Consider the following 277,335-nt stretch of genomic DNA (forward strand, 5'->3'; position numbering starts at 1 on the left):
GAAATTGTGAGCCATCACCGTGGCATGACGATGACAATCTCCGTAACGTTCGATGTCCTCTTGGCTCCACGTCTTGTCGATGGGGTCTAAGACCCATTGGGCAAAATCGGCTAACGTGTTTGGTCCCCGAAAGATTTTATCACGCCCTCCGGGAATCTTGCTGCAGTGAGGGCAATGATTGAAGATAGGTTCTTGAATGCACTTCTCGCACGCTCGATGAGCCACGCAGAAATTAGGAATGTGAATGCCGGTCTCTTGCATGCATTCGAAATCGAAAAAGATGAAATTGCCTTTCTTCTTGTGACCGTCCTCTTTCTCGGGTGGGGGTTGGTATTTTTGCACGTAGCATTCGTGTTCCAAGTCCACGATGTGGTGACAAATGTGACATTTTTTATATCCTCGACATACGTGTGCCTTGGTACTATTGGTACGTATGCCTTGTCCACAGGTAGGGCACATTCTCAGCAGTTGACAAGCACATTTCTTCTGTGAACCTTGTGTTTTCAAATGTTGTTGGTAACAGGTAGGGCTGACAAACGTGCGCTGACAAGTCAAACAAGGCACTGGTTCTTCGCTCAGACAGGGTGGAGAGGCCAAAAACCTGGGCATTTCCATCTACAATGTTTGTGTTGCTCTCGATTATTATAACCATAGTCACATTTCTCACAATAATAAACATATCCCAGGAATCAAGTGATACTGGTAATGGTATCGAAATGTTCATCGTGATGATACAGGTGAATGTATTTTCCGTCCTTAAAGTCTTGGCCTGGAAACAACAGAGACCCACGCATTTCTTGAGGGTGCACTTTCAAGGTGTAGCGTGGAGCTAGGGCATCTTGCAATTTTTGCATCTCAGGAATGCCACAGGGTGTGTCTTTGGACAGTCCGGCTTGTTGTAACAGGAGTTCTGCTTCGTTTCGTTGTTTGGCTCGATAGGAACGTTGAATAGTGTTCCAGGTTCTTTTCCATTCTACCGTGTCGTTCTCGTTGGCATAGGTTCGTCCCACCACCATGGCTCGAGCTAAACACATCTGGTCTTGAGGGTTGTTAATTCGGACGAGACTTGTTTTGGTGTTGCGAAGGTCGTCAACCAATAACATCTTTTTGCGTCCAGTCCCTTGAGGAAGAGAGACGTGGGCCATTTTCAGTGTGGCTTTACCATCGGTGATGTCAAACTGGTCATTAGATTGTTGCACCTGTTGTATCTTGTCCATGACTTTGGAAGGGGTCAGTTCTGCGGGTCTGCTAAACTCGATCCAAACAGGGGATTTCAAACCGTCGTGATCTATGGATAGTGTCAAGCGATCGTCTTCTTTGGGTTGACATTGTCGCTTGAGTGAGATGAGCAAAGAATCCCACATCTCGGTGATGAACCCTTCTGCTTTCTCCAAGGGTACGTCGGCCTTGAAATCTTTAAACTTCACCGTGTAGGTGTAAGCCGTGGTTCTAAATTTTCTAGAGGAGCGCTTTTCCGTCTCTCGAATGGAATAGTATTTTTCAGGGTTGACTAAGGGTGACGAACTTGGTTTAGAGGTTTCAAATTCTGGTTCACTCATGTCCTCTTCAAAATCACTGGCATGAATTTGTGCCAAGATTTCAGCTCTGGTACGAGGCGATAGATCACGTTTCTGAATCTTACTTTCTTCTTCTTCTTCTTCTTTCTTCTCGAATGAATGGGATCGTTTCATCTTGAGTGCAAAACGTCAAATGACTCAAGTGTAAACACCATAAACTAATTTATAGTCATGGCAGACCAGCGTATATAAAAGGGTGCGTGTCTTGTCCTTTTCACTATTCATTTCACTCTCAAGCCGAGTACAACGATGGAAGAGACTACCCAGATGGAACGTTTCGTCAGAGCTTTGCGAGGGGTCATTAGAAAATTCTCTTCAGACCAGCCTACGGACTACTCTCCTTCCTTTCGAGATAAAAGTCAGGATACTTGCTATATCTGTCAGAAGAAAGGGCATTGGTCTTCAGAGTGTCCAGACCGTCAAAAAAGAAAAGAAACAGGGGCTAAAAAAGACAAAAGTCAAGATACCTGTTATTATTGTAAAGAAAAAGGACATTGGTCTCCAGATTGCCCAAAAAAGAAACAAGAGGAGTCAGAAGAAAAGAAGGATTCTTCAGAAGAAGAGAGGGATTCTTAGGAAGAAGAGAGGGATTCTTCAGAGGAAGAAAGCAGACAAGTGAAGAAAAAGAAACAGGAGAAGAAAAGAAGAAGGCAAGAAAATGAGGAAAAGACGGTGAAGAAATTTAAAAAACAGAGAGACTAAACAAGGAGAAAGAAGAAGTTAATGAACTTTTTATTAAAGTGTTGTGTTGTGAATTGTGAATTGGATTGTAAAAAATGGAGAAAAGAATAAATGAATGATATAAGGTAAGTGTCTTTGAGTTTTGATTTTAAAATAAGAAGCTACACTCACGCACTCATACACAGAAACGTACTATAAGGGTAAAATGGGTGGGGTTTTTCTTTTTGAGTTATTGGCAAATTGAAATTGTATTTCTTTTCGAGAAATGTGGGTGGCCCTGAAAAGGGCCTTTTTTTCTTTATGGTGTAGGGGTGAGTTTAAGCAATCAACTTTAACTGCCTTAAGCCTTTGCCACGGCCAAGGCCTACTTCTGGACTGCGTAATGTTGATGATGATGATTGGGTTGAAATCACTAAGGGTGGTACGGTAGGCTTAGTCACAGGGTTAACGTGTTTAGCTCGGGAAGGTCGTATTCTCTTCGGTCGTGATAAAGAAGTCTGATACATTTGTTTCAGACTTCTTAACTCCGCTAAAATGTCCAACAGTACCGTGACCGTTTGATTTTCACCCTCTTGTTTCTTTGCTGCTGCTGCTACTTCTTCTTGATGTTGTTGCTGTTGTTTTTTTCTTACCTCTTCTTCTTGCTGCTGTTGCTGTAGGAGAAAAGCTTGTTCCGCTTCCTTTTGTCGTTTTATAAATTTCTCCAATTCTTCTTTCTGTCTCTGTCTAAAATTCTCCACTTGCGGTAATGAAGAAGGTAACGAAGGTTCCGGAACAAATTCTTGCGAGGAGAGAAAATCCACAAAATCCCAATTCACCTCTTCTGAAAGTAAGTCCGGGTTCCCTTGGACAGTCTCCCCTGTTGGTGCACCCCAATGGATCGTTTTCTGAATTTCCGTCATGTTGAATCACTGTCGCATAGATTGACTGCACACAAGCGCTAGCAAATCTATATTGACTGCGTGACGTCACAGACTGCTCTCTTCGGATTGGATGCGGCTGGCTGAATTTTGTAACGCGTGTTCGGATTGGTGAATGAACTCAATCCGTTTCAATCCTACCTCTGCCTATAAATAAGCGCAGTTCACTGCATTGATTCACCTGTTCTCGGAGCCTCAAGATGTGGACCGGCGTTCAATCTTCAACCCTTGTGTCAACAATGATGTTCAGGACGGACATGCTCATGTATGTCCGGTCCAAGTGGACTGTTGTTGATAGGACAGATGCTAGTCTATGGATGAGGAGAGTTTATATAGAAAGACAAGGATGTCTCAAGAGGGTACTTGTGTATGGACCGGCAGTTAGAAGGACTTTAAGAAGAAGAATAAGATGTGACAGATGCCATCTATGTTAATGAATACATTAACATAAACCCAAAGGCCCTTTTCAGGGCCAGCCATATTTCTCGAAAAGAGATAGTCTTTCAATTGCCTACCCCTTTTTTTAAAAAAAATTTTAAAAAAAAATAAAAAAATCCCATGTTCAATTCCCCTTGTCCCTAAACAAGCCCAAACTCTATTCCCCATGTTAAATTCCCCTTGTACGTAGAGTGACCCACGATTTTTCGCCATGTTAAATTCCCCTTGTACGTAGAGTGACCCACGATTTTTCGCCATGTTAAATTCCCCTTGTACGTAGAGTGACCCACGATTTTTCGCCATGTTAAATTCCCCTTGTACGTAGAGTGACCCACGATTTTTCGCCATGTTAAATTTCCATTGTACGTAGAGTGACCCAGGGGTCCCTGTAATGCTAATTCCCATTGTGCGTAGGGTGACCCCATATACTACTTCCGAGGTTTTCCCGAGTTCTTCCTCCAACGGTTATACTGGCGGCTATGTACAGCCTCTCTTTTACTGAAAAATGGCGTTTAACCCCATAAGAACAACAAGGAAACGTGTCTCTGCGAACAACTTCATACAAAGACAGGCTGTTCATCTAAAATGAATTCATGAGCTCTACTCTTTCTTTCCTCACTCACATTCAGTATCAGATAAACTTCACGTGTGTAGAAAAAACAAGCGATTGTGGTACACCTAGTGTCATTAAATTATATACGAATTCAAAGTGTCTGTTGTTACAAGGCTTGGGAACTTCTGATAAACTACGAACCTTTTGTAAATGCTCAGTATTGGCGTCAATACAGAAAGACCATTTTTTCATAACTAACATATGGCAAGCATACCATGAAACAGATGAAGTGTAAATATTTGTCACGGTTGTAGCGTTTTTATAAACCATATTTTGTCATAGTACGTGCAAGATATGGAAACTGCGCAAAACCTAATATTATCGGCACTCATTTGTCTGAATGCTACATAAGCTTGATCCTATCTAATTACTCGTTATCCAATTACTCGTTATCCAATTACTCGTTTCATTAAAATTCACAGCACGAGCGGTATAACTACTTAACCGTAATGTGCCACAGCGAATATCTCATTACATAGCTTTGCAACATTAATTACGTTTAGTGTCGAAAGAAAGAGCAAATACATTACTACTAAAAAAACTCTTCCTGGTATGTAAAGCACCTGTGTCGCCATATATTGCGTGCACTGTTTATGGAAATTTTTGTCACTGCGCAAATTGATCCTTATTAACTATGATACTGAGCAAATTATTCCATAATACTTATGATACGGAGTACATTGGCCGATAACACGTATGATGCTGAGCACATTATTCCATAATACTTAGAATGATGCGCACATTGTCCCACAATACTTATGACGCTGCTCACAATAGCCCATAATACTTATGACACTGCGCACAAAGGTCCATAATAGGTATACTTTAGATATCAACAAGACTAAAACAGCATATGTGGAATAACAGTATTTTGAATAGCACCATATCCATAATGGGATCGCATATGTCAGTTATCAATTAGGGCAAATGCAACAACAACAACAACAGCCCGAAGAAACGAATAAAAGACAACGAGGTGTTCAAAGATAGATTTTAGCTGGACTAAGTGTTTATATATATATAATTTGCATCGTTTGTTTGGCATGTTTTGGTTATTTCATGACATGTTGTGGTTTACTTAAAACCGTATTTTGTGGCTGACCTTGTCCAAAATCAATGTTAGTTTCGTAAACAACATTAATTACCGTTTTTGACTGTAGGATAAATATTGAGATTATTATCTTGTTCCGAGTCAAGGACATTGTGTTTACTATCTTCTTTATTATATTTTTATTCGCAGACCTTCTAATTCTAATTAAGATATTTACCTTGAGAACATTTGAAACCTTCCAGAGTGAATCATTCCATTTCGTAATATTTTTTTAAGAAAAAGCTAATTTTGACATAGGTCTGGTCGAGGAGTAAAAACGACAAACTTGTTCATTGGAAAAAGTATTTATGCCTGAAATAATATATGAAGCCGAAACCAGTCTTACTATTTTGACCAGTATTACATTTTATGTATTGTGTGTGCATGTGTGCCTCTTTTTGAAACTTGAAAAATGTGCAGATGATTTCACTTGCTCCTTATCCACCCAATAAAGCTAGTAAGTAATGGCTCGGTTTTGATGAGATAAAGTCTCTAAAAAGCCAGTACTTAAAGAGTACATGCTTGTAGGTTTTTTCCAATTTTGTTGAAAAATGTGTTTGTTGGTAAAATTCTCTGTATTATTATATTTTGAAACTGTCTTGGTTTAAGACTTTGAAATATTTTAAAAGGCAAGACAAAAGTATTCCTTCCAGTCACTCTCATTTTGAAAAGGCAAGACAAAAGTATTCCTTCCAATAACTCTCATCTAATAAGGCAAGACAAATGTATTCCTTCCAGTCACTCTCATCTAAAAAGGCAAGACAAAAGTATTCCTTCTAGTCACTCTCATCTAAAAAGGCAAGACAAAAGTATTCCTTCCAGTCACTCTCATTTAATAAGGCAAGACAAATGTATTCCTTCCGGTCACTCTCATCTAAAAAGGCAAGACAAAAGTATTCCTTCTAGTCACTCTCATCTATAAACTCATATTCTTGATTCCATTTCGACAGAGATGTTTAGGTTTGATGTTTTCTTTTGCAATTATGTTTTCCTTAATCAGCAAAATTACAGTTTCATGGGGTTATATATATATTTTTTGAATTAATGTTTAGACGAAGCTTGTTGAAAAAAAACGGAATGGTCCCTAGCATGCCATAAGACCCAAAGATGTTGTCATGCATTTTAAGCTTACTACAGAAATCATCTATATCAAACGATTACTGTTTTCACCCAGTGCATGTACATAGCGTTAGAATCTCCAATTTACTTTAATAATAGGATTTATCCATATTAAAATCTTCCTAGATCTGTAAAGTAATTAATTATGTAATTCAATATCTACTACAAATGCATCAGTCCAGAATGCATTTAAAGTATTTCTCACCTTTGTCATAAATTCTATACCAAAAGTGAAAATCATGTAAATCTCTTTCCATTTCGGTTTAGAGGTGACAAGCCTTTTCATCCAGGTCAGTTCCTATGAATGTACAAACACGTTTATATCTAACATTTTCGAAAATTCTTAAAAATGTTCTTTATATAAGATCTTATGTTTTACTTTATCTTTTCCGCCACCCCATACAAACGTATGAAAAAATAACTCTTGAAACTTGACATTAGGTGGATTTTGTAAACTTAGAAATAGGTGAATAATCGTAGATAAGGGCAAGGTTTTCAAAACTGTAATATTTCGATGTTGGGTAAGTGACCCTTTTGAGCATCATGGAGTTAACAATAGCTTCTAATTATTGAGACTGTAATACCTACATAGGTGAAATTAGATATATTCCAATCTAAATGATATTCTTGGCAATTCAATTTAGTACTTCCATTCATGCTTCCTATCCATACACATTTAGGTGTTGTCATTACTTAACCTGAGCCTTGAAAATTTAGAATATTGGTAGATAAGATGTAGGTCTGACTTATGATGTCTCAGATCCATCCAGGATGGGAGCAGTGTCGTCTGCTTACTGTGAAACTATATATTATGTGGGGTGAGGGGATTTTAATTCCATTGATATTTTGATTTTTCAAATGTTCTAATATCTCTGCACATTAAAGAAAAATATATGGGACAGGAAGTCACATAGTCCATATCCTCTCTTGATTTCAAAACCATGATGAACATTGTCCATTTACAGTGACACAATATGTGATATTGTTTATAGAAGACATGATCCAGGCTTGAAAATCCTTGCTAAAATTTAGAAAATTTTAACTTTTAAAAAAAAAAAGATTCCACGCACTGGCATCAAATGGTTTTTCAAAAATAGTTGAAAAATGAAGTCCGGGTAGCTTGCTTTTTTGAGTAAATAAGAGAGAGTACGGATATTTTCTCCAATGTATATGCCATTAATAAAGTTTGACATGTGGCAAGTCATCGACGTCAGTGTATTTTTTGGGTGTGCTCCGGAGCAAGCAAAGATGTCACCCATCAGGAGCCATCCGTTTTCACCTAAAAATAAATATAAAAAAGGAACGGAATTCCTCCTCGTTTAGCCAAACATTGGGACGTGTTGTATATCATGTCCAAATCCCATCCACCCATGCGAAATTAACTCATTTATACAGCCTCGTAAAACATCCTCGATACCGGGTGCGAATATTGCCTGATTGTCTTGAAAGGACCGATAAATTTGTCCAAGCATCAGAAAGAACGCTTAGCCAAACATCGACACGTTCTTCGCCAAATGGTCCAAAACAAAATACCCATCCGTCAAAAGAAAAAGATGTTGGTGCAACGCGGAGGATAAGTACACCTGTTGTTAGGACCTTAGGTTAAAGTAGTATTGGGAATAATGATTTCAGGACTCGTGTGAGCTCATGCTTCACAAAGCGCAACAAGAGAAAAAGACATAGAAAATAAAAGGGACCTCTTTGGTGAAAAGATTTCACACGTGTACTTTGGAATCTGATGGAAAGACGAAAACTGACTTTAGTCCCCCGTTAAACGATGGATGAAATTCCATCGTTGGCAAGTACAACGCACCCAACATTTACCTCCCAATCCTAATTTAACAGAGATTTCCCTGTTACAACACGAGTTGAAATCGTTGATGGATCACAGCGATTTGTCGCAAATGTACGGCCAAGTGTTAATGCATCTTCAACTTTTTCACGAGAAAGCTTTAGATAAAACAGCTCCACCGACTCTGAAAGATTTCAAGGCCATGATGAAAAGACCATAACCACCGCCACCACCCCCAGTGACCAAGCGGATACTAGAGGAAGAAGATGCATGAGAAGTCTTTCATACTCCTTCAGCTCCTTCCATCTCTAGTATTATTTCAGCGTCCTTGTTGACCCCTCCCCCCATATACCCAACGAGAAGAATCAAGGCTTGGGTTAGTAAGATGATGTCCACTCCTCCTTCGACAGAAGTGAAAAAGAAAGAAGGGAAACCAAATGTGACAAAGAAGCAAGACAAACCCCATCCCATTGCTGCCACCTCTACCCTCGACTTCTATTCCCGTTTGACGTCGAACGCGTAAAGCCGTTTCCAAGCCACTAACCTCACACAGGCCAGAGTAGCATCTGTGAAGATTGGGTGACTTATTAAAGAGAGAGTGAGAGTTCTGATGGAGAATTTGCTAGCCAGCATTTACTACAATCCAGCCATTCCTGCGGGTTACGGAGGAGATCAAACTTTGTATCGTGCTGACAAAATAAGACTGAAAAGTGTCCATTTACTTCAAATGCAACGATGGTTACAAGAACAAGCCACTTATAACTTACACTAACCCATTCAAGGAACATTTTCCAAAAGTCGCACCCGAGTCTAGGGCATCGATCATCAATGACAAGCCGATTTAGCCGATTGGCCATCTACAATCGTGACTACATATATTTGTTTTGTGCCATCAACGTCTTTTCCAAATTTGTCTGGGTCGTGCCATGAACTTCCACATCGAGCACATAGTTAGTGCGAGCCCTAAAATGGTGTTGATCAAAGTGGTCTTCGCCCTCTTCGATGGCAATCCGACGAAGGCACCGAAGTTTTAAACCAATCTTTACAAAAAGAAATGAGGAAGCGAGACATCCATATTTTCACCACTGAGAATCCCAAAACCAAAGCCAGCATCGTGGAACGTTTTCAACACACCTTGTAAGAACGCATGTGGAAATATTTTGCACATGAACACATTTTCAAGTACATGGACGTCTTACTGAACCTGGTCAAAGCGTACAAGCAATCTTACCACCGGAGCATCAGATGCTCCCTCGACTAAGGGACTCCCGACAAGAAAGTGACGGACTTTGAGCGCCTGTTAGGTACATCCCCGACTACGGCTATCCCCAAGAAAGGAGAAGTGTTGTCGACGGGAGACTGGGTTCGCATTGGCAAAACCAAACGCACTTTCGACAACGATTACTTACTCAACTGGACCACGGAATTGTTTCTTGTCACTTTACGAGTGCGTGGTCTTCATCCTCCTGTCTATAAATTGGAAGACTTAACGGGGAAGTGTTAAAAGGAACGTTGTATTTGCTGTAGTTACAACGCTTGACCTAAAAAGGTACAATGCGTGACCAAAGAAGTTGTAAAGTGGGCCAACGTCGTGTAAAAGAACCCAAAGTGCGTTGGAAAGGATATCCTTCTACTTTTTTATTCGTGGATCAGCCCATCGCAAGCCATCTACTACAAAAAGAAATGACCATCATGCCGTTCAACACTAACTGAACAACAACGACAGTAACTACTCTTTCTTTGAGTTCTTCTCTGCAAGATGTGCGAAAGCAGCCCTTGTGGGTGTGGAGTGGAGAACGTGTCCATCGTCTTTTTGTGCCAGATATGTGTAGTATATAGTTTCATCGGTGCTGCCATCGCCAATTTTTGTTTGCAATGAGGAGACAAAAATTGTGGACCTTTGTAATAAGCGGATGCATCGGTTACCTTCTACCTAATCCTTCCATGAAATATTTCGGTAACAATGGGAGCCTTGCGGACAACGCCAGTCACTCTTCCATCATTTACCACAAAAAAACAACAACCATCTTTGAGACACTCGTTTGACCGCGAGTGACCCCTCGGACGGCAGAAATATGTTAATATGAACAACTAATTTTACTTAACTTTACCCAGTGCCAGTTCCATGGATGTGTTTCCCCACAATACCTTGTGATGTTTCACGACCCAATAACCTCAAGCCATCTAATTGGATCATGAAGCGCATTGGGAAGTGGTTTTGGTCGAAATGATTCATCCCACACAACTCTAGAACATCCCTGAAAATCAAAACACTTTCTGACCTCGAAATCATGAACGAACAAGTACAACAATTAATGAATGAAATCGGGTTTTCAGATATCAAAAATGCAGGAAGCAATCCATTATTCAGCATCTATACTGTGAAACATTCGGCAGGCTATTATTTTAACGGTCAACATTTGGTGGACAAGATTGCCTCCACGTTAGAGGAACTGTTTGGCAAAGCCCTCGACAAAGCCAAACAAAATTTCTCGATCAAGTACCATAAAGTGGCTCGTCGCCTGTTGATGAAATTTAAAGATACCCAAACGTTGTGCATCATTTTTAACGATAGTTTGTTTGAAATTTCAGGTCAACATTTACAGATAATAGCACAGAATCTTAGCCCGAAGATTAAAAGCGATATGGATCTTTACAGGTCTTTTGGATCCCCTGCTGAACTGAACGAATGACTACGTTTGATCTTTGTTTACTCCGATGTGGTGGAGTACAACATTGTTTGACACACATCCGCAGCGTTACTGAGAGTCATTCCTTTCAAAGTTGATCCTGCCACGACAGAAGACGAGGAAGGTAGAAACAGCTATCACTTTCACCGCGAAGTTATACATCTTTATTACGTTTCCGTCAGCAAGTCGAATTTCGACAGTGTCAACGTTGGTATAAATGGTAATCTGGTATATAATAATCCATTCACCAAAGAAAAAGTCACGGTAAATCTCTATTTTAGAAAAGAATTCTCTAACAACTTGTAAGTCATGTATCCCATGTGCTAAGGAGTCGCGCGACAGCGAGGACATGGTTTAGGAGATATGCTTAAATCTGTGTCTCGTTCGGTGGATCCAGTTATGAAACCGATGGTGACACATGGATTGCACAACTTGAAAGAGTCCACTTAAACGCAAGTTAAAGAAATTCTCCAAAATGTCATCAGCGACAAAACAAAATCCAAAAGACGCCTTCTTGAGATGAGGCAAAAATATCTTGCTTAAAACTTTAAAAGACTTGTTGGGCCGACGAGAAATTCCTTTAAATGTACTGAACGCTGCCGAGCCAGGCATTCCTTCTTCCCTCTCGCCACAGCAAGGACAAGGCAGAAAGAGACGACGACGAAGTCACCCCTCCAGTGGACTTTATACACGTGCAGCCAGAAAGACAACGAAAAGAAGAATCGTCAGAGAATTAGACGTCTTTGATCCTTAAAGAGCAAACATGATGCACCGAGAGTTTTGCTCATGTTCCAAGTCAGAACTGGATCTGTTTGCCATGTACCCACCATGATGACGAAGAAATAATCCCAATGTTTAGAAATTCATCCCGTCTTATCTGTGAAATCAAAGGTCAGCCTGAAGTTTACATCGATCGCAATAGCAGTTACTTGAACCTGAAAGTGAAAGTGATCGACACAACGCAGCACGGTCCCAATCTAAAGGACGACGACGAAGTTTCACCCGTCAAGAATTTCATGCATTCCTTGTTCAGCCAGGTGTATTTGTCTTTGAATAACAAACTGGTTAGGAACAACTACTGGTTACTTACCCATACCGAGCGTACCTTGAAAATCTCTTGACGTACGGATAAGAAGCCAAAGAAACTCATCAGGATATCTGATGAAATAGAAACCTGACACGGAGGGTACGTTCGACAGTCTAGATGCCCACAATGATATAAAGACTGTAAAGAGAAACTTAAAGAAGGCCGTGGTTTAGAACTGTTGGATCGTTAGCATTTGGACATGTGGTTGCAAGAGAAGTATTTGTTCAACGGAGTAGATGTCCGCCTAAGATTGAATCGCAGCAGTGTCGCTTTTCCTTTGACGTTTAGAGATGATTCTGGAAAATATAAAACCATCCACCAAGAAGTACGACTTTGCGTACGTCGCGTGGAAGTGTTACCTAAAGTAGGAAACGACTCCAGTCTCACTCTGAGCAGAACCACCGCCAAGTATCCGATACATGGAGTGGAAGTGAAAACCTTCACTATTCCCGCTAGACACCTATCCATGATCGAATATCATCAGTTCGAAGAACAGTTACACATTTCAATGCAAAAACCGTTTGTCCCGTCTTTCTTTCTGACTAAGAAAACGTGGTACGAGTACGGGGGACTGGAAGGTTTGATCACTCCCTGGCCCGTTTTTACATTGACTTTCGGCAACTAAACACAATCACCGTGTTCGATGCAGAACTAATGCCAGGCATATAAATCTTATTTTCAAAGTTGGCAGGACACAAATATATTTCCAAGTTAGACCTAACCAAGGGATATTGGCAGGTACTAATCGCTAATAATGTTAGCGAGTAAACGGCATCCGCGATTCCCAAAGGTCTTTATCAATTTAAAGTCATGCCTTTCGGTTTATCAACGCGTGTGCGTTGTGCGTTCGTCCCATGCGCAAACTGTTAAACGGTGTGGGAAACGTCGGCAGTTTTGTAGATGATATCTTTGTTTATACATATATCTGGGATGAACATGTAAAGGTATTAAGGGATCTGTTCGATAGACTTCACACTACCAATCTTAGAGATAGGCTGACAAAATGTAGAATATGATATTTTAGTTTAGAACGTTCGGGCCATCTTGTAAGTAGACTAGGCCAGTTCAAACCTCACCCAGATAAAATAGGTGCAATCGGAGATGTACCTAGACCAGAAAATAAGAAACAAGTAAGATCTTTTTTTTAGGTTTTATTGGATTATACAGGAATGTATTCCCAATTGTGAGGCTATTGCCATCCCAATGACAGACTTCACTAGGAAAGGGCAATCGAATAAAATTCCCTGGGATATGTGCCAGGAAATAGTGTTTAACGCGTTAAAACAGAAACTGGTAAGTGAACCAATCTTATAGTAGCCAGAATTGAGCAAACATTTGTGCTGAGGGCTGATGCGTCGGATACGGGACTTGGGACTGTTTTGCTACAAGAGAAAGAAGGGATGGAAATGCCCATTGCTTATGCAAGTAGGAAATTGATCTCTAGGGAACAAAACTACTCCGTCATTGACAAGGAGTGCCTAGCCTTATTAAGTGGATAGCAAAATTCCATAAATATCTTTTCGGGAGGGAGTTGACCATTGAAATGGACCATTAGCCGCTCTTATACTTGAACAATGCAAAAGTTGCCGACGCACGATTGATAGGTTGGGTGTTGTCTTTGCAACCGTTTAATTTCTGAATCGAGGCAATTCAAGGGTCGGAAAATACGGGTGCTGATTTTTAAGTAGGGTGTAATTAGCAGATATTTTCGTGCAGTATTCAAAATTGAAAGGTTTAATAATTGTTTATGTCCACGTTCCGTGATTTTTCTAAAAGTTCTACCACTTTTGTAAAGGGTATGTATTGTCAGTGAATTGTATAAATCCGTTTATTTATTAGATACATGTACTTGGGTTCAGTTTTTCTTGTACAACCATACCTGAGGATGATTTTTGTATATTGTACAATATTTGGAAACAGTGAGTTCGGTTCATCCTATGCCACACGTGCGTAGTTCTCTCAATGCAAAAAAAAGAATACTTCAAGCGCACAGATGATGTATAATTGCTTCGTCTCTGTATGAATGCCTCACCGTAAAACTAAATCTTCACACTTACCCCCCTCCCGTATACGATTTCAAAATCATAGATCCCAAGAGTTTCTAACCAACGTGTGAGTTGGCCTTCGATGTCCTTGAACTGAGTCAGCCATCTTTATGAACTATTATCAGTACGAATGAAGAATTTTGTACCGTACAGATAGTAGTGAAAACGCTTGATAGCAACGACAAATTCAAGGAGTTCTTTACCATGGCGCAATACCTTCTTTCTGCTTTACCCAATGTACGGCTGTAGTAAGCTATAACATGTTCCTTTTCATCTTGATTCTGAGGGAGCACTGCGCCAATTGACAGGTTACTTACGTCAGTATCCAAAATGAAGTTAGAACCAGACGGGTCGGGAGAAGTCAGAATAGGGCTCGAAGCAAACTTGTGTTTCAGAGTTCGGAATGCCCCCCTCAAATGCCTCACTCCATGCAAATCTACACTTTTTTCTGTAAGTATCTCCAAAGGTCTTGCAGTCTCAGCAAATACTCGAATACATTTTCTGTAGTACGAACACAGACCCATGAACCTCCTCAACGCCTTGACGTTAATATCAGTAGGCCAGTCATATACGGCTTTGAAAAACTGCTTTAAAAACGTCTTGCAGCACTGTAATGTCGTTTCGAAATCTGCGTTGAGCACAATGACGTCATCGAAATAGACCAGGCATCTCATCCGCGAAAGCTCTTCTAGGACTCGGCCCATCAAACGTTCAAAGTAGCAGGCCAATTACAAAGGCCAAAGGGCATGACCTTGAACTGATGGATACCAGAGTATGTTACAAATGCAGTATTAGATCTATCTGTGGGACCCATAGCCACCTGCCAATATTCATTTTGTGAGTCTAGAGTACAAAACCATTTCGACCCTTGAAGATCATCCATTTTGTCGTCGATCCTGGAAACGGGGAAAGAGTCCTTTTGTCACTTCATTTAGTCTTCTATAGTCGACACAAAACATCGTCGATCCATCTTTCTTTCGAGCAAGAACAATGGGCGATGCCCACGGACCATCGGATTACTCTATAAAATCTTGTTTCAACATTTTCTCGATATGGTCTTTCACTTCTCCAAGCTGCGCAAGAGGTAACCATCGAGGACGTTGGCGAATGGGTGTTACCTTCTCGGTGTCGAATGAATGTTAAACTATATCTGTTCTCCCCAAGTCGGTCTTATTTTGGGCAAGCACCTGGTTACATTGTACAATAAAATTAACCGACTCATTTCTCTGGGAGTTATCCAGATACTTCGACGACCGTTTGAAAACGTCCGCATGCGGCGAAACCATGCTACTCTGAGAATATGGAAACACTGTGATTTCATTATCAACTGCCATAGCCTCACACGTCGCTGCCACAGACTTCTAATACGCTTTAACTTATCTTTCTGACGGATTGAGCACCCTAAAAAAGATACAGCTAATTTCTGCATTAACCGCTGACTTCGCCTACAATAATTGATACATCGCGGTGAATTTCTCGGTTGGTACCAATATTGCACGCAGCTTCTAGGTCTAGTACCCTTCCCAGTATGATTCTGTCCAGTCCCAGGGGTATAATACTTATTTTGTCCATTACCACGCGGGAACACCTGATGCTCTTTAATTCCACAGTGGTACATTTCACTCGTTGACCATTCAGCTTAAATGTATTAGCCTCATCATCTATGATACACTGGTGTCTCTGGAAAAAGCCAGAACGAATAATTCCGTCGATAGTTTTGTCGATTTCCGCCACCCACACCGCGTGATTAACTTACGTATTTTTTATCATGATGTCCATTTTTCCCCGCTCCTCTTGCTTGGTTACACTTTCCATCAGCCATTTTCATTTGTTGACCGGCCGGTTCCAAATATGGCTTTCGTAGATCAGAAATTTGTTCATAGATAGGACAGTTATTTATGGTAACAGCTGCATCGGTATCGATGAGGTAATTAACTTTCATCCCTTGCACTGTGCCTTGCATGTACATTCCTGATCCATTGCTTGATATTCGAGGGCTACGAGGTGTGTCCTGCCCTGTTGACCCTGCCTGTTCTTAGTTGCTTTTAATTTAGAACAGTCCTTCTTTAAATGTTTCTCACTGCAACAAATGCACCACTTCTTATAATTCTGCCTATTGAAGGGTCTTTCAATGCGTTTTCTCTTTAATGAATCCAGTTCTACCTTAATTTCTGATTTCACTGGCTATTTCTTTGATGCATGCCTGGAGGTCCACTATGCCGAATGCTGAACATTCTACATCATCAACACCAATAATTCGAACTTGTTTGTCATGCGACGATCCCGTTGTTTATCTGAGCTTTGAATAGCCTACAATTCAACTGATACTTTTGTGAATTCTTCTAAGGTTTTAGGATGGTTTCCTGAATATGAAACTACATGTCTGAGTCTGTCAGCGCATCAATAACATGATCCCGGCTCAAAGTTTCTATAAGTTCGGTCGGAGTCTTTGGGTAGGCTTTCCAGCTTAAGCGTTTTACAACCTGAGCCATTTCTGGTAAAGTTTGATATCACCTCCGCGTGAGATATTTAAATTGCACCCTGAATAATTATGTTTGATTCTGGGACAAACCTCCTGCTCAGCGCGTTTGACGATTTCTGATATATTCTTCTCTCCGAAAATTCTAAATCTGCTGGTATTGCCTGTGGACCTATTTGTAAATTTGATGCCAGTTGTTAATTTCAGCAACAAGTTCAAAGTGAACTTTAAAGTCTTTCCACGGTTCCGAATCATCGTAGGTCGCTGGCCTCACTAATGGCTTGTGGAAATTTCTATTTACACTGGCCTTTGTGCCGTTTCCTAGATTTTTCAGGTTTTCCTGATAGTTTCTATTCCCACTGGTGTTTGCAACATTTCCCAGACTTGTAAGGTTTCCCTGAATTTGGCTCTCAGGTGCCTCACATTTAAGTTCTAGCTTCTTTATTTCCTCAGCTGCGACCTACTTTGCAGATTAAAGGTAGGAGTTGAGGTTTTAACGTTGTACCCAAACCTGTGTCGGGATTTCTCCGATGTCCAAAAATAATTGTTGGAGTATCAAGCTCTCGTTCCGCCATTTTTTACACGATGAATAAGAATTGTGTGAATCTTAATAAATCCTAGTAACTCTCACTGATATTACTACGATTTAAATTATGGAATCAACTTTAAGAGAATCACTATCCAAAGGAAATGCACTAGCTGCAATATATTCTGTTGCCAAAATACAAAATCAAACCCACAACAGATATATCCTATTAGTGAAACACAATTGCACACAACACCACTGACAGAATGATCCACTGATAGTGAGAATATCTCACCGCTGCCAGCAGCAGGTGATCGGGCGTTGCTGGCTGATTGGTGGGCGCTGATTGCTCAATTGACCAAGGGTTTGAATGATTGTCTGTGACTACCTGGAATATTGACTGCTTGATTGACCAATGTGACTGGTAGCCAAGTGTGCTGGTGACGGGGTGTTTAACTCCATACATGTAATCTTTTAGCCGTTGGCAAATTTTGGCGTTTGTAATACACAGTGTTTTGGGATTGTATAGATATCTCGTATTATATCTGTCCCTTTGTTTTCATAATTTTACTGTTTGAGTAAAATACCTCATTTTTCATTATTTAAGTGAATTCATTTGTACTATTTGAGTAAAACACATTATTATTTTCGTAGTGTGAAATTACTGTGGATCATTCACCTTTGTCCTTGTACTGTGTAAGGTCATGTATTTATAGTTTCACTTGTTGCATTCTTTACGCACGTATTGATCATTTCTTCTCATTCAAGTCATTCATCATTAAACATCGTATTTGTATCACCATGAAAAGTGTTCTATTGTAAATCCAAAATCCAACCCGGTTATCTTGTTACAGCCACTATACGGATGTCATCATTGCCTGTGCAAACTACTTTGTGTATTACCATTGCTTCATCGAAATGAACATGTGAAAGAATATTTGTTGCATGTGCGTTTGTCTGAATACTGCGACTTTGAAAGTCGATTCCAAACATACAAAGGAAAGAGGCCCAAATATCTTAAAAGACCAACCCACGAATAATTGCCAGAGCTTGATTTTTCTACTTGGCGAAGATGATAAAGTCAAGTGCTTTAGTTGCGGAGTGTCAATTCACGAGTGGAAGCAGAAATACTCTGCTTACCTGGAACATGCTCGATGGTCTCCGTACTTCGTTGCCTACCTTTAAAAGGACCTCAGCAATTGAAGTGTCTACAGCAAATTGCATATCACGTTGTTTAAGAAACCAGCTTCGCTATGAGTAAAACTTTGGACAAAACCGAGACAAGTAGTTAAATCCCTTTTGAAAAGTAATATTCAAGAATTACCAAACGAATTGAAAGAGAAGATGAACAAGATGAGTTTGGCAATGACATGCCAAAGCAAAATCTCAATTTGTGACTGTATACATTTCGTGTCGAGAAATTCACAAGAGGAAAGTAAAAAAGCTCAACAAATTCCTCAGATTTCTGTGGATGAAGTGTGCGTTCATCAGTGTATTCAACTTTAGGCCATTTACTTTAAAATATTTTATTTTCATTCTTGATCGTTTTCCTCAATGGCAGTGGTCAGACACTACTCCCTACATCCATCACTTTCGCTCTGGGTGAAGATTTTTAATAAAGAAAGGACATTTAGAAGTGGACAGACGTGGATATAAACACTGGCTGACATTGTCATGGATACTTCACAAGAGAACATTCTTGGTTTACCTTTGGAGTTGAGAGAACGCATTTACCAAGAGTTCGTCAAGATACAAGTGAAAGGCGAAGAACAATTTCATCATTTATATCAGCAATGTTTTAACCACTGGTACCTGAATGGTATGAGGACAGTTTCATTTGAAAGCGTTGCAGGGGCCAGACATTAATCAACTGCCCCAGTGTCAGAAGACTTTGGTTGCTAATCATTATACTTACAAGGTGTCCATACTGCAACGAATTCCAGAGGAAGAGTTAGAGGTTTACCAAAATCTCTTACAAGAACGAATCTTGTCTGCAGATTGAACTTTGGTGCAGCGTGTGAGCTAGTGACTAAACAATACAGTTTGTGTTCCACGTTGATTGTTTTATATGTTTTTATCGACAAAAGCAACCATTTGGCTCTAATTTACTTTTGTGTCTCGTATCCAATTTTAAACCTTAGAATAAAATTGTCCTGGAAAAGTATGAAAACTCTTGTCTTGTCTATGTTTGTTTCAAAACTGTCAACACCTTCACTATGGCTTCCTCTGCGTCTGTCCTAACTCTGCCTTGACTTTTCAAGTCATCGATGTCAAGCTTGTATCTTCGCCATCCCTTTAACATGTTGATTGTTGGACCCAGCGGTTCAGACAAAACAGAATTTGTCAATCGTTTGATCTAACACAAAAGTCGTTAAATCGATCGTGTACCTCAGCACATCATATGGTGTTACATAGATTGGCAATCACCTTATAGCCTCCTGCGAGAAAGTCAAAGCGACTCTATCGGTTTTGTAGAGGGCGTTCCTCGCGAAGACGACGGGGTCGTACCTTGCCCCACTCAAACAGATCTGGTCATCTTCGACGACATGTTAGGAGAATATGAAGAAGACATTAAACTGAGTCTCTAGCACAAAGGGCATCCTGGTAATGCCAGAGTCATTTCCATCACCCAAAATTTGTTTCAACAAAGAAAAGCTCATCGCATTATCCGTCTTGATGCTCATTACGGGGGCTTATTTAAAAACCGTAGAGAGAAATCGCAAGTGCAAGTGTTAGCCAAAGAGTTAGAAACTCATTGGTTGACTCACGGGTGCGATGATGCCACTCAAACCCTTCACGCCTATTTACGATTTTGTACCCATATTTTTCACAACTTGTGCGATGATGGAGGGCCTGTCGAATGCATGTCCCCAGTGACTTAAACAATTCTATACAAAACTTGATTACTTCTGGTCCGTGTCACACATCGTAAACATGACGACCCTTCATCATTCACATCCCTCATCAGACTACGCGCTTTTTTTGAGAAAAGCAAAGTAGCCTTGACGCAACTGCAAGAACCCCGAATCGACACTCAAACCAAAAAGCAAATAATTTTGAAACCTGGAGGTAACGGTTCTCTAGGAGATGTTATCATTGGATCCCTCTTATAATGGGATTTAAACGCCTCAGCAGTGACCCGCAACGAAAGAGCCACGCCCCCACCTAAACGTGCCAAGAAGAAAAAGTGGTGACAAGACCAGGTCAAAGCCTGAGAAAAATAATTGTCCCAAGAAAAGACCCTGGAAAATAACTTCGACCCGCAAGAGAGGCACTGCGGCCCGGACGCAAGCTTACATCCCCAAGCCACGACCTACGGAGACGTGACTCCAGTATCAGCAGCAGCAACTTCTTCCACTTCACCTTTGCTAGTGATGCCAGCCAAACCCGATTTGACACCCGTGTTTCATAATTGGACGCAAAAATATAAACTCGTGTCTCAAGGAACTTCTCCTACGGCGGTGACACCCTCCTCCAATTTATCCGCAGCCTCAGCTGATAAAAGAAGTACCTTCCTTTATCATCCAAGTCCAAGAGAGTTCGGACAAGTTACAGAGTTTACTGGATTTCTCCAAGCAAGAACTGTCACGATTTAGTTCGTCGCAAACCCATCAATGTCGAGTCATACCTGTCATGAAAATAATACCTGGTACCGACAATCAGTGGCGACACATTTCACTATAACAAAGACCCATGGCAGATGATGGATATCAGTGTGTTTGTGCTCCTCAACGCAAACAGATGTCACCCGACAGAAGTACACACCATCACCACCATCGTTCTGCTGTCAAAAAAGGAAACAAAGGACAGTCTCGTCGTTTAACTCAGCATCCGAAAATACGTCTACATTTTCCACCGAAGAGAAGAGTAACAATCGTTCCAAGAATGGAACTTGCTGAAAATGGCAAGACCTTTTGGCGGTGCAATGGTACAACATATATTCAAAGAGTTGTGTTTTCCAAGCTTAATCCAAATATACACCCCAAAAGTATGATGAAAGGACGTACGTTAAGTCATCGAAGTCAGTGTATGTTTTGCTGCTGAAAGAAAACTGCTGTTACCCTCAATAAGCCATTCCTCTTCTGTCCCAGAATTGGAACGTGTCGTCGGTCCTGACCTAATACCCTTCACCCATGTGAAAACAACTCATTCAAATAGCCTCGAAGGACGTCGTCGATACCTTGTACGAAATGTTGCCTGAATGTCTTGAAAGGAACGATACCTTATTCTCAACATTAGAAAAAACACAGCAAAGAATCGAAATGTTCTTTGCCAAATAATGAAAAAGATAATACCCATCCGTCAAAAGCAAAACAGTGTGATACGCGGAGGAGTTTTGTCCCTGTTGTTAGCGCCCTTGATGAAATTAATAGCCGGAGCAATGCTGGGAGGATTCGAAGGAAGTGTTTTACCCGTCTGTCCAAAAATGACCAAAAAGATACAAGGGACATCTTTGGTGAAACAAATCTCAGACGTGTACTTAGGAAAATGATGGAAGGACGAAATCTAACTTTAGTCCCTTACAAACGATGGATGGAATTCCATAGTTGGCAAGAACAACGCACCCCAAATTTACCCCACAATCCTCATTTGTCCAAAATGTCCCAGTTACAACACGGATTGCAATCGTTATAACGGTACGGCCAAATTGTGCAACGACTTTAACGCGACTTTGGCTTTCACCAGAGAAGCTTTAGACGAAACAGATACACCGACTCTGAAAGATTTGAAGGCCCTGATGAAAAGGTCCATTGTCACTACCACCACCGTCAGTGAACAAGACAGACGCAGTGACAATGGGGCCAGAGGAATAAGAGGCACGAGAAGTCTTCAATCAGCGTCAGCGGCTCCCATCCATAGGATTTCAGCGTCCGCGTTGACCCCTTTCCCTACTCCCGAACTAGAGGAACTCAAACCTTTAGCTAAAAAGATGATGTCCACTTCACCTTTAACACAAGTGAAAAATTTAGACGTGAAAGAAGGGAAACCAGAGGTAAATCAATAAAGCAAGACAAAAGGCATTCCATTACCACCACTACTACCATCGACGTCTACTCCCGTGGCACGTCGCACGCGTAAATCGGTTTCCATACCACCACCTCACCGACGCCAGAGTATCAACAATCAACAGTGACTGACTTATTGAAGAGTCCTGATGGAGAATTTGCTAGCCAGCATTTACCATGATGCCGACCATCCTGAGGGTAACGGGGGAGTTCAAAAATTATATCCTGCTGCCAAAATAAGACTGAAAAGTGTCCGTTTAACTCAAGTACAACGATGGTTACCAGGACAAGCCACGAACACGTTACACAAAACCAGAAGTCTCACCCGAGTGGAGCGTATCGATCATCAATGGCAAGCCGATTTAACTCATGCATCTCATTTGACCACCTACAATCGTGACTACAAATATTTCTTTTGAGTCATCGACGTCTTTTCTAAATTTGCCTGTGTCTTACCTTTGACTTCCAAATCGAGCTCTGACTTGCAAACTTTAAAACTGGTGTTGAAACAAAGTGGTTGTCAGCATTTTTCGATGGCTAACCGACAAATGCGCCGAATTTCTGAACCAAGCTTTCCAAAAAGAAATGAATAAACGAGACATCCAGTTTGTCACCAACGATAATCCTTGTAAGAACGCATGTGGAAATATTTTACGCATCAACACACTCTCAAGTACATCGGTGTTTTACTGAACCTAGTCAATGCGTCCAAGCAATGTTACCATCATAGCATAAGATGCGACCCCGATGAAGGGACTCACTACAAGAAAGTGACAGTGTCTGAGCACGTTTTTGGTAAGTCCTCGACAACTGCTGTTCTCATGAAAGATAGAGCGTTAAAGACGAAAGATTAGGTGCGCACTGGCAACACCAAGCGCATTTTCGACAAAGGTTACTAACCCAACTGGACCACCGAAATGTTTCGTGTCCATGGATGAATACGTGGCCGTCAACTTGCCGTCGATAAATTTGAAAAACACGAACGGGGAAGTGTTCAAAGGAAGTTTATACTTTCCCGAGTTACAACGAGTGACCAAAACAGAAGACGAGATGTACGACATCAAAAGCATTTTCAATCGATGAACCAATAAAGTTGGAAAACATAGTGTAAAAGAAGTCAAAGGGCGTTGGAAAAGATGTCTAAAGAGTTTTGTTTGATGGATCGACGCTTTGCAAGTCATTAACTATAAAATGAAGTGACCATCATGTCGTTCAACACAGCCTCAGCAACAGCGACCAGTCTTTTCCTGAGTTCTTCTCTGCAAGATCTACAAAAGCAACCTTTGTGGGTATGGTGTGGAGAACGTGTTGCTAAAACGCAAATCGTTTTCTCCAGCCTAATCTTTGTGATGTTTTGTGTCGTCGGTGCTGCCATCGCCAAATTGAGTTTTCAGCAAGAAGACAAACAAACTGTCGACCATTTAACTGAGCAGTTGCATCGGTTACCTTCTACCCAATCCTTCCATTAAATATTCCGGTAACAACGGGAGCCTTTCGACCGATTCCAGTCGCCCTCCCAACAGTCATCACAACAACAATCCTCTTTTGGAAACTCCTCTGACCTCAAGTGACCTATCTGAAAGCAGAACTCTGGAATTATGAACAACCAAATTTACTTAACGTTTCCCAGTGACAATTCCATGACTGTGGTTCCCCACAATACCTTGTGCTTTTTCAAGGCCAGATTACCTCAGGCAATCCAGCTGGATCATGAAACCCATTGGGAAGTGGCTTTGATCGAAGTCATTCACCCCACGCAAGTCCTAAGTGTCAGTGGAAATCAAACGAAGTTTTGAGTCGAAATCCTGAACAAAGAAGTACAACAACTGTTGGATGCCAACAATCCTGGTTTGTACGAATCCAAAAAGCCACACTAACCAATGCTGCCTTAAGCATCTATAACATGAGAATTTCGGAGTGTCAAGATCGAGTACCACAAAATAGCTCGCCGCCTGCTGCTCAGAATTTCGGATGCCAAAAACGTTGTCAATCACTTTTCACCACACTTTGTTTGACATGTTGGGTGTAGATCTCAAAGAGACATCAACAACAATGATCGATTTTACAAGTGTATTTGTTACCCGGTGCACCTGGTCGAAGGATTGAATTTGCTCCTTGTGCACTCTGATATGGATGAGTGCATCGTGGTGGGAAACACATACGCACAGTTACTGCGAGTCATTCCTTTCAAAGCGGATTCTGCAACGACAAAAGACGAGGAACTTGGAAACACATATCACATTCACCGCGAACTTTGTACATCCTCATTATTTACTGGTCAGTAAATTGTATTTCAAAAGTGTCAACATTGGTGTAAAAGGAAAACAAGACAAAATAATCCATTATCGAATGGAAAAGTCACGGTGAAACTCCTTTTTCGAAAACGATTCTCTAACGACTTATAAGTCATATATTCCGTGGACCGAGGAGCTGCTCGACAGCGAGGACATGGTTTAGGAGAAATGCTGAAATCTGCGTTTCGTTCGGTGGTACTATTTTTGAAAGATGCTACGGTTTGAAAGATGCTACTTTAACACAACGTAAAGAATTTCTCCAAAAGGTCATCAAAAACAAACAAAATTCCAAAGAAGCTTCCTTGAGAGCAGGCAAAAAGTCTTGATTCCAACTGGAAAAGATCTTTTGGGCTTACGTGAAACTTCTATAAATGCACTGAACTCTATCGAGCCAGGCATTCCATCTTTCCTTCCACCACAGCAAGGACAAGAGACGACGAAGAACCCCTCCAGAGGACTTGATACGCACGTTGCCATAAAGTCTAAGAAAGGAAGAACCGTCAGACAATTAGACGTCTTTGATTATTAAACAGAAACAAATTGATGCACTGAGAGTGTTGCGATTTGTTTGCACTGTCACCAACCAGGATGACGATACAAGAATACCAAAGGGTAGAATTGCATCCCATCTCCTCTTTGACGACCTCAGCCCCCATTGAATTCGAAATCATAGGACAGCCCGAAGTTTACATCGATCTTAATATCAATTACTTGTACCTAAAAGTCAAAGTTCTCAAAACGGACGACACCGCTTTGGGAGCCGCTGCCAGGGTAACTTCAGTCAACAATTTCATGCATTCCTTGTTCATCGAAGTGGATTTGTACTTGAATAACAAACTATTCAACAGCAGCATGGATACTTACCTTTACCGTGCGTACCTAGAAAATCTCTTGACGTACGGGTCCAACTTTTCTTCACAACGTTGTTAACCACGTAAATAAGTTATTGTTTTAGAAATCGTGTTGATATTATATTAATTATTTGGTTGTTGATTGTTTGTTGGTTGAATAGAAAAGATGTAGTTTGAAATATGAGTGTCTGATAACAGAGAGAGAGAGAGAGAGCGAGAATTATAACGATACCCCAGATAGAACGGAAAGTGCTATATCTGGATTCTCCTACAAAATGCCTGATAATAGTAGGCAGAATTAACATTTTAATACAAATAATACTATCATACAGGATAGGGTTTTTAATTCGTACTCCAGGGAGATTCGAACTCAGGTCCACAGGTAAACGGCACCCCTTGCCATGCCTGCACACACGAGCCCACATTCTCTCACAACTAAGCGCACATCATATATATTTGAAGATCAATGTGCGATATCTCTTCGTGTATATACTATTAGCAAGCATATGACTTTTTAAGTAAAGCGTTTCTTTGGGATTATCGCTGTTTCACGATATTTTTAAACTCTATGCATGTATACGCATGGATAAACGTCTTTCTGGTGAGGTTCAATCTGGGTTTCATTAACTTTATGAGATATCTATCATCTATATCCTTATCATGCTGCTCTAGAGACTGAACCGTGAAAGTTACCAGGACGCCTAATTATTCTTTTCAGAGTTATTTCAGCATCATCCATTATGAAACTATGAATTTGACAATTAAATGAAATACTGCAAAATTAAAACGGAGAAAGTACAGTTGTGGCTACTGATGCATGGATAGTGTCCATTATTGGGTACGAAGCTGTCATTGACGACTGGACCACAACAATGGACTGTATATGGTGTACTACAATAGATAATGTATACCTTACCATGATTTCGAATGAAGAGCCCCAAAATAGTCCAGAAGACTGTGTTTAGTCAGAAGAAAAGAAACCAGGAAACTGCATGTACTAATACCAAATAATATTGTAGTTAAAGCATCAATCAAAACAAGCTTTGCAAAAATTGTTAATTAGCTTAACATGTGTTGCTGAAAAGATTAGTATTATTAAAATGAATGAGGAAATGTATGAGAAATGGGGGAATTTCGACATGTTCTCACTTTATTTTCTTTGTCCCGATATTGTTGTTTTCCTTCTGGGAGAAAATGATATACAGGTTGATACTAACCCACACGCACTAGCCTTCAAACTTATTTCACTCGCCTCTCAATTACATCGTGAGTACCACGTCCACCAAATTATTTTATGTCAGATGCTTCCACGTTTCACACTTAGCAGTTATACACCTTATAACTATTGCGATGTTGCACGATCAGTGAATGAAATTTTGCGGACGGAAGTCAATTCTTATCCAATCATTACATTCTGGGAACACAATGGTAAATATCCTTTTCCCGTAGACGGCGGGAATTGCAGGGATAAATTCCGGGCAGACGGCGTGCATTTGTCGAACAAAGGGCAATGGTATTTGTACAAATCAATTAGGGGTGCCATAATTGCTGCTTGCAAAAAAATGTGAAAGTAGATTACACGATTGAAATCATGAGTTCTCACTACATTATATATTTATATATTTAATGTCGGTATTTGGTTCTCTTTACATATCCTTGCGTTGTCATTCCATTTCCAACATTAATTTACTCGATATTGGCGCCTAAATCTTGCGTCTTTATGGTACGTTTTCCAGCTTGTCATGTATTAGCGCCTAATTCAGGTATAAATGTCCGTAACGTCATTCCTTTAGTTGAATAATGAGCCCTATTTTAGTTGCAATCTGCATGCTGAAATTACAAGTTCACAAGATTATTCAACTATTAAATGATGCTACAATTTCGCTTGCCGTTTGTCATTGTATATAATGTTTTCCTCGTATTATAGATTCATCATATCCATTTACTATTACACAACTTGTCAAGTTTTTACTTACATTTTACTACATATTGTTACAAGTTATCAAGTGTTTACATACAATTGTCTCTACATATTATTACAAGTTATCGAGTGTATACTTGCACTTGACTCCACTTATCTCAAGTTACGAAGTGTTTAATTACAATCTACTATACCTATTGTTACAAGTTCTCAAGTGTATACTTACACATTACTCTACCTTACACTTGACTCTATTATTATTAGTTAGCACATGAGTAATTCCACTCGACAATAACTATTCTTACAGGCTTGTAAATGGATCATAGTTAACTGACTCTATTATTTCAATTTCTGAAGTTCATACTCAGACCTAGTGGGTGCTGCTGTCACCAGGTAACAATTTCGCTCATAATCTCACAGAACGGCAAAACTGCTCTGTTTCTTTTGTTTTAGAATGGCTCCACAGAGAAAAGCATCGAAGGGGGTGCAGAGAGTAGTGGAATCGATGACTGCTACACGAAAAAGAGCGCCTCCGGTCAGGCAGAGGACGTCTACGACCACATCTCCGGGCGCTTTCAACTTCGACGCGGAGACGATAAGAAATATAACGAGAGAGGTCACCGAAACCATCAAAGCACACGTGGACGACAGAATGGCCAACATTTTAAACTGCATGCAACCGATACACCAAGCGGCTGCTACTGCTGATCCAGCACCGGTGGCATCTACATCCCAGCAGAGGACCCGGGACGTCGCCAATCTATCGACGTCACAACTTGGGAATCTATCACCGGCGGCATCTACGTCACAGCTGGGGAATCATGAGGTGGTCAACCAGGAAGTCGATATCGCAACATCTGCATTGGTGGGGAATACAGGATTAGGTAATGCTGCTTTGTGCACCCCTATCAATAATCACATTCAGTCAGCACAGCTGTGTATTAACCAGTCTAAATTTGTTAGTGCCTCCACCCAAATAACATCTGCTATCCCTGTTAAGGTAAAGGAGTTCATTTTAGAAGGTCATTACATTGATTTGTCCCTGCTTCTCCCTGATAGGAGTGAGGAGACATTCAAAATGCAAATTGACATCAATCACGATTCCCCCGAAATTAGATTGGTTCCTAGTCAGAAGAAAACCCCTCTTTCTCTTCACCAATGGCTATTCGCTTGGAATAAGTTTGTGGCAATTCTCGCCGGGACTAAAACTGCATCAATTGCGGGTTTGTCTCAACATATGGAGACAGTCATGACTCTTTACAACAAAAAGGCTAACTGGCGTTACTATGACTAACAGTTCCGTCAGCTGGTCAGTCGCCATGAAGCCGAATGGGGCACAACACACTTAGAGTTGTACCTGCAGTCGGTTGTAGATGTGCAAGGGATTGCACAATCTCAACAGCAATCTCAACATCAAAATTCCTCAGGAGTTAGATATCCCAGGGGGGTCTGTTTTACCTATCACAAGGGTAGAAACTGTACAGCTGGTGTGGCCTGCTCGTTCCAGCACAAATGTTTCAACTGTCTCGGTAACCACCCCTTTACAGCGTGCAAACAGAATGTTACTCAGCCGTTTAAAATTTTGCCACGTTATTCTCAAAAGTTGGAAAGTCAAAATAAACCTTTGCTTTTTCGTGGGATCCCAAAATCGGGAGCAACACCAACCCAAAATAGTGCGGGCGGTGCCCCATCAGACACCCCTAGACCACTCATGTAAGGCGTTACCTACGCCAATTTCACCACATCGCCTTCTATTCTGGTTAAAAGGGTTCGACCCCCTCTCAACACAATATCTATTCAATGGTTTTCACTCTGGGCTTTGACATCGGTCACAGTGGGTCCATCTCCACATCAGGTTGTAACAACTTGCCTTCGGCTGAGGCACAGCCAGAAATAGTGACGGAAAAAATCCAAAAGGAATTGACACTTGGGAACTTTGCGGGTCCTTCTGTTCTCGACCATTTCAGGTAATGCAGATTTCTCCCTTAGGACTGACTGAGAAAAAGACTAGTGGCACTTACCGTCTCATTCATCACTTGTCACATCCGCAAGGACACTCGGTCAACGATAATATTCCTCCAGAACAGTCGTCAGTCCAATATGCTACGGTTGAAGATGCTATATCTTTTATTAAACAGTTAGGAAAAGGGTGTTATATGGCCAAAAACTGATATAGCCAGTGCTTTTCAAATCATACCGGTCATGCCTTCCCAATATCACCTGCTTGGCTTTCAATGGGAAAACAAGTTCTATTTTGATAAATGTTTACCAATGGGATGCAGTTCGAGCTGTAGTATTTTTGAAACTTTTAGCAGGGCTTTGCACTGGATAGCCAACAATAAATTGGGGATACATCATATGGTTCATATATTGGATGATTTTCTCATATTAGATAGTACTTACGTTGGATGTTTACAGAAACTCAACGACTTCTTACGACTCTGTAAAGACATTGGCATTCCTATGGCAGAGGAAAAAACCTTCCTCCCTGCCACTGTGTTGACTTTCTTGGGCTATGAATTGGATTCAGAGATAATGGAAGTGCGTCTACCGCTTGACAAACTTGCAACATGTCATGAACCGATACAATGCTGCCTGCAGAAACCAAAGATTACACTTCATAATCTTCAGTCCACAACTGGTACCCTCAATTTTGCTTGTGGTGTGATTCTTCCAGGCCGAGCATTCCTTCGTCGACTCATTAGTCACACAATTGGGGTTGTACACGCCCAACATCACATTCGACTCAACAAAGCCGTAAAATCTGATTTGATGTTGTGGTGTCGGTTTCTTCAGCATTTCAATGGTCGCTCTTTCTTCTTACCGGACCTCTGGTTGAACTCTGATACATTGAATCTTTTTACTGACGCTGTTAGTACCGTGGGCTACGGGGCCGTTCTGGGCTCTAGATGGTTTCATGGGGTTTGGAATGAGGAGTGGAAAGAGAAAAACATTGCTATACTAGAACTTTACCCTATTGTCATTGCTATTCAAATATGGGGGCCTTTGCTTGCTAACAATTGTATTCATATCCATACTGATAACATGGCCTTAGTTCATATAATCAATAAGTAATCATGCAGGGATTCCGACATTATGTTTTTGATTCGGCGGCTGGTCCTCACCTGCCTCCAATACAATATCTTGTTCCGTGCGCGTCACGTCCCTGGTCTTCAAAATGATTTAGCGGATGCTCTTTCTCGCCAACAGGTGGGCAAATTCCTCCGGCTCTCACCTTGTGCAGAGGAAATGCCAGAAACGGTCCAGGAACTACCGACATTAACCGACTGGGAGTGATACTGTCCATGTTAGTACAAAATGCTCTTTCTCCATCCTCGGTAGAATCTTACAGGCGCAGTTGGAAACATTACATAGAATTTTTAACAGCTTTCAATATCCACAGTGATTTTCCCGTTTCAAGTACCAATCTGGCACTTTTTATCTCGTACCTTTTTGAAAAACACTACGCACCATCAACCATATCTACATATGTATCGGCTATTGGCTATGTGCACAAACTAAGAAATATTCCTGACCCAACCAATTCCTTTCTTATTCAAAAACTACTACAAGCGATTCATAAACATTTACCACAATCAGATGCCAGACTACCAATTGATAAATGTATGCTAAACAAACTCGTGCTAGTCCTGCCGACATTTACCCACAATGCTTTTCGTGCGGCTTTATTTAAATCTATGTTTCTTCTTGCATTTCATGCTTTTCTGCGGGTGGGGGAAATTACTGTTAGACAGACGGGTTGCAACAATCTCAACTTGCTTCAATTCTCTCAGGTTCTTATCAATGACAGCGGTTTAGTGGTTCACTTTGCAAATTACAAACACTCCAATGGTAAAATTTTCGCTTAAGGATCGTGCCCCAAAAATTACAAGACCAATGCCCTGTTCAAGCGCTGCGCCATTATTTGCAACTGCGGGGTTGTCAGGCGGGACCACTTTTCATTACCTCTGTGGGGTTGCCCATAACTAGGCAAGAATTCAGCAAATCTCTGCGCACAGCGCTAGTGCAATGCGGTTTTAACCCTCAATTGTTTAAAACACATAGTTTTAGGATGGGGCAGCCACAGAGGGTGCTATGCAGGGTCTCTCGGACAGTCTTATTCGAGTCTTGGGTCGGTGGAGGTCCGATGCCTTCAAGAAATATATACGCCTGAGCGATAGAATTTCCAATCTCTGATTTAGTACATACTGTTCTTCTTTCCGGTTCTCCTTCCAGGTCTCGTGGGCTCACGGACCATAACGCAAAGTCAACGCTCTTCATATGGGTTCATTGAAGAGCAGGTCTTATCACTTCACAATCTTTTATCAAAGTTGGGACCAGCGGGCTAACCGGAATTTTAGAGAGCGATCCGATATGTAATATATCCTTTTCACAGTGTGGGGTGCACAATTCGGCATTATCTGCTTATTTGTCTATAGGATGGTTAGGTTGTTTTATGTTTACTTTGCTTTTACTTTATATTCTAATTTAGGAGTATAGACTTTAATCACTTCCCGCGGGTTCTGTTTTCCGATTGTTGTTCTTCCAGGTCTCGTGGGTGCACAGACCAATACAGCTGTCCACATCTTACGGTTACTGCTCTTTATATGAGTTCATTGGAGAGCATTTCACTTTCGGTGGTCCTTGTATGACAAGTCGCTGCTCTTCATATGGGTTCATTGAAGAGCATTGCACTTCACATGGGGGTTACACAAATTGGACTTAAATGTATACTTGTACATATGACATATATGGTTTTTATGCTTAAATGTTTTACTTTAACTGTATACTGATACATGTTTTTGTTTTTCTTTTTGTTTCTTGTAATTTTTAAAAAGAAACAACAATGTTTCTACTTTATATCTGTATATAAAGGTTTGGACTATGTTGTCTGCTTTGCAGAGTTCTTTTCTTATCACATTATGCTTAAATTTCCTTCCATCTTTGTTGTTGGCTTGCTGCAGGTATACCCCCCCCCCCCTTTTTCTCCTTTTGGGCTACACAGAGAGCGCTTGATGTGGCGGGTCTTCTCTGTGTGGTGGCGGTCGGAGCCCAAAAGTTCAAGCACTTGAGCTTCATTATGTATGTAAAGTATGCATTTGTATATCTTTTGACTATAATTATGTTTTATTTCTATATATAATATATAATGAAGTCACTGAAAGTGGCCTGCAGCAACAATTATGTAGTTTGTTATTATTTCTTCCCTGATGCTGAACTCTAACAACGTGCACGTTGCAATGTCATTCCTGGGTCATTTATGTGTCTCCTCAGGCTATAAACAAAGGCCTAACCATAAAACTACTTACGCCTGCGTAAGTACATTTATGGGTGGTGTGATGAGGTTGGGTCTAGATTTTACCTTGTTATGTTGGAACAAAGAGCTGGGCAGGGAAGGGCCAATCGAATTGCCCCCTGTTGGTCACATGGGTACATTGGCCAATCAGGGGTCAGGGCCTGCAACCGCGCACAGTTACTTGAATGGTAATCAGCGCCCTTTTCAACTTAACTGCAAAGCTGTAGAGACGCTATCCTGGTTCCAGGGAAATATTTTAAGTGGAATTTTAAGTCCCACCTCCGCCCCTATACAACCAACCCTTTTTTTTTTTTTTTTTTTTTTTAGCATATAATCTGCATATCATAAATACATGTTTATCACCGTTGGTTTTTGTCGCATGGTAGTAGTTTCGCATTTTATCGTGTGTATATGTTTACAATTTCAAGCACTTGATCTTTATTATGTATGTAAGGGCGGTCGGAGCCCAAAAAATTTCAAGCACTTGAATTTCATTTTACTGCATGGTTGTTGTTTCAAATTTTATCATGTATGTGTAGATGTATAAAATTTAAAACACTTGATCTTTATTATATAGTTTCGCATATTATCGTGTGTATACGTATACAATTTCAAGCACTTGATCTTTACTATGTCTGTAAGGGCAGTCGGAGCCCAAAAGTTCAAGCACTTGAGCTTCATTATGTATGTAAAGTATGCATTTGTATATCTTTTGACTATAATTATGTTTTATTTCTATATATAATATATAATGAAGTCATATATAAGCAGTGTACTGTGGAAACGATATCTTCAGACCGGCAAAATGAATTTAAGACAAGAGTATGTTACTCGAAAGCGAGATCACTCTTCCAGACATAGGTGGTAGGCAAAACAAGCGCTGTAGTTTTATCTCAAGTACCCACCTAAAGTAAATATGGTTTTAGTTGCACATTTCTCCGTGTGTCCTGACTGTGTGGTGACATGAAGTTGTTCTACTTGTGATATTTAAAGATATTTTTCTCTCCGATTGTTTTCTTTTAAACCTTAAAGAAGTATTCATTTTTTCAACATAGTTTAGCACATTGCAGTATTCTTCATTTTCTGTCATTTCTTCACATTTGTTTTAGATCTGTAGGTCATATAATGTAATATTATAATACAAATATACCTCTCGGTAGAATACAACTAATTTTTTGCCGCTTAACCCTCAACTCCAAACAGCAAAAACTTAACAGTTATATATGTTAAGTATTGCAAGTATTGCACCAAAAGGTCTACAGCCGCGTGAGTAGCTAATGCGGGCAAAGTAGGGACAATGGTACTTACCGTTAAAAACATGGTCCCGGCACTTGGGGGAAAAAATTCCTTGATAAAAAATTATATGGCTGACGTACGAATTCTAATACAATAGCCACAAAAAATTAATATGGCAAAATAATATTTTGGATTTATACCGTTATAGATTACATGTGTATTAATGTCGACATCGAAACTATCACCCAGAGGTGAAGAATGGCATCATGTTCTATGACATGATTGATTCTCCAAGAACAACACGTAAACATTCGTTAACCGAACAAAGAAGTTGGTTTGTTCTTCAAGGCTCAACTAACCAGCATATCACTTAAGATTTACTGCGATTAGAGACAATTACAAAGAAATACGACAATTCGTGGTTAAAAGCATTCCAAAATGACAGCTGTACGGTCTGATGTTTCGCGTTACTTTAGCACACATAGGCTGTTTAGTCCCGAGACAATCTGAGTAAAGTGCCTGTCCCAAAGAGACGCCAGGATATCTGACCCAGGCTGGTCCGATTGTAGAATTCACAACCGCTATATTTCTGTTGTGATTTCGGCACGATAACTACTGAGCCACCGCGGCTAAAATGACAGATGTACACAAACCGCTATTCAATTAGCAAGGAAAATTACCAATTAACGACAATACTCAGGTCGTATATTAGGTATGTACCAGTGGTGACACTTCTGGATCTTATATTAAGAAATAACTTGAGTCCATCAACGTCTATTTCTTTTTTTCGGTTTCGCTGTACCTGCTGAATGGCTTTGTATTTCACTTGTGATAACATTATTTTGAGGTGAAGACAGTTTCCACTGCAATTTTCTCCTATCCAAATGAGACTAACAAAAAACGTGCATTAACTCTAAAGGTATTGATTAAAGAGCTGAACGTTTAAAATATTACCTATACTGATCTTTCAGAATCTGTATAATTAGAAGCTAATCCTGTTAGGTTTTGTCGTTTTCCTTTCTTACGTCATTAAGACGTCCATATATTACATATTTCTGTCCGACCATCACAAACTATACAGCATATGTGCCATTAGTTTTTGCATAACCTGTTCCTGATCTCAACTTCATTTTTTTCTACTAATGCATTGTTCAGTCCTGTTTGTTCTAACCTATGCAATTGACCACACACCTGTGTATTTTGCATAAATAATGCCGACTTTTAACTCAAGAAAATATCTTTGTTGACACAGAATAATATGATGTCTTTAACAATCAATCTATCTAAATTGCTTGCTATTACAGTTCACCTTGATGTCAAGCATCAATCTACCTAAATTGCTTGCTATTACATTTCACCTTGATGTCAAGCATCAATCTACCTAAATTGCTTGCTATTACATTTCACCTTGATGTCAAGCATCAATCTACCTAAATTGCTTGCTATTACATTTCACCTTGATGTCAAGCGATACAACGGAACCTCCTGATAGTATGAACATATTGGAGTTAACTTTAGTTTTTCTGTCAATAAAGTTCCATCTGGTTTAATGCTACTTTGGGAATCAGTGATGTGCAGAAATGATGCAGTTGTTTACTGTGGTGTTTTCTCGTGCCAAGTATGCTTTATATTTACCATACGTCGACGCCTTACTATTTATAGTGCTGAAAAGAGAAATATTATCCACAAAACTTTACAGTAATGTAGACACTAACAGTTGTGACAGTTACTTTAAAAAGTATTCGCAGCTTACCTGGTTATTAAAAAGGTATTATAAATTGTTCAGATATGGTTGCACTGGTTTTAACGTTTAAATCATTCCAAGCTTCGTCGGTGTGAATAGACGTGTATGGAATATTACATGTTCTTTAAACACTGTATCACCAATCCTGCTTCAGCCAATCTGCCATTAAAATAAATAAAGTGTCTTTAATCTGTTTTGAAGTCTGCCTTTATGGGGAGGGAATATATATTGGTTTTAATTTTTAATTATTTTTTTTTTATAGCTATTTATCTATCTGGTATTCGTCCATTTATCATGTTCAATATTTTTCTCACCTGCTGCATTTGGCTCAAATGAATGCTGCCGCTGCTTCCATTGTCTTATATTTACAAGGAACAAATTGTGATACAGCTGCCAAGCCTTAGTTTATTTCTGTATTTCAAATTGCTTTTTGTTATTCATTCAAAGGAAATATATGTGATTTTCTCTCTAAACTTAGCGCATCAACAGTATGTTTTTTGTTTATCTCTAATTCATTGTAAAATCAGAATGCATTTTAGTACCATTAGTAACATGTAAGTTAAAAAGGTGTATGTTATTGTGATGTTGTTGTTTACTGAATGGCATAATCATACCAATCATCATTTGTGTACAACATATGTTCAGCATAAGTGGATGGAGAATAGCAAATTTAGTTAGTAATGCAAATTCCGGGGCAAAGTTTAAGTTTTAAATATATCCAACAAATCTTTGTATCTGTATTGAAAGACAAACACGTTTTACTGCTATTTCCATATTACTTTAGACCCTCATTTTAAATACAAACTTAACTCCATACAGCCAGGATACACCTGGTTTGGGTTAAAGCAAAAGTCAAATTAACCCAATAATGCTACGTTATTCCTGACTTGGTGAAAAGCAAAAGTCAAATTAACCCATTAATGCTAGATTAATCCTGATTTGGTGTAAAGCAAACATCAAATTAACCCATTAATGCTATGTTAATCCTGATTTGGTGTAAAGCAAAAGTCAAATTAACCCATTAATGCTAGATTAATCCTGATTTAGTGTAAAGCAAACATCAAATTAACCCATTAATGCTAGGTTAATCCTGATTTGGTGTAAAGCAAAAGTCAAATTAACCAATTAATGCTAGGTTAATCCTGATTTGGTGTAAAGCAAAAGTCAAATTAACCCATTAATGCTAGGTTAATCCTGATTTGCTGTAAAGCAAAAGTCATATTAACCCATTAATGCTAGGTTAATCCTGGTTTGGTGTAATGCAAACATCAAATTCATGCAATAGAACCAGGATATGCCATGTTTGATGTTAAGTAAATATCATAAAATAGCATCTACTACACGTCGTTAAACAAATGGGTACGAAATCGCAAATAATCGCGGTGGGTGGGTTGTATATCCTCGAGTAAATAGGCGTGTGGGGTTTGAGTGGCGTCGTCGTACGTATGAGTCAGCCAAGGCGTTCCTAACTGTTTGGCTAAGACTTGCACTTGCGATTTATTTCTAAGGCTTTTACACAAGACCACGTATTGAGCATTGAGACTGATGGTGAGATTGACTTTACTTTGTTGAAACAAATTTTGAGTAATGTAAATGACACTGGCATTACGATGATGCCCTTTGCGCGTAAACCACAGTTTAACTTGTTCTTCGTCTTCTCCTAACATGTCGTCGAAAATGACCAAATGGGTTTGACTGGAGTCAGACACGATTCCGTCGTCTTCGCTAGGAATGCCTTCCACAAACACGATGGAATCGCCTTGACTTTCTTGCAAGAGGCTGTACGCCAATTGCCACTCTTTGTAACACCACACGATCGTTTGAGGTGGACGATCGATATAATGATGTTTATGTTCGATCAAACGTTTGACAAAATCGGTTTTGCCTAAACCAGTAGGCCCGGCAATCAACACGTTAAAGGAATGGCGAAGATACAAGGCCTCCCAACTGGTACGATGTAAGTTTTCGTCGATGACATTGAATGTGACAGAAGAGGGAACAGAGACAGCAGTAGTAGCCATAGTGCAAGGAATGTAACCTTTGAACCTCAGAAAAGACAAGAGTTTTTATACTTTTTCAGGACACGTTTATTGCAAGTTAAAATGGAACAACACGAAAGACAAAAATACATAAAAGCCAAATAGTTCAGTACAACGTTAAAATACATATAATAATAATAATAATAATAATAATAATAATGTGGACTTTGTATAGCGCCTAATCTTTACAAACTCTAAGCGCTTTACAACATTAGACAACACCTATAAGATAAAAAAAAACATAAACTGATATGATTACAAAAACAAACATCATGAAATTAGAAAACATAAAAAACATGCTGAGAATATTTAAGGTAGGAAACATTATTAGGTATTTAAGTTTGTTCTTGCAGTCGAAATGAGTGAGTTTTGAGAGCAGTCTTGAATGGGATTATTGTGTCTAAGTTCAGTGGGCAATTCATTCCACGTTGCTGGGCCCTGGTATGCAAAAGAACGTTGTCCATATGACTTTGTTTTCATAGTGGGAATAATGAGTATACGATTGTCAGAGGAGGAGCGTAAGTATCTTGATGGTGTGTACACTTGGGTGAGGTCGGATAGGTATGTTGGACTAGAGTCCGACAGTGAAACGTAGCACAGAGAACACATGTTGTGTTTGATTCTGGATCGAATGGATAGCCAGTGTAAGGTACAGAGCAGCGGGGAGGTGTGCTCTGATCTGATCGAGCAGCTGTGTTTTGAACTGTTTGAAGTTTCTGGAGCAGATATTGAGATGAACCAGACATAATTGAGTTACAATAGTCTGGTCTTGAAAGTACTAATGAACACAAATGTTTTAGTGGCATCAACTGAAACATATTTGCGAATTGAGCTGATGCGTCTCAGCTCAAGATATGCAGCCTTGCATATGTTCATGACATATTGGTGCAATGTGAGATTACTGTCCAGAGTAACACCTAGGTTTTGTACTGATTGTGTGAATTTAATGTTAGTGTTGCTGATATTTATTGTTCGAGGAAAAGGATGTGAATGAGAAAGTCTTTGTGTTGTGATCAGAATGGCCTCAGTTTTATCATCATTCGTCTGCAGCTTGTTACATGTCATCCATGATTTCACATCAGAAATGCACCTCTCTACACCTTGGATGGTAACATCAACTTCAGTTGGGTGGCTAGATTTGTGTATTTGGGTGTCATCAGCGTACAATTGGTAGACACTGGATAATGATCTATACTATGACACTTGAGAGCGACTGACTATACAGAATGAAGAGAACAGGTCCAAGAACAGACCCCTGTGGAACACAACATAGATCAACTGTGCTGGAGTGTATTCCATTTGCAGATACAATGTGTGTCCTGTTGACCAAGTAGGACTTGCACCACAGTAAGGCTGTATCATGAATGCCAAATACATGCTGAAGACGGTGAAGTAATATATCATGGTCTATTGTGTCAAATGCTGCAGACAAATCAAGGAGGGTGAGGACTGTAATCTTTCCGGTATCCAACGCAGAGAGAATGTCATTAACTACTTCTAGAAGAGTAGTTTCAGTACTGTGGCAAGGCGATATGCAGATTGTACATTGCTAAAAAGACTGTTTGAATTCAGATGAGATACATGCTGGGATGGAACCAGCTTTTCTAAGATTTTTTATATGAATGGGAGATTAGAAACTGGCGGTAATTCTTTAAATCGTTATGGTCTAGTGTTGGTTTCTTCAGCCGAGGCTTTACAGTCACACAGGTGTCCTCCAGGAATGGTCTTTCGGGAATGTCCATGACAGTTTTGTCCTGAAGGGAGTGGTTCTCCTCGGTGCCGGGTTCTTCTATCACTTTCACTAACACAGGTTTAAAAGTGACGTTTTTCCTTGGACGTTTGAATTGAGGATCACAACTCTTGAGCATTATGCTCTTCTTTGGGCAACTTCTTTGGTCCAAGTCTCAAAGCCACAATTTTTCCAGTGACGTACATCTGTCCAGTGATGGTGTATGTCACAAGCTACACACACATCGTCATACACATCTTCGGTACCTAAACGTTGATGAATCTTTTTTTTACCGAAGAGGTCGAGAAGAACCCAGATGAAAACGCAAAGATTTTAACAAAATGAGTCTCTCTTGGACATTTAACGGAACCACTTTCATCTTTTATTTGGTGGCAAATACTGTTGGTAAAGAGCCTACAATGAATCGCAGGTAAACGAATCCCAGAAAGGAAGTCACTAAGACACACACCACACGTCGACCCCAATTCAATGGAGACAGTTCGTAATAAGTGTTGGTAATCCTCCACAGTTTGAAAAGTGTCATTGGGTTCCTTCCCCGGAATATGTTGTATCAATTCTAATAAAGGCTGTGGCATGGTAGCCTGTTTTTATACTTCTTTTTGTCGGAAGCAATAAGTGTACTTTCTACACAGAGATGAATTTACTCCAGTGGCGAATTTAAATGGTTTGGTCACTAACTTGCACATCATTAGACACTGTTCAGATATTTCCTCTTCAACTAAGTTTACGTTGTGCAAACGATTTTGGTAATCTTCTAACACTTCTTCTGGAATTTGTTGCAGTAAGTCTACCTTGTAGTAAAAAGATCATGTCACAGCAAACCAATCCTTATCGCCTACGTCAAGTTTAACAATGTCTGACCACTGGAACACTTTCATATGAATCAGTTCTCTTATAGCATTCAGGTACCAGTGTTTTAAACATCGGTAACGTAACGTATGCAATTGTTCTTTGCGTTGAACTTGTATTTTGATCTGATCTCGGTAAATGCGTACTCTCAGCTCTACAAGAAAACCATGAATGTTCTCTTGTAAAGTATCAACGACCATGTCAGTCAGTATTATTTTATTTAAAATCTTCTCCTAGAGCGAAAGTAATGACATAGTAATTTCTGACCACTCCCATTCAGGGTAACAGTCACGAATGTCCATAAAATCTTCTGATGTAAATGGTCTAAAGCGGAATAATAGGATGAACGCACACTTGATCCAGAGAAATCGGACCCATTTGTTGACTTCTTTCACTTTCCTCTTGTGTATTTCTCGGCACAAAAGTTATACAGTCACCCATTGAGATTTTGTTCTGGCAAGTCCCTGCCAAACTTCCTTATAGATCTTCTCTTGCAGTCCAATGTTTGACTCCGATCCAATCAGGTTTCTTAAACCACATGATGTCACTTCAATAACTCGGTCTCACTAAAGGTAAGTTGTGACAATTCGGAGACCATCGATCATGTTCCATGTATGCCGAATCTGTCTACTCCCACTAGTGCAGTGACACAGCGCAACTGAAGCACTTGACTTTATCCCCTTAACCCAAGTAGAAAAGTCCAGCTCCGGCTAATTCTTCGAGGGTAGGTCCTCCCAGCTATTTAGGCCATTTTCCTTTGAACATTTGAAAACGATTTTCAAAGTGGTAGTATTCAGGCAAACGCACAGTGGACGAATATTCGTCTTTCACAGGCTCGTGTCGATGAGGACAGGGTGAAATCGACAAGCGTTTGCTCAGTTTTGTATGACATCCGTAGGGTAGTAAACGCATGGTCTCACGTGAACGTTGACATTGACAATGAAAAGCAGTAAAGAGTCTACGATAACGAGTGGCATGGCTTTCGCATCCGTCATGTCTGACACGCACAGCATCACTTTCGTTGGTAGATGTAGTGGTAGTAGTAGTTATAACAAAGTTCCCATGATGCTTTACTGCATCGCTGAGGTCACAGCGTACGGCATCGCACTCATCGAAATGCACAGCATCGTACTCCACTTGAGAGTATGTTCTAGAATATCTGAATCTTAATAGATACATCGATCGATTCAGACCACAACTGAAACACTGTACTACGTATCCCAATCCAGGCTCAGGTCCCAATTCGACACATCCTGTTCTAGCTAAAACATTCGAGGTAGAAAATCCTTCGATATCCATGGGCCATCTTTCTGAAACGTTTCCGATCGACTGGCAAAATGAAAATAGTCAGGTAAGAAGACAGGAAAATGGTATGATTTGAACTTGGAGTTCTCATTGGGTCCCTCACTCGATTCTTGCTATGGCAAAGTTATCCTTCTTGTTTGTGGCTATCCTCTTGGAACCATGTTTTTACCGACATGTCCATACGGTAAACTGAAGTGATTGGGAAGCCACACTCGTTTCTGGTACACGATTTGATACAGCTTTTCCAAGGGATGACTGACTATTTGGTGAGTGGGTAAACGTACAATTTTGTACGGTTCGTAGGTGGTCACTTTAAAGTTTCCATCCTGTCCAGACTGCAAAGCTTCTTTCAATACGCCAATGTTCACCACTCGGCTGGTGCGATACCTAAGATTCAGTCCTTTCTCTTTACATTCCGTGTGCACTTCTTATTTGTCCTAGTATTCGTAGCCGTAAATTTTAGGAGTTCCACTAGCGAAACGTAAATTCTTATCGGGGTGTTAGTCTGTCCAGGTTCCTAAACAGTCTCCTTCAATATCAGGGTGAAGTTTACCCGGGCGATCAATGTGGATGGAGCTGTCGGTGTCAAAGTACAGTACGCGATCACCTAACAGTTCTAAAGCTTCTTGCAATTTTAAGCGAGCATGGGCTGTCACGTAAGCCACAATGATGACATTTCCAAATTTGTCGGTTCGTATAAAGTCCAGTTCTTCTTCGTAATTGATCAGGATCAAGTCCTCAAGAAGGATGTCCACGTGTTTCATACATTCAGTTTTGTCGTGAATCATCTGAAAGTGGCGGAAAGGTTCTCTAAAATGCTCTGTCTTGGGTAAACACGGTCGTTGTGCCTTTTTGCCAAGCAAACAATTTAACATCACTTTTGCAAACGATCGCCTGCCTTCGTTTTCTCTACGTGGTCTAAAGTAATGCCTTCCTGCTCCCAGGATTTCTCTTTCAATTTCTTTTGGTCTTCGGGTGTCTGGCACCAGGAAGGATAGCCGCTGGCTTCTTGCTTCGGTTTCGGTATTGAAAAAGTGCGGAAATAGCCTTTGGTCCTTTCTGTCTTTCCAAACGTTACAGGCATTCGGCTCAACGGCATGGCCAAGTACCTCATCAAACCTTTAAACTGCACTTGTTCCACTTGCATGGAAACGATTTTGGCTCCGTTCAAAGTGACTTTAGGACGTTCGGTGCCTTGTTCCGTATAGTATCTCATAACAAACTGCCCAACGTATCCCGAGAAGTTGTGAGCAATCAATGTGGCATGGCGATGACAATCTCCGTAACGTTCGATGTCTTCTTGGCTCCACATCTCGTCGATGGGGTCTAAGATTCACTGGGCGAAATCGGCCAGCATGTTTGCTCCCCGAAAGATTTTGTCACGTTCTCCATGAATATGAATCTTGCTGCAGTGATGGCAATGACTAAAGATAGGCTCTTGGGTGCACTTCTCACACGTTCGATGAGCCACTGAAAAATTAGGAAAGTAAATGCCAGTCTCTTGCGTGCATTCGAAATCGAAAAAGATGAAATTGCCTTTCTTAAGGTCATCGTCTTCCTATTGATGTTTGGAATGGTATTTTTGAATGTATCATTGGTGTTCCAAGTCCATGATTTGGTGACAAATGTGACATCTTTTCTCTCCTGAACATACGTGTGCCTTGACATTATTGGTATGTATACCTTGTCCACAAGTAGGGCACAATCTCGGGAGTTGACAAGCACTTTTCTGCTGTGAACCTTGCGTCTTCAGATGTTTTCGGTATCAAGCTGACAAGTAGGGAAATGCACGCGTTCTTGTCTTTCGTCCAGACAGGGTTGAGAGGCCAAACATCCTGAGCATTTCGATCCACAATGCTTGTGTTGTTCTCGGTTGTTATAGCCATGGTCACATTTCTCTCAGTAATAATCGTATCCTAGGAATGCGGTGATACTGCTGATGGCATCGAACTGTTCATGATGATAATAAACGCGAACGTATTTTCCGTTTTTGAAATACTTGCGACGAAACAATAGAGGTCCGCGCACTTCTTGAGGGTGCATTTTCAAGGTGTAACGTGGAGCTAGGACATTTTGTGCATTTCAGAAATACCACAGGATGTGTCTTTGGACAGGTCAGCTCGCTGTAACAGTAGTTCTGCTTCTCTTCATTGTTTGGCACGATTCTGGTTTTGAATAGTTTGCCAAGCTCGGATATTCTCTTTTAATCTTGGTCTTTGGTGTAAACATTATTCTTTTTGATTTCTCTTTTGATACTTAAAGCCCCACTGGTCAGTTCTCCTTCCAATCTGATTTAAACTCGATTGGATTTTGCTGATCATTTTATTGCTGAAACGGTTACCTGCCTTCAATATGCCGCAGTCGTCCGCAAATCATGATAACTCTAGCTGTTTAAGATTGACAGAGCGCTTCAGGATGTTAATCATGATATTAAATTGGGTAGGGCTTATGTCACATTCTTGTGGAGTGCCGTTTTCAAGTGCATGGGTGTCCGATTATTGGTCACCTATTATTGTCCTTATCTGTCGTCTAGTGGTGCATGTGGCCGTCCATACTGTAGTGGTTTAATTTTGCAATTAAGCTTTTTGTCCACAATAGATCAAAGACATTTTTTTCTAAGTCAAGAAAGATCGCTATTAGATTGCGATCACATTCTTTTAGCGTTAAATGATAGATTAATGGTTGATCCAATCGGAATTAATTGCTCTATATTGGACCTTTTATTGCCAAAGCCGCTTTGGGTTATATAAATTAGATCATTGCTTTCCAAGTGGTATTAAACTCTGCTGTTGATTGTTGTTTCCATTCACTTTACATATGTTATATGTGAGGTATATTAGCCTAGATAAATTCAGTTCCATAGGATCCTTTCCCGCGTTTGGGTTTGAGATTACGATTGCTTACTTCCACCTCTTGGGATGTTTCCGGTTTTCTAAGATGTGTTGATTAAGTCCAACATTATAATCTCCATGTTTCCGGTGGATATCATATCCTAGATCATCTCCTCCTGACGAGGCTGTTTTCTTCCTTCTCAATGCAGTTCTCCACTCATGTTTGGTGAATTCCATATTTAGTGGATTGTGATTGTCTCCCAAATCGGTGAATAGCTGTGGCTATTTCTTTTCAACCAATTTCCGATGTATTTGAAACTTAGTAGAATGATTTGTATTACTCCTCATTCCCGCAAAAGGTTCGTCTAGTATGTTGGTTTTATCCTTATTGGAAATCGCTCCAGTTGTTTTAAGTTTTGCTTCATTTGATTTGCCTTTCATTGCCTTTATTTTGTTCTAGACCTGTTTTGCATTGCTACTAACGTCCAGAGATGAGCAGTAATGTTGCCATGTGTTCTTCTTTGTATTGCGATTAGTAATTTTAGCCAATTGTCCTTGTTTTTGTATATAAGGAGATCTGAGGAAAGGCCGGTGTGCTTGAATCTGTTCGAGGCTTTTTTCCATTATGGGCTTGTTTGCATTCCTCGTTCCACCATGGTAAAGACTTTATGGATAGGTGGTTATCGCCTCCTTCCGTCATGGAGATGCTCAAGTAGCCGAGGATGAGTGGTTTTTTTTTCTCGCTTTGGCTGCTTTTGTCTATATCCACATCTTTAAGTTGCTCTAGAGTTATGTCTTCAAGTGTAGACCTGAATATTAACCAGTCAGCCTTCTAAAATGTTCACCTTGGCAACCTGATGGCTTTAGTAATTGGGATAGTTAGGATGATGGTTATTATTACGGGAAAATGATCAATTCCTAGCATGCTGGTTTGGTCAGCTTCCAGTTGGCCACTGCAGCTAATTTGGGTGTACAGATTGTAAGGTCAATAGTTGCTAGTGAGCAGTTGTCCAGATTAATCCTTGTGCAGGCTACGTCATTTAAAATTACAAGGTCTGAGTCATAGACCCATTCTTCTATTAGTTTCCCTCTTTTATCCCGATGGTTGCCTCCCCATCGTTCGCTATGGACATACAATCTCAACATGTTATATAGTCTGTAAGTTTGACTGCCTTTTGATTGTACATTTGGGTTGAGAATGGTATGCTACTCCCAGGGTCATAAATGTTCAAACTTTCAATACCTGATTGTCTTATGTGGATTCTAACAGAATGGAATTCAAATGAATCCTGCTTTTTAAAGTCTGATTGAGTAAGTCCTGTTGTGGAGTTGGAAATGGAGTCGTTAATGTAAATGGTCAACCCCCTTCCTTTCTTACCATTTCTTCTATTCTGGAAATAACTGAGTCACCTGGGATTTTTGGTGAAGATCTAGTAGGTGTATTTCCTGCAGACATATTATGTCTGGTTTAATTTTTAATTTATTTATTTGGATTATTAATTCCGTATTATTTTTATTATTCCGCGGAAAATCCATTTCCAAATACTTATCCATTGTTTTTTGTCCATATTACCTTCTGTGACATATAGTTTACCAGTAATATAGATACAGTGATATACGAGTTATGTATGAGACAATTAGTTAAATTTACTGAGGTATTTTTCTAGAAGTTCTGATAAAAGTCTAAAAGTAGTTTGGGCTGTAGATAAGTTATTCTGAGTTATGTTTACGATACCTAAAATAAATTCTCCGATATATTTAAGCATAACACTGAGCGGGAAATGGTCTGTTCTTCTAATACTACCATTTTGTTTGACCTTGTTACTATATTCGTTTCTTGTGGCGCTACTTGTTACATTATCATTTGGGTCAATGTGGTTAAGGGTTCCTGACATCCATTGATATTGCTGTCAGTTGGGATGAGTTCCTGTTTATGGATATGAATATATATATATATATATATATATATATATATATATATATATATATATATATATATATATATATATTAACATTGCTTATTTCTCTGTCTTTTCACTGTTTCTTGGTTGCATTGCAGTGGTTATTACCCTGTTGTTTTTCCTTACCATTGGCTTGGCAGATAGGTAGATGATGATGTCTTCTAGGTGTAGTGGATGGCGGAGGGATTCCCACTGTAGGTTTAGTATTGACATGCAGCCCGCCTTTTGACGTTACCGTGGTTTGAGATATCTTTTCTTGGTTGACTTGCTTCACTGTGTATTTCGCCTTTCGATACGGTAAGTGGTCCGTTTCCATGAGATGGATAATTTCTTCTTCCCTGGTGGTGTAGATAAAGTCATCTGATTTGGAGTGGTGCGGTTCCCTGCCGTTTGCGCATCGTTGTCCTTGGAATGTGCATTTGCCGGTATGATAACCACCAAGGTGTTACACCTTGTTTCGTATGAGAAGTTTCTGGTGTGGTTACGCCATGCGTTGCAGTTGCTACGAAATCTGGGTATGTTAATATAATCCTCCAGTTTGTAGAAATGTCCATTTGTGTCGAATCTGACAAACATGTGTGGGGGTGATAAGACTTCAATAAGCACTACTGCAGTTTCTTGACTATTTTTGAGTCTAAATGATTTATTTATGCTAGCTTCTTGTCGTATCAGTTCTTTTGTGATTTCAGCAGTACTTATTTGGATAGGTTGTTATGGACTTAACTGCGCGTTTACGTTGCTCATATGTTTTCTGGCACATAGGGAAGTGAGTGAATATGCGTGTCAGGTCGTCTGTTAAAGGGCAGTATGGACATTAGGTGCCCCTTGGTGTGTCTTTAATTAACAATTAGCTAGTACTGTTGTACCTGTTCTTATTCTTTTTACTATTTTCTGGCATGCATGCGTTTGAATATTTGGTGCTTTGATGTTATGCTTTACTTTGGTTCGTGTTCTATAAAATATTCTTCTTTACCGCTTGCTTCCCATTCTAACAGTCATTTATTATTATTCATGGTTCTAACTGGGCTGCAAAGTTCCTGTAAACTATATTAAATCTTGACTGGCTTATCTTTTGTTTGACTTGCTTTGGCGTTTTGGTCTGACCCTTCGTTTCTGAATAAGTTGATATGTGACTGTTCCCTAGAAATTCCACACTTTGATATTTTCTAGTTCTCTCATCATTTGCCACTTATGTCTAGGTTGTTTTGTAATTCGCTGATAATGTTTTAACTTTCCGGATTACCTGGTCTCTTAATTCAGCTATCATCCGCAAACTGTGAAAGATCAATTCTAGGATTATTGATATATTTACCCAGATCAATAACCATGGTATTAAATAAGGATTGTTTTATTACACTTCCATGTGGGGTGCCATTTACCACATTTTATCATTCAGAGTACTGATCTACTATTGGTCTTCCAACGATCGAACTGGCAACTGCGCCGTTTCGTATGCCTCAGGCGCGGATAAGAAGGAAAACATCACTTCGGTTTTGTAGGAACGCTATGGCTGACAGCGCAAGGAGATATAGAGAGACGAAAAAGTGTGTATTCATACAGAGTCATTTTAAAAAAGCACATACACCAAATTGTAAAAATACTACTAATCCACAGTGTGATCGTTGTGAAAGTGGACGGCGGCCGCCTAGTCGGGGTTTTTTTTCATTACTATGGTCGGTGTTGATGACCTAAGCTTGAATTTCATTAGAGTTGCGGTTAGAAAGTTCATCCTACATGCATTCAACAGAATTCCGAGATTATGTGTATGAACTGTTAGTCAAGAGACAACGAAGTTCACGGGTATCCATTTTGCTTTTTATTTTCACAGGTAATATCAAGTCCACAATTAAATCCTGACTCTTTCTTTGAAAATCTCTGTGGAGTAAATGTCTCTATGCTTCGTCTGCGTCCTCTGTGGAAAGAGAGATTCGATGCGTTTGGATATCCAAAGAATAAAATGGTGCTGAGGAATAGTCACGCAAGTGTTTATACCACTGATGCACCGCTGCTTCTTCCAGGATGAGACTCTAGCATCATCCAGATACCCTTCCTATTATTCTTATATTTTGATCATCATGGTTTATCGTGATTAATTTGACTGGGATGTTCGTTTTGACATCCATAACCATGTTTGTCGATCAACGCTGTAATTGTTTAGCCATGTGCTAGCAAAACAGGAGACTAAATGTTGTTCTTGTTCTGACCACCGCGACATCATAATGTCGTCTTTGTCTTTTTCTTCTGCTTTTACTTTAGGTTCAACGATATCCTCCTCCTCCATCTCAAATGAGGCTGCACATTCCAAATAAAGTTAGCTTCTAATAGTCTAGAATCGCTTATCTCAAACTGTTGACTTGTGGAGCATTGTGAAATTTTGTATACAAGATGACGTTCATCGTGCTGGGTACAGCTCCTGCAACCTGAAAGTTCGACACGAAGTTCGCCTGAGTTTATTGGGTGGAAACATCCCACTTCGCTGCCTTGGTCTGGAGTGAAATAAAAAGCCCACAAAAGCGTAACCGCCTAATAATCGTCATGCCGTAAATGATTTTGGTACCTAAATGTCCGTTGGTTTCGTGCAGGGACTTCGTGTAAGATCTCAAGTAATTATTCTGCTCAAAGTTAGGTTCAAAGGCTCTGGTACAAAAGGTCTGGCCATCTGGACTGACTTCTATCTTGGACACTTTGTAGTGCCTAAGGTCGAATGGATTTTGAATGATGACTCTTTTCAGGGCTTCATCGCTGATGATGCAATTGATTAAATGTTTCGGTAACTGTCCTTGGAGCAGAGGATCTTGGATCAGAGTATTGCATCAATGGGAAAGGTTTTTCACTTCCACTCGTTTGTATCGGATACTTAACGGTCGTTCTGCTCAAAGTGTAACTGATTTCGTTTCCAACTTTGGGTAACACTTCCACGCGTCGCACGTAACTATTCATGCTGCTGCTGACCATGTTGTTATTCAAATACAAATCCACTTCGCTGAACAACGAATGTATGAAAATGTTGACGGGAGCTACTCTGGCATCGGCACCTGGAGCTGTGTCGTCCGTTTTGAGAACTTTGACTTTCAACTACAAATAACTTCTAGTTGGATTCGATGTCATTTGTGGTCTTTTCTTTTATTTAAACTTCGATGGGGGCTGAATTCGTCAGAGACGAAAAGGGATGAAATTGTACCTTACTGTGGTTCTTGCATTGTCATCATAAGGGGTGGCATGGAAAACAGATCCAGTTCTAACTTGGAACATTTGCTAGAATTTCGCTAAATCATTTTGTCTGTTTAATAATCACATACGTCTAACTCTCGGACTATTCTTATTTTCTTCATCCTTCTTATACCGTGTTTATCAACTTTAGGCGGGCGGGGGTCTTCGTCTATTTCTACCATGTCCTTAATGTGGCATGAACGAAGAAGGAATACATTGATCAACAGCGTGCAGCGCATTTACAGGTCCCTCTTGACTATCCGAAATGTCTTTTCCAGTTTAAAGCAATTCAGTTTTGCCTGCTCTCAAGAAGGCTTTTGCGGGATTTTATTTGTTGATGAGGCCATTTTGGAAAAATTAATTTGTTTGCGTCAAAGCATCATCTTTCAAAGCATGCAATCCTTCTGTCACCATCGGTTTCAATACGGGAGCCACCGAACGAAACGCAAATTTTGAGCTTATCTCCTGAACCATGTCATCATTGTCGAGCGACAAATAGTTTTCAAAAATGTATTTTCACAGTGACTTTTTCTTTTTTAGAATAGAATGTTTTCTCCCAGATCTTCTTTTATACCAGAATTGACACTGTCGAAATACGACTTATAGACGCGCAAATGGTGATGATGTACAAATTCAAGGCGAAAGTGACAGGCTTTTTAACCCTCATCGTAATCAGGCACGGCAGAATCAACTATGAAAGGAATGACACGCAGTAATGGCGTGGCTATGTTTCCCACCGTGTTATAGTCCACAACATCTGAATACACAAAAGTGCTTCAAAAACTCATCTTTGTTTTTGACGGATTTCTTGGAATCGTTAGTGGTGATGCCACCCTCACTAAAATAAAACTAATTCAAAACGTGATGGCTAAAGTTTGGTGTCCGAAAAGGCAATGTCAGAAGATGAGAAATTTATGATACTCGATCTTGACAAGCTTGTTATTTTTTCACCAGAGCTTTGCTAATCTGCTCGTAGAACAGGGAAGCAATTGTTTCCAACACATGTTCACCGTTAAATTAATACCCACAGGAATACTGATGGTGTAAGTAGTCAGTTGAGAAGTGGATAGTGTGTGTGTGTGTGTGTGTGTGTGTGTGTGTGTGTGTGTTTGAAATAAGGGTATTTGTGTGGATAATAGAGTGTTTTTTTATCCCCTTCCCTTATGTGTGAATGGTATATTTTGGTTTGTATTTCCTCCTTCCAGTGTGTGGATAGTATATTTTGGTTTTGTTTGTTCACATTCTGCTGTGTGGATAGCAGATATTTGGGGTTTTGATACCATCATTCGTTTTGTTTTTTCCGTCTCGTGCGTGGATCGTATATTTTGTTTTGTGTCTGCTCCTCACCTCTGTGTTTATAGCATATTTGTGGGTTTGTAATAATACATAATTGTTTTTACCTTTCCTTATGTATGGATACTAGATAATATGTGAAGTGAGTGTAAGGGACGTTTTCCTTCAGGTCCGTGCATAAGTACATAAAGTCAAAGCGCTCGTCGTTCTCGCCATTTAACAATGAATAAAGAAAGAGAACAATAAAATTGAAGGACAGTTGGTACTGAATGGTGGATGCCTCCCATCTGATGAACAGGCTAGAACATGAATGGAAGTATACAGTTACCAAATATGTTGTGACAAGTCCAGTGACCAGCCTGAAAGTAGCCAGGGACCTGGTAGAAGTTATGAAAGAGGAAGAAGTAGAAAAGTTAAGAGGTTTCATTAAACCTCCATATGTGAGAGTGGGCACATTGAAGGAAGCCCTTGATAATGTGATGAAAGTAAGGTTTTCTTAGAATACATATTGCACTGGACAGAGTGGTCCTTTGTGAAGTGGGTACTGAGCCACCTAAAGAAAGGAGAAGAAATAATGAGAAAGGTTATGGACGAATAAGTGATGAAAATAAAAGACAGGTGGCCTTAAGAAAGAAAACCCAAAGAAAACAAAGAAAAAAGAGAAGTTTGAAAAATTGAATGAAAACTGGATGAAGGTGCAAGAGAAATTTAGATCAATGGGACATAATGACTGGATTCCAGAGACAGAAAAGAAGAGGAAGAAAGAAATTAGTTAGAAAGTGAGAAAATGGTTGAAGAACTGGAGAAAATAGAAGAACCAAGGCCATTTTCAGAGCCACTCTTATGCCCTGTGAAGATTTGCTTTCTTTCCTAAACTTTTTTTTAGTCGGTTGTATAGTTGTTGGTATGTTGTCTGTTGTATTTGTTATCTATGTCTTTGTCCGTCCAAATCGTTCTAGGGTGTTTTCCCGCTCCTTGGTCCTGATTGATGTCAGCTCCTTGCTATATTGTTACCCATCTCAGTCATGTGACGTCACCTTACCTAGAATGTATTTTCCCATTGTCCCTAGACAGGCTTAATACTTTTTGTCCCTCTCTAGACCCACCCACACTAAAATTCCCCATGTTAAATTCCCGTTGTCCCAAGACTGGCCCACAATGATAAATTTTCCATTGTCCCCAGAGGGCCGGGACCGTGTTTTTAATGGTAAGTCCCATTGTGCCTAGCGTGCCCGACTATACTACTCACAGGAAATTGACGTTCTATCAACAAAATACGAATACAAATTTCAGAAAACACGAAAGAAACAAAAATATTATATATGCTAAATGTGTAACAAGACGAAATAACCTATTCTATAGTATCATTTATATTTTATAATACATAAAAGATTATTTGATGTAGATGCAAATGTTGGTAGTGGTTGTTTATATTTTTTTATAAAACGTCAGACTCGTTTGAAATAATAAACTCAGTGTCTTCAACTTGACAAATGTTTATATTTTGTAATGCGGGGGAACATGTATGTGGTACTTTGTTGAACAATTAGATCGATGTATTTAAAAAAAAGAATATCGGGAGGGGAGACAATATATTGCCAGTCTCAAGACGTTGTAAAGATTTAACTGTATACAACGTTAAATTAAATGCTGATTAGAAACATTTTGCTTGCTTTTTGAATGGTACTAATTCTTTCATTTAAATAATTTTGTTTTAAGTTCTTGTTCTTATTTCACACACATACACACAAACACACACACACACACACACACACACACACACGATGTATAATGATTGTCATTTCAACACCAAAAATATACCCCACTTAACCCCGTGCCAGCTAGCCGATTCTCATTGGGCAAGTAAATGCTATTTTGGTAGGGTATTTTGGCATTTAAATTTAAATTTATGAGGCAACATACAAACTTGAATATGTGCGAACGTAAGATTAGATCTCAGTAATGGCTTTTGTATATCATCTTAGACTTAATCCGTCAGTTGCAGAATAATGTCTCTCGCTAATCGAAATCGTGATATTTGTCACGTGCCCGCTACGAACTTCTTACTAACCCCGGAGAAGGACGGACAATTTAAAGGCTAAATAGTTCCTTTTCCCTAGTCAGCAGATCTGACTGTCTACGTGTTATAATAAAACATCAATAAGGTGAAGACATAACAATTTAATAAACTATATCAGAGTATTCCACAATTAAAAGAAAATGTTTCAATGCAACTGATTCCAATCACTACACGACCTATCCCAAATTGACAATTAATTCATCCCGCGAAATTCATAATGGGAGTGCTTCCTTCTCGTGTTCCTTCTATGTCAATCATCTGTAACTTCCGCCTTGTATTCCTTTCCCGGTTCTCCTTGTATGTGCCTCCACGTCCTCTCCTCTCTAATATTCGGGTGACGTCCGTTGCCGCCAGGAAAGCTTCTTCAGGAGCTTTTGTTCCCATCTCGCGCGAAGTCCCTCGACTAAATTCCCTCCCTTTTAACGTGAGCACAACTTCGTCACACGGAGCGTAGTCTAGTGTCTCCAGCTTCCTACGATTTTCTGTCGCCAATGTCAAGACGTCCACTGATTCTTTCACAATGGATTAAACAGAATAATGCCTGATTGCGTGATAAACCCACCCAAAATTGGATTATCTTAGCTCTGATTGGATACTGGTGGTCTCTTTGAAAACGGTCTGGGGTGGTATCACTGGGGTGTTACAATGTCGTGTTTCCGGTCTCCAAGCCTCTGCTGACCGGTGAGAACACTGCTAATTGCAAACAGAGTTTCTCTCCCCGCGGCAAGTTTCTTCAAAGGAAGTAACTGCGAACTTGAAGTTAACGCAATGGCTAATTCACGAGGAGCAGGTATATTGTTTGTTTCAGAGTCGGTCTAAAGTCGTATTATTACATATATCGTATTGACATTACCCAAAGTACTTTGAATCACGAATTCCGTCAGAAGACATTTATAAACATGAGCAGGAATTGTTAATAAATGTTCTCACACAACTTGACAATGTTGAACTGCGATCATACAAAATATTCAGGACCTGTGTTCTGTCCCAAAACACACGTTAGCGTCGCAAAATTAGTCCGATTTTTTATTTTGATTCAGTCCGAAAATGATAAAAGCGGTCGTTTTAACTTACTAGCTAGGTGCCTGACTAAATATGTTTATGTGGACAATAGTAGCAAAATATGGTCAAAAATCCATGAAAAGATGAACGCAGAGTATTTTAGCTAGTTTCCTCCCACGATGCCTCTGGACCTATGAATGATGGTAAACGTTAGGACAAACCGGCCAAAGAGAGAGAGAGACAGAGACAGAGAGAGACAGAGACAGAGAGAGACATACAGACAGAGATAGAGTGAGAGAGAGAGTGAGAGAGAGAGCAAGAGAGAGAGAGTTTTATCGTCTGTATTAATGTTATCAAAGCAAAATAATGGGTTGGATCAAGTATACATATGTTAAAATATTTTAATTACCTCTTGTTGGTTCGTCATTTCGCTTAGTGTCTATTCCACGCTGCCTTCCATGCACCGGTACACGAAAGGATAAGTTTTCATGTGAATGACGTAGATAACTTGTGTTTTGCTATGCTTTCTTCATTAAAACAATATTTCATGTTTAAACCATAAGTATGTCGTACATTGATTTAATCAATGTGAATAAAAATAGAAACTCATTAATGAAACAATCAACTTATCAAATTGCAAATATTTTGTAAGGAAAGGATGTGATGAGTTCATTCACTCACTTGCCTATTGTCAATCTTAAACTCCGTTCAAAAAGCAAATATATGTATTAGTATGTGTATAAATAAAATATATGTACAGTATGTATGCTACGTCATTGATATACCACTCGTTGTATACATTTTTCCTTTAAATGAAACTCGACAGTCCTCGTTTTCTATTAACTCTGGTATATCATTGATACAGAGTACATAGCATAATATACATATACATATACATGTATACGAAAGACCAAATTAACTATATGCAAGGAAGAAATATACAATATAATAGTTTCTGTAAATAATTTCACGGTCCACTCAGTCGGGACAGCGTGACACGTAAATATTACGTTTGACATATGGGATAGACTCGCCATCTATTGTTAACTCCGAGGGATGGAATCTGTTCTGTTTGGGGCATGAAATGATTTTTAATTAGGACTCGATTAACAGTTAGAGATCGATAGAGTGCAATGTTAACGCAAGGCCAACATCAGTAAATGATGATTTGGATCACATAACTGCAGATGTTGCTTCCATTATCTTATATTTACTGTGTTTAATTATAACGTACAAATTGTGATACAGCTGCCAAGCCTTAGTTTATTTCTATATTTAAGATTGCTTTTGTTATTCATTCAAAGGAAAAATATAACGTGATTTTCTCTCTAGACTTAGCGCATCAACAGTACGTTTTTTGTTATCCCTAATTCATTATAAAATAAGAATGCGTTTTAGTGCCATTAGTAACATGTAAGTTAAAAAGGTGTGTTATTGTGATGTTGTTGTTTACTGAATGGCATAATCATACCAATCATCATTTGTGTACAACATATGTTCAGCATAAGTGGATGGAGAATAGCAAATTTAGTTAGCAATGCAAATTCCGGGGCAAAGTTTACGTTTTAAATATATCCAACAAATCTTTGTATCTGTATGGAAAGACAAACACTTCCACGTTCTACTGCCATTTCCTTATTACTTTAGACCCTCATTTTAAATACAAACTTAACTCCATAAAGCCAGGGTATCCCTTTTTTGGTGTAAAGCAAAAGTCAACTTAGCTCCACAAACCAATACTACTAACACTTCTCAATTAACGTACAATTGTGTGTCCGTCTTAGACTGTCCAGCCGCTGAAATATACTTGTTGCAAAACTGGATAACCATAACACCTTTTATTGTTTTGATCTTTTCACTCGGAACTCTAATAAGTAAAATCGGTAGATGTTCTCTTAGATGTTTCCGTGCTTTCACCCACATTCGGTTTGCTTTTGACCTTATCTATCTTTAAGAGTATCTAAGTCAAATCCCATTTTGGGGCAATTCCGACAATTTATTCGCGGTAGATTTGATTTTGTTGGTCAGGTCAGGTAATAATTTATCGAACGTATCAAGACACTGTTCTGCTTCCACACTTTTATCTACAATGTTTTGTGTCTTTTTAAAATTGTTCAGCCCTTCATCGTGCAACTTCCTATCAAACGCGGTGAGTGTAACATCTCTTATTGTTTTGATCCATTCAAAGTTGCAACAAATAAACTGTTAGTTGTTTTCATGGATCTCAGTATGCTTTCGTGTAATTTTGTTTTGTTTTTACGTCATTTGTGTTTTATTATTATCTATGTTAATAACAATAGTTTTGGGCAACTCTACGTACGAGTGTCAGCTGTTGTCTTGATGATCAGGACCGTAATATTTGTACCACACGTATGTTCATCTACCGGTAAGTATACAGGATTCATACGACATAAATCAAGGCAAGAGCTTGAGACGGATTCCAAATATTTACTTGTATTTAAATATATTAAATCTCTTAACAATCCTGCTGTCAAATGTTCAAGGTACTAAGTGTACTAAGTGTACTAAGTGTACCTTGAACATTGGCAGCAGGATTGTTAGATTGTTTGTATGTACTTCCTCCTAGTTTAGAAATTACCTGTGTAACACACATACTTGTACAGCATCATGGACAACGATTAAATTTTCTCAGTATGAAATATTTAGTGATATTTAGATGTAATGACGAAACTGCAAAGGAAACGTTTATGAACAACAACGTATATCAAAATCTTTGTTCCAATGTTTTTAATCCAGACGGCAAACTACGAACATATAAAATGATAAATTACGAACACAGAATTGAACATAAAGACTAGTATGCTGATGGAAAAAAAATTTAGAATTATTTCAGTGTGGTTCAGATTTATGAGTACAATTTTATCAAAAGGCTGATTTAAATTTGGTGGGTAATGTGTAGGTTTACAAAACCATAATGAGATATTCATAGAAGCCGTCATGAGCCAATTTTAACTCTTTAACTTAACAAAACATTCATTTAATGGAATCTATTGTTCTTTTAGACTGTTTCTTTTAAAATTGTTTGTTCTAACTACACACAACTAAAATATAAATAATAACATAAGTATGCAGGAACTACATAGGTGATATACCCAACTAATAAAAATTCACTTTTTATATTTTCTAAGCCATTTTACCTTGGTTAACAATTACACGTAAAGACTCATTAAGATTACATTGCTTGTATCATTCATATCTTCCGTACACATAAGTAAATTCTAAAAAGATTTTAAAATGTAATTATTGGGGAAAAAATCATTAACTACAAGCATTTATAAGCTATACAAACTTGTATCAACCACAAAGAGGCTGTCAAACATAATGTAAGTAAGGCAAACCAGTTTCTATATCAACATGGACAAAGCTGAGATCATCACCACTGGTAGGAATAGAAAACAAGATAATTTCAACCTCAAGTAAATAAACATGATATTCCGCACAAAACCATTGAAACATTGTTGGAGAACTAGATATTTACCCAGACATTGTATCCACACGGTTGGATTCATATCCAAAAATATTATATCTACAATTGCGGAATCATATCGCAGCTAGGGTGGAATCACATCCACTGACACAGTATCCACAAGGGTGGAATCATATCCACAGACACAGTATTCTCAAGGGTGGAATCAATGCTGTTGCGACTATTTTGTGTTTTTCACTGCGAACAGAAAGATACATTTGGAAATCCACCTTTAGTTTTCACACCCAGTCTTCAGATTTTTGGAATGTTCCTGAATTTTCTTCGGCTCTTGGGCGTGGGGTGGGGGGCTGAATTTACAACTCCTTTCAATGAAGTCCACAAACAATTTCACATCTGAATTAGTCATATTAAGTCAACTTTTCAATTTAACCCGAAATCAAATAACATGTACAAACAAATTAAGAAAAATATATTTAACAATTAGCTGATAAAAGTATCAATCAAACTAAATTAAGAATCTGGTAACAGATAAATTATACAATTGGTCCTGGACAACCAACTAAAATGTTTTAAGAAGGTTGACTTGAATTGTCTCTCTCTCTTTCAAACTCCTCACCGTCGTTTACAATACATTTTTGAAGAAGATTAAATTGCGCACAAATCTAATTTTAAAAAATCTCCATTCTCTGCATATTTGTCTCAAGAACCATGCTTTCGTTTCGATGATAGATCCTGGGTGATACTCTAATGGTAATTGGCTGCATCCTGAATAATAGTCGTTAAGATGAGATAAACATCCTTGCCATCTGACGAATGATGCGTATGAAAGCGAACGGTGTTATAAATATCTATGCCATCTGACGAATGATGTGTATGAAAGCGAACGGTGTTTTACACATTATCACCACATTTATCACTGAATTGTAGAATAGTACACATCCTCACCATCATCATCTATTGAGTTGCATCTGGCATCATGCATATCTACCGGTGTTGGTTTTCGGCGTCCAGGTATATTTCTGAATTTGATGGACGTGGAAGACTTTGAAGAGGGAATAACGCTATTTTCGGGTCCACTCATGGTATCAAAATATTCGTCCGATTCAAGCGGCTCAGTCGTAGTTTCCTGTGGAACTTGTGCAGATTTTTGTCCTTTTTTGGTGATAACCCTCTGCCTTGAGAACTGCCTCCGCTTTTCATCTGCAACTGAATTTGTAACCTTTTTGTCGTGGACCTCCTTTTCCTTACTTTGTCCATCCACTATGTCAATGCTCTTCTCCTCAGAAATTGTATCCACTAGAGTGGAATCAATATTTTTGTACTTTCCGCTGCGAACAAGTGAGACAAATTTGGAGAGTCGCTTCTTGTTTTTCTGACTCACTCTCTTCAATTTTGGAATGTCCTTGAGTTCGCATGGCAGCTTCGGAGGGAACAAGCGCTTCTTTTCAATGCACTCAGCTAATATCTTCTTAATTTCTTCCACGTTCCACAGCGTATTGAATTCCGTGAGTTTTGACAATCTGTCAAATGCCAGGTGAGTATACTTGAAGTTGAATGTAGAGTAAGGAGTGGATGGATCATCGAAAATATCAAAGTCAGCGAAAGACATTTCTTCTTTCGTTTCTCTTAAGACACCTAAGAAAAATTAAATATGCTAATTAATGTGCAGAAAACAGATAATAGGAAAAAACAAACGGTTGTAAACGCTAGCTTTAATTGACAGATTTATTTTACACTTATCAGATGCAACATTCCAATGCTGCGTCAGCTTGGAAATAAATATGCATGTAACTCGTTCTATCAAAGACAACGAAGCAATTGTACGTGTATATTGCTTGTCACATTTATTGAGATTGACTTCAAATGTACGCGTAAATGTAGGGTAAGAATTAAGCCACTAAAAGGTGTTTATGCCTTCTTCGTCAACTATTTCTTCTGTTTAGAAAAGAAAGGCCATTTAGGGACACACACACACACACACACGCACACATTGATTGGCACACATAATAACATAGTAGAAAATTGGGTTTTAACATCTGACCACATTACGAAGAAAGCTGCACAAGACTACTGTGATTGACGTACCTGGTTGGAGATAGTTTCTGAACTCGATATTGACTAAAGGAAAGTGTAGGACCACCGGACAATGGGGGTCATCTGGATGTTTGAAGATATAAAGCTCTTTCATTCCTTCCCTGTCAAACACTGTGGTATCTATGGGAGGGAATGGTACCTTATGGATTCTTGCCCATTTCTCCGCTAGCAGAAGTTCCTGAAAATAATCAACAATACAAAATTTTAACATAAATTCAAGGACTGAGCTGAGAAAAACAATTTAATTAATTGTAATTATAAAATATGTTTCAACAAACAAAGTTATAAGTGAGATGTTTTTTGAAAAGCATATAGTTGTGGAGAATACGACCACCCTAAATGATGTAATGTGCACACAGCCCTATGTCAGTTGATAAATATAGTCTTTTCTAAAGCAGACAGGAACTCATATTGAACATTTTAACTTATATGTCAAACTGTAACACAACCACTGTGTGAATAACTGTTTGCCTTGAAACGTACAGGCCTATGAATTTTATGGATATAAAACACAATCCATGAACTGTTTACCTCAAAAATCACTGACGCTCTCCTTGTAATCACGTATGTAATGCATAAGCCCTATGTGAAGATTATACCTTGACAACCACAGACATACTTATGGTAATTACGGATATAATACACAAGCGCTGTATGAAGAGTATAACTTGACAACCACAGACATTCCTACAGTAATTACGTATATAATACACAAGCCCACTGTGAAGAGTATACATTGAAACTCAGATATACTTCTATTAACTACGCATATAATACACAAGCCCCATGTGAAGAATATACCTTGACAACCACAGACATACTTCTATTAACTACGCATATAATACACAAGCCCATTCCGAAGTGTATACCTTTAAACTCACATACTTATATTAATTACGCATATAATAAACAAGCCCATTGTGAAGTGTATACCTTGAAAATCACATACTTCTATTCATTACGTATAAAATACGCAAGCCCTGTGTGAATAGCATACCTTGATAACCACAGACGTACTTCTAGTATGTATATAAATATCGAAATGGAGCGTATGTATGATAACATCCCATATAAGACCACCTCAAAAAATCTTTATTAATATTAAAATGTACAAACAATAGAAAAGATGATGCTTTGCAAATAATTTAAAAAAACAATTAGAATCCTCTACAAGAATCGCATCAGTAGTATCTGTGTAGAGTCCTTGTGTGTTGTACTTTGCCTGGAATCACAAGGTGATCTACTTTGAAAGAAGTCTATGCGAGATGTGAAAGAATATCATGGTCATAATGCAGTTTGCGATTCGTGCTTATAATGCGAAATGTGGGTCATGGTCATAATGCAGTCTGCGATTCGTGCTTATAATGCCAAATGTGGGTCATGGTCATAATGCAATTTGCGATTCGTACTTATAATGCGAAATGTGGGTCATGTTCATAATGCGAGGTACGAGCCATGGTCGTAATATGAGATGTCAGTCATGGTCACAATGCGAGATGAGAATCGCAGTCATCATGCGACGTGCGGGTCTTGCCGATAATGCGAGATATGAGTAATGTTCACACTGCGAGATGCTAGTCATGGTCATAATGCGAGGTACGTGTCATGCTCATAATGCGAGGTATGTGTCATGCTCATAATGCGAGGTGCGAGTCGTACTCATAATGCTGGTTGTAGGTTATGGACATTATGCGAGGTGTGAGGTACTCCAATAATGCGAGCCATTGTCATAATGCAAGTGTAGGAATTACCTTGAATGGAGGAGATGAGTCGCTCGGTCTTGCACTGAAGTCAAAAGACAAGATGATATCCACACGACGTTGTGGCCTCAATGCTACTGGATACGGAGAGTTGAATGTAAGTCCAGCATCAACCATGTACAGATGTTTGACATTGGTTGGGTGCATTTCAAACACGGCTTCAAAATCATCTGCAAAATATGAGATTGATGATTTAGAATATGCATATAAACTGTAACAATACAGGGCAGTTGAACTAAGTTAGATGATTTATTTTTAATAAACTGCGATTGTTGACTCACTTATAAAAACATCTGAGATGTTTCTCTGTTTAAATTGCGATCTTACTTTTACAGCGACAGACGATGCCTTCGATCTAACACAGGTGCTCAAGTTATTGTACTGTAACAGGTACAAAAGAACTTAATGTTTTATCACCAGACAAAACATTCTTTACAAATGTCACGTCAAACTGTGATATAACAAAGAATAAAGTTCTATACAAATTTCACGTCCAACTGAAATAATAACCAATTAAGTTTTTTATACAAATATCACTCTAAACGATTATGCAACAACTAGAAACGGTGTATATTAATGTCATTTGCAACTGTAACATAATAACCAGGAACTTTCTATACATTATTACGTCAAACTGTTACATAACTGACAAATATTTATACAAATATCGTATCAAATTGTGACATAGCTAGCAACGTTCTACACAAATATTACGTTAACTTAAATCTTAACAAATAAATGTCACGTCAAAGTGAGACATAATATTTATCAATGTTCTATACAACTGTCACGTATAACTAGCAACGATCTATATACACGTTACGTCAGTCTGTCATAACAGCTACCAATGTCAGGTCAGACTGAGGCATAGCAATTAGCAACGTTTTATACAAATGCCACGTCAAACTGCGACATAAGATCTAGCAAAGTTCAATACAAATGTCACCTCAAACTGACATAACAGCTAGCAATGTTGTATAAAAATGTCACGTCCAACTGTGACACAAAAAGTAGTCAACACCCATGAAAATGTCACGTCAAACTTTGATATACCAACCATATAAAAATGTCATCTCAGACTGACATAACATGCGACGTTTTAAACAAGGTTACGTCAAAACTGTAACAAAGCAAGTAGCAACTTCCTATACAAATGTCGCGTCATATTCAAAAACAACAACTGGAAGCGTTCTATACAAATATTACGTCAGTAACGGTTCTATTCAAATATCATCTGAAATTGACATGACAGATAGCTAAGTTCTATAGAAATGTCACTTCGAACAGTGACATAACATATTGCAACGTTCGATACAAACGTCACCTTAAAAAAAACTGTGACATAACATTAAGCAACATTGTAAAGACTATCACGCCAAATTCTAGCGTGACAACAACCAACGTTCTATATGAAGGTCACTTCTAGCTATGGCATAGCAAATAGCAACGTTCTACACAAATTTCGAGTCAAACAGTGTCATAACAGCTAGCAACGTTCTACACAAATTTCGAGTCAAAAGGTGTTATAACAGCTAGCAACGTTCTACACAAATTTCTAGTCAAACAGTGTCATAACAGCTAGCAACGTTCTACACAAATTTTGAGTCAAAAGGTGTTATAACAGCTAGTAACATTCTATACAAATGTCACCTCAAAATGTGACATAACAACTTGCAATTTTCTAAAACAAATACCACGGTAACATTTGTTTCAACAACTAGCAATGTTTTCTATGCCAATGTCATGACAAACTACAATCTGAGTCAAAACAATTCTGCAACATTCTATACAAATGTCATATATTGTGGTATAATAATAATCAAATTTACATCCATATGTCACGTCAAACTGCGACATAGCAACTAGCAACGTTCCAAAAAATATTACTGAATGAAGCAATACATTGAAAGTGTATAGACAGGACCGCGAACACGTTATCATACGCCATTAAAGGTATAAAATTCATTGGATAATTCAATATGCCACGTCAAACCATAGAACTGTATTAAATGGTTTGCATTAAAGCACATCTAATGAACACACATGTAAGAAACTGTCCGTACTGACCACTGATTCTTGAGTCTGGTTGGTCCTCGGAATGCTGGGGAGTAAAAGGAGAAAATGGATAGGTCTGCTGGAGGGAAAGTCCTCTCATGAAGTTATGAATCACGCCAGCCCTTCCAGCTCTGGTGCTCAATAACTCGAAGTTCTTACTAAAATTGCAAAATTAAACATACGTTCATTTATTTCGATTCAATGTTACTCAATCTAGACCTTCAAGTACATCTAAGCTATAATGGACCAAATATTGTTATTAACTGAGATGACAACCGTTACATAGATCTAGCAATTTATATAGGAGATATATGTGTATTTGTAAATACCAGATAAAGGCCCGCGTTATTTTGTCCGAGGAAACGATTGTAAGAAGTAGTGAAGAGTAACAAAATAACAACACTACATCTACAAAAATACTTGTCAATGAGCAGTTTTCTCCGCATTAATTTTAAGCACATAAATTTCACTTTTGATATCTGTCCATAGTAAACAATATTTGGTGGGCAACACTAAATGCACAAGCAATAATGTTGTCAGTTTCCAACAATTGGATTAATGTTCCAACAATTGGATTAATGAAACAACACAAAAATCTGAATCTTTTCATTTCTTGCAAAAAATCTTTGATCAAGTTTATTCAATATACATTTTGTACTTTCACAAAGTTTCACTCACGTGTTGTTATATCTATTATGAAAAACGGTATTGTCTTCAGAATCCAAAAGAGGTAACGAGTTAAAACCTTTTAAATCAACTCTTTGGATATTGAAGAAAGACGTCTAGTTTAGATGTATACATAACTATAAGACTACATTGCAGTTTCGCAGGGTACAAAAGCCACCATATTCCATACGCTTCATTTGCTGAAAAAGCGTCAAAGTAAATCAAATAAACAGAAAGATTTTTGGTCGCTTGTACCTCAGCCAGTTAAATTCCCTTATGTAAGCACTGGTCCATCTTGTACCTCAGCCAGTTAAATTCCCGTATGTAAGCACTGGATGGATCTTGCATCTTAGCCAGTTAAATTCCCGTATGTAAGCACTCGATCCATCTTGTACCTCAGCCAGTTAAATTCCCGTATGTAAGCACTGGTCCATCTTGTACCTCAGCCAGTTAATTTCCCGTATGTAAGCACTGGATCCGTCTGCAGACTTCAGACTTAGTTCGTCCATCGCATAATGTGCCAGGAGATATGGATCCATGCAGTTTGACAAAAATACTCCGTACAACACAATACGTATAAAACCTTATCTGATGGTGCAATATGCGTTGGCAGATCTGTGTCAATGGTGTTTGCAGATGGATCCGATATTTAGCGAGTATAAATAGTAAGTTATAAACCTCCTATACTCACTTTTCAAACAGGCCCTTTAAAAATGAATGCCAGTATCCCTTGTTTTTGGTTCTGCGTGTCGATTCTCTGACCCTTGAGACCCCGTGTCCGTTGGCAGCACCACCACGAAGATCTTGGCTGTCATCATAACCAAAAATGTTCGCCCGTTTAGAAACTTTCGGAGGTCTGTCCTTTGCATCGGATGAATTCTCGTCATCGCTCTCGCTACTATCGCTGCTCTCATCCGCCTGGTTCTCTTCCAACTGTTTAACTGATAAAATAAAACACGTGGTTAAAGGCCGAGACCACATTATAAAAGCGAGCAAGACTTGATCAAGTCCATTCTGAATTTAGCTGCTAGTGGAAAATGCTGCTACTTATAGCGAACTGATCCATCTGTTACAGTTATTACCTGAGAGAGTGAATGGACAGGTAATACTTAACACGTTTACAGTGCATCATATGACGATCAAAACACGTTAATAGCCCATAAAACAAGAAAGGAACAACTTATGTGTTCGTGCACCGGTCCTACGTGCTCTGACAATATAGGTATGCAATGATAAAGAAATGCATTTGTAATAATAAGAATTTAAATGGATATTTTACAGGATTATTCAGAAATCTTGAAAATAGATTACACGCTAAGCATGAGCATAATACGGTCTTTCATGCAATAAATATTCAAGTTTCAAGTTTCATACGTTTTGTAAACTACAAACTTCTGGTGTTTTAAAATGTATATCAGTTATAATAGGCACTTGTGGCAGAGTACCATAATAATGCTTTATCGTTAGTTTCTAATTCAACTCACCGTTTCAAGACAGTATCTCATGATAAGTATATTTTACAAAAATTATCTCGGATTCTCTTTTCTCGTATAACTTAAGGCGTTGCTCTTCAATTGTAATTTCATTAGCATTTCTTTTTAAACTGTGCTTTTATTGCTTTATAGGGATCCCAAATAGATTAGAAGACCCCTTATCAAAATTTCTCAAACTGACTGATACTTAAAATTAAGAAATGTTAGGTTGGACAAGGATTAAAATCATCGAGAACGTTACTGTCATAATAAACTATTTAAATCGATTTATTACTCACTATAACGGTTAATCATAAGTACGTATATAAGAAACGGATATTGAAATTACTCAATTATATACAAGTATTACAACTGTGTGTGGAAATTGACGCAATAAGTAGCTGAAAATGATTCAAATGGGTTTCCCTCCATTCATTCCAAATAATTACTAATACTTCGAACCGATGTATATTGTGGGTTTCAATTGTATTGTTTTTGCCCCAAAAATGATAGTTGTTTTGGTAATTAATATCCTTAATTGTGGATGGCGTCTTTTTGTTTCCCCTGAAATATCATGTTTCGTTGAGTTTTTAAATTTCTCGCTTGCACCAACCATACATCACTTAAAATTGGTACACCGCGAACAACAGTAGTGAATTCATTGTAAACACTTACCCATCTCCTGGCGAATCATTTCTACTGGATCCAAACGTCTATTATCCTCCAGCAGTCTCTTAAAGAGGATGCAGAAGGCACTTCCCCATATGCCTGCAAAAACATCACAAGTTAAACTTTATTAAAAGTAGCATATATGACATTCGGAACACGTCATTAAATAGTCATCAAACCTTTTATTGGAAACCTTATCAAGATGTAAAGTCAACTACTATCCTGAAATTCATTCTTCAGGAGCCGCGGTTGCTAGAGTTAGACTCTAAATTTCGTGAGTTCGATACTCGCCCAAGCCATTCTGAATCAGCTGCCTCCGGATCACCTTGCGAATAACATTAACTCCCATTTTCTCTGCATGATGAAACCAATGATGTGTTAAAACCAACAGCCATATATTTAAACAAAATCCGTCATTCCTGTGTATACCCAGTGGTTGTACTCGTCTCTGTAGATTCATTGTCTTACAATTATAACAAAATAACTTTTCCAGGACTGTCTGGGATTTTTTCTTCACATATGTGTATCAATCAAAATTTGAATCTATAGTATTTGTGTTCCAGTATAAATCAAAAGTTAATGATTTTAATCAATCATTGCTCACCTTGAAGGAAGTGAAGTGGTGGTTCCTCGTATTGTGTGCACAGTTTGCCCATGAAGAATTTGCTTCCAAATAGTTCGGACCTCATGAAAGTGCCATACTTTGCCATGCCAATTTCATAAGGAGAAAACTCCACCCATTCTAAACACAACAATAGCATATTAAAAGCTAAACTCACGGCTTACAAACACTGTGATGATAAACAAAATTTGTATACAACGCTGAATGAATTTTGAAAATGTTTTTAAAACATAGTAATAAATATGCATCCAAACTTAAAATTAGGATGTAAAAATGGCGATAAAAGCAATTTAAATGAGGATATAAGTCTGACGATAAAAGCTATGTAATGTGCCTAAATAGGGTCATATTTGTCTATATGAAAAGGAAATGTCATCTGGGAACCCTTCTTGCTATGAGCAGAATCAGTTCCGGTGTTTACGAATGTTTCTATGTATCATCAGTAAGTCTTACTTGATTACTAAACACAATACGCAATCTGATTGTTTGCAAACAAAACTAATAACAGCCATGAACATGAACATCTCACGTATATAAATAAAAAACATTACCCTGAAAACTTCTGGCGGAACGATCCTTCTTGACATGAACGCAAGTTAAAATAGGTAATGGGACCCCTCCATCCGCAACTTTCTCTCTCACGTCCGTAAGTTTAGCATCCAGTCTCTGTAAAGCAACATTTATTCATCACGTCACAGTTCATTACATTTGCCAAGAAGTGCATTTTGCGCAGGTCCTAATAGATGTCATGGTGATATAAAAGTACTAAGATTCAGCATAAAGAGTCCAAGTATTCCTTTCACTGCCTTTAATTAAGTTATCTCGTGCTTGCTTCGTGGGTAGGAATTCAAATGACAAACTATACACATGTTAAAGTACATGTATTCAAGTTTTCATACAGTGCGTAAAAATAGGTTTCAACGTATTCATGTTTTCATACAGTGCGTAACAATCGGTTTAAATGTAATTCCAAGCATGGGCAATAACATATTGTGCGGGTAAAAGTGTTATTTCTAGTTTCCCAAAATAACACATATACATCACAATACTATTCATTGATATTAAATAAGGCAAAGGAACATTTATCCGGAACTACAATATATTGTGCTTTCTAGATATCAGATATTTGCAGTGTGCATCGATTCCAAAATGAATTAAATCAGTTGAGGTCTTGGTTGACTCCACAAAGTTGTTAACCTATTAAATATGTTTATGTTTGCGAAAAAAAAAACTTACTTGTCGATCTGTATTGGGGAAGTTGCTTGTTGTAAATAAAAATGTTTTTGAAACTCTCTCTCTCTCTCTCTCTCTCGTTAGCCATGGCGTTCCTACAAAGCCGAATCCATCGCGTACACGCTATTGGCATGTAAAGCAGAGCAGTCGCCAATCTCACCAAGCACAAGTAAACAACAGATGCCTAAAAATCTGAAAAAGGTGGAAAATCCCAAAACAAGAAGAGGCCAAACGAAGACAGAGCCAGTTACGCATCAGCGAGTAGACGTTAAAAACTATGTGGCCGACCAATTCGATATTTCAGATGTAATATATTTACTACAGAATGCTGACACAACTATTTATTATACCAACGCACTCAGAACAATCACAGACGCTCACCCGAAAATTTACTATGATGGAGTTTGTGCCAAAAAATGCATAAAGAAATATGAAGATGCCAAAAAATCCATTAATGACATCAGCACCCGAGGAGATCAGTTCCAATTCCAATCTTAGTATGGCTGATGAATGAGCTTCTTAAGTTCCATGGAGTACAGACACATCCAATTGCAAACATCACCAATGGAACCTTTTGGTGTTGGGAGATTGATGTGATATACAAAAATACAAAGGACCGAAGAGGGACAGTTTCAGTCCTCCATAAGAAATACAGCCGTTTGTGTACCCGTTTTATGAGGTGTAGCCTCAGCCTTTTATAGTGCTAACATATATTGCCATTTATTAAGATATTTCAATTTTGATTGCAATCTCGACTCAGTAATGCTATTCGATAACCTAATATGATTCTTTGACCACAATTCTAAATTAAAACCACATTTCCTAACTTAATAATCAAGATTTGTATTGGTCCCTTAGACCTATTTCTTTGGTGCAAATAAGAAACATGTACACTATGTACCTTTATATCAAAATCTAAGATAGGGACATCTAAAACTAAAATCCCGACTCCTTGTTACAGTTGTGGATTACACAAAATTGGCAATAGAATTTACACATTATGTAGATAACAGGGTTGAATTTGACATTAATATTTTAAGGAGTTTCAGGTACGTAACAGCGGCCGTTTGGTTCCTCCTTCCGGGTTCCTCTCCTCCCTACCAACTCGGACATTTAAAACACGAGTGTGTGGGCCGATTCCCACTAGTCCACAAATCAGGTGCCCGAAGAGTGTGTGGGCACGGAAAGAGGGTGACGTCATATGAGAATTACCCAATCAAGAACGACGTTTCATGCTGCAGTAGACAGGCATTTCATTTGAATGAGTGTGTGTTGAGTCCATTCCCATTTATGATAGCCCTCCATACAGGTCATATAGGACTTTATTATCCCATGACCTGTTGGCTGAATTAAAAAGCACACCTTGTGTGCATAAATTCGCTGAGGGATGTAGGTTTTTTTTCCTTCCCCTGCGATTAGTTAATTAGCCCGCGGTGCGGGCATTAACCGTTCACGCATGCCGAATTGGCGCACCTAAATTTAAAAGTCAGTTAGTCAGTCTGACCAAGTCAGCAGCGAATAAAGCAACGAACAGGTTAAATCATTAGTAATGAAACTAGGGACGGAAATGATTCTCGCTCAGGCGTTGAGTGCATTAAAAGGCCTCCGCCTCTAAGTAGCCTCCGACTGGAGTTTAATAGCACAACAGAATAGAAAAATTCTGCTCTTGATTTAGGATAAAAAAATCAAAAGATGTAGGAAGAAGGCTCAGGAGTCGTAGATGAGGAAATGTGCAAAAACAGAGGCAACAAAACATGCAGACACAGTTAGACAGCAGGACACCTGACTCGACTCAAGATGAATGTAAAGCTCAGCAGCCGAAAGAGCCAACTGTAATATCTTTACCAACAAATGAAGCAGACAAACAATTTGGAGTCCGGCCTAAGGTTTTGACAGCCTGGGAAGGACCGGACCAAGTTACGGCACTACAAGAACAAGAACAGGGAATGTTTGGGAGTATCGCAATCCAATCTTCTAAACAAAAGACACCATCTAAGGCAGTAATGAAGGAAAAGGCACTACCAGACATGAAACAACTTTCCAGAGGATATTCACAAGAATTTGGTCTTGATGACCTATGGGCGAACCTAGTAGCAGTTTCCAATTTCCTTGAGTACTTTGACATTCTGGTGGATAATTAAAGAGCCGTACTACCTGAGGAAAGAAATAAATCTTCAAGATCGCTGGCTAAGAAAGAAAGCCATCACCAACTACAAAAAAGGGGAGAACTGGTTATGGAATGTCCAGTACCCCTCGTAGGGTTCATGAGGTCGGAGCTAATAATCCATCATGATCTAACAACATCACCTATGGCATAAACGCAGTCCCTCAGTCAATGAATAGTTGCTGATTCGGTGGATCTGGGACCACTGACACAGTGCTTAAGAAGAACATACGAACCGCCGCCAGATTATCTTCATGTCAGCCCGACATATTTAAACCAACAGCCCTTTCTAGGGCTAAAGAATCAAAACACTCCAACTTGCCATAAATAGGTTCAAATTTTGGCTAGTGAACCTTTTTGAGAATTTTTCCTCGATACACCGAATTTGATCTTTCTGGCCACCGATCAAACTTTTCTATAATACAATTGCTACTCTAAATAGGAATAAGCCCCTTTGACTTTTATTTAGATTTATTTCGGAATATTTAATCAGCCAATCTCTCTTAGGCTCACGTGCATTTTCATCGCATCATTTTGGCATTTTTCCCATGTTTTCAGTACTGTGATATCACCCATGTTAAATTCCCATTGACCCCCAAGTGCCATTCCCATGTTAAAATCTCCTTATGCCAGAATTATGTTAAAGTCCCATTGACCCTATAAATTTTTCCTCCATTTATTATGGTAAGTCTCTAAGTGCCACACATAATTACTTTTGTACAAAATCAGTCAAACTTATTCTTGTAGCATAACAAAATATTAACATAAGTGCCACATAAGACCTACTCCTTTCAATAGTGTCTCTCCAACCATATGACCAAAGAAGTCTGTAAAGCTAACAGGTTGTCCCCTGCTCCTTTTCAACATTATTCTGTCCATATAGCGGTAGATGCTCTGGGGGGTCAGCAACCAAAGGAGACTTGAGTCAACGTTATTTTTAACCTCCTCTTGTATGTCTCCAGGATTCATATTTGGCCAGTCAGGGTGAGAGTACAGGTTAGAAATGTGCCTACAAGACAAAGAAAACGCAGTTATGACTAACTATAGGTTACTGCATTTGTGCGGGAAAATATGAACGAGTTCTTTGGACGAAAATACTTCACGACCTTGCAAGTGAAGTATATCCATCCGACAAAAGGAGTTCATATTTTCCCATACAAAGGCAGAAACCTTTTTATTATATGCTCATTTTCCTATTCTACCAAGGTTTAATTATACAAACAAAAATACAATATAAGAAACAAAGTAATTGAATGTATGCCGCATTCCAAACGAAATACACAAGTGCAGGTTCATCATCACACAACAATGTTATTATTGCGCAACGTTAACTCCGCCTAGATAAAATTGAATTTAGTCGCGCGCTAGACGTAACTTTCGAAAGAAAATAGCGTTTTGTTCTACTTAAAATTGAAATTCGGAGTCATATTGTGAATGAATGCGCATTGCAAAAACTTTTCCGTTTGATCTGGAAGGAATAGATTTTTGTAGTTTTGTCGTTTCTACTAAATTTTGTGATTATGGACTGGATTTATCTGTGTCAATTCTACATTAAGTACATCGGATTTCTGCGGCGAAGGAGCAGCGTATTGACATCTGCAAGTGTGTTTCTGTTCTGTTATTGAATGTTTGAACTCATAATGTGGGGAAAATATGAAGTCTTCCAATTGCAATTATCAAAAAGACGCTATGGGATATCATGTTTATTTCATTTTGAGTGCAGTAAGGAGGATGTCATTGCACTCGGAATATAGTCAAAATTACAGTACCATTTCGAAATGTGTGATCAAGCTTGCGAACCCATGACATGGCTCATGCAATTAGGATTTGCAGAACTAAGAAAGTCCTTTTGAAGAACTTCAGGATGCAAAACTGTAGGTATATTTTTGGCCAGTCATATTACCAGCTAAAGAAGACAGTGTATCCCTTGTCACTTGCATGTTATTTGTAGCGACCCAGCAATTTTATGAAATCTGGCGTCTATCGCCCGCCTAAAAAGGTTAACGCGGAATGTGGCAAAGCATCTGCTATATGGCACTCAGCGAAACATCTGCTTTAGTTAATTCAGAAGCAAATTTGATCAACTAAAACGTAAAGCGCCTACTACGTGAGTGTCCATGATTTGTTTACAAAGTAGTCATCATACAGCCATCGCTACACATTTCTGATATCACGTACAGTCGCCTGCTTCGTTGAAAGTTTCTTTTGTGAGTCTATGAATTCATCCACATTGTCATCCACATTGTTAACTTTGGCGTCTCTACTTTCAAATGGCTCAAATAGTTGGTTTACTTTCATCCACTGACAAATAAAATAATCCAAAGTGCTGGCGTCTGCGTTCATTGTTTGTTAAAAGTGCTGGTGTCTGCGTTCATTCTTTGTTTACAAGTAAAAAGTAGTTCCTTTATTCACTTGAGTTCAATATGAAGTGCGCGAGAGTGCAATAACGTAAAATATTGCAGGATTCTGACAATGTAAAGGAGAAAAAATTAACCTATAATAATAGCATGTATATCTTTTAAATCTCCAATTCAATACCACATGAATGCATCCCCATTGTTGACTTTTATCAAATACGCTAATACATTATATAACCAAATAACGTACAAACGTTAGATTAAAAAAGTTTAAAAACAGCTTAAATTTAGGTATACAATGATTGATATCAAGTAGAATATAAACATTTTAAAACATTGCAATCATATAAGAATGAAAATGTTTGTACCTTTCCAAAATACCACTATACCGAATTTAACAAACCATGCTTATGAAGTTCACTGTACTATTTATATCACATCTGACCACTATGAAAGCATTACATGCTGTACAATTATTTATTATATTTTCTATGGATATATATGTTCTAACAAAAAGCAAATAGCATACCAAGAGGAACCCGACAGCCCGCATAGGTATGTAGTACATTGCATTATCCCGGAATCGGCCAGGGCTTTTAGCACACCACTTAGTCCAACCATTGCCCGGAAACCGCCCCCAGACCCAATCACGCTGACTGTGGGTACCTTTGTAAATTTGTATAATTCATATTAAAAAACACAGATTATATACAAATACATATATGTTTGGTGAGGACTATATGGGCCCAGTGAGACCACTGTAAACAGGCTGGCAAGTATTTCTCTCAACTCCAAAATTATAGTATCTACCACAACAAACAAATCTAATGATTAGAGACTTTTAACGCCGCGTTTCTTCTAGAGGCTCCTCTTCAAAACATAAAATAGAAGTATTCAAAGTTGCGAGATTAAAAAGTTTGGATGGAACAAAGGAAGGCAAGGCCGGCAAGGCAGTAACCGTCACATACTTGACGGAGATTGTCTTTATTTAAATGTAGAAATCGAGTCAATAGTAAATCTTAAGTCACATCTTTCGTATACAAATACATTAACTGTGTTAGCCATCTGGATAACTACTGTATGGGTGAAATTCCTTTGTACCTCTTCAATATAGTTTGGTCCTTTCTCACCCAGAAGCTGACGCATAGCCTCGAATACTTTCTCTCTGCGACGACACAGAAATGCCTTTTCGTCATCACACAAGGCAAGGCTGTATCTCAATGTTGGATTTTTGCTATAGCATAAAACAAGAAAGAAATCAAAGCGGGCGCCATCTTCAGTTTCATTTGGTTTTATTTTGTAGTGACATGTGTTATTATTAATTAAAATTCAGGTGTTATTATTGATAAAAGTACAGGTGTTAATATTAATAAAAATGTAGGTATTATTATTAATAAAAGTAGAGGTTTATTATTAATAAAGGTAGAGGTTTATTATTAATGGAAGCACAGGTATTATTATTAATATAAGTACCGGTGTTTATTATTAATCCAAGTACATGTGTTAGTATTAATAAATGTACATGTGATATTATTAAAAAAGTACAGGTGTTATTATTAATAAAAGAACAGGTGCTATTATTAATAAAAGTCCTGGTGTTATTACTAATAAAAGTACATGTGTTATTATTAATAAACGTACAGGTGGTATTAATAATAAAAGTTCAGGTGATATTGTTAATAAAAGTACAGGTGTTATTATTAATAAAAGTACAGGTGTTATTATTAATAAAAGTACAGGTGTTATTATTAATAAAAGTACGGATATTATTATTAATAAAAGTACATGTGGTATTATTAATAAACGTACAGGTGGTATTAATAATAAAAGTACAGGTGTTATTATTAATAAAAGTACAGGTGTTATTATTAATAAAAGTACCTGTGGTATTATTAATAAAAGAACATGTTTGTTTCTGATGCATTTAAAGGCAATGGTTTATTTTGCCCAGTAGAAAATAGGCAAATAAACAAATGCTACTTTTTGTCAACACGTCTTATGAAAAGTGTATTGCATTTTGAATAAATGCGTACATGAAGCGTTTTGAAATAAATTAGATAATTTCTTTTCACCACTATTATAGATAATAGCGTTATACATGCAAAACATATTATCTGAGTACCCAGGTACTCTGTTTTCCAGCCTGGAAAAGAACCCAGCCATGTAGATGCTTAATTCTTGTATAAAATCTTTTGGATAAACCCATCAAATGTACTTTCAGCTATTGTTTAAACTTACAACCGCATCTAAAATGTATGTTTAGTTGTTGTTTAAACTCATTTGGATACAAACTGACCGAAATGTATGTTCAGTTGTTTAAAACATCTTCTGGAAAAAGAATCGAAGACAGACAAACACCCCACCCTAATCTGTCTCTAACTATTTTCAAATCACTTGCAATTCTCACCCAAATTATGGTCAGTTATTGCTTAATTTCATTCAGAACACCCACCCATATGTATGCGTTTTTGCTGTTTAAAATCTTTCTGAGGAAAAAAAAATACAAAAATGTATGTTTAGTTGCTGTTTAAACTCGTTTGGACAACAACCGACCCAAATGCATTTTTAGTTGCTGTTTAAACTCGTTTGGACAACAACTGACCCAAATGCATTTTTAGTTGCTGTTTAAACACGTTTGGACAACAACCGACCCAAATGCATTTTTAGTTGCAGTTTAACCTAATCTGGGAAAAAAACGCAACCAACACGTACGTTTGCTTGCTGTTTAAACTCGTTTTCAATAAACACCCAAATGTTTAGTTGTTTTTTTTATTTTTATCTTTTGGAGCCCCCACCCAAAATAAATGTTCAGTTGCTTTTGGAAACAAATCCACCCCAATATAGATTTAGTTGCTGTTTCAAATTCTTCCGTTCAATATAATTTCATCTTTAATATAGCCTAGTCAGTTATGTGAGGTCGTAGGTGTAAAAATACATAAAACGTCGTACTTACTCGTATTCTATTTTCATTTCTAGATCGATTTCTGATACCTGAAAATGAATAAACACGATGAATTTGGACTCAATCCACATATATAGTTTCGAAGTGTAGGCTAATTAGTGTATATATATATATATATATATATATATATATATATATATATATATATATATATATATATATATATATATATATATTATAATATAGATCGTAATTAGCAGTGTAAATTTGTGTGCATGAATTTATAATTTGTTCAAACTTGAATACGATATTCCAATCTTATTTTTCTACAGGATATGTCGTACACTCAATGCGTTGTAAAATATATTCTCTCTCTCTCTCTCTCTCTCTCTCTCTCTCTCTCTCTCTCTCTCTCTCTCTCGCACACTCGATCGATCGATCAATCGAAAGACAGACAAACAATTAATTGATTTTCAAGCTTTTAACAAAGTTTGAATGATGATAGTTGTTGTTATGTGTTTAGGCTCTTACAAAACGTAACAATAAAAGAATGAAGACAACAAGCTTTGTAAAATTTAACAAATAATTCTTTTTCTCTACAACCACAAGGTAAAAATGAGAAAACGAACTTACAGTTTTACGAATCAAATCCAAAAATAGTCCAAGAATTGAAAAATAGAAGTCCTATTAATAAAAAGTCCTAACGAAACTGAGTTCGAACCCCGATAAAATCCAAAAAGGAAGGCGATGACGTACGCTGTGGTCAGCGTCGTACTGATGTGTCAACAGTTCTTTGTTGAATCACAGAAAACAATATTCCAGTTTGTGAATCCTGTATTAATTTCTATAAATGTATTTGTCCAAAATTAATTTAGAGCACTAGTATTTCCTGGGAAAACAAACTTGTAATCCAAATAAATTAAATTAAACAAAATAATTACCCCAAAACTGGTCACAACATAAAACACTTTAACTTTTCCAGTGTTAAGGCACTAATAATGACCATTCTTTCTCAAAACATAAATAATAAATCTAGCTACAACGCAAAACAGATGCCCAGATGTGGGTCAATCCTCTGGAAAAACCTAATTGATACAAGTTATGTGACAAGTAGGCCAGATGTGGCCTTGATTCCACTTTATGAATTTTAGTCTGAGAAAGAATTTTTTTAAGTTGTTTACTACAACACTTACTGGTTCTAAATCAAGGTCAGGAACTAGATCAGCATTAGATACAAAGTTTCTATTAAGTAGTTTACATCATAAATTAAAAAAAAACAGTCATAACTGAACTCTATTCCAGTATTAAAAAAGTTACATTACAATATCAAGTAATGGAATATTTAAAAAATTAAAACTTACAAACAAACAATTAAATTAAATCAATGATAAATTAAACCAAATATACATAATACTCCCCCCCCCCCCAACTAAAAAGAAAGATTTATATAATAAAGCTTTATTTTACCATAGATTAATTATTTATGAGGTCTAAAAGAAAAACATCAGAAGAACTCTTATTAATTATGCCAAGTGTTCACGAACTAGTATGTCTATACACGGGGAAAGTGCATCTGCTATCAAATTATCTTTTCCGTTGAAGTGCCTGATGTAAATATTATATTCCTGTAACAACAAACTCTACCGTAGTAGTCACTGATTTTTATTTTTCATATCGCCGATTAAATTAAGGGGGTTGTGGTCACTAAACACAACAATCGAAGAAGGCACTGAACTAATATAAACTTTAAATGTTACAATGCGAATATCAAAGCCAAACATTCCTTCTCGATTGGTGAATAATGTCTTTGGTGTTTATTTAATTTCTTAGAAAAGAAAGCACACTGGATGATCAACACCATTTTTATCTTCTTGAATCAATACCGCTCCAACCCAAACATCACGTGAATCAACATACAGTTTAAATAATTAGCTGAAATTTGGAGCTGTAAGAACTGGCGCACTTTTAATTATGACTTTTGGCTTAGCAAAAGCCTCCTGTCATTTTTCAGTCCAAAGAAACTTGTTTTTCTTGCTCAATAAATTTGTCAAGGGTTCAGCAGTTATGAAAAAGTAGGGTAAAAAGTTAAGATAGTATCCAGCCATACCTAAAAATCGCATCTGTTGCTTTTTACTGACAGGCACAGAGAATTCAGAGTTAGACTTGACCTTAGCATCTATAGGTTTAACTTGTCCATGTCTCATGATATGTCCTAGAAATGTTACACTAGCACGGCAAAACTCACTTTTGGATAAAATAATTGTCAAACTTGCATCTGTGAGTCTGTCAAAGAATTTCCGAATTGTCGCTAAATGTTCTTTCCAGGTGTCGTTATAGATGATGACATCACCGATGTAAGCATCACAATTATCTAGACCAGAGGTAATTCATTAGACGTTGAAATGTACATGGCGAACCTTTCATCCCGAATGGCATTACTTTATACAGATAAAGTTCATGTGGAGTCACGAATGCCGAAATTTCCTTTGCTCTTTTCGTTAGTGGAATTTGCTAAAATCATTTCAGAAGGTCAAATCTGGTGACATGCTTGGCATTTCCGATTTTATCAATGCAGTCATCGATTCTTGGTAACGAAAATGAATCTGTTTAAGTCACACTGTTCACCTTCCTATTATCAGTGCACATACAGAAAGTTTTATCTGGTTTCGGAATAAGTATACATGGTGAACTCAAGTCACCCTTATTGGGCTCTATGAAATCGTTTCCAGCAGATACTGATTTTGTTTTCAAGTATTCCTTTTTGAGAGGGTTCATCATGTATGGATGTTGTTCCATGTGTATGGAATTTACAATTTCAACGTCAAAGACAATTTAGTTTGCTCTTGTAGGAACATCTGAAAAAGTGCTCATATTCAAATAATAACTGTTTAAGTTCATTCGTTTCTTGCTGTTGCAAATGTGAGAGATTCTGGTCAGAATCGTTCATAATTTCTGAATACCAAAGATTTTTTACGCCAAAATTAGTAGAGTCCGTTGATATCCCTTCGCTTAAATCTTCAGTGAGTGGGACAGGTATAACTAAATTAATTACATGTTTAACCTGGGTATCTATCTCAATACACTGGTACTTTTTTAATTTTTTACCATCACAGGAGTACTATTATTATAATTTAACTCATTAATTTTCTTCTTAATTATGTAAGGACCGTATTACCTAATCTGAAGAAAAGTTTGAAAACTTAGCAAGAGAGGCATAACTCTATTACCAAACTCAAACATTCTCTCCATTGTAGTTCTGTCAAACCATAATATCATTTTTGACTTGAATTGCTGGAGGCCAAATTTGAACATAATCCGCTGGAAAATTCCAGACCTAAAATTTGACTCTTGATCAGATTGGACAGATTTGGGAAGGCAACACTGAGTATACAAAACACTTTATCCAAGCTTTTACTTTGGATTTAGATTTAATATTTCTCAAAGGAACTGCCTTGGGCAATCTTGTTGACGCACACATTATGGTCGACAAGTATTGGTTGCCTGACTTGATCTTGGGTAAGGGACCAACACAGTATACCATTATTCTACTAAATGGTTCGTCAAATGCAGGAATAGGTTGCAGATGAGCCTTTGGTACCTTCTGATTAGGTTTTCCTACCATTTGACAAGAATGACAAGATCTACAGTATTTACAAACATCACTTTTAATTTCTGGACAACAGAAGTGAGCAAAGATCGTGTGATAGTCTTATTAATCTCTAAATGACCAGCCAAAGGAGTTTCATGGTCCAGACTAAGTATTTCCTGCTTGTACGATTTTGGAACTGCAATTTGATAGTTCACTGACCACTCGTCACCAGCAGGTACCTCGGGAGGTCTCCATTTTCTCATAATAATTACATGTTTAATGAAATAACAGATAGGTACTTTAGTGGCTTCAGTTTCACTAATGGCCCTTTGAAACAAACAGGAGATCTCATGATCTTGTTCCTGTTCGACGACAAGTGATTGTCGTTTATCACCCTAATTAGAATAAAGAGAATGAGTCGTTAAAAGAGGATCACTATGATCAATACCTTCTGACTGATCCAAACAAAGAGTGAAAGTGACCTCATCGAAAACCTGACCAATACAAGTATCAGCTAAAGGAATACTTTCCTGATCAACATCATTCTCAAAAGCTTTCTTGACATAGCTCTAGTAACTTCACAAGCTGGGTATAAATCAGGGAATTCTTTTTTAATAGGATCGACATTCTGATCCAAACAAGGCTTGTTAGTTAGAATTGGATTAACCACAACCTTGTTTCCAACTAGGTCGTTGCCTAGTAATAAACGAATGCCCTCAAGGGGTAAAGGAGGCACTACACCGAATGTCACGGGTCTTGAGACTAAGTCTAATGACAATTTTCACAATGGAGACGAACATTAACAAAGCCGTACTCTACTCCCTGAATAAGAACGCTTTCATTAGAAAAAGACTTCTCAGAAAAAGGCAAAGTACCTGACAATAAAAGACTCTGACAAGCTCCTGTGTCCCTTAAAATTGTAATAGGGATGGGATTGGCCAAATCACCCAAAACTCATATAGAACCTTTCGACATGAATGGTTCATAATTCTCCATACTAAATAAGACTGGGTTTATTAGACTAAACAAATGTATTGGCTTATATACATGACCGTGACCTTGACCTCTTAGAAATAAGAGCATTCGGAATGTGTCTTTCTTGATTCTCCTGCTTATTTTTAAATTTGTAGCATATCAGAAATAATGTGTCCTTTCTTCTTGTAATAGGTACACGTAGGACAATGATTTGTTTCATTAAGCTTATCAGAAGCTTGATTTTCAAAAGTTTTGCCAGATTGAAATTTAGAAGGGCTTGTATTAGGCTGAAATACTTTTCTGTCAAAAGACTGCGGAGCGGAAGTCTTATTTACAAAAGAAACTTTATGAGCTAACGAATACTCGTCAGGGGCACGAGAAGCATTTTCCAAAGTTTCGACCTTATGCTCATCAAAATAAGTCTTAGTGTCACTATGGACACAGTTCTCGAACTCTTCCAGTAATAAAAGTTGTCCGAGACTTTCATAATCTTGATCAACTTTCTTGCCTTAGCACCATCTATCACTTTAACTGCTCTTTTTCGCTCGCAAATTCGACATGATTTTGTCCAGCTTCTTTTTCATAGTTCCTGAATTGTTGCCGATAAGCTTCAAGGACTAAATCATAACCCTTTAAGATGTATTCCTTCACCAAATCATAGTCAGCACTCTGCTGTACTGACACGGATGCATAGATGTCTCGGGATTCGCCCAAACGTGCACAATATAATAATTTAGTCCACTTCTCCCTTGGCCATTTAAAATTTTCAGCAAAATTTTTAAAACAAGGAAAATATTTGTCTACATCTTTTTCTCTAAAAGATGGCACTAACCTCAAATTCTTAGTAATATCAAAACTTGAATTTGTATGTGAAGTGGGAACGTGCATATCAATAGCCAGTTCTATTTCTTTTAAAATTAAATCAAAGATAAATTAAATCAAAGATACATACCGCTATATAAAACAAAGTACAGCAGTCATTAATTCTTGTTAATATACAGAAAAACCTTAACTTCAGATAACGAAATTGCATTGCTATAATTTCCTTCTTGAATGTTATACTAACTTAAAGAAAATAAAATCTTCGGTTCGAATTACACAGCTATACAAGTTTCAATTTCGTTTAATTCAGAGTAATGAATTTAAGTAAACAGCAACAATTAAAGCAATATGCAGGGAATAAACCTTTTCAGGAAGAAGAAATTTGTAGAGTATTCTGTTAACGGAATGTTATTTCCATTTCACATAGATATGTTCGATAAAATTCGGATTGTTTCTGTCTAAACCGGTGTAGCCCAGGATAAATGCGAATAACACAATTAACACAGCACCTGTGATCATTTAGGATGTACGGAGAGGTACACACGCACAAGTCAGACGGATACGCAAAGTGAATCATTTATACCTCTTGCTTCCTAAAAAAAAGGCTAAAATATTCACTATTACCTGAACGCACAATTACATTAGTTTTAAATTAACATAACTACGTTCTACATCTGTACCGTGGGGGCAAGTGCCTCATAAACAGTAACAACTCGGTACCTACGTTCTACAGCTGTATCGTGGGGGCAAGTGCCTCATAAACAGTAACAACTCGGTACCTACGTTCTACATATGTACCGTAGGGGCAAGTGCCTCATAAACAGTAACAACTCGGTACCTACGTTCTACAGCTGTACCGTTGGGGCAAGTGCCTAATAAACAGTAACAACTTGGTACCTACGTTCAACATCTGTATCGTGGGGGGCAAGTGCCTCATAAACACTAACAACTCGGTACCTACGTTCTACAGCTGTACCGTTGGGGCAAGTGCCTCATAAACAGTAATAACTTGGTACCTACGTTCTACATATGTACCGTGGGGGCAAGTGTCTCATAAACAGTAACAACACGGTACCTACGTTCTACATCTGTACCGTGGGGGCAAGTGCCTCATAAACAGTAACAACTCAGTGCCTACGTTCTACAGCTGTACCGTGGGGCAAGTGCCTCATAAACAGTAACAACTCGGTACCTACGTTCTACAGCTCTACCGTGGGAGCAAGTGCCTCATAAACAGTAACAACTCGGTACCTACGTTCTACATCTGTATAGTTGGGGGCAAGTGCCTCATAAACAGTAACAACTCGGTACCTACGTTCTACATCTGTACCGTGGGGGCAAGTGCCTCATAAACAGTAACAACTCGGTACCTACATTCTACATCTGTACCGTGTGGGCAGGTGCCTCATAAACAGTAACAACTCGGTACCTACGTTCTACATCTGTATAGTTGGGGGTAAGTGCCTCATAAACAGTAAGAACTCGGTACCTACGTTCTACATATGTACCGTGGGGGCAAGTGCCTCATAAACACTAACAACTCGGTACCTTCGTTCTGCATCTGAACCGTTCGGGCAAGTGCCTCATAAACAGTAAAAACTCGGTGCCTACGTTCTACTTCTGTACCGTCCTGACAGGTGCCTCATAAACAGTAACAACTCGGTACCTACGTTCTACATCTGTACCGCAGGGGCAAGTGCCTCATAAACAGTAACAACTTGGTACCTACGTTCAACATCTGTATCGTGGGGGGCAAGTGCCTCATAAACAGTAACAACTCGGTACCTACGTTTTACATCTGTACCGTAGGGGCAAGTGCCTCGTAAACAGTAACAACTTGGTACCTACGTTCAACATCTGTATCGTGGGAGGCAAGTGCCTCATAAACAGTAACAACTCGGTACCTACGTTCTACAGCTGTACCGTTGGGGCAAGTGCCTCATAAACAGTAACAACTTGGTACCTACGTTCAACATCTGTATCGTGGGGGGCAAGTGCCTCATAAACAGTAACAACTCGGTACCTACGTTCTACAGCTGTACCGTTGGGGCAAGTGCCTCATAAACAGTAACAACTTGGTACCTACGTTCAAAATCTGTATCGTGGGGGGCAAGTGCCTCAGAAACAGTAACAACTCGGTGCAGTAAACAGTTCATCCATGTTTTTTAATATCGAATAAGAAAAACAACAATAAGAGCGAAAACAATAGGTTTTCTAAGACTTACATGACAGCAGTCAACTTTTGGGTTCTAAATCTAAAGACATAGAAAATAAATGGGTAGACCAGTCAGACAAGAAACATATTATTTCTTCCAGTAGGAACAAAAATGTCGGGAGATAGTATTATTCCTTGTAGGCATGACTTAATTAGGTTCTTACTTACGTTATTAAAAAGAAGTGTTTTCTTCACCCAGGTATATTTTTCCAATGTATTTATATCTATTTTACTTAATCCCAATGTTTCATCCCATCCATAGTTAGCTTCCATCAGCTTCACCTCTGAAATAAACGTTGCGATACTACAATTATCTCTTACATTACATAAGTATTCATGCATACGTTTCTCTGTATAATGTATATAATACATTGCAAAATTTGAGTATAAAGAGAACGCTGAATCAGCAAAAGCATTTGTTACAAATACCGACCATAACGCAAGACAAAAGACATTACGCATATCACTGTTTTCATTTGCAAAAAGATTACTAAATAAATTTATTTCATTCACAAACATTTTTTAACACTAAAAGCTTCACATTGTCAGATGCAGTACTGAGACTATAGGACATAGACAAATAAAAAATGAGTGTCATACAGTATTAATACTTTTTATGTCATTGCTTCCATATGTAGCTGTAGAAACGTCATTTCATCGATAGAATAAGCAAATATATACTATATCATTTATCGGTGTTTTATATATACAAGACTCCCTCAATACAAGACCATTCATTATAACACCATTTTTGTTTAATGCTGATATGGTTATGGGTGAAATTATATACATCACGTACATCATTATAAGGCGGTCTCATCATACATTAGTATACGATATGATTACCAAAGAGAAAGCAATATAATGATGGAGTTAATGAAGCATGCATATGAAATGAAATTCTAAGCGATGTAGATTACGTAAATCAGATTTTCCTCCTCCATCAAAATAAGCATACGCATTTTCAGTTGAAATAGAAATACCAACATAAACATCTAATAAAATCATTAAATCATGATTATTTCAAACGTGCCCTTTGCTTCCAACATACCAATACAAATAAACAGGCATTTTAGTAATTTCATTCCCACTTACCAATACAAACACACAGGCATGCTAGTAATTTCCTTCCTACATAACAACACGGACACACAGGCATGCTGGTAATTTCCTTCCTACATAACAACACGAACACAAACGCATGCTAGTAATTCCCTTCATACTTACCAATACAAACACACAGGCATGCTAGTAATTTCCTTCCTACATAACAACACGAACACACAGGCATGCTAGTAATTCCCTTGCTATTACCAATATTAACGGGGCTCCGAGTGGCCGAGTGGTCTAAAGTGCTCTCCGTTACGGATCATTGCTATCTCACCTCTGTCTGCATGGGTTCGAGTCTCGGATTCAGCCAATGTGGGTATGAGAGAAAGCTTGCCAGTAGCTTCTCGTGGGTCGGTGGTTCTTTTGGGGGGTTTTCCCGGGTTCTTCCTCCACCATTAATACTGGCCGCCATGTATAGCCTATCGTGTGCTGAAAAATGGCGTTAAACCCTACAACAACAACAACAACCAATACAAACACACAGGCATGCTAGTAATTTCCTTTCTACATAACAACACGAACACACAGGCATGCTAGTAATTCCCTTCCTACTTACCAATACAAACACACAGGCATGCTAGTAATTTCCTTCCTAAATAACAACACGAACACACAGGCATGCTAGTAATTCCCTTCCTACATAACAACACGAACACACAGGCATGCTAGTAATTTCATTCCTACTTACCAATACAAACACACAGACATGCTAGTAATTCCCTTCCTATTTACCAATACAAACACACAAGCATGCTAGTAATTTCCTTCCTACATAACAACACGAACACACAGGCATGCTAGTAATTTCCTTCCAACATACCAACACAGTAATAGAGGCGTGATAGTAAAATCCTTCCTACATAACAACACGAAAACACAGGCATGATATACGAGTTATTATGTGGTCTAATTATAGATAATTGGACATGCCGAAGAGCACATTGTAAACATACCCATTATATTTTCAACGTTTTCATCCAGTAGGAATGTGAAGGTCTCGTTCCATTCAGGGTTCACCTCATTGTCGATTGTCTTAGACCTTTTCCGTCCATCTGGAGAAGTTCTAATTGTCAATGCAATATACGGATCTGGTGTGTCCACTGCAAATACAGCATCGTTTAATTACTGCTTTATCTCAACGTTGGACTTTAAAATTTGATGAAGACAGCATTTTAGTTAACATGGTCTCGGTCAGATGACTTAAATCTACAAGAATGCATACATGTTCGCTTACACTACGTCAATAAAAAGACAACGTTAAACAGGAATAGACTTAGATCAATCAACATTCAAGCTACTTAATATATACTACATATATTATATTTGGCGTGATATTTATTTTCGCGGAGATCGCTGGAGGATCACAAGCGTGAAATCATATCAGCGAAATTGATTGGCACGAGATAACATTGACCTTTATACTAAAGACATAAACGCGCATAGTAAAATGAAATTCCAATCAAAGCATACACGGCTTTGGTTCTAATGGCAACAACGAAGACCATGTGTCCGGCCTACTGACGAAAACAGCTTAGCGAAAACTCGAGAAAAGTTATGGGGATGTTCAGTGAATGACTTCTTAACGTACCATAGTCACTCCAACCTTTTGTTATCTTGCGTCCACATAAAACTTTGACAGTAAGAATCATGCATCCTTTATGCTCAACCTGCAAGATAAAAAGGAGCAGCCTATCAGGCGCCGTAACGGACAAAAGCTGGTCCAAACAGAACGTTGCAGTTGAAATTGTCATGTCATTTGTCCAGAATTCCAATTTCACATGTTGTATCAAAAATGCTTGTCCTTAAATTTCCATTTTCTATGTCTAGATTTTAGATTGTATCTGTTGAATTGAACAATAGTGGTTGAAAGTTATATTTTCTATGTCGGGGTTTTAGGTTGTGTAGTTTGAATTACACGGCGGTGGTTGAAATTTCAATGTCAAACGTCGAGAATTTCTAATTTACGTATTGGTTCAAAGAGTTTATGTTGAAATTTCCATTTCATATGTTGAGTATTAAGATTTTATCAGTTGAATTACACAGCGCTGGTTGAAAACCCGATGCCCAATATCCAGATTGTATCTTCTGAATTGCACGACGGTTGTTGAAATTTTAATGTCTTATGTCGAGAGTTTCAGTTTAACATGTTGAATCACGTTCATTGTTCTGAAAGTTCCATTTCGTATGTTGAGTTTTTAGATTGTATCTATTGAATTACACAGGGGTGATTCGATATTTTATTGTGTTTGTCAGAATTGTTATTTTTATGTGGTAAAATGATGTGTTAGTGTTAAAAGTAACATTACACAATGTCCATTTCAGCAATTCAAAACAATATCGAGTATTAAGATACATCATTCGTGTATTCAGTTATGAGGCACCATTACATTTCATGCATTTACAGTTTGAAAGTTACCATTCACACGTCGAGAATTACTATGAATTTCTTCACTATAGGTCGCTCTCGTGAACGGACCGCGTTATTTTTAAACAAGGAGGCCGCTTCTCGTTGCTGTGAAATTCAACAGATCAAATCTAAATCCTCGCCATATGAAATGGAACTTTCATCACAAACAGTGTTGCATACAACGTGTGAGTTGGTGATTCTCGACATATGATATTGAAATTTCAACCACCGTTGTGTAATTCAAAATATACACTGTTAAATGTCGACATAGGAAATAAAACTTTAAACCACCACTGTATAATTCAACATTTAAAATCTAAAATCTCGATCTAGAAAATGGAACTTTAAGGACATGCAGTTTGATCCAACACGTGATATTAGATTTCTCGACATACGACATCGAAATTTCAGCAACAACTTTCTGATTGGACCAGCTTTTGTCCGCTACGGCGCCTCATAGCAGCCTACATTATCCCAAAAACGGGTAAATTTGAAGACGAAGATATAAACGAAAGAATTTCCATCTTGAAATACAACTGAAAACCAGTTCAGTTAATGTCAATTCGCCATGGAATTCACAATTAAATCATTAATAACAAGATTATATATGGCTGCAAGAAACAAATCATGAGTGTGTGTGTGTTTGAACTTTTAACATCGCTTTAACAATTTTTGCCATATCGCTACAATATACGCAGTGTGGCAGTTTTTAGTGATATCTAGCAATGAGGAATCATGTCGCAAACCTGTGGCATCATGTCCCACCTAGTCACTTTTTCCTGACACCAGGCCATCCAGTCGTAACACTGGCCTTTTAATGCTGAGCGCCAAGAGATGCAGCTGTTAGTACCATTATTATAACTCTTTGGTATCACTTGGCCAGGATTCGAACCCTGGACCTCCCGCATCCGAGGCGGACGCTCTAGCATCTTAGGGCAACTGAGCGGGGCAGAATTATGACAAACGGTTCATGTCAAATCTTATTTTATATGCATATATGCCGACCTTTATTATTTTTCAGCACCCGATAGGCTTTAAATTACAGCCAATAGATTTGGTCCAGGAAAAATAGTGGGACAACCTCGGAAATAACTATTGACCTAAGAGCAGTTACTGGCAAGCTTCTCACATACCCAAGTTGGCCGAGCCGAGACTGAAACCTACGCGGACAGAGGTGAGATGTAAGTTATCTGTAATGGCAAGCAACTTAGACCACTCGGCCATCCGGGGCCATTCTATATGGTGGACACATTATTATTTATTTATTTATTTATTATGTGTGTGTGTGTGTGTGTGTGTGTGTGTGTGTGTGTGTGTGTGTGCACATCGCTTGCTTTGACACTATCCTGCAACTGGTGATATACATTTTTATTACAGAGCATTAGAGAAGTACTACAGTATACGGACAGTTTCTCTCTTCAACAGTTAATAGCTCTTTCTTACCTCGAATATCTGATATGGATCAAACCTGAAACCAGAAGAATATAAAGGATATTTTATTGCTAAATATTACATCATATATACTGCATAGAAATAAAACAGTGACGCATTCGTGAAAGTAAAATGACTCATGTGAAAACCGTTTATACAGAGAAACATTTAAACTCTGATGCAGCCTTTGTCTTTTGTGATAAAATAACGTACACTTTAAAATCTACCTGTCCACTTAGCTCCCATTTCAAAAAGGTACTTAGCTCCCATTTCAAACAGGTACTTAACTCCCATTTCCTCTGCATCATGAAGAATGAATAAATTACTTTAAATGCCATAAAAGAACAACCACCAAGAGACACACGCACGCGCGCGCGCGTATGTGTGTGTGTGTGTGATTATTTTAGCACAATAATTTTCATTAAGACTGAAACGTCTGGCGCTCCTTATTAGGTTGTAAATAAAATTCTCACGACCTTACCTACAAGTATAGTATAATATCGAAATGTCAAATACGGTATCATCAGAAATGACGAACAATCTTAATCTTTTAACCCCATTGATAGTGAAGGCTAAATAGATGTCAGACCCTGAGACCCAACCTGGTAACGCATGTATGTTATATTGTATTAATAAAATAGTTTGAATCCAAGGTATACTCACATACCGAAAGCTAGAAACCGGTTATATATATATATATATATATATATATATATATATATATATATATATATATATATATATATATATATATATATATATATATATATATTAGATGTGTGTGTGTATGTGTGTGTGATTAAATGTCCTATATATACTTTCCCATGCGATGAACTAAGTGCAAATTATATTTCACACTACTAATGATTTTTTTGTTTTGTTTTTTTTTTTTGTTTAACGCCCTTTTTACCACATGGTTGTCAGTATATTAGGTGGAGTAAGACCCTCGAAACCCCCGGGAAAACCACTGACCCACGGGAAAACCACTGACCCACGGGAAGCTACCGGCAAGCACCTCACCTCTGTACTCACTGGTTAGTCTCGGGTTCAGTCATGTGGGTATGTGACAAAGCTTGCCAGTAGCTTCCCGTGGGTCGCTGGCTTTTCCCAGTGTTATTCCTTTTTCCTAATATACAGGCCGCCGTCGAGTGGTCTAAAGTGCTCTCCGTTATGGATCACTGCCATCTCACCTCTGTCTGCGTGCGTTCGAGTCTCGGATTCGGCTAATGTGGGTATGTGAGAAAGCTTGCCAGTAGCTTCTCGTGGGTCGGTGGTTCTTTTTGGGGGTTTTCCCGGGTTCTTCCTCCACCATTAATACTGGCCGCCATGCATAGCCTATCGTGTACTGAAAAATGGCGTTAAACCCTACAACATATATACATAAAAGCCGCCAGGTATACCCTATTATGTGTGAACAATGGCGTTCATCCCATAACAACAACAATAACAGCATAAAAAGTAAAGCGTAAAGAATATGAATTGACTGTCAGATTCCTAATGTTTTATAACTGTGTGATTCTAGCATTTCTAGGGCGAACTCTCGTTCCAGGGCAAGAGTGTTTGCTTGGTTTAAGGGCACTTCGTTTCACCACATCATTCCAAAGAAATGGGAGTTAAATGCCTTTTCCAGTGACATACAAAGGAATGGCCTGGGCAGAAATTTGATGCTATACCACTGCGATTCCTGTGCTTTTACAAACTTTAACATATCGATCTTCTGTCTTAAAGTACTTCATGTTTGCATATATCTTCATAAGTGCTTGAAAATTTCTTTATTTGTACATTTTTATAAGCTACTTTTAATTGGTACTAAAAAGTCATTACTGTGGTGATGTGCCTTTAAACGACAATACATAAATGTCACTCCAGGGCTACATAATATATAGATAAGTAGATATGCTGACAGAGAGACAGACAGATACATACATACATACATACACACGCACACACATACATACATACATACACACATACATACATACGTACATACATACATACAGACATACACACAAAGATACTCACTCAGTCATGTTTTCGTTCAGTTGGTTCGTCTTGGTTGATGTTGGCGAGGGGAAAACTTCGTTTTCATCTGATGGCGACAGATGATGGAAGACAGGGACTTTCCTTTCAATATTTTCCGGAATTCTGGGTTGAAAAGTAAAAGGCGATTTCATAGCGGACAAATCCGTTTCATCAAAATCAAACTTAAACATAGTTCCCATGACGGATATAAGAAGCTTCTAGAGAAAAGTATATAATCACACAACGTTCCTAGGTAGTACGGTAATGATAAATTACACTTGGCTGGTTAAAGCTGCCTCGGGACATTCAGCTTATATACCACTGACGCATATTGTCCTAACAGATCGATCCACATAAAACCTGCTTGGTTTTAGCTGTGTAGGATGTTGCAACTTGTAACGTCACCGGAAGGAGTAGCCTATACAGAAAACATATTTTAAATATTTCCTGTCGAATCTAAGCTGAGAGGTGGCAACAGGCTTTCCACTGGCAGTATTTCATTCAAAATAGGGTGGCGTGACAGAAAGGATTTATGTCTAAAATTAGCCGCGCAACATACGGGAGATAAGAGTATTTTCTTTGTGGTTTAACAAGGTTAAATGCCTGCGAATGACATTTTATGCAACACGCACTCGTGCAGATCGCCGTCAGAATGAAAGATGTCCCAAGAATGTTCTATGTTCTGTTAAAGGAGATATCATTACTTCCTGTTAAATATAAAAATGCTTATAAAATTAATTTCTAATGTATCAAAAATTAGTACAAAATTTTTGTAAGATAAATCTAATATTTGAGGACAATGAAATCTATATTGTTTTATAGTTATTATAACTTCCAACTGATATAATATAATGTTGGTTCTGTCTGTGGGAATAGTGTCTGACAGTACGTAACGTTGTGTAACTCCTCGCTCCTGGCCTCAGACTGTAACCACAATATGGTCATTGGTTTGATACCTCCCATTACAAACCAGGCCATTTAAATCGGTGTAAACATTAGCTGTAGGTAATGAGAAAAGTAGATGCTACGTAAGGTTCCTTTACATGTCCGTACGGTCTGTGTAATATAGGTTACGGACATGTCAGAGAGTCTGAGTAATGTTATATGGATCACTGACATGTCAAAGGGTCTGTGTAATGTTATATGGATCATTTACATGTCAAAGAGTCTGTGTAAATGTTATATAGATCATTGACATGTCAGAGGGTCTGTGTAATGTTATATGGATCATAGACATGTCAGAGGGTCTGTGTAATGTCTTATGTAGTATTGACATGTTACAGGGTATGTGCAATGTTATATAGGTCATTCACATGTCACAGGGTCTGTATAATGTTATAGGTCATTCACATGTCAGAAGGTCTGTGTATATGGATCACTGATATGTCAGATGGTATGTGTGATGTTATAACGGTCATTCACATATTAGAGGGTCCGAGAAATGTTATATAGGCACAACTGAAACAATCAACTTTGAACAGAAAAAGATTGTTTTGGTGGGTCAATGAATTTAACCGTTATCTGTGCATTCAGCATTTTTTTAGCACAGGATCATTTGGCTCTAATTAGTTTTTCTCCTCCTCCAGACAAAACATATTTCTCAAGTTATTTGGTGACCGGGGACTTTTGCTTCATTTGTTGCTTTTTTTTTTAAATTCTATCTCCTCCCCTCCACAAACCGCCCCCTCCCTTCACTCAAAAAATTAAACGGTCGGTCCCTTATGCAATCGGCGCTAACCCACTCTTAACTTGATATGCAACAACTCACACCCCTAACAACGAGGCCCAAGATTATCTGACACTGTTTGCTTAGAGATGATAACACTTGCAAACTAGGACAATGAATTTTAATTGGTGCGCAATAACTAATTTTAAAGATGCATAACTGGGGCTGACTGGGAGGGTGGGGGATGAAGGGGCATTCGTGATAGGGAGGGAGGGAGGGAGGAAGCCAGATCGTTTCGTATGGTCGGTTTTCTATACTGTTTGATAGTGAAAATGATGCTCACTCGGATTACAAAAAAAAGATATTCACTGTCCTACGTAAAAGACAGAGAAGATCTGATTTTTAGTCAGATTGGGAAATGCTTAAAATCCAGGTTTTCCAGCCCACAAAGAAGAGAAACCGAATGAGGATTATATTCAAGAAAATAGTCTGTGCTAAAATCTAGAACTAGCATTATTTTTTTTATCCAAAGAGGAGAGTCTAATTCAACGTGTTAGAACCATACTCATTTCTATCCATGTTGCATAACAGTGGAAAGGAAAAATTGTTCAATGAATTACTGAAATCAGGTCCGCAGATTGCTTCGCAGTACAACATGAGAGTTATGAAATCGTGTAATAGGTGGCATGTGTGCAAAATGTAGATTACGTGTTACATTTTGTGTTAGATTTTATGTTTATTTTGTGTTATTTTAAACTCAATATTGGATTCATCAGTCGGAGAACACGAGAGTTATATGACCTCCTCCATGAACACAGAGTCAGATAACTCCATTTAGCCTAGGTGTGGATCGAACTCGCAACCCTTGGAGTATGAGTCCCAAGCTCTTCCAAACGAGCCAGCACTGCTCCTTCAGATAGTAAAACAATGTTCACCGCTATCTGTCAGCATTTTCTGTCCCCATCATAAAAGCAGAAGGGGACATGGTGGTTTGCTACTCTCCATCAGTATGTAGGTATGTTTGTGTCCCGAAACGAGTTTTAGAGCTATAGCATAAAATCTATTGGATTTAGGGACATTAAATTTAACGCACTTTGTGGTGGACATTAACCTGATAAAATTTTCAGACTATTACAGTAACTTTTCTACCATTTTAAAACATTTTTTTTACTTTATTACACCAAAACTTTTGGACAAACGTCAGCTTTGCACAATTCAGCCAAATCTAGCTGAGGTAGAATAATGGAATTTGGTATGCCTATTTATATTCACACTTGAGTCTCATCATATAATTACAGCAATTTTCCTCTTTTTTGTCTTCTTCTCATTATTAACACAACAGAGCATAACATATTCGAGAAAGGGCAAATAAAGTTTTGATTTCTAATCACATGTGGATGACCTAATTAGACAGTCAGCTCATTACAGCAAATTATACATGTCTGTTATTGCTCTTCTAACTATATCTGCATCGTAACTCTTTCTTTTCTACATAACTATAATTTTCAGCATATGATTTTCAGGTACCGACGGAGATTTAAAGGAAAAAAGGTTTTAATAAATACAACGCGATTTCCTTCAAATATACCATATTTTATCTTACCACATGACTCATGTTGGAATATTTTTCGACGCAAACTCTAATTTTCCAAGGCTAATTTAAATTTTTCAAACATCGTGTGTGTGTGTGTGTGTGTGTGTGTGATATTTGATTCGCATGCCACTAGAGCGATGTCTACAAAATGTCTAATTTTCATTTGGAGGGGGATTTCAGAGTGTTACACGGGGGGAGTGAATGTCCCTCCGTATTTGGTTTTCGTTATCTAGGGGTTGACCGCCCTCGATGTTATTGCCCGGTTCGAGTAAATAGAAATATAAGTGGTGAAACTTATAGGTGGAATAGATAGAGATCTGAGCAGGTATATAGAACAAACCAACACGAGCCCCCGTACATATAAACAAACAATTTAATCAATTCCATACAAACACTGTGAAAATTCATTACATCAGGAGTGTACTCTGCTTTTAGAAATTTAACTTTCACCGAAATACAAAGAAAACGCAAATATATCTAAATATGATAGCCAATCTGTTACTGATAGATTTAGTTCATCATAAGATCGAGTGAACAATCGAAGTCAACGTCTTGTATGATTTCATAACCTGCTCGTCCTCAGTCTGTTTTTGCTTCCTCTGTCGCTGTTCAGACCCTTGGATCTCGGGATGATACTTCCTACCACCCGTCTCAGGACACTCAAAATACTTCTTCAGAAATTAATACGTTGCAGGGTTGCGTCACAGGATTATATGTCTCACTGCACCTTTCTCTATGCGTCTCCGTATAGGTCTCAGAATAACATCACTCATTCGTTCATACGTCTCTGGAGCTATTTTCTCCCTTTTAAATAAATATAAATAGATACAACCTAAATTTCCCGTTATTTATGAAACGGTTAATTCTTCATTATTCTCCCTCGTTATCAGATTTCACTATCAGTGCTAAACAGACGCTAAGGCTATCAATCGACTCCACATGTCCTATAATGACCCTAGTTAGTCAAATGGCTAATTCGTTACGCCTTGACTTTACACATTACCACATACACAGCGAATAAATAGGATCCATATCGTCAATCAATTACTAGATCATTTCCGTCAATACACACTTATTCTTAATCATAAGTGAAATCTTCTAAATTCGGCGAATTCACACGGATTCTTGAAATCATATTAACTAATGTAATGCATTAAATTCTTAGAACATCATTCTTATGCAAACAAGACGACAAATTCAAACAATTCGTCAAACTTATCTAAAGAAGATTAATGTACAACTTCCTATGCATAAACTCAACACAGTTATACTTCATAAAGCAAATTATTACACGAATGTAGAAAAAAGATTTATGCAGATACAAATAAATAACTTCAGCAAAGCATTATATATGGCATCAACAAATTACATGGAATTGTCACACTACCTTTGCCGTCAACGTTTTTCCTCCCCCTAATCGGTAAATTAGTTCGTCGGTTCCTTTCGACAATCGTCCCCTTTTTGGACAACAGTTTTACGGAAATTTCTTGCAAATTTCCGGAGTCATAACCTTTGGGTCTCCTCTTGTAGGAAAAGCTTAGACTGATTAAAATTCGATGCGGGCGATATTAAAACCTATGAAATTTTGTGTTGGAACACGCCCTCTCATTTAACATACCAATCAGAATCAAATATCTCTGCCGCCCTTTTTTCCAGAGGCGCCAAAGTCAGGGTCAACTTGACCCTGGTAGTTTGAGTAACAGAGTTTCTGCATTCTCTCAATTGTGACAACTTTACCATGAAAATGAAGTTTTCCTCGTCCTAAAGTGTCCGCCTGGCTGCTGTATAAACAAATGTTTAATTAGGAACAGAATTCTCCCTCTAAAGGACATTACCGTACACGGTAGTATGGCGATATGATACGCGCTTGTCTCCATAAATCTAATTAATGGTTGTCTGGTCTCAACTAATGTATTCTTGTTAGATCGACATAAAATTTGCCACTTCACACAGAGTCTGCTGTATCGATTTACGTACTTTATAAACAAACATCTATTTTTATTTTATTTAGTTTTTCCTCTTTGCTTCTTGGTCTTTAACTTACTTTTGTTTTACCTAGAGTCTAATTTCGTGACTTTGTGATGTATTCTTACACGCAAATCCACCAATCATTTCACGGTAATCAGCTGTTACTATAACAACCGCAAGTTAAATTTGGATGAAAATGAGCTTACTTAAAATCTAACAAATTAAAGATCGTCAGCCAAATGGTCAGATAATGTTGATGAAAATGTGTCCAGATGTAAAGACACGTGCTGGTCAGTACCGTGAGCTTGGAATTTATACTGAAAGTGAAAACAAGAAACGTTCAAAACAGGACTATTGTTGTACGCATCTTCCTCTTAGGGAAGTGATGATTTTTAATGGTATATAGTCTGCTTGACTGAAAACATATATATTGTAAGGGGAAAAAAAGCATGAACCTTTTCCTTGTAGTGACAATGGTTGTTTTTTTTTATTTTATTGTGAAATAATTTCGTAGAGGATTTTTTTTCTTGGAGATTTATGTAAGCAAAAAATATTTTTTGGTTTTTTATCAATAGCATTTTTTTATAAAAATCAGGTCATTCTGCCAACGAACAAAACTATGTAGATTTCTATTGTATTATCTTGTATAGACAACTAATTACCGACAAATACAAAAGCAAACAATAAACCAGTATATCGGTTTGTCCAGGATTAGCATACGAGTTTGAATCTCTTTCCCGCCAGGTGAAAATATTATATTTACTCTGGTCTGACCTTACAGCCTGTTTAAAATTTTCAAAGTTTTTCTTTTTTGCTAGAATTTATTAAACCCGTGGCCCAGCGGTTAGAGCGTCCGCCTCGGATGCGGGAGGTTGCGGGATCGAACCCCGACCAAGTCATACCAATGACTAATTAAAATTGGTACTAGCAGTTGCCTCGCTTGGCGCTCAGCATCAAGAGGTTAGTATTAGGACTGGTCGACCCGGTGTCTTGATAATGGGACTGGGTGGGACATTATGATGCATGTCTGTGGCATGATGCCCCATTGCTAAATATCACTATAGTCAGTCACACTGAAATTTTTTAAAGCTACGTTAAAAGTCCAAATCACACACACACACACACACACACAGAGACACAGACACAGACACACTGCTATAACTTCGACAAGGTTAAAATTGAGAGATATTCCAAATGTATGTCACCGCGCAATTTCCAAAGTATTTTGTGCTTTAAATCAGCCATAGAGATACAAAAAGAGTTATTATTTTTATCATAGGTTAAGGACCTAACAGAAAATATGGATTTAATCACATTTTCAAATGAAAGACAAATCCCAATAGAGGCTTCTCGTTTAGTTGAATCTTACTGGTGACGTAATGACTCTTAATACACACTCGAGATTCCTTGTTTCAGATATGTTATCACGGTCAATGTTATTGAAATAAAAATATTGTACGCGTCGGCTCCGATATGTAGATTTCTTTTTTCGTTATCAAATTATTTTACCAAGCACATCGTGTTTAAATAATTCAAATTTAGTAATGGCATTGATCAGTAAGTGTATCAGATGACTATTTATTTTATACTAGTTTTTCTACCAGTCTCACAATAGTCCTATCCCCGGAGCAGACATGACCACGCCTCTCTCATTAGCATAAGGCAGATATAACGGCCCCATATGCATTATCATTAGCATAAAACACCTTATAAAATTAAAATAGTTTATGTTGCAAGTTACCTCGTGTGACATAGTGTTCGTTTTCTGCTGTATACTAAAATTGCATGAAAGAAGGTGAAATTTGTTTCGTTTGTCTTTTGAATTTGTCTATGATAAATAGCGGCAATCGAATAAGTCTCGGACATTAGGACTGAAAGTCCAACAAGATGCCAGTATACATATAAATCACCCGATGCTCACACTTTAACAGCGATAGTATTGGTCGGCAGTCCGTGGAAATACGTGTTAGGGTTTGAGTGACATAAGGCCATGCGTTAATTTGATAGTCGAGCCTGTGGACAACTCTTACAATGAATAGCACCCATCCGTCCCCCGCTGTTAAGGTTTACGGAAGAAATGAACATTCATCTGAACCAATGTTTAACTCTGTGCCTATCCATGGAGATTATCTTAATTCTAAAGTCAATCCAGCCTTTGCTAATTAACACTTTTTGTCATGAAAAGCGTTACAACGTTTGTTTGTTTTTGTTCCCCTATTTTTAGAGTTGTATTAAATAAATTGGACATTACTGAACGTGAACTTTCCACACATGGCTGTGTATATGGTTTGAGTGATATCTATATCTACCTGAACTTGGACTTTGACCTTAAAGTTATGAATAAATGAATTAAAATTACTCTTTTGTGGAATAACAGTTTTAGTTTGTCTGGATCACCCCACCTCCTCTATCCTCTAAGTCAATAACACCACTTGCGGGCCCCTTGCGCGTTGATATCAACTTGAGTACCGACTCTGTGTTGATTATGCTACAAGGATTGATAACTATTTTTGCATATATATTTGTCATTAGATGTTATGAATACAAAACAATTCCGGATTTTATTTTTGTAGTTTGTTCTACAAATTTGTATTTATTAACAAAATGAGGCAGACTATTATTCAAGCTAAGTATGTAAAATGCAAATCCATACTTGTAAGCGTAGATATCAATGCAAGTTAAGAAAGAAACGACGTCAGTAAGTAAATATATAAACAACCCAACCGCCCAACCACCACAACCCACCCCCCAAACAAGCAAATGAAGAACACCCCATCATAATATCCAATGCATGACGAAACCCCACTGTAGATGAACAAAATCAAGAAACACATATGACATGAAAAACGGTACAAAAATCCAGAGCATCTGCCTGAAGCCTGTTAAGCGATGGCGGACATTTTGAATTATTATTATTATTATCATTATTATTATTATAGTTGTTGTTGTTGCTGTTGTTGTTGTTTAAACATGACGCTGTTGGCGATACCTTATCTGGATTAAGTAGTCTTTCTGACTCCATACTATGAAACACCATCAGGTGATGTATAGCTTTACGGGATTGTTAATTTACAATACAGCTAGAAAGAAAGTAAACAGAAACATGATATACAACTACAATGTATATACATGCATATCTCTAACCAAATCCACAGCATATCAACAGCATGAAGTTTTGATGTCAAAAGGGGATAAACCGTACGAATTCACCAAATACGATCAAAAGGAGATAAAAACAAACTTGCTGTTATGTACAAATAGTTACAGATCTTGTGATAAAGACTACTTTTCATGAAGTTGATCGGACGCGGAATTTGCTACAAACTGAATTTCCTCGCGGTCGAAGGATGGCGTCACCTAACACAAGCCACGCAAACTTAAGGCGCAAGGCACAATGCGATTAGATGCGTGGAATCAAAGTAAAAGCTTTTAAACACGTTTAAAAAAATAAAAAATGCAAGTTTTTCTTTTTATTATAAAATAATTGTGTAAATTATATAATAAACATCAGTACAATAATTTGATCTGGGTCCTTGCAGTCTCGTCTGGTTTGATAGCAGAGGACGTCATGCCATGATCGACCCTTCCGGCATCGCGACATTCCATGTTTTTCCGGTACCAAACTCAACGCGATGCAAGCACCTATACAAAGTTATTATACTAAAACCCTACATAGTTCATTAAGGACTAAAACATCATTACTAGTATGTATGGTCCCATCCCTTATCACAAATAGAAAGGTGAGGTTACGCATGTAAAAGATAAAGCAGTATAGCATTGCCTGAAGCGGCGTAAAATATACACCATATCCAGGAAACCGTAAATTAGTATTCCAATATCAGTACACCAAGAGGACAAATAGAAGACAACGACATCACAAAAGATTTGGCACGCCAAAAGAGCATCACCGCTCCGGTGGCCTAGTGGTTAGAGCGTCCGCTTCGGATGCGGGAGGTCGTGGGTTCGATCCCCGGGCGAGTCAGACCAAAGACTTACAAAAACGGTACTAACAGCTGCTTCGCTTGGCGCTCAGCATTAAGAGGTTAGGACTGGTCGGCCTGGTTTCAAGATAATGTGACTGGGTGGGAGATCATGCTACATGTCTGCGGCGTGATGCCCCAGTGCTAGACATCACTATAAACTGCCACACTGCAGACATCGTAGCGATATGACTGAAAAAGTGTTAAAGGTACGTTAAAAATCCAAATCGCACACACACACACACACACACACATACACCAAAATAGCATCAGGAACAGGAAGAGAAGTAAAGAAATGCGAGAAAAGTACACAACAGCTGGATTAGGGACAAGGCAGCAGATATCACAAAGATCAGGAACAAGAGAGACACAACGGAACTGAAGTACTAAGAACATAAAAAGAAGAGAAAGAAAACAACAAGGAGACAGTACAGAGCAAGGAAAGCAGCGACCACTTAAATGAAAAACAGAGAAGCAACTGCCAACCCTTAACAATGAAAATAACCACCACAAACCTTCCATATAGAAAAGAAAATGCCATCCCCAAAAAAATAAAAACAACAACCCAACACCCAAATCTGAATACCTACCCCTCCTCCACCATCCCACCCCCATCATAATAGAACAGAGGTGGGCAAACTTTCCAGTGCAAGTGCCGCATACACAAATTTACACCTTGTCGCAGGCCGCATAGTTCATTAAGTAAAATAATTAATATTTGAAATAGCAAAAACAAAAGGTTTTTCTAAATAGCATCTAATTAATTTTCAGTTGTTAATATGTTGTTAATATTTGAAAACTTAAACTTCAAAAGAAGCACATTTATTTGATAAACAGAGTAACATAAACAGAGTCAGTGCGAATGATGACTTGTTCCTAGGCCGCATGAAAACCCTTGGCGGGCCGCATGAAAGCCATTGGCGGGCCGCATGCGGCCCGCGGGCGGTAGTTTGCCCACCCCTGCAATAGAAACACAGTCTTATAGCACACTACCAGTATAGCACATACAGAACACATACATCTATAACTGACATACAGCACAGTCGAGACCTAGCTTCCACTCCCACGGCCCACCCTACCCCAAAAAAAACCCACCCCACAATATATTATCGTATGGGACTTTCATTCTGACCCAAGAAAGCCCTCTTTAAAATACAACTGTATGGTGGCCATGAAAGGATGTTCTTGTTGTTGAAGGGTTTAACACCATTTCTCAGCACAAGATAGGCTATACATGGCGCCCAGTATAAATGATGGACATCAGTTAGTGTTGTTATAGTCCGAGTTTGCTCTGACCCTTGCCACCCCTATTTGATATTTGGACATTAATATTGGGGTGTATGGTCAGAGTTAACTGCCTATCGAAAAATTGGAATGCGCCGACACATTTGGTGTCGGCATAGGGTAGCCGCTTACTAGCCGGCCTAGCAAATTTGAACGATGTTTGATCGGCGAATACCTGCATGAAATCGATAGGAATATGATTTATTTTCTCAGAAATTGCAAACATAGCATTTGTTATATCTTTAATCCGCTGACAGACGAGACGAAACTACAGCGTTGCTGAATATCGACCTGGATCTCGCCATTTGCATTCCTAGTCACATGACTACACAAATCTCGCAATCTGCATGTTGCATGAGAGTGAAGAAGGATGTTCAGGCAAACAACATGTACTATTTTCCATCTTAAATCAAGCTTTGGATGTTCAAGTAAACCACATGTACTATTTTCCATCCTAATTTTAGCTTTTGATGTGCAAGCAAACCACCTGTATTATTTTCCATCCTACATCAAGCTTCTGATTTTCAAGCAAACCACCTGTACTATTTTCCATCCTAAAACAAGCTTTGGGTGTTCAAGCAAACCACATGTGCTATTTTCCATCCTAAATCAAGCTTTGGGTGTTCAAGCAAACCACATGTGCTATTTTCCATCCTAAATCAAGCTTTACTGATTTGTGTACATCACTCTTTCTCTTAGAAAAAAGTAGTAATTGCCAATTAATTATAATGCTATCTCCAAAAGAGGAAAACCCATTTAGTCACACAAAAGCAGGCGTTTGCCGCCATTGATGGATCAATGCAGCTAGGGAGTAAAATTCATACGTATGTACGTTCATGAGAAACTGAAGTTAATTTACATTTACAGGTTCTATTCCTTAAACCGTTCAACAGGAAATGTTTTGTGAATTATTCAGTTTCTCGTATATTGGTATTTGTTAACAAATCTGTGAGCAGTAGATATCACAGATGTGTGAAATGAAAACAAGTCAAACAAAATGTTATAGTTTATCATCTATGAGTTTTAATATCATGGATGCTTTTCTGCTGTTACTGGAAGAAAACTATTTCACTCCTTCATCTGTAAAAAAGCGGATGTACTTGGTGACTTGATTCTTATTACAAAGAAAGTCTTGTACACTTAGTCTCTCGGGTGTCCATGTACTGACACTTCCAGTCAATATTTGATCCGTCTAAAACATAATAAATCCTCCTGCACAACTAACCATAAAGCCAGACAATAAGAAACATATTTGTTATGGATTATGCAAGAAGAAAAGGAAAGATAGAGAGGGCCTTTTAGTATTACCAACGAAGCTTCGTATGTCTATTTTTGTCTTTGATATACCTGTCTGAAATGGACACAAGATGTTGATTTGCATACACAATAGACGGGTTTTAGTTCAGTTCAATTCAATTCTAGTAATACTTATATCCCCGTCTACCATCGTTCGTGTCGACCTTTACCGATATTATTAAAGATTCGTTACTTTTTCTTCCTATTTTGTGATTCTTAAAGGCACTTTAACACAGTACTAGCTGATTCGTGCTAACAGAATGGGAACTATGTAAATTTCATAAGGACACACCGAGACAATGAACTCGGTGGGCCTAAGTGGGTATCTAGCGACAACCTCTGCATTACGAGTCGGGTGCTCTAACATCTGAGCTTAGTAATGTGTTACATGTAATGAAATAAAATCATATAAATATGATTTATCCTTGATATGATATTCAATAAAAGATTAAAATAATTATTTTTTTTCCCTTCATGTCAGACTAATTTATGGACATCGAATAAGGTTTCATATAATCATTGTCTTCCACTGGTCTTTATTTTGTTGAGGATTGGTGGATTGGGTGGAATTGCGGAGGTGGGGGTAGAGTGGAAGCAATGAAAAAATATGACTGACAACTATTTCAAAGGAAGTACTATTTATATCATGTGACATCATATGACGCCCGTGTATTTATGTATTTTCACTGCATATGTGATATGGTAGTCTCACCAAGTCTGCTATTGTGAATAAACTGGGGTGATGAACAATGATACTAAACAGTCATACTGACATATTTTCATAAAGAATCTTTGTTGATAGCGTATAAATGCTTCAATTTTGATCTTCATTACAATTTCGGTTTATATGTAGTCACCCTACCCCCTGGAGTACTAGGATGTTATTTCTTATTTTTCACTATACATTATTATGGAACGATAAGGGACCAACCATTTAATTTTCTGAATGGAAATGGGGCTGGAAGTAAAAGGAGAAATACATGAGGTTCTGTGCGTGTGTTGAAAAATATTCACAGACCTCAAACAGTGATAAAGAGGTTAAATTGAAAAGAAAGTTAAATGATCTTGTAGTAAACGAAACAACGAAATACAAAATATCCTGGTTCGAACGAAAATATGTCCCCACCTCACCCCCAATTAAATAGTCGACGATCATTAATCCAAGGTCAAAGTTTCACGCCCCGTTACAGATATACACCTTCGACAGCCTATTAATTATAAAGTGTTCCGAATTTTATTAAAATATTTGGTTTCAATATCTTCGAGAAACATTTACACATTATCTTTGTCTCCCAAGCATTGCCATGGCTTTGCTTACTGCAACGTTTGTCTGTACCCTTCAATAAAACATTAAATTTTGTAACACTGATTGTTGAACTAAAACTATATCTACCGATCTGATAATCTTTCAGAGATGTGAGGTTATCCCGGATGTGGCTTAAGGTGGGGGAAGATATTAAAAACGGTGAGAAGATGTTGTTGTTTGAAACAACCATGGAAATACGTTGACTCATAATCTACTTAAAGCAGTCCAATGAAACTTGCGTCGTAAGTGTTCTTAGTAAAGTCACAAATAATTGTGTTTTAAACCTATCCTGTTTTGTGTTAATCAGTTTTGACATTTTTACCATAGTTTGAGACTAGAATCGCACTGTATGACCTTTAACTCGTTGTACAGTGCTTATATTGTTGGTGTCAGAAAATGCATCGATCTTTTTAAAATTCCAAAAGTCACGTTTGAGTCTCCGAAATCGAACTTTATACCCTCGCCTCAAGTCGCATCTATTATTCAACTAGAATAGACCACTAACCAATCCAAACGCAAGTAGTGTTAACATATGAGGCAACTGCATTGCTGTGGTAGTTTGTGGATACTTGAATCACACACACACACACACACACACACAAAGACCTTTGCACCCTGCAGGTCGCATAACATTCACAATTTCGAATGTTCGCAACTTTTACATTTTCACCCAGTTTTTCTATTATCACCATATATTTCTATTTCATCCCTTGTTAAGATTTCATATTATCACCATACATTTATACTTTATCCTTTGTTAAGACTTCATATCATCACCACACATTTATACTTTATCCTTTATTAAGACATCATATTATCACCACACATGTATACTTTATCCTTAATTAAGACTTCATATTATCACCATTCATTTATACTTTATCCTTTGTTAAGACTTCATATTATCACCACACATTTATACTTTATCCTTAATTAAGACTTCATATTATCACCATACATTTATAGTTTATCCTTTGTTAAGACTTCATATTATCACCACACATTTATACTTTATCCTTTATTAAGACATCATATTATCACCACACATGTATACTTTATCCTTAATTAAGACTTCATATTATCACCATTCATTTATACTTTATCCTTTGTTAAGACTTCATATTATCACCATTCATTTATACTTCATCTTTTGTTAAGACTTCATATTATCACCATTCATTTATACTTTATCCTTTATTAAGAATTCATATTATCACCGTACATTTATATTTTATCCTTTATTAAAGACTTCATATTATCACTATACATTTATACTTTATCCTTTATTAAGAATTCATATTATCACCATTCATTTATACTTTATCCTCTATCAAGACTTCATATTATCACCATACATTTATACTTTATCCTTAATTAAGACTTCATATTATCACCATTCATTTACACTTTATCCTTTATAAAGAATTCATATTATCACCACACATTTATACTTTATCCTTTATTAAGACTTCATATTATCACCACACATCTATACTTCATCCTTAATTAAGACTTCATATTATCACCATACATTTATACTTTATCCCTTGTTAAGACTTCATATTATCACCACACATTTATACTTTATCCTTTATTAAGACATCATATTATCACTACACATGTATACTTTATCCATAATTAAGACTTCATATTATCACCATTCATTTATACCTTATACTTTGTTAAGACTTCATATTATCACCATTCATTTATACTTTATCCTTTATTTAAGACTTCATATTATCACCATACATTTATACTTTATCCTTTATTTAAGACTTCATATTATCACCATACATTTATACTTTATCCTTTATTTAAGACTTCATATTATCACCATACATTTATACTTTATCCTTTATAAAGAATTCATATTATCACCATTCATTTATACTTTATCCTTTATTAAGATTTCATATTATCACCGTACATTTATATTTTATCCTTTATTTAAGACTTCATATTATCACTATACATTTATACTTTATCCTTTATTAAGAATTCATATTATCACCATTCATTTACACTTTATCCTATATCAAGACTTCATATTATCACCATACATTTATACTTTATCCTTTATTTAAGACTTCATATTAACACCATACATTTATACTTTATCCTTTATTAAGAATTCATATTATCACCATTCATTTATACTTTATCCTTTATTAAGACTTCATATTATCACCACACATTTATACTTTATCCTTAATTAAGACTTCATATTATCACCATACATTTATACTTTATCCTTTGTTAAGAATTCATATTATCACCACACATTTATACTTTATCCTTTATTAAGACATCATATTATCACCACACATGTATACTTTATCCTTAATTAAGACTTCATATTATCACCATACATTTATACTTTATCCTTTGTTAAGACTTCATACTATCACCACACATCTATACTTCATCCTTAATTAAGACTTCATATTATCACCATACATTTATACTTTATCCTTTATTTAAGACTTCATATTATCACCACACATTTATACTTTATCCTTTATTAAGACATCATATTATCACTACACATGTATACTTTATCCATAATTAAGATTTCATATTATCACCATTCATTTATACTTTATCCTTTATTAAGAATTCATATTATCATCATTCTTTTATACTTTATCCTTTCATAAGACTTCATATTATCACCACACATTTATACTTCATACTTTGTTAAGACTTCATATTATCACCATTCATTTATACCTTATCCTTTGTTAAGACTTCATATTATCACCATTCATTTATACTTTATCCTTTATTAAGAATTCATATTATCACCATTCATTGATACTTTATCCTTTATTAAGATTTCATATTATCACCACACATGTATTCTTTATCCTTAATTAAGACTTCATATTATCACCATTCATTTATACTTTATCCTTTGTTAAGACATCATATTATCACCACACATTTATACTTTATCCATAATTAAGACTTCATATTATCACCATACATTTATACTTTATCCTTTGTTAAGACTTCATATTATCACCACACATTTATACTTTATCCTTTATTAAGACATCATATTATCACCACACATGTATACTTTATCCTTAATTAAGACTTCATATTATCGCCATTCATTTATACTTTATCCTTTATTAAGAATTCATATTATCACCATTCTTTTATACTTTATCCTTTGTTAAGACTTCATATTATCACCACATATTTATACTTTATCCTTTGTTAAGACTTCATATTATCACCATTCATTTATACCTTATCCTTTGTTAAGACTTCATATTATCACCATTCATTTACACTTTATCCTTTGTTAAGACTTCATATTATCACCATACATTTATACATTATCCTTTATTTAAGACTTCATATTATCACCATACATTTATACTTTATCCTTTTTTAAGAACTCATATTATCACCGTACATTTATATTTTATCCTTTATTTAAGACTTCATATTATCACTATACATTTATACTTTATCCTTTATTAAGAATTCATATTATCACCATTCATTTATACTTTATCCTATATCAAGACTTCATATTATCACCATACATTTATACTTCATCCTTTATTTAAGACTTCATATTATCACCATACATTTATACTTTATCCTTTATTAAGAATTCATATTATCACCATTCATTTATACTTTATCCTTTATTAAGAATTCATATTATCACCACACATTTATACTTTATCCTTTATTTAAGACTTCATATTATCACCATACATTTATACTTTATCCTTTATTAAGAATTCATATTATCACCATTCATTTATACTTTATCCTTTGTTAAGACTTCATATTATCACCACACATTTATACTTTATCCTTAATTAAGACTTCATATTATCACCATACATTTATACTTTATCCTTTGTTAAGACTTCATATTATCACTATACATTTATACTTTATCCTTAATTAAGACTTCATATTATCACCATTCATTTATACTTTATCCTTTATTAAGAATTCATATTATCATCATTCATTTATACTTTATCCTTTATTAAGACTTCATATTATCACCACACATTTATACTTTGTCCTTTATTTAAGACTTCATATTATCACCACACATTTATACTTTATCCTTTATTAAGAATTCGTATTATCACTATACATTTATACTTTATCTTTGTTAAGACTTCATATTATCACCACACATTTATACATTATCCTTTGTTAAGACTTCATATTATCACCATTCATTTATACCTTATCCTTTGTTAAGACTTTATATTATCACCATTCATTTACACTTTATCCTTTGTTAAGACTTCATATTATCACCATACATTTATACTTTATCCTTTATTTAAGACTTCATATTATCACCATTCATTTATACCTTATACTTTGTTAAGACTTCATATTATCACCATTCATTTATACTTTATCCTTTTTTAAGAATTCATATTATCACCGTACATTTATATTTTATCCTTTATTTAAGACTTCATATTATCACTATACATTTATACTTTATCCTTTATTAAGAATTCATATTATCACCATTCATTTATACTTTATCCTATATCAAGACTTCATATTATCACCATACATTTATACTTTATCCTTTATTTAAGACTTCATATTATCACCATTCATTTATACTTTATCCTTTATTAAGAATTCATATTATCACCGTACATTTATATTTTATCCTTTATTAAAGACTTCATATTATCACTATACATTTATACTTTATCCTTTATTAAGAATTCATATTATCACCATTCATTTATACTTTATCCTATATCAAGACTTCATATTATCACCATACATTTATACTTTATCCTTAATTAAGACTTCATATTATCACCATTCATTTAAACTTTATCCTTTATTAAGAATTCATATTATCACCACACATTTATACTTTATCCTTTATTAAGACTTCATATTATCACCACACATCTAAACTTCATCCTTGATTAAGACTTCATACTATCACCATACATTTATACTTTATCCTTTGTTAAGACTTCATATTATCACCACACATTTATACTTTATCCTTTATTAAGACATCATATTATCACTACACATGTATAATTTATCCATAATTAAGACTTCATATTATCACCATTCATTTATACCTTATCCTTTGTTAAGACTTCATATTATCACCATTCATTTATACTTTATCATTTATTTAAGACTTCATATTATCACCATACATTTATACTTTATCCTTTATTTAAGACTTCATATTATCACCATACATTTATACTTTATCCTTTATTTAAGACTTCATATTATCACCATATATTTATACTTTATCCTTTATTAAGAATTCATATTATCACCATTCATTTATACTTTATCCTTTATTAAGAATTCATATTATCACCGTACATTTATATTTTATCCTTTATTTAAGACTTCATATTATCACTATACATTTATACTTTATCCTTTATTAAGAATTCATATTATCACCATTCATTTATACTTTATCCTATATCAAGACTTCATATTATCACCATACATTTATACTTTATCCTTTATTTAAGACTTCATATTAACACCATACATTTATACTTTATCCTTTATTAAGAATTCATATTATCACCATTCATTTATACTTTATCCTTTATTAAGACTTCATATTATCACCACACATGTTTAATTTATCCTTAATTAAGACTTCATATTATCACCATTCATTTATACTTTATCCTTTGTTAAGACTTCATATTATCACCACACAATTATACTTTATCCTTAATTAAGACTTCATATTATCACCATACATTTATACTTTATCCTTTGTTAAGACTTCATATTATCACCACACATTTATACTTTATCCTTTATTAAGACATCATATTATCACCACACATTTATACTTTATCCTTAATTAAGACTTCATATTATCACCATTCATTTATACTTTATCCATAATTAAGACTTCATATTATCACCAATCATTTATACTTTATCCTTTATTAAGAATTCATATTATCACCACACATTTATACTTTATCCTTTATTAAGACTTCATATTATCACCACACATCTATACTTCATCCTTAATTAAGACTTCATATTATCACCATACATTTATACTTTATCCTTTGTTAAGACTTCATGTTATCACCACACATTTATACTTTATCCTTTATTAAGACATCATATTATCACTACACATGTATACTTTATCCATAATTAAGACTTCATATTATCACCATTCATTTATACCTTATCCTTTGTTAAGACTTCATATTATCACCATTCATTTATACTTTATCCTTTATTTAAGACTTCATATTATCACCATACATTTATACTTTATCCTTTATTTAAGACTTCATATTGTCACCATACATTTATACTTTATCCTTTATTTAAGACTTCATATTATCACCATACATTTATACTTTATCCTTTATTAAGAATTCATATTATCACCATTCATTTATACTTTATCCTATATCAAGACTTCATATTATCACCATACATTTATACTTTATCCTTTATTTAAGACTTCATATTATCACCATACATTTATACTTTATCCTTTATTAAGAATTCATATTATCACCATTCATTTATACTTTATCCTTTATTAAGACTTCATATTATCACCACACATTTATACTTTATCCTTAATTAAGACTTCATATTATCACCATACATTTATACTTTATCCTTTATTAAGACATCATATTATCACCACACATGTATACTTTATCCTTAATTAAGAATTCATATTATCACCATTCATTTATACTTTATCCTTTATTAAGAATTCATATTATCACCGTACATTTATATTTTATCCTTTATTTAAGACTTCATATTATCACTATACATTTATACTTTATCCTTTATTTAGAATTCATTTTATCACCATTCATTTATACTTTATCCTATATCAAGACTTCATATTATCACCATACATTTATACTTTATCCTTTATTTAAGACTTCATATTATCACCATGCATTTATACTTTATCCTTTATTAAGAATTCATATTATCACCATTCATTTATCCTTTATCCTTTATTAAGACTTCATATTATCACCACACATTTATACTTTATCGTTAATTAAGACTTCATATTATCACCATACGTTTCTACTTTATCCTTTGTTAAGACTTCATATTATCACCACACATTTATACTTTATCCTTTATTAAGACATCATATTATCACCACACATGTATGCTTTATCCTTAATTAAGAATTCATATTATCACCATTCATTTATACTTTATCCTTTGTTACGACTTCATATTATCACCACACTTCTATACTTCATCCTTAATTAAGACTTCATATTATCACCATACATTTATACTTTATCCTTTATTTAAGACCTCATATTATCATCACACATTTATACTTTATCCTTTATTAAGACATCATATTATCACTACACATGTATACTTTATCCATAATTAAGACTTCGTATTATCACCATTCATTTATACCTTATCCTTTGTTTAGACTTCATATTATCACCATTCATTTATACTTTATCCTTTATTTAAGATTTCATATTATCACCATACATTTATACTTTATCCTTTATTTAAGACTTCATATTATCACCATACATTTATACTTTATCCTTTATTTAAGGCTTCATATTATCACCATTCATTTATACTTTATCCTTTATTAAGAATTCATATTATCACCGTACATTTATATTTTATCCTTTATTTAAGACTTCATATTATCACTATACATTTATACTTTATCCTTTATTAAGAATTCATATTATCACCATTCATATATACTTTATCCTATGTCAAGACTTCATATTATCACCATACATTTATACTTTATCCTTTATTTAAGACTTCATATTATCACCATACATTTATACTTTATCCTTTATTAAGAATTCATATTATCACCATTCATTTATACTTTATCCTTTATTAAGACTTCATATTATCACCACATATGTATACTTTATCCTTAATTAAGACTTCATATTATCACCATTTATTTATACTTTATCCTTTGTTAAGACTTCATATTATCACCACACATTTATACTTTATCCTTAATTAAGACTTCATATTATCACCATACATTTATACTTTATCCTTTGTAAAGACTTCTTATTATCACCACACATTTATACTTTATCCTTTATTAAGACATCATATTATCACCACACATGTATACTTTATCCTTAATTAAGACTTCATATTATCACCATTCATTTATACTTTATCCTTTGTTAAGACTTCATATTATCACCACACATCTATACTTCATCCTTAATTAAGACTTCATATTATCACCATACATTTATTCTTTATCCTTTATTTAAGACTTCATATTATCACCACACATTTATACTTTATCCTTTATTAAGACATCATATTATCACTACACATGTATACTTTATCCATAATTAAGACTTCATATTATCACCATTCATTTATACTTTATCCTTTATTAAGAATTCATATTATCATCATTCTTTTATACTTTATCCTTTCATAAGACTTCATATTATCACCACACATTTATACTTTATCCTTTGTTAAGACTTCATATTATCACCATTCATTTATACCTTATCCTTTGTTAAGACTTCATATTATCACCATTCATTTATACTTTATCCTTTATTAAGAATTCATATTATCACCATTCATTGATACTTTATCCTTTATTATGATTTCATATTATCACCACACATGTATTCTTTATCCTTAATTAAGACTTCATATTATCACCATTCATTTATACTTTATCATTTGTTAAGACTTCATATTATCACCACACATTTATACTTTATCCTTAATTAAGACTTCATATTATCACCATACATTTATACTTTATCCTTTGTTAAGACTTCATATTATCACCACACATTTATACTTTATCCTTTATTAAGACATCATATTATCACCACACATGTATACTTTATCCTTAATTAAGACTTCATATTATCACCATTCATTTATACTTTATCCTTTATTAAGAATTCATATTATCACCATTCTTTTATACTTTATCCTTTGTTAAGACTTCATATTATCACCACATATTTATACTTTATCCTTTGTTAAGACTTCATATTATCACCATTCATTTATACCTTATCCTTTGTTAAGACTTCATATTATCACCATTCATTTACACTTTATCCTTTGTTAAGACTTCATATTATCACCATACATTTATACATTATCCTTTATTTAAGACTTCATATTATCACCATACATTTATACTTTATCCTTTTTTAAGAATTCATATTATCACCGTACATTTATATTTTATCCTTTATTTAAGACTTCATATTATCACTATAAATTTATACTTTATCCTTTATTAAGAATTCATATTATCATCATTCATTTATACTTTATCCTATATCAAGACTTCATATTATCACCATACATTTATACTTTATCCTTTATTTAAGACTTCATATTATCACCATACATTTATACTTTATCCTTTATTAAGAATTCGTATTATCACCATTCATTTATACTTTATCCTTTATTAAGAATTCATATTATCACCACACATTTATACTTTATCCTTTATTTAAGACTTCATATTATCACCATACATTTATACTTTATCCTTTATTAAGAATTCATATTATCACCATTCATTTATACTTTATCCTTTGTTAAGACTTCATATTATCACCACACATTTATACTTTATCCTTAATTAAGACTTCATATTATCACCATACATTTATACTTTATCCTTTGTTAAGACTTCATATTATCACCGTACATTTATATTTTATCCTATATTTAAGACTTCATATTATCACTATACATTTATACTTTATCCTTAATTAAGACTTCATATTATCACCATTCATTTATACTTTATCCTTTATTAAGAATTCATATTATCATCATTCATTTATACTTTATCCTTTATTAAGACTTCATATTATCACCACACATTTATACTTTATCCTTTATTTAAGACTTCATATTATCACCACACATTTATACTTTATCCTTTATTAAGAATTCGTATTATCACTATACATTTATACTTTATCTTTGTTAAGACTTCATATTATCACCACGCATTTATACTTTATCCTTTGTTAAGACTTCATATTATCACCATTCATTTATAGCTTATCCTTTGTTAAGACTTTATATTATCACCATTCATTTACACTTTATCCTTTGTTAAGACTTCATATTATCACCATACATTTATACTTTATCCTTTATTTAAGGCTTCATATTATCACCATTCATTTTTACCTTATCCTTTGTTAAGACTTCATATTATCACCATTCATTTATACTTTATCCTTTTTTAAGAATTCATATTATCACCGTACATTTATATTTTATCCTTTATTTAAGACTTCATATTATCACTATACATTTATACTTTATCCTTTATTAAGAATTCATATTATCACCATTCATTTATACTTTATCCTATATCAAGACTTCATATTATCACCATACATTTATACTTTATCCTTTATTTAAGACTTCATATTATCACCATACATTTATACTTTATACTTGATTAAGAATTCATATTATCACCATTCATTTATACTTTATCCTATATCAAGACTTCATATTATCACCATACATTTATACTTTATCCTTTATTTAAGACTTCATATTATCACCATATATTTATACTTTATCCTTTATTAAGAATTCATATTATCACCATTCATTTACACTTTATCCTTTGTTAAGACTTCATATTATCACCATACATTTATACTTTATCTTTATTTAAGACTTCATATTATCACCACACATTTATACTTTATCCTTTATTAAGAATTCGTATTATCACTGTACATTTATACTTTGTCTTTGTTAAGACTTCATATTATCACCACACATTTATACTTTATCCTTTGTTAAGACTTCATATTATCACCATACATTTATACTTTATCTTTGTTAAGACATCATATTATCACCGTACATTTATATTTTATGCTTGTTAGGATGATAAGAAGTAGAAGACATTGCTTACTAGGATTAGTCCTGCTTACGCAAAACTGCTCCTGTGGCCTAGTGGTCAGAGCGTCCACCTCGGATTCGGGAGGTCGTGGGTTCGATGCCCGGCAGAGTCATACCAAAGACTTACAAAAATTGTACTAATCGCTTGAGGCTCAGCATTAACAGGTTAGTGTTAGGAATGGTCGGCCTGGTGTCAGGATAATGTCACTGGGTGGGGCATCATGCTAAATGTCTGCGGCATGATGCCCCAGTGCTAGACATCACTATAAACTGTCACAATGCAGATATCATAGCTATATGACTGAAAAAGTGTTAAAGCTACGTTAAAATCCAAATCACACACACACATACACACACACACACACTGCTTACGTAAAGATAGAAATCTGCCTAATTTTTCAACTGCATTAAGCTCCATCTGATGAGTCCACAAAACGGCCATCACAAAGAATCTGTAATCATGGATCTTTCAATTCAAACCAAACCATTAAAAATCCATATGTGTAGTTAATACAGGTTATCGCAGTTGCAAGAAAACCTTGCAGTGTCTTTAACTCATAGAATACATAAAAGCAGCACGCATTGCCGTTTTAACCCACAATACATTCTACCACATTTAAAGTACATTATTAAAATTTTCCCATTTTTTGCTTTCTGGACAAATAGCGCAGATAGACTTTACGGTACAGACAGTGTATTTTTCACACAGGAAAAGACAGATTTAAGTTAGCAGCGACACACCTACCATTACAAATCAGTATCGGTCTTTACCGGATTCACGCCAGTCTTGTTGATTAAGACTATTGGTGAGCGCGTGCTCCAACGAAGTAAAATCTACTTTCGTATTAAACAACGAAATACAATTTTCTGTAAACCAGTTTCTGAGTTCATGATTCGGTTTCCCATCGTTCTAACTTGCATTTTTACAACAACAATAATAATGTCTATTTTAAGACGATACAGTATTTAGCATTAAAGCTAATCTTACATGTGGGCCTCAGAAGAGTGTTTACAAACTACAAACTTGTATAATCAATTCAAACTAGTAATTCTACTTCAAACTCTAACAAAAATGACACGTAACAAATGAGGGATCATGTCATTAATTTAAACAATAAACAAAGAGAAAAATATATGATACATAATAAGTATGGAATATGAGTCTGGATGTATATGTAGGTCAATCAAAAGGCAGTCATTATTCAAGGACGTGCAATAACAGTAAATAGTTGTATTTCTAATTTGAATAGGGATTTAAGCTAGAGATTTATCGAAAAGAGCTAGATCGTGGAATATAATGATACTTTTTAGGGTAAAGGAAAGAATGTCACGATTTAGTGAGATTAGATAGGTCGACTGTTTTGTACATGGTGCAACATATTTGCAGTGCAAGACACTTACAAAACGACGAACAATTTAAGAACGGAAAACACTTCAGAAGTTGGTGTGAAAATATCAGCTCTGTGTTTGTGATTTAGTTGTCTTGAAAATGTAAGCGGTACAACAGTTTCTCCAAACGGTTCACCATTACTAGTACTTGTCAAATATAGCTACTGTATATAATTTCGTAATATTTTCATAAACATAATTTGAACAAAATATTCATAAGTGCAGTCGGTTGACTCATTACAAGACAAACGCAGTTATCTTACATGCCTCATTAATGGTTGCTATCAATGAAGCAATTTATGTAGCAGTATACACAGGCAAGCTGTATGTCACTGAGAATACGTTTTATTGCAGGAAGTGTCGACAATTTCTCAGAGGAACTAGTTTTATCTGCATTTTACTTTCCGTTCACCACTTTTGAATGGGATGAACATCGGCCCGAAGATATTAATCCGCCACATATGTAGACAGTTATCATCAGCAAAAATATTGGAATTAGAGTACGTAAGACAATGAGCAAGACAGTCTTTAAAGACAGTTTACTGATTCTAACGCTGATGAGTAGTTTCCAATACCAATACTTTAAAGCCTTTTTGTCAGATAAGACATGATTAAAGAGCGTGTAAGATTTTCAAAGTTATAATATGCTAATTTCGGTAGAAGAATATCGTAATCAACTATACGAATGGCCATTTTCAACTCTATCAATAAAAATCTAATCACTACTTTAGCAAATTTCATTGGCTATATCGAACTCTTTGAAGACCGCTCCCGTAGCATAGGTGGTTAGAGCTTCTGCCTTGGATGCGGGAGGTTGCGAGTTCGAACCCCCAGCCTAGCCATTTCAAAGACTTATAACAATGGAACTAGCAGCTCTCTCGCTTGGCGCTCAGCATTAAGAGATTAATGTCTTGGTGTCGGATAATGTGACTAGGTGGGACACAAACTGACACTACAGACATGGCAGCGATATGACTCAAATTGTTGAAGCTACCTTAAAAAACACACACACAAAATGAACATAAAACGCAGTTACTATTATAACAAATTCAATTTCAGAAAGTAGTCTTTCAGCTATACAAAATCATCATAGATAAACAACAACGGGGTTAGAATTTGCGTTTAGATTCCTTCAATTGCTGATAGATATGAGAAATTAAGACACCCTGTTCATCAAGAGTGATAGATAATTTAATATGTTAATATGAACTTTATCTTTTTGACCAGAAATTAAAACAGTCAAATCAAAAGTCACGCAATGGACAAGCTATTCATCAGTGTACCATTCCGGTTGCGTGCGTCTCATTTGGACTTTTGTGAAACATGTTTATGAAGTTATGTCATTGTTTATTTTTAAAATCTCTAGCTTGCTTCAAATATGACTCTCAAGCTTATTTTTAATAGATTTAACTTTGTGTGACTAAAGAAATTTGCAAACATGTCTGGCAGGTCAACCGGTGAGAATGTCGTTGGAAGTGGTGTACATTCATTCCTTGATATTAACTTGTTCTTAATCTCGAAGAGTTCTTTGCAGCTGGAACGTTCAATAATCTTAGTACTGTAGTAGGCTCATTTAGCTGCATGAACTGGGTTTTCAATATTCTAGATTCTATGAGATTTTAATGTATGTGTTTCCAAGACAGTCAGAGTGAATATTGAAATCTCCAGGAATAATCATGTTGCCACCTATCAAATTTCCATACTCCAGGAGCTTAGCAAACTCTTCCCTAACGACAGATTTAGTCAGCTTGGGTTTTTGTTTCGACTAGGAGGGTGGTGAAGGCAGAAAAAAATGACTGACCATTGTTTCATTATGAGTGCGGTTTGCACCATTTCACACAATGTGTTCCAAGCTGAATATTGTAATGTAGTTAAGACAGTGAATTATAAGTTCTTTGCGATGAGAGCTATTCCACCTCTGCGGGAGTGGCATGGTGGGAGTGGCATGGAAACGACTTGATGGAGTAACCTGAGAATGTTGGATCCAAACAAGGTGGCTCACGGACTGCCTTTAAAGCCATGTTTCTGTTACGAAGAAGACGTAAATAACCTGACAGTTGATAAAGTTAACTATTTATATGCGCCTTTCTGCTTAGCCTACTGATTGGGACTTGAATAAGGCAATGCTCAGTGGTAGGCCAGACTTCAAAGCTGATGATTTAACAGGAATTTGAATTAGGTTTCTCAAATTAACGGTCGAGTTCTCAAATTGTTGTGAAAGAAGGGGCTAAAAAATTAGATCTGGAAGTTTTCTTCCTGTTCTACACCGGCCGGCTTTGAAACATAGATTCATTTTTGACTACCGTTTACATATAAGTAAAGATGAATGTAGTCTTGGGTCTTTAAGTCTAGGGCACAGTGTAGCATCTAGCGCCATGGAGTTTTTATTTAATTCAATTGACGAGGGTCCATCAAATCATAAACGGGTCGACTGGCAATTATAACATGATGACGTCATATTCAAAACAAACGACGGTTGTAGTATTAGTGATGCAAAAGAACCGAGAAAAAGTCTAATAATTCTCTTTTCCTAAACCAGTACATGAAGAAACACACTCCAACAGAACAGCCAGTACACGAAGAAACACACTCCAACAGAACAGCCAGTGCATGAAGAAACACACTCCAACAAAACAGCCAGTACATGATGAAACACACTCCAACAGAACAGCCAGTACATGGTGAAATAAACTCCAACAGAACAGCCAGTACATGAAGAAACACACTCCAACAGAACAGCCAGTACATGAAGAAACACACTCCAACAAAACAGCCAGTGCATGAAGAAACACACTCCAACAGAACAGCCGGTACATGATGAAACAAACTCCAACAGAACAGCCGGTACATGAAGAAACACACTCCAACAGAACAGCCAGTACATGATGAAATAAACTCCAACAAAACAGCCAGTACATGAAGAAACACACTCCAACAAAACAGCCAGTACATGATGAAACAAACTCCAACAGAACAGCCAGTACATGAAGAAACACACACCAACAGAACAGCCAGTGCATGAAGAAATGCACTCCAACAGAACAGCCAGTGCATGGAGAAACACACTCCAACAGAACAGCCAGTGCATGATGAAATACACTCCAACAGGACATACATGCTACAAATTAGTCAAGCCCAATTAATTTGTAACCTTCACGTTGAAGATCACTTATAATAACTGACATTGATAAATGACAGCATCTCATCATCGCCATAAAGTATTACGCCATCTTACGTCATCATCTTGACCGATTCTCTCTCTCCATCTCCATATATGTGAGTTTGAAACTTAAATAAAAGAAAAGTTTGTTATTCTAAGTACTCTTTCATAAAACGAAACGATACATTTGGGAAACAGAACCATAATCTACTTTAAAAATCGCTATCAGAACTGACTAAAATTCCGAACTTCAAACAAGTTGACAGTTCTAAGAATTCAAATGTAAAACTTAATAAGTACTCAGAATTATGGGAATTTAAAACTATTACAGCATACAATATGTTTCGATTTTCTCGCATGTAGAAGAAATTTTCTTGGCTTTTTCTACTTTAACTTTACGCCCGAGCTCAGTGCTTCCATTGCAATCGTCGTCAAAATTCAAACAACCTCCGCGCAACTCATTTTCTCGCGCTTATTTTATCTCGACGATTTCACGATAGGATCACATATGCGAAATAGAAGTTATCTAAAAGCAAACTTCGATCACTGTAGGCACAAAGTCACAGACCATGTAAATGAAATCGAAGCAGGACTGCTTGATAGTGAGCGCGATAGATTTAGGAACAGCGAAATAAACGAGGCTAAATGTACTCGTTTACAAAAAAAAAAAAATACGTCTAAAGTATATGGTAAATAATCTTCATTTTTTTAATTTTTTTTTTTTTTTGATCACTTTAATGCTATCTTGCATTGGATGCGACAGTTGGAAAAAATATTAAACTAAAATATGACGCAAGTCTGGAAGTTCACACTTATATCATCACTGACATTAGACCATATAGAAGTCGCTATCAGAATTTACTTCCTCATTCGAAAAGACTGATTACTCGGCGTTCACCATTTCAGTCATTGGGCCTTCTTGATGAATACAATTCTACCAGAGTGTCATTTATTTTAAACCAAAGTATTTTGGAATTTGCATGTCAAATGTTAATCCTTAAATTTTCCAAGACCTATTATGAAATTTGTTTTTGAAAAACTTTGTCGTAGCATCTGAAAATATCAAGGCAGAATGAATAATGAGACACGAATAAACAAAATGTTTCCATATAATGCTTTGGGAAGCAGTAAGCTAACCCCATTGTTTAAACAAGATACACAAAAAAGTAGTTCGTGGATATGTTTTATACCTATTTTATCTGAACGAATATATGTGCCGCGATTTCTTTGCGATTTGTATCTTAATTTGACACATACTGATCATGTCGAGATCTGCGACATTACTATTAAGGTTTGCTTATACAGCCTATGAATTACGTGAACCATGATTGGTTCAAATGGACGATTTTTATTGTCGTATTACTCTTAAAGTGTATATAAATATCTACAGCGACGAATAAGATTAAATCTGTATCCATATCCTCATAAGCCAAAGTTTGTGGTTCCACTATGTTTCACATCGACCTCTGTCGTAATATTTTGCTGAAACAGCATAGAGCGCTCTGATGTATGATTGAATGCCGCTAAAGAAAGCTGATCCAATCAGATCTCGTGTTAAATTAACTTAGAACACACAACAGGGAGGTATAACAGGTAGAGCCCTCCGTACAAACCGACATTTGTCGCATATATTTCCAATTTAAACCGTTCACATGTGATTTTTTTCCAAGTTAATGCGTGTAGACGTCTTGGAAATCGCAATACTGAACATCTTTGTAACAAGTTTTCTCCTTGGTCAAACGATTTCGTTATATCGCATGACGATACTGCTCCGTTGTCTCATGTGACAATGTAGTACGATCATTGTTTACAACATTAGTGGCTATATCATGCCAAGGAGAGGGAAGCTAAGTGTTTATGGACACACATAGTCCAGTGCTCAACAAACTGAGCTGTTGCAGCCTCCTCGATGGAACGAACTGGATTGACGGACCTTGACAAGTGAAGTTCCAGTATCAATAGCAACAAGCAATATTCCCCAAATATAACACGCCCCCAAAGAAGCATGTGTGATTCATTCAGTCACTAGAAAGCTTGCTAGTCAATGTTTATACTTCTGGGTGTGTTCTTGTTCAAAATGTCACAGGCACCCACCCATTTAAAATCACCAGGATCAGAAAATCAGTTTCAAACGGAGACGAACAAAATTTATAGTTTCTCTAGTGACAATACGCACGAAAAAATCTCATAGTGCACTATTGTTATAATAATTCAAAAAATGCTAAGTATGAAATGGATGAAGGGTAAAAATTTGTCACATTTTGTCGTATTTATTTGAACTAATTTGCTATAGTGCGCGCAACATATGGGGATACACCATGGCTAATGTTATCGGCACTTGATACGTCTGAATGATCGTTTGATATACACTTGATCCGATCCAATTACTCGTTATCCAATTACTCGTTTCATTAACATTCACAGCACAAGCGGTATAACTACTTAACCGTAATGTGCCACAGCGGATATCTCATTACATACCTTTGCAACATTAATGACGTTTAGTGTCGAAAGAAAGAGCAAATAAATTTTTTTATATATAAACTCTTCCTGGTATGTAAAGCAACTGCATTGCCATAAAATGTGTGCACTTTAAATCGAAACTATCTTTTCATGCTGTCTTGAATAATATCATAATTCTTTCGCTAATAATGCCCTACAGAAGTCAAGATTATCGTTCATTATCGCATTCTGTTTATCTGACAGTACTTGTACGGTCTTCAAATGCTAACTGACCCTCAGTAGATTAAATACATAAACACTCAAACAAAATATGACGTTGTACTTGACCTATATAATAGACACATATGTACCAGCAGTTACAAAGGTTTCGTTTTGATCCATAATACTTACGATACTGCGCACATTTGCCCTTAATATTTATGATATTGCGCACATTGGCCGCACAATACTTATGATAGTACGCACATTGGCCCCAGAATACTTATGATAATTCGTACATTGGCCCCAAAAATACTTATGATAATTCGCACATTGGCCCCAAAATTACTTATGATAATTCGCACATTGGCCCCAAAATACTTATGATAATTCGTACATTGGCCCCAAAAATACTTATGATAATTCGCACATTGGCCCTTAATACTTATGATAATACTCACATTGGCCCCAAAATACTTACGATAATTCGCATATTGGCCCCAAAATACTTATAATAATTCGCACATTGGCCCCAAAATACTTATGATAATTCGCACATTGGCCCCAAAATACTTATAATAATACTCACATTGGCCCCAAAATACTTACGATAATTCGCACATTGGCCCTTAATACTTATGATAATTCGCACATTGGCCCTTAATACTTAAGTTTCAATAAGACTTAAAATTACACGATGAATAATACTCATTTCAAGTGCACTAGTTCAACCATGGAATTACGTATGTCAGAGATCAATTAACAAAACGAAGCAAAGCAGTACAAAAACAAATGACAATGAATGTGTGTGTGTGTGTGTGATTAGGATTTTTAATCTAGCTTTAACAATGTTTCAGTCATATCGCTGCGATATCTGCAGTGTGACAGTTTATAGTCACATTATCCTGACACCAGGCCGACCAGTCTTATCACTAACACTTAATGCTGAGTGCCAAGCGAGGCAGCTGGGGATCGAACCCACGAACTTCCGCATCCGAGGCGGACGCTCTATTCACTAGGCCACTGGAACGGTCAAATAACAATGAAATGTTCAAAGCTAGATATTAAATGGCCTATGCTGTGTGTATGCAGAAGTCAATTACAAAACAAACACAATTAACAAATACAGAAGAATGCGTTGAATTTCCAAAGCATTACATGATCATGTCTGATGGAATTATTAGTTGAAAATGTTGGATGTTACGTTGACCAATTTTCAAACAATACTGTCACTAGATATCTAGTCATGCAAACTTTTGTAAATTCAAAGATTTATTTTGTGTTTATTTTATTTTATGTTTATTGTATTTTATGTTTGTCTGTTTTAAAATGTGAATCAACGACCAAAAGACTACTCAAAATATGTTTGTTGTATCGATTGTTGTATATTTGTTATATATATATATATATATATATATATATATATATATAGAGAGAGAGAGAGAGAGAGAGAGAGAGAGAGAGAGAGAGAGAGAGAGAGAGAGAGAGAGAGAGAGAGAGGCGCGCACTTCAGTCGTATGCATTTGCATCGCCATTACTCCTCTTGACCAATACTGATTGATAAGGTGGTAACATAAAGATGAATATAAAATTTTACACATTAGTCATCAAATTCGCCCATATATGAGCCACTTTTTAAAATTCGTAAGTTTGATATTAGTAGTTCAGTTTCAGTGCTACTCTGTCGGAATTACATTACTTTAAAAGATAATTCCAAAACGAACGGCACTTTGATGGTTTATTGAATAAGTGCTCTGCGCATAACTTTTGTAATGAAACAACATCTACAAAACACGTGACAGTACAGGAAGATAATAGCTAACAAAGATATTTGCATTTGTCTTGTTCCTATAGATTGTTTTAAGTTACTAAAATCCTACTTGGAATTTTAAGGACCTCGGACTTGTTGCAGTACATTGTACTTTCGGGCCTAAGACGTGATACAGTCCATTGTACTTTTAGGCAACATCATTATCCAAAATTTAAACTAATCTTTTGGGAGAGCCTTATTTGCTTGGTGGCTCCTTGTTTTAGTAATTGCGGAAAATATAATTAGAGATCAAGTGAAACGCAGAACGGAAGTGTGTGTACTTCACTAGGATATACATATCGGACCATCCACTTGATGAGAGGATTTTGTATATACTTTGTCTTAAGGGCTCTAGTAAGTAACTTTCGGTGCAGCTTACTTTATATCTATGTACTTGATTATAGGTTGATGCTTGACTTACAAGATTGATGCTCAGGTTCCAACCTAATGATTATATCTGGTTTGTACGGGCATAGCGACATTATCATCGTCATCAACAGCAGTAGTAGATGAAGAATCGTAGTTTTCGACGAAGCCATTGTAGTAGATGATGATGATGATGATGATGATGATGATGATGATGATGTGTGTGTGTGTGTGTGTGTGTGATTTAGATTGGTAACGTAGCTTTAACAATGTTTCAGTCACATTGCTACGATATATGCAGTGTGGCAGTTTACAGTGGTGTCTGGGGCATCATGCCACAGACATGTAGCACCGACCAGTCCTGACAATAACCACATAATGCTGAGAGTCAAGCGAGGCAGTTGCTGGCTCCATATTGTATCGCTCTTTGGTATGACTCTGCCGCGGTTCGAACCCGCAACCTCCGATATCCTGGGTGGACGCTCTAACCACTTAGGCTACCGGAGCAGTTGATGTTGATAAGAAAAAGATACAAGATGTATGCATATGTTGTGACTATCTTGTTCGCATTTATGAAAACATCCAAAGGAATTGTTTTCCATGTCGCAGTCTCCTTTTAAACTCTAAACCGTGACCAATTCTCTATCGAAATAGGAGTATGTGACCTTTGTATCTGTCAATATAAGAAAATGTGATCATATTCTCTACTTGCATAGGAAAACGTAATGTTTTTCCATTGTTGATCGAGATGTCACTTTGAAGTACGAATGATTTCAAACTTGTTACTTCAATCATAATTCATTGAAATCACAAATATGTCTTTCCCAATAGATGATTAGCAGTTGTTGTAATCAATTTAGAATTAATTACACAATACGGTGATGGTTACACTACCTCTAACACAGGGAGCCACGGTAGCTCACTTGGTTGAGTGTCGGGCTCGAAATCTAACCGTTGGGGCTCTATATCAGTCTGCGCCAAGCCAGACCACGTCAGCTACCTCGGTGCGTTCTGGGAAGGCACTTCGCTCTCGTTTCCTTGGCATGATAGAGCAAATGATGTGTTAAAAACCAAACAACCACAAAATTCTCTAACAATGCAATTTAGTGGGACTTGCAGCCGATATTATAATTATGTAGTGGGTCTCGTTCTTCGCTTGCTTGATTGGAGAGTGGGAGGGGGAAGTACACAGTAGAGGGGTGGTGTGTAGGTGCTTGCGTCTGTTCCACATCGCTATACAGACAATTGTCGAAACATTGTTAGGAATGAATTGATGGCCGTATGGGTGGAGAGATTGCAGAGAGAGATAGAAAGAGAGGGAGAGAGAGATAAAAGATGGCTAAATAGGCAAAATTTGTGCTGACAAATGCTCTCAAAGAATACGCCAATAGATAGATATTCATGTTAATGTTCAGGGATTAAAATTGTATACGTGCTCATTTACGGAAACGTGATCACTTTATGAAAGACCAACTAACCTAGTTACATGTACGTCTTTAATATTAATAAAGTGATTTATTGCCATTGATATGAGAAGATATGCAACTTTATCCACCCAAGTCAAGTCTTGTTCCATGAGGTCGAAACCGGAGTGGAACATAACTAGACGTGGGTCAACAAGTGCCCATGCTCCTCCAAAAAGGAGAAATAAATTATTTATTGTGCCGAATCGTATAAGACAGTGAAGACGATTGAGACAGAGACATCGATCGCGTTAGGGACGCAAGCTGTTTTGTTCCATGACACCTGATATTTTGTGCGCTAGTCATTGACACTGTTATTGTATGATGCAACATTCTTAACCATGAAAACTCACCTATAAATGAGACATTATAAAAACATGCTGTCTTCACAGCAATGATCTGTCACCGTGATACTTAGTAATCTAACGAAATGGAAAGGTATGGCATATGGAGGGGAATTACCGCCATAATGTACGTGTTTCCTATGAGTATATGGGGTACATTAAGCTCTGCATTATTTTGCATTTTCTATTGCTATCTGTTGTAGACTTTTTATTTCCTTTATTCTATTTTGCATTTTCTATGTGTGCATGATATACATTCTATATTGCATATTTACAGCTGCAAATATTTGATGGCAAATTTTATTTGTCTTTGTTTGGAATATTAAAATTTTATATCTTCGAATTACATGTACATATTTTTAATATTATGCAATTCCTGATTCGACATATTATCATTCCATGTCTAAGTCACCTCTCAGTTCCGAAGATCTATTTGATACATGTTAATCACCATAGCCGTAAATATACGTACACGTAACATCGTGGAAGTTACGAGTAGCACAACGAATGTTACAAAATATTAGCAAGCTGTAATCCATGTATTTATAGCTGTAGCTGTTAGCTTAATCACTGAAGTGGAACAGCTGTCCTGGTAATCCATGTATTTATAGCTGTAGCTGTTAACTTAATCGCTGAAGCGGAACAGCTGTCCTAGTAATCCATGTATTTATAGCTGTAGCTGTTAGCTTAATCACTGAAGAGGAACAGCTGTCCTGGTAATCCATGTATTTATAGCTGTAGCTGTTAGCTTAATCACTGAAGCGGAACAGCTGTCCTGGGTCCAGTATACTGCAGATTCTATGCATGGAAGGTATAGTATAGATCCCTAATCCACCACCCACAAGCCCTTATTGACTTTAGGGTAACGGAAAGACGAAGTTCAAAATGGTAGCATGTGTAATGAATGATGCAAACAAAATCAGTCGTATAGAATCTGAAGACACGAAATTGCAGGGTTGATGTAACACAAATAACCAAATCATTGGTAAATATTGGCAGATGTAAGAGATGCAGTCTAGAATGCACTTCATATGCACACATACAATATAAAATAGAATGTGCAACATTCTAGTATACTATTACAAAATGCATGCATATAATTAAAACTGTAATCCACCTCCCTACATGCACGAATGCTTCAACAATTTGTTGGTTTATGTACATTATTTGTGATAAAATATTTATCCTAGTGACGTATGGTCTAGGTTGTTATTCAATATGAAACAAGATGTCTTACCTCCCACCAGACGGAAAAAACCAGGGACTTTCCACGTAATCCATTTTTCTTGTTTTCTAGTCTGTATCAATTTGACACAGCTTATATGTTAAAATAAAAAGTCGCGAACCGTACACATAGTTCACAGTGTTTCTCCACAATGATCATGTGTGTATGCAGAACGTCATATTCCAGCAATGAATTTTTTACGATTCGTTGTTAGAATGTTAAAACTCTATTTCCTTGAGGTCGCTGAACGTAAATTATGCTGTGTACTTTTGTCAGCCTTTTTTATCCCAAGTTCAGACGGTAATTTCATGTTTGCTCCGGAAATATTCTAAGGAAGTTAACATAGTCAAGTACGTTTTTGAGATCTATATTTCAGAAACATATTTATGTTACATAATTTGAATACGTGAAGCTTACAAATCTAATAATGATGACTTTAAAGATAAAGACAGTGCAGAATTCACGTTTGCCCTGGAAATATGTTAAGGAAGTTTACGTTGTCAAGTACGTTGTTTCAATCTTTATATCCGAAACATATTTATGTTACATAATTTGAATGCGTGAAGCTAACAAATCGAATAATGATGACTTAAAAGAAAACGAAAGTACAGAATTTCTTTTAAGGTTTTAAAAAAATATTATTGATCAATGAGAACTAAGAATTCCAAGAGCACACGCTGGTAACAGGTTCTCTTTCAAGATGTATCAGAAATCATACTGTTACAAGCCAGGAGTATTTGCTTGACCGAGCAGTGTCAAACCCTGGCGCGATTCCACTATAAGTCATACGTTTAGCTCAAATTTCCAAAGATTTGCATACAACTTCAGTCGTAAATAAGGAAGCTATATATATATATATATAGTTCAAGACCACAGATCTCACAACTTGTCAAATATCTATCAACCGCACTTCTGCATGGTTTCTCTTCGTTAGGTTTCCGTACCGTCAGCAGTTCACGCCGTCGAAAATATACGACTATCCCCTAACACATAGAACTATTTTAATTACGCCACCTTAGGTCAGTCAATACATGGGTTCAAGGAACATTTCGCCAGTAAAACTGCATCACATTTGCCACCATGGCGACATAAACGGTTTATGTTAAGTCCCTTCTTGTTTACTTCTTTGTGTAATGTACCGGTCTCCTACCGTAAATACTGTCACTGCTGTCACACCACCAATGTACACCACTAGATTTTAATAGGGACTATGATATTCAGTGACACTCATGCGGTTTTGATCTGAATTAACTAAAAGTGAACCAAATCACTATGGAAAATTACTAACACTTCACTCCGTGACGTTTGCTCATAGTAATTAGCTAATTATTTCGGGCCAAGGAATATTTCCATTGCACCGAGTTCCAATAATCAAACAAGCAATTATACAAATCAAAGTATTCTTTGAAATGGACACTATAACCAAAGGCGCCTACTTCAGATTAATTACAATAAAAAATGAAGATGTAAATATGAACCATTAGCAACTATGTGTCCAACGTGTTACCAGTCAGCGCCGGTAATGGAGAAGAGGATTCCAAATTCCGACCAGTACCGAGGGACGGAACAATGCTAGTCGTTCATGAGTCGACTTTGGGTCGCTATTTATGAATGAAGCACCCATAGACACTCGGGGTCATTGGTTAATTTTGTTGTATACTAATGAAGACAAGGAACTGGATTTTATGAAGACGGATATTTTTACTCATTGAACTCTTTATATGACACTTTAGCTCTGAATAATAAAACATTATTTCCTGGAAACATTTACCAAGTCAATAACGCTGGAACTTGTAAAATACTAACACTGACGTCAGCGGTGTCAGGTGTAATTCTTATCAAGTTGTCTAAAGTACTAGCGAAATATTCACTGTATAAAACTAATTGGAACAGTTGTATATGAAAATGATGCGAATCAACACTCCTACTCATCGGCCTTCTCCACATCACAGGAGCATTGGTGAAAGAAGAATTTCGACAGTCATCGCAAGCAAGTGAACATTCAATATTATGTTTGTGGCATGTGCATATTGAAGTGCTACAATCAGTATTACAGTTGTATATGATACTCTCCAACAGGCTGCGTGATGCTGGTTGGGCAACACTGGCCACTGCAACAAGAGCTACTTGGACTTATTTCAATCCCCACTTAATTTGGCATTATCTTGCTAATTTTGAACTTGGTTGTAGACACGGAAAGAGTGGTCCTTGGCTGAAGATGTTGGAGGCATTGACCTCAATTAAACCAATGTTGCGGTCTTCTTTACCTTTTCATAGAAACGCTTATAATGGAAAACCGTGTAAGGTGTCAGCCGACTTACCGTTGTAAACAACAACTGAGGCTGTCTCTCCAGCTAAAAACATATAATCGACAGCAGAGATGGAGTTGTGGAAGACTCTACATGCTCTTAAAGCTGCCAATCTTCATGAGTCCAACGCCTATTCTTTGCTTTCCAACACCTATTCTTTGCTTTCCATTCTGGCATGTTAACAAAGGAGCAAAAGAATGTCAGTGTCAGCAGCCATTGGATCTCGTTCACTGGCTGCACAACTGAAAACTGCACAGTAAGATCATCTGCATCTCCAGGTGCAAGTAGGGTACCACGTCCAGCTTTTTCAAGATGTTCTCCCAGCATGTATCTGAAGCGTTTACTCTCTACGTTTATCGCAAACACATTCTTGTGTACAGTGAACCTTTTTGTTGTATCAAGGTGAAGCGATACAATTGTGCTGTTGTTCCCGATCATATCAGGTGTGATATCTTTCACTGTTGCAACGTCTTGGTAACCATCAAACATTACTGAGCATATCCCATATTGTAGCGTCACGTAGTGCACATACAAACTACACGTTTGCAAATGTTGAATCCTTATTCCAATGCAAATGATCCAGTACAACTAAGACATACAATGGACGCCAAACGGAACCAGGTGTATGTTGACTGTCGTTTACCTCCTTCCTCAATACATCTGCAAGTACTGCCTTGTTTGTCTGTCTCAATACATCTAATGTCACAAACAAGGTGACAGATAGCTGCAAGGTTCATTCTTAAAAAGTCTTTGCACGTTTGTATTTTCGTATCTGCCAGTTAATGTCAATTCTGAAAAAGATGTCCAGGTCCAATGTGAATGGCTTTGTTATCAAGTTTAACTGTGATCTTGCTACCTACAGTGGTTGCCTATTGACTCTCCTTCAAGGAATATTTGTAGATGTCTTGTCTTTTTCTAAATTATGCTATCTTCTGTCCAACAGCTGAATCAGTGTCTATGTCAATCGATTCCTGTGCCACCCATTCAGTTTGAAGATTTGTCTCTCCGCACCATGGTTTCAGTAGACTGAATTGGTTTCTTGCTTTCAAAACTTCTACCAGGTTTTGTCTTTGTAGTCTCCCTTCATCCTTGCATGAGATGTTTCCCCGTGTTGATCACTGGTTTGGAAGATGTATCCTGTAAATTCTAGCATGGTATGGTCGATTTCAGTACAAGTTGATTTTGAATTGACCCAGACAAGCATCGGAAGTTCTGGCATGCAACTACCTCTGGTACGCCCCCTAGTGGTCGTAATCTGCTATTGCTCAATTATGAGTTCAGCGAAAAGGCATCCCCAGAATCTCCTACTACGTCGTACAGCATGGCGTCGTTTCAAAAGGCATCCCCAGAATCTCCTACTACGTCATACAGCATGGCGTCGTTTCAAAAGGCATCCCCAGAATCTCTTACTACGTCGTACAGCATGGCGTCGTTTCAAAAGGCATCCCCAGAATCTCTTACTACTTCGTACAGCATGGCTTCGTTTCAAAAGGCATCCCCAGAATCTCTTACTACGTCGTACAGCATGGCGTCGTTCAAAAGGCATCCCCAGAATCTCTTACTACGTCGTACAGCATGGCGTCGTTTCAAAAGGCATCCCCAGAATCTCTTACTACGTCGTACAGCATGGCGTCGTTTCAAAAGGCATCCCCAGAATCTCTTACTACGTCGTACAGCATGGCGTCGTTTCAAAAGGCATCCCCAGAATCTCTTACTACGTCGTACAGCATGGCGTCGTTTCAAAAGGCATCCCCAGAATCTCTTACTACGTCGTACAGCATGGCGTCGTTTCAAAAGGCATCCCCAGAATCTCTTACTACGTCGTACAGCATGGCGTCGTTTCATGAAGGCTTCATACACACTTGGATGAATTGTTTCAGGAGTTCTCATTTCATGAATATAGAGATGAACTGTCTTTTGTAGAGAGATTGTGCTCTGCTGCAGCCAAATAAGAGACTACCGTATGGAACGACACATGGAGATTCCAGGTGGAACGTTGATTGTTTTGCTCTTAAGAAACTCTTTATAACGACATTTTTTTCCTCAAAACCGACATCTTAGGGGGAAGTGACTGACACTGCATTTCTACAGCATTTGCTTCCCGAAATTGTTACATTTAATATAATTTAGAGAGATTCCCACATTCAAGAAGGGCATGCTAAGCCCACACAAACACTAGTTAAATCTTAACTCTGATTCTGAATATTGAATATATTAAACAGTTTATAATAACACATATTTAACATGTACTTATGAACATAACAACCAGATACATATTAGTAACAGTAAATTATGCCCCACCCGAAGCAAAACATTGGTGAAAGACATCTATATTACTTATTTATTTATTTATGTATGACACAATGCATCAACTACCTAGCTTAGCCCAGGCTCAATGAGAAAGAGGCAAGTGAACCGTTTGGCCTTGATATCAGCCTCCAAAGGGCTCCAAAAGCGCATTTAAACAAATAATTTCTGAAAATAATAAAGATACTTCGCTGTGTGCTTCGTTGTCTTTTAAATCATTATATTGTAAATTTTATTGGCTTCCTGGGATTCCAAAAGTGTAATATAACAGAACCTATGGACCTCAAAATGTCTGTCTCCTGGGCCTCTCTCATTCTCTGAAGCAGCCAGGTCTAACCTGATAGTATCCGGATTGCCAGATCTGAGATAGCACCAATTACTTATTAGTATCTGAGATAGCACCACTTATTTAGTAGTATATGAGATAACACCACTTACACATAGTATATACATTACTGTGAAATTGAAAGTGCTTATTCTATCAAACGTTGTCTATGACAGTATGCTAGGTATTTCAAGAAAACTGGATGAACTTTTTTTGAAGTTATGACAATTAGAATTTGAATATACCTAATGGAAATAGTGTCAATCATAAAGCAGCCAGAGCTACTTACGTATTGCAGCGTGGTTGTAATTTTGCAACACGCGTGCGTGGTCACTAATAACTGTGGTCATCTGGTCGTGTTGGGAGCATTCTGCTAATTTTCGACTGAGGGTGAAAAAAGCCAGTCATATACCAATCGAATTGTGTATTCCTGTGAAGGACACTAATTACTGTTCCCTCACTAAGCTAAATAGTCACACCAAAATGGAACAAGGTGTTGAAATATTGTCTCAGAACGTTTGTAATATTACTAAATGTTTTATGAAGAACTGTTTAAATTCTAAACGCGATTCCCCCAAAATCCATTTATCTTGCAAGAAACGGCCTGCAGTGGCTTACTCTGTGAAATGTAGATTTTAGTAAGAATATCCTTGGCACAGGAATCTAAGACCTTCCTTTATACAGATCTTGATCACCTCACAATAAGTTAATTGGCGTCCTCAAAACATCAAGTAACACTACGCTAATCAGTGTCCTTGAAATATTCATCTTTTTATTTAAAATAGCCCCGTGAGAATGACAATGTATGACGAATGATCTTTGGCTAAAATCATTCGTTCTGAATATTTCCCGATCACTCACACGACCTGATGAAAGACACAATCTCCAATATCTACAGAATTTGCAAACGGAGACAGAAATATAAATGGCTCAGACCTTACGTATTTCATAATGAGATATTGAAATATATCAGTTTGGAGAAAAATGATGCCCTTATGTATGTTACTCAATTTGTATTTCCGTATTTTAGGCCGACTAAACTTTTCCTTTGCTCTCACAGACCTCCACCCCTTCCCCCGCCCTCTCCTCCTTTTTCCATCAGGATGAACAGATTTTAAAATGTGTCAAGACTGTGGATCATGTGATATCAATTAATGTAATTAATGAGATGGTGTCTTGAAAAAATTGCCCAAAAACGAAAACCAGACAGCAAAACGAAGGCTTTAATTATTAACTAATTATAATTAGTTTTCTATATGAATAATACTAATTGTCCGTGATTGAACTCACTTGACCTGTTGCTATTACTCATTCTATCACAGTGTTATATACATTTTATACTGCCTTTTATGCTCTACAATAAACGGCTACAAATCTGACGAAAACGTTGGTTAAATATAGAAATAAAACTGTATAAGCAGTGATTCTAATTCTCAACGTATTCATCATCATGACTGGACATGATTGAGAAATGAACGTTACTGATTGTAGATTGTAAACGAACATTGATGATAATTGATAATTTCTGTGCAGAGTCTATTTTTGTTTGAATGCAATAACGAACAACATAAAAAAAACGAGAATCCATTCAAGTCGAGTCACAAGCATTAACATCTCTTGTTAATAGATGTTACGCTCTAAAGTTAGTCTGATGCGATTGCTTTGTAATGTTTCTACTAACAACTCCAGGGGCCCCGAGTGGCCGAGTGGTCTAAAGCGCTCTTCGTTACGGATCACTGCCATCTCACCTCTGTCTGCGGCGGTTCGAGTCTAAGATTCAGCCAATGTGAGCATGTGAGAAAGCTTGCCAGTAGCTTCTCGTGGGTCGGTGGTTCTTTCCGGGGTTTTCCGGGTTCTTCCTCCACCATTAATACTGGCCGCCATGTATAGCCTATCGTGTGCTGAAAAATGGCGTTAAACCCCACAACAACAACAGCAACAACTAACAACTCCAAGAATGTTCACTTGTGACGAACCATATGGTTGTAGTGGAGTGCTCCCACTATTTATTCAAAGTATTATATAAGTCCCACCCCGGCTCTATTTTGTTGGAAGTTAAATTTAGTGAAAGACAGATGTAAAGCTCCGAACCCCCAGTCAGCAATCCCGACGGTTAGATGGTTAAATATACAAAAAGGTTGAAATTCAATGAATAAAAATTTAATAACAAATCAATAATCACATGACTTCAATTTCCAATTACACTCTTTCCGCTCGACCCTTTAATAAGCCTATTGCATCACTTCATTAGCAGTGTGAGATTGATTTCCACCTGTCCTTGTATTTCTACTCATCTACTGTATCCTTTCTCTCTCTTATTTCTCCCAATTTCTTTTCTTCTTCCTCCCCGACTGTTCTCCAACGTCCTTCTCCTCCTCTTCGACTTTCTCTAAACTCCTTCTCCTCCTCCTCCACTTTTTCCCCACGACTATCCTCCTGTCGACATCGACTGTCTGGGCTACAATCTCAATTCCGTCTCTAATTCTAGAAGACATGGGACCCAATGGAACCAGAAGTTATCTGTCCCCTAAAAAGCTTCATGTGAAAACACAAGGACGATACAATAGTTTTCCTTATCCCTCTTATATCACACTATATACAGCCTATGATCAGATAACGGATATTAAGATTCTTCGGTCACGCATTCGTTCTCATCGAGATACCCATACGTTTATGTATGGTAAAACAAACGTAATAATACAGCACGGTATCAGTTACTTATTATACAGACGTCAATAAATTAAGTCACAACAGTACATATTCCTAATCCCGTTATACTAAACAATATCACAATAATCAGACGCATTTCTTTACCTTACAAATCATACAAAGTATGCAAATATCCAAATATCCATGTTCTGATATATGCATGCGTTCATTGTAACTAATATTACATACTTCAAACATGTTTCCAGATTCACAATTCAGGCACGTGTAAATTCTAACATAACACATTAATAAAAGCACCTGTTCACTACGAGGTAACCTAATAGCGAAATACAAAATAATTCTGACCACAAGTTAACAATCTACATAATTCCGCCTCGCATCTAATAATTCTCCACGTAAGGTTCAAGCCCATTTCTCAAATACGCATGAAAAATAAAAAACACTACAAAGATAATTCTACATACTTAACGAGCCTACTAAATTAAGTGTACACACTACAAATAATTACAATAACGATGCCGTAATACTCTGCAAAATCGAGCAAATAACTTACTGACCTCTTCGAGGCTTTGTCTTTCTTTAGAATTCGAGTGGCTTCTTTCTCAGAGTGAACCCTATTAATCTGCAATCCGTCCAGAAGAATACAAAATTACTCTTACGATTTTAGTTGGTATCATTGGGGTCTGAATTGTAATTACGCCCTCTATCTCAGTTTCGATTGGATATCGATGTGGACGGATCCAGTCAAACTTAGCGGACAATTTCCCTCTCGCTGTCTGTCAACGTGAGGACGAATAAGAAGAGGCCCCGTTCACCCCGTGGACTTTCCTTTTGTTGCTTGAAATAACCATTAACATATAGGTGTGATAACGGCAAGCTTTAATTAAGTGACGTGACCGGTCGCCTTTGCTGACTCAAGTTTCCGGTCTTTAGCTGGTTATGGTAACCTTGCGTAAGAGTTCAACACTAACCCCGCGGCAATCTTTAGAGATATAACACAAGTAATATTTCCAAGACAGGTAGATAATGGCTTATGCATGATTTTATAGCTGAAGCTTAGCAATTTTACATCACTGTACCACCCTCACAATGTTCACTGTACCACCCTAAAAATGTTCACTGTATCACCCCAACAATGTTCAATGTATCTTCCCAGCAATGCTCACGCTGTATGATCCCAACAATGTTCACTGTACCACCCCAATAATGTTCACTGTTTCACCCCAGCAATGTTCACTCTCTCACTCCAACAGTGTTCCCTGTATCACAACAACAATGTTCACTGTACTACCCCAGCAATATTCACTGTATAACCCTTATAATGTTCACTGTTGCGTCCCAAAAATGTTCACTGTACCACCTCACAAATGTTTGCTGTACCATCTCAAATAGGTTATCTGTGTCACTCCAATAATTTTCACTGTACCACCTCAACAATGTCAACTATATCACCCCAATAATGTTCACTGTACTACCTCAATAATGTTCAATGTACCATCCCAACAATGTTCACTGTACTACCTCAGTAATGTTCACTGTATCAAACAAAGTAATAATCTCATCATTATTGTTTGAGAAGTCTTAAATTTAAGAAAAGACACAATGTGAAACATTATTTATAACATTATAAAAAATAATATTAAAAATAGTCGTAGTCTAAAATGATTTTATATTTCTGAACTTCTTTTATCGATGTAGTAATTCAGCCGTTCATCGCATTAGCACATAATGCAGAAACAATCCAAGCAAAATGGACAGTTTTAAAGCCCCAATCCCGCCATTGCGTGCAAAACATCGTATTCGCCGGATCATCTAATACAGAATCTTTAAAGATATTCGTCCTAAACATCTTTGGGTTCCATTAAACGCATATAATATCAACATTTCATCACATTAAGAGCCACGTAATTTTTCCATTGAACTGAGAAACTCGATCATTTTTTACATGTGCAGCAACATCTGTGGATCAGATGATTTCAGTCGAAAGCTGGAACACAAGGTTTGAAGATATCTCCATTGCAAACATAAGAAGACATCACCACGCTATGACGAATAGGTAGGATATCCTTATATGATACACTATTTTCATTTTGCGTTTGATATAATGCAGCAATCATCCAGCATTTAGAAATAATTATTTCATCAAAGGCATAACTGACGTACATTATTTTGTACAAGCCCTTGTCACATGCTTACCAATTAAGATGGAAATCCTTAATACCTGGGTTTGTCTTCAGCCCAGGTTAGACATTCAAAGCATTCCAGCGCCACAACTAACCACCAATATTCAACTGAGTCTTATTCATGTTCTAATGCATACCTTTTCTTTTCAGATTCGCTCTTAAAAAGTGGGACCGACTATTTTCATTCCCACTCGAATCAATTTGACCGCCCCATGCAATTGTTGTTGTTATTAGTTTAGTCACTGACGGAATTTGGCGAATGTATCACATTATTATTTTTGGAGCATTCTCGAAAAAGAACGGAATAACAATCTAATTTTTTTAAACGGTGGCATTGGGGCTATAACTTTAACAAATATATAATAGAAAACAACATACGTTTCTTTTAAGTAGATATAAGGAAATGTTCACTCGTGAAGCGGAAACATTTTGTATTTTCACTCGTGACTTCGTCACTCGTGACAATGCAATGTTTTCCACTTCAACGCGTGACTTATTTCTTTATATATACTTAAAAATACACAATAATTATTCTTGCAAAGATCTGGTATTCATCAGAATACATTCATCACTACACTTTTCCTGTCATCTTGTAATCTCTCCACTGTGAAATGAAAACAAAACTGTTATTTTTAGAATGGTTAAGAGCCCTCTAAAATTGGTGCAAACGTGCATAAAAAAGTTGTAAGTAGGGGTTTACAAAAATGAAATAGACTCCCACTACTGAAACCATGATTGCAATTATTTCATTCAAGCAGTCAAGTACCATTTGTAACACTGAGTTCAGTACTACTAATCATGTCCCGAACGAATGCCCATCGCAACTATTTGGACCACCTCGGCTGTTTAGGAAACATGCGTTAACCAAAAGTTGCGAATGCACTAAACTATTTTCTACATTCGCAACATCTCACTCAGTCATACGGTCAATCCAATTGCAGAAATAGACATCGTAATCCAAATAAATTCTGGTTTCTCTTCTCTCTTTGCGATGAAATTTCCGGCGACTAAATTATTGAATTTTTGGGGAAATTACTGCTTTGACATATCTGAAGCATATTCTTTTTGGATCGCAGGAATACCAGAGGTACACCGAATGGTACAACACCAATGAAAAATGTACACAGTGACCAGAAATAACTTCTTTGTTTAGTTTCCAATCTCAGCATGTCTCATTATTGATTTACTGGCATGTTAAAGTCAAACCAGCGATTTATTTGCCTTGAAAATGGATGGATTCAAGGTAAACACTCTAACGCCGTGGACGTCGGATAATGTCAATATAATTCAAAGATAGCAATTTTTGTTGTACTTTGAACGAAATAATAGGCTTCCACTAGTTACGGTATAATAGATGCCAGGTTAGGTAAATCTGTTGAGATCAAAATAGGGTCGGAATAACAATTTCATAAATAGGAACAGTATAACACCTACACAGATAGTCTCCAGTGAAATTAATCATTGTCATTTACCTGAATAGTGTTGTTTTTGTTGAAGGTTCAACGCAGTTTTTTAGCACAAGATATTCTATATATGGCGGCCAGTATAAATGGTGGACGAAGAACCCGGGAAAACCCCGGAAATAACCACCGCCCCACGAGAAACTGCTGGCATGTTTTCTCACGTACCCACATTGGCCAAACCTGAGAGTCGAACCCACGCAGACAGAGGTGAGATGGCAGTGATCCGTGACGGTGAGCACCTGAATTTTGTATTTATTGGTATCGGAATATACAATGTTTAAAGGATCTCTTATTTTTTAAAGCTCAAGGACGACAATTTTAACTCACAATTCACACGAATTTTAACTTCAATCTCTCAATTTGTTCACTTTATTTTATTTTTGGTGTGTGATGCTTTACAGCACAGCAAGCAGCAGAGAGGCGAACATACTCTAATTGACTCACCCTCGAATTGCAAAAATAAGCCTTCCTGCAAATCGCACAAAAAAATCGCAAAAAGGTGGTGGGGGGGGATTGCAGTGACTGGGTGCCGAGTATGAGACTTCGCCCTCTCTGCTGCTACTATCCAAAAATTGTATCGAGACCAACTCTGTATCTCGACCTTGGGTCATGTAAGTTTATTGTTATAAATCCATGCGGAGATAACTGAGCCTGACTAAATAAATTTCTTAACTTAATTATGTTCATATCTCCGCTGCACCATGTCTGATGAATATTTCGCAGAGTATGTGTATCAACTCCGATAAATACAGATAAAATATTGCAGTTATCTCTGATCACTTTTCGTATTTGTGTATACCGCTGGGTTACATAAATTACATCTGTGTTTTTATGTCAATCGCGTGAAAATATTCTAGCAGGATTTGATTGCTTATCCAGCATTACATCGTCGTATACAGCTAAATTATTAATAAATCCATCAATATCATCGACAGATGGCGCTTCATTAATATCAGTAATAAATTCAATAACATCATCACCGTTTTCATCCAACAACTTTGCGTTTTCATTAAAGTCTTTAAGTACATCGTATCATCGCTATCATCTACATACGGAGTTACTAAATACAACTTGTCACATTTGAGCCATCTCATTATCAAATTAAGCAGCAGTTGCGTTTTACCACTTCCAGATGAACCTATTATGATCATTCGGACAGAATTTGGTAGCGCAGCATGATGCTTGACCGGCTCTTGTTTTCGTGTCGCTGAGAAATCATCTACATCCATGTTGCAAAAATATCATAAATAATATGGATTTATCTTGTGTAAAATGCAAGACGCGTACCCCCACTAGTGGACTAACAACAATCACAAAAAAAATAACAGATCAGCAGTTACAGGTAAGTGTGAACGATGTGGTACAAACAAAATTTACGTTTATTTCAACAGGTGGAGTTATAAAAAAAGGAGGTGATATTGCCACGCAGTTAACAAAGTTACCAGGAACTATATGGGCGAAATATCCAGGAAAAAACATCTTCCAGGATATAATTAATGTGGTCCAGGTACTCGACTTGATATCAGGCTTGATAACCAAGATCAACCAAAACCAGGTGAATATCCAATAAATGCTATTGATAAAGCCTGTCACTCTCATGTTGTGGCTTATAAATGTAAAAACATACAAGATAGACATATTGCAGATGTAAAATTAATTCACGCGCTAAATTCCATAAAAATAAATCTTTCAAAGAACCATTAACTAACTGGTTAGTAAGATCTGCAATGAAAGGTAAACTAGCATTAGGAAATTGAAAATTTCCCGAGCTGGTAATTAATCAACCGATTATTATCATAATAGAGTCAATTTATTATAGCACAAGCGGATACTGGAGGGGTAGAGCAGTGATTAGTAAACTCGCCGAAGCAGCAAGTGTCGAACGTGTTGCTGCTGAAAAATGGTTAGCACGACAGGCAATATGGCAAATTTAGCTACCACCGCCTAAAACAATACAGTACGCATATTTTGATGTTAGCGTTCCTAATGATGTTCATCAGGCTGATATTTTATTTTTACCTCATGATACTATCAAAACACGTAGACGTCAATTAACATACAAATACGCGCTAACTCTCGTTGACGTGGCAAGTATATATAAAGAAGCAGAGACACTATCAACAAAGACAGCAACTGAAGTAGCTTCTGCGTTTGAACGAATTTATCGACGTGGTGGTCTACGATGACCACACTGCTACAAGTTGATCATGAGAGAGAATTTCAAGGTGCAGTATTATCGTTGATGAAGCAACATAACTTCAAAATACGACGAGGGCATACTGCAATTCATCGTGACCAGGAAATTGTTGAGCGATTTAATCGAACACTTGCTGAGCGGTTATTTGAATATCAGTATGCGAAGGAAATAATTCAAGACAAAAGATCTCGCGAATGGGTTGCAAGATTACCAAGTGTCATAGCTGCATTAAATAATGAAATTACTCGAACAACCAACATGAAACCCATCAATGCAATTACAACAACAAAAAAACATACCCGTACAACGACGTGATTTTCAAAATAACCAGTGCTGGGTAATGTTACTGTAAAATATTTATATGAACCCGGTGAACTTAAAGGTGGTAAAAATAACAGCAACTGATCCTATCTGGAGTATTACGACACATAAAATTTTCAGCGTGGTTACATCTACGGGTTTACCTGCAATCTACAGATTAGATTGAACTGCTCCTCAACGTGGATTTACACGCGAACAATTACAAGTAATTCCTGAAGACACAGTTACCACCGAGATCACTTAACTAGCACCCCTACTTCGATTACACTCAAGACAGGTCAGCGTCACATTTTCACGTGTATGACCAAGACTACTATCTTTTCTATCCATGGTAAATTGTTTGGGATTATTACTCGAGTACTGTCATAACATTACTATATTACAGCTTGCACAATGATTATTCTGCTGCTGCTTCAGCGCCATGACAAATTCAACATCGAGATCAAAGTCGCGTTTTTTTCTTTTGTCACTTTGTTTATAACTAGCTAATTTTGTTCTTATTTTATCACTATCACTATGACATTTATCGAGAACATCAGTGATGGTTTATGTAGCGTCTATGACAATTCTCCGCAGCTGAGATATTCTTCTGACTCGAGACACTGCGAGATAAACTAAGTTTGACCATTCGACACGATCATCGGCTATCCACACATTTGTATCAGAGATGGTTAATCCTTATGATGAATGAGTTGTCATTGCGTATCCCAGCGTCCATGGAGTCTTATCTGCGCTCAGCGCATCCTCGACAACACTAACATCAACTGCGACAAATTCATTTAATACGAAATTCTGTTTCTCAGTCTGTCCTGGTATATCAACTTCGATATTCTGTCGTCGTGTATCACAGCTGGTCTATAACACAATGGTACACGTAGATCTGAAAACTTTTCTTTATGCAACTGAAATAACTGCTGTTGAAGTGCATCACGAACTATCTTTCCACTTGCCATTATTAAATCATTTGGTCTCCACGTTTGCAGAAAGTCGTTGATAGAAGTTTCTGAAATCATTTTACGCATTGTTTCATATTGAATTTGATTCGTTTATAGTCTGATTACTTTTTAAAACTCCCTTAATTCTACATCAAGAGATATATGATCATCAGTTATCTATTCGTAATAATCCACAAAATTATTTAGCCACATGTGTGGAGACGGCCCAACAAACGGTGGTGGTTGACCATGATCCCCGCACATGATCACATGACCACAGCTGTATTTTTCAATAACAGCCAATCGAGAAACATTTTTAATGTATCTTTAGATACTGTGCATACTTCATCCCAAATGATGATCCTTGGAATATATTTCTCTCGCATTCGATCAGGAGTCCATGTGTCACCCTTGTATGGGGAAAAGCTATGATAAGTACATGATCGCAGTCCTCGTTGTTTCATTTCTCTTGCGAGTCTGCGTGTAGGTGTTAAAGTAACCATATCATCCGAACTCTGCCGAAATAATTCAAGAACTCGCGTTGTTTTACAAAAAAACCCGGTCCGTTTAGATAGACCGTCTTGTGGCTACATACTGGATCATACACGGATGCCACAGACGATAATTCTGATATCTGATTAATTTTGTAATAAATATCTTTGATTTCAAGATCTGCGGATTCAGAATAATTATATAACATTTCTTGTTGTATTCTCCATTCGCCCCATGATGCATAACTGGTTGTAAAATGAGTCAGTAATTCTGTATATTTTATTTCAATATAAAATAAATCCGTTGCAACTCTGACCGCGGTACAAGGAAATCTATTTATCATCGATAATAAATTCATAGAAACATAAGCGAGCATTGAGGATCTTAAATGAGTAAACTGAGGTGAATCGCCATCAATATAACCAACAATTGTACCTAATCGTGTTCCGTTAGACAAGTAAGCGTTTTCTCGACTTACAAATATAGCTCTCCTTGTTGCATCGGCGATTATAAAATCATACTCAACATCGTCTATGATCAATCGTGCATAATGTCGTTTATGATCATATGCTCCGCCTTGAGTGAATTTACCAATTATTCTTCTACCAAGATCCTTTGCGATTTTATTTTCATCAGGTGGTGGTAACCAAACTTCTTTCTGAGGACGGTATGATATAATTGCCTCACTTACAATCAACGATATTAATATTGCTGCATCGATTATATATCGTAATAAAACTATTGGTGCCCAACGTTTTTCTGAAAAATGTCTACCAAACCAAGACACTTAGCAAACTCGAATGATACAATACGAGCGAATCCAGTTAAATCAAAATCAGATAGCGGTCCATTTATCGATACTCTAGTCATTTCGTTTGTGGGGTGTCCAAATCTTTTAAAATATCCAGAACACTCTTCGTAACCAAGAAAACGTCCCGGATAACACGCGACCATATCAACCGAGATAACATCGTTGTGGTCATAATTGGTATTCCACAATCCACCGTGTCCGTATTCACAGCAACTTAGTTGTACGTCTTCGAGAAATTCAAATCGTGTTAGCTTCCACAATTTTTTATTCTTGCAAAGTGAGCAGCAACTAATGGAACGGTGAAACAATTATTTAGAAATTGCTCAATATTCTCTGTTGAAAATTTCTGCGCAAGCTTTTTCATTTCTTCGTGGAGAGATTCTTTACGATAAATTTCGCCGTTAGGTCGTACAAATTGATCATATTTTTCATCATCGGAACTCTTAAAAAGCCATATTGATACAGGATCGTTTTTACTTATTTCGTGAATAAAATCAAACATGTCTCCGCGGTAAAATTTACGGTTCGATCTCGTGGAAATATTTTGACTGCGCTGGTCCAGGCGTGTGCATTATATTTATTGGAGCATCCTTCGATTTATTCTTTGATTCGTATAAAAATCTCAATGGTTATCGTTGCTACTTTTATTGGAAATTTTAATTTACTTCCTAACTCGGCGACATCATTTATTATAACTCCGGTATCCGTAACCAATTCAGACCATTTGTTTATTTTTTCACGTCGTAGATCTGTTAACCCATTTCCACGCATCTCGTTTGCAAAATGTTCGATTACTCGTTCGGCTACACAATTCAACGATGAAAATCTCATTGGCGCAAGATCATTAATGTTGGGGTTATCATTTAGCTGATAAATTCCATAAATAACCGCGGTCATAGGATACGCTCGAGCGTAATACAGTCTGTCCATTCCAGTCAGCATTCCTGAATCCGGAATCGTTTCTGTAAAATCTAAAGAATTCACGATCGTTACAGAATATAAGTTTAGTGACAAGGATATCACCCAGTTCTAATAGTTTCATGTATCTTGGAGCATGTTCATACGAGTGTTTTTTATTCGTCGTAAAATCAGCTCGGGTTGGTTCTGGCTGTCCTTGATAAACAGGTGGAATTTCAGGCCATCCTAACACTGATCTGATCGATGACTGATAGATATCAACGGTGTAATCGGAGGAGTTTATCTATATCGCGGCGGACAGTGTTGGTTCATAAACCGTTATGGCTACCTTGGATTCTTTCCCCGTAATAGTTTTTATTCTATTCTGAAATTCATGATTGATTTGTTCGATTTGATAATTTCCCGTGGGTATTCCAACAACCTGCCAGTCAGGTGTTCCATCTGGTTTATTTATTTATTTTTGCAAACAAAAGATCTAACTTTCACAAATTGGAATACTAAACCTACAAATCCCAATCATTTGGAGAATTAAAATCAAGATCTCCAAAATCACGGAGATGTGATGGACACCAGTACGAGATCGTGTTCTGATGACCTTTAGATTCACCAATCAAATTACAGTCTTCACATTTATGAAGGTCAACAACTTCGTTTGGAACATATCGTGTTTAACGATAACTCTGCCTAACGCAAATGTAATTCCGATTCTGATATGTTGCCAAAATGTGACGGACATTAAAATCGCAAAAGTTGGAAGACCATGAGGCTGTCAGACCTACCTGAAGTAATTAGACCTTGATTTTAATCAGCTTTAGGAAAAAATAATGAATAGTTTAAAAGACATATACAGGAAAAACCTCTCGCGCTGTAACAGATGGTACAAAAATGTTTCCTTTGTCTCTGCAGTTCAGGCATAGCGTTTACCTCAGTTTCACCTCTACATTGTAGCTGAAGCATACGCAATATTCTAAATCGATCAAATTTTGTGTATATCATGAAATAGTTTGCTTAAGTTAAAATATGACATTTTTTTCAAGACTTTTAGTATGTCTGAATATTAATTTACAAGCCCTACAATTAACATAATTAACAACTAGCTTCATACTTTAAACAACCAGATCTACTTGGCATTTCGGATCTCACTCAGATTTAAGTGCCCGATGTTCTTCTTGCATTTCGAAACTGTAAAAATGCCAAAAGGATTAGGAATAGTTTGTTTGTAAATCACTTCGATTTTATTGCATGCTTTGAGGCAGAGGCTGAACGTTTGTTAGAATGAAACAAGGCTGGATTTATTTCTTGTAATTTTTTTCCCTATTGTTTGTATTGGGAAAACCGGGAAAATGCTCCAGTAAATCCTTTATGTACCGCTGTATCCGCAGTCTGGTACCCTGCCTTCTACACTACTTACAAACTAGGCAAGATACCAGACTTTACGATTTATGATGATTTCAATAGACAATGGTAAACTTGCTCAGTATGAGAGAACGAGATATGCAATCATTCTTAATAACTTGGTGCAATTATAGGGTGCAGAAAACTGAAAATGAAAATTCTGATTAAAATGTGTCATCATATTCAATTTAACAGTTGTTCATCAATGTTCAAAAGTCTCAAAGGATTGATCATCAATGAAATATTTTCGTTGACTAATGACAGCCTAACTGCATTGACTCGTTTGACTTTTAGATACGCCATATCAGTTAATGCTGCTCCCAGTAATATCATTTTATGCTAATTAACTCAAACGTATTGTAGTTTGCATATAAAAAAATCACTAAGGAAAGCTATATTCTTGTCTGTACAAAGCAAGGATTTGCATAAAGAGATCGTAACATTTGAATATCAAAGTACATTGTTAATGAAACGACAATGAGTGCTGTTTTTTTTTCATATACTAGATGTTTGCATCAGTAATTCAGCACATATAGACAAACACATCTTAATATATTCCTAATAACTGAAATGCGCGTGAATTTGTAAAATGCCAGCATTATGTAATACATTCTGTTACCTCATATTATTTTGTATATTGTTATATTTATACTAATAAATCCTAAAATGTTACCTTTGGTAACGAAATTTCATTACTACATTTCAATACAGCATTTCAGCTACATTTCATTACTATATTTCATTAAAGCACTCAGTGCACCATTGTTTATATTGGAGTGCTATGGTATCGTGGGTCTTAAAGTTTTGCAATTGGATTAATGGACAAATGAATGGATGAATGGAGGGACGGATGGATTGACAGACGGATGTATAGCTTTCTAACAGAAAGATAACGAGAGATTGTTTCAAACATTTTATATCAACCCGAGATTATTGAATTCGAGTTGCAATCAGGCAAATATGGCAACAACTCGGAATCTTTTATCATTGTATAAAAATTTGATCGTTGCATTTTTACTTAGTATAATCTAATTTTATCTTATTTCATTTCATTTTGTTTCATTTTAATAACTCTATATTTTTATTTTGTCTAAACAAAAACGCATCTGGATTCTGTATTATAAAATGTGTAAAAACATGATAGCTTTGGGTATCATTCTGTTTGTCGGGACCAATCAATTAGCATTGTAAATTTATTTCCGTCAGTCGGGACTAATCAAACAGCATTGTAAAATTAGTTCGGTTCGTCGGAGCAAATCAAACAGTATTGTACATGTTGTTCAGTTTGTCGGGCAAATCAAACAGCATTATGAATTTAGTTCGCTTTGTCAGGACCAATCAAATTAGCATATTGAAAAGTAAATCCCAAACCGTGTATTTTGATAACAAAGGCTTTAATTTTAGTTCATCCGTCAAGGTTAGTCATTACGTTGGAAATAATTTTTGTCACCAATTTATCGCTTTCCACCCTGCAAATAATGTTGTAATCAATATTTTAATGTAATGATCTAATAATAAGCATATAATATTAGCATCCTATGAAACTAAAAGAATAGCACTGCCGGAAGGCAAAAAATTATGCAAGTGTGCAAAGAGCCTGTTGTAAAATCGGACACTTTTATGATACTTTCTGACTGATATGAAGGTTTGACTTGGATCAAGTTTGCGGATGTAATTCCATTTCGTACTATACAGTTGTTATTGTTTGTTTTTAAAGATGATCACGAATCCATAAGAGATAGCCCACATTCTGCAAACACATTGTCTGCAACTGGTGAGCGAGAAGTGGTTGTTGTAAAAAGGGGGGGGGGGGAGAACAAATGACGAAGACGATCTATTTAAGAATCATTTTAAGCTCGTAAACGGTTGTGAAAAATGGGTCCCGCATGTTTAGACTGGTCATCAAAAACAGACGCAGGTTAAAATTGCCAATTTGATACTAGCCGAGCATGAAATCCGTGACCAGAGAGAAAATAACAATATTTGACATGGGGAAAACGGACAGCGTCCACAAATGGCTCGACGTTGTCTGACAATCGAGAGGGCTTTATATGCGTCCGGTTTCGATGCAAAAGGTACGGTCGTCCAGTTAACTGTGCTTGATTCGACCAGTATCACTGGATATTTTTATGTCTCCAAAATGTTGCCAAAAGTTGTGGAACACCAATGATCCAAACCCATGCGCACCGGTACCTTATGCATAAATCTACCCCATATATCCGACGTTGTGAACAACCTCCTTAAGGCAAAGAGTATCCAAAACTTTGACACATCCTTCATGCAACGCTGATGCGCTAAGTGAAATTTGGTTGAATCCTGTTATGAACGACTCGCTGATGGGCATACGATTTGAAATCATCTCGTGGTTAGATGTGTAGATTTCCAATATAGAACAACAATATCAAACAATGAATACAATATGAAATTTAATAATTGCATACTCAGACTGATGAACTGTGTAGAGGTGCATGAGAAGTAATTTGAGAGAATGCACTGACGTTCGTTTCATTGATAAAAATTTTATCTACAGCGCACTAATAATCAAAACTTTTTAAACACTCTTCGTACTTGAAAGAGAAGACCCACATACACACTTGCCAGAAAATCATTTATTTGAGTCTACTTTATTTATAGAGCGGGATATTATTTTGCACCGTTTTTAGTAATTTTGTTCTTGTGGTACCTTTTTATGGCCCCTCTAATAACGTTTCAAACAAGATTTTTTTACGACGGTTATGCTGTTCGTACTCGAACTAAGAGAAGTTTGTTCTCTGTTACTTATTTGTTGACCTGTATGGCCAATACGATGCATATATTCCGTACAGCTGATACACTGTAACCTCCTACCATATCTGTGTAACGAGCCTTAACTGAGCGTTTATAACTAACGAAATATCGCATTTTGTTTTCATTACAATGATTGTATCTAGGCCTAAAATGTTTGTACGGGCCACACCTCAAACACACGCACACTACCAACAACACTACAAACTAAAGAGTTTCCATTACAGCACTAAGCTGTTCAGATTAGTAGCCTTTGCTATGCTGATATGCCGTTATATACCAATCAAGCTCAACACATGGGATCATAAATTTCAATACACATACCAGTTTAAACTTACTGCGAAATTTCAGACTATTATTCGTTTATTTATTATTTTGTAGAAAGTCTCTGCATCGAAGTAACGACATCTTAAATTTTGGAAAAAGTAGAAATAAAACAAGAATGCTAGGGAACAATGATATTTGATACATTTCAAAATTAAAATAGCAGGTTTTAGTCCTCTAGTTCACTTTCTTTATTCAGAAGAAAACATAATGTCAAAAAAATCCGAACAGTTCACATTTTATCACGTTTTCGATGCATGTTATCAACGTTATGATCTGATGTACTACCGCTATCAAACGAGACACAATAATTGTAAACATCCAGATATAGTTGCTGTACTGACGATGTGTTATGATTCACCACCAAACAGTTATTTACTAATTTAAAAAAGGACAGGCGTGTATGTTGCTATTGTTGTTGTTCTTTTACTTTTTATTCACTCCAGCTATTCACATCAAGTAAATATCACGCGACCTTTATTTATTGACGTCATCTTGGTATAATGCTTCACATGGACCATGGGGTAAACTAGCTATCACGTGTCGCATAAGGATTATAACGATTACAATTACTGCGAGAGTGAAAATGTCGTCTATTTTGGGAACACCGTCGGAAAACGAGACTTTTCCCGAAGAGGAGTGAACTGAGCCGCCACACCCTAAAAAAGAACCATAAAGTAGAGCGCGAAACAGCCGGAATGTTTTATGGGGTAAGTTTTCTTTATGGTTAGAGAGTTAAAATTATGTCATGGAAACTCGGACAATGCAAGAGCTTTCAGACGCATCACCACGTGTACCATCACCATCGGTTCCATTCCACAGATCTATAGCCTACCTAGTGCCGGACTCCCAGGGCCCTAATAGTATGCCCCCCCCCAACAAAAAAAACAACTAAAGCTAATATTTTGGGGGAAAATGTTGTCATCATTCCAAATCAAAATTCTCGTACATCAGATCGAAATGGTCATATATAATTCATTTAATTTTATAATCAACAATTAATTTTATTCTTTTTCTAGTGCCCCTGTCGACCTGGCGCCCAAAGCACGTGGTTAGTGTTCTTATTGGGTAATCCGGCACTGTGTCTACATGAATAGCCCATCCCCCCCAACACTTTATTCCTGGAAACGTTATTGTTTCCTCTCACTGATAACAGCGTTATAGCAATACTATATTAGTCTACTTCCGTCATTCATTACACGATGCTAACTAAACTGCCTCACTGATGGTTGGTTCCTTTATTTATACTGTGCACATATAAAATGTACTTGTCAACAGTCAGCATTAATCCTTTTACCTATAATTCAAAAACAAAATATACTTGAATTTCCCCAGCATCTGATCTGAAACAATGAACGCTTTCAATAACTGACGCTTAAGTGACCACGACAAACGTAAACTTAATTGTGTTCTTTATCTTGAAATTAAAAATAATACAGATAATGCACCGACAAATGTCATTTAAAACAGTGACCTTTATTTGGAGATGTCCTTTAAAATAGATTTTAACGCAATCTTTGTATCTCACAAATGTTATTGACAATGGCTAAAGTTCGTATATGTTGTAATTGTAAAAGAACCAGTAGAAGTGCGCGTTATTACCGGTATACCGGTGTACCGCGGTAATTCTTTATTCAGGTGGTACGTACCACGGTAGTTTCTCACGGTACCGGTACGTCGGTAGTTTCCGTCAGTAAGTTAAGTACGGAAATTCCCGAGGACTCTTGTTACGACTTAAATGATATTAACATCGTCTTTTCAATATTCATGACAAAATAGCTGAACAAATTAACTTTTTTTCTTTTTTTTTTCTTTCTCTTTTTTTATACAAACGATGGTAGTATCTGTCACATATTAATGGTGAATATTACAAATAAAATGTTATTCCACTACGCGTATATCGTATGGCTGATATGGCAGGCGATAGAGACATTCAGTCTGTGATTCTGTGTCGCACACGTAAAATTCAATATCGCACACACAGCCAGGAACTACATTTACAACTTGAAATATTAAATATCTGGAATGATTTATTGCTTTACATTTTAAATTATTCAAAAATGCAAACACGCTTTTATAATTTTAAGACATGCAGTCATATTTCGTGAAAATGGGCGCTTTTCTTGATGTGGATAATGGGAGAGTACCGTAAGGAGAGACGAGCACAGTTTATGTACATTTATGGTATGTAGGCCGATAATTTAGAGTTGAAGTTGACAACAATATCTTGGACAGAATGTTTGAAAATGAATTCTCAGTTGAAACTGGTGAGCGCAGCAACCATGCGAGAGAGAGAGAGAGACAGACAGACAGACAGAGAGACACAAACAGACAGAGAGACAGACAGATAGAGTTGTTGTTGTTGTTGTTGTAGGGTTTAACGCCATTTTTCAGCACACGATAGGCTATACATGGCGGCCAGTATTAATAGTGGAGGAAGAACCCGGTAAAACCCCGGGAAGAACCACCGACCCACGAGAAGCTACTGGCAAGCTTTCTCACATACCCACATTGGCGGAATCCTAGACTCGAACCCACGCGGACAGAGGTGAGATGGCAGTGATCCGTAACGGAGAGCGCTATAGATCACTCGGCCACTCGGGGCCCCAGAGAGAGAGAGAGACAGAGAGACGAAGGAAGAGAGTAATTTATTACTGAAATCTTGTATTGAAATTTTAAAAGATTCAGCCAACGTAAGAAAGTCTCAAGGAGTCATGTCAAGATTCATGAATTGGTTAGAGATGCCCCACATTTGAAGAAACATTACGCCATGTTTAATTTCTGACTGCCTTGACATTCCTGCGCGGTTTCCAACTCGTTCTTTTCGCCATTTACAACTTGAAATATTCAAGAATAGTCCACTTATAAGCTGTCTATAATGATGTATTGCTGTACATGTATCCCAACTAAAAATGTCAACATTCATTTGTAATTTTTGTCTCTTGTGAAAATGGTTGCTTTAGCTGCTGGGGGGTGGGGAGTACCATGAGAAGTTTATCAGTATGTCGTGGTATCTACAGCAGAGATGTTAAAATTAGTTAAGATTGACAACACTGTTTATGGACAAAATGTTTGACAATGAGTTCGCATATGACAATTGACAGGAAGCATGACAGAGAAGGAGAGACCAAGTACTTTGTCACTGAAATCATGTACTGAAAGTTGTAAAATTAAGACAAAGTAGAAAAGACTTAGGGAGTCATGTCAAAAGTATAGGCATGGTTAGAAATGTCTCCACGGTCGTAGAAATATTTACCCTGATTAATCAAACACTTAAATTGGTTCATACCTGATTACTTAAATGAGAGCGGATGGTTTGTACCTTGAACCAGTTTTAATTGTTACAACACGGCTGTAGACAGATAATTAAGGGATATTAACTATTGCTACAGTATTTGATATTCAGATGAATTTACAAATTGCTACAAAGTCCTCAATTCTGGACGCAACGACCATAAACAACAAGGATAAAAACAACAATAAATTGAACTATATAAACGTTCCCAGCTGTAGTAATGATGACACAGAGAAAAGACGTTCTACACTGTAAATTACATAGAAAGCAGCACAGAAGCAAAAAGCAAAAATTACATAAAATCATTATTTCAGCTTCAGCGTTTCAAAACTTTTGTCTCTGGAATTTATTATTATATATATATATATATATATATATATATATATAGTGTTTATTTGTAATATAGGCCACTGGCCCATGATACATATCCATACATTATGCGGTACAAAAAGATGTTACAGTGGGTAACAAAAGAACATCGTATTTACAAGAAATAACATACATGAAGGTAATAATTATTGCTTTTTTCAGGTACAGGTGAGCTACAAGTATATACTGCACATTAATCAAACAAACGGATTTAAGGGTAACCCTAAAGTTTGTGTGGAACAAGATTTGATGTACTGATCTAAAGGAGGAGGCGTTGATAAAACGGTTTCTGTAATCGTTAAGGTTTTGAAAGTAAACATTGCTAAATTAGTCATCAGAATCTTGCTAGTATCATTGTGTATAAAGGACCTGAATTTTTCTAAAGTTGGATTTTATATACACGTGGGTAAGTATTTTCTTCGTATTTCTCCATATAGCGGTCAAGCAATAAGAAAATGGTATTCATTTTCTTTTTATATACAGGTGGGTAAGTATTTTTTTCGTATTTCTCCATATAGCGGTCAAGCAGTAAGAAAATGGTATTCATTTTCGATGTTAACGTTACAAATTTGACACAATCTTTCCTCATAGCAGATACTTTCATATCTTCCGGTATTACCTCTGATTGGCAAGTTCCACACTCGCAACTTAGTTTGATGGGCCGGCTAGTAAGCGGCTACTCCATGCCGCACCAAATGGTGTCGGCGAATTCCAACGTTTCCATAGGGAATGGACTCTGACCCTACACACCAATATAAATGTCCAAATATAAATAATGAGGTGAAAAGGGTCAGAGGAAACTTGAACTAAATATATTCGAGATAAATTCAACTTTCGCAAAAATGTCTGATTAAAAATCACGGCTTGTTTTAGTTATTTGCTAGCGTGTGTGAATGGGTTAAGTACATGTATTCCTTTGTAAGGCCGCTAATCATCCCAGGATTTTAACTTAGCGCACTTGTTTTCTGTCTAAACTTTCCGTAATTTCTCATGTCCGCTACATATGTTCTCACTTGCTGAGTGTGTTTTATGTTTACTTATCCTCTCTGATAAATATTTTGCCCGGGCGTTGGCATCCCGCTCAAAGTTTCCCTGCCTACTATATCAATTTTGTAACTAGAATAGTGAAGGGTTCAGTATCAACACTTCTTGTTTGTATCAATAGGCTCTCTAAGGTCAGCATGATGTCTTTCACATCATCAACAATAGTGTAAGTTTAATTACAATTTAGCTACAGCCTTTGCACCAATTAACATAGACACGATGTCTTGCACATTATCAGCTATAGTGAAAGCTTAATAACCCCTTACAGCTTAATAACCCCTTACAGCTTTTAGATTACAACTTGTACAACAGTCACACGTAGCAAATTCATGTTCTATAATGTCTTGATCATTTGATTTTTGCGGTTGGGTAGGAATGTGATTTCATTTGAGCTAAAATATTTTCTTTTCTTTTATCAAGATAATATCATGGATATAATGTTGTATTTTCCTATAAAACAGAGCAAAATATTTTTCCACCTATTGACAGACAGGAATGAAACAAAAGAAACGAGTCTGGTTCCTGTCCCAGAACATTTAATTGTTGGTCTCAAATATAATTCTGATATACTGTTGTCGGTATCGCAGTACATTCAGAAATACTGCGGTATACCGCGGTACAAACTTTTTCGCGATACCTAGCGCTAATAACAAAGCTACACAATCCAAGGGAGGTAAAATATAAATTGTAAATATTTTTGGCTGCAGATTTGTTGCTCTTGCCATAATGTGATACATTTGTTCCCGGGTCCCTGAAACTCAAACTCTGTAGTAAGAAAGTATCATAATATCTCAAGAGAAAAAGGAGCGACCTGCCATGGTTCATACACTTGACACGAGTTTTGCCGCTTGCATTATAATAGTTCGATTCAGTTTTAAAATCACAATAGAAAGTATTCTGTCATATCTACTGTATACAGTCACTAAATGCACCTAAATCATTTGCGAGCTACAATTTATTCTAAGCGTATTGAAGTTAAGTCTATTTTCAGAAGTTTGTCAATGGTTCGAGTACTCGTGATATAAATATCACATGCCGTAAGATTGGAATTTACCAGTTAGGCCATCGTGATACAAAGAGCACATGCCGTAAGATTGAAATTTACTAATTAGGCCATCGTGATATAAAGATCAAATGCCGTAATATTGGAATTACCATTTAGGCCAATCGATATATAAAGAGTACATGCCGTAAGATTGGAATTTACCAATTAGGCCTATCGTGACATAAAGATAAAATGCCGTAAGAGTGGAATTTACCAATTAGGCCAATCGTGATATAAAGATCACATGCCGTAAGATTGAAATTTACCAATTAGGCCAATCATGTATGGTGTATCTCTATAGTTCTTATATGCATCTATAATATATTTGATTGCTTGCAAAACCCAAAATTGATTGCATTAATTTTTTATGAATAATTCTTCTACAAATATAAAAATCTAAATGGCGCATTTAACTTCAAGCCCTTTCAGTAAATTTGTGGTGTCATGTTGAATTGAACTGAATGCTAGATTTGTTTAATCATTTTCTTCTAACTATTATATAACAAAGGTTTTTATTTTCTGTATTTACTATTATATTGAAGAATTCTATACTATATAGTTTTCCACTGGGTTTACCTTTTGTAATATGTCATAAGAGGTATATGTTCAAATACCCGGTCTGTACATTGCAACTGCCGCCTTTAAAATCCCCGGACTTGATACGCAAATAGTTATACACAAGTATGGGCTTAATACGCATATAGTCATACACGGGTATGGACTTAATATGCATATAGTTAGTTATACACGAATAGAGACTTAATGCGCATGTAGTTATACACATGTATGAACTTAATATGCATGTAGTTATACACGAGTATGGACTTAACACACATGTAGTTATACACGTGTATGGACTTAATACGCATGTAGTTATACACGAGTATGGACTTAATACACATGTAGTTATACAGGTATATGGACTTAATACACATGTAGTTATACACGTGTATGGACTTAATACGCATGTAGTTATACACGTGTATGGACTTAATACGCATGTAGTTATACACGAGTATGGATTTGATACACATGTTATTATACACGAGCATGGGCTTAATACACATAGTCATACACGAGGATGGACTTAATATACATGTACTTTTACACGAGTATGGACTTAATACACATGTACTTTTACACGAGTATGGACTTAATACACATATAGCTATACAAGAGTATGGACTTATTCTCATTACACAGCTTTACACGAGTATGGACTTAATATGCAGATAGCTATAAACGAATATGGGCTTAATATGCATATAGTTATACAAAAGTATAGATTAATACGGATATCGTTATTCACAAATATGGACTTAATACACGAATATGGACTTAATCCGCATATAGTTATACACGAGCATTGACCTAATACGCAGATAGTTATATACGAATATGTACTTAATACGCAAATAGTTATACATGATTATGGATTAAATACGCACTTAGCTATAAACAAGTAGGGACTTAATACGCAAATAGTTTTACATGATTATGGACTTAATATGCACTTAGCTATAAACAAGTAGGGACTTAATACGCAAATAGTTTTACATGATTATGGACTTAATACGCACTTAGCTATATAAAAGTATGGATTAAATACGCAATTGGTTATACACGAGTATGGACTTAATACGCATATATGTATACACGGGTATGGAATGTATATCATTATACTAATGAAGTAACAAGACTTCCTTGCAAGCCTCGTCTTTGCCAAGGTAGCATTAAATTTATATAATTAGACTTGTATTCGATCAATAAATAGGTTAGAAAAGTCCATATCACTGCATCGCAGCCTAGTTGCCCAGAAATGTGGTTTTGTTAGCAAGTTGTAACAAATACTTCCATAGATAAACTTTGATATGCGGATAAAACCTCATTAATATGCATCTTTTGAAATAGGTGACCATATAAAAGTATAAGTTGATAGGCTTACACGCCCCTTTCCCAATAACAAGGTTGCTTGCAATCCCTCCACTTATCAGCAAAAGACAAATTCGGCCCCTCCAAAAGATGCCAAACTTTATTTATACGCAAACACTGGAAAGCATAATATGTGTAAAGCTGGTATTAATTTTGTAATCTGTTACTTTGTGATACAGATTATCTATCCAATACGTCTGATCACAGCATAAAAAGAAAATAAACTTGTTTTGGATTAAATGTATCATGTACTGTTTTTCATTCAAATTAATGATATATCCTCTATAAAACTTTAACTCCAAAATAATAGAACTAGCCCAAGTAATACAAAAGTACTGGAATATCCCCCAACCTCTATCTCTCTCCTCTCTCTCCTCTCTCCTTCCCTCCCTCCCTCCCTCCCTTCCTCTCCTCCCTCTTTCTCACTCAGTAAAATATCACATTTGCAACTACATGTTTTTTTTTAATAAAGTTATATTACTCAGTGGGAACGGATTTTATCAGCCATTTCATCTAAACTCATAATACGCCATACATAAGGTTGTGCTATTGAAATATAATGAATGAAGTTCAAATTTTAAAACAAAACGTACAACACTATAAGAATTACAAATAAACATTTACTCACGGTGTGTTCATCGCTTGCCCCATTTCTTGATCTTCTGTAAAAGTGCAAGATAAGCTGTTTGGATTTTCAAATATATTCTCGAAATATCTTTATTCGTCATACAGAGGTGGTCTTAAATAGCCAGTCCTTTTGACCACAAGATTCGGACACTTTTGGATATTATTTCGATCTCAATTACTGTCTTAAATACCTGTGTATTGCAAATTTTCAATGCTAGGTGTTAGGCCACCACATAGTTCTAGGATACTCGAGGAGATAAGTTTTGTACTTCATATAAATATATCCGGATCTAACTGTTAACGAACGTCATACGAGAATACTTTTCCCTTGATCGGTGAAGCGTAAAATCCGTCAGCTTACCCAGTATCCATCCATATTGACGATGTAAGTTGGACGTTAGCCTGATAGACTAGTACTTATCAACACATCGATATAACATAGAATGTCTGAAGGTGTTTCCTTTACAGTCAAATCACACACAAAATATTAACAAATGCGTCTGAATACCCCCACGTTTTTCTCGGCAAAGGATTCAGTAGTTTTACATCACAGCAACACAAATATAGTATTAGCCCCAACACAAATATAGTATTAACCCCAAGGCAGTTAGAGCAAAGTATGTTGTGAAGGTCAGTGCTTTTCATATGATAGGATTCGAACCATTCCCTTTCCTGTCGCTTGTCCAACATCTATTATTTGTAAACTTAAAAACAAATTAAATTAAAAATCAAGTTAACATATAAGTTGCAAGTTAAAATATGTAGTCAATCTGTCCATAAGCAGCAGAGAGGGTGAACAGACCACTTAGGGGAATGGTCACCCTTGTGTTTTACCAAAAAAAATAGTGACCACTCATAGAGGTCAATTACCACGTCTACGATTATTGTTTGTCCCAAACAGAATTGTAGACGCCCCTCTCTGCTGCTATCAATATTGGGAATCATCATCTGAATCATGGGAATCTTCATCTGTTTCATCTTCATCTGAATCTTCGGAATTTGTTCTATGTTTCAAGTAATATTCAAGTTCTGATGGTGGTTTTTCTATTTTTGGATTTATGTTCTTTCTGTGTTTATAATATATCATCAAACTTCTGTATTCCTCTTCTGCTGATATTAATTAAATTATTATGTTATAATAAAATGATACATCCAGAATCTCATACTGCAAGAACAGCACGAGAACGATTAGAAACAATTAAAAAATTTCTTCCTGTCAGAGACTCATTTAGAAAAAATCTGCAAGCGCAGCAAGAATCAAAAGTTGAGTACGAAGAAGACACTAAAAAACTATTTAAACCCGTCACTGCAGCTACTAAGAAAGCTGCATCGGCTGTTGAAAAAACTATATGGGGAGATATTGCGGAGGAAGATGAGAAGAGGAAAAAGGGTATTTTTCCGGTATTAGAACAAACTGCAGTGCAGGCTGAAAAAACAGCAAGAAGAACCAAACAAACAAAGAAGATTTTACGAGACCTTCCAACTGACATAGCTGCAGCTCAGCCTCCACGTGTTGATGAGGAAATACGTGAAGGTATTGGAGCACTTCGTGCTGAAGTCGCCGATGTGAGAAAAAAACTTGCATCTGAACCCAAAACAGCAGAAGAGAGCTTAAAATTAATTGCAAGATTTAACGAAGGAGTTGTTGAGCAAATTAGAAACACTGAAAGAGAGAAATTACCTGAGATGATATCAAAAAATATATCTAATAAATCTAATTTTTTAAAACCCTTTTATGGAAAAACAACTGATGATGATTTCATTAAATGGATATATCGCGTATATTACAATAAAAAACAAGCTAGAGGTCAAGAATTTAAAAGATTTAATGAAGAAGTAAATAGACTTAGAGGGAGACGGGAACAACCAAAACAAGGAGAGTTCTCCCAGTATCAGCTTCCTCCACCTCTGCAACAAATAGAACAACAGCAATCTTCTTCGCCACAGCAAAGGTTGAAGTCGGAAATTAAAAAGACTGAAGAGCTAATTAAATCACTATTCCATGGGAAAATTTCTGCACCGGATGTAACATTTACACCGACAGGTTCACCATCTGGATCACCCCCGGCCACCGCTGAAGTACTTACTCCGGTAATGCAACCACCAGTATTTAAAACACTTCAAGATGAACCTAAAACAGGATCTGGTTTATGTCCTGATAATATCATCAATGACGTATCACGGTTAGAAGTTCTCATAGGAGGAAAACGTGCCGGAAATAATTCACCAGAAATAACCAATGAAGCAGCTGATATTTGTCGGCGACTATTTCAAGGTGGTATCATGGATATTGGCGTTTACCGAGAACTTATTGATGAGCTCGTTGATGACTAGTTGTTAGATAAATGGTAAATAAAATAAGATGATTGTGCATGATAATCATCGTAAACCCACACAGGTCAGAGCGGTAAACTCACGATTACCAATCTATAGTGTTATTTACGGAGATGGACTTGGTGATGTTATTCGGGGATTATTCACGAGGATAGCTCCAAAAGTAGCACCAGTTGCAAAACAATTATCGATGAAGGCTATTGATATTGTTCGTGATAAAGCTCCTGGTGCAATTGTCAATGTTGCTGGTAAGGCGTTCTCGGCGATCAAAGAAAGATTATCACGATTATTGCGACGAAAACAACAACCACCGGTGAAACTGGCAAGTACTGAGGTGATGCCCGCAGATGTTAGTAAAATAATAAATCAGGCTGCAAATCAAAAACTAGCGGCGTTAGCAGATCAAGGACTCGGTGAATCTGGAAATAATATCTCAAGTTTGATATCAGGAAGTGGAACTTCCCGAGGTGGAATTTCCCGAAGGCGGTGATCAACGTGTTAGACGAAAAATAATTATAATAAAATGTTCAAGCGCGTATCCGACACAGCATTTGACATGGAAGCACCCGTCCTTAAGGATGAATCTGTACGTGATTATCAATTTTATTCCTATGACGCAAAACAACCAGATCAACGTGGAAGAATTGAACTACAAGTTCATGACACAAGTAGATACTTTTTACCCGCTGATGCCTTTCTTGAGGTAGAAGGTACAATTATAAAAACGGATGATACTAATTACTTAGATCCAGTAAAAATTGGGTTTGTCAACAACGGGATCATGGCATTATTTAGTGGCGCCACATACATGATTGATGGAAAAAATATTGAATCAATTCAGAATGATGTCGACGTTGCTACAACAATAATTGGTCTGGCGAGATATTCTGATGATTATACAAGATCAGCAGGTCCCACAATGATGTTTGTGAAAGATAACTCCGATAACCCTGAAAATGATCCGTATAATATAAGACGACCAAGAAATTTTGCTGATACGGGTGATGCTGATGTGTGGCCAGTAGTTCGTGGTTCTAATGAAAATTTCAACTTGGGATTTGCAGCACGTAGAAATATGTTGCTAGGAGGCAATAGAGGTTTTTCATGTACAATTCCACTATCGCATATTTTTGGATTTTGCAGAAATGTTAAAAAGGTTATTTTTGGAGCTAGACACACGGTTGTTCTTGTAAGAAAGAACGATGATAATGATGCTCTGTGGAGACCCGTTGGTGATGCTGGTAAAGTAATATTATCGAAACTTTCACTGTGGATGCCGGTAATGACTCCAACGATCGCAGAAGAACAGCGATTAATTTCTTTCATGGATGCAGGTGGTAAATCCTTGTTATCATGGTTAACAACAAGCACAGACAGTATGCAAACTAACGTTAACGGTCAGTTTACATGGCATATAGCATCACAACAAGGTGTTTCTGCACCACGGCATATTTTTATTGCGTTTCAGAACCGTAATCGTTTAAACTCACAAACTCACTCTCATATGATATTTGACCAACTAGGTCTCACAGATATTTCCTTACGGATAAACGGACAACAGGAACCAACAGAAAATGTACAACTAAATTATGCATTAAATCACATAGGACGTGCATATCATCGTTTGATGTCATTTATGGGACGTGATCAAAATGTTGATACCGGGTTGCAAATATCACAACTAGATTTTAAAAAATTGTATCCGATTTATTATTTTTCATTAGAACATCTTGATCTATCAAAACAATCTGTCGTTGATATACATCTCAAAGCAACATTAAATACTGCTGGTGTTGATTACAGAGCGATCGCGGTCATACTTAGCGACAAGGCCATGTTACTTGAAGGTGGTAGTGGTCGAATGAGGGTTGTTGATGCACCGGTGGAAAATCTTTAATCGTGCTATTTAGAAAAATATATTTTATATAAAAATGTCGTATAGTCATGTTAATGTTACTCTGACTCCTGGTCAGGTAAAAAAGCTTCAATCAAAAACCGCCAACAAATGCGGAACTAAAATATCACTAAAACGAGATCAGATTGGTGGTGGTCCAAACAAATTATCGTTGACAAATAATCAGATTAAACATTTCAATAAGGCTCTGGAATCAAAAACTGGAGTTCAATTCCATCTCTCCCCGAGCGCCATCAAAGACATGGTTAAAACGGGTGGTATATTCCCACTACTTGCGGCCATTCCGGCATTACTAGCTGCAGCTGCTCCAGCCTTAGCAAAAGCGGCCGCGTTAGGTGTTGCTGGAGGTGTTGCTGGAGCGGCGGGTAAAAAAATTTTCGAAAAAGTTACTGGTGGACGATATAACAAAAAAAAGGGACGCGCTCTAAGATTACCGGGATCTCGTTGGGGGAGAGGCCTAAGGCTTCCAGGGTCATTTCGTTAAACGTTCCAGCATCAAATTTTGATTTACTTGATGCTGCTAAAAAATTAAAAATATCCGCCTTTAGAGGTGTTTTTATGCGAGATCAATTACCGAAACAACCAAACAAACTAGAAACAGGCATTATTAATCTTGACAAACGTTCCGGACCTGGTACTCATTGGGTATCATACGCGGTTAATCCGCGTGGAATTGTTTATTTTGATTCGTACGGGTTAGCTCCACCTGTTGAATTTATCAAGTATGTCGCACCACTCCACGCAACAACTAGCGGTTATAAAGTTTGGTATTCAACGCTACCCACACAAACAATGACAGATCTGCCAATATACGGCCGTGAAGTAATTAATGTACTCGACGCTATATCAAAATCATCCAAGCCGCCACATAAAGTCGTGCACGATTATACAAGCAACCGATATGTTGCGCGTAAAGCATTTTAAACAACGGATCTTATTATAATGGTTGATATTTACGGAAGATCTTCTACTGGTAAGAAAATAAAATCCGACGTTGATCTGTCAAAGTATGCGACTAAAGATGACCTCGCTGATATTATGAACCTTGCTGGAGTTGACCCAGATGAAGTTGTTATTTTTCAAGATCGATATGGTAAACTAAAAACCAGCAATATCAAATGGAATGATATAGTCCGGCGAGTACTTGGTGCAGTTACGGATAATATTCCCGTGTTTACTGACGGTGGTAGAATCAGAGATTCAAGTATGTCACTTAAAACCATCAGAGATGAAATTGCAAAAAGTGTTGCTAATCGCGTGAGAAACACCGGTGACACGATGACAGGTGAACTTAACATGAACGGGAACAAAATAGTAGCTGTAACAGCTCCAAAATCTGACAACGACGTCGCAAACAAACTATACGTCGACGACGTGGATGGAAAACTATCCACGCTACGGGCCGAGTATGACGTTCACACGGGCGCGTTTATAAGGCTTCGAAGAAATTTTCAAAAAACCGATGATGCCATAAATAAGTTCTTTGGAAATCCTTCCGTCATTGACATGAAACTTTCTGATATCAAAAGTAACCTAGACACGATCAAACGAACACAACTAGACATCGTAGCGGGAATTCCTGAGATTATCAATAAAATCAATCTGATTAAAATTCCAGCTGAAATATCTCCCGGGCATATCACAAACATCGTATGCACGGTATCATCGGGATTTGCAACATGGTCAAAACAAAATAATACCATCAAATATACCGCAACAAGTACTGGCGTGTACAGGCTGTCTGTGTTTAGTGCTGCAAAATTTGAAATATTTACAACGTTTCCATGGCGTCATTCCACAGACAGGTTTTCCGCGGTTGTATCTGTTATATTAAATATCGGAGCCGAGGAAATATTTATTCTGGAAGCAGCTGATAGGACATTAACCGCAACATCTTACTGGTGGTGTTTGGAATTTGTAGCTGAAGCACATCAATTGGTTACTGTATAAAAATATATATGGACGGTGCACAATACAGATACAATCAAGCGCGTGAATGGCAGGCGACGCTAAAAGATCAAGTCGATCAATATACAGTAAAAGTAAAAAAATATCGACGACGATTGGTTATCGTTGATGTGATTGTTTATTCAGTATCCGCTGTTGTTGCTGGAACCGGTGTAATATTATCAGCGTTGACAACGATGGCACCAGTAGCTGTAACTATTTGTATTTCAGCAGCAACAACTATTGCAGGTGTGCTTGGTATCATCACAAAAAAAATATGTACTTGTACGAACGAAAAATTATCCGATTACAAAATAAAATTACATACAGCGACGGTAGCATACTCGAAATTATCCTCGTTGTTATCAGCGAGTCTCAGTGATGGAATTATATCTGATTTCGAATTTTCAATGATGACCAAAATATACGACGAAGGTATCGGTATTAAAGATACAAGTATCAATAATGACAGAATTACTCCAGCAGATCGTGACCAACACAACTCCGCCAAAGATAACGATGATCTCGGTAAGTTCAACTAATCCTGAATTTAGTGTTAATTTTCCTACTGCAATTCCAGTAAAAGAAATAGCACTAGCACAATTACGAGTATATTACAGCTGGCCAAATATCAGATCAAAATCATTTAATGGTACACCAGCAAATAATTCGCTTGTATTTACTAACAAGAACAAATCCGATGGAACACCTGACTGGGTTGTTGTTGGAATACCAACCGGCAGTTACCAGATTGAAGAGATCAGTAAGGAATTTGCGCGTAGAATAAAATCAATAACGGGAAAGGAATCAAAAATATCAATAAACGTTCATGAGCCGACGTTGTCCTCGACGGTTGAAATAAACTCGCCTGATTATGCCGTTGATATTTATCAATCTTCAATCAGATCAGTGCTAGGATGGCCGGATGTTCCCCCCGTGTATGAAGGACCACCAGAACCAACTCGGGCTGATTTTATCACAGATGAAGCAAAATTTATGATAGTTCCTGAATATAGAGGTAAATATCCATGGATCCAGACCGGTGGTCTTTCCGTGTTTACAATTACTCCTGATGGTGACGTTCCTAAAATAATAAATAATGTACGTAGTAATCGTTCAGGTGTTAGAGTATATCCACTCGTTGATGAAGAATTTATTAAATCATATTCTGATCCTGTTAATTTTGAATTTAAACAATCAATCAACAAACTACGAAATTTCTTTACTGATAGCTACAGCGATGACGTAAAACAAAAAATCATTGAGACGATAAAACATCTAAATCAGGTCATATCAGATATTAGATACGTTAATAAAACTATCACTGTGAACATGGTTAGACACGGTGATGAAGATATTGATAATTATAAAGCTGGACCATGGTTTCTCAATCATTACAAAATAACTAAACAACAATTACCAACATTTGTAATACCGGGGATTGATGCTAGAGAACTAGTAAAATTATTAAACGATCTTATCGACGAAAACTTCCCTAAAATACTCGATGCATGGAGAAAACTAGCACCACCTCCAACTGTTCTCAGATATGATAATGATCCACATGGCGGTGGAAGACACGTATCCCCGCGGATCGTTAATATAACATCGACGGTCGCGGTCAATCTGGTTTGTGACGTAATCGATGGCAGCTATCAAATAGATCTCGGAAGATCAAATCAGGCTCAACAAGGATACATCCTGTACACGTTCACACCACAAGTTCCCCCTGGAAATTTAATCGTGCAAGAACCAACTAATCCTGTGTATTTGCGGTGTCACAATAATATGTTAACACGAATCAATTTTAAACTCACAGACCACCTTAATCGCTTGATTGACATACGTGAAGAAGAGCTTGTAATAAATCTGTATGTAAAGTCGTAAAGACTTCCGTCTTAAGGATTTCTGTCCTAAGACTTCCGTCGTAAGGATTTCTGTCTAAGGACTTCCGTCGTAAGGATTTCTGTCTAAGGACTTTTGTTGTAGATCTTCAGAATCAAATTCGATCAACTTAAAAAAATATTTTATTATTACTGGCACAAATTTGTGTTTGGTACAAATTAATCGGCCTAGGCAACTAAAAAAGCTAGTCGATGAAAGTAAAATTAAAATTTCTATCACAAAAAAAATAATATTTATTAATTTTCCTGATTTTTACTGAAATTGTACAAATTACTTGATTTTGACTACCAACTACCCCCTCAGAAACATAAAAATGCACGAACTACTTGATTTTGACTACCAACTACCCCCTCAGAAACGTAAAAATGCACGAACTACTTGATTTTGACTACCAACTACCCCGTCAAAATCAAGTAGTTCTAACCTTGTCAAATTGTTCCTAACAAATTTTATTTATTATAAATTAATTTTATTTATTAATAATATTATTTTTACTGAGATTGTTATTTTTTTTTTACTAAAATACAACGAAATTGCTCAATTTTCCTGATTTTGACTACCAACTACCCCGTCAGAAATCAAGTAGTTCGTGCATTTTTCTTTGATTTTGACTACCAACTACCCCGTCAGAATCAAGTAATTTGTGCATTTTTCTTGATTTTAGTAAAAAAAAAAAAAATTAATTCAGTAAATAAATAAATTAATTCAGAAATAAATAATTTGTAAAATTAAGAAATTTGTACAATTTTATGTTTTTGATGGGGTAAATGGTAGTCAAAATTAAGAAATTTGTACAATTTTATGTTTTTGATGGGGTAAATGGTAGTCAAAATTAAGAAATTTGTACAATTTTATGTTTTTGATGGGGTAAATGGTAGTCAAAATTAAGAAATTTGTACAAATTTGTTAAATTTCAGTAAAAAAAAAACAAATTACTAACCCATCAAATTCAGAAATATTATTTCTGATCAAAGATCTCAGTCATCTTCAAAATTACTACTTTGGATCGTTTCACCAGTAACGAAGTTACCTTGGATCGTTTCACGATCTAACATTATTTTTCTTAATAGTCTTATGCGAGTACTAATCGTTTTCTTTGCCTCATACTCGTGGGATAATAACGACTTAATTCTTTCTACGGCGGTAGAAAGAGGAACGAACTCCTTCACATGATCATCTTCTACGGTAGCTAGCGACTGAAACATTGCCGATTGAATCCGTTTCATGAGCCTGTATTCAGATGATAGTGTGTGTGTCCCCATGGTTTTACGTTCTTGTAAAATCTCAAAGTCAGAAACTATTTTTTCAGGATTAAGTTCATCAGATATATTAATTCCATCTTTTTTCAATTTTTTAATAGCGACAATTACATCATTGATATTTTCATGGTTCATTATATAATATATAAATCTTTAAAATAAAAAAAATATCCCTAGAACACCTATCGAGTGTATTAGCGAGTTCGTCGGGATGTTTCAGGGACAGCACAACATATACAATGAATGAAGAGCTCCTATCGAGTGTATTAGCGAGCTCAGATTATGAATGAAGAGCCCCTATCGAGTGTATTAGCGAGCTCAGATTATGCATTGGACGGCACAAACATATAACTTAACTAAGGAAATGGATATATACAATGAAATGGTTATATACAATGAATGAAGAGCCCCTATCGAGTGTATTAGCGAGCTCAGATTATGCATGGACGGCACAAACATATAACTTAACTAAGGAAATGGATATATACAATGAAATGGATATATACAATGAATGAAGAGCCCCTATCGAGTGTATTAGCGAGCTCAGATTATGCTTGGACGGCACAAACATATAACTTAACTAAGGAAATGGATATATACAATGAAATGGTTATATACAATGAATGAAGAGCCCCTATCGAGTGTATTAGCGAGCTCAGATTATGCATGGACGGCACAAACATATAACTTAACTAAGGAAATGGATATATACAATGAAATGGTTATATACAATGAATGAAGAGCCCCTATCGAGTGTATTAGCGAGCTCAGATTATGCATGGACGGCACAAACATATAACTTAACTAAGGAAATGGATATATACAATGAAATGGTTATATACAATGAATGAAGAGCCCCTATCGAGTGTATTAGCGAGCTCAGATTATGCTTGGACGGCACAAACATATAACTTAACTAAGGAAATGGATATATACAATGAAATGGTTATATACAATGAATGAAGAGCCCCTATCGAGTGTATTAGCGAGCTCAGATTATGCATGGACGGCACAAACATATAACTTAACTAAGGAAATGGATATATACAATGAAATGGATATATACAATGAATGAAGAGCCCCTATCGAGTGTATTAGCGAGCTCAGATTATGCATGGACGGCACAAACATATAACTTAACTAAGGACAGTACAAACATGTACGCTCAGCAAAATCACACCCACAATAATTAATCCAGTGGGTGATACGAAAATATGTATCAACCACAAGTCAATATTGTGGGTGAATTTTGCTGAGCGGGGTGGGTTCTTGCGGTTCCCCCCACTATTATAAAAATCGCAATTATGCGCACCACCGACAAATTGTCAGCCATGGGGGTTTGATCCTGGACCGCGAGCGTCACAGTCCAATACCATACTGATCGAGCTATCAAACATTGTTACGAACATATGTTTCGGAAGTTAATATATAGCTAGCTATATAGCTAAGGAACCAATATTTACAGTAAACAGCGGTTTCTGAATAATAACGGTTTCTGTATTTAACAGTTTCTGTATTTGTAGCGGTTTCTGTATTTAACAGTTTCTGTATTTATAACAGTTTCTGAATAATAGTTTCTGTATTTATAACAGTTTCTGAATAATAGTCTCTGTATTTGTAGCTGGTTTCCTAAGCAGACCGAAAATCAATAATAACAGTAGCATTAATGCACCAGTCAAAGAACTTTCCAGAATGTAAGTTCAGTGAACACACAACTGCAGGTCAATTACAATGAGTAACGGTTTCTGTTTACACACAGCTTCCTACGGATCAATAATATTATCATGTGTTGTATGATGGGGAAATATTTAAAAACCATAAATAATACTTATGAGTCTAATGAGTTAGGTTCGTCGGCACTATACGATGTAATTAGTTAAACTGACTAATTACGATCATAAAAAACCAACCATCTACGAAGAAAACTATATATTACAAAGTAATCTCCCTTATGTAATCAAAAATTCAGTAGTGTATGGAGGACCTACTGTGACATAAATTAAAAAAATTAATTCAATGTGGTGATGATAGTTAATAATGTGGTGATGATAGTTAATAATGTGGTGATGATAGTTATTGATACTGAAATGTAATTTTCTGCTTATATTTTTTCGAAAAAGCTGTTTTATATATATTTTCTGCCACTCTTTGTACTGAATGCGAGTGAATATCAAAATATTTTGCAGCTGAACGCATCGAACGAAACATAATTATTTTACCGGTTTCTATGTTTGTAGAAATTACCGCCCTCTTTCCGATTGTCTTACATCTTCCTGTATTACCGCGTGTATTATTCTCGCTGTGAGAGATAGCTTGTAAATTGGATAAATTATTGTTTTGAGTGTCCCCGTCAATATGATCAATAACAAGACCATCATTGATCACTCCGAAGAAACATTCATACGTAAATCTATGACAGAAATAATGTTTTTTCCCAACTGTAAATCTAAGATAACCAACATTATTAATACAACCAACTGGTCTCTTCAACTTGTAGTGTCTGATGATACCATTAATATTTGATTCATAGTTTGTTATGACAGGATGTGGGACAAATATATTTTGCTCCATTATAATAATATTATATGTTTAAATCATTGTTTGTCTGAAATCTTGATATATAATCCCTCACGGATTTTATAGCGTTTTCACCGCTATTATTTTTTTTGTCATAATATCTTTTAAGCTCTCTGAACCGTTTCCCGCCACACTTTCCACATAATTCTGTCTTTCCTCGCACTCCAATACCACACCGTAGACATGGTATTGGTCCTAGACTTCCTCGTCGTATGTTTTGTGAGTGCATCCAACAAAATTCCTTTCTACAGGATTTGTTGCATCGATTTACTGAGCCGATCATCAACCATCTACATTGGGACATTGTATATATATATATAATTTTCTTTATTTAAATATTTGTTTTAATTATATGAACGAGTTTGAGAGATTATCCCAAACTAGGCCTGTTAAGTATAAATTCAACCTTGACAGATTATCTTCTGACTTGCCAGTACGAGATCTGGTTGATCCGAAAAATAAAAGTTTGATCTCGAAAATTCACGACGCTAAGAAAGAATTTTACACGGATGGTGCATCTCATACATGGTCAACGTTCAAGATTATACGCAACACTGTCACGGACGCCACAATGAACGACAAGCGAGCGGCAACTATCATTAACTACATCGCTGAATACGAGGGCAATCAAAAATATTTCTTCAGAGTAAAATTTATTGTATTAACAGAAACAGATAGTTGGATTATCCGTGACAAATATGATCCTGTCCTTGGTAATAATAAAACTATCATATTAAGTAAAAATTCCAGACCGGGTCTACTGACAGGTATTGACAAACCGTATTATGAGCGAGCATATCCTGTAACAGCAGTTATTTATGGAATTTATGAGATAAATAAAAAACCTAACGTTGATACACTAGCGCCGATGAAATTTTCAAGGTTAAATTGTGTGGCCGAACGAGTAATAGAACACTTTACAAACGCGATGCGTGGAAATGGATTAACTGATTTAAGGCGTGAAAAAATAAACTCGTGGGCTGATTCAGTTAAGGATACTGGTGCTACAATAAAAGATGTTGCTGAGTTAGGAAAAATATTAAAATTTCCAATAACTGTGGCGACAATAACGGGAGAAGTACTGTACCAGTCGAAATATAAATCGAAAGGAGCTCCAATAAATATTATCGATCATAACGCGCACGCATGGACTAACGCGGTAACAATATTTCCACGTGATCGAACTGTTAGATTTTACCCCACAGAATTATCTGTGGCAGATATGAGTATGTTTGATTTTATCAACGAAATAAGTAAAACCGATCCTGTATCGGTATGGTTATTCAAAAGTAATGAGGAGGGTGAATTTGATCAGTTTGTCAAACCGAACGGTGAAATATATCGCACAGAATCCCTCCATGACGAGATGAAAAATCTTGCGACGTTTTTACAGTGCAAGCACGCGGAAAATACTGACAAATTACTAACTAATTGTTTTACCGTTCCATCTGTTGCGGCTCATTTCGCCAGAGAACGAAATTCATGGAAACCAACACGATTTGATTTACTCGAGGACGTACGCGCAAGTTGCGTCGAATATGGACATGGCGGATTATGGAATACCAAATACAATTACAATGATGTTATTTCGGTTGATATGGTTGCATGTTATCCAGGAAGTTTTCTGGGATACGGAGATTGTTCTACGTACTTTGAAAGATTTGGTCACCCTACAAACGAGATGACGCGAGTGGCAATTAATGGACCATTACCTGATTTTGATCTGACTGGATTCGCCTGTATTGAGTCGTTCGAGTTTAACGAAAATCTTCACAAGATTTGTTATGTTTGGTTTGGCAGACATTTTTGTGAAAAACGTTGGGCACCTATAGTTCTGTTGCGATATATGCTAGATTGTGCGATACTGACATCGTTGGTGGTCAGTGAGGCAATTATATCATATCATGCACAGACCAAAGTTTGGTTGCCCATGTCAGATTCTGAAGTTATCAGCGAGTTTAAGGACGATATTCCTAATAAACTCAAAACCGCAAAAGATCTCGGTAGAAAAATTATAGGTAAATTTACTCAAGGTGGTGCATATGATTATAAAAGACATCACGCACGATTAATTCTAGATGATGCCGAGTACGATTTTATAATCGCTGATACAACGGCGAAAAATACATTTGTAAATCGAGAGAGTGTTTATTTATCCGACGGAACAAAATTAGGTACGATCGTTAGTTACATAAATGACGTATCCCCGCAATATACTCATCTAAGATCTTCCATGTTGGCTTATGTTTCTATAAATTTATTATCGATGATTAATAGATTTCCTGAGGCCGCAGTCAGAGTCGCAACGGACTCGTTTTATATTTCAAGTAAATATTTAGAACCTGTTATGAAATTTACAAGTAATGATGAAAGATGGGGTTCGTGGAGAATAAAAAAGGAACTATTACACAATTATACAGAATCAGCAGATGTTCCAGTGAGAGATTTTTATCGTGAGGGTAATAAAATATCAGAAATGTCGAAGGCACCATCGTTGAGTGATCCAATAACCAGATATAAGACAGTATATCTCAATGGACCTGGTGGATGCGGCAAGACGACTCGAGCGATTAATGTTTTTAGAAATTCAGATATGATCGTGCTGACACCCACACATAGACTTGCACGCGAGATGAAACAACGGCAAGTACAATCGTGCACGTATCATAGTTTCTTTCGGTGGCGCGGGGATACATGGACTCCTGAACGAATGGGAGAAAAATATATACCTAAACTAATTATTTGGGACGAGATATGCACGGTGTCATTAGATACATTAAAAATGTTTCTTGATTGGTTGTTGACGAAAAATACCGCTATAATAATGTGTGGCGATCATGGTCAACCTCCCCCCTTTGTTGGACCATCTCCACATGACTGGTTAAAAAATTTCGTTGATTATTATGAAGAAATAGATGATGATCATAGAGCTCTTGATGCAAATTTGAAGGAGTTTAAAAAATTAATCAGATTACAATCAAACAAAATTCAGTGTGAAATAATACGTGGAGTGATCTCAGAGACATCAATGAGTGATTTTTTGAACTCATGGAGACCCACCGATTTGATCGTAGCAAGTAGAAAAATAATCAGAGACGCTTTACAACAACAGTTATTTCAGCTGCATAAAGAAAAATACTCAGAATTACCCGTACCGTTGTGTTATAGACCATCAGATACACGAAAACAGAATATTAATGTTGATATTCCAGGACCCTTGACAGAGTCAAGGAAACAGAATCTCGTATTAAATGATATTGTCGCCGTTGATATCAGTGTAGTCGAAGATGCACTACGCGCTGACAAATCTCCATGGGTGTTGGGATACGCTATGACGATCCACTCGTCGCAGGGATTAACTATTTCTGATACACGAGTCTGGATTGTAGACGATCGCATCGAGTGGTCAAATTTAGTTTATTTGGCGGTATCGAGGGTCAGAAATATATCTCAATTACGTAGAATTATAATTCCTGAAATCGTTGATAAATTTAACATCATCGATGATGATATAATAAGAAATAAATTAATCGGATACAAACAATCTGATAAAAAAAATAAACGCGACTTTGATCTTGATGTTGAATTTATTATTGAGTTAAAACAGCAGCAGAACAATCATTGCACCAGTTGTAATTGTATAATGTTATGGCGGTATTCGAGTAATGATTCAAGACAATTTACCGTAGATAGAAAAGATAATAGTCGCGGTCATACACGAGAAAATACCATGTTAACCTGTCTTGAGTGTAATCGACGTAGAGGCGCTAGCGCCTTGGGTGCTAGTTAAGTGATCGAAATCACCGGAGTGATCGCGGTGGTAGTTGTGTATCCGCGGGAATTATTTGTAGTTGTTCACGTGTAAATCCACGTTGAGGAGCGGCCGAATCTAATCTGTAGATTGCAGGTCTGGAAACGCCTACATTTCTTCCAGTGGATCTTGTCACGGTAGATATTTTGTGTGTGGTAACACTCCAAATAGGATCAGTTGCTCTCGCTTTACCACCTTCAAGTTCACCAGGCTCATATAAATATCTGACTGTGACATCACCTAATATTTTTTGTTTTCCAGCATCTTTCCGTTGTGTTGGCATATTTTTTTTTGTGACCGCGCTAATGGGTTTCATGTTGGTTGTTCGTGTGATCTCATTATTTAATGCAGCTATCACGCCTGGTAATCTTGCCACCCATTCGCGAGATCTTTTATCCTGAATAAATTCCCTCGCGTATTGATATCCAAATAACCGTTCAGCAAGTGTTCGATTAAATCGCTCAACAATTGCCTGATCACGGTGAATTGCAGTATGACCTCGTCGTATTTTGGTATTATGTTGTTTCATCAGCGATGATACTGGACCAAGAAATTCCTTACCAGGATCAACCTGTAGCAGCTGTGGCCATCGTAGACCACCTCGTGGTCCACCACTTCGTTGATAAATTCGTTCAAACGCATCGGCTACTTCAGATGATGTTTTCGCTGATAGCGGCTCTGCTTCTTTATATCTACTTGCAACATCAACTACGGTTAGCGCGTATTTGTACGTTTTTCCACGCACAGTATCATGCGGTAAAAACAGAATATCAGCTTGATGAACTTCATTAGGAACACTGACATCGAAATACGCGTACTGAATTTGTTTAGGACGTGGTAGATAAATTTGCCATATTGCCTGCCTGGACAACCACGTTTTAGCAGTAGAATGTTTAACCGATGCTGCATCAGCGAGTTTACCAATTGCTGCTTTGCCTCTATAGTATCCTCTCGGTGAATAATAAATTGATTCCATTATTAATTACCAGCCCCAATCGCTAATTTACCTTTCATCGAGGATCTTACTAACCAATTAGCTAATGATTCTCTAATATTTTTATTTTTTATAGAATTTAATGAATGAATTAATTTTACATCTGCAATATGCCTATCTTGTAGATTTTGACTTTTATAAGCTACATCATGAGCATGACAAGCTCGATCAATAGCATTTATTGGTTCCTCGCCTGGTTTTGGTTGATCTTGATCATCGAGCCTGATATCAAGTCGAGTACCAGGACCGCAATAATTATATCCTGGTAGATGTTTTTCTCCGCTGTATTTAGCCCATGGAGCACCTGGAAACTTTGACATCAAATTAGCAATATCACCACCGCGCTTATTAGGTAAAAACGAAAATTTCTTTCTACCGCATACAGAACATTTTCCACCATACGCTATTTTTTTATTTTTTGTTGTAACCGTAGCTAAATCAGTAGTTGGAGTTTTAACTCTACAACGTAAACAATATAAATTCATGTTATAACATATATGGATATAATTGATTTCTCAGCAACTCGGCAACGAGAGCCAGTTAAGCATCATCCTGCGCTACCGAACTCCATCAGAATGATTATCATAGGACCATCTGGATCGGGTAAGACGCAATTATTACTTAATCTGATAATGAGATGGTTGAAATGGGATAAATTATATTTAGTAGCACCATCCGTTGATGATCAGCGATGTTATGATGTACTTAAAGATTTCAATGAAAACGCACGATTACTGGATGAAGATAATGATGTTATAGAGTTTATAACCGATATTGATGAAGCACCATCCGTAGATTCCATAGACGGATTTATTAATAATTTAGTTGTATACGACGATGTGATGCTAGATAAACAATCAAATCCAGCCAGAATATTTTCCCGAGGGAGACACAAAAATACAGACGTGATCTATGTTACTCAACGATATACACAAATTCCGAAGGTGATCAGAGACAACTGCAACATTTTAGTTGTGTTTAATGGCGTAGACACACACACGTTGCGAAATATTCATCAAACCTGGTGTGGTGGTGACATGGATATAATTAAATTCAAAAATTTCTTCTCACGAGCGCAAGCTACCCCGCATGGATTTATAACAATAAATTTACATGATCCAAGAACAAGATATCGTGTGGGTATTGATAAAATATTTGGGTAACAGGGGTGATGATAAAATTAAATTGAATTAAACAGATATCATTAATATAATGAACAACTGTGCGTGGCTGCGTCAAGGAACAACAGATAAATGCAACAAAAGGTGCCGTGGAGAATATTGCAAGAAACATAATTATCTTATAAAGAAAAACCCTCATGCTGGTCCACGAAGATGTGTTGGATGTAACAACGGCGTTAGAGGATTATATCAGATTTGCAAAAATTGCGGTGGAGATCGATATCGAAGTTTGATGAACTATTACAGAAAAAGAAAGAACATAAATCCAAAAATAGAAAAACCACCATCAGAACTTGAATATTACTTGAAACATAGAACAAATTCCGAAGATTCAGATGAAGATGAAACAGATGAAGATTCCCATGATTCAGATGATGATTCCCAATATTGATAGCAGCAGAGAGGGGCGTCTACAATTCTGTTTGGGACAAACAATAATCGTAGACGTGGTAATTGACCTCTATGAGTGGTCACTATTTTTTTTGGTAAAACACAAGGGTGACCATTCCCCTAAGTGGTCTGTTCACCCTCTCTGCTGCTCCATATCATTTTGTCTAATAAGAATCTGGTCTAAAAATAACAATGCTATAACAAGCAATATAAAAGAAATTATACTGTTCTATTTCAATCAATGGGTTATCTAGTTCAAATGATTTGTCAAGCAAAGCCCGACCTCTGCGTGTCTGTGTGTGTGCGTGCTTGCATGTATGCATGCATGTATGTATGTATATGTGTGTGTCGGTGTTCCTTCAAAATAACGACTATATACACAATAGAGAAATACTCAGAAAAAAGTGTATAATAGACAATAAGTATTTCCTATAGTCCAAAATGAACACTTGTTAGTAATGAAGGCTATTAAGGACACCGCCTCCAAATTTTTTAGAAAGAAAATCCAGAACATAATTATTAAAAGTGCTTACTTCTTGACTAGTCAATAACATTTGAAATAAATCCGTAGTTTTCATCTGGGATACTGGACAAAAGCCATTGTCAATTATATCATACCCCCCCCCTTTGTCAATTATATCATACCCCCCCCCTTCTCTCTCTCTCTCTCTCTCTCTCTCTCTCTCTCTCTCATATATTATGTAATCCAAAATCTACACAGGCGGAAGTCTTGATAAGTAATGGATTCATTTCCAGCGAATTATCGGATTAGTTACCAACCCAGGTCTTCTTGTATAAAATATTTAAGCTGTAAATGAATAACATTTATACATTTTGGTATCCATTTTGATGTATCTGGAAATTTTTGTACTTGATGAAGTGCAATATGGCTCTTGTCTAATAATATTTCTCTGACTTCAATGAATACATTCTATTATACAATTAAAGTCTTTTCTTTCTTTCCCATTCCTGAAATATTTCTCTGTGAAAAAGGAAGGACTTTCAAAATGTTGTTTATTTAAGGGCATGATAAATATGATTTTTTCAGCTTCATATCCAACAAGGTAAATAAAAGAAATACATTTTTCCACATATAATTTTATTAGCATCAAAGGATGTTTTAAAAAAAATGTTTCTATATTCATTTTAGATGAGCTAACTGCAGGCCACTTTTATGTTTGTCACCAAATGTAAATTAACTGATGAAGTGAAACATTTCGCACCATATAAATTTAAGAATTAATTGCTTTTATTCATCAACAAAAGTATCTGCAATATGTAGAACAGACCCTATCTACCACGATTCCGAAATTAATAGTGTTTCAAAAACAATTTTCTTCTCCCGCATTGTCAGATATTTCTGAGTCCACAATTTTAATAAGTTCCTATTTTAAGACGATCGATAAATAATGTTCAACTTGAATAAATGTGTACCTTTTCCAATATAGGCACTACTGTGTACCTTTTCCAATATAGGCACAACTGTGTACCTTTCCCAATATAGGCACAACTGTGTACCTTTTCCAATATACAAGCAAAATGTGTACCTTTTCCAATATAGGCACAACTGTGTACCTTTTCTAATATAGGCACAACTGTGTAACTTTTCTAATATAGGTCCCCACAATTAAGATAGCTTTATCTCAAACTTGGTTTCATCTTATCAGGAATACTCTCCACTGGGAGTTTTACCGCTCATTTTATTAGAAGCATTAGTTTTTTACTATTGCATGCATATCAAATGTCAGTGATGTATTGACCATCGTGTCTTTTGACGTTGTCACAATCAGACGACCCTTTTTAAGACAGTTTGTGTATTACATCACTTTTTTGGATGCACATCATACGAATATACTGCCTGTTCCACTGTTGTACATAAATCCCGCAACTATAATGTATGGCAGAACAATATTATTAACACACGTAGAACTCACTTTTATTTTATTTGTAACAAATTAAAACTCCCTTTTATAGAAAAATCAGATAAAGAATCTTAATTAAGCATTCATGTAACTCATCTTATTTTGATCATAATTTTTATTTTTTGGAGAGATTTCTTCTCAAGAGCTGAAATAATAAATTTTGCAAAAATGTGATGGCATTATAAGAAAAATGTTTAACTGTATGGAGAGAAATATTATATATATATATATATATATATATATATATATATATATATATATATATATATATATATATATATATATATATATATATATATATATATATATATATTATGAATTACGTTTTAAACTTATTGGCGTTATGGGTAGCAGAACATTAATTCTTAAATATACTCTTGTGAACTTCAAAATTGTCTTGCATTTTTCATAATTTATTTGCCTCGATGCACGAAAAATCAAGGGCAAAAGAGGGGAAACATAAGAATAAATGTTTTATTTTAAATCTATCATCATTTTAGCACTATCTGCAAATTAAGAAAATTAAACAGTTTCAAATAATGTAAATATGACAAAGGTCAGTCACAGTATATGGAAAAATTAATTATAAACCAAATATGCATGTAGATATCATCAGACTGAAAAAGCAATAATTCGATGCAAATAAGAGAAAAGGTAATATACACTGAATTAACTATACAATCTATGGTAAAAGTTTTGTCCTATAAATACGCACAGCACGCCATCTATATTCATTAGTGACGTCAGTTACATATGAAACTTTATCTGAACACACCTTTCAAGTAGTGTTATTGCAGTTTATTTGAGTCGCCTTGCCATCACATATTTCGTAGTTTACTGGGTATATATCAGGATGGAAAGTTGATTTGCGCCCTCTGATTAATTACTGTGCATTTTGATGAAGACTTGACTGATTTGAAGAAATAGAATCGCATATATCTTCGCTTCAATTCATGAAGTCATTGAGACACACGTCTTTTCAATAACTGGGAGCTTGGGACTGTGTCAAAATAAAGCAGCGTCAAAACAAGTAGCGGAAAATCTATTGTATAATATTCTAACAGAAAGGATTGTCCACATTACTTGTCGCTACTTGCTAATTGTTACAACTTTCTAATAAACTGCCACTACAACAAAAACAGTTATTTTTTTAAGTTGAAATTTTCTTATAGAATGGCACAGTTGTGTTGATGCCGTAGTGAACAGGTGTCAAATTATATAATGGGCATGAATATATCGGTGAGCAACATCAACGTTACAACTACTTTGTTTATGGGGTCAGTTAAAAAAAATTGAAAGCTAAGGAAGTATAATGACCACAATGGGTACAAAACATTGGGTTGAGCATTTAACTACATATGATGCAAGCCACCTCTATGTCATCTTCATTTGTACACACATGCTTCGGTATTAATCGAATCGGTTACTGTAATTACAGGTAAACAGGTAACCGTTCGTTTTATGTGAAACGAACTACCTATTTTAAACTGATATATTCTTTGAAGAAAAACAAATCCTGGATCCGCCTTTGAAAGGACATGTAACAATCAGTTTATGTTGACAAAATATCACGAAAATGAAACTGAATACATGGACATATTTTTCATAGACCAATAATGAAATGCTATGAACCTTTCAGTAGTGGATGTTCCTGTTTTTCTTACTTTCTTTGACATATAGCAATCCACTGAACTTATTATACAACGCCCATACAAGAACTTCACGATGACTATTAATTACTTGTCGTGACTAACAGTACAGTGATTTAATTTTTCTTCTTTTTGTTCGTGACTTTAATTGGACATCGTAAAGTACATCCTAAATAATTAGGAAGTGAAAGGGTAATTCAAAATGTTATCACGCTTATACATTCTTTTTTTATTGCAAAATTAACTAATATCTTAGCAAAGCCTGATTAACATAATGCATTTATAACTGAGTTTTAAATGTTAAAGTGGTGACCAGTCCTCTAAAATAGATTTAATTCCTGAAACCTGATGAAATGTTTTGGTCAACATATCTCACCGAGATAGATATATATGTTAGTAAATATAGCATGTAGGTGGATAGATGGAAGGGTGAAATAAAGGATACATACGTACTGCAAGTATTGGAGTTCATAAATGTGTTAAGTGGCATAGCAAATGAGCCTATAAATGTGTTATGTAGCACAGTATGTGAACGGATTATTACATTTAGCAAGAAACATAATCATTTTATTACTTCTCACTTTTTGCAATGTGGGAGGAGAGAAAAAATGAAACAATGTAGAAAAGACTTCCTAGGATTACTATAAGTAATTTATATACCAAGGTATTTTACATCTAACTTCTGATTTTCTTTTCTTTTATCTTCCATGTCTGAAAAAGACAGAAGTTGCTTCTTAGAAATGCCTCCCATAACCCTCGTTTCATGGTACAAGTGTGATGTAGCGTAATACTTAGCGTGGCTACGTGTTTAGTACGGGAAAGCTTTATCGCAGTTTTCCCTTCAGGGAACGATTGCCATGGTCTCGAAAGTCAGTCAGTCAGTCAGTTTTGCCCGTCACCCCTGCCGGGGTATAGGCCACCCACAAAAGATCGCCAGAGGCTTCTGTCCTTTGCCATACCCTCAAGCTGACTCCAGGTGTGACCCATCTTAGTGATGTCTGCCTCGAGGTCGCGTTGCAAGGTGTTTCTTGGTCGGCCCCTTCTCCGTTTGCCTTGAGGGTTCCACCTCAATGTCTGTCTGATAATGTTGGTTGGCGGTTTACGTAGGGTGTGTTCTATCCAACACTACCTTCTCTTCTTGATCCCGTCCTCTACCGGAAGTTGGGAGGTTCTCTGCCACAGATTGGTGTTGCTGATGGTGTCTGGCCAGCTGATCTGGAGAATTCTTCCTAGGCAGCTGTTGATGAAGGTCTGAACTCTCTTTACGGTCGACTTGGTGGGTCTCTGGTTCTCTGCTCCATACAGTAGGACTGATTTCACCTTGGAGTCTGATCTTGGTAGTCAAGGAAATTTCTTTGGAGCTCCAGCTGTAAGAAAGCTGCCCTCGCCTTTCCGATCTCTGCCTTTACGTCTGCGTCTGTGCCACCATGGTGATTGGCGATGATGCCCAGGTATGTTAAGGACTTCACCTCTTCCAGGGGACTTCACTGCATTGTGACTGGGTTGTTGCTGACATAATTGATCTTGAGGATCTTAGTCTTGTATTTGTGGATGTTGTGGCCAACCTGTGCTGATGTGGCTGCTAGTACGTCGGTCTTGTCCTGCATTTGCTGCTGACTATGGGACGAGAGCGCTAGGTCATCAGCAAATTCCAGGTCCTCAAGTTGACTCCACTATATCCATTGGATCCAATTTCTCCGCCCATTGGTGGACGTCTTCATAATCCAGTCGATGGCGAGAAGGAAGAGAAACGGCGACAGCAAACAGCCTTGCCTCACACCAGTCCGCATTAGTAAGGTATACGTGTTCTGTCCTGCACGAATGACTCTGCAGGACATTCCGTTATAAGTGTTCTTGATCAGGCTCACCAGGTTGTTTGGGATGCTATAGTGGCGAAGAAGTTTCCAGAATGTCTCTCGGTCCACGCTGTCGAATGCCTTCTCATAATGGACAAAGTTGATGTAGTGAGAAGAATTCCACTCCAAAGATTGCTCGACTATGATGCGAAGAGTAGCTATTTGGTCCGTACACGATATGTTCTGGGGGAAGCCTGCTTGCTCATCTCGTAACTGTGGGTCGACGGCCGCCTTCATCCTCTCCAAGAGGACCCGGTTGAAGACTTTCCCTGGTACTGACAAGAGTTTGATTCGTATGTAGTTGGAGCAGTTGCTGAGGTCGCCTTTGTGATCTTGATGAGGTGTCCCTCCTTCCAGTCAGTCGGTATTTCTTCTCCCTCCCAGATCTTTTTAAAGATGGGGTATAGCATTTCCACTGAAACATCTAGGTCTACTCTGAGGTCTTCTGCTGAGATGTAATCAGGTCCAGCTGCCTTGCCGTTCTTCAGCTGGGTGATGGGTTTCCTGATCTCGTCTTTGGTGGGATTGTCACAGCTTATGGGGAGATCTGCGTTGGCTGGGTGGATTTCTGTGGGATTTAGTGGTGCTCGCCTGCTCAACAGATCTTCAAAATTTTCTGCCCATCTGATCATTTGGTGTTTTGTACTTGCTATGGTCTTTCCATGGTTGTTCTTTACGGGTCTCTTTGTTTTACTGTACTTACCGGACAGTTCCTTGATGCCATACTGCTTTTCCATGTTTCCACTTCATGTCGCTTTTTATGCCTCTGCTGTAAGTACTTCAACGTATTTTCTCTTTTCTATCTTGGTGCTACTTTTCACTTCTCTGTGGGCGTCAGTGTACTCTTTTTGTACCTTTACTATTTTAGTTCTTGTCCTACTGCTATTTACTGCTGCTTTCTTCTGTTTTCGCTCCTAGATTTTACGCAATGTTTCGGCTGAAATCCATTCTTTCTGCTGGTGCTTCATGGGGCCTAGTACTTCTTGGCATGTTGACTTTACTGCCTTCTTAACTTTCTGCCATCTGTTGTTCGCATTGTCTTCATCTACCAAGAAGCCCTTGTAACACTTGGAACTTGTTGTTAAGCGTCATTCTGCATTCTTCTTTAGTTTTTGCATCTTTAAACAGGCTGATGTTATACTTTGTTTTCTTCTCTTTTGTCCCCATTCAGTTCTTCTTCAGCTTAAGCTCCAGCCTTGCAACAACTAAGTGGTGGTCAGATGCCACATCTGCTCCCCTTTTCAACCTCACATGTTGCAGGGATCTTCTGAACTTCTTGGCTATGCCGATGTGGTCAATCTGATTTTCTGTCATATGGTCTGGGATGTCTGTGTGTTGTTGTGGGTTCTCTTGTGGGGAAAGATGGTACCTCCGATGAACAGGTTGTTCAGTGCACAAAGGTCTGCAAATCTCTCTCCATTTTCGTTCATCTCGCCCAGGCCGTGGATCCCCATGGCTTGTTCATACCGTGTGTTGTCTGACCCAACTTTGGCATTGAAGTCACCCATGAGGACGTTGATGTCTTGGTCTGGGAAGCTCTCTACTATATTCTGTATTCTGTTGTAAAACTGATCCTTATCTTTTTCTTCGCCGTCATTTATTGGAGCGTAGCACTGTATGTCGTTAATCTTTATTTTCTCCTTCTTGGTCCTAAATGTTGCCGTGAGGATTCTGGATCCGTGTGGTTCCCATCCTATCAGTGCATTATATGCTTGCTTCGACACCATGAGCCCCACCTCCTGCGTATGATGCACGTTATCTTCCTCATGTCCTGAATACTGTAACATCCCTTCTGTCACCAGTCTTCTCTCCTTCCTCCAACAAGGTCTCGAAATGGCAGAAACTATTTCTTTTCGCATTGTATTTACAAATGACGTCTTGTATGTAAAACGCCTATGGCATAATAAACAACACCCTAATGGCATGCAGACCAGTTTAATCACATAAATAATGTTTATCGCCTGGTTTGTCAAAATTCGTTTTCCCTGTTTTAATAATTGCTAAAGATGTTGTCCTTTACGCTAATTCAGGCTGATAATTTTATTCAGAACATTGTACATAATTATAAGAAAATAACACAAATAATTGCAGAAGTTTTCACATTTGTTTTAAGGTAGCGCTCTACACTTTTGTATATTACAGCAGGTCAGAATTTTAAAGAAACGATTTTCCCTGGTTTTCCTCACTGGTTATACTGGATATTTCAAAAGGACGTTGCGTATCTTCTTTGTCTTTTCAACACCTGGACTTCACCCACCACTCTCTCAGAAGTTTATAATATCTGTAGAACGCTCCCATTAAGAACACATAGGTATAGTTATTGTATGAGTTAGGTTTGGTTGTATGGCTAAAATATTTCAGTCGCAAGCATAAAACAGTTATCTTGAATAATACTTCCACATATCCCGCCCCAGACACAGAACAGTATTTATTAGTGTCTGAGTCCAAAAACAACTCCAGCCCACCTCACCCCCGATGAACAGTGAGCTATTTTTATCAATTTAGCTACCAATATTACACGGAAAGACAGGAAAATGAAACTTGTCAAATTATCCTTGAGATGTCATAAATTAAATGTTACAGTTTGAAAAGGGATGGAAAAGATGAGGTTTATGGAGATCAAAGGTCAAATTTAAGTTCTAGGTCTGACATTTTTTTTACCAGTTTTGGTATTTTCTGGAAGCGAACGTATGACGAATTTCATGGGGAAAATTACCCACGTCCTGTGCATTTTGCTGTGTCATAGCTCAGGTTCATATAAGGACTATGTGGGCAATTACTTGTTCATATCTTAATATCGGTCTGCGGAATCACTTAAAGTTATGTTCAGATACAATGTGAGAAGAACTGTTTATTTAAATGATTCATTAGAATTACAGTGTGCTCATTCAGCTGTAAGGACTAAAACACTACTTTGGGATTATTGAATGTTCATTCAAAGAAATTCTGTATTATATCATTGTGAGACATCATGACTATCGGTATATCAGTACATTCGGATCATCGGAATTATTATTATTGTAGTTCATTTCTCCGTCGATAATTATTGACTTCTGATAGAACACTTAGGATTGTTCGGGAATTAGTTCACAATAATGTAAGTTCCAATATACTTTTCACTTTGTCATCTATGGAAATGGCTTGCTTGTTGAATTATACAAAACCTTTGGGGCTTTGCATCTTTCTGTTACTTAGTTTACGACCATATAATCATAGCATAATGCAGTAATTGATAATTGATTTTATAAAAGTCATTCGATTATATAGTAAGTAACATATAATAATTGAAGACTGTTACTAGTGCCGAATAACCAAATAGGCAGAGTAGGCACCGGCCTAGGGGACCCACGTCAACAGATCAAAATACTATTGATTAAACGTATTAGGAGATACTACAAACATGTACAGCGCTTTATCACGTAAATTTGTCTTGAGGAACTTGACACTAAACTTTTCAGGTCACAAGGTTCATGCAAAGCTTTTTTGACGCCATTGCTCACCGTAAAGAACATTGCATCATGGGCAAGTTAGGGAAATTAATAATCCATGATATATAGCAACCCTTATGAAACAGGCCTATAGACCTTTTTCAGAAAGTCGAATTTGGGTTTTTGCACTCCAATATTTAACTCATTCGCAATCAACGTAGGGCAACTTTTAAGCGATTGTCATTAACATAGTGTATGTTTGTGAAGAAAGTTTCGAACAAATTTGTAAAGGTTTGACATCTGTACACCCTTCACAGAAATAGTGTGTTTAAAAATCATGAGTGAATAGTTCAGTAATCTGCCTAAAACAGAAAAGTAGATATGAGCACAAAAAGCATCAGAGAGGACCAGAACAGCGAACAGGATTTGTGAGCCCTAGGAAAATTTATCCAGTAGGCCCCAATGAATAACAAATTGAAACAACGGTGTACCCCTGACCGTTGTGGGCCCCAGGAATTTGTCCCACCCTTTCCGCGGTCCTGGATAGGACTTACAAAGTTGGATGATCCATTTCAGAAAGGAATGGGGTGGGTGGGCGATTTTCCTATGTGACCAGAATTACAATTTGTGCAAATTGGATTATTCATTACCATGCAGTCATAAGGGGGGAGGGGGGCGGCAGAATGAAGATGAGAGTTACCAGACGGTAACATAAAGTAACAGATACTCATTTATTGTTAAAAAATACTTGATGAAAACGTGCAGTTCAACTCTTATACTTGTGGGCTAACATATTGTTTACTACTATCTGCGGCGATCTAAAATGACAAATGTTCTATTTATGTAAGAAGTGTAGGTCACTCGAGTTGCCCTACGTCAAATGCGCATGACCGTACCGGATGCGGCGATGGGATAGGTTTGGCCAGCTACACATATCATCTGAAAATGATCTATATGAAGACGTCGTCCACCCAATCCCCCACGATGCATTTAGACTTTCCTACCCGCCAATCAAACATACCTAGCAGATCTCTATCCCATTATAACCGACAGAGACCTGGTATGACTGATTATGTAGCCGAGCGGTCCTTTCCAATTAATAAGTACGTCCTTTTGGTGCCGGGTCAGTGGTAAATTGCCACACAATGAAAAGTCTAATGCACTGAGTGCAAATATATAGCAGCGTACGGTAAAAAATAAACTGAGAAAATAAGTGATGTTTACGTTGTCAAAAAATAAAATGATGCATTTTGCAACGGAGAGAAGGGTCAATTATTGAGGAAAAGGTATGTCGTGATGAAAATTATGGCCAGACATGAGAAGAAAGAAACCGGCTTGTGCGGAAAGATAACGGCATGGCGCAACGCCATCCTAAAATGGAATGGGGGAAATATTACAGTTGTATAAAGAAAACACTGACTCAAAATGAACATCGTCTCTTCACTCTGACCTTAGCCAAAGCAATCAAAGTACTAAGAAAATAAGAAGAAAATAGGAAGAAAACAAATCACAAATGTCGGTAAGGATAGTATTTTTTAAAAATGTTACAGTTTTGATAAACCCCCAATTAGAATATAATTAATATACTGCATCAAAGCTATAATAAAGTGTTGTTTATTATTATCCCATTTAATTGATACTAAATGTATACGTTCTGTGTTGCCCGTAAAAGCCAGTCAATAAAACGATCATTTCCCTGTTAGAACTAGGGTCTCGGTTTTCATTTGTTATCGATGTTAATACCAATGTAGTATGTTCCCGCGTGTTCTTTATGTAAGGTTCTATTTCATTATCCAAGTTTTGACACTTGTCCTATCTTCAGTCAGCGGTCATCAAAGGGCACGAACCAAATATCGTACAATACAACTGACGAAATCATTTCTGGTCAGGCCTATGTAGCAGAGTTCTTAAACGATTTATTTATTAATGATTTATTTATAAGTGTTACTAAAGACATAAGCAAGGAACCCATCGACATAGCATACAGGTTAATCTTGAATCAAAACGATACACTTTACAAACCTGATAGTGTTCTCCCAGATATATAAAATCTCTAAGAACACGCTCTCTGTAATCAGATCACTAATTTTACAATCTCTTACACCTAAGCCTTCTGCTTTCAGAAAGGTTCTCAGTTGTCAAACTACACTAATTTGACTGCTAGAAGACTTTCTCTTAGTGCAACCCCTCCGCCCCCACCACCACCTCAACAAATAGGCTGCTAATATTTGGATGGATTTATCAAAATCATTTGATTGTTTACCCTCTAAACACCTCCTCCGTAAACTAGCAGCTTATAAAAATTCAAGAGTCGGCAATATATACCATCGTAGAATGTCTAAAACTGAACATAATGTGTAGAAATAGGAAACTGTACAAGGTCATGGGGAATATCGATAAAAGGACGCTCAAAGGATCGATTCTCATGGCAATACTTTGTAATGTTTTTATCACCTTTTTCATAAATGATTCTGATTTATATAACTATATCGATGGCTGAATTTCACTGCATGTACTCACAGTGACCATTTAGATTGGAAACGGGAAATGCTAAAAATTGATTCGGTGGTTTTTATGTCAGTGAAACAAGGCAAACTCTGACATGTTCCAAACTATTGTACGTTGAAAGAAAACTAACGTACATCATGAGACTTTCTCCTCCAATCAGGCTAATACAGGTTGTAAAAATTCCTGGTTTAGATTGGCTTTATATTGAACTTTAATCAGCAAATCCCTGAGATCTGCCAGAAAGTATATAAGCAATTCAATGAGCTGAAAGAAACTGGACAATACTTCACAACTAAAGGACGACCTGCAGTGTGCCACTCTTTCATCACTGACACATTTTAATTACGGTACCCTCACCTGGAATACTAATACGAACAATTTTTAGAAACTCAATGAAAGAGCTGGGTTGTTTGACTTAAATGAATTCAAGAAACCTTACCCTCAACTCTTGGATTTTATAAATTTATCGAATCTCAATACATGAAGGATGAACATCAAGGAACAGGAAGGTTTCGTACTATGGAACAAATAAAGTCGGACATACTTAAATGGTTTCGTAGTTTTAAACTTCTGAATCTTTTAGGTATGTAAACACATTGAAGATTTCTAAGGTAAGAACATCAAGGTATGTGTAACGTTCATTTAGGTATACAGAAGTTTAACTCTAGAATTATCAAGGTATGTGTAACGTCCATTTAGGTATACAGAAGTTTAAGTCTAGAATTATCAAGGCATGTGTATCGTTCATTTAGGTATACAGAAGTTTAACTCTAGAATTATCAAGGTATGTGTAACGTCCATTTAGATATACAGAAGTTTAAGCCTAGAATTATCAAGGCATGTGTATCGTTCATTTAGGTATATAGAAGTTTAACTCTAGAATTATCAAGGTATGTGTAACGTTCATTTAGGTATACAGAAGGTTAACTCTAGAATTATGTACACGCTGCATATCTATGAAGAATTATATAAACACTCTTTATTTATACACAATTAAAGTTTTTCTCTTTGAGCTCATTGTGTACATGTTCCATGCATAGACACAATTACCAATATGACCTTTGAGCTCATTGTGTAAATGTTCCATGCATAGATACAATTACCAATATGACCTTTGAGCTCATTGTGTAAATGTTCCATGCATAGATACAATTACCAATATGACCTTTGAGCTCATTGTGTAAATGTTCCATGCATAGATACAATTACCAATATGACCTTTGAGCTCATTGTGTAAATGTTCCATGCATAGATACAATTACCAATATGACCTTTGAGCTCATTGTGTACATGTTCCATGCATAGATACAATTACCAATATGACCTTTGAGCTCATTGTGTAAATGTTCCATGCATAGACACAATTGCCAATATGACCTTTGAGTTCATTGTGTACATGTTCCATGCATAGACACAATTACCGAGATGGCCTTGGAGCTCATTGTGTATATGTTCCATTTGTTATTGCTATTGTTGTTTGGGTTTTGACGTCATTTTTAAGCACACGTGAGTTATACACGGCGGCCAGTATATTTAGTGGAGGATAAATACACAAAACAGTGGGATTAACCAACATGTACTGGCAAGCTTGTTCACTTTAGCCATGCCCCAGACTCGAACTCACTCGGACTGAGGTGAGATATCAGTGATCTGCAAGAGTAGTATAAGGGATGAGATTAGCGACAATGGGAATTAGCATTTAAAACACCCCCTGGGTAAGATTAGCGACAATGGAAATTTAACATTAACCACCCTGGGTAAGATTAGCGACAATGGAAATTTAACATGGGCAAAAAACCCTGGGTAAGATTAGCGACAATGGAATTTAACACTGGAGAAAGGAAAAAAAAAGGAAATATTGAGATTAGCGACAAAGGCATTCGAACAATGGAAAAAAAAAATCGATTCTAGGGACAAAGGCAATTGAACATGGGGAATAGAGTTTGGGTCTGTCTAGGGACAAGGGGAATTGAACATGGGAATAGAGTTTGGGTTTGTCTAGGGACAAAGGGGAATTGAACATGTTAGAAAAAAAAACTACTTTAGGGACAAGGAGAATTGAACATGGGATTTTTTTTTTTAATTTTTTTTTTAAATTTAAATTTAAATTTAAATTTAAAAAGGGGTAGGCAATTGAAAAGTCATTCTCTTTTCGAGAAATATGGGTGGCCCTGAAAAGGGCCTTTGGTTTTTCTTCTTCTTCTTCTGCTTCTAATTTCTTCTTTTTCTCCACCAACTTCTTATTTTCTCTCCTACACTCTTTTACTTCTTTTTTTTCTCCTCCTCTTCTTTCTTCTTCTCTTCCTCCTCTTCTTTCTTCCTCTTCTCATTTTCTTCTTCTTTTTCAATTTTTTCATTCCATTTTCGTATTCTTATCCTTTCCTCTTCATCCTCCTACTCCTCCTTTATCTCTTTCATGACACCACTTATTATGTCCTTTACTTTTCTTAAGTTATTAATTTCCATCTTTAGTCGATGGGGACTATAGGAATAGTGGTCTTCATTGAGTCTCACTAACATCTGCTCCATTATTCCTAAATTGTCTAAAACGTCTTGCAATTTTTGCATTTTGTCAAGGTGGTTCGAAGCCATCTTCTTTGTAGAATGGTTTGAACGACGAATACTGTGGGTTCTTATACGAAAAGCGCGGACGTGAAGGAAAACATCCCCCCTAAGACATAAAATTGATCTTACCTAGATCATGACCAAACAACGCGCGAACGTGAAGGAAAACATCCCCTACTTTTCTCATTTCATATAATATACTATCCACATAAGTGAAGCAACAATAAACAAACCCAAAATCTACTATTTACACACGCAAATCATTAAAACAAAATCCATAATCTACTATCCACACAATCGTACGTGAGCGGTTACAAAACCCAAACTATACTCTTCACATACGCTAAGAAACAATAAAGAAACCCATAATCTACCATTCACACAAACTTACGTGAGCAGTTACAAACACAAACATACAAACACATACACTCGCACTATGAAAAAAGAGTTACTGTTTATATTCACACTACTCTACCTACACACACACACACACACACACACACACACACACACATTGGCAAATTGATGGTTATTTCTTTTCTAGAGTATTGGGTAGCCCTGAAAAGGGCTGGTTTTTTTGGAACTTCATGGACACCTGGTTAATGGTGGCACCTTCCAGGCCTAGCGCAACATACACATCTTGTTCCCCAGTTGCTTTTTACTTTTTTGGGGGAGAGAGCAGAGGCAGGATATGTGGCTTCAGAATCCCAATTTTCGGTTTCTGGGATTCTGAAATTTCTTCTTCTTTTCTCCTTTTCCTCCTCCTCTTCTTTGTATCTTCTCTCCTCCTCTTCTTTGTATCTTCTCTCCTCCTCTTTGTATCTTCTTTCCTCCTCTTCTTTGTATCTTCTCTCCTCCTCTTCTTTATTTCTTCTTTCCTCCTCCTCTCCCATCCTTCCTTCTTCCACAATGGCCTCCGCGGCCAGTTCGTTCAACAGGCGCCTGGCATATTCCAGATGCACATGAAGTTCCAACAGTTTCGCCAGTCTCGTGTTCATTCTGGTGTTGATCAATCAACAAGGGTAGCTGGACTCGTTCGTTAGTTGGATTATAGTGGTTTTCGTTCTTTTGAACATGTACCACTTTTTTATTCACGCACTGCGTGATTTTTAATTACTCCTTTGGGAAGGAAAAGGAGCCTCATCCCCCAGGCTTTTATGTACTCAAAGAGCACTTTTTAATTTAGCCACTCAGGTGTAGGACTAACTAGTCCTTAACAACCTGACTGAAAGGCTAATAGACATGAGTGGGAATAGTCACACCACACACTCGTGTTTCTTAGTTGGATTGAAATGCCCCAGGTGTCAAACCAAGCAGTATGTGACTCCCGCCACGATTGGTCGGCAGCGATGACGTCACATTAGGACACCCGGTCTTGTGGCATTGACGAAGTGGCCCGCTTTTTTGATATCATCAATTGCCTTTCCCAGTCCTATATTCCGGTAGACAGAGCCTTCCTTTTTTCCACTCTGTTTAGGTGGTAGCTGGACTGCCGAACGAGTTTCAATTTATACTAAAACTGCGGACGTGAAGGAAAACATCCCCCTAAAAAACATAAAATTGATCATACCTAGATCATGACTAAAAAACAACGCGCGGACCTAAAAGAAACACTCACTCACTTTTTTATACTACCCATTCCTATTCTAAAAATTTTTTTCATTAATCACTCCAATATACTATTCACATACTCAAAGCAATCCAATCAACCCCCCCCCAAATCTACTCTCCCCACACCTCAAACAGCCAAAAAACATGATCTTAATCTACTATCCACACCAACGTACGTGAGATGTTACAAACACAAACACACAAACACATACCCTCACACTATAAAAAAGAGTTAGTGTTTATATTCACACTACTCTACCTATACACATTGGCAAATTGATTGTTATTTCTTTTCTAGAGTATTGGGGTAGCCCTGAAAAGGGCTGTTGTTTTTTTTTGTTTTTTTTTTTTTTTGTTTGCTATGGCAATCTTTTAGTTTCTAAGAATGCGATGTCCTCTGAGGATAGACTTTCTGGCGATAGGTCTGCTTCTTCGGAAAGAGAAGAAGAACTCTTTGGTGTCGATACGACAATCGACAAAGCCTCTCTCAGGTTCAGGTTCCTGCTGCTGTTGCTGCTGCTGTTGTTGTTGTTGTTGCTGCTGTCTCTGAAGTCTGTACTTCTCTGCCCATTCTTCTTTCTCCCTGTTCACTTCTTCTCTGAAGAGTTCTTCTATCAAGTCTTCAGTGACTTTTGGCATTCTCACATTCTCTATCTCTTCTGGCTTCGGTATCAGACTGTGTCTGACCCTATGCAAATTCACGTAGGCTTCGTTTAGCTTAGCTAGTTTGGAGCACATCTTCGTAGGAGGATGAGTCGACAATGGATGGTTAGACTGGAAACAACCCAATTCTTAAAGTCAAAGCGCGGACGTGAAGGAAAACACCCCTCCACGGTTTTCGAGGCGCAATGTTCAATGAGTGTCATGAGAGGGATAGTAAGAAGTCAAAGAGCATGAATCAAACATTCTTATAGCCAAACAAATCACAAAGGCATTTTTTTCAAAACACATCAATTTTTATTCAAAAATCACTTAACACTAAACAACAACTCTAACATTTTTTAACAATAATCCAACAATATAACATCAAATATTTTTTTCAATTTACACTCTACTGTAAACAGGGTTGGCAACGTTGTGAATGAAATTGTGATTTCCACTGTTGCAAGTCATTGAGTCATGGATGGACACTACGTTTCCTAGCTTAAGACAACAAAATAAGCATACTAGTCACAAAATCAACGATTTACTTTCTCATCGTTTCTAGAAAAATCACGATCAAAATAAGTCACTAAATGTTCTTTTGCTGATAATAAGTGATCAATTTCGATCTCGACTTTCTCTTTGAATTTGTCAAAGAGGGTTTTGATGTAATGGATGTCTCGAGTCGTTAATGGAGGACAGAAATGTTCACGCACGTCTTTATACCACAACGTAACACGTCTTTTTTAAACAGACTCCAAGCTTTGTCCAGATATTCGTTAAATTTTTCTTCTTGACTGATGTTTTGACATCCATAGTAATCATGCTTCATCCATGTCGTAATTGTGTCTGGCAGGTATGTAGCACAGTAGGAGACCAATTGCTGTTCTTATTCTGGACATCTCGACTTGATCACGATGTCCTTTTCGTCTTTGTGTTGGGATTCTCCTTCCACGGTCTCCTCACATTCCATCTTCAAAGCTTCTCCACTAGGTAAAGAGGGATAACAGTCTTCCATAGCTTCTAGTAATCTAGAATGACTTCTCTCAAACTGTCGATTTCTATGGTATTATCGAATTCTGCATACAGGATGACGTTCACTGTCTCGTCCAGTGGCTTTGCAAACTGAAGTTCCACACGAACCTGGCCAGATTTTAATGGGTGGAAATGTCCCTCGTCGCTGCCTTGGTCTGGAGTGAAATCGAAAGCCCACAAAGCGTAGCCTCCTTCATAATCCTCGTACGTAATGCCGTGACTGGTGTTGGTTCCTAACTGTCCCGTGGCTTCGTACAGCGACAAGTACGACCTCAAGTAATTCTTCTTGTCAAAGTTAGGTTCGAAAGGTCGGGTACACAAGGTCTTGCCATCGCGACTGACTTCGATCTTGGACACGTCAAAGTGTTGAAAGTAGAAAGGATTTTTAGCGATAGCTCCGTTGAAGGCTGTATTCTCGACCATACCAACAATCAAACGTTTGGGTAACTGTCCTTGGAACAGATGATCTTCAATCATGGATCGCTGTCCCCTAGGAATGGTGAAGGTTTTCACCTCTACGCGTCGGATCGGATACTTGGCGCTCAACGTCTGACTGATGTCGTTTCCCACTTTAGGTAACACTTCCACACGGCGTACGTAAAGTCTGGCTTCTTGGATTTTGGTTTTGTAATTATCGTCACTATCAGCTATTAAATGGAAAGCGGCACTGCTCCGATTCAGTCTCAGGCGGACATCCACCCCGTTCAGCAAATATTTTTCTTGCAACCACATGTCCAAATGCAAACGATCCATCAGTTCTAAACTGTGTCCGTCTTTGATTCTGTCTCTTCGTTCTACAAATCCCGCATTGTGGTCTTTGGCTGTATCAGTTTTGAATGTTTCAAATTCGCCTGCATCGTCAGCTTCCCATACCACACAGGCATTGAGATGAGTGTTCTTGACGTCTATTCCGTACGTCAAGAGATTTTCCAGGTACGCTCGATAAGGGTAAGTATCCATGCTGCTACTGACTAGTTTGTTATTCAAGTACAAGTCCACTCCGCTAAACAAGGAATGCATGAAATTGTTGACGGGAGCTACTGGCTCAGTGTCTATAGCATTTCCATCCTTATCTTGAACTTTGACTTTCAAGTACAAGTAACTGCTATTCAAACCGATGTAATCTTCGGGCTGTCCTTTGATTTCAAACTCGATGGGAGCGGAATCGGTCAATGAGGAGACGAGATGAAATTCCACCCATTGGGATTCTTGCATGGTCATCATGGTGGGTGGCATGGCAAACAGATCCAGTTCCGTCTTGGAACAGGCGCAAGACTCTCGGTGCATCATTTTTTTTTTGTTGCTGTGTCTCAATAATCGAAAAGGTCTAAGTCTCGAACGGTTCTTCTTTTCTTTGCCTTTCTAGCTTGAAGTCTGGTGAAAGGGTGTTTTCTTCGTCGTCTCTTTCTGCCTTGTCCTTGCTGAATGCCTGACTCGGTAGCGTGCAGGGCATTTATAGGTGTTTCGCGTCGGCCCAAAAGGTCTTTGCCTGTTTGCAGCAAGACATTTTTGCCTGCCCTCATGAAGGCTTCTTTAGGGTTTTGTTTGTCGATGATGACATTTTGGAGAAATTCTTTGCCTTGCGTCAGTGCCGCATCTTTCAAGGCGTGCAATCCGCGTGTCACCATTGGTTTCAACATTGGGGCCACCGAACGAAAGGCCGATTTTAACATATCTCCTAAACCGTGTCCTCGCTGTCGAGCAACCCCTCGATACACTGGATACATGACTTAAGAGTCGTGAGAGAACCGTTTTCGAAAATGGAGTTTCACCGTGACTTTTCCTTTGGTGAATGGAATATTTTGTCCCAAATCTCTTTTTATAGCAATGTTGACCGTGTCCAAATACGACTTGCTGACAGGCAAATAATGAGGATGTACAAATTCCCGGTGGACGTGGTAAGTGTTTCCACCTTCCTGGTCACTGGTTGCGGTACTATCCACTTTGAAAGGAATGACACGCAGTAACGGCACAGAGGTGTGTCCCACCACGTTATACTCCACCACATCGGAGTACACGAACATCAAATTCAGTCCTTGGTTCAGTTCTACAGGGAATCGAAAAAACTTGTAAAATTCCGTATTGCTGTTGATCTTAGGTTTAAAATTTGGAGCCATTTTTGTGTCTCCACCTAAAATATCAAACAAGTCACGATTAAAACTGATGGACAACGTTTGGGTATCCTGAAATTTCATCAGTAAGCGACGAGCCACTTTATGGTACTCCAGGGTGACACTTTTTTTGACTCTGTTCAGGGCTTTGCCAAAGGCTAACTCGAACCTGGAAGTAATGGTGTCCACCAAATGTTGACCACTAAAATAAAACCCTGCCGGAATTTTCAAGGTGTAGATATTGAAGGGTGAATTGTTGGATGGTCTTGTGTCCCCTGAAAACCCGATGTCATTCATGACTTCTTGTAATTGTTGGTTCAGGATTTCGACCTCAAAAGTGTTTTGCTTTTCGGTGATGTTTTGGATTTGTGTAGGGTGAATCATTTCTACCAAAGCCACTTCCCAATGGGCTTCGTGATCTAACTGGATGGCTTGAGGTAATTTGGCCGTGTAACAGCACAACGTGTTGTTGGGGAACACCTCCATGGAACTGTCACTGGGTAAGGTCAAGTAAAATTGGTTTTGGTGACTCATAATTCCAGAGTTCTGTGGCTGTCCGAGGGGTTACTGGACGTCAGAGGCGTGTCTCCGCCCAAAATGAGGTTCTGGTTGTGATTGTTGTTGGAGTGGTGACTGGCACTGGCACTGGACACAAGGTTCCCGTGGTTCCCGTTCGAGGAGAATTTCAGGGAGGGATTGGGAAGCAGGTAACCGATGCAACTGCTCAATAAAATGGTCCACAATTGTTTGTCTCCTTGTTGCAAACTCAAATTGGCGATGGCTGCCCCGATGACACAATACACCACGAAGATTTGGCAGAAAAAGACGATTTGCGTTTTAGGCACACGTTCTCCACACCACACCCACAAAGGTTGTTTTTGTAAATCTTGCACAGAAGAACTTGGTGAAGGAGTGGTCGACGTAGCTGCGTCTGTGTGAAAGGGCATGATGGTCACTTCTTTTTATAGTCGATGACTTGCGAAGCGTCGATCCAAGAATCAAAACTGGGTGGATATCCTTTCAAACGTACTTTGACTTCTTTGACAAGTCGTTTGCCCACTTTACGGGTTCTGCGTTCGAGAATGCTTTCGATGTCGTACACGTCGTCTTCTTTTTTGGTGACACTTTGTAACTCGGGCAAATAAAACGTTCCTTTGAGCACTTCTCCGTTCATGTCTTCCAATTTATAGACGGCAGGATGACGGCCATGCACTCGTCCAGTGACGAGAAACAATTCGGTCGTCCAGTTAGGTAAGTAACCTTTGTCGAAAGTGCGTTTGGTTTTGCCAATGCGCACCCAAATCTCCTACGGCCAACTCTCCACTTTTCTTGGGGACAGCCCTCGTCGGGGACGTACCAAACAGGCGCTCAAACACCAACACTTCGTTGTCGGGAGTCACGTCTTGCGGGGCACGTCCGATGCTTCGATGGTAAGATTGGTTGTACGCTTGCACCAGGTGCGGTAAGATGTCGATGTACTTCAGAGTGTGGTGATGCGTAAAATATTTCCACATGCGTTCTTTCAAAGTGCGTTGAAAACGTTCCACGATGCTGGCTTTGGTTTCGGGATTCTCGGTGGTAAAAAAATGAATGTCACGTTTCTTTAATTCTTTTTGGAAAGCTTGGTTCAGAAATTCGGTGCCTTTGTCCGTTTGCCATCGAAGAGGGTGACGGCCACTTTGTTTCAACACTCGTTGCAGGGCTCGCACTAACTCGCTGCTCGATTTGGAAGTCAAGGGCACGACCCAGGCAAATTTGGAAAAGACGTCGATGACACAAAACAAATATTTGTAGCCACGATTGTAGCTGGCCAAATGAGAGACATCAGCTAAATCGGCTTGCCATTGATGATCGATGCCTTCCACTCGGGTGCGACTTCTGGCAAACTTGCGTCGAATGGGTTTGTGTAAAGTGTAGGTAGCTTGTTCTTGTAACCATCGTTGCACTTGAGGTAAACGGAGACTTTTCAGTCGCGTTTTGGCAGCACGATACAATTTTTGAACTCCTGCGTAACCTGCAGGATGGGAGGGATCGTACTAAATGCTGGCTAAGACTTTTTCCATTTTTTGTGTTGGTTGGTATGTTAATAAGACACCCACTCTTGGAGGATGCTACTCTTTTTCTCTTGGGGTATTTTCTTGGATTGCAATGCTTTGCGTGTGCGACCGGCAATAGGTGTTGAAGAGGAGGATGTCTGAGCGGGGGATATCGGTTCTTGTTTCACTTCTGTCTTCACTTCTGTCTTCACTTTCTTTTTCTCTTGTGATGAAGAAGGGGTGGCCATCATCTTTTTAATCCATCCAATTCTGGAGGTAGGTGGTGTTGTTAACTTGCGTACTTTTTCTGGTGCAGTTTGAAACCCTTCTTCTTCTTCTCCTTTTTCTGTCTTGGTCACTGGTAGTGGTGGTACTGGTACTGGTACTGGTACTGGTGATGGTGCTGGACTTTTCATCAAGGTCTTAAAATCTTTCAGAGTGGGTAGAGCTGTTTCGTCTAAAGCTTTCTGGTGAAAGAGTTGCAGTCGTTGCAAGAGTTGACCGTACTTTTGCGATTTTTCTGTTTCGGACAAATCTTGGCGATCCATCAAGGACTGCAATTTGTGTTGTAACTGGGACATCTCGCTCAAATGGGGATTGGGAGGTAAATGCGGGGTGCGTTGTTCTTGCCACCGATGGTATTCCATCCATCGTTTGTAAGGCACTAAAGCTAGTTTTCGTCCTTCCATGGGGTTGTCAGGGGTCGATTCTGAAATCTTGGGACTTCCGAGGGCCTTTTTATCTTGCTCCCACCAGTCCTCCCAACATGGTTCCCAAGACTCCTTTCAGTAAGTGGCCTAACAAGAGAGGTAAAATGCCTCCACGTTGGACCAACATCTTCTTTTTATGACGAATCGGAATTTTCTTTTGAACCATTTGGCGAAGAACGTGACGATGTTTGCTTAAGCATTGTTTCTGGTGTTTGGACAAAGGGATCGTGCCTTTCAAAACGTTCAAACAACATTCGCACACGGTATCGATGACCTCTTTGGAGGCCGATTGAATGAGTTTTTTTCGTAGAGGTGGAGAAGCTTTGGACAGGACAGATAACATGTCCCCATGTTTGATTAAACGTGGTGGTAGTCCTTTTCTTTTCTTTCCTTGGGGTTTTCTGGAGGGTGACATCTTTGAGTCTTCAGGAGCACCAAAAAACACTGATACCCTACTTGGTCACACACCTTTTTTATACTGGAACGCGTCGCCACTGAATGTCTTTACGTCGTATCAATTTGAGGACAGGCATGACACGTCGTGCAGGGGTACGTAACGGACTAAATTGAGCCAGTTCTTGCTTGGACAAATCCAGTAAACTTTGTAACATGCCCGATCTTTCTTGGACTTTGATTTTGGGAGAAGGTACTTTGTGAGCAGCAGCCACTGCCACTAAATTGGAGGGTCCTACCACTGGGGAAGTAATTTTTGGGGTCATCAACGGAGAAGTTGTTGGTGTGATCAACGTCTCTAAGTACTCTTCAGTTCTTGGTGTCATCAACGGAGAAGTGGATGAACGTGAGGCTGCCGGAGATGCGGTCACCGCCGTGGCAGGTCGTGGTTTGCGAGTGTAAAGTTGCGTCCTGGCCGAAGTGCCTCTCTTGCGACTAGTTTTCTTCTGTGGACTTTTCTTTTTCTGGGGACTTTTTCTCTGTTTCTTTTTCTGGGGGCTTCTTTTCTTTTTCTGGGGTGGTGTCTGGTCAGAGGAGGGTCCTGCCACTGGAGAAGTTCTTCTTGGGGACCTGGTCGTTTTCTTCTTCTTGGGGCTTCGTTGGACTTTTGTCTTGGGGAGAAGTTTGGGGGCATTAGGATCCCATCTTAAGAGAGAGCGAATGATGACCCCTCCTAGAGTACCGCTCCCTCCAGGTTTCAAAATGATTTGTTTTCTTGGTTTGAGTGTCGATGCGGGGATAGGCCAGTTGGACCAAAGCGACTTTGTTTCGATCGAAAAAGCGTTTGGTTTGATAAGGAATCTGAATGGTTCCTTGGAGTAATTGACGTGCCGTCACCGTGGACCATCGTAAGACTTTTTTGAGACTAGCTTCTAAGACACGAGCTCGTATTTGTGGATTTTTTTCTCGACTGATGCCATACAAGGCACGAATCAATTTGACGGGAAGATGCGACTGAAGGGACGTCATGTTGACGCTGTGTGAGACAGACGAAAAGGGTCTGAGGTTTTTATAGATTTTTTTGTGGAGTGAAATTAAGTCGAGGACGGAGACGTGTACAGGACAGGCCCTCCGTCTTGGCACCAGTGGTGAAACAAGTGGGTACGAAATCGCAAATCCTCGGGGGTCGTAGGTTTCAAATCGACGAGTAAATAGGCGTGTGGAGTTTGAGTGGCATCGTCGTACGCCTGAGTCAGCCAAGGCGTTCCTAACTGTTTGGCTAAGATTTGCACTTGCGATTTATCTCGAGGGCTTTTAAACAAGACCACGTAATGCGCATTGAGACTGATGGTACGATGGGCTTTACTTTGTTGAAACAAATTTTGGGTGATGTAAAAGACACTGGCATTACGGTGATGCCCTTTGCGCGTGAACCACAGTTTAATTTCTTCTTCGTCTTCTCCTAACATGTCGTCAAAAATGACCAAATGGGTTAGACGGGAGTCAGAGACGATGCCGTCGTCTTCTTTAGGAATGCCTTCCACAAACACGATGGAATCGCCTTGACTTTCTCGCAAGAGGCTGTACGCCGATTGCCACTCTTTGTAACACCACACGATCCGTTGAGGTGGCCGATCGATCAAATGATGTTTATGTTCGATCACACGTTTGACGAATTCGGTTTCGCCTGAACCGCTAGGTCCAGCAATGAGCATGTTAAAGGGATGGCGAAGATACAAAGCCTCCTAACTGGCACGATCTAAGTGTTCGTCGATGACTTTGACAGTAGAGGAAGAGGGAGCAGAGACAGCAGAGGTAGACATAGTGTGAGAAATGTCACTTGTGACACGAAAACAAACAAGACAAGAGTTTATATACTTTTTTTCAGAACACGTTTATTGAATGTTTCAAACATGAATACGAAAGACAAAAATACAGAAAAGCCAAAGGCTTAAGTATAAGGATAAAAGGCACATGATAACCATTAACGTGGAATAAACACAAATGTCTGTACAACATGTTTTGGGTAATGTTCTAACCAGTTCTATAGTAGGGGGTAAGGTGACACAAGTGTCCTCCCGAAAGGGTCTTTCAGGCCTGTCCACGACAGTCCCGTCCTGAGTGACGGGTTCTTCTGGCACCGTCACTAACACAGGTTGAAAAGTCGCAAGTCTCACAATCGCATTCCACTGCAGAAGCCCCACACTTGAATTGTGCCTGTCTAAACTTGTTTTGTGTTTCTCTGAAAGTATTCATCTTGTTCGCTCGGTCTTGGTAGTCACAATGAACTATCGATCTTGCCTAGGGTTTCTTTTTATATACAGACCAATACCGACGTGTTCATACGGTAAGGTGAAATGATTGGGAAGTCGCACTCGCTTCTGGTACACGATTTGATAGACTTTTTCCAAGGGTCGACTGACGATGTGGTGAGTGGGTAAACGTACAATTTTGTTCGGTTGATAGGTGGTCACTTTAAAGTTTGCATCCTCTCCCGATTGCAAGGCTTCTTTCAATACCCCAAAGTTCACCACACGACTGGTACGATAATTCAGAGTCAATCCTTTCACTTTACACGTCGTGTGCAATTCTCCTTGTGGGTCCCGGTATTCGTAGCCGTAATTTTTGGGACCACCACTGACGAAACTTAGAATCTTGTCGTCGGGATGTTCGTCTGTCCAGGCTCCTAAACGGTCTCCTTCGATGTCAGGGTGCTTTTGACTCGGGTGATGGATGTAAATGCAACTGTCCGTGTCAAAGTACAGGACACGTTCCCCTAACAGTTCTAAAGCTTCGTACAATTTTAAGCGAGCATGAGCTGTCACGTAAACCGCAATGATGACATTTCCAAAGGCGTCGTTTTGTACAAAGTCCAGATCTTCTTCGTAATTGACCAAGATCAAATCCTCGCGAACGACGTCCACGTGTTTCATGTATTTGGTTTTGTCGTGAATCATCTGAAAGTAGCGGGAAGGTTCTGTCAAATATTCCGTCTTAGGTAAACACGGTCGTTGTGCCATTTTACCCCACAAGCAATTTAACATCACTTTGGCAAACGACCGCCTGCCTTCGTTTTTCTCGATGTGGTCTAAAGAGATGCCTTCTTGTTCATAGTATTTCTCTTTGAATGTCTTTTCGTCTTCGGAAGTGTGACACCAGGAAGGATAGCCGCTGGCTTCTTGCTTCAGTTTCAAAAAGGCATCCACGTAGTCGGCAAAAATGCCTTTCTGACTGGGGTCACCCTTGTGGTATTGTTGTGTCTTGGGAAAGTGGCAAATTTCGTACACTTCTAACAGTTGGTATCCCATGTCCAGAGCTTTGAACAATTCTACGCTGATCCAGGTTCCCGTCAAGGCACGTTCTTCCTGGGTGTGCTGACAAGGTTGGTCTTGGTTGCACGTTTCGGCACAAGTACGGCACAATGGAAACATCAGTTTGCCTTGACAATGGTGAGGTAAGACGGGATGGTATAGGTTCGTGGGAGGCAAAACTTTACACTTGATCAAGCCTTCGTATTGTCGAATGTTTTTCAGGTTGATGTGTTCCGTGAACAATTGTGGGTGCCCTGCAGGAAAGGGACAATATTTGCACACGTAAGGATACAGCGAACACACGTCCAAGTATTTGATTTCTTCTCCTTTCTCTTCGTCGGCTTGGTACAGCAAATAGGTGGCATTGGTCCTTCCTCCGTACAAACTATCCCTCGGGTTTAGGGGGTCCATCAGCTTGTAACTTTCCACGGCACGTTTAAACTCGGGATCGGTTTTCATACGGTGATCGTACTCGTGTTCCCACATTTCCACCACTTGGTATCCTTGCTGTTCTAACTTTAGGCGTCGCTGACAAGTGTCCTCGTACAAGTCTTCCATGGTTCGTTGTAAAAACTGATTTTTAGTGCTACGATCAGGGTAACAGACGGGACATCCGTGAAATAAGCAACCGTTAAACTCGTACACGATCTTGGGGTTTTCTAAGTCCCAGCCATCGACCGAATACGTTCCGATGGTCTTTTCGCCTCCTCCGTTGCGGGCATGCTGAATCCATTTGTCTTCTTTGTCGCAGAAGTAATGTAACCAACGTAGGGCTTTGACCGAGTATTGACGTTTGACATAGTGGGTCGTTTGAGGACTGATGACAGCAACGGTGTTTTCAGGCATGAATCGTTGTCGATACACTAAGGAACACGCTTTGGCAATGGTGCAAGCTTCTTTCAAAGGATCGACCCCTCCTTGTTCCATGAACAGTTCTCGAAATTTTCCACAGCAACGCCGTAAAGTGTCCACGTCAGAACGACAATACTTTAGCATTTCTTCCTGAAAGTCGAAAGGGTCGGAGGCGTGAGTCTGGTACCAAGCGTAGAAAGCTTCTCGTTGTTCGGTACGCATGTTGTCGGGGTCGTAATAGTGAGCCTCAGGCAAATGGGGTAGAACGGTGTGTTGATTGGCTTCCGTATTGAAAAAGTGTGGAAAGTACCCTTTAGCCATTTCTGTCATTCCAAACGTTTTAGGCATTCGACTCAAAGGCATGGCCAAATAGCTCATCGAATCTTTAAACTGCACTTGTCCCACTTGCATGAAAATGATTTTGGCTCCGTTCAAAGTGACTTTAGGACGTTCGGTGCCATGTTCCGTATAGTACCTCAAAAGAAACTGTCCATCGTATCCGGAGAAATTGTGAGCCATCACCGTGGCATGACGATGACAATCTCCGTAACGTTCGATGTCCTCTTGGCTCCACGTCTTGTCGATGGGATCTAAGACCCACTGGGCAAAATCGGCTAACGTGTTCGGTCCTCGAAAGATTTTTTCACGCCCTCCAGGAATCTTGCTGCAGTGAGGGCAATGACTGAAGATAGGTTCTTGAATGCACTTCTCGCACGCTCGATGAGCCACGCAGAAATCAGGAATGTGAATGCCAGTCTCTTGCATGCATTCGAAATCGAAAAAGATGAAATTGCCTTTCTTCTTGTGACCGTCCTCTTTCTCTGGTGGGGGTTGGTATTTTTGCACGTAGCATTGGTTTTCCAAGTCCACGATGTGGTGACAAATGTGACATTTTTTCTTTCCTGAACATACGTGTGCCTTGGTATTATTGGTACGTAGGCCTTTTCGACACGTAGGGCACAATCTCAGCAGTTGACAAGAACATTTCTGCTGTGAACCTTGCGTCTTCAGATGTTGTTGGTAACAGGCAGGGCTGACAAACGTGAGCAGACAAACAGGACATTGTACTCTTTCTTGTCCTTCGCTCAGACAGGGTGGAGAGGCCAAACATCCTGTGCATTTCCATCCGCAATGTTTGTGTTGCTCTCGATTGATATAGCCATAGTCACATTTCTCACAGTAATAACTGTATCCCAGGAATCCAGTGATAGTGGTAATGGTATCGAAATGGTCATCGTGATAATAGACATGAATGTATTTTCCGTCCTTAAAGTCTTTCCCTCGAAACAACAGAGGTCCGCGCATTTCTTGAGGGTGCACTTTCAAGGTGTAGAGTGGAGCTAGGACATCTTGCAATTTCTGCATCTCAGGAATGCCACAGGGTGTGTCTTTGGACAGTCCGGCTTGTTGTAACAGGAGTTCTGCTTCGTTTCGTTGTTTGGCTCGGTCGGATCGTTGAATAGTTTTCCAGGCTCTTTTCCATTCTACCGTGTCGTTCTTGTTGGCATAGGTTCGTCCCACAACGATGGCTCGGGCTAAACACATCTGGTCTTGAGAATTGTGAATTTGGACGAGACTCTTTTTGGTGTTGCGAAGGTCGTTCACCAATAACACCTTATTGCATTGTCCGGTCCCTTGAGGAGGAGAGACGTGGGCCATTTTCAGTGTGGCTTTACCATCGGTGATGTCAAACTGGTCATTAGATTGTTGTACGTGTTGAATCTTGTCCATGACTTTGGAAGGGGTTAGTTCTGCGGGTCTGCTAAACTCGATCCAAACAAGGGATTTCAAGCTGTCGTGATCTATGGATAGTGTCAAGCGATCGTCGTCTTTGGGTTGACATTGTCGCTTGAGTGCGGTGAGCAAGGAATCCCACATCTCGGTGATAAACCCTTCTGCTTTCTCCAATGGTACGTCGGACTTGAAATCTTTAAACTTCACTGTGTAGGTGTAAGCCGTGGTTCTAAATTTTCTAGAGGAGCGCTTTTCCGTCTCTCGAATGGAATAGTACTTTTCAGGGTTGACTAAGAGTGGTGAACTTTGTTTAGAGGGTTTGGATTCTGGTTCACTCATGTCCTCTTCAAAATCACTGGCATGAATTTGTGCCAAGACTTCAGCTCTGGTACGAGGCGATAGATCACGTTTCTGCCTCTTACTTTCTTCTTCTTCTTTCTTCTCGAATGAATAGGATCGTTTCATCTTGAGTGCAAAACGTCAAATGACTCAAGTTTAAACACCATAGACTAATTTATAGTCATGGCAAACCAGCGTATATAAAAAGGGTGTGTGTCTTGTCCTTTCACTATTCATTTCACTCTCAACCCGAGCACAACGATGGAAGAGACTACCCAGATGGAACGTTTCATCAGAGCTTTGCGAGGGGTCATTAGAAAATTCTCTTCAGACCAGCCGACGGACTACTCTCCTTCCTTTCGAGATTAAAGTCAAGATACTTGCTATATCTGTCAGAAGAAAGGGCATTGGTCTTCAGAGTGTCCAGACCGTCAAAAAATAACAAAAACAGGGGCTAGAAAAGACAAAAGTCAAGATACCTGTTATTATTGTCAAGAAAAAGGACATTGGTCTCCAGATTGCCCAAAAAAGAAACAAGAGGAGTCGGAAGAAAAGAGGGATTCTTCAGAAGAAGAAAGAGATTCTTCAAAGGAAGAAAGCAGCCAGGTGAAGAAAAGAAGAAGGGAAGAAAGTGAGGAGGAAGAGGAGGAAAAGACTGTGACGGTGAAGAAATTGAAAAAAAAAGAGAGAGTAAAAAAAGAAACAGAAGAAGTGAATGTAATTTATAAAGTGTTCTGTTGTGAATTGTGAATTGGATTGTAACTATGGAGAAAAGAATACATTAATTATATAAGGTAAGTGTCTTTGAGTTTTGATTTTAAAATAAGAAGCTACACTCACGCACTCATGCACAGACATGTACTATAAGGGTAAAATGGGGTTTTTTTTGTTGATTTTTGAGTTATTGGCAAATTGAAAGGCTATCTCTTTTCGAGAGAAGTGGGTGGCCCTGAAAAGGGCCTATTTTGGTGTAGGGGTGAGTTTAAGCAATCAACTTTAACTGTCTTAAGCCTTTGCCACGGCCGAGGCCTACTTCTGATGATGATGATTGGGTTGAAATCACTAAGGGTGGTACGATAGGCTTAGTCACAGGGTTGGCGTGTTTAGCTCGGGAAGGTCGTATTCTCTTCGGTCGTGATAAAGAAGTCTGATACATTTGTTTCAGACTTCTTAACTCCGCTAAAATGTCCAACAGTACCGTAGCCGTTTGATTTTCACCCTCTTGTTTCTTTGCTGCTACTTCTTCTTGTTGTTGTTTTTTTCTTACCTCTTCTTGCTGCTGTTGCTGTTTCTGTAGGAGAAAAGCTTGTTCCGCTTCCTTTTGTCGTTGCATAAATTTCTCCAATTCTTCTTTCTGTCTCTGTCTAAAATTCTCCACTTGCGGTAATGAAGAATGAGACGAAGGTTCCGGAACAAATTCTTGCGAGGTAAGAAAATCCACAAAATCCCAATGTACCTCTTCTGAAAGTAAGTCCGGGTTCCCTTGGGCGGTCTCCACTGCTGGTGCACCCCAATGGATCGTTTTCTGAGTTTCCGTCATGTTGAATCACTGTCGCATAGATTGACAGCACACAGGCGCTAGCGAATCTATATAGACCACATGACGTCACAGACTGCTCTCTTCGGATTGGATGCGGACTGACTGAATTTTGTAACGCGTGTTCGGATTGGTGAAGGAATTCAATCCGTTTCAATCCTTTCTCTACCTATAAATAAGCGCAGTTCACTGCATTGATTCACCTGTTCTCGTCGCCTCACGATGTGGACCACAGTTGAATCATCCAGCCTTGTGTCTTCAATGATGTTTAGGACGGACATGCTCATGTATGTCCGGTCCAAGTGGACTGTTGTTGATAGGACAGATACTAGTCTATGGATGAGAAGAGTTTACATAGAAAGACAAGGATGCCTCAAGAGGGTACTTGTGTATGGACCTGCAGTTAGAAGGAGTTTAAGAAGAAGAAGATGTGACAGATGCCGTCTATGTTAATATTAATATTAACATAAATCCAAAGGCCCTTTTCAGGGCCACCCACATTTCTCGAAAAGAGATAGCCTTTCGATTACCTACCCCTTTATAAAAATTTTTATAAAAAAAAAATCCCATGTTCAATTCCCCTTGTCCCTAAAGTAGTTTTTTTTTCTAACATGTTCAATTCCCCTTTGTCCCTAGACAAACCCAAACTCTATTCCCATGTTCAATTCCCCTTGTCCCTAGACAGACCCAAACTTTATTCCCCATGTTCAATTGCCTTTGTCCCTAGAATCGATATTTTTTGTTTCCATTGTTCGAATGCCTTTGTCGCTAATCTCAATATTTCCTTTTTTTTCCTTTCTCCAATGTTAAATTCCATTGTCGCTAATCTTACCCAGGGTTTTTTGCCCATGTTAAATTTCCATTGTCGCTAATCTTACCCAGGGTGGTTAATGGTAAATTTCCATTGTCGCTAATCTTACCCAGGGGGTGTTTTTAATGCTAATTCCCATTGTCGCTAATCTCACCCCTTATACTACTTGCAAGGCAAACTCATTAGATCAATTGGTCGCAAGGGGCCCGCTGAACCTGCAAATACAAGTAAAGTTTTGGTCTTTTAGCATAATGTGCAAATACTATATATGTGGACACAAGTCAGGAAGACACTGATGGTGTCTGGACACTGATGGGGTCTGGACACTGATGGTGTCTGGACACTATGGGGTCTGGACACTGATGGTGTCTGGACACTGATGGGGTCTGGACACTGATGGTGTCTGGACACTATGGGGTCTGGACACTGATGGTGTCTGGACACTGATGGGGTCTGGACACTGATGGCGTCTGGATACTAATGACGTCTGAAAGAGCTGCATATGTATTGTTGAATTTGTACCTTTACTTTATCTTGTGGTTTATGTTACTAACGCCTTGACTTACGTTAGATTTTCCTCGCCGTCTTAGATGTATATTAATTACTTAAGCTCGACCGTATCATAAATAAAAGCAAAAATAAATGAATAGCGAGTGGCACTATGGTGTCAGAATCCATAACTACCCAGTCCAGCAGCTAGTAGACGCAGCTAACTACAATTTCACACTACACAGCTACTATTTCCCCGATATTACATGAGAGGAAAAAGGACTGTGGAGACATGTAAAGAAGCAGAAGAATATCGGGGAACTTCTGCTAATAAAAGCCCTTCTAAGGACTACCAATGCTGCCTCTTATCCAGGAAACCATTTTGGCTTGGTATCCCGTTTCGATAAAACTGTTATGTACACTAACTTGATCCGTCAATCCACCGGTTCAAAATTCAAAACCTTTTATGACCTAACAGAGACCAAACTTTTTATATGTCGCTCAGACATATTAGTTATTAAAAATTTGTACGGCATCTACAACGTACACTATGTACTAGAATTTTTACGATTGTTAAGACGTAGAAAATTTTACAACTTGTTTTGATTTGACCCAATTGCACAGGTGGCTAACACATTATTGGCATTTTTCTATTGTCCATTAGTACAACTAGACTAAATTTGACTAAGTACGGACTGACGTTATTGGGAGTGCATGACATCCATGCTTAGCTTGCCGAGTTCCTTGCTCCCTTGCCTCTCTCGGACATCGTATAACGGCGGAGATGTGGAACAATTTCCTCCCGCCTAAAGCTAGGTGTCTGGATGTGACTTTGTCCTGCTCCTCCATGTTGGGCAATTTCTGGATGCTGCTAAGGGCCGCATCGGTGACTGATGTTTATCGGGAGTATAGCTCTGAGCAGTGCTCCACCCATCTGGCCATCTGTTGCTCACAGTCTGTGATCTTCTCTCCCGTCAGGGATTTCAGGGGGTCGACCTCTTTCACTGTGGGGCACTTATAGGGGCAGCAAGCGTCCGTTCTTTGGACGCATCCTTCGATCTGTTCATCCGGCTGCCATAGAACTGATCCTTTGTGTCTTCTAAAGATGTGAGGGTGGGGCGGGCGTAGACAATGAGGCTGTTTACTGGACCTGCAGCAGTGCAAGGCGGATGGACAAGGCATATAAGGCATAATTAGGACATATTATATATATATATATATATATATATATATATATATATATATATATATATATATATATATATATAAAGAGAGTGAGAGAGTAATTTTAAAAGATTGGAAGAAAAATTTAAGTTCAATATCATATAAAACTTTGTTTAAAAGTTTATTTGCAAATGCTTCACTCCAGAGGCCCTGCCAGAATGATCCAAATCGGGTCCTAAGTATACACAGGCTGTTCCTGTTTGAATTCATATGTTATGTTTACATGTGTTTCTCTAAACACGCTTTTAGTCGCTCTTATCTGTTCTGTGTCGTGATACTTTATTTCCGGTACGTTCAAACCAACTGTGTATGAGTATATTCTGTATCTATGTGCCTAGGTCATTATCCATCAATATTTAAAATTGCGTAAACGATATTGGAAGTGGAAGTGTGTATCTGCCGCCATTATTCATATGAATTTTAACAACGTATGTGCATTGATTTCTTTGCATTGAATCTTTAAATAGAAACTATAAATTTGGGGCAGGGTTGGGGATTAACCTTTAGCATACAAGAAAAAAAAAGACTTTTAATAACTAATTACATAATTATTTTAAAATGTATATATGTATTCGAACGTTAAATGTTAGTGTATTGTTTATATTAAGTAAAATAGCTTCAATAGACTAACGTTTCTTTTTATGTAAAGGCATTCCGAATCTAAATAAAATGTGTCGGTGACAGGGTGGAGATGCGGTATCTCATTTGGTAGAACGTGGAATTGTTAATCCATTGGTCACGGGTACAATGCCAGAACACACGGATCGGCTGCTAGCGTGTCATTAAGAGGACACTTGGCCCACATTTCTTTTGCATGATACACCCCAGTGCCAAATAAAACCCTGTGGAGCCTCTAGGCCCTTATGCAGTCGAAATCTCGCAAATTATCTACTAATACGTTTATTAATATTTTTTTGATCCGCTTTCATGGGACACTAGGTATGGTGCATACCCTGCCTATTTGGTAATTATGCACTAACAGCCAATAATGTGCTAAAACTGACGTTAAACACATAAACACAAAGAAAAGTGTTTACCGGGTACAGTGTATTTACAAACTGACCTCACGGTTGGGCTTGTTATACCTGATTCATTTATCGAGTAAACAAATATTCAAATTGCCCTCTGACAAAACCTGTAATAGCAAGTTCACAAGTTCACACTTTTATTTTGATCAATGTACTAACAACAATGAAATCTAGCACAATACGTCTGGAAAGCAGTCAGCAAGTAGCGATTTCATCATGTCTTCACCACAAGTACCAAAATAAGTTTGCGTGGTGAAGGGGATGGGGGGGGGTCATTCCGAAAAGTTCAGTACAGCTTTTGCTTATTTCAGTTCAATTTTCAGAGTTCAATTCGGTAAAATGTATTGAGACGGGGAAAAATCAACTGTTCCTACCCCATGTTCTTCAAAATTCATATAGATTGAAACCACTCTGTTTTCGAGTAAAATGTATTAAAATCATTTAAGTAAAACAGCTTGCTTAATTTGTTTTCTTTAGTCAAAGGTATCATTATGAAACAGCTTGCCTAATAAATAGCACTAATAACGATAGTTTCCATAGGTGCATAATTTCAGAAAATTAAAAATAATTATCAAAAATAAATGAATAAAAATAAATGAATGTTATCAATATTTTGTTTAATACTTTGTTACGGTGGCAAGGTTGTGCTGCCCTGTACTCAACGTCAAGGTAAAATAAAGACGTATGTAATTTACACAGTATAACAGCCTTCTATTAAGAAAGTAGGCTTTAATGTTTTATCTATTTCAACTATATAGGTCTGAAGATTTCATGAGAGAGAGAGAGAGAGAGAGAGAGAGAGAGAGAGAGAGAGACTAGGAGGATGATATAATACTGTGGTAATAACATTTATATACCGTCAATCTCTTACAATAATGGAAAATATAAAATTGAGCCTTAGTAAATATATATATATATATATATATATATATATATATATATATATATATATATATATATATATATATGCATCCAAAACAGTTGTATTTGTACGTGTACAAGTCTGTGCATCTATATACACAGTGATCACATTCAAGAGGGCTCTAAAAACTCACTTATTTCGACTGTAAGAACAAACTTAAAGACCTAATAATGTTTCCTATTTTAAATATTTCAGCATGTTGTTTTAAAAATGTTTTCTAATTTCATGGAGTTTGTTTTTGTAATCATATCATTATATGTTTTTTTTTATCTTATAGGTGTTGTCTAATGTTGTAAAGCGCTTAGCTCTTCTAAAGATTAGGCACTATACAAAGTCCTCATTATTGTTTTTATTACTATTATTATTATTATTATTTATAAGACAAAGAGACATCAAATCCCCAAACAATTAGTATACATTACGTTGTGCACAAAAAGGTGCAAAAGTATTATATTCCAAACCAGGCTTTTAAGTATATTGCTTTATTATAAATGATACATTCTCAAACAGTCTTTGGGTTAATTTCTCAAGTGCTGATGGAGTTTGGACGGTTCTATAAGAATTGATTGTACTGAATTATTCAAAAATTGCCTAAAATCTTTCCAATATTTTTATAAAATTCAATAGTGAATTCATCACATCGTGGATTTTACCATTACTCACGTTTTTTACGTATTGTGAAGCTTCCTCAAAAGTTACTTTAACGTCCCTTTTATTGTTTATCTTAGGTCAATTTAGAAACCTCACATCTTGCAATCATATGTAGTTTTAATTGACATATATTACCATCTTGTCTAGTAAATAATATATCATAGAATGTGTTCAGCTGGTTCACAATTTTGAAGTGATCATTGATTTGTTGTCCTAATTTGCATTTCATTTTTTATGGTTTGGTTCATATACGTTTTTCTAAGTTACAAAAATGTTTTTTTATCTCCTTCTATCCGTTGATTGTCCATGCATCCCTTTTTCTTTCTCTGTTCTTAATTCTTCGAGCCGATTTTTCTAATTTGCATGTACAGCCATTCTCAGTATATTATAATTCGCTTTTAATACTTTTTCTAACTATCCAATTTCTTTTTCAAAAAAAACCATTTCTTCTTTTCCCTTTTTTCTATAAAAAGAATTTTCTAATGTAAGTGCGCGAGCAGCAGAGAAGGTGAACAGACCACTTGCTTTAAAGTCCATTTATGAACATAAAACCGCATACGAAAAAAAAAGAAAATAAATGGCCAATAACGTCAAACCGAAGAAAAACCGAGAGTTTCTCTAACTGGATTAGTCTATTTTATTACTTTATCTTTGTCGTTTGTGTTTTTCAAACATTTGTTTACCCACCGTGGCACTTATTTGTGGTCGCACCGTCTCTGCTGCTGTAATTAAATCAGTATTACATCAGTCTCTCAGCCAAAGATTTTATCAAGACCCATACAATATTGTGATCGAGGATCATGCAAATTTATTCTTATAAATCCATGTGGAGTCCATTGTGCTTTTGAAAAGAAGTTTTTGAACTTAATCATGTTCATATCTCCTGAATACCAAGTCTGATGAAAGTTTCGCAGAGTATGTGTATCGACTCCACCAAACACAACTAAAATATTGCAGTTATCTCTGATCATTTAGGTATTTGTGTATATCGCTGAGTAACATAAATCACATCTGTATTTTTATCTCTGCCTCGCGAAAATATTCTAGCTGGATTTTATTGTTTGTCGAATATTACTCTATCTTATACAACGATCTTATTATTAAATCCATCGAGGTCGTCTACAGACGGGACTTCATCAATATCGGTGATAAAATCAATAATATCATTACCATCTTCGTCCAACAATTTTGCGTTTTCATTACAATCTTTAAGTACATCGTAACATTTCTGATCATCCACTTACAGAGCTACTATATACAACTTATCCCATTTGAGCCATCTCATTATCAGATTAAGTAATACTTGCGTTTTACCAGACCCAGATGGACCTATGATAATTGCTCTTAGAATTTGGTAGCGCTGGGCGATGCTTGACTGGCTCTTGCTTTCGTGTCGTTGAGAAATCATTGATATCAATGTTATACAAATATATTAAATATTATGGAGCTATATTGTGTTCGATGTAGAGCATCCACCACCACAAGTGGATTAACAATAATAATAACAAAAAATAAAAAGCGTGCACTTACAGGCAAGTGTGTGAAATGTGGTACAAAAATATAAATTTATTTCTAATGATAAAATTGGTGGTGATATCGCTACTTCATTAGGAAAATTACCAGGAATTCCATGGGCTAAATACCCAGGAGAAAAAACCTCTATCAGGATATAATTATTGTAGTCCTGGAAACCGACTTGATATTCGACTTGACGAGCGAGATCATCCAAGACCTGGAGACTATCCAGTGACTGCTATTGATCAAGCATATCATGTTCATGATGTAGCTTATACAAATCAAGATCTGCGACAACGACATATTGCAGATCTGAAGTTTATTAAGTCGTTAAATTCCATACAAAATAGATCTTTCAGAGAATCATTAACTAATTGATTGATAAGATCTGCGATGAAAGTAAACTAGTGCTAGGGGCTGGTAATTAATTATTCGATTATTAAAATAATGGACTCAATCTATTATAGCCCAAGAGGATATTGGAAAGGTAGAGCAGTGATTAGTAAACTTTCTGATGCAGCAAATGTTACACGATATGTTGCTACAAAATGGTTAGCACGACAGGCAATATGGCAAGTTTTAACTACCAACACCTAAAAGAATTCAGAATGCAAATGTTGATGGCAGCACTCCTAATGAAGTTGATCAAGCAGATATTTTGTTTTAACCACATGATAGCATTAAAATTGGTAAACGTCAATCACACACATACAAATATGCGTTGACTGTCGTTGTCGTTGCAAGGACATATAAGGAAGCAGAGCCGTTATCAACTAAAACAGCAACTCAAGTTTATTCTGCTTTTGAATGAATTTATCAAAAAGGATCCTTGTGATGGCCACAGTTACTACAAGTTCATCCTGGCAAGGAATTTATTTGTGCATTTTCATCTCTGATGAAAACACATAACGTCAAAATCAGATGATGACGTACTGCAATTCATCGTGATTAGGTAATAGTTGAACGATTAAATCGGACACTTGCTGATCGGTTATTTGGATATTAATATGCAAAGGAAATAATTCAGAAAGATATGAGATCTCACGAATGGGTAGCTATATTATCAAGTATGAGAGCAGTGTTAAATAATGAAATTACTAGAACAACTGTCATGAAACCTATTAACGCGATTACGAGCTAAAACATGTACCAATACAACGACATGACTTTTCAAAACAACCAGTACTAGGTAATGTTACTGTAAGATATTTATATGAATCTGGTGAACTTGAAGGTGGTATAAAAAGAGCAACTGATCCTATCCACGTGTAGACCTGCACTCTACAGATTAAATTCAACTGCTCCTCAACGTGGATTTGTACGTGAACAATTACAAGCAATTCCTGAATATACACAATTACTACCACATTCACTTTTGTAAACTAGCACCTCGACATCGATTACATTCAATATAGGTCAGCATCACATTTTCGCGTGTATGACCAATACTACTATTAATTCTGTCTACGGTAAATTGTCTTGGATTATTATTTAAATACTGCAACAACATTACTCTGTTACAGCTCGCACAATGAGTATGCTGTCGTTGTTTAAATGTCATGATAAATTCAGCAAATTCAAATCAAAGTCTTGTTTTGTCACACTGTTTATAACTAAAAATATTCTTACTATATCATCATTAGTTTCCTGAATTCGGGTATTATTTTCTGTGAAGTCTATGACAATTCTACGCAGCTGAGATATTTTTCTGACTCGGGACAAAGCGATATAAACTATGCTTGACTATTCGATACGATCATCGACGATCCAAACATTTGTATCAGAGATGGTTAATCCTTGTGATGAAAGAATCGTCATTGCGTATTCTAGCGTCCATGGAGTTTTGTCCATAGTCAACACGCTCTGAACAACGCTGACAGGATCTTAAACAATATCATTTAATACAAGATTTTGTTTCTCTGATGATCTTAATATATCAGCGTCGATATTTTGTCGTCGTGTACCTGCTGGTCGATAACGCAATCGTACGGGTAGATTTGAAATTTTGTCTTTAAATAACATAAATAATTGTTGTTGAAGTGTACAGTATCACGAACTATCTTTCCATTTGCCACTATCAAATCATTTGGTCTCCCATATATTCCAAAAATTGTTAATAGGAGTTTCTAAAATTATTTCACGCATTATTTCACATTGAATTTTTTTCCGTTGTAGTCTGATTAATTTCTTAAACTCTCTTAATTCTGAATCAAGTGCTCTATAATCATCAGTTATTTCTTCATAATAATCTACAAAATTCCTCAGCCATTTATGTTAAGACAATCCAACAAAAGGTGGTGGTTGACAATGATCGCCACATATTATTATAGCAGTATTTTTTGTCAGTAACCAATCAAGAAATATTTTTGAACTTTTCTAATGAAACGGGGCATATTTCATCCCAAACAAATATATTTGGAACATATTTCTCTCCCATTCGTTCAAGAGTCAGTTTATCTCCCTTCCATCGAAACAATTTGTGATAAGTGCATGATGTAATATTTATTTCTCTCATTTCTCTTGCGAGTCTGTGTGTAGGTGTTAATACACCTATTTATGAACAACTGTTCAAGAATAATTTAATCACACGAGTTGTTTTACCAGGACCATTGTGATAAACTGTTTTATGGCTAGCTACAGGATCATATTTAGATGGTGCTGATGACTTTTTATATTTGATTTTTTTGTAAATAATATCCTTAATTTCAACGTTGGTGGATTTGAAATAATTAAGTATAATTCTTGTTTTATTCTGATGCATAAGTGCCGATATGTAGTTGTTCTAGCAATCCTGTATTTTTTTATTGATATAAAACGAATCCGTAGCGACTCTGACAGCAAACTCAGAAATTCTAGTTATCGTCGATAATAGATTTATCGAAACGTACGCAAACATTGAAGATCTTAAATGAGTAAACTGCGGTGACTCACCATCAATATAACTCACAACTGTACCTAATTTAGTTCCGTCAGATAAATTAACAGTACTTCGACTTCTAAATGTGTTTCTATTCGTTGTATCAGCAATTATAAAATCGAGTTCAGAATCATCTATAATCAATCTTGTACAACGTCGTTTATGATCATAGGATCCCCTTTGGGTGAATTTACCGATTATTTTTCTGCCAAGATCTTTTGCGATTTTATTCTCAAAATCGATCATATCAGGATTTTCATCATCAGAATATTTCTTTTGTTGTGGTAAGCAAACTTCTTTCTGCGGATGATATAATATAATTGCCCGTATTACTGTTAACAATAATAGTATTTTACATCGAGCATAAACCGTAATAATACTGTTGGTTGCCACATGTTTTCTGAAAAATGTTTGCCAAACCAGACATAACAAATCCGATGAAGATCTTCGGCAAACTTAAATTACTCGATACAAGCGAATCCAGTCAAATCAAAATCTGGTAATGGTCCGTTTAGCGATTCTCTGGCCATTTCGTGTGTAGGACGTCCAAATCGCTCAAAATATTTCGAACATTCTCCCATTCCAGGAAAACTTCCGGGATACATGCAACCATATCAACCGAAATAACACCTTATAATCGTAACTGGTATGCCATAATCCACCGTGTCCGTATTTGACACAACTACGTTGTATTTCTTCAAGAAAATCCAATCGTTTTGGTTTCCACGAATTTGTCTCTCTAACAAAATGAGCAACTGACGGAACGGTAAAACAATTAATCAGTGATTGTTCAACATCGTCATGGGTATATTTCAACGCAAGATTTTTCATTTCTTCGTGGAGAGATTCTGTTCGATAAATATCTCCATTAGGCCGTTTAACTGATCATAGTTTCCATTATCTGAACTTTGAAACAGCCACACGGATACAGGATCGTTCTTACTTATTTCATTAATAAAGTCAAATATATCTCCTTGTAAAATTTAACAATTTGATTTCGTGGAAATATTAGTACTGCATTAGTTCACGCATACGCATTATAATCAATAATTTCAATAGAAGCTCCTTTCGATTTATACTTTGATTCGTACAAAATCTCTCCGGTTATCGTTCGTACTGTTATATGGAATTTTGTTTTCCTAATTCAGCAACATCGTTTATTGTAGCTCCTTTATCGTTGACTGATTCAGCCGATTTGTTTACTTACTAGTTCGGCTACACAATGTATTTTCGAAAATTTCGTTGGTTTTAGATCATGAACGCCAGGTTTATCATTTATCGGATAAATTCCATAAATAACCGCGGTTACAGGATACGCTCTTTCATAATATGGTTTGTCAATAACAGTCAACATTCCTGGTTTGGAAGTTTTACTTAATAAGGCGATTTTTTCATTATGAAGGACACCGTCACGTTTGTCACTGATAATCCAAGTAACTTCTACTTCATTAATAAACTTTACTCTGAAAAAATATATTTGATTCTCGAGATAGTTAATAATCGTCGCCGCTCGTTGGTCGTTCATTGTAGCATCGACATCATCGGTGTTGCGTATGATTTTAAATGTTGATCACACATGCGTTGCGCCATCTATGCGAAATTCTTTCTTCGTATAGTGAATACTTTTAAGTAGAGTTTCCGTCGGATCAGCCAGAGCTCGTCTTCCTGGGACAAGGGTTCTTCTATCAAGATCGAATATATATACAGAAAGCTTAATCTTAATCGTTGATAATACTCTTCCATGTTATAATTTAGACAAACAAAGTATAAACGGAAGTGGCTTATGATAGGCTCTACAACTCCTTGTAATAAAACTTGCGTAAACGAATTATCTGGACCTTACTTACAAAGTGTACGATGAGGGAGTTTAGGACATAAACTGTGCTTGAAATGTGTTGTTGGGTTAGCGAAAAATGCAGTTGTGTGTTCAATGTGGTGGTAAAAAAAAACAGTGTGCTGAAAAGATATTATGATTAAAAAACAACATTGATAATAATGAAAAAGTGATTTAAAAACGCTGAAGATTATATCGTTAGATTTTCATAGCAATTATTTACACAAATAATATTATTACATAAATAGAGCAAAAAGAATTTGTGAAACATCCTATCATCAAGGATCACGAGGCATCTTGTGATGGTTTAATCAGGAACTGCCGACTAAAAAATACTGGCTATCTCATGATCAATACTAAGGGGAATAAACATTATTTCAGTCATAGGTTTGTCTACGAATGTTTTCGGGTGGTAATCGAAGACGGTTCTGTGATCGATCATATTAATGAATAAAAACTTGATAACACTTTAGATAATTTACGAGCCATTACGCAAAGCCAGAACAGCAGATTTGGTGGTACTCGTAAATATTCAAAAATTGCAAAACTTGTTAAGTTGTTAAATACAGAAACTGGTGAATAAATAATATTTCAATCAATGAATGCAGCTGGAAAATATTTTGATATTTCAATTTGTTTGCTAAAATATACTCCAGATAATATTACCAGACTTTTCATTATCGTTGAAGGGAGATAAATCTGAAGCTTAGTTATCTCCAGTAGAGTATATAAGTAGTTAGCTCTCTTGTTGTTACTAATATATTACTATTTATTTATTTTTGTGTCATTATACTCATTATTAGAATAATTATTGATAGAACAATTATTTATTCACTCTGAGACTTCTATTCATTGGTGGAGGAAGACCGGAATTACATACACATACACACACACACACACACATATACATATATATATATGAAAGTGAATGTAGTAAAGGGGATTTTGAAAGTAGTGAAAATGAAAGTTTTGGCAACTGGGGTTCCTGTCGTGTCGATTTATTTATTTATTCTGTTATCATGTAATTCTTTTATTATTTCTGTTTTTGATTACAACTTAGAGTACATATTACCCCATCAGTTCTGATTTTCCTTATTTTATACTATTTACCTAGAATCAGTATATAAAAAATTCTGCTATAATCTCATGAACGTGAAGTTTTATGATCTTACAAATAAATTAATATTAAGAATTTCTTGTCTTGAGTCAAATAAGTGTCCGCTCTTGTCAGTAACTTTGAAATCTCTTCTTGATAAAACGGATTATGACAACGTAGATTAGGCTCTTGTACGATCAAATATTCAGTAGGTACTTGAGGAGTAAATGTATATAAAATATATCCTTGCTGAACCTGACTAGATTTTTCAAGATCTATTTCATAGCTGCCATCAAATGTATCACATTCAAGATTGACTGCGAATTTTGATGTGATATTTACATTTCCTGGTGGAATATGTCGGCCTCCATCGTACAGATCATTATTATGTTTGAAAATATTTGATGACGGGACCATTTTTCTCCATGACTCGATGATTTGTGGAAAATATTCATTAATAAGATCGTTGAATGATTTTGTTAGTTTATCGGTGGAAAGCACTGCTATTACAAATTTTAACAGATATGCTTCTTTAATTTTACAATGATCTAGAACTGTTTTAGTGTAATATTAAATTAAATACCTTTGGGGGTTTTTCCACTTAATTTTTCATCAAACGTCATCTCTTTAACAATAAGCCAGTTGGCATATTCAAGATCTGATGCAACTTGATTTATATGTTGTATTATCACGATGATTTGTTGTTTTACATCATTATTACAGTATTACGTTATATTATAAAATAGATTTCGTAGGTCACCAAGTACACGTATGTATTCAGGTTTAATATCGTCAAAAAAGAACTAAAAAATCTGTCATCATCGGTAACTGGAAGAAAGGTTTCTTCTTCAAAATCATGTATTGTTCTTGCTAATTTAGGAAGTTTTTTTACCATCGGATGTAGTAGAATAATTTTCAGGACGAGAAGGATCTCCTCTTATTCCTCCCACCGTAGTCCATGGGTATACTTTTCGATACTCTGGAAGTTTTGTAAATATTTTTTATACGTGAGAAAATCAGCAAGTTTTGGATCTGGTGGTTTGTAATATTCTGGCGGGATTTCAAGCCATCCTAAAACGGGTCAAATCGAAGATTGATAAATATCTACAGTGTAATCTTGCGAATTTATTTATATTGCTGCTGATAAAGTTCGTTCGTGAATCGTAATAGCGATTTTCGATTCTCGTTGGATTTGAGGCTTAATTCTACGCTGCAATTCGTAGTTGAATTTTCAATCTGACAACTGCCCGTGGAAATTCCGAAAACTTGCCCGTTCGACGTTGACATTGTTATTTAAATCCCGATTTTCTAAATCAGGCTTGGATTTATGAAAATCATTACTTCCTTGTAAACTTTAATTATCTCTGTGAACTCAAAATTTGATATTTTTCCACCACTAAGGCTTGCTAAAAATAACGATAATAATTTGGAATATGCTAACGTAGCTGCACACAGTTTTACTGTGTGCTCATGTAATTTTGTGTTTGTACACGTGTATAATTTTTTGTGGTGATATTAAGAAGGCCATCAATTGTTGTTGCAGCTGAAACACAAATTGTTACAACTGCTGGTAATGTCATTGTTATTGTTGATAATAATACACCGGGTTCCGGCAATAACATAAGACGCCGAATATAAAATTATGTCAACCGCAACTACACGTCTGCGATATTTTGTTACTTTTACTGTATATTCGTTAACGATATTGTTTAGTTTTGTTTGTCATTCACATGCTTGATTGTATCTAAAACGTTGAACGTTGATTGGGGAGCTCATTATATTTTAAGTAGGTCGTAATTTAGCAACTAATAAGAAACACCAATGATACAACACGCGGTTAGCTTTTTCTTCGGGTTCCACCACTAATATTCCCTCGGCGTTTTGTTCCAACATCAGTTAGTGTAAAACGCTGGTGAAATTGTAGTAGATATTGTACATGTTATAGTGCCTAGTATTGAAAATCTATATATACCGATAACCTTAGCGCTATGTTTAATGGATTTATTGATCCGTGACCATAATGCTTATCCAGATGTTACCGCATGTACTACACGTTCGGTTGTTGTTTTTATATCAGAGAACTTAATGTCGATGTCTGGTGGATTTCCAAACATATCGTTAATGGCTCTATTTATGTTTCTACGAAAATTTTAAAACGTTTGTACATGATTAGAGTATTCAGATCTAAATGTGGTCATTCCATCGTTGATTGTCAATAACTAGTTCATCATCGGTATTTTGCTATCATCGATATATTTCTTCGTTGCTGCGTCATCGTTTGATTATGGTTCTCCAAGACCAATAATTTTATTATTAGTCATATTGAGAGAACCAATCATTGTATCACCTGAGGTTAATAAACGATCATTGATCTCAGTTATGATCATGTTTTTGTTGCCGTCTACATATATTTTCGTTACCACATCATCATCTGATACTCCGATTGACGGTTACGTTGACTAGATCGAAAAGTTAAAATGGTTTCCAATTTGAGGACACCAACCATTTACAAATATGTCTCGTACGTATAATGCTTCAGGTTATGTATTGTCAAATGTTTTCAACCAAATTATTTATTTGTGTTTACACGTTTCATACATGGATAGGTACAGTAAACATGGTTGTGGTGAGAATATTGCAGATACATTATAGAGCGGTCCTATACGACAGACTTTATCGGGTAATATGTTTAAACAAAATGTTTTAATCATTTTGAGTTTCCCTGGGTTCGTTTTATTATTTTCTACATTCCACTGTGCGTTGTGTGGCCATAGAGAGTTTGCAATGTAGTTTTTGAAACAGACACCATTCCCAAATTTTGTCACTTAATTCTAATTTACTATCAACATTTCAACACTCACCTGTCCCCGATTTTTCCATCGTTTCCATACATGATTATTATCGTGATAAGAACTGAATTGGCTACTTAAACGACATTATAACTATAGTTCATTCCGTATGAAAGATTTGTATCTTTTGTCGTAGAGAGTAACAGGTACACAAAGTTACTTGGTGACAAGGCATATCTAACAGCAACAGGTTCTGTATGTTCTGTTAATAACAAGTTGCATGGTTCATGTGAAAAGCAAAATTATAAAATTGAGGCCTTCATTTGGTTCAGTTTTATTTAATATTTGTTGACAGCTTTTCCTTATTGATTACAGAAATGTATACTAGAGGATCTACTGTCATGAGATGGATGCTACAATATATTAATAGTATTGAATTAATGAAGAAAAATAGAGAGATGTCTGAATAAAATACACAAAGGCATATATATTTCCTAAATAGGAAAAGAATTAAGATCCAAAAGTTGTACTGTCAGTGTGATGATAAAAGTGGTATCGGCTTTACATTTTTCTGCGATAGATATATTTCAGTATCTCAATACGAAATGTATAATAGAAGTGAATATCAAAGTAAATATTTTCATAACATCAACACAGACTCACAATATCATCCAATAGACGGAAAAATACGCTCAAGTTGATGTGATCTGTTAACTAGGCAACTTATGGAAAAGACGTCTTAATATTTAGTTTTGAATGGAATGTCATTGAAATAATAGTAAGTGGTGTCTGTTTGGACTAATTAATTTCAATGATCATTTGTTTAATTTAAAATATGAAGTCTAGGTTTTTAATAATCGTGTCTAACTTATTTTCAGTTAGACTACAATTAATGATCTAATTAATTCAATTTACGATTTCACCAGTCATTTTTTACAGTAACATGAATATAGAAAAAGGAACATAAAAACAAACGATCAAGCAGACTCAGACGCGGCGTGAGAGAGTAACTATAAGATGGAATGAATGAAAGAAGGAATAATTAAATGAATGTTCAGGAAAAGAAACAAATAGGAGAATAAAAATATGATGGATGTACAAAAAAATGAACGAAAAGATACAGGTTTGAATAATATTTGTTTTCATTCACAAAGAGATACGTCCTTGCGCATGTCTAATCATTAACAAGATCAGTCCATTTGTTGGGTGTTAACTGAGATTGACAAAATTTTACTTTTGAATAAGGGTTTTGTGTTTTCATTATACAAAGCAATGCAATAATTATCTTTATATGTCGGCCTTGGGTGCACACAGTAAACTTTCGCCATATCTGACCAGCGGTCAATATCCCGTAACAAAACAGTTCTTCTTTATGCACAATCAACAAAGTTAACAATTCGATGAGTTTGACGCCAGGAGCCAGTCTAAATCTAGACCAGGCCCATTGTTCCATCTTTCTGAGGTAACTGTCCGTACTGTCAAAAAAAAAAAACATTTGCCTGAAAGAAAACCTGATCCTACCGAGGAATTGAGACATTTTCATTTCTTTTAAAGACGCTGGTCAATTCATTATTAATAGTAATCCCTTCCTGGGGTTCCATTTGAATGTCCCTCCATTTTATGGTGATTAAATGTTTATATCGCGGTACCAAATGTGCAAACCAAGGAGATGAGGTTGGGGTCGGAGCTAAACGTGTCAGGAACATTGTTTTCCGAAATAATCAACAAAATTAGCTGCGATTGGTGCTTTATATAAGAGCTGTAGTTTCTGTAAGGCTTAAAAAGCCAAGTCTCTTCGCAACATGTGAGATTATGTTAATTCATATCTAGATCACATTTTGTATTGTTATAACTGTTTTAAAAATGTGCTACACATCATTGAAAATATATATGTAGCGGTTGGATAACTCTCAACTATGTGGTTCCAGTAGAGTTATCTCTCTTAAGTGCTGTGGAGAACAAATATCGGTACATGGCGCAGTCTTTGTAAACTTAACATCCGAACGAAGATTACGTTACATTTGAATCCTGCTAGTTTAAAGAGTTGGTAGCCGATGATTCCGTTGATATGGTGCGAGTGTTTTCTGCAATTGGGACACATCCACAGTGCTCTCAGACGAAACAGCCACGGGACTAGAACATGGAGTAATTATGAAATTTGAAGTTAACTTTGTCCGAGAAACACGGCGATTTCTGCAGCGTTCAGAAAATGAAACTACTCGAAAGCTACAAAATAATCGGTGGCTATAACCTGGATCGATTTTGGATTTACAACAGAATTACTTTTGATGGTGACACAAATACAATGTTTAATGACGAATGACTTGAATGAGAAAAGAATTATGATTAATACGTGCGTGTATAAGATCCAAATATTGGACAAATTAACATAATCCGCACGAACCTAATAATGCAACAAATGAAAATACAAATAAATGACCTTACACAGTACAAGGACAAAGGCTAATGATTCTCAGTAATTTCACACGACGAAGAGAAGGATGTTTTACTCATGTACATTACTCATATAGGAAAATGTATTCACTCAAATAATGAAAAAAGAGGTACTTTATTCAAATAGTAAAATGATGAAACGATAGGACAGATATCATACCAAATATCTGTACATTCCCAAAACACTGGTGTAACAAACCCCAATATTAGCCCACGGCGAACAAATTACATGTATGGAGTTACACAAAGCACTGCGACACTAGAATACTTTGGCTACAAGTCACACTGATTAATCAAGCAGTCAGCATTACAGGTAGTCACCGACCACCATTCAATTCCTTGGTCAATCAAGCAATCAGCGCCCACTAAAAGGTCAGCAACGCCCGATCTTCAACTACTCGACCAGCAACACACTGTTCAATCAGCTCTACGGCAGCTATGGTCAGCTTTACAGCTGCTATGGTCAACTTCTATGATCAGCTCTACAGTTGGTACACCGTCCACTCTGATCAGTTGAAAATAAATCTAACACCGTGTACTAAGAATGACACGGGCATATACGATAACATAATGACGTTATATACCTTATGCTATACAAATTACATTATCGGCGCAACATTACAAAGCTTTTGTTGTTGTTGTTGTAGGGTTTAACGCCATTTTTTTAGCACACGATAGGCTATACATGGCGGCCAGTATTAATGGTGGAGGAAGAACCAGGGAAATCCCCGGAAATAACCACCGACCCTCGAGAAGCTACTGGCAAGCTTTCTCACATACCCACATTGGCCGAATCCGAGACTCGAACCCACGCAGACAGAGGTGAGATGGCAGTGATCCGTAACGGAGAGCGCTTTAGACCACTCGGCCACACAGTACAAAGCAATAAACAGGATCAGAAGTGAACCTACCTGTGTCCGATAAGAATCATACGGTACTAAACGTTTCTTAATAAAATGCAACATTTTTGCTAATATAGATATCCTGTTAAATCACATACAAGAATAGAAAAAAATATTTGTATTATAATACGCTTGTGTGAGTTACATAGAAAATATACAAAAATAAACGTGGTAGTACGATAGTTATAATCTATAATATACATAAGAAATTAATAAATAACTCACATACCTCTACAGCTTCAGATGTGAAATGTCCTTAAGTAGACTGCTGACTGACAAGGTATTCCGTAATGTAAAGATTTCGTCCTACAATGAGGTATTTATTCACAGGCAATGTAGCCCTACATCGTCTGTGCACTTGATGAATAACCGTTTTTCCATGCTCACTTCTCTTAATATGGACCGCGCCGGTGGCCTAGTGGTTCGAGCGTCCTCCTCGGAAGCGGGAGGTCGTGGGTTCGAATCCCGGCCGAGTGATACCAAAGACTTACAAAAATGGTACTAACAGCTGTATCGCTAGACGCTCAGCATTAAGAGGCTAGTGTTAGGACTAGTCGGCCTGGTGTCAGAATAATGTGACTGGGTGAGACATCATACTACATGTCTGCAGTATGATGCCCCAGTGCTAGACATCGTAGCAATATGACTGAAAAATTGTTAAAGCTACGTTAAAAATCCTAATCACACACACATGCTCACTGACAAGATGTTCCGTAATGTAATGATTTAATCGTACGATGAGGCATTTATACACAGACAATGTAACCCTACTTCGTCTCTGTACTTGATGAATATTGGCTTTTCCCATCGAAAGCACCGCACGTGCGGCATAGGATGAACCGAACTCATTCTTTCGAAATATTGTACAATATACATAAAACACCCTCATTTATCGTTGCACACAGAAAACGAAACCCGAGTGCATGTATTTAATAAACAAAGGGATTTATACAATTCCGTGACACATTCATCCCTTCCGATACACACTACATTAGCCTGAATTGTCATCCCTACAGATCGTGATATAGTGCACGGAATGTGCATTAACCTGAAGAAAAAGCTGAAAGGATATATTCAAATATCGCCAAAGCACAGTATATGCAACAATTATATTTCACCTGAACATGCAGAAATTGTGAAATCAGTTGAAATTGCGTTAGTTATGAATCGATCTAAAGCAGTATGCGAACGATCAATGAATTATTCTGGAAGGGGGTGGATGTGACAAGATAACAAATATTACCTTGTTCGGCAAGTGGGTTTCAAGTCGGAAAATTTTTATTTTTTTGGGGAGTCACATGCCCATGTGATATGTCTGAAGAAAAAATCTATAAGCACTGATCTGCAGCATCTGGTGTTTATCTTTGTATCATTTCAGTTGCAATTTACTACAGCAAAAAGACAATGCATGAGTCGATATGATATGAACATAATTAGTTTAAAAGTATTATAAATAGTAAACTGACAACAATAAGCAACTTTTATGTAATTTAGACCAAATACCTCTGTCTGTCTGTCTGTCTCCATCTCTCTCTCTCTCTCTCTCTCTCTCCATTATATTAGGAAAGACAAACACTGCATAAAAAGAAAGGGAAAAAAACTGTTAAAGAGGGAATCTATTGTGATCAAGCCATGAGACAAGATATGCTATGTTTTATCATAGATGCGCCTGACTTCAAAGCTGAGGCGAAAGGGTAATTTTCGGACTACAGATTTTATAAGAATCTCGGCCTGGACACGCTGACATTGTGTTGCACACATTAAAGGACGTGTGTTTTTGTGCATTTTTAACGCAGCTTTAACAATTTTTCAGTCATCGCTACGATGACTGCAGTGTGGCAGTTAATAGTGATGTCTAGCATGCCGCAGACATGTAGCATGATGTCCCACCCAGTCACATTATCCTGACAGCAGGCCGACCAGTCCTAACACTAACCTCTTAATGCTGAGCGACAAGCGAGGCAGCTGCTAATACCATTGATTAGTAGTCTTGGTATGACTCGACCGGGTCCGAACCCGCGACCTACCACCCCCGAGGCGAACGCTCTAACCACTTAAGCCAGCGGAGCGGTCGATGTAGCTAGAAAGAGCGTAATGTTCGATCCCAGAATAAAAAGCCGGACAAGCATAGAGGTTGCTTATTTATTTATTTTATAAAGGGGAAACATCTTCATATATACCCCCATACAGTGAGCAAAGGGAGGAGACATCCAAATTACGAGGCTGGAGAGAGCGAGAAGAGAATGTTGACTCTAATCTGCCACCAACGTTGATTTTGGAAGGATCGAGAAAAAACCAGGTAATGCAGGCATGCTTGGTAACTGAGGGAGATCGTTCATTTGATTTCATGATTGAATTTGTATTACCGGTATAAACAGAACGGCTCATTGCACTTTTATAAATTTGGTATTTTTATTTCTAAGAGACAGTGTACCACAAAAATGTCATGTTCAAATCCATTTTGGTTATATAGTTGATTAAATTGTTATATTCAGCAAATGGGGGCTCGTGTTGTTCTATTTTATATCTCTGATTAGGTCTCTTATTATTCCACCCATTGATTTCATATTTGATTTTATAATTTACTCAATCCAGGCAATAACACAATGATAATCACAACCACCACGTAACAGCATGTTTACAAATATAATCGTAAAGTACAACCCACAGCTATGGACTAAAGTTAGCTATCTAAACTTTTGTTTACAAATGACTATTAGCTTTAACTACTGCAATCATGGATAAAAGTTAAGCATATAATACTGACATACATAACAAAAGGAATGTGCATTTGTAAAGATAATGTTTCTCTCGTCTTAAGTGACTTAATATTCATAGTGCAATGCTCGCATTAATGTAAAAGCCCGTATTATTATTGTTGTTGCCCTTGCTTTTGTAATTGCCCTTTTTATTATTGTAGTTGCCTTTATTGTTGTACTTGCCGTTATTATTTTTGTATTTCCCCTTGTTATTATCAAGGGGGTTGTATTTCTTTTAAACTGAGAGATAATTAAGTGTATGGAATAACAATATTGAACTTTTTGGTTCAGTTTTTTATGTATTTCGTCTGCGTTATAATAATCATAACTGGCAATCTTGTTTGTGGTCAACCTAGTGTTTATTACGTATAATACTCTAGACTGGTATATGTAGTCCAGCTAGTGTTTATTAAATACAATTATCTGGACTGATGTGTGTAGTCCAGCTAGTGTTTATTAAATACAATAATCTGGACTGATGTGTGTAGTCCAGCTAGTGTTTATTAAATACAATAATCTGGACTGATGTGTGTAGTCCAGCTAGTGTTTATTAAATACAATAATCTGAACTGATATGTGTAATCCAACTAGAGCCATCGACCATATTTTACAACATGCCGTTCAACACATGCTACCATATATATGTCAAGGCATGGTGATCTATGACCATGATTACGGACATGGCTCTCTAGAAGAAATGAGCGTATGTAGAAAGGCAAGGGTTTTGAAGAGAATATTTGCTGCGTGAATCGGCAGTGCGAACAAGTTTGCGGAGAGCCATGATATGGTATGTGTTAATCATGTTGTTTGGTTAACAACCCCGTCTGTCCTTTTCAAGGCCACTCAGATCTCTAAAACGGATTTATACTAATCATATTTGCAAAAACCATTGTGTTTGTTTTGTTGATGTATGTTTTGTGTATATCTGTGTCATTCCCCACTAAAACTAAAACTTACATCCCTTTCTACCCTTATGTGATAGCATGTATATATGTAAATTATGGGTGTATGTATAAACACGCCCTACATGTGTGTATATGTAAATATAGGATGTCTATAAACACTTCCTACCACTGTGTCATGGCATGTGTGTATATGTAAATATAGGGTGTGTGTATAAAGACTTCTGTCATTTTCGGAGCTGCGATGGCTCAATGGTTAGCGTGTTAGCGAAAGAAAGGCTGAGGGTTTGAGTCCTATCATTGGATTAGCCTAGGACAGATACCATGTTGTATCTCTCGGCATGACAGTTTGCTCCAATTGCCTCGGCACTAAATACCCTGCTTGTGTTGCTGTGCTGTAAAGCACAAAACAACAATCCAACTCCATTTAGTTGGATAGTGGGGGCGCAGTGTTTTATTAGTAAACAATAAACGTTTGCTGTCTAGTTGTAGATTGTAATCATCAAAAATCGGTCGATGTAGAGTATATTTGGTGTGTTATATTATAATCAAACAGCCGTTGCTGGATAACATACTCGATGTGTTGGGCTTTAGATATAATAATATTACCATTCCCGTTTAACACCACGAAAAATGTGTCATTATAAAACTGTTCACGCTATGAAACTTTTTTACTCGAGAAATATGCTGACTATTTAAAACCCATCATACGATCCCGACATTAAATCTATGGAATTCCCTGTGTTACTCCCAAGTGTTTTATTAGTAAACAATAAACGTTTGCTGTCTAGTTGTAGATTGTAATCATCAAAAATCGGTCGATGTAGAGTATATTTGGTGTGTTATATTATAATCAAACAGCCGTTGCTGGATAACATACTCGATGTGTTGGGCTTTAGATATAATAATATTACCATTCCCGTTTAACACCACGAAAAATGTGTCATTATAAAACTGTTCACGCTATGAAACTTTTTTACTCGAGAAATATGCTGACTATTTAAAACCCATCATACGATCCCGACATTAAATCTATGGAATTCCCTGTGTTACTCCCAAGTGTTTCTTAATGTAAAGGTATGGCTAATATTAATTCCCGATAAACCCCCCAAGAGTCCCATACAATTGCTTTTAAATAAAACTGTCAATCAGTTTATCTGTTGTTCATAGACTTGGTGAGTAACTTGGAGTGAGTTGTTACTTTTTATTCTATACTGCAAAAGAACACGAATTCCACAACTATTTTTAGAGTAATATGAATATGGTTGAGTTTCTAATATTATTATTAAACCTATTTCCACCTAAGTAAAATTGAACAAAACAATTGTATTATCATTTATTTCTAATTTGACGACAGCTGATGTAAAGGACAGAAATAATACCTTTAACAAACACGAGATCGATATCAATGATAGACGCTAGGGTTGACAAATTACACGACTCAATTCCCAAAGATTTTTTCAGACATAGACCGATGGCTTATGACTTCAGAAAAAAGTTGCAACAAAACAAAACACTAACAAACCCTGATTAAAATTCTACAAACCCTGACTGCAATTCCAAGCAAATCCAAAGGCCGTGTTTGTACTATTTGACAGTGTTCGACCATTTTTATTCAGATACAGGATTACTTGCTTAAAACAAATTACTAACCCCATAGCCTAATTCCACAACCCCTAAATCCAACTCCATGTGCTCGAAATCGACATACTTTGTACTTTTATTCTGACACAATATTGAAATTTCTAAAATATAAATATGATAAAAATAAAACAAAATCATATTAAGTTGATTTGTGTTTGTTCGATTCCCAATTTTTTCATGTAAAATAAATGCTTCCCTCTATGTCTTGACTGCTCCATTGCTCAACGAAATATGCTTGAAACGCATGCATGAGACACGTATCTTTTAAAGCAAAAATCACTTGCTTCGACTTAAGCTCCCCTTACCCTACGAGGTCATATATTCTACACACCAACCCCATCTAGGAATATTAAAATGGTCGGCCCCATATACTTGTGACTTTCTTCGCATGGCTGAACCCTCATTCAAGTTTTCATGAACATTGGTTCACAAACAAGGAGATTTCCAAAAATTTACAATTAATTAACTATTAATTAACCATCACCTCAAGTGGTGAACTGTGAATAACTGTGGTACCCACCTCTGGTCATGCGATCTCCAACGGCATGCTTTGAGCATTTTAAGTCAGGTTTGTGCATTAATCACGATCTCAGATAGCGTTAGACTAGTTCGATTGACTAAACACTGCAAAAGAATTCTCAATTTTTCTCGATCAGGATCAATGTTGAAAAGATAAATGAAGCCAGAAAGCCACTGATCTTGTTTATCACATTCATTAAAAACAGAAGATTTCCTAATTAGTTCGTGTGATAGTATTGCGGGTTTGTCACGACTTCAGACAACAATCACTTCGTATCAATAGAATCAGCAGCTGCTAACGCTTTCAACTAAATAGATTTAAATCTAATATAACGATCTCAGTTCCTTTAGAGTGCAAATATTTTACTGGGGCTTTGAAAAGTCTGTAATGCTCAGGCTTATTCGTAAAAAGATCGCATAAGTACTGCTAAATATATATTGAACCAGCATTGCATTACGATGTGTGCATGATCAAGAAAAGAGGTTATAATTTATTCAAACTGTACAAATGAGCGCTAATTATAGGCAACCAATGAAATATAGAAAACAGAAATAGCACTATTCCCCCAAATCACTGGTCACGTGTTTCACTTTGTACACACATGTTTTAATGCATTTAATACCGTTAAGCAGACGATCTTCATATTGTGGAGCTACCACATCAGGAAATTTTATATTAATAATTTACCAGTGTCTTTCAAAATTTCAAAATAAAAATGCTGCAGTTGGAGGGGGTGCAGTCTTTTTTTTCTTCAGACAGTTTCTGGACAGGCCTAAAGGGCAGTTCACTAGATGGGCCCGAAGTAAATTTAGTTGGCCCCAGTTGTCGAGCTATGGGTTTTGAGATTGTTTAAGATTGTGTAACCTATTTGTCACGATATCAAAATGGAAAGCAAAAAGAGAACCCAACAATAGCGTATGCACACGATACAAAAAGTTCATTCAGCAGAAAGCTCCAGCTTTAATAAATAGATGTAATAGATATCTAGCTTCTCAATTCTTTGCAGCAAAATGAAAAACAAGCAAACAATTAAGCGGAACCATGAATGATGTAGCTGAAATTTAACTACTCAGCTAAACACACTTGAAAACAATAATGCAAACGCATTTTGCCAAACTTGAGTTACTGTGCAGAATCTTGCAGGGAATCAGAATAAAATACTAGATCTAATTATGACGAGGAATGGCTGAATTGCTTTTAACCAAATCTCATGAATGAAATCAAAATCTCACGTGACACGTTTTCTCTTATAAATTTCAAAGCACTGGCCAAATAAGTTGTCATATTTTGTATTTAGGAAAGTAAAGCATTTTATGCAACTCATTCCTTCCATAAAGAAAAAAGGAAAAACATATCTTCAAGAAAGACTCTCTCATAATCATTAAGTCATTTACGCCTTAAATTATTTCATTTTAAACTAACTTATTTAACTCTTCAAACCTAAACGTTTCTCCTCTATTTTGAAAACAAATTAGATAAAACCAATCTTTAAGGGGTCAGATAAATCACCCAGCATCCAAATGGAAAGCAATTTCTAATTGACTAGACAAACTGTTTGACTTTAGATACATGGCTTGACAATTGCTTAGAAGACCATCTTATCACAACCCTTAATTAACAATTAGCTTGAAATGTAGGCATATAACATGTGTTTGTACTGACGTATACTGATGAAAACTAATTCCTTAAGGGAAAATACGTATGTACGCGTATGTAATCGCTTATAAGTCAAGTCCAACTAGAAATTGCAGAGACCTCTATCTGCAGTCGCTTAATGTGTTGGCAGATCAGTGCAGTTTGTTTTAGGAGTAATCAGTAGGAGAAAAAACAGCATAGACCTTGATCTGCCGACGCATGATGCGACAGCAAATTATAGTCTCTGTTGTTTACCAGTTGGACTCGACTTAAAGCCGACTATATACAGTAGTTTGATTAAATGCCATTAGTACACGTGGTTGTAAAATTTTGGCGCTAGTGCCTTTGAGTCAGCGGTCTAGACCGATTAAACACCCTGCTAGTGCCCTTGGAGTCAGCGGTCTAGACCGATTAAACACCCTGCTAGTGCCCTTGGAGTCAGCGGTCTAGACCGATTAAACACCCTTGAAAATCACTGATAAAAAAATGATAGTAAGTCTCACTTAAGTATTGTACAGTCATAAGTAATTTAGTAATCTAACAAAAGTAGGTGAGATGCGAACCTTTCTTATCAATATTTATATTATTTAACAAATTTTACAAATATTTTAAGATTATGTCTCCAATCAACATGCTTTTGGCAATTGCAGTACATGGCAGACCAAATCCCACAGCTGACAACCAGGACTATTCATTTTCCAAATCGGACAAGTAAATTGTATATCGGGTTCAAGTGCGTGCGTCCTATACCAGAACAAGTCAGGCAAGCTCTAATTTTCATGCTTCAATCACATTCTCTACCATTTCCTCGCCATTCATGCCCTCGGGTCATTGTGAAGGCTTTAATCTAGCCTCTCTTCACGTATTCATTTGCATCATGTGATTCTACAATAAGTGCCCATTGATAACTGTCACAGGAGCTCGAGATCTGCGACTGCCTGACTGCATATTGACCTTAGCGACCAAATTATCGTCAAATCAGCACATTTCATACACACCAAATCCGATATCATCCGGGTATCCTGGATACCCTGACAATGACTAGTTAAGCTCTTTGAAGAGATAAATCTGTTGCACGTTACTTATTTTACTTTTCGATCGATTAAAATGTACACATTTCATCAAATCTAGGCAATAGTGAAATTTTGGGACCAGTGAAAATGTAGCTGGGACGTGAAGTTTCTTAAACTACACGTTCTGGACAAGTGGGTGCAAAAAGATTTGATAAGCTTCGCAGTAACAAAAAATTTAATTATCTAGTTTTTGTCATGTGTGGATTAACCAATGTACTTTAAGACTAAACTTATCTCTGCCAATAACAAAACATGGCAAATAGATTCATTTCTTGTTGATGGCAGCAATAATACTCAACCAATTAGACTTGAGAAATGCCCATTTTTAAGTGTGGCTTCAAGTGTGGCTTTAATGTGGCTTTAAGCGTGACTTTAATTTTGACTTTAAGTGTGACTTTAAGTTTGACTACAAGTGTGGCTTTAAGTGTGGCTTTGAGCGTGACTTTAAGTTTGACTTCAAGTTTGACTTTAAGTGTGGCTTTAAGTGTGACTTTTAGTTTGACTTTAAGTGTGACTTTACGTTTGACTTTAAGTGTGGCTTTAAGTGTGACTTTAAGTTTGACTTTAAGTGTGGCTTTAAGTGTGACTTTAAGTGTGACTTTAAGTTTGACTTTAAGTGTGACTTTAAGATTGACTTTAAGTTTGACTTTAAGCGTCACTTTAAGTTTGACTTCAAGTGTGGCTTTAAGTGTGACTTTAAGTTTGACTTCAAGTGTGTATTTCATGATTTTAAGTTTGACTTTAACTTTGGCTTTAAGTGTGAATTTAAGTTTGGCAATTATCTTCTATTTCTCGTGGAGCAGAAGTATTTAGTTTTAGAAAACTCTTTACAAGTTCATACTGTCTTGAAAATAAGGCAGATATAAATTAACTCTCGTACCTAATGTCAAAATATTGTGTTTTTGCCATATTTTACCAGATGTTCTACACAATGAACATATTTTTTTTGTTGGCGTTGTCATTTATTTAATACACTAAGATCAGAATTAGTATACAGCATTGAAACGTGTATATTTTGTATGCCAAATATATACGATATATTTTGCATGCCAAATGTATACGATATATTTTGTATACAGCATTGAAATTTGTATGCCAAATGTATACGATATTTTTGTATACAGCATTGAAATTTGTATGCCAAATGTATACGATCTATTTTGTATACAGCATTGAAACTCGTATGCCAAATGTATACGATATATTGTGTAAACAGCATTGAAATTTGTATGCTAAATGTACAATATATATTTTTGTACACAGCATTGAAATTTGTATGCCAAATGTATACGATATAGTTGTACACAGCATTTCAACTAGCATGCCAAATGTATACGATATATTTTGTATACAGCATTTAAACTTGTCTGCCAAATATATGCGATATATTTTGTATACAGCATTGAAACTTGTATGCCTAATGTATACGATATATTTTTAATCATCAAAAGTAACTGTTTATATCATAGAAAATTTGTATGGATCTTCTTTTCATGAAATTTGTTGAAGTTTTTAAACGATGAAAAGAGAAAAAGTCTGCTATAAAATCTCATTGACCTAGCACGTGCATGACACAAGGGGGCGTTGTCATCAATCAACTGACGGGTAAATTGCGAAGCGGCTTGACTTCACCTATAATTAACTATTTTAATTTATTAGTTTCAAATCTTCTTGTTTGTTTGTGTATGTATGCACAATAATAAAAGTTTCTTTGTAATATTGATAACTATACAGTGGACGCTGTATGTATGAATGTTGTTAATTGTTATTTCCAACTCTCTACCAGAACAAACCGAAACAATCGGAACAAAATAGAAAATACTCGAAAATATTTTTAAAAAATTCTTTCTGACATGTATATTCGTTATAATTAATCTCAAAATAGTTTTGCGTGATGTTGTATTATTTACTCTAAACATATATACATAAAACTGCCCACAGGTCCTTGAGATTTCATTTTCATTGAAAATAGAGTTTTAGATACTGATCTGTTGATAGAGAACTAAGTAATATTAAAGAAGTGGGCTATATTATCCCTGCAACAATTCCAAGCAAGTTTTTCTATTTAGATATTGTGAAACAAGCATGTGACATAAATTTGCTTAGACACCAGAAGCTTTATAGTTTTATTTTTCACGAAGATTTGTCTAAATAATCGACTTTTTCTGCACCAATTACTAGCAACATTTTGAAGTATTCAGTATATTCTTACGATTGTTTGCTTTTCTTTTACTTTCATTTTCTTTTTACAGGAGAGTTGTACAGGAAATTTAATAGTTGCATCAAACACAATACTATATATTTAACAGACTATTTCTTCGTATGTTTTATTATTCCTATACAGTAATTGAAGGCAAAAGACCCCTTGATCACAAAAGGGAGATGTATAACACCTGATTGGCTATCACGTTTTGCTCATTAAGGTACCCGTTATTTCAAATGTCCGTTGTCTTTGAAGAGGCCGTCTAATATTTACACCAACATTGTTTTTTCTAAAACTTGACAAGTGCTCTCTCTGAGTTAATGGTCCGATAAGTATCCAACAAATTAGACACGAAAAATAAAAGGAAAACAGAGCATATCAGTGGTAACATAAGAAATATTGCAGATAATGCAGCATAAATTGAACACTTAGGAACCATCCCTTTATACGATCTGTTATAAGGAGTTTTGGCAAATCACCCTATCTTTCGTACACTGATTAAGAACTGAAAGACTATTTTTTTTAAAAACTGTACTGTACAAGAGAGAAGTTCCTTGGTGTAAATATAAACATTCAGTCTATGCGACATGCCCAAACCGGATCCACGCAGACATCCTGCTTACAAAGTTCAATGTTTATAATAAACATACCTTAAGATATACAGTGAATATAATTTTGGTGCTAATAAATTTAGAGTACCTCAGAGGGTACTGAGACAATTCGGCCAAGCTGGGACCGAAAATAAGAATGTTGAAGAACAATTCAGCCTAAGTTATCAATATAACTGTGACAATATTTTTATCAGATATATAACTAAGACAAAGTATTTTTGAATTTTTAAATATAATTAGTAAATTACCATATAGTTCATAATTATAACTTTGGAAACAAAGCCATGTTGAATTCTGATATTTTTGTTGTTTGGGATACATTGCGTATAATGAATGAAATAATGGGAGGTCACCTTTTTCTTTCTATTTTTGTTTCGAAAGTGAGAACGAATATTAATAATATACAATAATTTGTTCGTACCGATTAATGTGTGCACTGGGTTGAGAACACCGTTTCATTATCAATCAAACTTAACTATAATGGCATTCTAATTTAATGTGTGCAGAATGTTTTCGTCAATAAGATTGACTCTTATAAATGTGCAATTAACTGTCATGCAAGCATATAGATCAGTAAGTGTCACGGAATTGTATAAATCCCTTTGTTATTTATTAAATACATGTACTCGGGTTTCGTTTTTTGTGCACAACGATACCCGATGGTGATTTATTCGAGAGTTCGGTTCATCCTATGCCGCACGTGCGGAGTGCTTTCGATGGGAAAAACCGATTTTCGTCAAGCGCACAGACTATGTAGGTCTACGTCAAGCGCCCAGACGATGTAGGGTAGTATAACGTCTGTCTATAAATGCCTCACCGTAGGACGAAATCTTAGCATTACGGAATATCTTGTCAGTGAGCAGTCTACTTCAGGACTTTAACATCTTCAGCTGTAGAGGTATGTGAGTTATTTATTAATTTCTTATGTATATTATAGATTATAACTATCGTACTACCACGTTTATTTTTGTATATTTTCTATGTAGCTTCGACGTGCGTAGTACAATGCAAATAATTTCTATCCTTGTATGTGACTTAACAGGAGAATATATTAGCAATAAAGTTGCATTTCATTAAGAAACGTTTAGTACCATACGATTCTTATCGGACACAAATAGGTTTACTTCTGAACCCGTTTTTTGGTTTGCAATGTTGTGCCGATAATGTAATTTGTATAGCTTACGGTATATAATGGCATTACGTGTTACCGTACATGCCTCTGTCATTCTTACTACACGGTGTTAGATTTATTTTCGACTAATCAGAGTGGACGGTGTACCAGCTGTAGAGCTGGCCACACAAGTTGACCATAGCAGCTGTAAAGCTGATCATAGCTGCCGTAGAGCTGATTGAACAGTGTGTTGCTGGTTGAATAGCTGCTGATCGGGCGTTACTGACCTTTTAGTGGGCGCTAATTGCTTGATTGACCAAGGAATTGAATGGTGGTCGGTGACTATCTGTGGTGCTGACTGCTTGATTGATCAGTGTGACTGGTAGCCAAGTATTCTAGTGACGGAGTGTTTTGTTTAACTCTATATATGTAAACTTTTAGCCGTGGGCTAATTTTGGGGTTTGTTATACCCAGTGTTTTGGGACTGTAAAGATATTTGGCATGATATCTATCCCATCGTTTCATCATTTTACTATTAGTAAAGTACCTCATTTTTCACTATTTGAGTGAATACATTTAACTATGAGTAAAGTACACCATTTGTACTATTGGAGTAAAACATCATTCTAATTTTATTATGAGTAAAGTACACCATTTGTACTATTGGAGTAAAACATCATTCTCATTTTATTATGAGTAAAGTACACCATTTGTACTATTGGAGTTAAACATCATTCTAATTTTATTATGAGTAAAGTACACCATTTGTACTGTTAGTAAAACACCATTCTCATTTACTATGAGTAAAGTACACCATTTGTACTATTGGAGTAAAACATCATTCTAATTTTATTATGAGTAAAGTACACCATTTGTACTATTGGAGTAAAGCATCATTCTCATTTTATTATGAGTAAAGTACACCATTTGTACTATTGGAGTAAAACATCATTCTAATTTTATTATGAGTAAAGTACACCATTTGTACTGTTAGTAAAACGCCATTCTCATTTACTATGAGTAAAGTACACCATTTGTACTATTGGAGTAAAACATCATTCTAATTTTACTATGTGAGTAAAGTACACCATTTGTACTGTTAGTAAAACACCATTCTCATTTACTATGAGTAAAGTACACCATTTATACTATTGAGTAAAACATCATTCTAATTTTATTATGAGTAAAGTACACCATTTGTACTGTTAGTAAAACACCATTCTCATTTACTATGAGTAAAGTACACCATTTGTACTATTGGAGTAAAACATCATTCTCATTTTATTATGAGTAAAGTACACCATTTGTACTATTGGAGTTAAACATCATTCTAATTTTATTATGAGTAAAGTACAACATTTGTACTGTTAGTAAAACACCATTCTCATTTACTATGAGTAAAGTACACCATTTGTACTATTGGAGTAAAACATCATTCTAATTTTATTATGAGTAAAGTACACCATTTGTACTATTGGAGTAAAACATCATTCTCATTTTATTATGAGTAAAGTACACCATTTGTACTATTGGAGTAAAACATCATTCTAATTTTATTATGAGTAAAGTACACCATTTGTACTGTTAGTAAAACACCATTCTCATTTACTATGAGTAAAGTACACCATTTGTACTATTGGAGTAAAACATCATTCTAATTTTATTATGAGTAAAGTACACCATTTGTAATATTGGAGTAAAACATCATTCTAATTTTACTATGTGAGTAAAGTACACCATTTGTACTGTTAGTAAAACACCATTCTCATTTACTATGAGTAAAGTACACCATTTGTACTATTGGAGTAAAACATCATTCTAATTTTATTATGAGTAAAGTACACCATTTGTACTGTTAGTAAAACACCATTCTAATTTACTATGAGTAAAGTACACCATTTTTACTATTGAGTAAAACATCCTTCTCTTCGTCAAATGAAATTACTGTGAATCACTAACCTGTTGTCCTTGTACTCTGTAAGATCATTTACTTGTATTCGCATTTATGTTACATTATTAGGTTCGTGCGGATTGTGTTAATTTGTACAATATTTGGATCTTGTACACGCACGTTTTGTTCATAGTTCTTTTTACATTAGAGCCATTCATCAGTAAGCATTGTATTTGTATCACCATCAGAAGTGTTCCTTTATAAATGTGCAATCCAACCCAACTGTCCTGCAAACATACAGACCAGTAAGTAAGTCCTCTTTTGTAAGATTTTTCTGTTCGGTTGAATCCAGAGACTATTTGAACTGCATATTCTGTAAGTCAAAGGGCCGTGTCAAAAGCCACCTTGGGGTAGGACAAATGCCCCATGATCATTAATATTTGAAATATTTACTATATTTACTACGTAAAATGGTTTCTTTATTACACTTGGAGTGAACAAATAAACACAAATTAAACATAAAATACCGCTCCGTTGGCCTTGTGGTTAGGACGTCCGCCTCGAATATAAATATTTTTAAAAAAAACTATATATTGCATACCGCTCCGGTGGTCTAGTGGTTAGAGCCTCCGCCTCGGATGCGGGAGGTCGTGGGTTAGATCCCCGGCCGAGTCATACCAAAGACTTACAAAAATGGTACTAACAGCTGCCTCGCTTGACGCTCAGCATTAAGAGGTTACTGTTAGGACTGGTCGGCCCGGTGTCAGAATAATGTGACTGGGTGGGACATCATGCTACATGTCTGCGGCATGATGCCCCAGTGCTATACATTACTACAAACTGCCACATTGGCAGACATCGTAGCAATACGACTGAAAAATTGTTAAAGCTACGTTAAAAATCCAAATCGCATCACATCACATATATTGCATGATACTAGTTTGCTAACGATATTATAAACCATAATACAATTTATTTAAAGAAAGTTAAAGGGGGGGGGGGGGGGGCTTTTGTCCTTGGTGGCGTTTGTCTTACCCCTGACAAGGTGTTTCTGTCCTAGGGGGTTTCTGTCTTACGGGGGGAGGGGTGGCGGCTTTGGTTCCTACAGCATTAGATATATTTGTTCTCTTATCTGAGATAACCTTAGCCCAGTATTTATCTATAATATACCCGTTATGGAATGTGGCGAATAATTAAGTGATATACATACCTTGTATGACCTGCTCCGAAAGACGGTTATAAAACTCCAGTCAGATGAACATAAATCCTATTGAATGTGTCTCTCTGCTATACACGATTCTAAGTCATGCTTTCAAAAATATAATCATGTTATTGACTTCTCAGATATAATTATGTTTTATATATCCACAGGTACAATTATATAATGCTTTATATATTCACAGGTGAAGTATGAAAATCAAGGCAATCTGTGTTGAACTCGTACCCGAGGGCACCTCCAAATATTTGCCTTAGTTCCCTCTTCCTTGATATATGGTAGATAACACGAATGTTGACACAGATATAAACTTTTAAGTCGGGTAACCAAATCGATAACAACTCTGTAAATTTGGCTAACTGTATCCGTCTGCAAGGATTCACTTCATGTCATCTCAGCTGGGTTCAATACCTGTCGGAAATGTTCGAAAAGACCTTGAACCTTGTAAATTCTCTTCTACGTACGGCCTTTATCAACGATTACCGATGCGTGCGATGCGTGGTAGCGGTTTTTACTGCGCCATAGAACTCAAAAGACAAGCTTAAATACCGGATGAATGATGACTGCATATATCTTGAAATAAAAATGCTAACAAATTATAAAGGTAACCACTCCAAACTCACGGCCCAGCTTCACTCCCAATCTCGAAATCGGAGTGGGTAGATTGACTAATCAGAGTATTGAAATCGGAGTGGGTAGACTGATTGATCAGAGTATTGAAATAGGAGTGGATAGATTGACTGATCAGAGTATTGAAAGACTTTAGGTTACAACCTTTACAAATTGAAAGAAAGGGTAAATGTTGATCAACTAATTATCTGCATTTACGTGTGACAATTGCATGTGTACCGCAATAGGAGAGATGCCGCAATTTTGTCCCTGATTTGTTATATATAAAAAATATAGCGGGGAAAATTCAACAGTTTAAATAACCTACATATAAGTCTTGTCACATTATAATTTGCTAAGAACGTTGGCGAGAATTGTATATGGTACATTTTGAAGTGTTCATAAATTGGCTTTGGAATACTTCATCTATGAAATGTTTGAATGACAAGATACGCCTGCGATACGTCTATAATGTATGTCTGCGATACGTCTAGAATGTATGTCTGCAATACCCTCATAATTAGAACAAGTCAAAAATTACTTGCACGAGTGACATATTGGATATACCTTGACTCGCTGCTAAATGTATCAACTACTCTACTCTACCCATAGTACTATATTTGTGAGTCTTGGGTATGACTCGGCCGAGGTTCGAACCCGCAACCTCCCGCATCAAAGGCGGACTGAAAGGCAGACTCCTACACAATACTTACAAAACTGGTGACGGAGTAATTTTTATTATCGCTTCCCATAAGTGTTAGTGTAACTTAAATCACTTTCTTTTTAACTTCATAAGGATCATACTATCTAACTTGAGGATTTTGAAGTATTGGTAAGATAAACTAACTTTTTCGTCAGGTTGAAAAGTTCTTACCACTGCAGTTTTGTCCAGCCTTAAATGTATTTTTGAGTGAGTAGATAGGTTATAATTTACTACTTCAGTCAAAGACATGATCCAAAAGATCAATGTCTAAATCATCTGTCAAAAAGTTTATCTTTAAACGATTTCAATGGTCCATGGACAAGATATCCAAGAGATAGTTCAAAAGTACTAAAACTGTCCAATAGACAAAAAAAAAGATTTATTATAATTGGAAACCTCTTTTTTAATTTCTGGACAATACAAATTATGTAAGATCTTGTGTTAGTCTTGACGACACAACCAGTCAAATGAGTTTAATGGACTAGATGAGAGACGTTCCTGTCTATACGACTTGTATATACCACTGCAGAAATCAGGTTCGCTAATAGCCCTCTGGAAAAAACAGGAGATCTCAGGATCCTTTTCATGTTCAACGATAATGATTGTCGTTGTCACCCTGATTAGAAACAAAAAAATGGGTAGTTAATAGAGTATCACAATGATAATACAAATCGATTGAGGAGTAACAGGAGCAATGCTTATCAAAAACATTACCAATGCATTATGTCAGCCAAAGGAATAGTTTACTGACCAATTTTATTCTCTAGAGCTCTTTCTGCCATAGCTCTAGTAACTGCACAAGTGGGGTAAAAATAACGGATTTCATTTTTAATAGGATCAATCTTTGGATTCAAACTAGGCTTATCAGTTACAAATGGATTAACCACAACCTTATCTCCAGCTAAGTCAATGCCTAGCAATAAATGAACAAACTCAATGGGCTAAGAATCCAGTCGCTAAGTCTCATGACAAATTAACATCATGGAGAGGAATTTAAATGAAACCGCACTCGACTCCCTGATCAAGTGCACCTTTAGAAGAAAAAGACTTCTCATACAAAGGCAAAGTACCTGGTAATAAAATAGTTTATGAAGCTCCTGTATCCCTTCATATTTTAATAGCGACGTGATTGGTTAAGTTACCAATAAATGATATAGAACCCTTCGACATGAATGGCTAATAATTCCCTATAATAGAACAAGACAGAGGTTTGTTGGACCCAACAAATGTATTGGTTCCAATATATGACAAAGTCCTTGACCTATGAAGCAAGATCATCTGGAACTGTTCTGTCTTTATGTTGCTTTTTTAAACTTATTTAAATCAAACATAACGTGTCCCATTTTCTTGCAATACGTGCATGTAGGTAGGGATAAGGATTTCTGATCAGTCTTATCAATCACTGGATTCTTATTAGTTGTACCAGATTAAAATTTGTAAGTACTCGCTTGAGACTGATTTGGTTTCCTAATAACCAGCTGCTGAGCGGAAGACCTACTGACAAATGAAACTGTGCTTGCCAAGGAATATCCATCGGCTGCACGAGCAACTTTTTAATTTGAGTTCATCAAGGTAAATTTTAACGTTACTGCTGAAGCAGGTCTTGGACTCGACGACTAATATGAGTTGTCTAAATTATTATTAATCTGCTTATATGCACACAACCTGTTCAATAGTTGTTCCTTTTTTCTCTAGCAAATTCAACATGGGTTAGGCTATTTTCATTTTTGCAATTCCGAACGCTCTGTCGATATGCCTCAGCTACCGATTCATGACTCAAGATACTTTCCTTGACCAAACTGTAATCAACACTTGCTTCTACCAACAGGGATGTATACACATCAAGATCTTTGCCAATAAGTAAACTCTCTAATAAAGTCATGTGCTGTCTTGGCCATTTTAAATTATTTTTCTTTTTTAATATGAATTTTTTTATTTAAATCTTTTTTTCTTTAAAAATAATATCTAATGTTATTGTAACATCAAAACCTGAATCTTAATGAGGAAGATGTTTCATGTTTGTCAGCTCTAATTCCCTTAATATATAATCTGAAATTCTTTCTTTTCTTTTTGTATTTGAAGCTTCATTTGCATCTCTTTTTTGTATTTGTCTGTTGGTCTCTTTCTTTTCCTGCATTTTTCTTTCCTTTTCCTACTTTTCTGTCCCTTACTACTTCTGCATTTGCATCTCTTTTTGCATTTGCTTGTCGACATACTTGTGTGATACCATTGTTCCAGCGATAGAAAGCAACGCAAAGTTTTATGTATTGAAAGCTTCATGGATAGAATTGCCGAAAAACGCTCAATACATTTAACAGATGGACGTATATCCGATTTATTTGCTTCTGTTCTAAATGTGTTTTCGTGACTCAACTTTTCTAATTTCTAGAATAAAAATTAGAGGGTCTGATACATATAATGATAAAACAAGAAACACACTTGAAGACATAACATTTCCAGTTATGGAATTTTCGTTAGGTGAGGGTACCTACCTAATTACCGAAAGAAACCCTACCTGTAACTTAATGCAATATAATGCGGGGAGGATTCCTTTTTTGTTGGGTTTATGGACACTTTTCATTATATGATATGCAGTACATGACGGCCAGTATACTCGGTTAATGAATAACCCGAGAAAAACGCGGGTAGAACCACTGACAAACAGGAAGCTACCGGTAAGTTTTGATATGTATCCACCTCGGTCGAGCTGAACTGGAACTTGCGTAGACAGAGTTGATGCCTAAGTAGTCTGTAAGTCTGTAAAGACGAGCACCCTCAAACCGCAAAGACTTGACATATAGACAGTGGACTAAAGAAGGAATACATTTGACATTAAAAAGTGTGGGATGACAAAAACAGATCGGAAAGAATGGGTCGATAACTGTCAAAAATGAACTAGGAAAACAACAAATGAAACTGTCTCGATATTGTTTTAACCAGTTCATTAAATTCTTATGAAGTTATTTCGCTACTGCTATGTATCATTCATTTTTATTGTTAGAAACTTCATCTCCATGAGTGTTATGTATAACTGCAATTTGGATCTGACCTTGTCCAAAATAAAGGTCATTGTGTACCTAATTAGGGACACTAAAACTGTTGGATTTTGGTAACAAATCACGCATAACTAATACTTTTCCTATAATTGAGGATTAACTATTCAGAATATTACTAATGTAAACATATTTATCTTAGTCTTGAGTCTGGGACATTGTAACTTCCCCATAGAATAACCTGATGTATACCGCATGTATATCGCATTCGTTATTATAATTTAAGCAACATATGTTTTTGTTTACAAATTAGAATTAGAATTCTCTAGAAATAAACTTTGGACCTATATCGTTGCACTTCTTTTTTATCTAAGGTTTATATATCTGTTGTCTACTTGAGAAATTATTCATCAATTGCCGTAACATCTTGAAGAAGAATCAAGTCTTGTTTTGTTAAGATTTTCTTTTGGGTTTTGTTATGTATATTTGATTTAATTATATCTGATTTAATATATATTTATTTCACTTTAATTGTTTGTCAGTTTTACTTGTTTTATATTTTACATTATATGCTAATGTAATGTAAATTTATTCACTTGAGCTGATTTTTCCAGAAAATAGTTCGACTGTTTTAGTAAACACTAGGTGTTGATCTTGATCCTGACCTTGATTCAAAATTAGTGACAACCACGTAGATAAGTTCTATTTTTATTTTAAAATCATTGGTTGTTTTCGAGGACATGATGGGACTACGTGTTTAAGATGTAAACAATTTTTCTTTTATTTTTTAGAGCAAAATGATTGGTTTTCGTCAGGGCCACACTGTGTGTACGTGATCTTTAACAAGTACATAATTTCAACGAGGTTATGGAACATGATCACGTGACCCTCTTTTGCGTTTTAGAATACGATATAACCTTTGTTTTGGAGAGATTCTCAGTGTTATCTGGGCTCTTACACTGGAAGTTGTATATTGTGCTGTTTGGGGTTATTTCAAATTACTTGGATTCAAAAGGATTAATTCTTTTTCCTGAAAAATACGTGTGCTCATATAAAATTCCTGAGCAAAGACAGCTCTTATAAAAATTTATTCAGATTTCCAAAACTGGAGTGATATTTCTTGTTTCTACAAGGAACTGTAGACTTCAACATTACATCATACAGCATACGTTATCGTCATCCATCTTGGATTCTTCGTCAGGACTCGAATTTGAAATCATTAGAACAATTTGTTATTAGGACTTTGAAAATTTTATTCTTGGATTATTTTTGGATTTGATTCTTAAAACCGTTAAGTTCATTTTTTAAAACATATTGTCAAGGGAAATAAATTAACATATTTTTTCAAAGCTCGTTGTTTTCACTCTTATGTTACTGTTTGTTCGAGACTAAACACGCAATATAAGAGTGGAATTATTTATTCACATGATTATTCTATGTAATCATAAAGCATCCAATAACATTCTTGGGCAGAAACATTAATTTAGACTTATAGTTAACCCAGACAAGGACATCTTGTATTATGTTAGTGTGATTAATTAAAGGACTCTTGGCACGTCTCCACGTCACAGGCTACTATAGGCACGTCAACACATTCAGCGCTGAATCTAATTTTGATCACCACTGGAATTTAATTAGAACTTTTCATTAGGACTGGTGATATAAATTCTTGCACAATTTGGGATTTAATTCGCACTCCAGTTAATTGTTTTTACATTTTCACTTTTGTATACCAGAGAAAGAAACTATCTGTTGAATTTTACTAAACTTCGCTTTTTTTTATTCTTTCTATTTATTTTAAGACCAAAGAGTTGTAATACTAAGAGATATTAGAAAATAAATTAGTAAAGATGCATGGATGAACACCAGGACGCACAGACTGGTAAAATGTTTATTATATGCTCTTTGTTTTCTCCGTTAGTTTTACATTGACAGAATCGTTCAGTATTTCAAGATATTGCACACCTTCATATTGCGTTCACATGCGTAAATGAACTCCTTTCTATTGTAAACAATGGACGCAGACGCAAAAACTTTTGATTTGTAAACAAATCATGTACACGCACATAGTAGGTGCTTTACGTTTTGCTTGATTAAATTTTTTTATGAATGAAGTAAAGCAGATGTTTTGTGGACTGCTACATACCAGCTGCTTTGGCATTTTCCGCGTTAACTTTTGTGATACAATGTTTCGAATTTAAACTAGCTATACAGCAGACGCCAGAAACGGTCATTACAAATAACATGCAAGTGTCAAGGCATAAACTGTCTTCTTTAACTGGTAATAAAAATCGCAAAAAATATACTTAGTTTACATCCTGAATTTGCTCAAAATATACTCAGTTCTGCAAATCCGAATTACATGAACCATCTCGTAGGTTCTTAAACTTGATTGCACATTTAGAAATTGTACTCTAATTTTGAATATAAGTGCAATTACATCCTCCTTACTGCACTCAAAAATGAAATAAGCATTAAATTCCATAGCGTCTTTTTGATAATAGCAATTGAAAGACTTCATATTACTCCCACATTACGATTACGACAGAAACAAATACATTTGCAGATGTCAGCACCCTTCTCCCTCGCTTCTTCAATCCGATGTATTTCATGTGGAATTGTCACATTTAAATCCAGTCCATAATCACGAAATTTCGTAAAATCGACAAATACCAAAATCTAGTCATTCCAGATCAAATGGAAAAGTTGTGGCAATGCGCATTAATTTACAATATCACTCCAAATGTGAATTTTAACTAGACACGTCATTTTCTTTCGAAAATTATGTAAAGCGCGCGACTAAGTTCAAATTTATCTGGGCGGCGTTATGTGCGCAGTAATAAGGTTGTTGTGTAATGATTCTGCTCTTGTGTATTTAGTTCGGAATACGGCATACATTCAGTTACTTTGTTTCTTGTGGTGTATTTTGTTAATATAATTAAGCATTCGGTAGATTTAAAAAAAAATGAGCATATAATAAAAAGGTTACTGCATTTGTATGCTAAAATATTAACTAGTTTTGTCGGATGGATATACTGCATTCCCAAGGTCGTGCAGTATTCCATCCGAAAAACTCGTTCATATTTTCCCATCCAAATGCAGTAACCTATAAATACAGCTTCCATAGAATATCAAATGATGGACAGATGTATGGATTGAAACAATGATGAATAGACTGGTAATAGTATATATTGCTTCCATAGAATATCAAATGGACAGATGCGTGGATGAAAACCGGGACGCACAGACTGGTAATAGTGTATATTGCTTCCATATAACGTGAAAGGATATTTTCTGGGCATTGTATGGACATTTTAGACAGTAGAAAATACAATTTCCCATATCGTATAGTGAATATAAAGAAAAACTAACAACGCAAATTATATAGACATAACATATGTTAAGTCAGTTAATTAGTCGATTTTCCAAGAGAAATGGTCCGACTTTTCACTGGGGTCAATTCGGTCAATAGACATCAACAACATTATTGCAAGCAAGACAATGGATCAGCCATTTGGGCATTCGTTTGCTTTTGTGATAAGCATGGTCACCTGCCACGCAGGAGTATCGGGTTGAAATCCCAAAGACAGTTTGTTTTTTTATCTTCATAATTTTTGTCTGTGTTTCAAATATTAAATTCGGAAAGAAAAGTGAAATTGTGCTACTACTGTCTTTTCTATGCGAATACATGAAAGACAAAGTGACGATAAACGGTAACTAGATAATATCACTGCGCGGGATATCGTACAAATCTGCAACTTCATTCTGTAATACATATTGAAAGTCAATACGCTTGAGCACAAAATAAAAGAAAATTTGCTTGTTCCGAGTGAAAAAATTGTTGTTTGTTATGAGTATAACTCCATTTTTCAGTACGTGATAGACTATTCATGGTAGCCAGTATATTTGGTGGAGGAAGAAACGGGAAAACCAATCACCGACCCACGGGAAGTTACTGGCAAGCTTTATCGCACACAATTCTTTGGCCCAGTCCGAAACTCGGACTCAAGGAAAGAGATAAGATGTCACCGATCTGTAAAGAAGAGACACTTAAACAAATAGGCCACCCGAGGCCCCAAAGAGAAGAAATATTTTACTGAAATTTTCACCTCGATGAAATATATCCATTAATCACCAGATAAAAGCGATTATCCTTTTATGTATTTTAAAAGTCACATAATTGTGGCTGATGACTGGAGAGTCGATTCCAATGCGCATGCGTAAATGTGGAGTAATAAAGGGACATCCCTTCCTCATCTCGCACACACAAAACAATCAGACCACCTCGGCTGTTTTCTGTGAGACAAACATATGCACCGGATATACGTCGGTGCAGTAATTTACATAAAATCATACCTTTTGTTCCCGGAAATGTATTCGCATAACGAAACCGCAATCTATTCGCACCACGTATGTTATTTCGACGAATGAAGTCCCAGATGTTCCGAATGAAGAAAAAAAATACTGATATATTTACAAATTCTTGGTCAATCCTTGTTTCGTAAACAGCCGAGGTGGTCTGAAAGGCAGCTATCAGCATATATTCCATGTAAGATTTGTAAGATTGACCTTGAAGTTGCGAATGCCTACAAAACATTTTATTAACGTCCTAAGATATTGTTTAAGTATAGAACCAATAAGAATTTCAGGTGTCCAAAGTCATGTCTTTATGCGCAAAATAAATTGTATTTTACCAAAGGAACACATGCACTTTTACTTACGTAAAAAATACCATTTTAACTTAAACAAAATAAGATAAGATTATGCAAAGTCAATTTTGACTTAATAACGCTTTAGTTTGAGTTCCGAAATAGATTTTCTTCTAAGTTTCTCTATATGAAGATACAGTTTTGATATAATTACTTAAAAGTTAGTTCACCCGAATAACATTTTACAAGGAAGCTCAGAAATAGATGATGTTAGTAGTAATAGGGGGCACCCTAGGGAAAATGGGGCTTACCATTAAAATCAAGGTCCCGGCACTCTGGGAACAATGAGAAATTTATCACTGTGGGCCAGTCTAGGGGAAATGGGAATGTAACATAGGGAGTTTTAACATGGGTGGGTTTATAGAGAGACAAAAAGTATTGGGCCTGTCTAGGAACAATAGTAATGAAACAGGGAAGGTGACGTCACAGGACTGAAGATGGGTACAAATGTAGCAAGGGGCTGACTCAATCGGGACCAAAGAGCGAGAAGAAAAAACCTAGAACGTTTTTAGCGGGACAGAGACGTTTATAACATACAAATGACAAGATACAAACAGCTATACAACCGACAAATATTTTTTAGGCAAAAAAGCTAATCTTTTCGAGGCATATGAGTGGCTCTGAAAAGGACCTTTTGGTTCTTCTATTTTCTCCAGTACTTCCACCGTCTCCTCACTTTCTCAATAATTCCTTTCATCTTATTCTCTTCCGTCTCTGGAATCCATTCAGGATGGCCCATTCATCTAATTTCATCCAGTTTTCATTCATTCTTTCAAACTCCTTTTTTGTTTTCTTTGTCCTTTCTTTCTTTAGCCCACCTGTCTTGTATCTTCTTCACTTCTTCTTCCATCACTTTTCTCATTATTTTCTTTCTCCTTTCTTTAGTTGGTCCATCCCCCACTTCACAAGGGACCACTCTGTCCGATGCAATATGTCTTCTAAAAACGCCTAACTTTCATCACATTATCAAGGGCCTCCTTCAAGGTTCCAACTCACATACGGAGGTTGAATGAAACCTTAACTTTTCTACTTCCTCCTCTATCAAGCTAAATTGAAATCTCTTAAATAAAATGGCAATTTTTGTTAACCCTGAGAAGGGCTGAGGGCTACCCCTCAGATTAGTTTTTACAATCTAGTAGCCCCAAAAGTGACTTGTGGAAAAATTTAGAACGATGACAAACACCAACACGGATAAATTAAATCGTTTACGTCAGTGGTTGTTATTTCTTTGTTATTAATTAAATGTTCGTACACACGATACGTGTGTAAGCGAAAGCTAACACACACGCACGCACACACAAAGTATTACTGCATTGGTTGACAGTAGAACGGGCAGTACTTTAGTCTGGAGTGTTTTGAGAGATGGACAGGTAGACTTAACATCACATTGGAGAGAGAGAGAAAAAAAATGATAAAGAAAAAAAACGTAGGACACCATTTTTGGTTCTGTTATTTTTGCGGTATTATAGGACAAAGATAATAGAGACAACCATAAATTCTAAGTGAAATATGTTCATTGTTTTCATTCATTCATCAATTTCATAAAAGGCAGTGTGATATTTATTATCGACTGACTGCTTAGCATTTGCTTAACATATCTCAGATTTAAGATATGTCCTGTGTTTCGCAGCACACGCTACAATGTTGCAAGGTTTTCACAAATCTAAGGCCGGGAAAAAATAATGATAAAAAGCAGCACCAAAACTCACCTTGTTCTATCGACAGTCTAAACTGAGAGAAAATAGGTCGAACGTTGTTACACTTTTTCCGAACGTGTGATTTGGTTTTAGAATTCCGAGTTAACCATAGACAGGGTTATACAGTGCAATGTCATACTTGAAAAAGCCTTGTGTTTGTTTCCTTTCTTAAAAAACGGTAGATCTAGTGTTAGAAATATTTCCGTGACACATTGCAGTGCCCCCCCACCCCACCCCAAAGGATAAAGCTAAGATACTTGAATTGAACAAGCTCGTCAACTCAAGATTTTATTTCGTCCAACGATTTACTGATTTACAATGTTAGGGTGCAAGTGTTTGAAAAAAAAATTACATGACAAACGGAACAGTTCACATAATTATGGTGACTACTGATCAGTTTTGGAGTGGTATCTTCAAACGGGAACAGATATCATTAGGATTTCAATCAAAACTGCTATGATGGTATATTTTCCTTAAGAAAGATTCAAAGAAACTCAAATTCCACTTAGATAATCACATCCATAAAATACACCATTATTAAATATCACCAGAGAGAACTGAAGATGCAGGCAATTAAAAATTCTTCCTTTTTGATGACTTGGATGTAAAGTTCTTACAGAATAGTTCATCCAAATATGCTTTGATGTATTTGACTATAAAAGTGACAGTTTTTGTGGGATCGCCGTGGGTACGATTGTTCGTGCGTCAGTTTAACGTTTTTATTTTTTTATTTTATAAATCGCCTAGCGATGCGACACGATTTATCTCGACACTGTTTGAAGAGCTAATGAAGTCAGTTCTAAGTGAACGCGGAAAAAAAATAAGTCTAGCTTATGAAATCGTTTATTATGAGTGAAGTATTGTTTTGTTCTAAGACAGTGTAGCATAATAATGCCTACGCTCTTGCCTTGTTACCATTGCAGTGCAGACAGACTGGAATATGAACTCAAATCCCTCTGTTGTGTATTGCACCATTTCTTCTTACCACATCTACTGAATGGTCACATTACCGGTTCGCGCTTTGAAACGGACAATTTCTTTTTAACTCACTTAAACATTTTGACATACAGTCTCATATCCATTCCATTCAGCAAGAGGACGTTGACCAAGCAACATCGTGGAGCACTCTGTCTTTTCGTCCGCGTGGCAGCTAAGAGATTTACCACGAAGATTGGGGATAATGAGCATCCAGCCAAACATGGACTAATTGCATGCCCGGGACTGCCAGGAATAGTGCTGGAACACCATATGATATGTCTAAATAAACTAATCGGAGCGCCGACCATCATACAAAAGGGTCAGAGGAGCGACAACGCGTGTTGCACATGGGCCATGACGAACCATTACAATAACAGAAAAGGGAGCGTGGCAAATATACATTTGCAAGCCGCTCGCGGCAATCTGTCTACGTACCTCGTCGGGTCTACACAGACCAAAGAGCTGGGACTTTACATCGTGGACGGCGTTATCAGCACAGTATTAACGCTGAGACTGAACTATTATCATGACTGGGAAAAGATGGCAGACTTTATCTGAAGAGGCCACTTAGGGTTGGGTGCTGCCCACAAGTGAAAAACATACCAGACCGTGTAGACCATATCCGGACAAGATGGTACATTCCTGAAACTAGAGATGTACAGCCTAGTTACTTTCAAAGTTGCCTGGTCGAAAACTCATGGTTTTCATTTTGGCTAGAGCACCTATTTGATAATATCTATTTTTAATAATCTAATTTGATCTGTTTCGTTACCGCCATCAGATATTTTCTATTTTCTCTTACGCGTGATACAAACTACTTACAAGTCCTAAATTCCAACTGCAGAATGAATCATTTTCAAAATTTCTTAGTTGATTCGGACAATTGCACAGGTGGCTTATACATTATTGGCATTTTATTGTCCATTTATATAACTGGACTAGATTTGAAATAAGTACGAGCTGATTTTTCTGGGAGTACACAACGTCCATGGCCGGCTTGCCGAGTTCCTTGCCTCTCCTGCCTCTCTCGGACATTCGTTCATGGACGGAGATGTGGAACAATTTCCACCCGTCCAATGCTTTGTGTCCCGATATGACGTTATAGTGGCGACCAATCGCTACTGGCGTCACATACTGCTTTGGTTGACACCCTTTCTCAGTTCTGGCATACTGAAATTCGTCTATGAACATGAGTGCGTGTTGGGTTAATTCCCACTCATGAAGGCCCTTCATTCGGGTCGTTAGGGACTTATCAGCCTTAAGATAAGAAAATTTAATACTTTAATTCGAGACTAATTGTGATTGTGGCTAACACAGAATTGGCAATAGGGAATACCCATTATATAAGTAACTGGGTTGAATTTGGCAATATTAATTGTGGCGTTTCAGGTACGTTCCGGCGACGTTTGGAATTCTCAGAGTCCCTCTCCTCTCTGCCAGCTCGGACATTTAAAGAAGAGTGTGTGGGCCTATTCCCACTTGTCTGTGATCAGGTGCCCCGATGAGCGTGTACGCACGGAACCGAGGCGACGTCATAAGATCCGTGCCCAATCCTGTGAGACGTCTTATCCTGTAGTTATACCTTCCTACACAGACATTTATTTATTTATTTAACTTGAGTACGTGCTGGGTCCAATTCCACTCGAGATAGCCTTACAATTCAGGTCGAAAGGGTCTTATTGTCCCACGACCTGTTGGCTAATCCATCAGCACTCAAATGAGTGCATTAATGCGTTTGGGGAAGTGGCACTATTCCTTCCCCTTCGAAAAAATCAATTATTCCCAAACGGGAAATCAACCAGTCGTCCATGCCCTTAAGGGCGAACACGACTTTAATGTAAACGACCGACCGATCGTTCGCGCCATTAAACATTGAATAAACGAAAATGACAATAGAGTTGTTCAACAAATTGAAAGACAGTTGGAACTGGATGGTGGATGCCTCCTATGTGGCGGAAAGGCTAGAACATGAATGGAGGTATCCAGTTACCAAATGCTTTGTGACAAGTCAAGTGACCAGCCTGAAAGACAGGTGGGCTAAAGAAAGAAAGGACAAAGAAAAGAGAAAGAAAAAAGAGGAGTTTGAAAGAATGAATGAAAACTGGATGAAGGTGCAGGAGAAATTTAGATAAATGGGCCATCCTGACTGGATTCCAGAGACGGAAAAGAAATAGAAAGGAATTATTGAGAAAGTGAGGAAATGGTAGAAGAACTGGAGAAAATGTAAGAACCCAAAGGCCCTTTTCAGGGCCACTCATATGCCTTGAAAACATTTGTTTTTCGCTTTAAAAAAAAGGTGTCGGTTGTATAGCTGTTTGTATGTTGTCTGTGTTATAAATGTCTCTGTCCCGCCAAAAACGTTCTAGGTTTTTTTCCCCGCTCTTTGGTCCCGATTGAGGTTAGCTCCTTGATACATTGTTATCCATCTTCAGTCCGGTGACATCACCTTCCCTGTTACATTCCTACTGTCCCTAGACAGCCCCAATACTTTTTGTCCCTCTATAGACCCACCCATGTTAAAATTTCCTATGTTAAGTTTCCTTTGTCCCTAGACTGGCCCACAATGATAAATTTCCCATTGTCCCCAGAGTGCCGGGACCCTGTTTTTAATAAGTCCCATTGCCACTAGGGTGCCCCAATTAGTATTGATGTCTTAATAACTGATATGATTGTCGAAATTAAAGAATTTGTATTACATCTATGCAGCTAAATAAGAAAACTATCGCTGACCATTTTATCGCAGTTATTTAATAATTGTAATGTTGAAAATTCAATAATATCCTCGAATATATTATTTTAATTTTCTGATTTTCTTCCTTTCCATTTGCATTTACTGCTGTTCTCTGGATTCAAATGGTTCAACGTGTCAACCGTTGCCGTATGTAGGTTTATTTTGTTGTCGTTATCATTATTGGACCACGTACACCATGGTTATTATTTAATTACATTTAATATTTGTACGTATAAGGATTAATTATGACCAAGATAATACATTTTTTTTTAATTCTTTGATCCGTATGAAGTTTTTCATCAAAATCTTCGTCCAACAACATAAAGCAGGTTGACGTGCGGAAGTATGCGCAATGACTGATATTCTCCATCTTTAATTCAGTGAAAACTGTTTAGATTTAGCAAAAATAAAATTAGGGTATAACGTCTAGTTATTTACACCTAATTCTAACTTAGTTTAAAAAAATTAGTAAAGATATTTTAGCTGAAACAAAATTACAATGTAGTTTAAAGAAAAATATTTTAGCTGAGGCAAACATTAAATTTAGCTAAAGCAAAAACGTTTAAGTTTTAAAAAAATAAATAGAAATAAACATAATTTTGACTCTCGCATGGCACATCGTTCTTTACCTTTCGATACGTTGTTAGTAGTAAATGGGGTCACCCTAGCGACAATGGGAATTAGCATTACAGAGACCCCTGGGTCACTCTAGCGACAATGGAAATTTAACATGGGGAAAAATCGTGGGTCACTCTAGCGACAAGAGAAATTAACATGGGAATAAATCATGGGTCTGTCTAGCGACAAGGGAAATTAACATGGGGAAAATTGTTGGGTCACTCTAGCGACAAGGGGAATTTAACATGGAACTATAGTGTGGGTCTGTCTAGCGACAAGGGAAATTAACATGAGGAATAGAGTTTGGGTCTGTCTAGGGACAAGGGGAATTGAACATGGGGAATAGAGTTTGGGCTTGTCTAGGGACAATGGGAATTGAACATGGGGAATAGAGTTTGGGTCTGTCTAGGGACAATGGGAATTTAACATGGGGAATAGATCGTGGGACTGTCTAGGGACAATGGGAAGTTTAACATTACGGAAACCCCTGGGGGATATAGCCTGAAGGGAATTTAACATATGGATATTGAACATGGTGGATCTGTATAGCGTCAAGGGGAATTGAACATGGTGGGACTGTCTAGGGACAATGATGGTAGAGGGTCAAACACAACAGAGACTGAAACATACATACACTAGTACAAGCGTGGGATTTATATATAAAGCATTACGAAGACCTGAAATCTTGCTGGGGTGTTCAAAAATTTGCATAATTGTAATGATGCTATAAATAGCTATAATCAAGGAAATGCTCAACGACAAAATGGATGTGACTAAAAGTAACGTTAAAATGACGAAATTGTCCCAGAATTTAAAGGAAAATAAACATATCCCCGAAAATTAAGTTACAATGGTTTAGATTAAAATGGATAAAATTAGTAACTACTTACAAAATCAACTTCTGTGACGATCGTGGATAAATACCTATGTATCTATAATCAGCTGAAATTCCTATGAAATCCCACTATCTATTTATAGCTCCAACTTGTGGGTTTTTCCTTTGGAAAATCCCACTATCTTTTTATAGCCTCAGCTTGAGTGACGTTCCTGTTTATGAATTCTAGTATATATGTACAGCTACAAAATGTGGAAATCCCCAAGTCGATATTTATAGTCTCAAAATTTCCAGCGTCAGTGACGTCACTGTACTGAACACTAGGGGATAAATGGCAACAGTGTTGCAAGTGGCTGACCTGAATACGCGCTACTGTAGGTAGGTAGGTAGAGTGTATCTGATAGGGATAAAGTGAGTTTTATAGGGACAAACAGAGACCAATACACACACACACACACACAACATACGCGCGCAGACTCACACACACATACACACACACACACACAGAGGGAAGAGGAAAAAACAAACCCCAAATATACTATCCACACTCGGGAGGAAGAAAAAAACAACCAAATATACGATCTACACAACGTACGCGAACACACACACACACACACACACACACACACACACACACACACACACACAGAGGGAAGAGGAAAAAACAAACCCCAAATATACTATCAACACAGAAGGGAGATAATACAAACCCCAAATAAACTAACCACACAAACGTACGCGAACGCATACAAACCCCAAATATACTATCCACACAACGTCGCCAACGCATACAAACCGCAAATATACTATCCACACTCGGGAGGAAGAAGAAGAAAAACAACCAAATATGCGATCTACACAACGTACGCGAACACACACACACACACACACACACACACACACACACACGCACACCACAGAGGGAAGAAGAAGAAAACCATTATACACTATCCACACGCAGTGAAGAAATAACCCTTTATATATATATACTATCAACAGAGAGTGAAGAAAATAACCCATTATATTCCATCAACACAGAGTGAAGAAGAAAAAGTTTTTTGAAAGCACCTAAGCCCTCACCTGCAATGACCAACTCTGCCAAACATCTACACCTCACCCACCCCCACTCCCAACACTACAAAACCCATTTAACCCGTTATTTTATGGCATCAGTGTGTGATTTAGGAAACATCAAGACACAAAATGATGGACGAATAGACTGACTATTGTTTACGGACTTGCATGCCTAAAGAGCGTGCGTGAAGGAAAACATCCTTCCATTTCAATTCTAACTAAAACATGATCCAGAGGGATAGAGAGAGGTGAAAGAGCACAATTTCATAAAGTGTGAGTAAAAACAAAACACGCCATCCTTATTATACAATGTCAAGACCAAGAGACACTTACGTTTTCTTTCTGGTCTATTCTCTTTTAGAAGGTAGTATGAAATTTCACATCAGGGCCAACGCATCGGTTCACATTGTCAATTTTTCCATTTCCATGTTTTTACTGGCACAAGTTCTTCATCATCTTCAATTTCTTCTTCTTCTGAATCCCTCTTCTCTGTTTCGTCTTGTTTTTGTTTCTTCTCTTTTCTCGTAGGGCACTCTGAATTCCAGTGTCCTTTCTCCTGACAACGATATTAGGTGTCTTGACTTTTGTCTCTCTTTCATAGACGAAGCAGGTATTCTGGAGACAAATACCCATTTACCTTTGCAGATATAGCAAACTTCATTAGCACTTACACACTTTCGTATGACTCTCATCAAATCAACGACCAAAAGAGTAAGTTTTGTTGCCACTTTCGCATGTGAATTATGCTTTCGTATGACTTTTAGCAAATATTTGACCAGCAGGTCGATCTGTGCTGACTCTTCCATCTTCTTGATCGTTTGAGAGCGGAATGAATACTCTGACGCTAAGACACTCTCCTTATATACATGGACCTGCTGCGTATGAAACCTAGTCAAATGTAATTTTGCAATAAGATGAAACGATTTCATTGAGGAAGTAAAAAGCAATGATGTACCGTATCGCCTCACACAAAACCTGAAGTTTTAGTTCAAATCCGTGTCAGCGATTTCGAAGACGACATAACTGAGCTTTAATCAATGCTCTCCAATTATGCCACAAAACCACGAGTCCTGATTCACGCCAAAAGAAATTTTGTTCGGTCCATAAAAAATAGTATCACATCTGAGAAACGCAAAAATGAACTTCCAGAAAACTGAGAACGACGGCTTACACCTACAACGTAAATGTGTGAGTTCAAGTAGTGCTTAAAACTTAGTCAAATTAGATTTTTATAGTCAAGACGAAACGATCTCTTTTCGAACAAGAAAGCAGACACCAAGCGACAATGGCGATCCGTGTCACACAACACTTTTCAAAATGTATATTATCAGAGGTTTGTTCTAGCGATCTGCACGGTTAAATTAAATGTTGATGTATTTTGCAATAAGACGGACACAATTTCCATGGGATCGCCCATGGTACGATTGTTCGTGCATTAGTTTAATTTTTAAAAATATTTTTTATATAAATCGCCTATAGGATAGACCCAGTAAAGCATGGCCATTCTCATCACTGTCTGAATAGCTACTCAAGTCAATTCGAAGCGAACGCGGTAAGAAAATAAGTATAGCCAATGAAATGGCTTACAACGGGTGATGCATTGTTTTGTTCTAGGGCTGTGTGGCATAATAATCCCTATGTTCTTGCGTTGTTACCATTACAGTGCAGACAGACTGAAATGTGAACTTACAAGCCCTCTTTGTGTGTGTTGTACCATTTCCTCTTACCACATCAAAATACTGAGCGTCACAGTATTGGTTCGCGTTTTCAAGCTGACCATTTTTTTATATCTCACTTAAACATTTCGACATAAACACTCACATCGGTAGAGTCAGAACAGACGTGTTACAGTATTGAGGGGCATGTTATCTTTTCTTTTTCAAACTAATAAATTTGGGGTTTGTATGAAGTAAAGAACCGAAAGTACAGTGAAACTCAAGGATGATGACCCAATCTGTCTGTCTATTGATGCGTGTATTTACTTAAGAAGAAATATGACCTCTAAAACACAAAGAGATACGGCAAGCATGATTAGATTAAACACAACGATGTTTTCCTTCACGCCCGTGTAATTTAGAGTTTCAATCGTCTTTGAAGACAAACTTGGTCTCCTTTTGTAGGGCTTGAAATAATAAAAAAAACTGAAAAATCTTAAGCACTTTGCTATAGATAATTTCATCAACAGACCAAACAACATAAATACCGTTACAACAATAGAAAGCCTTAAATCTTCTATCAAAAAGAAATGCATGAAAAAAATTAAAGATTAACGATAACTAACCAGTGAAACCGAATTTAACAAAGGCAATGACATGTGAAGAAATTCCTCTCACTTTGGAAAGGTAGGCGAATGTACTCTGTCATGCACCGTCAACTTGAAAAAAATTATAAACAGAGAGCAACCTGAATTCAAAATTCAGTTGTTTCTTTTTCTTCAAAATTATTTCGTTTCTTTTTTTTTTTTTTTTTTTTTTTGGAACAAATCTAAGCACTAATATAGAGTGGAAAAGGGAAAATGCACATACAAGCTTTGATATTTCTGAAAAAGGAGGGGATATTCCTAACGTTCATAACCACCTATATATGCTTGGACTTGTCTGTGACTTATCCACAAAACAAGATATATATATTTCTGGTCAAGCTGCAAGTGTGTGCGTGTTTTTGAAAATGGTAAAAATTGGATATACAATTTTCTCGTGACACTTATAAAGTGAAGAGTCTGTGCAAGTGTCAAAAGCCAAAGTCATATAAGTTTTGTATTTTGTACGGCTTGTAAAGATTTCTACTTTAGAAAATGTGAAGTATCACAAGTTATTATCACAAACAGAAGTGGAACATAGGGGCTTGCAAGAAAGAAAATAACCCAGACAGTTGGTGTCATCAAGAGTGCTAGAGACGGTACCCGAACTTGCTTGCCTGCTTACTTGAATTAAAGTGATTTTCGCTCTAATGGAGCATGTATCACTGGTTTAATAACGCACCGCGTGATTTTTAATTACTCCTGGGGAAGGAAAGAGAGCCTCATCCCCCAGGCTTTTATGTACTCACAGACTATTTTTAAATTTAGCCACTCAGGTGTAGGACGAACTAGTCCTTAACAACCTGACTGAAAGACTTTAAACATGAGTGGGAATTGTCTCACCACACACTCATTTTTCTGTCCAAGCGTGGTAAAGGAGGAAAAAGGTGCTCAGCAAGACAGCCATGGATGTTAAGTACTCACCAAAACGCTAGCCCGTACTTATTTCAAATCAAGTCCCGTTTTTGCTAATGGACAATAAAAGGTACCAATAATGTGTTAACCACCTGTGCAATTAGTTCAAATCTAACGAGTCTGTTAAATTTCCTACTTCCTAACATATCTGTCTAATATTAGTACTTAGTGTACATAAAAATAGCCATACTGATCTTATTTTAAATTATTATATCTAAGCGACATATACCAGTTTGGTCACTGCTAGGTTTAAAAAGTTAAGTTTGTTGTTGTGTTCCAATGGGTCAAGTTTGTTTCGAGAATAGTTTAGACAAGGAGGGATACCAAGCCAAATATGGTTCCCTATTTAATAAAAAGCAATCTTTTGGAGCCCTAAAAAAAGTCTGTTTTTTCTGTTAGAAGGTAACACGTCTCTCTTTTGCTTTCACGTTCTTTCCCGCACTCCTAGTCTCATGATTCTTGATATCAGGAAAAGCGTAGCCATGATGGGCGGTAATGTAAGCAGCGGTTTCTACCAGTTGACTGAGGGGGTATCCAGTGTAGGCTTGTCTGTAGAATTGGGGAAGAACTCTGACCCCTAATCCCCATTGAGAAGGTCTTGGTTTAAAGGTGTCTAGAGATTTGTAGGCAACGTATTGTATGGCTGTAATAAACTGCCCTGCTATGTTGACGTCATACAATGCTTGATCTAGCCCCATTTCGGTGTACTTCTCAACGAGGGTCAGCGTCCCCCTCCTCCTCAACCGCCTCAATTTCCTCTTCTGGTTCTGATACTAATTCTTCAGTTGAGGTAGATAGTTTCAAATCCGCTGCTATGGTGTCTGTCGCTGTTATTGTTGTTGTGGTTGTTCTTTCAGCTGAGATTGCCTGTAGTATCGGAGTGAGAAAAGAACGTAGTGCCTCCGATAATTACATCTGAGTTTGCCATACCGTTTGTGTAACATAATTGGACCTTTGTTTTGCCACCACTCTTTCCGGGACGGGTTGTTTGTTAGGTATAGTCGGCTGTTGACTAGCTGTTATTTGTGTTCTCGAGGTGGGTGGAGTGCTAACTGGCTAGGTCTGCATTTCTTGCTCCCGCTGCTTCAATTCAAAATTGTTGTGTTGTGTTGTGTCTCCAGTCTGTCCATCCATTGTCGACTCATCTTCCTACGAAGATGTGCTCAAGATAAGCCAAGTTGAACGAAGCCTATGTGAATTTGCATAGGGTCATGACAAGTCTGATACCGAGACCTGAAGAGATAGACAATATCATAATGTTGAAAGTCACTGAAGACCTGAAAGAAGAGCTCTTCAAGGAGGAATTCAAGAAGGAGAAAGAAGAATGGACGGAGAAGTACAGACTTCATAAACAGCAGAGAGAGCAGCAACAGCAGCAGCAGCATGAACCTGGCAGAGGCTTTGTTAACAGTTTTATCGACACCAAAGAGTTCTTCTTCTCTTTCCGAAGAAGCAGACCTTATCCTGTGAGAAAGCCTGTCGTCAGATGAGGCCGTCTTCTTATAACCTAAGCGATCGCCATAGCTTCAACTTCCCAAAAAAAAATTTCAGGGCTACCCCATACTCTCGAAAAGAAATCACATTCCATTGCCTATGATACGTTAGTCAGTTAGAAGAAAAAATACAGAAGTGAGTCTATCAGCACATGATTTCTTTATCTTGGTTAGAAAGTGTGACTCTAAGTTGTTCGTTTCCGTCGCTTATCAAAATTTAAAAATAGTAATGTTCTGTAAAAAGTGAATGAGTGTTTCTTTTAGGTCTGTGCGTTTTGTTTTCTTTTGTTGGTGATAATATGGATAATGTAAGTTCGGGTACAACGAAATTTAAAGAATTAGGTCCAGAACTCGGTGTGGAGGGAAGAAATATACGCAACAGCAGCGGGAGCAAGAAATGCAGACCTAGCCAGTTAGCACTCCACCCACCTCGAGAACACAAATAACAGCTAGTCAACAGCCGACTATACCTAACAAACAACCCGTCCCGGAAAGAGTGGTGGCAAAACAAAGGTCCAATTATGTTACACAAACGGTATGGCAAACTCAGATGTAATTATCGGAGGCACTACTTTCTTTTCTCACTCCGATACTACAGGCAATCTCAGCTGAAAGAACAACCACAACAACAATAACAGCGACAGACACCATAGCAGCGGATTTGAAACTATCTACCTCAACTGAAGAATTAGTATCAGAACCAGAAGAGGAAATTGAGGCGGTTGAGGAGGAGGGGGACGCTGACCCTCGTTGAGAAGTACACCGAAATGGGGCTAGATCAAGCATTGTATGACGTCAACATAGCAGGGCAGTTTATTACAGCCATACAATACGTTGCCTACAAATCTCTAGACACCTTTAAACCAAGACCTTCTCAATGGGGATTAGGGGTCAGAGTTCTTCCCCAATTCTACAGACAAGCCTACACTGGATACCCCCTCAGTCAACTGGTAGAAACCGCTGCTTACATTACCGCCCATCATGGCTACGCTTTTCCTGATATCAAGAATCATGAGACTAGGAGTGCGGGAAAGAACGTGAAAGCAAAAGAGAGACGTGTTACCTTCTAACAGAAAAAACAGACTTTTTTTAGGGCTCCAAAAGATTGCTTTTTATTAAATAGGGAACCATATTTGGCTTGGTATCCCTCCTTGTCTAAACTATTCTCGAAACAAACTTGACCCATTGGAACACAACAACAAACTTAACTTTTTAAACCTAGCAGTGACCAAACTGGTATATGTCGCTTAGATATAATAATTTAAAATAAGATCAGTATGGCTATTTTTATGTACACTAAGTACTAATATTAGACAGATATGTTAGGAAGTAGGAAATTTAACAGACTCGTTAGATTTGAACTAATTGCACAGGTGGTTAACACATTATTGGTACCTTTTATTGTCCATTAGCAAAAACGGGACTTGATTTGAAATAAGTACGGGCTAGCGTTTTGGTGAGTACTTAACATCCATGGCTGTCTTGCTGAGCACCTTTTTCCTCCTTTACCACGCTTGGACAGAAAAATGAGTGTGTGGTGAGACAATTCCCACTCATGTTTAAAGTCTTTCAGTCAGGTTGTTAAGGACTAGTTCGTCCTACACCTGAGTGGCTAAATTTAAAAATAGTCTGTGAGTACATAAAAGCCTGGGGGATGAGGCTCTCTTTCCTTCCCCAGGAGTAATTAAAAATCACGCGGTGCGTTATTAAACCAGTGATACATGCTCCATTAGAGCGCAAATCACTTTAATTCAAGTAAGCAGGCAAGCAAGTTCGGGTACCGTCTCTAGCACTCTTGATGACACCAACTGTCTGGGTTATTTTCTTTCTTGCAAGCCCCTATGTTCCACTTCTGTTTGTGATAATAACTTGTGATACTTCACATTTTCTAAAGTAGAAATCTTTACAAGCCGTACAAAATACAAAACTTATATGACTTTGGCTTTTGACACTTGCACAGACTCTTCACTTTATAAGTGTCACGAGAAAATTGTATATCCAATTTTTACCATTTTCAAAAACACGCACACACTTGCAGCTTGACCAGAAATATATATATCTTGTTTTGTGGATAAGTCACAGACAAGTCCAAGCATATATAGGTGGTTATGAACGTTAGGAATATCCCCTCCTTTTTCAGAAATATCAAAGCTTGTATGTGCATTTTCCCTTTTCCACTCTATATTAGTGCTTAGATTTGTTCCAAAAAAAAAAAAAAAAAAAAAAGAAACGAAATAATTTTGAAGAAAAAGAAACAACTGAATTTTGAATTCAGGTTGCTCTCTGTTTATAATTTTTTTCAAGTTGACGGTGCATGACAGAGTACATTCGCCTACCTTTCCAAAGTGAGAGGAATTTCTTCACATGTCATTGCCTTTGTTAAATTCGGTTTCACTGGTTAGTTATCGTTAATCTTTAATTTTTTTCATGCATTTCTTTTTGATAGAAGATTTAAGGCTTTCTATTGTTGTAACGGTATTTATGTTGTTTGGTCTGTTGATGAAATTATCTATAGCAAAGTGCTTAAGATTTTTCAGTTTTTTTTATTATTTCAAGCCCTACAAAAGGAGACCAAGTTTGTCTTCAAAGACGATTGAAACTCTAAATTACACGGGCGTGAAGGAAAACATCGTTGTGTTTAATCTAATCATGCTTGCCGTATCTCTTTGTGTTTTAGAGGTCATATTTCTTCTTAAGTAAATACACGCATCAATAGACAGACAGATTGGGTCATCATCCTTGAGTTTCACTGTACTTTCGGTTCTTTACTTCATACAAACCCCAAATTTATTAGTTTGAAAAAGAAAAGATAACATGCCCCTCAATACTGTAACACGTCTGTTCTGACTCTACCGATGTGAGTGTTTATGTCGAAATGTTTAAGTGAGATATAAAAAAATGGTCAGCTTGAAAACGCGAACCAATACTGTGACGCTCAGTATTTTGATGTGGTAAGAGGAAATGGTACAACACACACAAAGAGGGCTTGTAAGTTCACATTTCAGTCTGTCTGCACTGTAATGGTAACAACGCAAGAACATAGGGATTATTATGCCACACAGCCCTAGAACAAAACAATGCATCACCCGTTGTAAGCCATTTCATTGGTTATACTTATTTTCTTACCGCGTTCGCTTCGAATTGACTTGAGTAGCTATTCAGACAGTGACGAGAATGGCCATGCTTTACTGGGTCTATCCTATAGGCGATTTATATAAAAAATATTTTTAAAAATTAAACTAATGCACGAACAATCGTACCATGGGCGATCCCATGGAAATTGTGTCCGTCTTATTGCAAAATACATCAACATTTAATTTAACCGTGCAGATCGCTAGAACAAACCTCTGATAATATACATTTTGAAAAGTGTTGTGTGACACGGATCGCCATTGTCGCTTGGTGTCTGCTTTCTTGTTCGAAAAGAGATCGTTTCGTCTTGACTATAAAAATCTAATTTGACTAAGTTTTAAGCACTACTTGAACTCACACATTTACGTTGTAGGTGTAAGCCGTCGTTCTCAGTTTTCTGGAAGTTCATTTTTGCGTTTCTCAGATGTGATACTATTTTTTATGGACCGAACGAAATTTCTTTTGGCGTGAATCAGGACTCGTGGTTTTGTGGCATAATTGGAGAGCATTGATTAAAGCTCAGTTATGTCGTCTTCGAAATCGCTGACACGGATTTGAACTAAAACTTCAGGTTTTGTGTGAGGCGATACGGTACATCATTGCTTTTTACTTCCTCAATGAAATCGTTTCATCTTATTGCAAAATTACATTTGACTAGGTTTCATACGCAGCAGGTCCATGTATATAAGGAGAGTGTCTTAGCGTCAGAGTATTCATTCCGCTCTCAAACGATCAAGAAGATGGAAGAGTCAGCACAGATCGACCTGCTGGTCAAATATTTGCTAAAAGTCATACGAAAGCATAATTCACATGCGAAAGTGGCAACAAAACTTACTCTTTTGGTCGTTGATTTGATGAGAGTCATACGAAAGTGTGTAAGTGCTAATGAAGTTTGCTATATCTGCAAAGGTAAATGGGTATTTGTCTCCAGAATACCTGCTTCGTCTATGAAAGAGAGACAAAAGTCAAGATACCTAATATCGTTGTCAGGAGAAAGGACACTGGAATTCAGAGTGCCCTACGAGAAAAGAGAAGAAACAAAAACAAGACGAAACAGAGAAGAGGGATTCAGAAGAAGAAGAAATTGAAGATGATGAAGAACTTGTGCCAGTAAAAACATGGAAATGGAAAAATTGACAATGTGAGCCGATGCGTTGGCCCTGATGTGAAATTTCATACTACCTTCTAAAAGAGAATAGACCAGAAAGAAAACGTAAGTGTCTCTTGGTCTTGACATTGTATAATAAGGATGGCGTGTTTTGTTTTTACTCACACTTTATGAAATTGTGCTCTTTCACCTCTCTCTATCCCTCTGGATCATGTTTTAGTTAGAATTGAAATGGAAGGATGTTTTCCTTCACGCACGCTCTTTAGGCATGCAAGTCCGTAAACAATAGTCAGTCTATTCGTCCATCATTTTGTGTCTTGATGTTTCCTAAATCACACACTGATGCCATAAAATAACGGGTTAAATGGGTTTTGTAGTGTTGGGAGTGGGGGTGGGTGAGGTGTAGGTGTTTGGCAGAGTTGGTCATTGCAGGTGAGGGCTTAGGTGCTTTCAAAAAACTTTTTCTTCTTCACTCTGTGCTCTGTGTTGATGGAATATAATGGGTTATTTTCTTCATTCTCTGTTGATAGTATATATATATATATATATATATATATATATATATATATATATATATATATATATATATATATATATATATATATATATATATATATATATATATGTATATATATAAAGGGTTATTTCTTCACTGCGTGTGGATAGTGTATAATGGTTTTCTTCTTCTTCCCTCTGTGGTGTGCGTGTGTGTGTGTGTGTGTGTGTGTGTGTGTGTGTGTTCGCGTACGTTGTGTAGATCGCATATTTGGTTGTTTTTCTTCTTCTTCCTCCCGAGTGTGGATAGTATATTTGCGGTTTGTATGCGTTGGCGACGTTGTGTGGATAGTATATTTGGGGTTTGTATGCGTTCGCGTACGTTTGTGTGGTTAGTTTATTTGGGGTTTGTATTATCTCCCTTCTGTGTTGATAGTATATTTGGGGTTTGTTTTTTCCTCTTCCCTCTGTGTGTGTGTGTGTGTGTGTGTGTGTGTGTGTGTGTGTTCGCGTACGTTGTGTAGATCGTATATTTGGTTGTTTTTTTCTTCCTCCCGAGTGTGGATAGTATATTTGGGGTTTGTTTTTTCCTCTTCCCTCTGTGTGTGTGTGTGTGTATGTGTGTGTGAGTCTGCGCGCGTATGTTGTGTGTGTGTGTGTGTGTATTGGTCTCTGTTTGTCCCTATAAAACTCACTTTATCCCTATCAGATACACTCTACCTACCTACCTACAGTAGCGCGTATTCAGGTCAGCCACTTGCAACACTGTTGCCATTTATCCCCTAGTGTTCAGTACAGTGACGTCACTGACGCTGGAAATTTTGAGACTATAAATATCGACTTGGGGATTTCCACATTTTGTAGCTGTACATATATACTAGAATTCATAAACAGGAACGTCACTCAAGCTGAGGCTATAAAAAGATAGTGGGATTTTCCAAAGGAAAAACCCACAAGTTGGAGCTATAAATAGATAGTGGGATTTCATAGGAATTTCAGCTGATTATAGATACATAGGTATTTATCCACGATCGTCACAGAAGTTGATATTGTAAGTAGTTACTAATTTTATCCATTTTAGTCTAAACCATTGTAACTTAATTTTCGGGGATATGTTTATTTTCCTTTAAATTCTGGGACAATTTCGTCATTTTAACGTTACTTTTAGTCACATCCATTTTGTCGTTGAGCATTTCCTTGATTATAGCTATTTATAGCATCATTACAATTATGCAAATTTTTGAACACCCCAGCAAGATTTCAGGTCTTCGTAATGCTTTATATATAAATCCCACGCTTGTACTAGTGTATGTATGTTTCTGTCTCTGTTGTGTTTGACCCTCTACCATCATTGTCCCTAGACAGTCCCACCATGTTCAATTCCCCTTGACGCTATACAGATCCACCATGTTCAATATCCATATGTTAAATTCCCTTCAGGCTATATCCCCCAGGGGTTTCCGTAATGTTAAACTTCCCATTGTCCCTAGACAGTCCCACGATCTATTCCCCATGTTAAATTCCCATTGTCCCTAGACAGACCCAAACTCTATTCCCCATGTTCAATTCCCATTGTCCCTAGACAAGCCCAAACTCTATTCCCCATGTTCAATTCCCCTTGTCCCTAGACAGACCCAAACTCTATTCCTCATGTTAATTTCCCTTGTCGCTAGACAGACCCACACTATAGTTCCATGTTAAATTCCCCTTGTCGCTAGAGTGACCCAACAATTTTCCCCATGTTAATTTCCCTTGTCGCTAGACAGACCCATGATTTATTCCCATGTTAAATTTCCATTGTCGCTAGAGTGACCCAGGGGTCTCTGTAATGCTAATTCCCATTGTCGCTAGGGTGACCCCATTTACTACTGTTGTTCTTTGGTAACTGCGTATACATCACTTTATCACTTTTATAAGATTATTCAACAGTATAGTGTCATCTTTATGATAGCATATGCGCTGGCAAAACAGGGTCTATCATGCTTACTTAAACTGTAATTCCATAATGCAAAGGCATGTCTTTGATTTAACAGTAGATGCATGAAATGCCCATAATGAGAAAATCGTTATTATTTTGAACTGAGTATCTAACTCCAATTAAAACCCTTATGCATAGATAAATAATCCCCAGACTACACTCCACAACCCTGTCTACGCCTTCTGTGCAGGACAATACGAGATACAGCTCCATATCGCAATAGAAACCTGACACATATTATGCGTTCTGTACTGTAATGACAACGAGCTAGACGCTGAAAATAAAACCACTTTGTTCGTCCTCCATGAAAAAGGTCTAACAAAGCAAACAAGTTAGATAAAACTCGTTATGTTTTCTTTGTAATGTCATAGTAAAAGTCGGAATCGTATTACATCAAATTTTCACAAGTAAACAAACGTAATTTTCGTGCTGAAAGGCAAGAGGGCAAACTACTTCCTTTCCTTTACTGCATACATAATTCAATTAAATTCAATAGTTTATTATCATAAGCATTGACTTGATTCTAGAATACACAAGTACTTATTGACTATCAGATGCTATATGTGCAACTTTAAAAAGTAACTCATTAACCCTTGGCGCCACGTTTCTGCGTCTGGAGGAATTATCCTACCACCGAGCTATGCAGCGTCAAGGTCATTTAAGAGACACCAAAGTGGGTGTATTACAGAGAGAAGTAGACAGATGTAGCTCTACAATGATACCAAATAATCTTTCATTTCTACTCGCATTACAAAATATAGGGGGAAAACGTATTTTTAGACCCGATATTTTTAAAACACCAAATATTTGTCCATTGTCAAATTGTCTTTTCAGTCCGGATTTTAGACTTTTTGGCCTGAGATCTATGGAAGACAAAACTGACCTGCACTAAGACAGGTGAACCTTTGCAAAAAGTAGGATAAGTTGCGGAGCTGGAGTAAAAAGTGGCCAATACAAGAAAATGATGGGTCCAATAAACAAATAAATTAACAAACAAAACTGCCAGTAGCTTCTCGTGGGTCGGTGGTTCTTTCCGGGGTTTTCTCGGGTTCTTCTTCCACCATTAATACTGGCCGCCATGTATAGCCTATCGTGTGCTGAAAAATGGCGTTAAACCCCACAACAACAACAAACAAAACAAAACACACCCTTCCATTACCCTTCTGCACCGCACGAGCAAAATAGCCAGTGAAAAACATTCCTAAACACAACTAGGCATCAGCTAAACGAAAATCTCTTGAAAACAGATTTATTTGGATTTATTCATAAGTAGCCCCCAAATGCATTTCCTGCTCCCATTTCAGGCGAAAATGACAAAAATCTTTAGGGGTTAATGAGTTAACTCCAAACGGGAATTGGCTGAAAAGCCAAGACATCAATTCCGGTACTGCACATACACTTGTGCGTACATTCGTTTTGCCAAGTTATTGTGAAGAGCAATCTGTTTTCCATGATGAGCGAACTTTGACATTTTGTACTTTTGAAATTCAATTCGAGCAGAAGTACATTTCAAATCCTGATTTAATGTCAAAAGGATTTAATGATAAAAGTTATATATCACAGAACCGTATATTCGGTCTATGTAGGCGGATCAGGGTATTTTTTGTTTATCCCATGATCTGATACAATATTATAGATCCTATTTTGCCGTTGTATTACGCGACATCAGAATGAGTATGCTGGTTGTGTGATCCATAAGTACGTCATCACTGACATGTAGCCAATCAGGGTCCCCATTTTACTCGGTATCCATACTTGTATGCTGTAAAATCTGAAGGACGAACAAAATCAATCTTAACTGACATTTTTGGACGAGGATCAAATATATACAATGAAAATAACATCTTAAATCACACTCAGAGACTTAACTGAACTTAGCCAGTGCACTGAAGTGACGGATACATTGGCATGTATGGTAAACGGGTACACGTGGCTGCGATAAGCTACAACCGGCGGTAGTATTGCATATCCATTTAATCTTACATTGGCTAAGCCGAGTTCGGGTTCCGATGCTCAGTATGGGATTGCGTATCGTACCCCAGCCTGGAACGACTTTTATAACTTGAAAATTTTAATGGGGGTCCAGTTTTCAAGAGGCATAACTGCCCATGATTTGTTCCAAAGCCGTATTAAACCAGTTATTTCTTCATACTCAGAAACAAATCACGTATGTGCCTTTGTATTTAGTATATGTCCCCTTTTTATTCAACCGTTCTTTATAATCGTGTTTAGCACGAGAATTCCAAACAATAATGTTAGGTTTTTCAACTTGAACAGTTGCAAATATTTAGAATTTAAGCAAACACTTCCCTGCCTGTTCCTCAGTGATGAATATAATTCCGCAACAAGATGTGAATTTACGTCAAAACAGTTAAAACAGTTGCTGCTTTCTGTGATACGTCTACGTTATGCTGCAAATATTTTCAGCTTTATCATCAGATCTACTAAACAAAATTCGATTCCTCAGAAATATTAATAAAGAAATAGAAGATTCCTTCACTTAAACGTGTTATTTAAAAGAAAATAATGTACATATTGTCCACAGACCGTATCTTTTAAACTCTGAAGCTGGTGATATCGGTATTTTAGATGATTAACATTGTAGAGTGTCTATTTTCCGTGTCATTGCTTCAACTGAGAACGAAATTAACGGGTGCATGGTTTCTTAGATCTTTTTGGTTTATGGTACGTGCCACCAGAATTCAGTACTTTATGGCAATTAGCAAACTCATTTGAAATTCTAATGTTCTAGCCGTAGTTGCTGTCCCTTAATTATTTGCCAATAGCTGTGTTGTAACTATTAGAGGTGTTACGTCTGGGGGCTTAAACTTAAGTAACAGAACAAGCTAAACCCAACAAGCATTCAAGTTTACAAAACATTAATTTATTTAAATAAAATATAAAATCAAACAAAAGTGAAAGAATTAAAACTAACTTATAGTGTATGAATTCCCAGAATGTAATCCTAATAATGTACAATTAATTTGTCACCTTCCCGGATGCTGTTCTAAGATAATCCGTACAAAGCTTCTACAGTATACATGTACTACCGTGATAACACCGATGAAATGAACAGAATTATTAATCGAAATGTTTTTACTTCAATGTAATCCCGTGAACGAAGAACATCACTTAGGTCCTTAAAAGTTTCACATAATACAATGAAATTAGATAATCAACTCCTTGAATATATTTACATAATCCTCAAAGAACTGACCGTTTAAATCAAAGTTTATATTCTCTGCTATATCCAACAACATCTAAATAAAAAAATGCCTCTCTGACTCTTACTAACACTGTGTATAACTACAAGAATAAAGATGGCGTGTGCATCTTCATTATATAGTCTCCTTTTGGTTTCAAATAAACAAATCTGATTCACTGGAATTTCTCGAATAATTAAATCCTATAATTTCAACATAACTCAAACGGTCGTAGACAAAACAGCCCCGTTCTGACCTTCAAACCAAACTGAACCAAACAAACCAACTAATCAAATGCTAGAGCGTATGTGATAGGTTTTAACAGGGCAAGTGTAACCCACATTCATATTCGCGTGCCATTCTTCACCTGCTTAATTGTTGATTTCACCTTAGATCGACATGAATGGAACTCTTATGACGAAGTATAAATGTATCTTTACTATAGTACTAACCATTGAATTAAGGGGTTTAAAATATAATTTCATGGTCTCAAATGACTTTTAAAAAATTATATTATAAATTCAAAAGAAAATACATAATTCCGTAGAAGGAGTGTCTGGTTCATGGTACAAATAATCCCAGGGGCCCCGAGTGGCCGAGTGGTCTAAAGCGCTCTTCGTTACGGATCACTGCCATCTCACCTCTGTCTGCGGCGGTTCGAGTCTAAGATTCAGCCAATGTGGGCATGTGAGAAAGCTTTCCAGTAGCTTCTCGTGGGTCGGTGGTTCTTTCCGGGGTTTTCCGGGTTCTGCCTCCACCATTAATACTGGCCGCCATGTATAGCCTATCGTGCTGAAAAATGGCGTTAAACCCCACAACAACAACAACAACAAATAATCCCGTTTCATTCAAGTAACCAGGTAAGATAACGTTTAAGTGACTAATTAAACTAGTGAAAATTATTCACCAAACTTGGGGGAGGGGGCTTGCCTAACATACTTTGTCTTGTTTTTTTTCAACACAAGATTTTAGGAGTGGCAATGTACCTGGTTTCTCCCTCTCTATCATGTTTGGTGTCACTTTGCACACCAGCTTCATCTGAGAACTCATAATCAAACATTTTGGCAAATATACTGTTGTCAACTTCAACAACAATTTTTCGGCAGTAAATATCTTGAAATACTCTTTAACTACTGGTCGCTACTTATGACTCCCCAATTTTCCCCAGCAGTAAACGCGGCCATTTTCACCCAATATTACTTATTTCTTAAATTTACCAAAGTGTGTTGACATTTTTGAATAGCTTAACATTTCTTGCAATAAATCATTCCCAATATTTTATAAGTGATTGAATATATGAAGTTGTAAAAGTAGTTCCAGGCTGTGTGTGTAAAAGGAAATGTTAGATGTGCGATACGGAAGCAAATGAAAAATTGAAATGGTTACGTAATAAATTAATATATCAGCAATGCAGACCGACCAATGATGCAACTGCAATGTATAATGTCTAGGCCTAGTCCCAGTTAAGTACGTCACATAGGGATTTTTCAGAGGGTTAAACAAAAACAATTAACAAATTGTCAGTCCTAAGGTGCTTCAAGTACTCTGAAATGAATTCAAATGTATTCAATCCCTCTTTCAATATAGTCACTGATATAATAGTGGGAGGAGAGTCAAAATGTGTTAATGCAACACAAAATTGCCTTAAATTACCCCAACACAAAACCGTATATACTAGTACTGGACTAATTTGTATTTTACCCCATAATACTGAACTATAATCACATACTAAATCCCTTACTAAAAACTGACTACCATAAAATAATCATTCTCGAGATAATACATTTTTAAGTCAGATTACATGGCCAATAGCTATTACATTTTGCTTGATGGGAAATACACAGGCGAGTTCTTAGGCTGACTTGAGCCTATCGTTTTAGTTTTTTAAAAGCCCATTTAATCTTGCTTGCTCCATCTGGAATAGCTAAACCGTCCGTATCACACCCAGATTCAAATTACTAAAATTTCGTCTTTGACATCCGCACGCAGATATTTTTTAGATAGTGAATCGTACATTTCTAAATTTATTTTTTAAAAATTGCATTCACACAGCAAAGTGTTGTGTATATTTAATTTGTATTGTAAGCCTGACCTTTGTCTATTATTGAGGGTAGAGGTTTGACCTACCTGATTTTGTCATTTTTTTTAAAAAAGATGTCTAATTGGATTTGAGTTCAAGGCCTAACATTATTTACGAATTTAGAATGTTCCATAAGTGAACTTATTTACAATTTGATGGAAATTTCCATTTTATTGTCTTAGGTCATGTGAAACCAGTCTATACAGGATGAAGTAAACAAAAGTATTAATTCCTGTTAAAGTTCAGTCTCTGGAATCATTTTACTGTTGTGTTCAGTAATAATTTGAGCTAAATCATTTATTTAAGTTAATTATCAGCATTATCAAGTGTTAATTGACTTTTTGAACTAAAACACTATTTTGGGATTATTGTGATTTTATTAAAAGACATTTGGGATTACAGTAGAACCTGTACGACCTCCTCATGTGCCCCTAAATTATGGTCTCTGAAGACAGGTGGTCTCTCAAATCAGGTCACAATGCCAATAATAAATAAATAAATTTGTGCACTGAGATTGTCATCTCTAAAGACAGGTGGTCTCACATAGCAGTGGTCTTTCAAGACAGGTTTCACTGTATATCATTGTGATATTTCAAGACTACTGGTACAACATCACATTCAGTACTGTAATTCATTTAGAACGTTCTAAACTTCTGCTCTTGTGATAGAACATTAAGGATTTAATTCACAATACTGTAAATACCTCTTAAATTTTCACTCTGTAACCTAGGGAAATAAATTTATATATTAATTTTAATAATAAACTTTTGCTTTCTTTCTGTTACACAGATTAAAATCATGGAGTCGTAACAAAAGCTATAAATATTTAAAAAGCATAAATGAGTGGGTATGTAATAAATACAAAACTGCATTCATGTTTAGCTCCGAGTCGAGAAAAGAACAACTCATTTAATATTGCTTATCAATATATGTGGCCCATTGGCCTGGGTGTATCCCTATGTCACATCAATCTCATTTTCTCCTCTCTACGCAGTTTTGTGTATGTGCCAACAGGATGACAGATTAACATCATCTATTCAAATTTGGAAGACAATTATGCCAGGATGCTATGTTTTATATAAAGTTTATTGATTTTGTTTCCTTTCTTCACTTCCTTTTATTTTTTTAAAGTAACAGCCATGGAGTGGGATCATTTGTGCTTGAAAAGTACTTGGATGTTCTTTATCAAACGTAAGCGATAGCTCTTCATCTTTGTGGTGAATAGGTGATATTTTTTTTTAAGCTTCTTTTTAAATAAAATAAGATTTCTTAAATAATGGTGGCCAAATCAATGATCTTAATTCATTAAATGGTTTGGAAAGTCGTTCTAAAGAGTTCCATTTTTATCTTTTCAATCTATCTCCTTTCACGACTAGTAGAATTAAATTGGAGAAAAAAAAGATGTGAATAGTGTAAATGCATGGAAAGAAGTAGCACAGGATCAACAAAGAATGAAATTGTCTTTTCAGTATTAACAGTCATCTTGTATTACCTAATATCAATGCAAATTTCGTGGCTTCAGTTAACTGCCAAATTTAAAAGAAAAGAAAAAGAATCGTTTGTGTGTTGTTTTGCCAATATTTAAATCAGCTGCAGTGATATACACAATTGCCATTCTAATCTGTTTTCTGTTTTATGCTCAAATGCAGCCACCAATGATGTATTCTTTTATTTTTACAACATCAATTTAAAAAGGATGTCTAACATGTTCTAAACATTCTTCTCTAAACTCTATTAGAAATATTACAAACACAAACACAGGGAAAAGAATAAGGATCATCAATACTCTGTATGACTGGATAAACTCATTTTGTAATGGTTTCTTTCAGTAGTTCGGCCTAGTGGGTAACATGTCTGACTGTCATGCTAATACTGGTGTTACAATGTTGATCTTCTAGATTTAACACAATTTCTCTGTGCAAAATAGGCTATACATAGTGGCCAGCATAACTGGTGTATTAAAAAAAAAATTTGAAAACACAGGTAAGAACCACCAATCGAAAGGAAGCTAGTAGCAGGCTTTCTCAGATATCCATATTGGCCAAGCCCCGAGACTCAAATGCATGTCAACAGAGGTGAAATGGCAATGATCGGTAAAGGGAAAATATATTTTATTTAATATAATCTTACCAGACATCATATCTGAAACAAATATTTTGTACTCTTTAATAGCTATGTGTCCATTCATTACATGGTCATAATTAATGGAGTCCATTTGTTACATGGTCCAATTTAATAAAGTCCATTCATTATATGGCCATATTTAATGGTACCATTCCTTACATGGCCATATTTAATGGTACCATTCATTACATAGACATATTTAATGAAGCCTACTCCTTACATGGCTGTATTTAATGGTGTCTATTCCTTACATGGCCATATTTAATGGTGCCTATTCCTTACATGGTCGTATTTAATAGTGTCTATTCCTTACATGGTCATATTTAATAAAGCCTATTCCTTATATGACCGTATTTAATGGTGTCTATTCCTTACATGGCCATATTTAATGGTATCTATTCCTTACATGGCCGTATTTAACGAAGCCTATTCCTTAAATGGCCGTATTGATTGGTGTCAGTTCCTTACATGGTGGTATTTAATGATGTCTATTCCTTACATGGTCGTATTTAATGGTGTCTATTCCTTACATGGTCGTATTTAATGGTGTCTATTCCTTACATGGCCATATTTAATGGTGTCTATTCCTTACATGATCTTATTTAACGGTGTATATTCCTTACATGGCCATATTTAATGGTGTCTGTTTGTCATTAAATATGGCCATATAAAGATATCTAAGTACTCGACTCTTTCATATAGTTAACAAAAATTATCTGCTCTGATTTGAAATAATTTAAAGTTAAAGACAATTTTAAAAAATCACAAAACGAAAAAAGACAAATATTCTCATGTCGATTTGAAATTCAGTGCTATGTAACAGGAATAAAAACTAAATGCTACAAAAAAGTGAAATTGCAATGGTGTTTATCTGGAGGTTCATAATGGATCATACTTAATTACCAAGTCAGTTAATGCAAAGAGACAAGAACTGGCAGAAATAAATGATCAAACATTGCATGAATTTCTCACCAAACATATTAGCTCAGTTTCATGATTATACTAATAGCAGCTTTATGGATAACCACCCTGTATATTCGGTTATTTTTTAGAAGAGATATGTTGACTTCAAATTGCTTAAGTCACAATGAGTATGTTGAGTGAAGTACAGGGGTGTGTATTAATATGTCCTATTGGTTTGTTTTACTGTCGATGCCTTCATTCTGGAGACCCATTTGATAAAAAATAAGAAACCAATTCCTATCCACTCACCATCTTGACAATGAATATATTAAAATTCATATCTGCAATCTGTACTGTAACAAAAACATGCTTTACTGGGTGCATTGGTGCCTCAAGTCTTCTGCTTAAGTTTACAGTCACTGTACTATCTCTTTCTTATAAAATTATCATCTGTGAAAAAATCAAAATGATTCATATTTAAATTGTCTGATTGGGGGTTATTCAGGCAAGAGTTTGACAACAAATCAGTGCTAAACAAAAATAGGTATCGAGGTAATTACCCATAATGCCAAGAAATCTGCACAAAAATAGGTATCAGAGGTAATTACCCATAATTCCAAGAAATCTGCACATCATTGAAACAATGTTGCAAAATAAAAATCAAGTGTTATAGATATTATCACTGACTATTATGAATATTGTGCTTAAATTTACAATTAAAGATTTCAGGGAAGTCAGCTGGATACCATCTTGGCTGCCATCAAGCCTCTAATCTATGTACATCAAAGCCATAATGGAGGAGAAAACTATTGATTGTTTATAATGGCTGCTTTCCATTCTTATAAGCAGTCCTGGATAAAACATATATTAAATATGTATTTAATAAAAAGAGAAGGACCTCTTTCATACCCGAGTTCATCTGGATCTGATTACGGGACAAAATGAGCTCTTATCCTACCTTGCCCTTTTAAGGCTTTTAACCCAGATGCAATATACAACTAACGCACAGCCATGCCATGCACTTACTTGGCTTTTTGACCGTATAAGCATAAAATTTTAACTTTGTCTTTCCACTTTATTCTAAAACTAATTTAAATTCTTTGAATGATATTTGGATTGATATACAAAATTAGGGAATGAAATTAATCTTCCCTTGTCAATAATGATGCTGGGCAAAAACAATCCAAGAGTTTAACACAGGAGCTAAACCCCATTTCCAGTATCTTAAAACACTCAGTTTACTTACTGCCCTTCCCTCATTCAATTCTAAAATCCTATAACCTGTACTTTCTCAAATTTATTCCACGCAAATCTTGGCTGTTAATGTTGACATAATATTTTTAACAAATATTTAGTCCCAAAATGACAAAAAAGTTGCCAATGGCGGTACAACCAAATTGCAAACCATGCTTACTATATTTTTTACACACTCTCACAATCTTTGTAAAGTTTATTTTCTTTCCCCATTTGAATCATGCATTGTTGCATCTAAATACCATGTGACTCACCCAGTAATAGTGTCTAACAAAATGATTTCTACATATACCCCAACTTCAAGTGAAAATGGGGTGCATGCAAATGTAAACTCACATAAGTGAACTCTTATCGGGTGAATTTTTTCAACACCAGTCCTATATTTCTTTTACAAATAACTATTCTTTACTAATTTAGCAAGTTGTTTGTCCACCAAAAACATACCAATTTGTGAATTATCACAAAACTTACCTCCAGGTGCCTTCCAGAGAAAAGAAGTTATTCAACTTACATTGGAAAGAGACAAGAATCTTCTTATTGAGCGCCTCAGTCATTTACAAGTATGAAGTTACTCCATTTCATACATCTTAATACCACCTTAAGTGATGCTGTGAACAGTAGTATTTAATATAATGACCTTTTTTCAAACTCTAAATGAAAGAAACTGGTTTCAAGGACA

The 277,335-nt window shown here is 37.1% G+C and overlaps 1 protein-coding gene and 1 long non-coding RNA gene across 4 annotated transcripts; both read right to left on the bottom strand.

Moving 5' to 3' along the window:
* Nucleotides 1-56,456: 56,456 nt before the first annotated feature.
* On the bottom strand, nt 56,457-239,127 carry LOC149800357 (cytosolic phospholipase A2-like). Of its 3 annotated transcripts, none has more exons than XM_089959981.1 (18): nt 238,720-239,127; nt 89,739-89,861; nt 87,729-87,753; nt 85,467-85,545; nt 84,832-84,978; nt 82,937-83,052; nt 75,219-75,256; nt 73,367-73,499; nt 72,795-72,931; nt 70,695-70,917; nt 67,063-67,177; nt 66,494-66,631; nt 65,896-65,988; nt 64,440-64,689; nt 63,095-63,240; nt 61,019-61,197; nt 59,259-59,445; nt 56,457-58,808 (listed from the first exon to the last, which is right to left on the bottom strand). In XM_089959981.1, exons 2-18 carry the CDS (start codon nt 89,744-89,746, stop codon nt 58,087-58,089), a joined length of 2,736 nt encoding a protein of 911 aa, XP_089816107.1. In that variant the 5' UTR covers nt 89,747-89,861; nt 238,720-239,127; the 3' UTR covers nt 56,457-58,086. The 3 variants fall into 3 exon arrangements, with proteins under 3 accessions (XP_089816107.1, XP_089816106.1, XP_089816105.1); XM_089959980.1 differs by lacking the exon at nt 238,720-239,127 and adding an exon at nt 126,243-126,489; XM_089959979.1 differs by lacking the exon at nt 238,720-239,127 and having other exon boundaries at nt 89,739-90,260.
* On the bottom strand, nt 133,316-136,339 carry LOC149800358 (uncharacterized). Its single transcript, XR_016421366.1, has 2 exons — nt 134,399-136,339; nt 133,316-133,706 (listed from the first exon to the last, which is right to left on the bottom strand). It is a non-coding gene; the product is annotated as an uncharacterized LOC149800358 (long non-coding RNA).
* Nucleotides 239,128-277,335: the final 38,208 nt, after the last annotated feature.

The sequence above is a fragment of the Sinohyriopsis cumingii genome, chromosome 5, assembly GCF_028554795.1.
Source record: "Sinohyriopsis cumingii isolate HCF-2022 chromosome 5, ASM2855479v2, whole genome shotgun sequence".
Taxonomy (NCBI): Eukaryota; Metazoa; Mollusca; class Bivalvia; order Unionida; family Unionidae; genus Sinohyriopsis; species Sinohyriopsis cumingii.

What these genes read in the sequence shown, in the direction of transcription:
- LOC149800357 (XM_089959979.1), bottom strand. Translation starts at nt 89,938, where the DNA reads ATGGGAACTATGTTTAAGTTTGATTTTGATGAAACGGATTTGTCCGCT. An exon ending in AAAAGGTTGGAGTGACTATG is followed by an intron (nt 84,979 to 85,466) that starts GTACGTTAAGAA and finishes CTGTATTTGCAG; the next exon opens with TGGACACACCAGATCCGTAT. An exon ending in CAGAAACTATCTCCAACCAG is followed by an intron (nt 58,809 to 59,258) that starts GTACGTCAATCA and finishes AATTTTTCTTAG; the next exon opens with GTGTCTTAAGAGAAACGAAA.